General features: G+C 36.5%; 4 protein-coding genes and 1 pseudogene across 5 annotated transcripts; 1 reads left to right on the forward strand and 4 right to left on the reverse strand.

The window, feature by feature from the left end:
• Positions 1 to 23,407: 23,407 nt before the first annotated feature.
• LOC128855159 (heat shock 70 kDa protein cognate 4-like) lies at positions 23,408 to 24,869 on the reverse strand (annotated as a pseudogene).
• Positions 24,870 to 29,002: 4,133 nt separating this feature from the next.
• LOC128855168 (protein timeless homolog) lies at positions 29,003 to 84,763 on the forward strand. The gene is made up of 7 exons (XM_054089870.1): positions 29,003 to 29,156; positions 29,271 to 29,319; positions 57,503 to 57,644; positions 74,242 to 74,447; positions 74,805 to 74,890; positions 82,304 to 82,504; positions 82,581 to 84,763. Exons 1-7 carry the CDS (start codon positions 29,003 to 29,005, stop codon positions 84,506 to 84,508), a joined length of 2,766 nt encoding a protein of 921 aa, XP_053945845.1. The 3' UTR covers positions 84,509 to 84,763.
• A 4,780-nt stretch (positions 84,764 to 89,543) lies between these two features.
• On the reverse strand, positions 89,544 to 157,335 carry LOC128855464 (venom allergen 5). 2 transcript variants are annotated; one of them, XM_054090390.1, is made up of 6 exons: positions 156,675 to 157,335; positions 110,893 to 111,093; positions 101,298 to 101,458; positions 96,947 to 97,044; positions 91,454 to 91,591; positions 91,045 to 91,332 (listed from the first exon to the last, which is right to left on the reverse strand). In XM_054090390.1, exons 1-6 carry the CDS (start codon positions 156,763 to 156,765, stop codon positions 91,140 to 91,142), a joined length of 882 nt encoding a protein of 293 aa, XP_053946365.1. In that variant the 5' UTR covers positions 156,766 to 157,335; the 3' UTR covers positions 91,045 to 91,139. The 2 variants fall into 2 exon arrangements, with proteins under 2 accessions (XP_053946364.1, XP_053946365.1); XM_054090389.1 differs by having other exon boundaries at positions 89,544 to 91,591; positions 156,675 to 157,333.
• Positions 157,336 to 165,005: 7,670 nt separating this feature from the next.
• LOC128855179 (uncharacterized) lies at positions 165,006 to 165,693 on the reverse strand. Its single transcript, XM_054089882.1, has 2 exons — positions 165,659 to 165,693; positions 165,006 to 165,442 (listed from the first exon to the last, which is right to left on the reverse strand). Exons 1-2 carry the CDS (start codon positions 165,691 to 165,693, stop codon positions 165,133 to 165,135), a joined length of 345 nt encoding a protein of 114 aa, XP_053945857.1. The 3' UTR covers positions 165,006 to 165,132.
• A 98,374-nt stretch (positions 165,694 to 264,067) lies between these two features.
• Positions 264,068 to 271,312, reverse strand: LOC128855185 (jerky protein homolog-like). The gene is made up of 4 exons (XM_054089896.1): positions 270,815 to 271,312; positions 270,258 to 270,746; positions 269,901 to 270,189; positions 264,068 to 264,291 (listed from the first exon to the last, which is right to left on the reverse strand). The coding sequence occupies exons 1-4, from the start codon at positions 271,070 to 271,072 to the stop codon at positions 264,068 to 264,070; spliced, it is 1,260 nt and encodes a 419-aa protein (XP_053945871.1). The 5' UTR covers positions 271,073 to 271,312.
• Positions 271,313 to 288,358: the final 17,046 nt, after the last annotated feature.

Genomic DNA, 288,358 nt, shown 5'->3' on the forward strand with positions numbered 1-288,358 from the left:
CAACGTATCGTCGGAAATATTTGTTAGCTTGGCTTTTAAAAACGTTGGCTGTTTAAGGTGAAAGCAAAGTAGATATGCAATTAATATTTTAAAAACCGGAAACTATTAGGCCTCAAATTTCCTTTAAATTTCCATAGCTTTTAAAATAATTTACACTACAATAGTAATTCAATCAGCCAACGGTCGACCATGCAACCAACTATAAGTTGAAGCGCAGGTGTGGTCGTCGGAAAATGCGGCAATTTGTGTAAGCTGAAATTATGAAAATTTTAGAAAATGTTCACTAAGCACTGCATTACGAAGAGTCGAAACACATACACGCCTGCCTTCCCTTACCAAGCCATCAGCAGCTGTATGTCCTGTAAGCCAGCTGGCTTAAACGTATTTGGATGGCTCATAAATTTCAAAATTGTTCTCATCGCATTCGTGTGTGCGCTTGCAGGCGATATTTAAATATTGGCTATACATTTACATAGGGTATTTAGCAGCGTTGGCTGTGGTTAGTCAAAACCAGTCAGGGAATATGCAGGTGCGCGGGTTAGAGTCTTTTGAATTAGCTGTTGTTACCCATATGGGCCGTTGTCCACCTAAATGTGAGAATTTTCTGCAGTGGTTTGCTGTCATTTTACAATTTGAAATAAATCTTTTAATTTTCGCAAAAAAACGCTTCGGTTACCTGCCATAAGGTCTATAATACATCGATTTTATTTGTCGGTTCGGCTTTAGGCTTATGATGTTCAAATTAAAGGCGGCTAAGTGCTGCACTGAACTGCGTTTTATGAAATAATAAATGATCAGAAAAAAACTATTTTACAACATGCAAGAATTTTCTTCATAATGGACTGCATCGATAAGGGATGAATGGGAAATATGGATAGCGAGCCATAATGATAAAAGAATTAGGAATTATAAATTTAGAACTATGAGAGTGAGCTGTGAATTATAAAGTTTGGATATTGAATTATGAATTACTAGCAAACCCGGCCCCCTTCGCTGGGCACACTAAAATAGAATAGATATGGTTTAGAACAGAAAATATATGGTTTTCATATTATTTATTTATTTATTCTTTATTCAAGCGCTTTGGCATAAACAATATTTTTTGTTTTTCTATTTGTTTTTGAGTAAATATAAAATATAAATTGAAAATCAGGAAAAAAGAAGATTGTTTTTAAATTTCAAATCAACGCATATGAATAAACAATCGTCTTTTTTCCTGATCATCCATGCATTTTTCTTTTCAATTTATATGTTTTATTAAGCATTGGAGCTTTTTTAACCATTGTCCATTTATATTTTTCAAAAAAAAAAAAAACGAAAAAAATTGTTTTTTCCACGAACACATAATTTCATTCGGAGTTCACATTAAATTCTCAAAATTATTCACTGTTCCAAAATCCACTCCAAAAAATTCACAAACAATTTTTACATGTTGCACTTACGTTTTTTCCTTATGGCATCCAAATCAGAAAGAAATATTGACACATTGTAACTCACACTGTCAATTTGACAGTTCAGTTCCGCCCCAAGCGTTAAAAAAGTAAGCGACATTATGGCTGGCTCAAAAGAACGCTGTACCCGTTGCCACTGCTCCGAATTACATCCAAACTTTACGAAACCCATTTTCAATACTTACTTAACAATGTGTGTAAGTTTGGTTTAATTCGGTTCAAAGACACGGCGGGTCCACGTTTTGGCATATATTTCGAGACCCTAGTCATCAATAGGTATGAAAATTACCCCGTATTAAAGCACTTATCAACAGCTTTCATTTGATACCCATATTGTACATACACAACCAAAGGTTACCCGGATCCACGTTTTGACCTATATCTCGAGCCCTATCCACCAATAGGTATCCAAACTATACGGAAACCATCTTCAATACCTTCTTAACAATGTGTGTAAGTTTGGTTTAATTCGGTGCAGACACGGCCGGTTAGCGAACACACACAAAAAGTTGACTTTATTTTATATATAAGATTTTTTTCAGTTTGTGTCCGAAAAATCCAAATATCTTACGGAACCCTATTTTTTTCCAAAATAAAATGTAATCCATGTTACTCGTGGATAATGTAGTTTTCGAATGGTGAAAGAATTTTTAAAATCGGTCCAGTAGTTTTTGAGCCTATTCGTTACAAACAAACAAACAAACAAACAAACAAAGTTTTCCTCTTTATAATATTAGTATAGATAAGCTTTTCAATTTTGAATTATGAAATATGAATGGCGAATTATGAATTTAGAACAATGAGAGTGACCTGTGAATTAAAATTAGCAGAACGTAAAAGCACAGCTACAACCTCAAACAATCGTCAACATTGTTAAACATGAAACGACGGGACGCCTGGAGACTAACAACAATCATAACTGGCTTTTGGTCTGTCGGAGAGCATCCCTCACAGCACAAACTGTCACAGTTGCAAATAACGGGAGAAAAAGGAAACAATCTTCCACTTCCTCTGTGTATGCCCTGCCCTATAAAAGGACAGAATGTTAACCCTGGGAAAACCGCTGTTCGAGGGTCTCGAACAACTGTCTGGCTTAGATAGTAGTCTGGTAACTTACACGTTTTTTGAGGTCATGTTTGGGACATTTTTGGAAGGGAAAATAAAATTCAATCGGTTTGATATATGTTATTAAAGGTATCAGAAGGTGTACACAAACATTTTTTTTTTTTGTAATGTTTTGATACTATTTTTGTACACTGCAGCAAGCGGCCAAAAAAAGAGGTACAGTGGCTGGCCGGCGTGATTTCGTCACTTGCGGTCATCTGAAACAGAAAAACAAATTGCTTATTAATCAGTGGATCAGCGGCCGCGGTAGCCGAATGGGTTGGTGCGTGACTACCATTCGGAACTCACTGAGAGATCGTTGGTTCGAATCTCGGGGAAAGCAAAATTAATAAAAACATTTTTCTAATAGCGGTCGCCCCTCGGCAGGCAATGGCAAACCTCCGAGTATATTTCTGCTATGAAAAAGCTCCTCATAAAAATATCTGCCGTTCGGAGTCAGCTTAAAACTGTAGGTCCCTCCATTTGTGGAACAACATCAAGACGCACACCACCATTAGGAGGAGGAGCTCGGCCAAACACCTAACAGAAGTGTGCGCGCCAATTATTTATTTTTATTTTTTTTATTAATCAGTGTGCTTGCCATTCTGGCGGGTAGTAAGATCAAATGATTTTGACAAAAAATAACAAAATGGCGGACTTCGTATTTGCCTTTTTTTAAAGTGGAAATCGGACTAAAAAATGGAAAGTTAGGGGCGAAATAAATTAAATCTTCTACCCGCCAGAACTATCGATGTGTAGAAAAACATATCTAAATTTCAGCTCAATCCGTTAGATAGAAAATTTGTTTTCACGACGGCCATCCGGAAAAACGTTGTTTTGAGAAAAACGCGTTTAAAGTTTTAGCGGCTTAGCGCGCGCAAGTACGAGCCGCTCTCATGTTTGTGCTATAATTTCGTCAATATTTCGAATTTCGGTCTAAAATTTGTACAGTATATTACCAATATATCGCACTTTAAAAATATGTAAAAAACCGAAATTCGAAATTTTCAAAATAAGTTACCAGACTACTACCTTAACAACCTCATATGGTTCTTAAACCGCACAGACTGGATATAGTCATGTCGTAAGGAATTGGTAAACAAGTTGGTAACAAGGATGTGGCAACAAAATGGTGCGGAAGCGCTAGTTGGATTCTGGAAGAATCACCACTCTAAGCAACCTGTGAATTACAAAGTATTGATATTGTAATGTCGATCCTTAATTTTAATTAGGAATTATGAATTATGATTTATGAACTAAGAATTATGAGCGATGAATTAAAAAAATTTAATTATGAATTGTAGATATTTAAAAATTTTTGAAAAGCACACACTGGTTTAAGGAGAGATAGGGACAAGCTCCCCACGCGGCATCACAATGGGCTATGAGCCTAAGTGTGCCCCACAGGACAACCGCTTCAACCTAACAACCTAACCTATAAGTCATGAATTGTGAACTATGAGTTTCGAATTACGAATTATGAATTATGATGCACGAATACGGAGCTATGAAATCTTAATTGTTAATTGGGATTTATGGATTATGGATAATGAATAAAGGGTTACGAATCATGAACAACAAATAACGAATTATGAATTATTAGTTAATCACTATGGATAATGAATTATGAATTATGAATTAACAATTTTTAATTATGGCTAGTAAATAATGAAATAATAAAATTGCAATCATGAATTATTGATTATTAATTTGCGAAGTTAGAATTGCGAATTACGAGTTATGAATTATTGCAATGAATTTTGAATTATTAGCTACCAATTTGGAATTATTATTTGTGAATTATGAATTATGAAGAATATTGAATTACAAAATCTTAATCGTTAATATAAGCAATTAATAATTAGTAAATAGTCGTAATTTTGTATTACAAACGATAGAATATTAATAATGAATTAAGAGCTATGATTCATAAAAAATGGATGAGGAACACTGAATTATGAACTATGAATTATAAATTACGAATTACGGATTATGAACAATGCATTCTGAATTATGAGCTGTAAACTAAGAAATTTCAATTATGAATTATTGATTGCGAAGTATGAATATCGAGTTATGAATTATTATAATAAAATTTGAATTATGAACTAACAATTAGGAACTGTAAAGTATGAGTAGATAGATTACCAACTGTGAGTTTTCAGTTATGAATTTTTAATTGTTTAGGGTATATGCATTTGAATACTGTATATTATTTTCTATGGTTCCATGGAGGAAAGGCCTTCCTTTGAATTGAATTGAATGATTTAAAAATATAAATTAGGAATTATGAGTTATTATCCATTAATTATGAATTGATGTTAGTTGATTATGCATTATGAATTACTAATTCTGATTTATGAACTATAAATTAAAAATGGTTAATTATGAATGAAGAATTATGAGTTTTAAATTACGAATTAAAAATCATGAATTATGAGTTTATAGTAAGAATTTCAAGTTATGAATTATGAATTGTGAATGACGAATGAAAAGTTATGAATTATAAATAACGGTTTTAGATTTATGAAATATGAATGAAGATTAATGAATGGTGAATTATGAATTATGAATGAAGATTAGTGAACTATGAATTATGAATAACGAATTTCGAATTATTAGTAATGGATTAAGATTAGTGAACTATGAATTACGAAATATTAATTCCGAATTATTAGTTATTAATTATAAATTATGAACCACGAATTTTAAATAACGGATTGGTGAATTATGAATTATGAATTACGAAATATAAATTCCGATTTATTAGTTACTAATGATGAAATTGGCGCGTACACCCTTTTTTTTTGGGTGTTCGGCCGAGCTCCTCCTCCTATTTGTGGTGTGCGTCTTGATGTTGTTCCACAAATGGAGAGACCTACAGTTTCAAGCCGACTCCGAATGGCAGATATTTTTATGAGGAGCTTTTTCATAGCAGAAATACACTCAGAGGCTTGCCATTGCCTGCCGAGGGGCGACCGCTAATAGAAAAATGTGTTTGATGATGAATTACGAATTCTAAATAACGGATTAAGATTTATGAATTAAAATTAGTGAATTTTGAGTTATAAATTACGAACTATAAATTATTAATAATGAATTAAGATTGGTGAGTTACGAATTATGAAATATGAATTTCAATTTATTAGTTAGAAATTATAAATAACTAATTTTGAGTTAGAAATTATTAGTTATAGAATTATGAGTTACTAACTGAAGGTTTGCTTTATGAGTTAGGGACTATTATTAATTGCAAATTTTTAGTATGCAACTTTTTAGTGATATCTAAAGTGTGTATTACAGGCTACAAATACATTTGAAGTAGTTCGTAAGTGGGCGACTGTTGAAAGAAAATAATTTTTTTGAATTTTTTTGCGTGGGCTAAAGAAATAAAACAAAAATTCTGAAGAAGCCCAAGCTGAAGTGAAACTTCTTCAACACAACTCACATATAGCACAAAGTTTCAAATTTTACACAAAATTTTAACAAAAGTTAAGAAAAACTTCTTAGGAGTCGATGGAAGAGCGAGAATCGAGAGTAAAATTTCAAGGCCATGCAACGTTTTGGGCATTTTCGTTCCGCGAGAGATAAAAAACATATAACATAGAGGAAAAGGAGAGACAGACCTATACCTTATATATTTCTTAGATACACCGTAGGCTATTTTTCCTGAATTTTTCCTTGTGGTTGCTAATTTCTAGTGAGAAATAAGACTACCTACTTTTAGGCGCTTGTTTGTTGGTGCAAACTTGTAGGAAATATACAATATTTTTGGTGCCTACTTTTTGGCGTTATATTTCTTTGGTGGCTAATGTTTGGTGCGTTTTTTGGGCCCAATTTTTTTGGCGTGTTTTTTTTTGGTGCCTACTTTTTGGCGCTTATTTCCGTTTCCTCGCTATTGCTTGTGCGTACTATAAAGTGCTATTCATTCCCGCGTCGGATTTATTGGTATTTGGTATGGCCTTGCGGTAATTTGTGCCGTTGCTGCGGTCCTGTAATCACTGCATTTGTGCGGTTGATAAAAGCTCGGAGTAGTGCGCGTAGTTGCCAGGGTTTGTGTCCGGCGTTTACCTACACCGGTCGACCCTTCTCCGTTTTGTGTAAATTTTGTCTATTTGTATTCTCTGTAAATGTTGTGAATTTATTTAGATATATGGGTATTCTTTCTCTCTCTCTGTCTCTCTCATTCTCTCTCGGGTCTCTACCTCGTTTTTTGTCTGCCCTGAAAGTTTCACTTCTGTTATGTGTACTACGCTACACGCACTTTTTTTCTTCTTTTCAATATTTTTTAAAGAAAACTGGCAGCTACACAACTCTTCTTGGACGCGATATTTTCTGTAAGCCGTGCGACCAGAGCACTGTAACTGAAATTTTTAATTTTCATAGTTCATATATTAAATCGTAATCAGTTATTTATAATTACAGGACTAAAAATTGAAGGATCTTTAAATTTGTGAATATATCTATATATACGTAAAATTGACGCCTACACCATTTTTGGGTGTTCCTCCTCCAATTTGTGGTGTGCGTCTTGTCTTGATGGTGTTCCGCAAATGAATACCTGAATTGATAGCAGTTGCACCCAAATTCGCCGTACAAATATTTACGCATTTTCCCATCTTAGTCCTTTAGGTGTGTAATTTCTAAGGTAGGAAAGCATTTCTTGAGAAAATTAACTAATTTTGAAATTTGAATTTTAAATTATTAAGGCGTCGCTAGCCCCATGATTTTATTTTTGAATTAAATATGTCTACCTGCTAAAACTACTATTGAATTTCCGATCAATTTCTATGACAGCTTCCAAATTCGCACCTTGGCCCATGTCTACGTGCCTTAAATTTAAGCTACGCTCTGCTAGCAATGCTTCAATTTATTACTCGAGATAAGCGTATAAGCTTGCCACGCTGCAAGTTAATTGTTACACGAAACTTGCACACGCCTCTGCAAGCCATTGCATGAGCATCACAAGCAAGACTACATGTCACGCATATAATATCGTAAATACAAATCAAATTCAGGCGGCTCATGAATACGCAACTGTAAATCCTCACACTATAGCTTGGGACCTGCTTTCTCTGCGCTAACGTCGAAAATGTCACTAATTTAGTGCTGATAATCGAATGCAATTAACATTAAATGCGTCTAGCTATTCACACCTACATACATGCATGTGTACGAGTCTACATTTGTGTGTGTTTGTAGGTGCGTACTCATTATAGGAAATTATGGTCTAACTTCGATCCCCTCATGTCACCTACCAGACTTAAGTCTTTTGTGCGACAATTATTACTAAAACAACTTAAACACCTCTGCCTGTGCGCGCATTCAGAGAGCATTCATGAATAAGATAGTTGTAAATTATATCCATTTAAAGTGTTCGCACATGCCAGCGCATCCAATGGATATTAAACAATGGCCGCTGTCAATATCTTACATGCATACTAATAATGCTTAGCTCAAGTATTCGCTTCTGTATATACTCGTGTGCTGTTAGTTGGTTATTTGCGCTTGCGGTTGCTGGGGCGTATGAGTGATTTTCATTTATCACATGCGTGCGAACCTTCTTCGTGCCACTTAACAATGCATGTGCATTATCCTGGTTATGTTGTTGTAATGTATGCACAACTATGTTTATGTGTGTGATAACATCATTAATTGTAGGAGCAGCAGTAACAACAACCATAGCAACAAAATCTATTGTACATAAAAGCAATGAAATCGCTGCAGCAATGCTGATAACAGAGATGAATAGGGATTATTACACTAATTATTTATAATGTTGAAGTGTGTTTGCGCAAAGCTTTATTGGCATATAGAATAAAATTGTATTACATTTGCATTTATTAATATTTGCTCACCACAAATTTTGTAAAAGTTAATCGCATATATTTGTCCATGTTTTCTGTCCAATATAATCCCATGCAAGCCAATTAATTAAAATGACTTAGCTTTAAAACAAGCAGCCAGTAAGCCAAATATGCGTAAGCGAATAAGCTTGTTTTTAAGTTAACACCACAAACGTCGGTCAAAGTTTTCCTTGGCCTGGTTGCTTATCTTATGCCCACAATTAAACCCTGCTCTCGCAGATTCTCGAACTAATAATGCTTCATCATGCCATTTAATGGATTAGTCTCTACTCTCCTCTTTGCCTGAGTTTAAACAAATCAAAACAGCGCACACAAATTGTGCGTCAGTCAAATGGTCAACCACGCAACAACTCATCAATCGCCAGGAAACTTTCTGAGCGCAGGTCGGCAAGAGTAAGAAAAAAGTCTGACGGCATAAGAAAGTATCTCAACTAACAAAAAAAAAAAGGAAACAAAAGCAAAAACTATTCCCTGTCAAAAAAAAAGGATTTAATTTTGCACTGAAATCGCATTTGCTGACGGGAATTGTAGCCCATTAATCATGGAAAGCAACCGAAGTGTGGTAGTACCTTTTCTCTTTCATTAGCAGATGAGTAAACATGAATTTTCATATACATACATGCATGTATGTGTGAGTGAGTAGGGCAGAAGTCCCAACGCTCTGCTTGCTTTTAATTTAATGAACTGAATTGACCCTTTTCTTATTTAAATTTCTGCTAATGGCAGAGTATTCTAGAGCCAGGGTTTGTTGAGTGGCATTGATGAATTCCGCATTTAGTGCGGTTTCAGTTCATGTGATGCACTCCCCTCATAGTTTTTATTTATTTAGTTTAGTTTATTCATCCGTCACAGTTAACGAAAAGATTTTAGTTTTGGTCTTTGCACAATATCAAGAAACTTAAGTTTCTGATTTTTTTGTTTCTACGATTTTCCTACCTTCTAGGCAGGTTAACACTGGAATTCTTTAAACTATGAATAAAGCTAAAAATTTAATAATGGAAACAGAGCTTTAAGTTGTGGACCAGTATAATTTATTGCAAAACAAACGACAATAAAAATACAAAATCGTTGATAATATCAACAGTTGTTGGAAATATTCAGACAATCCTAATAATTATAAAAACTTAAATCTCGAATCTATGTAACCTTGTAAATATGTTTGAAAAGTCATCTTATGTTTTAACAAACCTCACCTAAATAAATCGTCATGGGTGAATGGGTTCGTGCCTGACTACTATTCAGTGGGTCCGGATTCGAAACCAGCTGTGAGCACGAAACAAAAAAATGATAGAAAAGGTTTTTGGTAATTGCAGTCGCCCCTCCTCAAGAAATGGCGAACCTTCGACCGTATTTCAGTCATGAAAAAGTTACTCATAGGAGCCCATCTGCGTTTGGAGGCGACATAAAACTATAGGTCACTTAATTTGTAGCAACTATGAGTTATGAATTCATACGCGCAGCAAAACAAAAAAAGGGGGAGCTTGGCCAAGCGACCAGCAAAGGAAAGTGATGAAAAATGTTTGATTTTTGTTATTAATTTATTTATGATGTTTTACTAATTCAAACATAATAAAAAACCTAATCTGAGCACTCTGCTTAAAATTTGATTGAAAAATAAAATAATTGGATCCATAATTTAAACATAATAAATAACTTATTTTTCAGCATTTTGCATTAAATTAAATTTAAAAGCAATTAAGGTAACATAATAATGCAATAATTTCAGTTAATATAATAGACATAACACAGCATAAACATAACAAACATAGTAGTACATAAACTTAATAAAAAACCGAACATCAACACTGCTCAAAAGTTGACCTAAAAGTACTTAAACTTGATAAACATAATATAACATAAACATAACAAACATAGTAGTATATAAACATAATAAAAAAACGTATATCAATGCTGCTTAAAGTTTGGTTTAAAAGTATTAAGTAAACTTAAAAAGCATAATAAAATATAAAAATAACAAGCATAGCAACATCAACGCAGCTTAGAATTTTATTATTTTATTTTAAAAGTATTAGGTAAACTTAATAAACATAATAAAACATAATTTGAAGATAATATGAAATAAACATAACTTGAACCTGTTAAAACACCTCATTTTTCAACACTTTGCTCTATATTAAAATAAAAGCATTGAAGTTAACATAATAAACATAATTGTGCATAAACATAATATTACATAAACAAAATATAATTAATAGATAACCATTTCTCTGATTTCTGGTCAACAGACAATGGTATTCCCCAAGGATCCCCTTTATCTGTCATTGTGTTCTTGATTGCGTATGAAAAACTATGCTCTGTAATATCATTCCATAAAGAAATTGACTTTTGCGCCTACGCAGATGACTTTAACATTATTATTAAATCAAATAAAGAAAAGTGTCCAATAATTGACCTGAATAACCTTTTTCACGACATCTTAACTTGGTGCGATTACTCAGGAGCAAACTTATCACCAACAAAAAATCGGTACATTCATCTCTGTCGAAAGCACAATTGTCAAAGTACTGTGCTTTCACGAAACATAAACCTCTTTCCCTGTGATGAGTTAAAAATTTTAGGAATCATTATCAATAAGAGATACAGATGGAACTCCCACATCGATCACCTAAGCACTTCCCTGGTCACACAATTAAACATTGTGAAATGTCTAGCCTCCCCAAAATTTCAATGCGACACTCAATCTATCTTAACAATTGTAAAAACATTATTTATACCCAAAATCAGTTATGGCATTTTTCTTTACGGATATGCTCCTAACTATCTCATAAACAAAATCAAGTCATTACTTAACACTGCATTAAGAACCGCGTTGGGAGCCCTGCGCTCTACACCAATCGCAAATTTATTTTTTGAATCAAAAATATTGAATTTCGAAAATCAAAGAGACCTAACAACTGCTAAACTATTTAAAGCTCTCATAACAAAGCAAGACAACCCGCTTTACAATATCGTCAATAACCTAAAGAAGAGGACAACCACCCTTAAAATACAGCCTGCTATAAGCAGAACAACAGTACTTTGCTCAGCAGTAGGTATACTTTTAAAGCCAACTAAATACGATATTCATATCCATCCCCCATGGTCCTTTAACCCAAAAGCAATTGACACTTCATTGCATATCTTCAACAAGAACAACACAAATCCGATTCAATATCATGCAATGTTCAACGAAGTTAAAAACAAATACTCCAACTATACTTTTATTTATACTGATGGGTCAAAGATAAACCAAAATATATCATATAGCATAACCCTAGAAAATGAAATTATAAAAATATCAATTATTCCATATTATAGTTCTCTATATTCAGCCGAAATTATTGCCATATCTGAAGCAATAAATTTAGTAAAGCACAAGAGAAAAAAGGTTGCTATATGCTCAGACTCACTCTCCGCTCTTAATTCCATAGCCAATATAAATAACAGCGACTATTACCCAAACAAAATCACACACATTATCACACAACACTACCCAAAAATTATTTTAATATGGGTGCCTGGGCACAATAATATTGTTGGGAACAGCCTCGCTGACCAATCCGCGAAACAAGCTCATCGAAGCCCAGTAACTAGCACAGACAATTTCAACTTACTTGATATTAAAAATCATATTAAACAACACTCTACAACAAACAACTCCTTGAATGGAATCTAACCAATGACTGGTATAAAAACGTTAACTACACAAAGACCAATATAACAGATTTTCTACAAAAAACTAATAAAAAACCTTCACGACTAGACATTATAAAATTCGAACGCCTTAGGTTAGGACACACGAAAATAACACATGGCCATCTTATGAATAACACAAACCCATTATATTGTACTTGCAACACAGATATCTTAGTCACAGTAACTCATCTTCTACTGAGTTGCCCCCTGTATGCTACCTGTAGAGAACAAATATTCACTAACACAAACCCAATTTCACACCTCTCAGTCCCTTCTCTTGAGTCAATATCCCTAATAACAAAATTCCTCAAAAGAACCAATCTTTACCATAAGATTTAAAATAAAATTGTATCTACTAAGTTTAAGAATGGAAGTATGCATATGTATATAAAATTATCGAGCTTAAGGCCTCGCTGCTATAGCCCCTAACTTAAAATAGCTTATAAGATTTATGTTGTAAGCTAATTTTATATAAATAAAATAAATTAATTTGTACTCTACATTAGATGACAAAACATTTAAGTAAACATAACTAAACATAAACATAATTTTTTATTTATTTATAGGTATATTTATTTACTTCAGTCTACAGAAAATGTTCATACAGACTAATTCACTTAATTAAATATGGTAAACAGACCAAGCTTAAGTTTTACAATATTATCATTTAAGTTAATGATGTTACAATAATTGTTCCACAATCTCGCAGATCATACAAGAGGTTCATTAAATGCATAATTAGTGGTATTATTAGACTCTAAAAAGAAGTACGGCTTTGAAATTGCCCTAATAACTCCTTACAATCGATATTACCATTAATGATATTGAGAAGTATATCCTATCCTGCAATGACTGTAAGCCAAGTAATTTCAGGCGACTTATAAAGGGTGGTTAAGTTTCAAGGGCCGTTGTTGATTTTGAATAAAATACAATTTTTTTAGGAAATTATTGTCATTTCTCTTTATTATGATAACATTGGTATGACTCAATTACATATAGAACAAAATACCGGCCAATGGCCGCCGCGGCCCTGGCGGCACACCTCCATCCGATGGTCAAAATTTTCGATGACGCCGAGGCATAATTGAGGTTCTATGCAGTTAATGTGCCGAATTATCTCATCTTTTAGCTCTTGAATTGTTGCTGGCTTATCGATGTATACCTTTTCTTTCAAATAACCCCAAAGAAAGAAGTTCAACGGTGTCGTTGACGTTTAGATGTCGTTCACATTCAACATCGGCCCTTAAAATTTAACCACCCTTTATAAGGTGCAGAATAATCTTGCCAGCCCTTTTTAAACAACGCCATTTTTGTAAAAATCTTTTGTACATTTTCGATTTTCCTGGAATTAACCTCATAGTATGGGCTCCATATTAGTGAACAGTACTCAATGCGAGATCGCACTAAGGCAACATACAGAGATTTCAACGCTTGGGGGTCTTTAAAATCAGTGGAATTTCTTCTGATGACACCAACCATTGCAAATGCTTTAGATATCACATAATCAATATGTTTAGTGAATGAAAGTTTAGTATAAAAAATAATACCAAGATCTTTCATTTCCCACTTCCTACTTAGGATACAGTTATTTAATTTGTAGTTAACAGGAAAGTCATTTGGCTTCCTGGTATATGTTAAAATAAAACACTTATTGACATTCAGAAATAAATGGTTTGATGAGCACCAATTTTGAAAGCCAACGATATCCGATTGTAAATTTTGACTATCTTTTAAGTTATGCACCTCTTGGAGGAGTTTTATATCGTCCGTAAACATTAAACAGTTTGCAAACTTGAAATGTTTAGGTAAGTCATTTACGAAAATAGTAAACAGCAATGACCCGCAATGAGTTGCTTGCGGTATACCAGACCATGCGTTGACCATGACTTTAGATGCAATGGGTCCAATTTTCACTAATAGTCTCCTACCTTTTAAGAAACTGGCGAAGAACTTTAATTTGGCATAGTTAAAAAACCTTTTGTTCAGCTTTACGCTTTAAACCTGATTTAAACATAATAAAATGATTTTTCAGCATTTTGCGTTGAATTAAATTTTAAGCATTTAAGTTAACAAAATAATGCAATAATTTGAGTCAACACAATGAAACATAAACACAATAAGTATAGTAGTACATAAGCATCATTTAAATGTAATAAAAAACCAAATACCAATACTGCTTAAATTTGTATTATTTTATTTTGAAAGCTTTAGGTAAACTTAATAAAACATAAACAAAATTTAAAGACAATATGCGCCACATTCATAATTCATTTTTTAGCATCGTATTTTTAATTTCTTAGCACTTTCATTGTTTTTGGCATGCACTGAGCCACCTACAGAAGCAAAAATAATCGGAGAAAATATTTTGGCTTGTGAAAATAAGAAATCTTTTATTTAATTTTTTTTTTATTTTGACTCAGTTCGAAGAAGGTTGAATATAAATAAGTTGATGACAGTAAAATTTATGGTAAAATCTGAAATGGTATTTTTTTATGGATTCGGTGGATGGCAATCAAAACATGTATGAGGATAAGAGATTTTTGAGTGCTGTTCATATAACTACTGGATTCTTGCATACAATGCAATAGAAACGAGATTTCGACGCAACTTTTCGCCTCCATGTAGACAAAGACGACAATCTCTCTTCGCTGTGAGTGTATCGACCCCGGTTGGTTGTTGATTTCATTATTCCTAGGGATAATTGGTTTGTTGAAAAATTATTCCATAGCCAAACGAGTAGTGAATTGAGAAATAACGGCTAGATTTTTTATGTTATTTTTGATGTTTTCAAGGTCGAATGTGTTCGATATATTCGTGAAAAAATTTCGTCTCGCATCCCTTGTTTTTAACCGATCAACTTCCTTGCAAGTACAAACCATTGCTAATGCTATGACACCCAACATTTTGCAAAAGAAAGGAAAGGTCCATCGATTTGTTTTTTTTTAATTTTTTTTTAAATTTGTTTTTTAGATTTTTTAAAATTTCTTTTTTATACTATTCCTTTTTCTTGGTTTTTGTTTTTTTTTTTAGTTTTTTTTTAATATAAGTTTTTTTTTTACTTTCTATTTTTTACTTTTTTTTGTTTTTTTTATATTTGTTTTAATTTTTTTGTTTATTTTTTGTTTATTTTTTTTATGTTTTTTTTAGTTTCTGTTTTTTTTTTTTGTTTTTTTTTTGTAACAAAATATGTGGCCGTTTGATCCACGCTCTCGACGTCAGCTTTGTGTGCTTTATAATAGCTAATGGGCTATTGTTTTCTTGCTTCGCCTCCACAATCTTTGGTACAATGAACGATGGAAAGTAAATTAACTCTATTCTTTTTTGGCACATAGCTGCTGATTGTAACAAGGTTTTCAAGAAAACCAAACAATGATGAAGCACTGGGCGAGAAATGTTCTTCTTCATTTCTGGTAGAATGTAGCATTTGTTTGATCGTATGGTGCCAAGGTTTTGTATTTGCAAGGAGGTTCGCAAAATTTTTTAACATTTTTAGAACTTTAGAGTACTTTAAATGGTTTTTCATGCGTGAAACTGCTTTTGTAGAAAAATCGTACGCTTTATAAATTTCTCATAACACTAAAAAATTGCGCTTCGCGCACTACGAATATGAACAGCTTTTACATTTTTTTTATAAATTGAATTTTCACGGGCACGCCTCTATTAAGCAAACTGTATTTGCATACATGAACAATGCATTGACAGACGCAGAAACATCAGCAGAGAAGGCGGAAACATTAGCTGAACAGTTTAAATCAATATCTACGAATAGCAAAGATAATAAAGACATTGAGCTGCCAATCACAATTGAAAATGCAGACCACAAAATACAAAATACGACAAAGGAAGAAATCAAATATTATATAAAGAAACTCAAAGACAAAAAGACACCGGTATGACCAAATAAATGGAAAAATACTAAAGGAGCTACCCGATGCTATAAAAAACTACATACGAGACCTCTTCAACGGAATAATTAGGCTACAATACTTTCCAAAAGCATGGAAAGTTGCACAAGTCATAGCGATCCCCAAGCCAAACAAGAACGCCACTGTTGCTAGCTCGTACAGACCAATTAGCTTGCTGCCCATCCTCTCCAAATTGTTTGAGAAAATACTGCTTGACAGAATTTACCCGATTGTAAAACAAAAAGACGTTATCTCTTCACTCCAGTTCGGTTTCCGAAAACAACATACAACTGTTCAATAGAATAACAGAGTAGTAAACAAAATTACAGACGATCTCGATAAGAAGAAATATTGCATTGCCGTGTATTTGGACATCACGAAAGCTTTTGACAGAGTATGGCACAAAGGACTTCTATGTAAGCTAAGAAACCTTTTACCACTTAACATATTTAATATTCTTAAAAGCTACAGGACTGATAGAAATACGACGATGAGTGCTCTGTTATCTTGACGGCGGCAGCTGGAGTACCTCAAGGAAGCGTACTGGGCCCCTTACTATACATAGTATATACAGCAGATATACCAACCCCAACTACTCGAGGATCAATGATAGCTACATTTGCAGACGACACAGTTTTAATGTTAGCTAACCACAATGAAGAAGCAGCTACGAAAACACTGTAAGGTACGCTATCAGCTACAACACAATGGTTTGGAAAATGGGGCATTGAGGTCAATAAAGACAAAACACAACATGTAATATACGCGAAGAGAAAATCTTCAAGATATCCAATCCAAATTAAGAGAGAAGACATAAAAATACACTCAAGTGCAAAATATATAGGCTTAACGATTGATTCAAGACTCACGTGGAAAAAACACATACTGAACAAGAGAAACAAGAGGAAAAACAAATTCAGACAACTCTACTGGCTACTAGGAAAGCAATTAACCCTAAGCTTATTTAATAAACAAATGATGTAAAAATCATTAATCAGACCGACATGGACCTACGGACTAGATATTTGAAGGATTGCCAGTAAATCAAACCTACAAATCATACAAAGAAGTCAATCTAAAATGCTAAGGACAATCACAAACGCAAATTGGTACATAAAAAATGACGATATTCACCGCGACCTCGGCATAGACACTGTCACTGAAACAGTAAAAAGAAACAGCAGTAAGCATATCTTGCGACTATTAGAGCACAAAAACCATGAAATGAGACTGATACCGGAAATGGAACTTAAACCAAGAAGACTAAAGCGCAAAACGCCCACTGATCTTGCACGTACTGGAATATAAATAAAAAGAAAAATATATATAGAAAAATATATATATATAGAAAAATATGTTGTGCTAGTAAAATTGTAACTAAATGCTACTAAAGACAATAAGGTTCTCTCCCAAAGGGAAGGGACTTTTTAATTCCAAACCCTAACACCAATTACTGTTTTGAATTAACAGATTGTAATTTATAATGGAAATAAAAAAAAAAAAACAAAACAGACGCCAAATTTTAAAAACGAACTGGGAAAGATTTTACCAATGCATTATTTAATAATTAGCTGCGCAATATTCGAAAGTGTACAAAAAAATTAATTTTCAATTTGCTACTCAATTGCCACGTATCCGTTAGTGCAACGCCCGCTGGTCAACAGTATGCCCTTTGCAGCCAGTAACTATTAGAGTTCTACACACACACACATTCACATGTACGCATACACGCAAACCATTTCTGAATGCACGATTGCGCGTGGGAAAAAATGAAAGTGAAATCGAAATCCAAATCGGAAACTCGTCAATGTACTTTACGATTCAAACGAATGCTCGTTGTGCGCCAACTGCTGCTGCTGAACTATTTGATTTTACAACTGCCACACATCTAAACACTTCTATAATGCGGTTACTCGTAACGCATCCTAATGAATTTCACAGGAAATTTGGATTTTCAATATCCAAGCCAAAACTAGTGGAAGCACTTAAGGCGGCTTGCTGGGCAAGCAAGCAAACAAGTAAATACACACATGCACATGTACGAGTATATCATACGTGTATAGTTGGGTAAATATGCGATGTATAGGGTGTAGTGCGAGCAAGACTATCTACACACATACATATGTGCATAGTACGCCACTACGGAAGCTGTTGCTAAGCAAGCACTTCACTTCACCTCACGCCACGTTGGGTCTGCTGCTGCTACCCTCTTTGCTGCTGACAGCTTTAACATCATTCAAACGCACACATTTGCACTTGATTAATGAAATTATGGCTCGATGATGTTGATGATGTTGATGACGTTTTCACCGAAATTAGTGGGTAGCATCAGCACCTTTCCGCTACCATTACCAGCCATGATTTAAGATGCATCCACTTATTCTGCTATGTGAAACGGGAAAACGCACAAGCTTTAGCTACAGCCTTAGCATGCGAGTAAAGTAAGATTGCGACTTTATCGCTTTGGCTTTGCACGTAAGTAGTTGTTTTGGGTTGTGAATTTTACGCGTACTTCAAGGCACAAATTTCACTATAATCAACACTTACTGGCAAATGTGGATGTATATTTATTTAAACATAAGTTAGCAGCTTCTAAAGTAGTGAAAATTATGCGAAAAGTTGAGGCGAATGTTTGCTTTTTGTGTTTTTTTTTTGTTTTGGAACGAAACTCATAAATTCCAATCACAGCAAAGAGTTTGCAGAACTAGCCACCCTCGTGTTTTACTCGTACGGATTACAGAGAAAGGAAGGGAATGTGTAATTTTTACTTCTTGTATTTACTTAGTAGCTCTTTAAAGTAAATTAAGATAATCTATTTATTAAAGAGGGTGTGGGAATGAACGCGAGCAAAGTGCGAATTTTAATTTAGTTGACCGATTTAAATAAATAACTTTTTTGCTAAAAATAATAATAAAAAACAAATAATAAATATATTTAAAAATGTAATAAACACATTTGAAACTACAATGAAAATATAAAAAAATTGCGAAAAAAATATAAAAGAACCTTTTTTAAGCAACCTTTAAAAAACTGTTGATGAATAATTTTGTTTTCACCTAAAAGCACACATTGTCTTAATTAACTATAGCACTAGGTTCTATGAACAAGTTTAAACAGTTCTTTTATTCTACGGCGGCAGTCGCAACTGAATGGGTTGGTACTTGACTACCATTCGGGAGTGCAAAAGTTTGAAACTCCGTGCATGAAACACCAAAATGAACAAACAGTTTTTTTTTCTAATAAGCCGTTCGAAGTCGGCTTGAAACTGTTGGTCCCTCCATTTGTGGAACAACATCAAGACGCACATCTCAAATAGGAAGTGGAGCTCAGTCAAACACCGAAAAAGGGTTTACGCACCAATTATATAATATATATGTATATATGTATATATATATGTATATAGGTATATATATATTGCTTATTACTTAACAAAACCATAAAAACCTGAATTTCGAATTTTATAAAAAAGATGGAAAATTGCACAAACTTTACATTCCAATTCCATGGTTTTTAGTTAAAATTTTTAGTATGGGTAACTTAGTCCAAATTAAAAAAAAAAACTCAAAAACTTGCATTGAAATTTCACAATTTTCAATCAGTAAGAATTAATGGGACCAATTCTTAAACCAAAAAAATTACAAAATTTTACACTTTCCAATCAATAAGAATTGATGGGATCAGTAAGAATTGATGGCATGAATTCTTAAACAAACAAAAAATTAAAAAATTAAAAATGTTTACACCTTTTAATCAGTAAAAATTGATGTGATCTATTCTTAAAAAAAAAAACGGCTTCAAAATTTACACTTTTTAATCAGTAAGAATTCCTCAGATGTAATGGGCATCAAACTCTGGTTGTCTTCAACCATTGCTACTTCATGAAGCCTATTCTTCATTGATTGCTTCAAGCTCTGGAATTCAATTGCCGAATCTGCTCTGTGTGTGCATGAACATTTGAACGTTAAAAGTAGGTGCTCGAAGATTAGCCAATCGCTGGAATTAATAAATGAAAAATTACATCAAAAGTATCTTATGTATCAGCTCTCGAATAAAAAATAAAAATTCCTAACCTTATGTCACAACAAAAAAAACAAAAAATAATTCAATACAAAACGGTTCAAAAATTTTTTAATTCGATACCATAGACCAAATTTACCGTATTGTGAATATCATAGAATCGGCTGCACTAAATACAAAACAGTTAAAGAATTTTTCAAGTGAAACTTCTTAGGCGTCGATGCGCGAGCGAGAATGGAGAGTAAAATTTCTAGCCCATGCAACGTTTTGGGTATTTTCGTTCCGCGAGAGAGAATAAAGATATTAGGTAGAGGAAAAGGAGAGAGAGCTATACCTTCTATATATCTTAGATACACTTTAGGCTATTTTTCCTGAGTTTTTCCTTGTGGTCGCTAATTTCTAGTGAGAAATAACACTGCCTACTTTTTGACGCTTGTTTGTTGGTGCAAACTTGTAGGGAATATATTTTTGGTGCCTACTTGTTGGCGTTATATTTCCTTGGTGCCTACTGGGCGTTTTTTAGTCCCAATTTTTTTGGCGTTTTTTTTGGTGCCTTCTTTTTGGCGCTTATTTCCGTTTCCTGGCTAGTGCTTGTGCGTACTATAAAGTGCCATCCATTCCGGCGTCGGATTTATTGGTATTGCCTTGCGGTAACTTGTACCGTTGCTACGGAAATAGATTCGGTGCATTTTTGCGGGTGTTAAATGCTCGGAGTAGTGCGCGTTGTTGCCACGATTTGTGTCCGTCGTTTACCTACACCGGTCGACTCTTCTCCGTTATTCGTAAATTTTGTCTATTTGTATTCTCTGCAAGTGATGTGAATTTATTTAGATATATATTCTTTCTCCGTCTCTCTCTGTCTCTCTTTCTCTCTCATTCTCTCTCGGGTCTCTCCCTCTTTCTTTGTATGCCTTGAAAGTTTCACTTCTGTTATGTGTACTACGCTACACGCACTTTTTTTTAACCGTAATGCCTTCCTTAAATTGTTTTATAGTGTAACCCACAGCCATATATACAATGCGAGATGTGGCGCACTAAAGGCATCCAGCGGAAAATTATCACCACATTTCACCTCTCCTAATATTATATATGAAAAACTACTTTTGATAGTTTTTATATTCTTTTTTGATATACTAAAATATAGACAATGCATATTATTTCACCACGGTGGTAAAGGATTGTGACTGAGTTTGGCACCAACTAGAAATAGCCAAGAGATGCCAAGTAATTCTGCATTCGGTCTTTTAATGCAGAGGATACATTGATCTTCCTTTGACACTATCAGCGAGTTCAGAGTTGGAACTTTTACATCTATTTGTACGAATGACTTGGTAAGCAGTGCTAAACGATTTTTACCCGCTTTACTATGCCTTAATCCTCGTTAAGATCCTAAAGCTAAAGATCGTAAAGCTCCTAAAGCTCATGGTCGCATCTTCTCTGTGAAGCTCGCCGATGCTAGGACGCAAGGCTTTCTAAGCTTTCGTTGTTTCTCTGGAACACTCAAATGGCCATTTCAACGAGCACTTTGAAATTTCATACTCTTCATGTGGTCATTGAATAACTTTTTTACTAAATTAAAAAAAAAATTATTTTGAGCATTGGAAATCTTTATTTAGACATTTGCGTGCTCGATTGCTGGCCTGTTTGTCTGTTTGAATACCGCAGCTGTATAGTTCACAAGTGTCAGATATGAGTGACGTACGACGCCATTTGAACAAATTAACGAAGCATTCCGATAGGATGATTAATTTTGTGCCACCTTGTATTTAGGAGTTGATGCAAGGCCTTCAGCAGCTCCAAGAATGTGATTTTGAAATCGTTAGATAGCTTTTAACCGGACTATAATAGTTTTTGCTTCGGCTTTAGGAAAAGTGTTCATGGCTGCTCAAAAAGGTCTCAATGTATCTGAATACTGTAGATGTCCTTACTCACAACTTTTTCTCTAGATTGAGAAAAAAACATTTATTTTGCTTGTATTTTCGATCCACCGTAACGCACCGGTTCTGACCGGACTATCTTTCTCAACTTAGGACGTGAATTTAACATATTTCTATTATAGCTTACGACTTGCGCTTCCAAGTAGCTTCCTAAGCTTTAATTTTCTATCGATTTATCGATATAATCTTTCAAAAAGAACCCTCGAACAGGACGAAAAAGGTCAGAACCGGGTGCCCAACCAGGGGTTTTAAAAATGGTGTCAAACGGATGGTTAAGGCGGTTCGTAATAGCAGGTTTAGCGGAGGCCCAAAAAACGTCGAACACTCCATTGTCAAACTGCAAAATAGAAACAAAAATTATACAAACAAAAATCTTCTCTAGGCGTATTTTTAAATAAGTAAAAATTTTAGAACAACTTTCAGCAAAATATACGTAGGTATTTCACTTTCATACCTATATCCATTTTGTTTATCCCGTTTATTTAATTTTCCAGGCTTCGTTTCTCCTTTCCTTCCTTCAACAACAAATGCCATAGACTCCCAAAATTTACCTCCTTTGAACTTCGTAATCAATTCATACCTCGAAGAGGAAAAACTTTCCGGAATTCCAACCTTTATGAGCTGCATATATCCCAAATCAATTAATTCATTAATTCGATATGACAGCCAACAGCAAAGTGTCATTTGAGGTAGCGCTGCAGCAGAACTTATAAGCAAGTCTGTTTATTTGCAATTTCAGCTCTATTAACGGCATCTGTTTTTATTGTTTGCTTTCATGTTTCTATTTTCCTTTCATTACCATCTACTCATACAAATGCACATGTATGTGTATGTGTATCAACTATGAAAATAAGGCAAGGAAATTGCAAGTCAATCGATTGGTTCATACAACATTGTGCACTTAGTTGAAAATTAAATGCGTAAGTCAAAAATTATGTGTTGGTATTTGTGTTTTAGGGAATGTATAGATATTAATAGGCAGCGTGCATTGCAGCGTGCGAATATAGAGAGGATAGAACAAGTGCCAATGCGTAGAACAAGTGAGATCTCCCAATGAGGGAAATAAAAAAAGTACTCCTTTTGACATGATTTCGCATCAACAGCTGAGCCGAAATTTGTTGTTTTTTGACTCCGTTATTACTCGTTCTAAAACTGAAAAGCAGATAAACATAGTTTTCAGAGATAAAAAAAATTCAATATTTCTATGACTAATGAAGAAAAAGTTGTAGCTAAAAATATAAAAATATGCTTGTTTAAACATTTTCGTAAAAGTGGTTCAGTTCTAATAATTGCAGAAAGTTTTGCCGTATATACAATCGAGCATCGCTTGCATCAATACATACCTTTTACAAACAAAGGGTGAGGAGGCCCTCGATGCCTTTTTAAAAATGCTGTAGAAAAAACGGAGCTGTTTTTTTTTGTTTATTCTGCTAAATCGCAACGAATTGCTTAGTCGGGCTCCTCGCTGCACCAGCACCTGGAGCACTACCAGCTCCTGAGAAGCCACCGGGAATACCGCCGGGGATACCATTGCAGCACCGCCGGCATCTTGATACAACTGGGTAATAATTGGATTGCACAGATGCCACTTCTTTTTGACAGTGCTCGTATTCTTCTTTCTTTCGTTACACTGGTCCAAAACGGTGGCGCGATCTGGTTCGGACAACTTAGCTTTCATATTCTCCTCATCTAAAGTAGCCTTCATGTTAATGCAGTATGACTCCAATGAGTTCTTGGCGGCGATTGTCTCATTTTGCATCTTATCTTCAGTGCAGTACTTCTCGGTTTCGTTGACCATACGTTCAATATACTCCTTAGTCATTAGACAAATGATCCTTATCGTTCGTAATGGAAATCTTCTTTTCCTTATTGGTGGAACGTTTCAGAGTGGTTACGTGCAAAATGCCGTTGGCATAAATTTTGAAGGTGATTTCAATTTGTGACATACCAGGCGGTGCTATTGAAATACCAGACAGTTCGAATTTGCCGAGCTAATTGTTGCCCTTAGTCAGAGCACGTTCAGCTTCATATACCTGAATCAACACACCGGGCTGACTGCCCGAGTAGGTAGTAAACGTCTGAGACTGCTTAGTTGGAATGGTGGTGTTCCGCTTGATCAAAATACTCCACACACCGCCAGCGGTTTCAATATCCCAGGAGAGGGGAGTAAAGTTGTGCAGCAACAGATTTTGTACTTCTTGGGATTTCTCACCCTGAATGATGGCAGCTTGACTCGTCGAAACGAGCACGAGTGATCGAAGTATAGAAATCGACACCTTCGAACAACCAGTCGATTCCAATGCTAGCTTGAGTGGATGAAGGCAAAGTACGCTTTGGGCGCTCACAATCTGTGCGCAGAACGCTTGTTGGCAGTCAGATCCTTTTTCTGCTTCTGAACGAAGTGAGTGATGAGACGACTGCTGAAATCTTCACCACCCAAGTATGTGCCAGTCGACTTAACCTCGAAGATACCTCGAAGACAGAATAGACACATCAGAAGTACCACTATCCCAATCGAAAATCAACACATTGCGTTCACCAGTAGCCTTTTTGTTCAAACCGTAAGCAATAGTAACGGCATTTGGCTCAATAATAATACGCAATGCATTCAAACCAGCAATGGTACCAACATCGAGAAATGTTGAAGTTGGCGGGCACAATGATGACAGCGTTGGTAACTGTCTTGCCCAAATAAGCCTCAGCGGTCACCTTCATTTTCGTCAACACTATCGCTGCAATTTTTTCGGGGCAGCAAGTCTTTTTCTCATCCTTTCAGGTGACGCTCATCTTTGGTTTGCCATCAACATTAACCACTTTGAAGGACCAGTGCTTCATAACAGACTGGACGTTGGCAACGTCGAATTTGCGGCTAATTAATCGTTTGGCATCGAAAAGTTCCAAACGAATGTAAATTTGCAATATTGATCGTCAGTTACCCTTCTAAGTGGGTGGCATCGTTCAAATACCTTGAAACTATCGTATCTGCCGACGCAGCAGCCAAACAGCATTCTTGTACCAGTGCGGATAGCTCAAGTCAAGTACCGCCTATATTACAGCAATGAATGCCTAGTTGAGCTGGACGACTTCAAAAGCGCCGACTACATCAAGCTTCAGTGTCGTAAGTGGGCATGACATATTCTGAGGCTGGACCCAAACGAAATTGCAAAAACCTGGATGTGTACAATTAATGACGACGCTAAGATATTTGGACTGTAAAAGTAAAGAATGTCTGCAAAGGATCGAGATTCTTGATATAAGTTATTGAGGGAGGCCAAGGTTCAATCCGGATCGGCACGCTAACAATAGTGATTTTTCTTCTTTTTTTGTTATCGGGACAACTAGCAACTATAGCACTCAGACAACATTAAGTCCATTGTACTGCATTCGCTTTTTAATTTAATTATTGTAATTCTACCCGATCACCGAAGAAATCTGAGTAGATCTTGTGGTGCCAAGGAGCCAAGACAGTCACTTCTTAACACATCAGTGCCAAAGACCTCAAGCCTGATTCGAGCATAGGCCGGGCAGATACACGGAAAGTGGTCTGCTGTCTCATCCTCCTCCCCGCATGCTGGACAGAGTGCACTATCTGAGATGCCTACCTTTTCCTTGTGCTTTGTCCTTAGAAAAATGCCCGAAAATAGTCCAAACAGCTGCCTACAGTCCCTTCTGTTTAATGACAGGAGAAATAGCAACAGTCGGTTGGACATGGCAGGAAACATCAGTTTTTATGTCAAGCTATTACAAAAGCACCCGATATCTATACTAATATACAATAAAAGAGGAAAACTTTGTTTGTTTGTTTGTAACGAATAGGCTCAAAAACTACTGGACCGATTTTAAAAATTCTTTCACCATTCGAAAACTACATTATCCAAGAGTAACATGGATTACATTTTATTTTGGAAAAAAATAGGGTTCCGTAAGATATTTGGATTTTTCGGACACAAACTGAAAAAAATCTTATATATAAAATAAAGTCAACTTTTTGTGTGTGTTCGCTAACCGGCCGTGTCTGCACCGAATTAAACCAAACTTACACACAATGTTAAGAAGGTATTGGAGATGGTTTCCGTATAGTTTGGATACCTATTGGTGGATAGGGCTCGAGATATAGGTCAAAACGTGGACCCGGGTAACCTTCGGATGTGTTTGTACAATATGGGTATCAAATGGAAGCTGTTGGTGAATGCTTTAGTTCAGAGTATTTTTCATGCCGCTCCGTGACTAGAGTCTCGAGATAGAGACCAAAACGTGGACCCTAGAATGTCTTTGTACAATATGGATATCAAATTGATGCTGTTGGTGAATGCTTTAGTACAGAGTATTTTTCATGCCGCTCCGTGACTGGGGTCTCGAGATATAGGTCAAAACGTGGGCCCGCATAGCCTTTGGTTGTGTATGTACAATATGGGTATCAAATGAAAGCTGTTGATAAGTGCTTTAATACGGGGTAATTTTCATACCTATTGATGACTAGGGTCTCGAAATGTACGCCAAAACGTGGACCCGCCGTGTCTTTGCACCGAATTAAACCAAACTTACACACATTGTTAAGGAGGTATTGAAGATGGTTTCCGTATAGTTTGGATACCTATTGGTAGATAGGGTCTCGAGATATAGGTCAAAACGTGGACCCGGGTAACCTTCGGTTGTGTATGTACAATATGGGTATCAAATGGAAGCTGTTGGTGAATGCTTTAGTTCAGAGTATTTTTCATCCCGCTCCGTGACTAGGGTCTCGAGATATAGGTCAAAACGTGGACCCGGGTAACCTTTGGTTGTGTATGTACAATATGGGTATCAAATGAAAGCTGTTGATAAGTGCTTTAATACGGGGTAATTTTCATACCTATTGATGACTAGGGTCTCGAAATGTACGCCAAAACGTGGACCCGCCGTGTCTTTGCACCGAATTAAACCAAACTTACACACATTGTTAAGGAGGTATTGAAGATGGTTTCCGTATAGTTTGGATACCTATTGGTAGATAGGGTCTCGAGATATAGGTCAAAACGTGGACCCGGGTAACCTTCGGTTGTGTATGTACAATATGGATATCAAATGAAAGCTGTTGATAAGTGCTTTAATACGGGGTAATTTTCATACCTATTGATGACTAGGGTCTCAAAATATATGCCGAAACGTAAACCCGCCGTGTCTTTGCACCGAATTAAACCAAACTTACGCACATTGTTAAGTAAGTATTGAAAATGGATTTCGTAAAGTTTGGTTGTAATTCGGAGGAGTGGCAACGGGTACAGCGTTCTTTTGAGCCAGCCATAATGTCGCTTACTTTTCTAACGCTTGGGGCGGAACTGAACTGTCAAATTGACAGTGTGAGTTACAATGTGTCAATATTTCTTTCTGATTTGGATGCCATAAGGAAAAAACGTAGGTGCAACATGTAAAAATTGTTTGTGAATTTTTTTGGAGTGGATTTTGGAACAGTGAATAATTTCTTACGAAATTTGAGAATTTAATGTGAAATCCGAATGAAATTATGTGTTCGTGGAAAAAAAAATTTTTTTCGTTTTGTTTTTTTGAAAAATATAAATGGATAATGGTTAAAAAAGCTCCAATGCTTAATAAAACATATAAATTGAAACGAAAAATTCATGGATGATCAGGAAAAAAGACGATTGTTTATTCATGTGCGTTGATTTGAAATTTATAAACAAACTTCTTTTTTCCTGATTTTCAATTTATATTTTATATTTACTCAAAAACAAAAAGAAAAACAAAAAATATTGTTTATGCCAAAGCGCTTGAATAAAGAATAAAGAAATAAGTAATATGAAAACCATATATTTTCTGTTCTAAACCATATCTATTATATTTTAGTGTGCCCAGCGAAGGGGGCCGGGTTTGCTAGTATATGATAAAGAGCAAACAAGCCGGCATCACACCCTGTATATGTATATACAACTTCGGCATGTATTTTATACGCCAGCAAAGCAGATTGTTTTGAATTTTGTTGTGAGTTGAATAAAGTTCGCTAAGTTCAAGCATGATTTGTACTGGCTACTGCCGGAGACTACAATTACTAAGGATGTTTTATGTGCATACATGTATGTATATGTATATGTGTCCATATGTATATGTATATGTAAGTACAAACATGTTTAGCTGTTGCATTATCCAAAACCAGGGCAGAGGAACAGCAATTGTTGGAAAGTTTGTATTAGAGAGGAGAAGAAAACTTGTTTCTTGTTTTTTGTTTTTTTTTTGTTCGTTGGTTAATTAATTAGCGTCTGTGGACCAGGACATATACGTACAAGTAATAATGTATATACGCACACACTCACATATGCTCGTGGGCACTGTTTTGCAGTAGTTTCACTTACAAGTTACTGGCACCCGGCACTTGCATTGCTTCTTTAAACAGTCGAGCTAATGGATATGAAACTTATATGGAAAATAATTAAATTACTAAATATTCATAACATTCGGAGACTGGGTATTTTGCCATAAAATTTTACATCGTTCATGTTCATAAATTCACCAGAACTAACTGGCGTACTGCTCGGGCTCTTAGCAGGAAGGTGCTTAATCTCATTTACAGCCTATTATTCTTGATTTGTTATTACTGCCGAAGACATTCCAATTCTCCGCTGCTCATTATCATTATAACGGCAAATTGCTATACATATAATCCCTCCTGCCTACATTTTAAGCAAAAGCGACTACGCTGTAGTATCCAAGTATTCACCCTGCATTGAAATATTTCCTTTTATGCATAACACACAAACGCACACATACACATTTATCGAATGAGAAACGGCATACCTTTGCTGCTGATGGTGTAGAAATTTAATTTGCTGCTAATGTTCTTAATGTCAAGTAAATCTTTGTTCCAATTGGATTGGGGTGCAATGCACTGATACCTCTATTTATTTTTTTTGTTCCAGATTTTTTTTAACATTTCCTTTATAGCCACCCTTAATCTGTGTTTCGATACTTGTTTGTTTAGTATTTATTTGAAAATTTCTATAACACAGCGTGTCTGTGCGATATTTCTGAAAATGCATTGGTGGCTTAATTTTTATTTTTTATTTTTCCCTCTATTTTTTTCAGCCCTGCCTGCGGAAATTGAAAATGGTGATAACACGGAAAACGCTCAGTTCATTGAAGGTGAAGAGGAGGAAGACTACGATGAAGAGAATGAGGAATACCCAGGTAAAATTGGTTTTTGTCTGCTTTTTTTATGACATTCAAATTCTGGTGCGAACAAAGGCATCCCTTTAAATCGGTCTATACGATAAAAATTTAATTTTTTTCTTTCGCACGCAGATGAAGGACTCGTCGAGAAGCCATTCAAATTTGAGGACTTTGCGAAAAGGTGAGTGTAGTGTGAATGAATGTAAATCGGCTATTTATGAGAAGTAACAAAAAAACAAGAATAATTGCAATAGATAGAAAAAAATTAATAAAATATATTAGAATAATAATAAAGTATTGTAAGTTAAAATGAAATATTCATTACAACAAATAACAAATAATTTTAAATTAAACGAAATCAACTTAAATGAACTAAAATCAAATGTAATGAAGTAAAAAAAGTAATTAAGTTAAATAAATTAAGAAAGATAAAACAAAATAGAATAAATAAAAACCTAAAGAAAAAAACGTAAATTCATAAAAATAAAATGCAATGCAATGAAGTAAAATAAAATTTTATTAAATTAGCCGAGATAAATCGTTATGAAATAAATAGAAAGTATAAAAATAATTTGTAATATTTTAAATAAAATAAAGTAGGGTAAAAGTGAAATAAAAAAAATAAAAAATAAATAAAAAGAATAAATATTGTATTGTATTATACAATAAATTAAATCCAAACCAATGAAACAAAATTAAATTAACAAAACAAAACTAAAATATAACGAAAAAAAGAACGTTTTATTAAATTTGAATAATTTGTTTTAAATAAATAAAAGAGAATAAAAATAGTAATTGGGTTTAAAAGAATGTCAATTAAGTAAATTAAAAAACATAAAAAAATAAAATGGAATACAAAAAATAAAACAAAATAAACTAAGCTAAAATGATATAATAAATAAATGAAATTAAACGAATTTAGGTTAAATTAACCACGATTCAGTATTATAAAAAAAAGAAACTAATTATTATGCATTACTTTATTTTAAAGAAAACAAAGAAAAATAAAAATAAAACAAGATTAAATGAATCAAAAAAATTGAATAAAACAAAGGGAAATAAAGAAAAACAAATTAAAACAAATAAAAATAAAAAAGTATTATACAATAAATTAAATCCAAACCAATGAAACAAAATTAAATTAAATTAAATTAACAAAACAAAACTATAATATATAACGAAAAAAAGAATCTTTTATTAAATTTCAATAATTTTATAAAAAAAAAGATTAAATGAATCAAAAAAATTGAATAAAACAAAGGGAAATAAAGAAAAAAAAATTAAAACAAATAATAATAAAATTAAATTAAATTAAATTAATTTAAAATATCCGCTCTCAACATGTAAAATGCTCATTGATTGAGAATTTCACAGATTTGCTGACCGGAGGTGGCGAGTGGAAACTACTTGCGTTACGACCAGACAAATCTTGCCATCCTACAATCTGAAACAGACAAAAACCCTTATAAGTCTTTCGAAACACGGACTAAGGCATATAACATCTCTTATCACCGGCCACTGCCTTTTGGGCACTCACGCACGTCGGCTCGGGGTTCCTCAAAACGACCTGTGCAGATACTGCGAGGAAGAAAGATGGGGAAGTATCGAGCAGGCATTTGATCTGGAGTTGTCCCGGTCTAGTCAGAAGTCGACTCGCTCTTCTAGGCTCTCCAACAATTGACAATCTTTCAGTACTCTCGAACCTGAAAATCGAATATCTCATCAAATTCTCGAAACGAATTAATATCTTTGACCAAAATCTACAATAAAAAATCTCGGTTAGGTGGGGAAATCATATAACATAATGAGCTCTAGGGCAACACAACGCACCTTACTTGCGGTCTATGTGGCACTCCGATGCGGGGTCACCCTTAAACCAACCAACCCAATTTAAAATATTTAAAATAAAACAAAATAGGATAAAACAAAATCAAATAAAATAAAAGAAAAATATCATAAAATTTAAGAAAAATTAAATAAAATAAATTCATTTGAAAGAGATTCATCTAAAATCAACCGGACAAGAGAAATTAGTTTTATTAATAGATAATCTTGTGCCTCATAGGGCCTCAGGAAATATTTTTCAGATTTTCGAGAAAAAAATAGACAAATAATTGTTTAAATAAAATCGAAATTAAAAAAAAAAATCATTCGATCAGGCACCAGTTTTTTATGTTTTTAAAAGCGCATTTTATACAATTATTCGGCCGCCGTAGCCGAATGGGTTGGTGCGTGACTACCGTTCGGAGTTCACAGAAAGAACGTCGGTTCGAATCTCGGTGAAACACCAAAATTAAGAAAAAGATTTTTCTAATCGCTGTCGCCCCTTGGCAGGCAATAGCAAACTTCCGAGTGTATTTCTGTCATGAAAAAGCTCCTCATAAAAATATCTGAAGTTGGTGTCGGCTTGAAACTGTAGGTCCCTCCATTTGTGGAACAACATCAAGACGCACACCACAAATAGGAGGAGCAACTCGGCCAAACACCCAAAAAGGGTATACGCGCCAATTATATATATATATATATTTTATTGAAATCTACCAAGCGCATTTAAAGTTTTGCTATGGATTTATGTAGAGTTGTTGTTGTTGTTGAGGTGGTTGAACACTTCCACTGAAATACAACTAATTAGTGACCAGCACCGGTTTACTACCACTATCTCGTGTGATGATGTATTTTTTTTGTTGTTTGCAAGTCAGATCCATTATGTAGAGTTATGTAGAGTTATACGAATTATTTAATTACTTACACTGTGTCATCTATTCCTGGGTCATATAATAGTTCTTTAGCCGTCATAGCAGTCATATCGATTTGCTGCTGCCTACGTAGCATTCTACCTTCTCGAGTGCGCTTATCTGCCACTTTCATACGTCGATAGCTTGCATTTGCTGCTATCTACTTGCTCTCGAACGCTCCGGAGCGCCCGAGCACCCTTTGTTAATTGTTGAATAACTCGAAAAGTATTTCTCGGATTCACTTCCACTTTTCACACAATATTTTTCAGATACTATACTTAAAAAAAATGCAAAAAACAAACAATTTTTTTTAAATTCTGAGTACCCCTAACACCTTAAACTAATTTATTTTAAGTGCAAGCCCATTGATCTGGCTGACTCTTATATCCCCAAGGTCATTATTATCATTGAATAACGATGATTAGTATCATTCAACAGAGCAGATATCTGACAGACTCTTCCTCCACCTTATTCTTGCAGTTTCTACTATACTGGGTTGACCATATTTGACGGACCCGACGGACTTCGATGACTCTTTGGGCCCATTCCAATCGACGAGGCTTATCCGCAGGCAACAATCTTTGCGTCAATTGAATCTTATATGGGAATAAATGCAAATCAATGCGGATAATTCGTTGTAAAGTGGTCCGAGCAATGCCCAACTGCTAAGAACGGCGATTTGGGATGTTCTTGGCGACGTCTCAACACTGGTCCTGTCGGTTTTGATTTGGCCTCTTTGGATTAAAAAGAGCATCACCAGTCGAAAACCTTTCGTACAAACGATTAATGGTGTTCTGAGAAGGCACACTTTTCACATTATTTAATTTTTTATACGCACGTTGAGTTTTCACAATTGACTTCTTTTGTTGAATGTAAATTTCAACAATTTGGGAGCGCTTGCGTGGTATGTACTGTTCCACGGTAAAAATCTGCTTAGACTGACGCTTCCAACTCGGTATGTCATTAAGCGATCTGACGTCTCTGTCAAAAGATACAGGGTTGCCAGATGGGTCCGTCGAATATTAACAACCCTGTAGTCGAAATTAGGTACGATCAATCTTTGAGCATTTCAACCTAGGAGACAGTGGCCTGTGCTCAAAGCAACTAACATAGAGACGTTTTCCCTTGACCAATTGAGAAGCACCTCACGTCCTATTCTGGCCAGATGCTCTTTGTAGCGTTACATGCCAGATTATCATCTCGTGTTGGCCAAAGTGGCAAAACTACTTGTACAACAAAGTTTGTAGGTTGAGAGAAGTGGACCTACTCCATTCTTGATCCTAGGTTAGATGGCAAGAGTACGATGGGTACGCTCTTAATCCTATACAGGTTTCAAAAATCTTTAATTCAAAGCGCAAACCTTGTATTCGTTCATTCATTCATTAATCCTAAATAATAATTAATTTATTGGTATTCTACATCTAATATATCTCGCTGAATTTCCTCAAAGGTTTCTCTAAAACTTTTAAATTCCTCGGATTATATGCTCAGCTCATTTTATTCCATAAAGTCTGCACTCTTTAATACTTTCATTGCCATTGCCTTTTCGCGTAGCATGCACAGCCTTTGCTATACTTTTTTGCGCCGCTTGGAACTGTAGGATGGCACAGAAAACTGCCACTTCAAATTAATTTAGTATCCATTCTTATTGTAATAACACAAAAAGGGTTAGTTGCGGCATTTTCTTCGCTCACAAAAGCAGTCAAGGCAATGCTACTAAGTAGAAGAAAGAAAAAAACTAATATAGACAACAAAACAGTTGAAGAATGCGTACAGCTTGGGGCAAGACCCGCGGCAGCATGACAGCCGAAATAAGAGCGACGCAACTTTTTCCCCAAAGTAACTAATTTATTGTGTTTGTTAGTCTGCATGAGGCGAGTCAAATTTGAGTAGTGAAAAGTAAAGTAGGTTGAAATTAAATTTACCAACTAACGGTTTATCAGCCACGCCGTACCCAGCTCGCCTCTTACACGTGCGTGAAAATGAAAGTAGATGCGATTGTGAAGAAGGGTTAAATTTCTTAAGTCGTTTTGTTGAAATATTTCTTCTTCGTTTTTATGCCCTTTACTATGTTTGGTTTTTTGTTTTAGTTCTTATTGTTGTTGTTGTGGTGGTTGCTCCGCGGCGTTGCTAATTATGTGGGCGTCAACTTGCGCGGTCGTAAAAGGATTTAAAATGGTACGTTTCGAGTTGAGAATTAAAAGCGAAAGTTTATTTGCTACCGCATTTCAAGCGCTTGTTTTTTTTAATTTCTTTTATTTAATTTTATTTCATTTCATTTCATTTTTTTTCGTCGTTTATGTTGGGAAATAAAAATACCAAAATTAAATTACTGTAACGAAATTAAATTCCGCTGGACTTATTTTATTTCCTACGACAACATAATGAGCTCACGGCGCATTCCTTTCGTTGGGCTGCAGGCAATGGTTGGTTGGAAGGTAGTAAGCTTTTAGGCGCCGCGCGCACATTCTCGAAATGAATGAGTTAATTACAAAAGAAAAATGGGTTTTAATTTGATTTGTAGGCAAACGAGCTTCGGTCGCTCTGTGTGGCTGTGTAGCTGTGTGCTTGTGTGTGCGTGTGTTCAAGTGGTTGTGCGGCTGGCATAGTGGCATTGTGATGTGATGTGAAATGCTGGAAAATGCGCCAATTATTTGGCCGAAAGCGCAGGCACATCCCCAATCTGTATGGCCCTTTTGACTTTAAGACCATGGTTTCGTTTGACTTATATTGAATTTGTAGTATTTTCACTCCAGCGCGTTTTAATGGGATGTGAGTGTTGCGCCGGTGTGCGCTTGGGCAATTAACTTTTTTAATAATATCAGCGCGCGCTCTACAGCCATTGCTGTTGTATGCTTTTGCGACTATACACATAAAAAACCCAAGCATTGGAGTCACACTTTGAGCGCCAGTCATTTGCAAAGTCAATCAAACAATAGTTTTCCTTTCCTTTCTGTTTTCTCGACTTCATCTGCATTCTTCAACGCCATTCTCTTGTACTTCTATTTAATTTTTTTTTGCACTTTAATTACGTTCGTATCTCTCGTTTTCTGTACCCTTGATCTACTGACTAGCTGCCAGCTGCCAAAGCTCACCGAGTAAATTTATTTTGTTTGCATGATTTTCCCCAATTTCACTTCTCCTATCAGTTTCAGTTGTGCCCCTCTCTCCCTCTCTCTCCCTGTCCTATTTAATTTTTCTTCATTATTTTTTAATCTTCTTTTACATGCAATTTTTCACTTTCAAATTTTTTTCCTATTTTTCGAAAGTTATGCAAACAATTGCTGCTCTGTCTCTGCATGGCCATCCAAGCTAGTTTGCCGTCGCTTTAATTAAGGATTATTCATCCTCCATAGCGTATTGGTGCGGATATCCTTCATTACATTTAGTCAATTCGTCCTCGCCAAAGCTCGCTTGCCCAGGCAGCATCAGCAGTAGCCGTCACAACAGTCTTAGTATTTTTTTTTTTCATTTTTTCTTCCATTTACTGTCTGCTTTCTCTGGTTCTTTGATACAAACGCATATACGTAGTGAACAAAGGAATCAAAAGAGTAGAGTGATGCTTGTGACAAAGCAGCAAAGATAATGGTAAAAATTTCTAATTTAAAAAATGTTGAGTTGTATGTAAGGAAAAATGGGAGATAAATAAGAATGAAGCCTCAGATGTCTTTAATGAGTGAAAGCCATTCCGTAGTCCTTTCTGGCTTCACCTACATTTTGGTGGGAAACATTTAAGTCATGAGCAGCTAACGTAGAACTATTAAGAGTGCGACAAGCAACCTGGTACAAGACACCGAATTTATAGCATTTGGAAAATGCACGAGGGTTGATTTTTATATTAGTTTGGGGGACAAAAAAGTCTATTATTTTTGTCGGTGTCCAACGATAACAAACGTTTATGAACGTTTTTTAGCTTTACTAATGCCCACGTATGCTTCTATCTCACGATATGTCACACGACGATCTGCCTTTATCATTTGAAGCACAGCATAGATTACATCGGGGTCAGCCACAGCATTTGGACGGCCTTTACGATAATCATCCTGGAAGGCTCGTTGGTCACATTGGAATTCCTTGTACCAGCTATGCGTTTTACAGTGACTATGTGCGGTTCCTTAACGCCAGAAGTTGAAGTAAGTTGATCAGTGCATTCCTGTCTGGGTAATCCACGTCAAAGCTCGTAACAAATAATAACACGAACATTTTTACGACTTAATTCCACCTTTTGGGTGAGCTGAATTTTTTAGCTTTCTGAAAAAGGCGCAAACAAAAAACTCGTTAGTGAAAACCTTATATGTAGATTTATGCTAAAAAATACCAAACTTTTTAATAAAAATATTAAATTATAACAGCTCATCAAACGTAGTATTGCAAAAGTGCGAAATGTAAAAGGCAACTCTCGTATAAGGAAATAGTGGCCTGCCATATTTAAAGCTGCTTTAAAGATTTTCACTTGCATCCAAATTACTAAACTGTGTCCATATATATTATATTATCGATTAAAGTAAAACACTTTTTAAAGTTTTATTGATTAAAGTAGCAGCCCTGCTAAAGGTTTGTCTGAGTTATCCTCTGTTTTTGGGATACAAATCTTTCACTTTTCACTATATCGTACTATACGATTTTCCAATGGGGTTGTACTAAAATGGAGTAAAAAAGTTATCGTATTTTATTTTCTTTTTGCTAGATATTTAAAATTATTATTTTATGTGAATCCTGTAAAAGCTTTGAAGATCTGCAGCCACGAATGTTTTTTTTTTTTTTTTGTTTTGTTTTGTTTAATTATCACCCGAAATAAATGTGTCAGAAGAGAATAACTTACTATAACTCCGAAACTGTTTTCAAAATACTTCGAGCACAGCACCACCTATCGAATAAATTTTTGGCATAAACATGATTTTATATAAATAGTATTTTGAGTAAGAATCGAATCGGGCTGTTAAACCAATTTTTCAAAAATTTGACTCCAATTAATTTGCCTCGTGAACAAAAGACGTCCAGAGGAAAAAGATATCTCAAAGATTTTAGCACAATTAATTCAGAGGCTTTTGGCTTAAGTTTTATGTATTATATAAGTATAACTAACTTCTATATGCATACAGTCCGCGTCAAGAGAAAGTGTACACCACATACTGACAAGTTTTTACTCTTCATTTAATTTCAATTATTTTTCTATGACAATACGTTTTATACTACAACAAGAACTAGATGACTCATAGTTTCAAACTTTGTGAAAAATTAATATAAAAAAAAATCCTAAAATTTTCATCGTCAAATTCCTTACATTTTCATCAACGTTTCTAACCTTTTCATCAGAATTCTTAGTATAATGAAGGATTTTCCAATAAGAAGTGTTATTTTGATATTCCAAGAAAAATGCTATTTTTTAATATAAATCATCGGATGTTTATTTCATTATTAAGAGGAAGGTACGCCGTTAATAGGGGAAAATAACATCAGGCAAATGACCACCACGACCACGCTTACAGGACAATATCCTTTTCATGAAATTTTCCATAACCGAATTGCAAAGTGGCTGCCTTATGTCCTCGATAGCCCCACGAATTCCAACTTTGAGGTCTTGAATCGACCCTGGGTTGTTGGCGTAGACCTTCTCTTGCACGTGGCCTCAAAGAAAAAAGTCAGAAGGTGTTAAATCACAAGATCTCGGTGGCCAATTGCGATCACCTCTTTGAGAAATAACACGGTCCGGAAACTTTTCCCGTAAAAGATCAATGGTTTCGTTGCTTATGAGGCACGTAGCGCCGTCTTGTTGAAAATAAACGTTGCCCAGATCAATACCATCCAAGTCCGGCCATAAAAGATCGTTAATCATCTCTCCTGTTTAACACTTAGCACCTGCTATTGGAAAACCCTTTATTGTATTTTAAGTTGAAGAAGTATTTTTAGTGTGATAGTAATCGTTGTAGCTTAAAGCTCGCTTTGATTTTTGATAGTTTTTTTTTTTTGTGAGATTGTTTTTTTATATATGGAGGAAAATACCCATCACCATCAGCGGACATTTCTCAAAAATCAATGCATTTTTCGAACCAACTGAAACTTGCCTTTTGTTATATAAAAATTAATTGGACTGCAAAACTGCATACTTCCCGAAATTCTAACTAAAAAATTTGTATGAGGATTTACCGAATTATACATTTTTTATAAAATTTGAAACCTCGCGTTATATGCGTTTTGTTGTAGTGTGAACTATCAGCATCAACATCGACAGTTCGGTTTGAGCCTGTGCTTCCTCCACAATTTTTCTTCATGTCTCTCCGCCCATAGCCATACTACGTAGTTGCTCGCTCCTAAGCTGCTTAGATCGTCCTCAACGTCGTCTAACCATCGTTTCCGCGGTCACCCTCTTCGCTTTTCGCAATAGATGCGTGCATCCAAAACAATGCGAGGTATTCTTTCATCTGAAACTCTGCAAAGATATTCTAGCCATCGAATGCGTTGCGATTTAACAAACGTCACGACGTTTTCACCTTGTAGGAGTTTCTCTGGCTGGTTAATATATTTGATGCGACAGAGACAATTTTCTTCTCGTACTGGACCCAGTATTCTTCTTTTCAATATGCTTAATAATAATTGTATCTGCTTTCAGTGTCCACGTTTCACTTCCATATATTGCCAGTGGTCGAATCAATGTTTTATTGTGGTTTTCGTTCTTCTACTCAAAAGCTTGCTTTTTAACAGTTTAACGTGGGCAAAATATGCTCTGCTCTGCAGACTGTCTCTGTTTGCAGTCTTGGCTAACAACAACTCTACTAAAAAGCAGTTCTAGATTTTTAATTTGCTCCACCCTTTCAAATTTATGATCACCTTTTCTCAACGTGTTGAGTCTGCGTGCGAGATATTTCGTTTTGCTTTCATCGATCTTTAATCCAAAGAATTTTGCTTTTATTTGGAGTACATCGAATACTTCATTTAGAACATTCATCTCTCGCGCGAGGATGACCAGGTCATCGTCCATGCCACATATGTGGGAAGTTTTGTGAATATAGCCTCTGGAGATCTGCATCTTTAATAGTCTAGGACACAATGCGTCTCCCTGCTTTACTCCTGTTTCAACTCTAAATAAATCAGACGCTTTGCCTTGTACGAGCACTTTCGAATTGGTCTCAGCGAAGGTTAGACTCACTAGCGAAGCCAATTTTTTCGGTATGCCTTGAATGAGCAGGTATTTAATTTTGCCCCTTTCAATGCTAGCGAACGATTTCGGAAAATTTGTAAAGCGGGCATGCAGGTTGATTTTATACTCATGAAACTTTTAAAAAATTTGGCAAACTACAACGCTTTGAGCGATCAGTAAGATATATACTTATATAAAAATACTAGTACTACTTAAATGCTATACTTTTATAAAAAAAAATAATCGAAGATAAAAAAATTAAAGTATGAATTGGCAAAACTTGTCGATATGGGTGTACACTTTCTTTTGGCGCTGATTGTGTGTATGAAATAAAACTAAGTGCAATCATGCGGCTGCTTACAGTCTTTAAAGTTAATTCGCAGCATCAGTTTGACTTTTTCTTATAATTCTGAATACATTTGCATGTCAGCAAGCTAAAGCCAGTCACACTTTTGCACTGCAGTGTACTTAGCGTTTTGGGCTAAAAGTCCCTCTTTGAACCGCTCAACTTTTCTTTTAGCCAAGGCGTCAGCTGCGGATGAAATTATTGTATTGAAGTAGCAATGCTCTTTATTCATATATAACGGTATTGTAGCGCATTTTTCGCTCACGGCCCCTCTATAAGCCCTTAAGTATTTATGTGCGCTTGTGCGCGTTGCCTCGCAGACACATTCATTCAATGGACGACAACAGGAATAATGGCCACAATGCAATGGAAAACGCCAACTGCCTTTTGTAATTGTGTGGGCGATTGTGGCACTGACTGTCGCTTTGTCCGCCTACTTGAATCTACTTAAATTTAAGCGCAGCAGAGATAATTTTTGATTTTCACAACGTTTTTGGTGGGATGCGTGTGCTTTTTGTTGTAATTGTTGTTGTTTTTTTCAATTTGTGTTCACATTAACCGTATACGTTGCTGCATATTTGTATTACTCGCGCTGTTGTTGTTGTTGTTGTTGCTACTGCCATGCTGCTCTAAGCTGCCCCCAAGGGAACTAATTAGAGATTAACGTCAAAAATGACTTGAAACTTTTCGTTGGAGAAGATTTAATTTTAAATGTCGGCATAAGCGTCCACTTTTGCTGCTCCACAGCTGCTGTCGCTGCTGCTCTGCTGCTGTTGCTGTTGCTGTTGCCTCTTTTCAAGTTTGCCGCATTGTTTGCTCATTGCTCGTATTTCTTTTACTTCCTTGCTGTCGTCACTTGAGCGGCTTGGCTGTCGAATTTATTTCCGTGCGCTTGGCCCAGCAATTGTTGAACGAAATCTCATTTGGCGCCACTCGGATAAACGTTCTATTAATTGTTTTGTTGTTTTTGTTGTTCTTGCTTGTTTAATTGTTGCTTTCACTTTTTGTTGTTGTTGCTGCTGTTATTTTTGTAGTATTTTTACTTTGGCGTTTTAATGATCAACTCCAGTTAGTTTGAGTTTGAGTTGTGCGGCTGGCCGCATTGAAGCATATTTTTTTAATTTCATTTGATAACCCTAAGTGGCTTCCACTCATCCCTCTTCTCTTTCCATTATCGTCATTCGTTTCAACATTGAAATTCTCGCTTCTCTTACGTACACACTCGACCTCTATAATCTTTATTGCCATTTTGCAGCAGTTTGCACTTGAAAAGGATTTGTATTTGTTTAGCTCAAATAGTACTTACTTCTATGAAAACCACTTAGCGCATATAATTGTGGGCAATTAGGGCTGAAAGTTTTCGCTCAACCGCCATTCCAGATTTACGGATCTTCCACTGTTACTCTCGCTTAAAAACCATTAAACAAAACAAACGGAAAGTAACTAACAAATGAAATTGGAAAACAAGTGGATTTCTAAAACAGCAATACAAAGAGCAACAACAAGAGAACCATCAGCGAGTTTCCTGCAATGCCTTTGGATGCTAGCTGACTTGCCTGTATGCAGCTGCTACGAGCTACAATTACTCCATATTTGCTAATAATGAATGGACGTAGATATATATATATATATACCATGTACATGTGTGGGTGTGTGTGTATGTAGTCTATGAGAAACAAAACTGAATAGTATTTATATAAAACTGGAATTTGGGTACTATTTTGATGGTAGTTTGTGGGGTGATTTTTTATTTTGCTTCTCAGCGATGAGACTCGTAACGCTCGTTTATTAAAAGTTTGATTTCTAAGTTACTTACACACCACATGAAAAAAATATAAGACGAACAAAATTTCTTTAATTTTTATCATCAGTTTAGGGCTAATAATTAATGATTTTTATATATAATTATTTATCATTAAATGCTTTAAAAATATCCAGAAAAAGCACATATTTTGCAGCTCAAAGTGCAATCAGAGGTTGGCCTCTGAAGGCAATCTCTCAAGAGACATGGTAGCATTTTCGGGCAGTTAATACCGTATTTCGCCGAACTTAGAACAGATCTCTCTATCTGTAAACTAGAATTTAAGGGTCGTGCTACGGCAATCTTTCCAAATAGGCAGGATTGAATCGAGAGGAAAATCTGCACCGAAGTTTGCATCTCTGCCTTCACTGACGGTTCCAAGAAGGAATCGGCAGTCGAAGTAGGGGATTTCTCTAAATCCGCCAATTTATCTATCCTCTCCTTTAAACTGCCGAATACTGCTAGTGTTTTTCAAACAGAAGTCTTTGCGATCCTACAGGCATGCTGCTTAGGGATATTAACATTTTCTCCGATAGTCAAGCCGCGATGAAGGCTCTGACAACGCCATGTTGCAGAACGAAATTAGTAAACTCTTATAAGGAGTAGATCAAATCTCTTGGCTGGCTGTGCAGGTAAATTTTCTCTGATCTGGGTTCCAGGACATAAGAACCTAGAGTGAAATGAAATTGCTGATGAGCTTGCCTGGAAGGGCACTGAATTGGTCCCAGAGACCTCCTACCCGGTCATCGGCATCCCCCTCATAGTTGTTAATGGAGAGCTGCACAAATTATTTCTTAGGAAAGCGCAGAAAAGATAGAGCTACATTTCTTCATGTGCTATTTTGAAAACCGTTTGACCCCAATACGCTATATGAAGAACTCAGAAAGTCCCTTGGACTCCTCGCCATTCAATTTTGAAACTCCCTGCTGTATTTACCGGTCACTGGACGACGATCGGCACACACGCGTAAAAGCCAGGGTTACCATTTAACCCAAATTGAAAAAGCTGTAGGGACCTTTCAGAGAAGGAGACTGGAGAGCACTTTCTGTGTAAATGTCCGGGTTTGGCCGCTAGACGATTAAGGTCACTGGGTGCTCCTTTCTTCGACAGCCTGGAGCTGTGCGGCAACCTAAATCCCATTAATCTTCTCCATTATATCAACAACTCTGCCTGGCTGTAGATATCTGCCCGTTGGAGGTCTCATAATTGTAACAAACTGGCACTTCAACCATTTCACCTACCTACCTAAGCACACATTTCACGCAACTTAAATTAATTATTAAGAAGAGTAAAATCTTAATTTTATTATATTTAATAAATTTACAATAATAAAAAAATCTAATTCTTGGATTTAGTTTATAAGTTGAAGCTTAATAATTTTTGTTGGATCCTCCTTCGATTACACCTGGTTGAAGTCGTCAAATCATCGATTTGATTAAGTTTTTTATAATATTTTCATCAATTTTCAACCATTCGGCAGTTCTAAGGATTTTAGGGCACTCAAACTGTATTGCATTTTTGAAAACCGATTGAAAAAGTATTGTCCTTACATTTTCGATCGGGTTAAGTTCAGGGCTGCAGGCAGGCGATTTTGAAACTAATATTTTCTTTTGCTGCCAAAATCTCTTATGTGGCTTTGGAAGCATGAATGGTTACGTTGTTATACTGAAAAATCCTCTCTACATCAAAATTATCATATCATCAAAAAAGGAATAAGCTTCGTCAAGAAGTTCTATATACTTGGCACTTTTCATTTTCGTAGATATGACACTAATGGCTGCCTAAAGCATGACAGATCCCTTTACGAAATTACAAGCAATTCGCTCCGTTTAGCACACCACTACATTTGGGAACCATCTGGTTCGTCCAGATCAGTGCTGTCCAGAATGAAAAATGTGAGTGTATAAGTGAGAACGAGAGAATGGGAGCAGCCCAGTAAGAAATGTAAACCAAAATAAATAAATATTGGATTGGAGTAGAAAATTTGGAACGTTATGTAACTGCTCTTATAAATTTGGGTTTGTAAATCTACATATATTATATTTCTAATAAAATCTTTAATATGAATACTTTCGTGGCAGCTTCTTAATAAAAGTACATTCGATAAATTCGAAAAATTTTTAGACAAATGTTTTTAACAAAAACACCATCTATAAAAGGCCGGCCTTGTTTAGCAATATATAAGCTGATCATGGAAGATAGCTCAGCTTTCATTTTTATATTAACTTAACAACTTCCTCATTTTCTACTTTAGCCAACCACCCTTTGAATTTTTCCAAAAAGTCTAACTTTTTTTCTTCATATAATCCCTGACTAGCTTTTTTGTCTAAAATTTGTATATTTTTGTGCGAGGAATCGAAATGCCTTTTGATATTACATCTATAGCCTTCTTTGAACGACTTGTAACATAAAAGGCATTGCAAGTCGCCAAAGGTATTTTCTAGCATAAAAAAGTTCTCACAGGGCATTGTATTGCATACACTAAGTGTCGCGGACAAACTTGGTGTTTATTCGTTGCTGGTTTGCTAACGACTGAACGATGGAGAGTAAGAATACGTGTGATCAATTGATCTATGGGATGGACAGCACTGGTCCAGATGGAATTTTGTTTTTTTTTTTTTTTTGGTCGAAAAAAATTACTCTTTTCTTCTCTTACGCGTGTGTCGTGTGGTTAACTTAGGTTTAGACACCCGTTTTACATATTCTTGACTAGAATCCGCCTGCAAAATTTGTTGCACATGACGGGCAGTAACTGCCAAGTTAAGGGTGTGCTTAATTTCAGCAGGCATATTTTATTTATTTATAGCTAAACTTGCGGCGTGAAACTGTAGGTCCCTCCATTTGTGAAATAACAGCAAGACGCACACGAAAAATAGAAGGAGGAGCTCGGCCAAACACCCAGAACCGGGTGTACGCGCCAATTTTATATTATATTATAATATATTATCACTTCTCTTACTACATCTGTACTTTTCTTTCAAATTGAAGTAACACAAAAGCGCTGTTTTTCTTTGTTTTTAATTTTGAAGCAACCTCTCCTCTATATGGATGTGTTCTCGGGTCACTTCTCTTTAAAATCGTGTTGAACGTTGAATGAAAAACGACTCGTCATCTGGAGGCGGTATTGCCTGGGGGCTGCAAGGGCGCCTGGCGTATCTTGACCATTCAGATGACATCTGTGTTCTGTCCCACAACTATCTTGGCATGGGAACGAAGATTCAAGCAGTGCGAGAAGCAGCTGAGAAAGCCGGCCTGAAGATTAATATCCAGAAAACCACAACCAGGCGTATAAGCATAGGAAATACGCAAAAATTGTCAATTGATGGTGTCGTTGAAGATGTATAATCTTTCATCTATTTAGGCAGCGTTATATCGGTCTCTGGAGGTTTGAGTGTACCCTATTATCAGAAAGTATCAGGAATGTTTAAATAAAACAAAACAGAGTTGAATTTCAGGCAAATTTATTAGTCATCTCTTAAATGCGGCAAAAGGGATAAATAATATTTTTTATTGACTGTCTGGCCGGTGCGCCTTGGCAATCGTGGTGCGCTACGCCTTGGCAATCGAAGAAAACAGTCAACATCAACTTCAGTTTACCTTTTGATCATAGGGTATATATGTATATATATACAGTGGCTCACACGCATTTAGTGGTAGTTACGACAAAGTGGCCTCAATTGTCGTAGATACCCAGCTCTCCTCCTGACCTTTCCGGTTCACGTTTTCCGTTTGTTTTGGAATCTCTAGCAATTATTATTTGATCACTGGGTTCCCTTGTTATATGGACATTTCCACCTCGTCTTCTAGTTCTCACAAGTTTAGCAATGTGAGTAACTTTCGCTTCCGTCCTTATTGCTTCATTTCTTACGCAATCTAGACGAGTTTTTCCTGGAATGGATCTTAAATTTGCATTTCTGTAGTGCGCAGTCCTATCACAGATTTGTGTATTCGGGTTTTACTTTCCGTTCCGTTAAATACCTATTCCTCCAAATTATGTCTCTAAGGCACCGGCAAGAGGACAAGGGTGCACTTCATAAATAATGCTGCGGTCACTGGAGATCTCCACCCCGTGGTATTTAAACTTCATCACTTGTTCAAGTTCAGTTTGATCTCTTTCAAGTTTGCTATTGGATTTTTTCATATGACTAGGCTCTTAGTCCTTTCAGTCATACCTCCTCGATACAATATTTTTGCCGTGACTACAAATTTGCGTAATATACAGGGTTGCCCATATTCGACTGACTCATCTGGCAACCCTGTATCTTTTGACAGAGACATCAGATCGCTTAATGGCATACCGCTTTGGAAGCGTCAGTCCAAGCAGATTTTTACCATGGAACAGTACACGCCACGCGAGCGCTTCCAAATTGTTGAAATTTACATTCAACAAAAGAAGTCAATTGTGAAAACTCAACGTGCGTTAAATATTGTGAAAAGTGCGCCTTTTAAGAACACCATTCAACGTTTGTACGAAAGGTTTTCGACTGGTGATGCTCTTTCTAATCCAAAGAGTCTAAATCAAAACCGAGCAAGGCGATCGGATGAGAATATTGCTCTTGTACGGGTCAGTGTTGAGACGTCGCCAAGGGCATCTCAAAATCGCCGTTCTCAGCAGTTGGGCATTGCACGGACCACTTTACAACGAATTATACGCATTGATTTGCATTTATTCCCGCATACGATTCAATTACCGCAAAGATTGCTGCCTGCGGACAAGCCTTGTCGATTGGAATGGGCCCAAAGAGTCATGGGTCCGTCGAATATGGGCAAGCAAGTACGTTGTAGGTCCTCTTCTGAGTTGACTATTAAAATAGCCTCGTCTGCTTAGCATATCATGGGGATGCTTTAGTGTTACATTCGGTAACCTTGTACTTGCCTGACCTCATTTATTATCCGGTCAATCTACATTGAAAGGATGGGGTTAAGGGAATCGCGCTGGCAAATTCCAGGCGTGCATTGTACTTCTTCAATATATTCAATATATTCTCCAAATGCTTCAAATTTTATACTGCATCCAGTTTTTAGGTGTTTAGTTGCATTCAAAATATGCATCGCGACTTTTCTGTGAGTATTTCCAAAACGTGTTGAAGCTTAACTCTAATGTTTTTTTTTAATCGACGAAACACAGACTTATAGTATAAATGCAGGAATGCTGAATTCTATAGCTTTGTCAGCTATTCAATCAATCCATTTTTTCAATAAATCGATCTGTTTTTTCCTAAACCTGGCTGTTAGTCTTGCATGCTTAGATATGATTTGAGTTTATGCAGCAATATTTTAGTGAAGTGAAGAGATGTGAAGCCATGATGTTCTCTATAACTTTGTGTATCACATTTTTGACCTCTTTTGAAAATTGAGATAGTAATGTAGTTGGGCCTTAAATATTTTTTACTCGAAAATGTGGCCGAAAACTCCATTTATTTTTGAGCGCCATAACGACTGACTTTTTGTGTACTGAAAGTGACAATTTTAATGTAATTTCAACAGAATTTCGTACCATTTCACGTAGCATTTGAAACAAACAATGTTTTGCCCCCGTTGCTCGGCAGTCGTGCTATCGGGCTGATTGGTGATGTCGTTTGACCAGCTCGGGGTTGAAATTAGACCGTGTGTGACTATTTACGTGGGATGTCACTAAATGCCGATGATGGGAGAAAACCCCTTAAGCAATTCATATCTTTGAAACAAAAACATGGACCGAAACAATGTGGGAAGTACTTAGAGACAGGGTTATACTGGACGTGCTACGGCAAGGGCTGACAAGGCAATTTTTTTTTGGTGAGGCATACAAATATTCCGAGAGCAGAATTTTATAAAAGATTTTTAGTAAACTAAATAACATCAATGTTGACGCCGCGTAATGCCTTCTTCTAATGTACTGGAAATTCTGATATTGTGACGCTCGTCTGCTGAGAATCTTTTTCTCAAACACTTCAAAAGGCGCCTCGTCGGATGTTGTCATATCCAAGCTTCTACGCCATACGTTAGAACAGGCATGATGAGAGCCTTGTAGAGTGTTAGTGTTGTTCGTCGAGAGAGGACTTAACTACTTAATTATTGGCTACTCTTAAATATTTATTATATTTTTATTTATTTATATGTAAGAGTAATAGTTATAAATAACCAAATACACTAAAATTTAACAAGAACTCTGGCTACTAAGGCCTTCGGCTCAAGATTTATACTTATAAGACTATTTCATATAATTTACATTAAGTATTCAAAAACAAACAAAAACTTTGTGTTATGCCGGATGAAAGTAACAATAATTTTATATATTTAGTTTAGCTAAGATTTGAAATTTAAGGAAAGCGTTAATATTATCTGAGTTTGCTAATTTCAGATGGTTAGAGGGTTTGCTGCTGCCAAAAATTGTTGTTCGAATCTGACTTAGGCCAGGGCATTCGTCCAGGAGATGTTGTACTGATAAATCGGGTGTATTGCAGCATGAGCATGACGGCTTCAAGGTTCCATTAAGTAAATGACTATGAGTGGGAATTGAATGTCCGATTCGTAGACGCACAAAAGTTCTAATAACTCTGCAAGGAGAGTCAGATGGGAAAATCGGTTTAGTTCCACGGGGATTATTTAATTTGTAGTAGTGATGATATGTGGCCCAATCATGCGTGAGTTTTCCGGCTAAGTAATTTGACGCATACATCCGTAGGTCTTTAGGAGTGAGGTGGTTAAAGAAATGTAATGGCTGCATCCGTGCTTTATTTGCACGTTCATCAGCAACTTCGTTGCCTTTGATTCCAGCATGACCAGGAACCCACATAATTTGTATTGCGTCTTTCTTTTCATATATAATATTTCTTATCATATTGATGAGTAACATATCGTTTTTTGGGTTCTGCAAGGCTTCAATGACGGATTTGCTGTCGATGCATATTAGATGTTTTTTGCTCGTTTGGGAGGCAAACATTACTGCTTCATGCAGTGCAGCTGCTTCTGCTGTGAAAGCTGAGCAGTATGTTGGCAGTGCACCGACAGAAATTGTGACACCGTCGCTATTTGTCACAGCAAATGTTGTGCTGGTGCCCGATTTGGATCCGTCAGTAAATATAAAATCCCATTCGGCACGAAAAGGTTCAGTAGCTTCGCTGTAGTGCTGTATGTATTCGACCGATGCTGTTTCAATTTTTTTAAGGCAGAAATTTTATTATAGAAACAGGATTTAAGGGAAACCCACTGAGGGTATGTTGGTCTTCTCATAAGGATCGGAGTCGATATGATGGTCAATTCTTTGGCGAGTGTGATGCATCGCGACAGGACCGACGGCTTTTTGCTTTGCATTGTAAGCTTTGACGACCTTTCGACAATGTTGAATAGAAGTTTGCTCTTGCAGTGCATAATTTTTGGTATTTACATAAGCGTCTTGCTCAGTACTCTGGATGCGATTACTCTTAAATAATTTTCGGGCGTTGCTCCTTCGTAAACTGCACTATGACAAAAAGTATGATATATGCTTTGTAATAACAACTTTAGGATTTATATGTATTAACATTGTCATTTGCATTTGCTTCTCTCCACATCCTCATTCAGTAGTTGAGCACCTTTTTTGCTACAGTTGATTTCAAAATATTTAATTTAATTTACTCTCCTTATTTTAGCAAACGAATTTTCTCGCGATAATGGCCGGCCATTAACGCCGACTACAGTTTTACGAAAAAAAAAGAATAAATTCTATTTTACAAAGATTAACGATCCTGTGGGTGGGTGGGCTTGAAACCAGTTCTCACTACCCACCTATGTACCTTAGCTGCATAGACTTAGCGACCTCGGTGAATAGGGGAAGTGCTTTAAAATACATTACCAACACTTGATCTGTTATGTGACCAATAAAAAATTCTCACTGAGTCGCTGTCTGGTCACCTTTAAGCGGAAATTGTATTTTTATCGCTTTTTCATGTAAATTTTACGCAGCACATAGCTGCCATAGCAAAATTGATAACTGTTCGTACATACCAATATATAAATATACGCATAAATTGCAGCGCAGCGCTTCCTGCTTCCTGTGCTGAAAATAGAACTGTCCGCTGTGTAGGGAAATGGCTGTTCTGCTGCTCAGCACCATTAAAAGGTCATTTAAGTTGTTGCCCTAGCATTGAGGCGTCCAGTGGCCTTCGCTACAAAACTACGCCAGCGGGTGTGTGACCGTTTCGTCGTAGATACGCAGCAGCTACCTGTGCTCAGCTGCATACATATTCACCTTGGCATGCCGTGACGTATACGCAACCTGGAGTATTGTTCGCGAGGCTATGACGCTGTTTATTTCATTACATCCAGTCAGAAATTTATTAATTATTGAAAAGTTAAATAAGCATAAGCATAAAAATGGACATAAATGGCATATGGCACGCGTGAATTTGTATGCTAATTGAAATATTATCTGTTGCCATACGTTGTGGAGTGTTTGCTTGAGCATTTTTTACTAGATTTGGGCTTCTTATATCCGGTGGTTTTCTCCCAAATATATTTAATTAAAATTGTGCGTATATTTACATGTGTATATATTTATTTATTATATATTTTTGAATAAACTTTCGAGAGACTGCTATTTTGTTGACCGACGCACAAACCGACCAACAATTTTTTTCCCTGTTCCCTGCTTAGTTAGCAATAAATAAAATTCAAATTGAAAATGAAACTGAAAGCCTTTTGCATTCGCTATCGTTTTTAATCGGATTAAAGCAATTTACAGACTGAGTTGCATGACTTGACCTCAGCAAACAAAAGGCGAAACACAACGAAGTGAGTATTTGTCGAGTAGTAAGAGTGGGAGTGAGCTTATTGAACTCTAAGAATAAAAGCCGGGCTAACCAGAAGGATGGTAGATTCACCTCTTTTAATTTAATATACCAGGAAGACAAAATTGCCACTAGTTTAGGGGTTAACTGAAAGTTTAAATGCTTTGTAAGCGGTCAGGTCACTGAAAAAAATGCTTATGGCAGCTGAGATTTGCGCTTTTATACCTACATAAATATATACTATTTATACATATAGTATATATTATACATGTATACATATTTTTTTTTCATAAGGAGATAAATTTATGAATAAATAAATATTTTATGAGGAAAATTAAAAGTCACCTATTTTTTGAACAAACCTCGTACTTGACACGTACATCTTTGCCTTGTTATTTTTCCGGAACTGGAGGGATCTACAGTTTTATGGAAGCCTCCGACCAGCAGATGGTTGATGAACCGGTGGTTTGCAATTGCCTGAAGCGGTTCAGTCGCTATTACGAGACAGCTTCCTATTATTTAGAGTTTCATGAATACAGTGGGTTTTGAGCTCGATCACAGCGAAAAGTAAATCCATTATGTCAGGACGACCGGAGATACCGAATTAGTAAAATTTTTTTTTTAAGCTTTTTTTTTTTTTTTATATGTTTTGTTTTATATGTGGGATATATTGAGTATCCCCTGAGCCCTCACATGAATCTCTTTAGCGGCCTCTTATGTTGTTTGCAGCTTACACAGAAATGCGTAAGACAAATAACCGAGCCAGTAGGAGCCAAAAGAGTGTTTCGCTCTTTGCCATTCATTACCATCACCAACTACTCGCATTGTAAAACTTTTCTTATTGTCGTGTTTTTTTATTCAGTAGCTACAGCCACTTGCTTGTAGTTGTGGTGGTCCACTGTATTCTGTTGCATATCTTCATGGGCAGACAGGCTGTTTAAGCAACAACACTACGAATAACTGTAATCAGTCGCCATAGTCGTGTGGCAATTTTTCAGCACCTGAGCCTACCACCGCCTACAGGCGTTAGAGCTTAAAATCAGTCAAGCTTAAAGGCAACCACACGCATGCACACGCACACACACCAGTTGGCAAACATTCACTACTTTACTCTACAAAATTTGGTTTGGTTTGGTTTCCTCCACTTGCTGTGCTCGGCTTTGCCACAACACAATCCCCCGCCTCTGTGGCTACCCAATTTATGTTCTTCACTACTCTGTTGAAAATTTAATTTATTTTTACTCGACTGTCTCTACTCAGTCTGCTTGTTTTTGCGCCAAGTTTAGCAATATCTGGTCGCACTTGCCTATTACCAAATCTATTGTCAATTATTCGTGCTGCTTTGCGCTTCTGCTTTGCGTTGTTGTGCTGTTGTGCTGCTGCTTGTGGCTTACATTGCTTTCTAGTTGACAGCTACCAAGTGTAATCGTTTTTGAAATAAAGTGAAAACTTGAAACATAAAACGAGTTTATCGGCTGCCTGCTCGGAGGTTGCAGCAGCTCAACTTAACAATATTTGGTAATTTACATTGCAAGTAAAACATTTTATAGGAGCATTACATTTTTGCTGAGTGGAAGCGTTGGAGGAACTATTGACATGAATGTTATTAATTTTGTCGTATGAAAATTTTGCATTTTTTAATTAAATTTACAGAAAATGGAATTCATTTTGATTGTTTGTAATCTGATTGTCAAAGAGATTACAGGTTCGATCCTTGAGGGATTTGTTAACACTCCAGAGCGAATTACTTCAGTCAAATTAGTATTCGTTTTGAACAAAAGCAACTTTTTATGTCACTGAATGCGCACTAAATTAAAGCACTTGTTAGGTGGGCGGCTAGCCATTGGGGGGCAATACTTATTAATTTACAAACCTCTCATTTCGCTTCAATGATTGTCCGCATCAAAAATGCAAATTCACTCTCGCATAAATACATGCATGTCTACTCACTTGAGCATAATATGCATACATTCATACATCCATATAATTAAAATTTTCACACATAAAGGGGGATCAGATTGCTGGTACTTTCTTTAAGAGAGTTTTTTTAGGCAGATCAGACCAACTGTTTGACAAACCATCAGAAAAATTGAGAACAATTTTACTTTACTGGATGATGGTTGGTTCTACACAAACATAATAAAGATTGCCCAATCAACTTGAATTTTTGTCGTTTTTTTCAATTTACAATCCGATAAGCCTAAATTGATCACCCTTTATAATTAAACTTTTCCCATATATTGTATTTTCAAGCTAAATGCAGCTATGTCACCTTAAGGTGGCCTGGAGCTCGAAAATGTAGGGTATTTTCAGGAATTTTTTTTTACAAAAAAAATTAAAAACGGTACTTAATTTTTTAAGCTTTTTATTTAACTTCTTTTAAATACAAAAAAAAAACCTTGTTTTTTAATAATTTAAAAAATAGCGCTGAAGTTGACCCTCCCGAAAATTGGACCTGGAAGGGGTTCTCCATTTTAGCTCTTCTATTTATCTGAAAGACAAAACCCAAAACAATTATTAATATGTATAACTGTAGCTATGTCTCGCTACTAGAATAAAAAAAAAATATTGACAAAATGGCGCGGTTTTGAATTTTAAAAATCGGGTTTTTTCAGTTTTTTAATTAAAAAAATACGAAATAATGGAAATATTAATATGATTGTAGTACGAGGGGTGCCTTTTATTTGACAGGATTTGGCAACCCTGGTGTTGCAATCCGGCAACTGACAGCTGTATCACAAAGTCTGACATTTTTTGGCTTTTACGTACTCAGAATGTTTTGAAATACCAGCGCTATTTGTGTTGTTTACAGTAACTTAAAAGATTCATCTCGGTCCAAAAATGGAATTAAATCGTGAACATTTTCGTGCGATTATTTTTTACAACTTTCGTCGTGGATTAACTCAGCAACTTTGCATGGATGAACTTAATTCATTTTTTGGCGATGAAGCTCCATCAAGGACCAGTGTTTATCGATGGTATGGTGAATTCAATCGTGGTCGTAGTTCACTCCAAGACGAATTTCGTGAAGGTCGTCCAAAATCAGTTGTTGTTCCGAAAACCATTGATGCTGTGCGCGAACTGATATTGCAAGATCGTCATGTGACCTATCGTGAGATTGAGACAATCTTAGGCATTAGTGGGACCAGCATACATTCAATATTGCAAAAGAATTTGTTCGCGTTGGATCCCACACAATTTGTCAATCGCTCAAAAAAAGGCTCGTGTCGATTGGTCGAAGGAAATGCTCAAAAAATACGATCGCGGGGCTTCGAAACACGTCTATGACATCGTGACAGGTGATGAATCATGCATTTACGCGTATGAGCCCGAAAGTAAACAGCAGTCGACTGTATGGGTGTTTCAAGATGAGCCAAATCCAACAAAAAGTTGTTCGCGCACGAAGCACTTCCAAGCAAATGGTCGCCTGTTTTTTGGGAAAAACTGGACATGTCGCAACCGTACCACTAGAACAACGCAGAACAGTAAATTCTGAGTGATAAGCAACCATTTGTTTGCTAGTTGTCTTCCAAGAAATTAGGAAAACCAATCGCCAAAGACAGATCACTCTTCACCAGGACAATGCGAGCTCTCACACATCGGCTCAAACAACTGCATTTTTGAGCACCAAAACATCGAATTAATGAGTCATCCGTCGTATAGTCCTGACTTGGCACCGAATGACTTCTTTTTATTCCCGTACGTAAAAAACAAACTGAGAGGTCAACGTTTTTCGACACCTGAAGAAGCGGTTGCGGCGTTCTGAATGCATGTTTTGGAGGTACCTCATTCAGAGTGGCACAAGTGCTTCGACAATTACTTCAAACGCATGCAAAATTGTTTAGATCTTCATGGAGAATATTTTGAAAAACAATAAAGTTATTTTCGATGATTGAAATTGGTTTTTGTTCTCTAATCCCGAAATATAAAAGGCACCCCTCGTACGGACGATAGCCATTGATGTTGTAAACAACATATTAAAATTTCAAACGATACGGTTGAATAGTTTTTTGTTCTTTTTTGGCAACACCAGCCCGAAAAAAATCGTTTCGAGATAAATGAGTTTAAAGTTTGAGGTACAGGAGCGCGCGGACCGCTCTCTACCTAATTAATGGGCTGTTGAAGCTATACTATTAGGAACTTACGGATGAAAATTTATATTCTTAAGATACTATACTTTCGGAAAATCGAAAAAACAAAAAATTGATTTTATGAAATGTCTAGACCACCGGGTCCCGTTAATCAAAAAGTGCCCAGAATATATGCAGAAAATTCAAAATATCAGTTTATTCCTCAAAAGTGATATTATCGCCTCCCATTGCTTTCTGTACCTCCAACGCACTTATGCCAGCGTTGAATCTAACTCTCGAAACATTTCGGGAACCCTATTTTCTGTAAACCCGTCAGAGCCGTATTCGATTTTCCCATTACTTCCTTTCGTTTTTTACTGGGATGTTCAATAAGTTTTGCGACGTTTTTTCTTACGGAACAGCACAATTTTATGGTTTGAAATACACTTTATTACTCAGTTCAGTCTCCCTGAACAGCAAAACACTTCTTACAATGAGATTCCAATTCATGAAATCCAACCCTGCAGTGAGACTCTGGAAGGGCTGCAAAATACGCTTCCACAGCTGTTCTCAGCTAACCTCATCATCAAAAACACTTCCCACGCATGCATTTATTAAAAGTGTCGAAATAGATAGAAGTCACTAGCGGCCAAATCTGGTTAATGCGGTGGATGCTCCAACTATTCAAACTCTAATTCATGGATTTTAGCCATTGTCAAAATGCTCTGGTGACACGTGAAAAACATTTTTTTCTTTTACAAACTGGGGTTTTTTTTTTTGAATATTTTCCTTCAGCTGGTCCTAAAGGTTACAATAATATTGAGAATCATTTCTGGACACGAACTCGTTTTGGAGCCGAAGAACCAGGTTTGATTTAGGGTCATGGTGATAGGGCCACGTAGGGTCTAGTTTTGATTTAGGGTTGGCGATAGACCCAAGTTGCATCTATAGTGATAAATCGTTGCACAAAATCCACTTGAACCTTTCGAAAACGCTCTAAATGTTGGTGAAAAAATCGCACTCGAATTTTTTTTCGTTCCATTGTTAGTGAATGCGGCACCCATTGTGCACACAGCTTTCTGAAACCCAGTACTTCAGTAAAAATAGTGCCTACACTACCCGACGAGATGCCTAGGGCTTCTACTAAATCGCTTTCAGTCACTCGATATTTTTTCGATGCGATATTCTGTATTTTTTCTACGATTTCCGGTGTTGTTACTGTCCTGATCCTTGACGTGGATCGTCTTCAAGTCTTGTACGACCTCCTATCCTTCTACAGTACCAAATGATGGCAAAAATCCTTATACACTTTCAACATTCGTTCATAAATTTCCTTTGCTTTTAAAGCTTCTAGAAATACAAATTCTAACACAGCACGATATTTGATTTTTTCCATTGTACAGGGTTGCCAATATTCTACGGATCCATCTGGCAACCCTGCATCTTTTGACAGAGACGTCAGATCGCTTAATGACATACCGAGTTGGAAGCGTCAGTCCAAGCAGATGTTTACCATGGAACAGTACACGCCACGCGAGCGCTCCCAAATTGTAGAAATTTACATTCAACAAAAGAAGTCAATTGTGAAAACTCAACGTGCGTATAAAAAATTAAATAATGTGAAAAGTGCGCCTTCTAAGAACACCATTAAACGTTTGTACGAAAGGTTTTCGACTGGTGATGCTCTTTCTAATCCAAACAGGCCAAATCAATACCGACCAAGACGTCGCCAAGGACATCCCAAAATCGCCGTTCTCAGCAGTTGGGCATCGCTCGGACCACTTTACAACGAATTATCCGCATTGATTTGCATTTATTCCCGTATAAGATTCAATTGACGCAAACATTGTTGCCTGCGGACAAGCCTCGTCGATTGGAATGGGCTCAAAGAGTCATCGAAATCTGTCGGATCCGTCGAATATGGGCAACCCTGTAGAAAATACTGTAACAAGTCGGTACTAAATGACTAGTAAACAAAGAGTGAATTGGCGGATTGAAATGAAACTTGAAGATAACAAAAAATTTAGACTGGCAACGCTCTCTCTTATCGAAGAGCAAACCATATTGAACAGCTTTGTATAAAGCGTTCCTCGTAGTGAAACAGAAAAGAAAAAATAAAATTCTTGGTCAAAAATTCAAGGATAATGATGGCACTGTGAGTCGGAGCGAGTTCTTATCCCACAAATGCGTTCTTTTTTGGCGATTTGCTTCACGTAAATGATGAGACGTCTCATGACACCCAAGTTACAGTCCTTACTGACTGCCTGACCCTCGCTTTCTTTTTTAACTGAAAACGACTTGTTTTTTATTCTTGGTTTATTCAGAGTTCTCCACCCACTCGCCTGATGTCTTAATTGCGTGTCGTACTCGTAAACCCAAGTCTTGTCTTCGGTAATGATGTGTTTGATGAATGTTGATGTTGGTGATGTTGGGTCGGTTTTGGACTTGGAAATCATGTCTTTGTCGATATCAACGTGGCCCATTTTTTGCCTAAAATTCAAGTCCATTGGGACCAACTTTGCGGCATCTCGACGCAAGCCTAAATCATTAATTAAAATATTCTGTATCGATCCATAAGCAATGTTCAAGTCCGCTGTCAGCTTTCTGATGGTTACTTTGGGGTTATTGTTCAACTTTTCTTTCACTTTTTTTATGTTTTTATGAATTTTCGATATCTACTCAGGTGCTCTTCTGGAGCATTCATGTCACTCGTGAACGGTTTTTTTCTTTAGGGAATCTTTACCGAAATAGTTTCCCAATATTTCAAATGTTTTCGCACCATTGAATCCATTTTTAATGTAAAATTTAATACAAACTCGTTGTTGCAATTTGAGATCTTTTCTTAAAACTGTAGAAAAATGAAAACAGGTCCAGTGGTAGATTTACTCTACACGGCGTAACTTTTACAAATGTGAAGCAGTGGCGTTGAAATGTTGATAGCAATATTAATCACAGATGTGGCAACCTAAGAACAAGAACAGAACTCAAATCAGTTGACTTAGAGCGTCACCTGGCGGTTGTTTTTTTTTTTTTTTTGTTCAAGGTACTATAATGCCAAACCCAGAAACCAGCACCACTTTGTGCATAAATATTTTGCGAACTCAAAACAATTAATTTTAAATTCCGTCTATTAATATAATTTTTTCTTTACAAAAAAATTTAATTAAATCAATATTGATAGGTGCAGCGACAAAGAAGGCAGTGCCAGGTATAAACGCTTAATTGCCTAAATTAAAACATGCCCATTCAATTTCCACAAAGCATGAAATCTAAGCGCTTTCAATTAAATATACAAATACATACACATACTCGCACATATATGTAGGTACCTAGCACAAATATTTGTTTGTACTCCGCTCCAATGTGAAGTGGTGGTATTTGTTTAATTAATTTGAAATTAATATTTAATTTTCTTACCGAACCAATTTCATCTCCACTCATACTTTTGCTATCCTAATTAGCTTTTGCCTTACTCCATACTTTTATGTTATAATTTTTTTGTTTTTGTTTTTATCTTTCCACAGACTGCTGAATCCGAAAATCATACGAGCCTGCGCGGTGGTGCTCACCGATTGGGATCAAATAACGACAAAATCTCTGAAGGCAGCTGTGACCATTTTGCATCGCATCGCTGTTGGCTGCTCTTGTCCGGCTATGCTGTATCAGGTGAGTGCGACTGACAGATGACATTTTAGTGAGTTGGCATTTAGCAGGCGTAGAAAAGAATTGATAACCATTTACTAAAAAGCATCCAACGTGTTTACATTTTTAAAATATTGTATATAGATAACAGCGTACATCATCATTACCATCATCAAGCAGCGATTACAGCTCAGGTAGAGCTTTAGCCTCGTCCACAATCCTCTTCGTATCTGCACAGTTGATAGCAATAGACTTCCAGCTCCTAATACGTAGCTTTTTCAGGTCAACTATGACTAGGTCAAGCCAGGTTAACTTTGGACATCCTCGGGTCCGGGTCGATAGTGCGTTTTTTGTTAAAGAGGATTTTTGAAGGCGGCTTTCCTCCATGGGCACAGAGTGTCCTAACCGAGAGAAGCCTTTAGGAATTAATGTGTTTCAAGATAGCTTCTTCCCGGCATAAATTCTCAGTGTACAACACAAAAACAAATAGTGTTCCAGGAATGTATTCTGGTACCTATATAGGCACACACAAAAATATGCGTGTATGGGCAATTTAAAAGTTTAGGTCAGAATTTTATTAAGGGGAAACCGAGTCACAGTTTCCACCCTTTCGCTCATTCTTATGGTATATCGGCATTAAAAGCTATGTGAATTTTAGGTGTACGATGTTTTCAGCAGTTCAATCTGAAAAAATGAGGACAATTTTTGTGGAATATTTTAACCCTCTTTATGGGCCTTTTTGCGGAAAAGGCCTAAAATACTTATAACAAAGGATTATAGCGTGTTAAAATAGAATACACAAATAATTGTATGTGCAATCGTGTTATCAGACTTTTTAGACTTTTTTTGTGGTATGCGTATGCTCTTTAAGGGATCCCGATGGTCTAGAAAAACATGAAAAACGATATTTAAATTTTTTAAGCTTTTTATTTAACTTATTTCTGAAAAAAAAAATTTTTTTTTTTATTTGCCTAATTTTAAAAATGGCGCTGAAGTTGACGCACCAGAAAAATTGGAGCTGGACGATGTTGTCCATTGTGGCTCTTCTATTTATCTGAAACACAATAACCAACAAAATTATTAATCAGTATGACTGTAGCTATGCCCCGTACTAGAATAAAACAAAAAAACCAAAAAATTTGACAAAATGGCGCGGTTTTGAGTTGGACATTCTAAAAATCGGCTTTTTCAGTTTTTTAATAGAAAGAAAAACGAAATAATGGAAATAATAATAGGATTCTAGTACGAACGATAGCCATTGATGTTGTTAACAACATATTAAAATTTCAGACGACTCGGTTGAAGGATTTGAGGTACAGCGATTTTCAGTAAGAGCGCTTCAACTTTTTTTTTGAATAAAACACAAACGGTTTGACTTTTTTAACTAATTTTTGAAGTGAAACTTCTTTAGGCGCGTCGGGGGCCCCAAGGCAGATTGAAAATAGGCGAGTGAAACGGTAAGTTCGGAGCGTTACCGAAATCCGTCAAATGGGCGGGGCCAAGGAGCAGCTGCTCCTTCCCACTCTCGCCTATTCGCTCTCTCTGTCGCTCTCTTGCATCGCAAGCGCTGAACGATGTGAGGGAGCCACCGAGACACGAAATAATATGAACTGAAATGTATATAGCACACAAGTAAGCATTGAAGTAGACTGGCGACATGCAGGCAACCGACAATCGACAACCGACAACGGGTATTATAGATAGCCATAGCCCGTGCAAATGAGTGCTGTGTGTGAGTATCAGATAAAGCGCCGATTGAATGTGTGTAAGCGGGAAAGCAATAAGAAACTGCTGTGAAGTAAATAGATGGTAGGTATGGAGGAGACGAAGCGATACAATGAGTGCGTTTGCCAAACGAGTGACGATAGTTGAAGTAGAAGGTTGTAAAATGACATTTCAACCGTTTCGGTGATCAAAGCAAATTGATTAACGCGCCAAAAGTAGGCAAAAAATACCATTGGAAGTGCAAAGAAATGTCAGCGTCAAGTGCAACACTGCACCCAAGTGTCAAATTTGAAGCTAGTAAGGACAAAAATAAATAGTACAAATTTATGTGGAGTGATATAGAAAAAAAAATATGAAAACCTGAATTTAACACGAGAGAGTGGGGAGAGATCTAAACCGGGGCTCCCATGCATGGAACAACCAACTTAGAAGTTTCACTTCTACCGTGCGTGAGTCTGACAGACCCTAGTTTTTTTTTCTATTATCGAGTTTGAACATATACATTTAAGTATGAAATTCGATTTCTTTTGCATGACCACCGCGTGCACGTTTTACGAAGTCCAATCGTTGAATTTCGCGTTCAATATTGGCTCTGAGCTCACAAATCGTCGCCGGCTTGTTACTGTAGACCAATGACTTCACATAACTCCAAAACGGGACGGCTTGTTAAATGGACCGTAAAATGGACGTAATGCTCTTAAAGTAGCAGCAACAGAACGATTATTTTCATAAAAAATTGGCGCGATTTGCAGTCGTTGCTCAAGTGTGTAGCGTTCCATGATGAAATGTATACTAATGAAGTTTACAAATGACAAGCGAAAAATAAAAAATATTGCGTCGTTCGCCCTCCCTATCGGAAAAAAGTTGAAGCGCACCTATGGAAAAATGCCTTATAAATGACCCACCGTTCTTGAAACTACTGCGCATTCACCGTATTTGAACATCGAAAATTTGTGGTCGGTTTAGAAGAAGAGTATAAAAAAATATGACATCCATAACAAACGGAATACAAAAAAAATTGGTTGACTCAATGTCACTTTGACTGCAAGCTGTAATTGATAATAGAGGGCACCCAACAAATTACTAAATACCTTAAAATTTAAAAAGATTAGAAATAAATAGTGGGCCTTTTTTAACTGCGTCATTTAAGCTGCGGCACTTTGTAAAAAAAATCAGATCTGTATCAAATAAGCTGTGAGTGACTGGATGTCTCCTGTGACTAGGACGAAGATAATGAAACATATTCTGAGTATTTTTTTTTATACATACGGCTAAAAAAAATCTCTTCACTTAAATCAGCCAATTGGTTTGGTACTTGAAACTGTTCACACAAGCCTACTACCTACTAATAACCATTATTTCGAATAGTTCGAATTAATTAGAATAGTCCGATATTTAGCGTACGCCGCCGAATTGTTGTTTACACCAGTCACTATTATGCAACATTTCAATATACGAAGCCTTAAACTCGCATAGTGACGCTGATGGGCAATGCGGATTTGCTCAGCTCAGCTGCATTGCTACGTAATCTGCTAATCTGCTAGTTTGTACATACATAATTACATACACACATACATATATATAGAGTATTACGAAATGCTCTTCCTAAATATTCTAAAAAAAAAATTGTTTTTTGCTTTGTTTTTGCATTTGCTTCACCTGCACTTGATTACGTGTGCGATTATTTGAAATTAAAATGTAAGCCTTTGGATTTTACTAAACCAGTTTACTGTTTACTTTTCGCCCAAACTGCGAGTAGTTAAATTGAAAAGTTGCATACTTTTTGGGGCATGTTAACGCGAAATTAAGCCTTCAAAAACATATACGGTATGCTATGCTTAATTGCCCGGGGCGCTTCGTTGCACATATCAAATAATTTTGACTTCTTTTTTGTTAGTGGAAAAAATGCAAGTTTTTTATTGAATATTTCAGTTTAATTACGTTTTTGCAGATTTTTGCATATTCGGCTTAAATTTTAATGATCCTAATTTTGGCAATTTAGTTTGGGTGCATGGAAAAATACTAGGAATTCTGGTTAGACTGTTAATTTGTTTATTTATTAAAGTCTGTGATTACAATAACCTTACCAGCTAGATTCATGTATTTACTTATATTTAGTTTAAGACGTTTAAGTTTTTATTAAGACATACTATAGTATGAAAATGGTATGACAAAGTCAATCAGTTTATTTTCTTAGCAGTCAGATTTCTCATAAAGTGGAAGAAAAAGAAATAGTAAAAGTAATTTTTTATGTTAACTGATAAGTTGAAGCGGCATCGCCTCTGGGGTTCGCCATTTTCTGTTACAGGTATATCGACCCCAGAAGAAACATAAGTCGATGGTTCCTCCAGCCCATGGCCGCACCAAACGGCAGTTTTCACTGGATGTAATGACTGTTCTTCAATGCCTTCGGGTTGCTCTTCCACCCAAATACGACAATTTTGCTTATTGACGTAGCCAAGAATGGGCCTTATCGCTCATCAAAATTCGCGTCCAAAAATCCGGATCTTCGGCGAGTTTTCCGACGAGCTTAACGACTGAAATTATGACGCTTTGGAAGGTTGGCCGGTTTTAGATTTTGAACTATGTGTAGTTTATACACTTTCAAAACACGGTCTTTGTGTAAAATCGCCCAGGTAGTGCCTTAAGCTGTTGAGATCGGTTACCGGGTCTTCGGCAAAACTCTTATTTACAGCCACAATATTATCTTCTCTTCGGGTTGTACGCGATCTAATCGGTTGAGTCTCATCCAATAATATAAAATTATTCTATCTTTTGCCGATGGTTCGCCGAATAATATGCTCGGTAGGACGGATGTGCACACCATAAGTTGGGCGCGCGATAAACACTTTTCACAGAGTCTTTTTGATGGAATGTCAATGAGTACTGAAAACAATTATGTATTTAGTTTGACAGTACTTACTCGTCTTTTGGGGTCTTTAATCTGTTGGTTGCTTGGTTGATTTAAGTGCTGATTCTTCCAGAATCCAACTAGCGCTTCCGCACCATTTTGTTGCCCCATCCTAGTTGCCAACTTGCTTACCAGTTATTTACAACATGCCTATATCCAGTCTGTGGGGTTCAGGAACCTTGTCAGTTGTTGACGTCTAAGCCAGACAGTTGTTCGAGACTCTCGAACAGCGGTTGGCTCAGGGTTAACATTCTGTCCTTCCATAGGGCAGGGCATTCACAGAGGAAATGGAGGATTGTTTCCTTTTTTCTCCGGTTGTTTGTAACTGTGACAGTTTATGCTGTGAGGGATGCTCATTTAGGCTGCATGTCCTCCTACAGACCAAAAGCCAGTTATCACTGCCGTTAGTCTCCAGGCGTCCCGTCGTTTCATGCTTATCAATGTTGACGATTGCTTAAGGTTGTAGGTGGGCCATAAAGTTCCGCTAATTTTGTATTTCGTCTGGTCTCTTCCATCTACAATCTGCGTTCGAAGGTATTTTAGGGAAATTATATTCTTGACCGCACCTAGTGGAGTAAATACTGGATCTGCAAGAACGCTATTCATGGCAGATCCCCCATCTTGCCAGTTCATCAGCTTTTTCGTTACCGGTGTCCCGGGACCCAAATTAAAGTAACTTTATGGTTTTCACTCAAGTTGGTGAGGATATTCCTACTTTGTTCCACCAGTTTAGAGGTTGTTGTCGCCGAATCCAGAGCTTGGCTATCCGAAAGAATAGCGATATTGCCTGTAAAAGAGAGAGCTGCGATTAGTAACCTACAAGCTTCCCCAATTGCAAGTACTTCCGCCTGAAAAACACTGCAGGCATTAGGGAAACGCACCGATTTTTCAACTTTAAGTCTATGAGAAAACTTACCAGCTCCAACACCACAATCCATTTTACTGCCATCTGTATAGACTGTAGAGTCGAAGTTGTTTAGTGACAATCCCTTATTCCATTCCTTCCTAGATGGAAAGAGAGAGGCAAAATTTCTACTGAATGTTACCGTCGGGACGATGTAGTCAGTCCTCTTCGAGATTACTGGGTTTCTCGCAGTAATAGACTGGCATGGCCATTAGTTTTTTTCCTTCCCGCGACCCGCTTAATTTAACCTGAACCACTCATTGTTGCCATCTTCTTAATATGCAGATCTACCGGAATAACGTATGTCGGTGCGTTCAAGGCCTCCCTAGGACAGGGTCTGATTGCACCGACTGTTATTGCACAGGCTGATCTTTGTATTCTGCCAAGTAATTCAATGTTGTGTTCTCTCTCTAGAGCTTTCCACCAAACTACCGAGCCATACCTTAAAATTGGTGGTATAACCGCCTTATAAAACCATAATGTATACTTGGGTTGAATACCCCATCTTCTTCCTAGCATACGTTTACAGGCAAATAAAGCGATTTCTGCTTTCTTTACCCGTTCTTCAATGTTTAATTTCCAGCTAAGTTTGAAGTCCAGAATTACCCCTGAGTACTTTGCACTGGTTGAAAGTGAAAGAGATTGTCCGCTAATATTTGGTAGAGTAAAAACTGGTACCTTATATCTGGTCGTAAATTGCATGAATTCTGTTTAACGCGCGTTTAAACTTAGGCTTAGTTAAGCTCGCCTAGCGCGCTTTGAATGATCCGACTGATCGTATTGGGACCCAGTGCTGATACCATTAACACCACATCATCAGCGTACGCGTTAGTAACATTACTTTGTCAGGCGGTTTGGTGTGCTTGAAGATCAAATTAATAGTCGCCTTCTTGCTGGACTCCTTCCAAAAATAAGAAAGAAAGAATCCGATTTGAGAGGAGTCAGAAGGACAATCCACGTATTCCATACTAAGAGAATATGGCAGCTCATACAGTATTGTCCAATAATTTGTTTCTAGCCAAGAAGTTTTAGAAGACTTTGATAAATTTTGCACCGTGCGATGTACGAATTCGTGGGTCTGTATATAAAAAAAATCCTTAACTGCAAACTTCTAAATTTTTTTAACTTAATTTTATATTAACAATAATTACAAATAGGGAAAGCTCCCCACGTGGCATCACAATGGGTTATGAGCCTGAGTGTGTCCCACAGGACAACCGCTTCAACCTAACCTAACCTATAATTACAACATCTGCCCTATTTAGTCGGTTGATGCAATCAAGCACATTATACTGTACACAGTTGTCCAATGGTGACAACACTGGAAACGCATGCAAGGCAGTGAATGAATATTCATGACTGAGCTGAGAACTTTGCAGACTAAAAACTTCGAGTTTAATTGTGTATTTGAATTAAATTTGGAACCAGAGCCTCCAGCAGAGCGCCAGTCCGTCCACATTTTGCACTATTCTTCAGCAGTAACGACGTGTAAGAGCTTTCCTTTTATTTATCCAAACACATACGAACGTAGGTAAAATTTTAATTTCAATTTCAAATTTTGTCTGTTTGCTCAATTCACACACACACACACACGCGCATACATGCACGCGCGCCGATACCGTTTGTTTGCATGTTTGCCGTTGGATTTGTTTTGCGCTTGGCGAATTTCCGCCATATTCTCGCACGCAAAGCAAACATAAATCAAAGTCAGTGGCGGAATATCCCAGCAAAGTGCACAGCAGCAGACGCCAATGAGTGTAAATAGAAATAGCTACTTAAAAATATACGAGTTTTAGTTGGAAAGCACCGAGAATACAGCTTGCGTGAGTGTGTGCGTGTGCATGTTTACTTGTGTGCAATACGGAATTGCCGGCATCAATTCAAGCCACAGCCAAGCCAACCACAATGACAGCCGCAAGCGAAACATCGAGCGTGAGTTGGTCGCGGTGTTTGGCCTAGGCTGGCTTAGTTTAGTCTGGCCTGACACGATAAAGTCTGCCAACAACCTACTTATGTGCCTGCTTACAGCTGTACAATCTGCCTTACCACATTTACGGTACATTCATGGCAGCAGAGTACGTCTGTGTTTGTGTAGTTGTGTGGGAAAAGTTGCAGCTTCCTCGCCATCATTTTCATTGCTTTTCTCTTACTTCCGTGTGCCCGTTTTGTGAAAATTAAATGAACTTGAACTTCCAGCAACAGAAGAACGCCTGCTGATCCTGCCGCCAAACGTATTTGTCGTGATGTGCCTACGTGTAATGGCAGCTGCAGTGGGATCTGTGGAAAAGTTAAACTGTAATGCAGACAAAATAAATTCCTAGGTGCCATAAGCAGAGGAATTAAAACTGTTTTTCTTTATTGTTTTTTTTTGTTGTTGTTTTAAACAAGCAACCATTTTCTACGATTATTTTCAGGCATTTTTTTCTTTTGCATTGTTTCTTGCTATCCTCTTGCAGCCATTTTTTATTCAAATTATTTATTTTATTTGCCGCTATTTGCTTACTTCATTTGAAACGGCCTTACGTAGCTGAGAAAAAAATGAGAAATAATAATTTATTTTGTAGTAATTTGCTTTGTAACAAAAGTTGAAATAAATAACGCGCAAAGGATTTCTCAGCAGCTCATAAATCAAAGCGCGCGTTCAAGCAGGCTTTTCGCTGTTGAAATATTATGAATTGAATTAAAAATTTGCCAACAGAATTTGAGAAAAAATTCCAAACTCAAACCCCAGAAGTCTGTGTTCGTGCAGAAAACTAAGGACTACACTTTTGTCAGTGAAATGCAATGTGGCAGGAATATAAAAAGTATTTCTTGGCAGTGAGGTTCAGTGAAAATTATGCAGTTATTTTTATTTATTTTTAGTTGTTCTCAAATTATTATTAAAATAAATAAAAAAGTTAATTGGCGCGTACACTTCTGTGGTTAGGTGCTTGGCCGAGCTCCTCCTCCTATTTGTGGCGTGCGTCTGAATGTTGTTCCATAAATGAAGGCACCTACACTTTTAAGGCGACTCCGAATGGCAAATAGTTTTTTTATAAGGAGGTTTTTCATGGCTGCAATACACTCGGAGATTTGCCATTGCCTATTAGAAAAATGTTTTTCTTCATTTTGGTGTCTCACTGAGATTCGAATCTACGCTCTCTCCGAATTGCGAATGATAATCACGCACCAACCCCAGTCATCTAAGACGGCCGCCTAAATTAGTATTGGGGGAAGCAAAAAGTTTTGATAGCTTTCCGCTAGACGCCTTTAATGAGCCATTACTCTCGATGTATACGAGGTGTGTTCAAGAAGTATCGCGAATTTTGTGTTTATTCAAAAATTATTTATTTATTCATTAATATTTATTTTGTCCCCTTTTGTCAAAGTAATCCCCATGAGATATTATGCACCTGTGCCAACGTTTTTTCCAATCTTCGAAACACTTCAAAAAATCATTTGTTTTATCTTGTTCAGCTCCTCCTTTGATGCCGTCTTTATCTCGTCAAAAGTAGCGCAGTGTCGTCCTTTCATAGGCCTCTTCAGTTTCGAGAACAAGAAAGAGGCACAGGGGGCCAGATCTGGGGAATCGGTGGCTGTGGCGTCATTAGTGTGTTGTTTTTGGCCAAAAAATCGCGCACAAGCAACGATATGTGAGCAGGGGCGTTATCGTGATGCGAGAGCCAATTTTTGTTCTTTCACAAATTCGGGCATTTCTGGCGGATTGCTTCACGCAAATTGCGCATAATTTGCACATAATATTTCTTATTGACCGTTTAACACTGTGGCAAGAACTCATGATGCCCAACGCCCCTGAAATCGAAGAAAACGGTAAGCAACACTTTTACATTCGACCGAACTTGGCGCGCTTTTTTCGGTCTTGGTTCGTGCGGCAGCTTCCATTGAGATGATTGAGATTTGGTTTCCACGTCATAACCATAAACCCACGATCCGTCACCAGTTATGCCCTCTGGAGCAAATTTGGGTCGTCGCGGACAGAGTCCAACATCTCATTAGCAATGTTTATGCGATGCTGCTTTTGGTTGAAATTGAGCAGTTTTGCGAATTTTGCGGCGACCCGTCTCATGCCCAAATCGTTGAAAAAAAATCAAATGGTATGAGATCCTCAGCAACTTCTCTAACGGTGACTCGGCGATTGGCCAATACCATTTTCTTCACTTCATCAATTTTTTCGTCTGTTGTTGAAGTGTTCGGGCGTCCAGCACACTTTTCGTCGTTCACATCTTCTCGGCCTTCTGAGAACATTTTGTACCACCGATAAACGTTGCCGTGGTCCAAAGTAGCTTCTCCACATTCAACATTCGGAATGCATCCGCGCACTTAATTTCGATCTTCACACAAAATTTGATGCAGGTTCTTTGATCCATCTTTTTGAATACGTACAAATCGAAGACGGGTGAAACACGTGGAAGCAAAGCAGCTGTCAACAATTAACTGAACATTCCAAATGGCCGAACTCGTCGGCATGAGTGAGAGACATGAGTACCAACATATCGCCACAAAAAAATCGAAATTCGAATACCCGTAACCTGCGAAAGTTGAAAATGCTTTTTGAACACACCTCGTAAATTGCATCAGGTTGTATTGTTGTTGTGAATTGTAAATACTCTCCATAGATGCGCGTGGAATGCTGCTGGAGTGACAGTCCTTGGTCGGTTATATTTGAAATCCGGGTCATGCCGGTAACGTAGAACCGACTGTCGTGGGTACGTCATCATGTCGTTCACCAGGTCATATTCTTGGCGCTTTAAAGGTGCCATTCACACACAAATCAATAAACATTATTAGACAGTTTAGTGCTTTCTAAAGCCAACAACGTATAACAGCGTCCCAAAATATAGACAAAAAAGAGAAAATTCAATACGTTCTTCAGTACCACTACGACTAAGGTAAAAAGTAGAAGCAGGTCCTCAAAAAATGTGTGCTATTTATGGGTTTACCACAGGATCGAATGCAATGACGGTGGAGCCAACGATTCCGTTCTTTGGTGGGCCTACCTTCAGAAATGTCGATAAAGTCAAAGAAATCGTGGAGTCGGAGTGGCATGCGAGCTTTTATTCCATTGGTTAATTCATTAATTTCATCAGTGAATAACAGAGAAAAAACTTTTTAAAATTTGAAACTTAAAACAAAAAAAAATTGAAAATTAAAAGAAAAAATAGAAAATTAAAACAAAAAATTGAAAATTTTTCTTGAATTTTTCCAGGTATGCAGTTTTATAGCCTATTGAACTTTAGTAAAATATAAGGTGGGCAAAAAAGTCTTGTGGTATTTCCGCAAGCTTGTCTTTGCAAGCGCGTAGTTCTAGTTGTATTCGTCGCATCGGTTCACGCTAGAGCTTTTTGGAAAGCTCTTTTCACGTGCTAACACGCCTTTGATTAATTGTTGTTTGCTTTTAGTCGTTCGTGAGTTATAGCGTCGCAAACATGGAGCAAAATAAAGAGAAAATACAGCATATTTTGCAGTACTGCTACGATAAAGGCAAAAATGCATCTCATGCTGCCAATAAAATTTGTGCAATTTATGGACCCGATACAGTTTCCATTTCCACCGCACAACGATGGTTTCAACGTTTTCGTTCTGGTGCGGAGGTGATCGAAGATGCGCCACGGTCCGGAAGGCCTGTCGTCAAAAATTGCGATAAAATCGCTGAATTGATCGAAAGAGACCGGCATAGTAGCAGCCGTAGCATCGGCCAAGAGCTGGGCATGAGTCATCAAACCATTATAAACCATTTGAAGAAGCTTGGATTCAAAAAGAAGCTCGATGTATGGGTGCCACACGACTTAACGCAAAAAAACATTTTTGCCCATATGGATGCATGCGAATCGCTTCTGAATCGCAACAAAATCGACCAGTTTTTGAAGCGGATGGTGACTGGCGATGAAAAGTGGGTCACTTACGGCAACGTGAAGCGCAAACGGTCGTGGTCGAAAAGCGGTGAAGCTGCCCAGACGGTGGCCAAGCCTGGATTGACGGCCAGGAAGGTTCTTCTGTGTGTTTGGTGGGATTGGCAGGGAATCATCCACTATGAGCTGCTCCCCTATGGCCAAACGCTCAATTCGGATCTGTACTGCCAACAACTGGACCGCTTGAATGCAGCACTTATGCAGAAGAGACCATCTTTGATCAACAGAGGCCGAATTGTTTTCCATCAGGTCAACGCCAGGCCACACACATCTTTGGTGACGCGCCAGAAGCTCCGGAAGCTCGTATGGGAGGTTCTTTTGCATCCACCGTATAGTCCAGATCTCGCACCAAGTGATTACCACCTATTTCTGTCCATGGCGAACGAGATTGGTAGTCGGAAGTTGTCCACAAGAGAGTCCTGTGAAAATTGGCTCTCCGAGTTTTTTGACAATAGGGAAGCGAGCTTCTATAAGAGGGGCATTATGAAGTTGGCATCTCGTTGGGAACTCGTCATCGAACAAAACGGCGCATATTTGACTTAAATCGCATTATTATAACCAATTTTATGAACAATTGAAAATTCAATAAAAATACCGCAAGACTTTTTTGCCAACCTTATAATTTGCCTGCTTTGATTACTAATGGCTATTGCGTATTTTTTTCCAATAAAAACTTAAACTAAATGAGTGCGTTTTAAGTAGCGAATGCGAAACTAAAACCAAAACTATTAATAAATATTCAAATAATAAAACATAAACCTTGAACAAATAATAATACAACAGCCTCTTCAAACATGCAACATACTATTGTATATTCAAATTATTAAATATTAAATATTTATTAAAATATTAAGGAAATCATTACTGAAAGTTTTGCAAAAAGAAACGGAAACCATTAATCAAATTGTGCTAGAAAAGCATTTCTTTTTTTATTTTTATATTATTTTATATAATTTTTTAACTATTTCTTTTTCTATCTTTTTAAACAGTTGGTTTAAAAAACTGACGCACGTTTCGTGTTTTCAACTGTGTTTTCACTGTCAAACATCTTCAGTTTGGTCTCTAATTTAATCATGAATGGTCTTACAAACGAACAACGCTTGCAAATCATTGAACTTTATTATCAAAATGCGTGTTCTGTTAAGAAAGTTTAAGATCCTCTTTTTTTATCGAAAAATTGTGTTCAGCGACGAAGCTCATTTTTGGATCAATGGGTATGTAATTAAATAAGCAGAATTGTCGATTTTGGAGTGAAGATCAGCCAGCAGAATTGCAAGAGCTACCAATGTATCCAGAAAAGGTCACAGTTTGGTGCGGTTTATGGGCTGGAGGTATTATTGGACCGTATTTCTTCAAAGATGCTGCGAATCGTAACGTAACTGTGAATGGTGAGCGCTACCGTGAAATGATATCCAACTTTTTTTAGCCCAAAATGCAAGAGCTTGACTTGCATGACATGTGGTTTCAGCAAGACGGTGCCACATGCCACACAGCACGCGAAACAATGGAGTTGTAGACAGGCGAGTTCGGTGAACATTTTATTTCACGTTCGGAACATATCAATGGGCCTCCCAGATCGTGTGATATAACGCCTTTAGATTATTTTTTGTGGGGCTATGTTAAAGCTCTTGTCTATTCAGACAAGCCTGCTTCAATTAACGCATTGGAAGACAACATTAAAGCATTTATATGTGAGATACCGGCCGAAACATTGGAAAGAGTATGCCAAAATTGGTCTAAGCGGATGAACCGCAGTTGTGAGCGGTCAACAAGCGCAGTCGCTGTCAACATTTGCATGAAATAATCTTCAAGCTTTAAATTATATGGACTGTACTATCGACTTAAATAAAAATTTCACGAATTTTTCTGAATTTTACAAAACTTTTCTATAGCTCTTAAGAAATCACCCTTTACTACTATTTATTATTTTGTATTCTTGTTATTTTTATATTATTATTTATTATTTCTTTATATATTATTACCATTTACTTATTTTCTTTATTTACTTTCTTTACTTTTATTGTCTTTAAAGTTACATATTTTCAAATGTCTCATTTATGCTTAAATTTGTGCAGTCACAACGGCTATACACTAAAACCTATTTGCAGTCGTCTAACCTTGTATATTTACATAATAAATAAGTGTGTGTATATTTGTATGCTTTGTAAGTGCCTAAAATGCTGCTACATTTAGCTGTTGTATGTGCGTTATCTTCCTGTGAGATTTTGCTGGTACGTCCCGAAGGATCTCTGTTTACCTTCACTTTAAGCCATTCCGCTGCATGAGACAGTGTTCTGTATCGTGAGTTTCGTTTTCAAATATTGCAGTATTGAAATATTTACAACCTTCAGAACCTTTCACATTTTTGCGATACAGTAATTACTTCATTAGGTTTCTAAGGTGTAAAGAAACTAAAACTGAAGAAATTCTTTTTATATTTTTTATTTGTTATTTTTATTTTTATGTATATGTTTGCCGTCATTGCCAACATATTAATGTCATTATTTAATTGTAATATTTTGATACCTCTGAATCGCTTTTTATAATTAAGGAAATGTAACTTTTTACTTTTATACTATTTTCTAATATTAGCTAATAAGTTAAACTTACAAAACAGTTTAGTTTTTCTATTTCAAATGCCGATTTTCAGTATACTGTTTCATAAGTACCATACAAATTTTCGAAATCAATTTTTTCAAAAATTGTAATTGTTGCACAGGTCTCTAGCAATAATTTGGCTTTTACAGATTGAAAAAATATCAATTAGTCGACGAGTTATAGCCAAAAAACCATATAAACAATTTTGCTCCGATTTCGAACTTCGAAGGCCGATTAAAAAAAAATTCGAACTAACATAAAAACACGGCGGGATACGGGTCTTCTAATTTCGCCTCTATTTTCACCCGCCACTCTCAGATTGGACCTAATTTTTGCTAACCCGAATTTGTTGCACAGTGTTATCATTCCAACATTAAAAACTCACTCCCATTTCCACTATCAATACCATAACTTTTAATATTCAAACTACGACTGCCATTACCATTTTACTATTAAAAGTATTGCGCAGAGATTTTTATCGTTGACCATACCTATACCATACCTATACCTATACCTATACCTATACCTATACCTATACCTATACCTATACCTATACCTATACCTATACCTATACCTATACCTATACCTATACCTATACCTATACCTATACCTATACCTATACCTATACCTATACCTATACCTATACCTATACCTATACCTATACCTATACCTATACCTATACCTATACCTATACCTATACCTATACCTATACCTATACCTATACCTATACCTATACCTATACCTATACCTGTACCTATACCTATACCTATACCTATACCTATACCTATACCTATATCTATACCTATACCTATACCAATAGCTTAATGATTACCAATATTCATCCCAATACCAATACCATTACCAATACTAATATCATTACCGATTTCAATGCCAATATCAATAACATAATCATACCAATAACATAATCATCCCAGTACAAATAACATTACCAATACCAATATGAATACCGATACCATTACCAATACCAATACTATTACCATTACCAATACCAATACTAGTACCCATACCAATAGCTTAACCATTACCATTACCAATACCGTACCAATAGCTTAATCATTACCAATACTCATCCCAGTACCAATACAATTGCCAATACTAATACTCATAATCATCCCAATACCAATACTAAACTTATATCCATACCAGTATCATTCCCACTTTCAATACCAACGCCATTACCAATTCAATAGTTATTAGCATTACCAGTACCACTCTCAATATTGACATAAATACCATTACAAGAACCAAAAAGATTGCATTTCCACTCAGTTTATTTTTCCACTGACACCACAAGTGAATATTTTGCTTATTAATTTAATTTTGAATGCAAATGAACACCAACCAATTACATCAGTTTATGCTACTTGGCAAAAAAATCAAAAAACAAGTCGAAGATTTTATCTAGCAACGCAATATAATATCCACTAAAATTGAGCGAAAAATGATAAAGAATAAATAAAGCAACTGACGCCTATACACAACTGCGCCAAATTTGGTACTCACCACAAATATTCTTCCAAACAAAAATGTGATTATTTATCCCAGTACTGCGCTATGGATGCGAGACCTTCTAACCGGAAAAATTCAAAGCTTTTTAAACATATGCCTCCGGTGTATTCTCAAGGTGTGGCGGCCAAACGTCAGCAGCATTGATGATTTATATAAAAAATGCAACTTTTTGGAGCCAATGGCCAACTCTATCAAATTACAAAAATGGAGGTGGATACACACCTGCGAAATGACACGGAAGCCTGCGGCAAACCCAACCCCCTAAAGAAGGCGCAAGAGTGGCTGCCCTAAGGCTACCTAAAAGAGATCGTTACAAAGGGAATTGAATGAATGTGGGAAACCGTGAAATTAATTGCAAAAAGAGGACCAAATGGTAATGAGGCCCCGTGCTCTAATGCGAGATAAACGAAACGCCGATGATGTTGATTAATTTCGTTCTTTCGAAAATTCCAAAATCTTCTTGTCGCTTTCAACCCACTGTTATGCTTCACATCATAATCGTTCAAATATGCATTGCACTGGCGACAAACCCAGACACTCGACACCAAAACCAGCAGCAGAAGGAAATTGAATTGCTTTGACGGTGGCGGCTGTGTAACTGTCTGGCTGGCACGTGGTTTCGTCTCAGTTGTGCGCATTGCAACCGCTAATGATTTTGTAAATACATAAATACATACATACATACATACACACATTTGTACTCATAAATGCCAAACTCAAATTGTATGCTTGCTTAAGTATGTGTGCATGTTTGTGCAGATGTGCAATTATCAAATAAATTGCACGTACAACCAGCAGCTGCCACTTTATCCATGCAATGCCCGACTAGACCAACGCTCCTTCTGCACCAACTAACGGTTAACAGCATTTTCGAGCACTTTTCAAACAAGAAATCAAATCCTTTTCATTACTTCCTCTTTTGCCACTGCGACTCTGCTACACTTCTATGCTTTCCATTCTGCCCAGTTTACAATTTTCTTATTCTCATTTGTTAGTATTATTATAATTTATTTATTTTTACTTTTGTCTTTTTGTTACTTGCAGGCAAAACTATTTCGCATCTTTCAGCGAGTATTAAGCGTCGAACGTGATGCCCATCACGAGGAGTTGCGGCGCCTAGGCATCTATGTGGTGCGTAAATTTGTCGAAGTGGCGCCCACAAATCCAAAAATCTACGCTGAGTTATTATTCTGGAAAAGCGTAAAAGAGGCAAACGAGTTGGAAGGCGGCTATTGTGATGCATATGAGCCGTAAGTTTGACTGTTTAGTATTAGCAAAGCAACAGTAGCAGCTGCTAGTGCCGTTGTGACGCGCCAAGTTCCCTGGGGTATTTTTCATTTAACCGCATCCATTGTTAAATAAATTCTGTTTTTCTGCTGAGCACCAGGCCACATAGTGGCTTTCTGCTTGAACCAATCCCTTCATGGATATGTGGCAGTGGCAATTTAGCTATTCATGTTTCACTTGGCTGCCTGCTGATGAAATGATAAATGATTGTTTCTTCTTTGTATTTGCAATATAAATCTATACACACCCTTTCACCTTCGTGTATATGCTATAATATACTAACTTGCTGACTTTTCTTATTCTTCTTCTGTACTCAATAGCGCTAAAGGCGTCTGGACCGAAGAACAAGAAGACCAACTGCGTATGCTTTTCGAGGAGAATCAACGGAATCCTGAAACTGATAAAGGCAAGTTGTCACCACCTACACACACAAAACAAACTCACTTAGTCTTATGCATAAATATGTACTTATATATATACAGCTGTATTTGTATCTCTATAAATATCAGCTTAACATCACATTTCAGCCTCAACCTGCCAGGCTGTAATCATTCATTCCTGCTGCTTAAAATCACAAATGCGTAATTGCATCCATCATAGAATTGTTTGAATTGATTGTCGTCAGTCGATGGCCGCAGCGGCAAAGTGGGAGCTTCAAAAAACCACACCACCCACTTGAATACAAACGCCAACAACATTCCTTTGGCTCACTGCTTTCTCTGCGTTTGCCTTTGTGCCTTTTTGCGCTCAACGGCTTTCCTTTGAGTCCGTCGCGCATAATTGCCCACATCATTTGTGTCACATTTCAGACAGTTTTAACAATTCATTGAAATTGTGATTATTTGTGCGAATGGTTGACTAGTCGTTGGCGAATTGTGAATTGGGCAAAGATGACAAGTGACGATACTATCACCGAAATGTTATACTAATATTTGTTTTTATTAAAATGTCAGAATTGCTAAAATTAATGGGGTGGATGTGAATAGTGGCAGAGGTGGAGGGAATATGGAAGTCGGATGTAGTGGCTGATTTATTGTTTATCTAAATTGATTACAGCGGCTCTCAGTTGCGTGAAATACTATGTGGGAATGTCAGCGATTGGGCAGCATTATGAAATGGCTGATAACCATATTCAGAGCAACATTACGACTAAACTACGTCCCCCTAAGGTGGAGGGAAGTCAGGGTGGTTTTCATACCAAAGGCTGGTAGGAGCTCGCATACGTAACCTAAAGACTTCAGACCTATTGGGCTTTCCTCATTTCTATTAAAGACGTTAGAGCGATTAATAGACGCTTTTATAAGGGAAAACTTGACACCGTCGCTACTCGCGAGATCACAACATGCATACTCTAAAGGTAGATCCACAGAGACAGCATTCAACTTACTAGTTTCAGAGATAGAGAAATCAATAGAGAATAAAGAATACTCTCTGGTAGACTTCCTAGACATAGAAGGCGCTTTCAACAACATCCTACCGGAGGCCATAACAAGCGCGCTGACTAATTTGGGTGTCGCCGAGGGCCTTGTGAAATTCACGAAATAGTTGCTACTAGGCAGGTTCGTAATTTCGACGTTAGGTCCCTCGACGATACGCAGATCTGTCAAGAGGGGCATCCCTCAGGGTGGTGTATTTTCTGTTCTGCTGTGGATTCTGGCAATGAATCAATTGTTGAAGAGTCTGGAGGAAAAGAGGATACACGTAGTGGCCTACGCAGAGGATGTTGCAATATTAATCAGAGGAAAATTCCGAGATACCCAATGCAAAATGCTTTGAACGATGTAAGCCGGTGGGCTGCATCGAGTGGTCTTGGGGTAAATCCCAACAAAACAGAACTAATCATGTTCACCAGGAAATACAGGATGCCTGTTCTAAACCCCCCTACCCTTGAGGTCATCGCACTGTCAATTGGGGAAGAGGCGAGCTACCTTGGACTAGTATTAGATAGGAAGCTCTCGTGAAAACAAACGATAAATGATAGAGAAAAAAAAACATCCACAGCACTCTATACATGCAAAAGAATTGTGGGGGCAAAATGCGGTGGTACGGCCTATCATGACATACGCTGTCTTAGTCTGGCGGCCAACACTCGAGAAAAGAACAAAAGTAAAACGCCTGGAAATTATTCAAAGAGGCGCTAGTCTCTGCATAAGCGGGGCACTAAAGACTACGCCCACGGCAGCGATGAATGTCATGCTGCATCTATTACCGATTGAGGCCTACAGCAAACAGCTGGCGGCGAAATGGGCACTTAGGTTAAAATAATCTTCTAACTTAGCCATTAACAGCAGGGGGTACGCTAGAATACTAGGCGAATACCCCTTTCTACATCAAACGACAGACTTCTGTAGCTCTGTGGAGTTGCATTTAAACACATCCTTTACCACAACTTTCCCAACGAGAGAAGATTGGGACAATGGGGTAATGGACAATAAAAGCGGAATCAGCATCTATACTGATGGTTCCAAGCTAAATCAGCAAGTAGGCGGAGGCCTTCATTCTGAAGCAATGAATGCCAACATCGCATTCCGGTTACCGGATCACTGCAGTGTGAAGCCCGAAGAACTCAAAATCAATTTTTTATTTAGTACAAAAATTATTAAAAAACCAAAAATTCAAAAAACCATCGATTTAATGCATTTACGAGAAAATATTCTTACATCCACTGTGTGGACAAGTTTGTTAAGAGGAACAAGTTCACATTACAAGCAGCAAACCAACAACATTTGTATTAGACAAGAAGAGAGTAGAGTAAAAATAACTGTTGCAAAATTATAAAAGCATAAATTATAAACAGTTTAAGGTTTTTTTCCATTTTATATCAAAAAGCCGCGTGGTATACAACTTACAGATATGGAAAAAGGTAAAATTTTAGCTTTTGTTTCCGAAAAAAGTCATTTCGTCTAATTGGAAGAAAAGAAAATTACGGAACTACAAATAATCAGCTTGGATCAAAATAAAATTTAAACACCTGTAAAGTGGGAAAAATTATTAGCGTGGCTCGAAATAGTAAATAGATTTTTATATAAAAAATAAATTTAACTTAGATGGGCCAGATGGATTTTATATGTATTGGAGAGATTTGCGTATTGAGCCAAGATATGTTTCAAAAACAAATTCTGTCAAATAGATTTTGAATGTGGCAGTTTATATTTGGACCTTAAGCCGTTTTTACTCTGCTGACCCTCACACACCGCCCTATCATCATGGTGACGGTTCTGTTCAGGAGAATTAAGGGGTTACATGGGTTTCGTTGGTTCAAACAATCAATTTTTTTGTTTCTTGGCTTATTAATTTCATACAACATCTCAGAAATATTATCCTAAATTTTCAAGTCGATCCGAGTAATAAATTCGGAGATACAGCCTTTGGAATGTGTGCACTCCAAGCCACTTTTATTGTTACTCAAAACTTTAAACGCGTTTTTCTCGGAACCGTGTTTTCCAAGTCGGTTGTCAAATGTTCTGGAACACTACTCAACCGATCTTGATGAAATTTTACACAGGTGTTCAAAATACAATTTGTCTTCGAAAATTCCAATTTTTTTTCTCTCCTTCGTTCAAGCACGAGTTTATGGTCTTAACTAAAACACTTATTTTTGTTTTTTCATTTTTGATGAGGATCAGGAGTTATGCTGACAACGCGGACGCACTTTTTTTTCGAGGGTCACCGGAAATGATGTCACAATGGAGGAATTTTAATTTTTTGTTTTTTTTGAAAATTTCAGAAATTATTCTTTAAGTTTGAATTAAGGGGGGGGGGGGCGGGGGGGTAGGGTTTCGCGCTAAAAAAAAAACACTTTTTTTTTAATTTTTTACAGAAATATGGCTTAAGATACTTTAATAAAATCAGTTGCATGTTATTGTATAGATATGTTTTTCGAGAGGTGCTCTGCGGTGCCAATCGGCATTCGTCGTAGAATCATCTGAAACTAAAAAAGTCGAATTTTTCAGTTAAAGTATGACGTAATGCTCCCCCCTACATTAATAAAAACTTTTTTTTTTCATTTTTGTAGTTTTGGTGGCAAAAAAACGTAAAACGAGCATTTTTGGCGAAAAATTTCGCCATATTTGTAAGTGAAAAACAACCTTAAAAAAAAAAAATAAAAATAAACAGTGTAGGGGGGAGGTATTTTTGATTTAGAAAACGTGTGCCAAATTTGAAAAGAATCGGTTGAATAGTTTCGGAGTTGTGATTGGCACCGACTTTTAAGAAGTCGTTTCGGGAAAAACGCGTTTGAAAAAATGACTCTGAGAAATTATCGATGCTCCGCATTCGAGGTAGAGTGCCTACAAAGGCTATAACTTTGAGAGTTCTACTCCGATCCACTTAAAATTTTGACACAACATTCTTGAAATGATTTACTACAAGATGAGTGAAGAAAAAAAATTTCGATTTTTGTGTTTTTCTCACAACCACACACATCCACTTAATGCAACGATCAGCATTACCGCACAAATTTCACAATTTTAAACAGCCGGCTGTCACGCCCACGCAAGATCCACAAAAATCTACTTAAGTATTGCACATACAACTACTCACTTACTACTAATAGGACATTCATCCATAGGTACATATATGCATACCCTCTATGTCACTATCAGTGGGTGACGACCCTCATCGGTGACGCGTAAAACACCGTAACCGCAACCTCAACAACTAGCAACGGCACAACAAAAAACACTTTTAACAAATGCGCCAACAAGCCAAAAACAACCACCAGCCGTCAACCAACTTACTAACAATCGGTTTAGTTTAGCTCAGCATAGTTAGTCAACAACAACAAGTTGACCGCAAGCCGAAAAACACTTCATCACTTCGTCACTTTTTCTTTACTTGCTGACGGTGAAAGAGTTTACCCTGTTGAGGTGGCGTGGTATGAGCGCATTTGGCAAATTAAATTTAAATCCCTAAATGTTGATGAAGTACGAAAAAATATTTGGTTACCGTGGCGGGTACACCTTCTGTTCCGAAAAAAACTGAAAAATCAGGGTATATTTTGAGACGAGTACCTTTTAACAATCAATCTGTTTCGATACAAAGTGCAACACGATTTTCCAAATTATCTAAAGAGCCATGTATGCCCCTTTTACGTATATTGCTTTGCTTGGGGTTACAACCGCTTCAATGACTTCAATCGAATTATGACGCTCCTCTTTCATCGCCAAATGCAGTTCTCCTATTAGACAATAGACGCAAGCTACCAAATGTGCCGAATCCGGCTAATTGTGCAACGATGTAGTAATTTGAGTTTTTGTCAGCAATTCACTCTCAACTCTGGATCGATTGGTTGAGTTTTTGATCGTTGTGCTACAAGTGATGTGAATTGAACTTACGAAGTACTAGATTTTCGATCAGAATGCGGTACGCAGTTCCCTTAGGAATCTATAATTCCACTTCAATGATTTTTACAGACAATTTGATATATTTTTTTTTTAAATAACGTACTTATTCGACGTTTTCTGGTAAATCCACTGCAGATTCCATCTGATATTTCCTCCTTTGTTGAGCGTCATCGTCATCATTTACTAGGTTTTGGGCGAGATCATCCTCCAACTTTTGGTGAACGTCCGACAAATAGAGCGAACTAAATTTGTATACCGACCCCGAACGACGCTTATCGTCCAGTAAAATTTTCACGTTTAACCAAGGCGAATCTACTAAAGGTGGTATCTTACCGATCAGCTGATTTGTGTTTTTCTTTCGCCGGTTCCATGTGGCTGTCAGCACAGAATGCCACAAGGCGAATTCGTTCTTTCTTTTCTACTCTGCCAATATTGTTGTTGTTCTAGTACGGCCACCTTTAATGAATGCGCCTTGCGTTTAAAAAAACCATCAATCGTAGCTTTTTTGCCTAATAATTATTGCCCGATCGCAGTGCAAAAAACATACGAACAAAGATGGCACAGCAACTTAAGGGGGGTTTCCAAATTTCAAACGCCAAAAAAGACGGGTTTTTACGAATTTTTATTGGGAAAACTATCAGTTGAAGCTTTTGGAAAATTTACAACCATATTTATTATGCATTATATAAAATCAACTTCAATTTTTGGTCGATTTTCTGGAAAATTGTGGCTTTGACAACGCTCGAGGTGAAATTTCTATCACAGTTTTGGTCGCTGGCCGCCACGATAACTCAGCTCCAGGTTGCCTGAAAGGAAAAATTTAAATGGCATTTTACTCCTTATGAATATAGTTTCAGTATGAGCTATTGAAAAAAATTATTTTCGAAAATTAATATAACTGCGATGTTTGAAAGACAAAGTTTGTTTTTTCGCATATTTTTCCTCGGATTTTTATTTATAAAAAAAAGTCATGCATGTATCTTATTTTCTGTAGTTTATGATAGAGACAGATATTATTTCGAGATTCGTGTCAAATTTGACAGCAACCGACCGAATAGTTCTCGAGATATCATGGCGGCCGTATAGAAAAATGCTGTTTTGAGAAAAACCCATTCAAATATTTATGTGAAAAAAGGTATATATTTAAGACTCACAGCATTTTCGTGTTAATCAGCTATTCCAGGACCATATAGTACTCCCTCTTCCTCTTCAAAACTTGATTTTGTACCATTTGCTGACTCCGACGTAAAATTCGAGCTTCTTTCGTTGCATTAAGGCTCGGCTATTGCTCGCGCGCTTTCTGAGTATTATGGAGCGCGCCGAGTTCATAACATCGTCAATTTAACGAATTTTGTCATGAAATGTTGCACAGGGTTCTTTGAAAGTATAATAAACAAGATTTTTTTAAGCCGGGGAATGGAAATTCCCCCTTAAGTTATTTACATCCAAATATCATAGACACTTATTTCATAGTATGACAGGCTAGATTGCAGCGGTTGCCCATTATGAGACGTATTCAAGCTCATCGCCCATTGTGACTTGTCATGACGACTTTGTCCTAATCTCCGTAATACCTATGTGAACTTTTCAAACACTTTTCAGAGTGCTGAGATCTTCTAGGTAGGTAGGTGAAATGGTGGAAGTACCAGTGGGGCAGTCCCCAAGTAGCACTAAAGCGACGTTTTGATACCATTTTGAGACCTCCAGCGGGCAGATGTTTACAGCCGACCAGAGCCGTGGACGTAGTGGAGAATGTTGATGGGATTTATGTTGAAGCATTAGTCCAGGCTGTCAAGGATAGAAACACCCAGCGACTTTAATCATCTAGCTGTCAAACCCGCACATTTACAGATAAAGTGCTCCATAGCTTTCTTATCTAAAATGTGCCACAGAGGTCTTCTTACTCATCAAAAAATTGTATACCTGCCTAATAAAGTGGTGAATCTTCATTTAGATAGATCAGTATAGTGTTCTTCGTTTAGACAGCTCCGCAGAAGTCGTATGCCTGTCCCTGAGCGTATCTGCCTATAACGAATCAGTGCGCAAAGACTTTGCTGCGCTTTTGGCATTTACCATAGAGTTGGCGAGAAATTGTCGGGCGATTCTGCAAGTGGGTTCGTTACGCCATCATTTGTTTGCTTTTCTTTCTTGCTTTGCCGAGTATCACTAGTTCATCGGCTCTACAATTCCCCTCTCTGTCGCATAGGTCAGGAACCCATGTTACATTTGGCGAAATGACTCAGCCATCTCGTTGAGTGATGTGCGGCATTTTATGGCTACCTTGGAGGTTTTCATAGTATGATACTTCCAGGCTTGTATTTCGTATTCGAAAACGTTCGAAAGGATGGTATCATATATTAAGTTATTTTTATTTACAAATATTTTAGACTTTTTTACGCTTATACCTTCTTTATGAGCATAATTTTTAAGCCGACTCTTTCAAAGCGCAAACACTTAACCACTTCCCTTTACAGATGTGATTGATTGGATACTGGAGCATTTGAGTGACAAGAAACGTACCAGGCGCATGGTACTCAAGAAACTAAAAGAAATGGGTTTGATGTTCAAGGCGCCAACCAAGCGCTCGACTGCGAATGCAGCTAATAAGAACCTCTGGCGCACTGAAGAGGATGAAGAGCTGCAAAGTCTCTACGACCAGCATCGCTTGGAAGATGGTAAGCAATATTTTTCGTTTTAAATTTTTCCCACTTCGGCTTTGGTTTCATGCATTCCCCAATATTTCATTTACAGATTGCTTGCAACGCATCATCAACGAATTTGCCGATCGTCGCACGAAACGCCAAATTATTCAACGTCTACTTCAACTACACATCATCGCCGATAAGTCAGAGATCATGCCGAAGAAGCAACGTAAACGGAAGCCGAAGAATAAACAGGGTAACTTGGAATTTACTAACGACGAAGACGAGTACATGGAAGAACCGCAATTCAGTGAGTTTGAACCGCCTTCCGGTGGCAAAACCAAGTCTAAAAAGAAAAGAGATAAGCCAAAGAAGAATAAGAATAAGTTAACTGCCGCGCCCAAGCCCTCGAAACCAGTGAAACGCAAGATAGTGCGGACGCCACTCGATGTGGGCACCGTACGAGCGCTGATTCAGCAGGTTGCTGACAAGTACCAGGGCTCCATCGATTGGCTTAAGGAGTGTCTAGATGATGCAGCCGAAGAGACAGAGGAACCCAATGAAGAGGACGATGGTGTGCCGTTGGTGCCACTTCAAGAAGCCACGCGTGAGGCTATGGAAAATGGTGATTTTCAGAAGGTACTCGTTGCTTTGGGCATACAGCCACCGGTTTTAGGTGGAGAAACTTACTGGCGTATTCCTGTGTATCTCAATGCGGCCGACTTGAAGTTGCGCGCCAAAATTTTGGCTGGTGAAAATGTCGACATCGACATGGAAGGCATAGAAGATGAGAACGCTGATGAAGATGCAGAGCCGGAAGGAGCAGCAGAAGCAGAAGAAGCTAGCGATAATGAGGAAGAAGATGAGTCGAGTAGTGAATCCGATTCCGACGATGGTGCAGCTTCAAAGAGCAGTGAGAGCGAAAAAGACTTTTTCGAAGACTTTGCTGAAAAGCAGAAAAAGCGCGCGGCTGCAATGGACAAGTTCTTGGAAAAACGCGCACAGAAAATGCGAAGCATAATGTTTAACAAGAGCGACGAGGAAGATACCGAACGTGCCGGCATTGGAGAGAAGGGTAAACACCAGCGCAAACCCAAAGAAAAAGCGAGTAAATCAGGCGATAGCTCTGAAGATGAGGCCGAGGAGGTCGATAAAATCAAGAAAAAACTCGACAAAAGGCGACGTCAAATCGCACTTAGCAGCGACGATGAGGATGAGCAAATTGGAAAAATATTCAATAAAAACAATACTTCGCAATCACGTGCCGCAGAGACAGATAAAAAAGCCGATGCCGTGCATGACATATTTGATCAACTAAAATCTCAAACCAATAAACGCGAGACACGCGAGGAGACCACTTACACCGAAGAATTGGAAGAGCTCAATTTCAATTCAGAAAGCTATCGCAGGCGCTTGCTCGAGCTGGGCGACAGTGGCGACGAAGACACAAACGCTAATGAAAATATGAGCAGCACCGGCAACAATAAGACTCGCATGCGGCGCGCTAACGTAATTGAGTCTGATAGCGAAGATGAGAATGAGAACGAGGAGAAAGAGGACGAGAATGCCGAGAATGGAATGATTGATGTCGACAAAGATGCAAAGGATGTCAGCGAAGACAACAAAGGCGTTAATAAAGCCAACGCCATCAACGATAACGATGGCACTGATGACAAAGGGGCTGCGACCATTTCCGCCGTTGATGCTGCTGTAGACGTCGATTCGGGAGCTGGCATTGTTGACAAAACAAGCAATCAAGCGGATGTTGATAGTCTCACCACAGGCGCTAGCGATACCGGACCTGTTGAGAAGGTGCTTGTATTGCCAACAGCAGCAAATAAACGCAAACGTGCTGTTTTGGATGATAGTGACGAGGCTCCAGCTGGCCAAGATGTCGACGACGACGAGGATGAGGATGCGTTCATTGTGCGTCGAAAACCAACCATAGAGGAGGAACAAAAGCGTTTAAGCGGAGGAGAAGAACCTACCAAACGACGCCGCCTAGCTATCATCGACGATGACGAGGATGACGACTAGACAGCAGCTGGCCTAAAATACTACGAAAAACTGTGCACTTTGCTTACTTCATTTTCTATTTCTAGACGTCAACTTACTGAAGCATCACTACATTTAAATGAATTTTGAATTTGAGTTGTTATTTTATTTTCTTATGCCATTTGCGCCCATTGCATTTGTGTTTGGTTTATTTGTAAGCTAAGGAAAATGTGTAAGGTGAGCGGAAGATTGTTCTCTCTTGTATTTTACTTTTATTTGCATTCATAAATAAAGCATTAAATATTAAAATCTCCATCTTTTAATTAAAACTTTTCATAAGTTTTACCACTTCTACTTCGTTTCGTGTTAGAAATATGGCTAAATAATTGAAAAGAGCTTTGAATAAGAGACGGAAAATGGCAAATATTTAAAGGAACCTTATTTTGAAAAATTACTGAATATAAATTATGTAGGTATACAAAGGGTTTTTCAATAAGAGTTGTTATTTTGATTTTCAAAGAAAAATGCTACTTTTTAATATAAATGATCGGATGTTTATTTCATTATAAAGAGGAAGGTATGCCGTTAATAGGGGTAAGTAACATGAGGCAAATGACCACCACGACCACGCTTACAGAACAATATCCTTTTCATGAAATATTCCATAACTGAATTGAAAAGTGGCTGCCCTATGTCCTCCTCGATAGCTTCTCGAATTCCATCTTTGAGGTCTTGAATCGACCCTGCGCTGTTGGCGTAGACCTTCTCTGTCACGTGGCCCCAAAGTAAAAAAAATGTGAGCCATCATGGGACGCCTGGCAGATGTGAAACATCGTGTGTATACAAGTAATATGCACAAAAGATAATATTATTACAGGAATCGAATACAGCCTAATGAAAAATTTAAGTATTACGAATTTCTTACAGAAAATGGTAACTTTATTTAATAAACATTTATTTACATGTGATATCAAAATTCGATATTAATATCAAGCCACAATTTAAATATTTTCATCTGTGATTTTAGTTATATTCGATGTTTCCTCTGCCGGTATTACTGTGACGATTGGTCGATAATAACTAAAGTACGTTACAAAAGTATTGGATGAAATATTATCAAGATATCTCACAAATACAGTATCTATTGTTGTTCCATATTTGGCAGTAGATTCTCTTGGATTGTTGTTGATTTGCAATTGAAATTCTTTTTGAAGTGTGCTTTGAGTGCTGAAATTTTTTGAATTTTAAGGTGGCGCAAAATTAATCATCCACTTTTGTATTTGAAAATTATTAAATAAAATTAAAAAAATAATAAATAAAGAAATTATATTGAGTGATGGAATTTTTGAATTTTCAGGTGGCGCAAAATTAATCATCCAGATTTGTATTTGAAAATTATTAAATAAAATTAAAAAAATAATAAATAAAGAAATTATATTGAGTGATGACTTTTGACCTTTACGCCCGCCATTGCTTGTCTGTTTTTATGCTGTTTTGCTGTTAAATACAATAAGTTTGCACTTTTCATTTCGAATTAATAAAGCAATAAATTTGGCATTGCAAAATAGTTCCACTTGGTTTAAATAATTGAGTAATGAAACTTCTTTCTGCTGTGGCTCTGCTTTCTGTGGCCTGTTGATATTTTTCAACTCAAACACTGACCTTCGTCATTTCTTCGCACAGAGAGCGCGCCTCAAAGATGCCCACTCTAGCCAGCCTTCCAGTTCCCTTGAATTCTCTGTAATCGAATTCCTATTATCTATTGTACTTAGCAAATTACCGAACACATTCAAAAACACATAACGCACCAACATTTACTAAGCACTCACGAGCATCCAACTTGCCGCTCTTTAGCAACTCTACATTTGTCTCTCTAACATGGCACACATACCTACTAATACACTTTAACCCACATCATTTGTGAGTTGTTCCTTTGAAATTGGCTTAGCACTTCTCATACTACTACACATAAATACTACTAAACACGGCAAGCGTCGCCACGCCAACGATTCGATTTACAAGTGAGCCAATAGATGTTTCACATCAAAAGTCACAAGGTGTTAAATCACATGATCTTGGTGGTCCATTTTTAGCCCCTCTTCGAGAGATACTCTCCAATTCCGGCCATAAAAAATCGTTATTCATCTCTCGATAGCGCAATCCTATTCAAAATAACACCAGTTATTGGAAAACTCTTTATTTATGAATACATACATACATACATATCTACATATAAAAACACGTAGAAAATTTCTTCGAAGGAGCCACTGCTCTGCCAACCTACACCGTTGAAAAGCCTGTTTGGTTTAGTGTCGTCACCTGAAGTTTATTAAAAAAATAGCAACTTACGCCAAAATTCATTTCCAAACTGAAATACAGATATCAGAGGATTACCTGAAGTTTATTACAGAAAACTTATGGCAAATTTCATGTGAACACTAAAATATGGATATCAGCCGAAAAATGATTATCAAAAAATATTTTTATTTAGTGTAAATATTAATACATTTTAAAATCCTATCTATCCGATCGCTTCTTTCGAATTAAATACGACGACAAGTATTCTGACCTGAAAGAAATTAAAGCTGTTGTCCCACAGGGTAGCTTTCTGGGGCCCATCCTTTATCTAGTTTTCACATCCGATTTGCCTACCAATCAGAACTGCGTCATAGCAACGTTTGCAGACGACACAGCCATCTTGTCAATTGGAAATACACAAATTGAGTCAACTGAAAATCTTCAAAAACATTTAAATAGAATCTATGAGTGGACAGTTAAATGGCGTATAAAACTAAATGAAACCAAATCCGTTCATATTGATTTTACGTACAATAAAATAAGATATTGGAGGTTGAATTAGTTTTAAGGGTGACACACAGATGGCGCTATTTATCACTTTATCGCATTGGCAATACTGAATATATATTCATGACAAAGCCTCATCCCTAGGCTTTGTTTATCAGTATCTGTCATTTCGCTGAAGTATAAACAACGCAGTGTTTTCGTGCTCCGAGTATGTCAACTTTCGTGCCGTCGAAACGCAATTTGCGGGAAGTTTTGCTTTTCTGCTTCAGGAATGAATTGCTGCAGGAGGCCTACCCAGACCATACTCCGTCGATTTCAACATGTGAGTACTGGTTTCGACGATTCAAAAGTGGTGATTTTCACACCGAAGACAAGGAGCGTCTTGGCCAGCCCAAAAAGTTCGAGGACGCGGAATTGGGGGAATTGGTAAACGAGGACTCGTGCCAAACCCAAGAAGAGCTTGCTGAATCATTGGGCGTTGATAAATCAACCGTTTGCAAGCGTCTAAAAGCGATGGGAATGATCCAAAAGCAAGGACATTGGGTCCCGTACGAGTTGAAGCTGCGCGACGTCGAACGGCGATTTTTTACGTGCGAATTGCTGATCGAGCGACAAAATCGGAAGGGTTTTTTGCATCGGGTGGTGACTGGCGGCGAAAAATGGATCCACTACGATAACCCAAAACGCATAAAATCATGGGGTTTGCCCGGCCACGCATCAACGTCGACGGCCAAGCAGAATATTCACGGCAAGAAAATCATGCTCTGCATTTGGTGGGATCAGGTCGGCGTCGTATATTTTGAGCTGCTCCAACCGGGCGAAACAATCACGGGGGATCGTTACCGACTGCAATTGATGCGTTTAAGCCGGGCATTGAAAGAAAAACGGCCGGAAACGGTAAAAAAGCATGACAAGGTTATTTTGCAACATGACAACGCTCGGCCGCATGTTGCTCAACCTGTCAAAAAATACCTTGGAACGCTTGGCTGGGAAGTGTTACCCCACCCGCCGTATAGTCCAGACATAGCTCCCTCCGATTATCATTTGTTCCGGCATATGAGTCTCGATTTGGCGGACCAGCGGTTCTCCTCGTACGAGGCTACCAAAATATGGGTTGAGTCATGGATAGCCAAGCAGCGGCCAGAATTTTGGAGAAACGGCATCCGGAAATTGCCCGAAAGATGGGCGAAAGTTGTAGCTAGCGATGGCCAATACTTCGAATAAAATATTTTGTACCGTTTTTTCACAATAAAGCCCCAAATCTTCGAAAAAAACCTTTAAAACTAATTCAACCTCCCATATCTTCCACTATATAGGTATAAATGGAGGGCAAGTCCCGTATCATAACACGGCTAAATACCTGGGTATGACTCTTGACACCAAACTGAGATGGAGTTGTCACGTAAAGAAGAAAAGGGAGGAACTCGATATTAAATTCAGAAACATGTATTGGCTTATGGGTAAAAGATCCGCTTTATCCATGTACAATAAAGTACTTCTCTACAAGCAAATACTAAAACCAATTTGGACGTATGGAATACAACTATGGGATTGCTCAAGCTCCAGGAACATACTCCAAATCCAAAGGTTCCAGAATAAAATTTTGCGATGCGCTACTAACGCGCCCTGGTATGTACGTATAGTATTATACAAAAACCGAAGAAAATTGTTCGTTAGTTTATTTTTGTTAACTATTTAAAAAATAAATAAATAATTGGCGCGTACACTTCTGTTAGGTGTTTGGCCGAGCTCCTCCTCCTATTTGTGGTGTCCGTCTTGATGTTGTTCCACAAATGGAGGGACCTACAGTTTCAAGCCGACTCCGAATGGCAGATATTTTTATGAGGAGCTTTTTCATGGCAGAAATACACTAGGAAAAATGTTTTTATTAATTTTGCTTTCACCGAGATTCGAACCAACGACCTCTCTGTGAATTCCGAATGGTAATCACGCACCAACCCATTCGGCTACGGCGGCTTCATAGAGTATCGAAAATGCCACACATTCGCCTGATCAGAATACAACAATTTTCGAAAGGAAAAGGAAAACTTTACAGCTTTGGCGCAGGTCGGAATAAATGTGACATTATTCCGAGAACAGAAAACGCCATAAGGCAATTCAATTTATAACTCAAAAGTACACGCACAGCTGGCACGCCACCTCAGGCGCTACTTAGGAGCCCAAAATGTAAAATTTCTGTAGCTGAAATTTCAAACCAATTTTTTTGCATTAATTTCGAGCTACAATTTAATTTAATATATTTTTTATTTTATTTAATTTTATTTTTTTTTTATTTATAATGCTGCTTTAATAATTTCCGCAAGAATACGTTACACAAAGCTTTATTCACTTAAAAATTGATAATATTTCCTTTGTATCTACAAATTTTCGCACCCAACGGGTTTGTATAAAAATTGCATTGAAAATCGAAATCTACTCGTACATTAGTCATTTTCCATAATGTTTTCTACAATAATTATACCAGACTACTCACTATTTGTTGGTTAAAAGAAACTTTTGTAGACACTTCCATTAAATTTTTCTATTTTTTTCTAATTTTTACGTATGAAATTAAACAAAATGTTTCATACACATACACATGCACTGATTAGAAGCTATTGTTTGATTGTTTATAAGTAAAAAAAATAAAATAAAATAAATTTTAAAAAATTGTTGCTATTGTTGTAATTAAATGCGGGCACAAACGTTTGATACAAACATTTGCATGGTTAGTAGCGTAGGCTTACACTGATCTACGAGTATGCGTATGAATTTGTTGTTTGTTTTCTTTCTTTTTTGTTTTTGCTTGCTTTTGTATCTCACTAATACTAATATGAGTTTCTATGATAAAATGCATGCTTATGTTGATCGCCTGTGGCAGGCTTCTGCATGAGAATGGGCGCTTATGTTGAATGTTGATTTATTTATAGATGGGAGTGTGTGCGTGTGTGTATTTGTGCGAGGGGACTGTGTGCAGGCAGGCAATGCGTAGTTCCTGAGTAAAGGTAGTTGGTTGCTCTATTGATTGTGCGAAGCTTCACTTGTGCGTTTAGGGTGCAGAAGTCCGCTGAGTTTTCCGCTGGGATGGCAGTTGGCACAAGTAATGGGCAGTTACAAATTTTTTTTTTGTAAAAATTACAACATCCTAATCCAACTTTTGCGTGGCTGTGGCGAAAACTGGGTGCGCAAATGGGCGTATACGCGTATGCGTTTAAGTGCTTTATAACTAAATATGGCGTAGGCTACTTATAAACTATCGACAGCAGTGAATTTAAATTCTTACATTCGATATGCAATTAAATTTTTTCAATAATTTTATGAATAATTTTTCATTATTACAATACAAAGGCGAAATTGTTAAATGCAATAAGTAATTTTTTTTTTAGTTAAATTCACTTGCAACACTTTATCTACTCCCAATAGTGCTGCTCATGGCGATATACTGAAACATCCTTTTTCCGCTACTACACAGTAGTAATTCGTATTGGATGCTCAGCTGTTGCACGCACCAAAATGTATTACAATTCTTCACTAAAATTCCATTTATTTTTCCATAAAAAAAAAATTATTTTTTTCTTTACTCTTCAGTTGTCGTTTCAAATGCATTTTTTTACTAGTTGCAACACCCTAACCCAATTTGCTGTCGCTTAGCCACGCCACGTCAAAAGACTCCAGCCACGCTTAGCCGTTTTTGGTGTTGTATTTTGGACTTGCTGCGTTTGTTGTTTTATGCCGTCGAAAATAAATACTTCTGGCACAACAGCAACATCTCCACTACCATTATGTTGTTGTTGTTCGTCTTTTATTTGCTTTTCTGCTTCTTGCTGCAATTGCTGTTCACTCAAATTCGGATTATTCAGATATGTCCTTAGTAGGGTGTGCTTCTGTACGGCCCTCTGAAATTCAGTTGTGGACGGCCGATATGCCTCAAGTTTGTTCTTGTATTTGTTGTTAACACCGGTCGGAGCTGTGTACGCCTTGTTGCCACTTGTGGTTGTATAGACTGTGGCGCTAAGCGTTGTACTGGATGCGGTCTTACGTTGACCAAATGCGTACGTCGCCTGTTTGGGGGAATATACAGTGTGGGAGGAGGAAGAAGAGGAAGAAGAAGAGGTTGAAGTTGTAGCGGGTTGCGTTGAAAAAGCGATATTTTTGTTGTTGTTATTTTGCTTGTACTCATACGTGTCAATAGCGTTGGCGCTAACAAAGGGCGCTACCGATGGTGCGCATAAGCCCTGATAACGCGAAGACGATCTCAAGCCATATGTGGCACACGACGGCTTACCCACCTCATATGGATTGTAACCGACGACGTTTCCACTGAAAAGAAAAACAAAAACAGAGAGAGAGAGAGAGAGTATCGATTAGAGAGGAATTTCAATGATAATAAATTTAGCTAAAATATAATTATTAGAGCAAATGAAAGTGCGAACCCAGCAAAAGAGAGGAGAGATTGAGCTTAAATGATACTGAGATTGGTAAAGGTATAGCATTCCGAAATTGACAAGTTCGGGTTGATCCCTACGATTTGAAGTTTGTTTTACTCAAAGATTTTTGATTGCACGCCGAAAAGCAAAGACTATCCTAGAACTAACGGGTGATTTTTTAGCTATTATCTTTTTAAACAGTTGGTTTGAACAGCTGACGCACGTTTCGTGTTTTGTCTCACTGTCAAACATCTTCAGTTTGGTCTATAATTTAATCATGAATCGTCTTACAAACGAACAACGCTTGCAAATCATTGAATTTTATTATAAAAAAATGCGTGTTCTCTTAAGGAAGTTTAAAATCCACTTTTTTTATCGAAAAATTGTGTTCAGCGACGAAGCGACGGATCAATGGGTACGTAAATAAGCAGAATTGTCGATTCTGGAGTGAAGATCAACCAGAAGAATTGGAAAAGCTACCAATGTATCCAGAAAAGGTCACAGTTTTGTGCGGTTTATGGGCTGGAGTTATCATTTGACCGTACTTCTTCAAAGATGCTGCGAATCGTAACGTAACTGTGAATGGTGAGCGCTACCGTGAAATGATATCCAACTTTTTTTGCCCAAAATGCAAGAGCTTGACTTGCATGACGTGTGGTTTCAGCAAGACGGTGCCACATGCCACACAGCACGCGTAACAATGGACTTATTGAGAGGCGAGTTCGGTGAGCATTTGATTTCACGTTCGGGACCTGTCAATTGGCCACCCAGATCGTGCGATATAACGCCTTTACATTATTTTTTGTGGGGCTATGTTAAAGTTCATGTCTATTCAGACAAGCCTGCTTGAATTAACGCATTGGAAGACAACTTTAAAGCATTTATATGTGAGATATCGGCCGAAACATTGGAAAGAGTATGCCAAAATTGGACTAAGCGGATGGACCATTTGAAGCGCAGTTGCGGTCAACATTTGCATGAAATAATCTTCAAACATTAAATTATATGGACTGTACTATCGATTTAAATAAAAATGTCATGAATTTTTCTGAATTTTACGTGTGTTTTTTGAAAAACTTTCCTATAGCTCTTAAAAAATCACCCTTTGTGAATTAAGTGATATTCTAATCTCGCCAGAAGAGCACTCAATGAGAAAGCGGTGGATAAATCTTCCAATTTGATGAGCGAACGATAATGATCGGGCTAAAAATTGGGTTCAAAACTATCAGACTACCCTCATACTTGTTGTCAGTATATTTCTTGCTTTTTATACGGCGCTGAATATATGGATGTAGGACTAACTGGAGCCCGAGTTACGTCTTTGCCACAAACTTCCTTTTGCGTAGACCTAAGTAGGCACATACGGCTATGCAACTCTTGCTTTGACATTCGTTGATTCTGCTATTTCACAATTTTCTTACTTTCTAGAAGAACTAGAAAACTAAAGTGAAATGCTGGAATTTTTATCACTTACAATGAAATTCTAAATGCTTAAGAGGTTGTATAATGCAGCTTCAAAAAGTAAATGCGCATAAGTCAATCACAATCACAATCAATTGTGATTCTTGCTGAACTAAGAAATAGGTGGCAACGCTGTTCAAAAAATAATTCTTCATTAAAATTTTCCCTATCATAATTAGCAGGAATACTCACATCCTAGTACTTAAATTATTTTCGTAAGAATTAGGTGGCAACGCCACACGCAAATAATTGTAATTAAAGTTTTGATTCCATTCAACACATTTTGTTTGATATTCATATCTAACCTCTACTTATGTATGTTATTGTATTTACGTTTAGGTGGCAACGTCGTTTTAAAATATTGTTTTATTAAAGCTATTTCTACTTACACAACCATATTTGCATATAATTTTTAAAAATTAAGTTTCTTAATTTCCAAAAAAAAACTAAGTGGCAACATAGCTCAAAATGTTTTTTATTGAAGTTTCCAACTTAATATACATATATAGTTAATTTTTTAATTAATTAATTAATGTTTGCAAGTATATTTGTAAACATTTTCTTAACCTCCGAAAAAATAAGTGGCATCACAATTAAAAATATTTTTTTTATTGAAGCTTCTTTCAAGTCCTTTTAATCAACACCTTTGTTTTAATGCAACTAAAACTTGCTACTTTGAAATAAAATTCAGCGGTAATGCTCTCAAGAAAAAATGTTTGTGAAAACTGGTGGCAACGCCCTACCCAAATAATTTCAATAAAATCTCTGTTCATTATTTTCAGCAGATTTTGTTTGATACCTATAATCTAATCCCTAATTCATTATGTCGTTACTTTAAACTTTTCTGTATAATTGGGTGGCAACGCCATTTAAAAATATTAATTTATTAATGCTATCTCTGCTCACACATTGATACATGTATATATAGTTTTATTAAAATTAATACCTTTTTCTAACAATTTCTTAATATAAAACAGCTGGGTGGCAACACAGCTAAAAATATTTTTTATTGACGCTTGTTTAAGATTCTTTGAATCGATATTCAATTGAAACTTGCTAATATAATAATAAAAATTCAATTCAATAAAATTGCCAAAATGGTCTAAAAAAACTACAAAAAAATTGTTTTTGGGATAAAATTTTCTTTGAAATATTTGAGTTGGTACTAATGCTGCAGTACTTATTTCTGCTTTTTAATAAATAAATGATTATTTTTTTAAAACAAACATCTGGCAACACCCTGCCGAAAGTAATCCTATACACGGACATGAAAGATCTTTTAGGTCGAACTCTCGGCCATTGGGCACACTACAGATACAAAATGTAATGTAATGACATGCACAAACCACCTACAACCATAGACTTTCCATAGGTGTAAAATGATAAAATCGGAGCAGTAGTTCTTAGGGAGGCTCTTTCGAAAAGTGTTTCACGTTTTTACTTACATATAAAATATATAAAGATTGGCGCTTAATAGTAGTTTTTCTGAGTTTTTCTTCCAATTTGTGGCTTTATTTGTTGGCCTTAATGTTGACATAAAACTAGGATATCTTCAGTTTAATATCGATTCCGAATGCAAATGGGTTTTATGAAATGTTATTTTCATGACAGAAATGCACTCAAAGATTTGTCATTGCTTGTCGAAACGCGACAGCTTCATAACTTTTCTATAATTTTTTATAATTTCCACGCTTTCTTATATAGGTACACTAAGCATTTTTGACTGTGTAATTTGATGAATTAAAGTGTGACTACCAAATATCGAACACCAGTTGTTGGGTGTGCAGTCTTCTCATTCTAGTACTGTATCTCTTGTTTCTGCAACTAAGTTTCTATAATTACAACTATTCTCTGCCATTAGAGTTAGTTTACTGCTTTCTCTCGCCAGAAAAGAGCAAATGTGTGCCAAAGTGTGCCTAGTTCTCACATTCGGAAAACAAAAAGCTCAGAAAAATGTTTGTGCTGGCATAGTGAATGCCGCCGAAAATTACCCACACTTTTCAGGAAAAATAGTATAAGGTGATTTAAGGGTGATGCAGATCTTTGGAGCGATTCCTTGTCAAATAATCTAAGTATTTTGGGAATTTGTGTTAGTTCTTTTAAAAATCGTTTTATTTGTAGGTTTGAAGCAAGAATAAGAAGAATAAGAAAGGCAAGAAGTGAAGAAAAATTTTTGAATTAATATATTTTTATAATTTTAAGCTTTATTAAATGTGGAACATTTTGGTATAGAGGTCTTTAAAATGAAATAATATTGTATTAATGGAAAATTTACTTTTGACATTTTTATTAATTTTTTTTAAGATTTCGAAATAAAAAATATTTTTCGAAAAAAAAAGAATTTCGGAAAAAAATTAGAATTTTTTTTTGTTTTTACTTCAAAGTTTTTGGAACAACATTTTTATGCTCCGTTTAGTAAAACAGCTCCTGCTTATATTTTTTTCATGCTTCACATTAATAGCTGAAACTGTGCTCAGTAATCGCTGTAAGTTTCATAACACTGTGAAACAAATTCAGGTTAGCAAAAATTAGGTCCATTCTGAGAGTGGCGGGTGAAAATAGAGGCGAAATTAGAAGACCCGTATCGCGCCGTTTTTTTATGTTAGTACGAATTTTTTTTTAATCGGCCTTCGAAGTTTGCAGTCAAATGCCGATTTTCAGTATATTGTTTCATAAGTACCATAAAAATTTTCGAAATCAATTTTTTCAAAAATTGTAATTGTCGCAGATTGAAAAAATATCAATTAGTCGACGAGTTATAGCCAAAAAACCATATAAACAATTTTGCTCCGATTTCGAACTTCGAAGGCCGATTAAAAAAAATTCGAACTAACATAAAAAAACGGCGCGATACGGGTCTTCTAATTTCGCCTCTATTTTCACCCGCCACTCTCAAATGGACCTAATTTTTGCTAACCTGAATTTGTTCCACAGTGTAATGGGAGCCCCATAACTTTGCGAGTTAGATTCAAATAGATACACCAAATTACTGATCTGCTCTCTGTGCTCAGTGATTGACTGAGTTCAACAGGCACAGCCCAGAGTAGTTGAATATGAGTTCTAATTGCGGTCGAAACATCGACAAATAAATAAAAGCAATAAATTGGAAGACACTAAAGCAAATTAAGTCATGTGAATTAAAATTGTTTTCGAATGATGGTCGGCTGGTCGATTTTTTAGTCCAATTATTCAGGAAATTTCCGATAGTTTCGGTCCTACGTGTATTTCAGCAATAGAACTGACAAATTGTGCATAATAATTTCAATGATCAACTACAGAAACATCTAGTTGTCGAACCACAACTCCAACTGAAATCGGGAAAAGATTGTTAACAAGATTACCGCACTTAGATTAGCTTAGGTTGGACGCTTGTGATACCGCGGCTTAGTTATAATTACCGCTGTCGCCTAAAACAAATTTGTACTCAATTTAACTTCTAATCAGCTTACGGTTGAACTCCCCTATCGCAATAGACTAGAATGCAAATCAGTGCTTACGAAATGACTTAGCCATCTTTTAAAGAGATCGGCTGAATTTACAGATAATTTTGAAATCAGCGACGTTTTCCCTGAGAATTCGATAGCCGTAACTTATTCATTTTCACCAAGCGAAGTAGGCAAAATCTCTCTTTATTAGCTATGTTAGGGTACTGAATTAAATAGAAACTATCCCATGGGTCACAGTTTATTAGATAACTAAAGCTTTGGGAGTCTATGTCATGCATTTGATATTCTACACCTATTAAAAATTCTTTCTTACGTAATATTGTAAAATATTAGAAACTTACCCTGGTCCATAATTACAGACATACAGCTTGTTGTATTTGGTTGAGTCTTTGTATTCAGAAAAGCCGCAACCAACCAAGCTTGTTTCGCCCCAGACCAGCTGTAATGCAGAAAAAGGTAGGCATTAGTATACAAAGTCATGCAAATTATGATTTATAATAAAATAAATAATTTAATTTAATGATATAAATAATATAAAATGGTAAAAACTAAACTTATCTAATCACTTTAAAAATAACAATCATATTAACTTCGTAGCTCGAAAAAATCAGTTCTTATGTGGAAGGTTACGCCGCTGTAACTGAATTTGGTATACACCCACACATACAAATTTGGTTGACGCTGTATACTGAGGTTGGATTATACCAGGTCTAACAGAAGTGGAGGGAAACTCTCCGAAATATTTCCTACCAATCGCGATTTTAGCGAACTATCATCTTAACCTACACTCCCAGAAATCACTCCTTCACTTTGATGCGCCAGCTATGAGAAATAATTGAGAATCTCTTCCGTCAAAAAGTGCTGCTTTAAATAGAGCAGGCCATTGAATAGTAAAATCTTCTCTACGCGAAGGACAGTTTTCTCTTCAAACAAATAAGCTGCACTTTGCTAAATCTGCTGATAAATTATTGTTAACTTTAATGCTCGTTTTTAAATCTATTCCTTTATTTTAATTAACTAACAAAGATAAATTGCTAATGAATAAAATCATCTGGTTTTATTTATATATTTTATTTCATCCTAATGGGAAGTGAATTTCAAGGGCTGCATCATCTAACCTTTAAATGTAGCGGCCATAAAGTGGCGAGTGCTAGAAGTCAAGTAAAATAACGGGTCTCAGTATTTCATACACAAAATTCCTTGAAACAGCTCTTGAGAATTCTAGGTGTAAGGAAATTTATGAACCTTTGCAGGTCGTGAGCTTCAGTGAGTTCATTTCAGTTGCTCATGTCATGCAAATATCTGTAAAAGTTGAAAACCCGAACGCATTTTAATCGGTACAGCCAAGTGGAGGCAAAAGAAGGTACCAGCTGGTGGTAGCAGACAAAGAGGAAAGCCTCCTCTGCGTTGGAGAGATGAGGTGAAGGACTTGGCTTCACTTAGTGTTTCTAACTGGCGACGTTTAGCACGAGATGAGAACGACTGGGGCGCTTTGTTAAACTCGGCCAAAATCGTGTAAACGGTTATCGCGGCAACCAAGAAAAAGAAGAAGAAGAAGAAGAAAGAGAAGAAGAAGAAGAAAGAGGAGAAGAAGAAGAAGAAGAAGGAGAAGAAGAAGAAGAAAGAGGAGAAGAAGAAGAAGAAGAAGGAGAAGAAGAAGAATAAGGAGAAGAAGGAGAAGAAGTCTTCAGCAGCTGCTAAGGTCTCAGACACTAATTGCTGAACCATACTGGCCGGCCCCAGAAAAATTTTATTTTTTTATTAAAAAATTAAAATTATTGCTTTTTATATACATATGTAAAACGATAAAGTTTGTAAAAATGGGATCACTGGTTTATAAAGGGTTCTTCAATTGGCGCGGGTCGATTTTGGCGCCCTGTAGCAGCCATTTTGTTTTGGTGACATCTGTCAAATCTTTTGTTTATTATTCAGTTGTTTATGCCAAATCATCATGGCAAGTTACACGATTGAACAGCACGTTCAAATGACAAAACTTTATTATCAAAATGAGTGTTTATTAACGCAAACATTGCGCGCATTGCGCCCATTTTTCGGTAGATGTGGTGGCCCTTCAAAGTCGACTCTTCAACGTTTAGTGGCCAAATTTGAGACGACCGGGTCAGTAAACAATCAGCCAACACCCGTACGTTCAAGGAACGCAAGATCAAGTTCAAAGTTGATGACCATAGACAACGCCGTTTGTTCGCTGACTGGGCTGCGAATCGTTTGGAAGATAACCCCAGTTTTGGGCGAAAAATCATCTTTAGTGAGGAGGCGCATTTTTGGATGAATGGCTGTGTTAACAAACAAAATTGCCGTATATGGGCGACACCAATGCACACGAGGTTCACCAGGTGATAATGCATCCTCAAAAAGTTATCGTTTGGTGTGGATTTTGGGCCGGCGGCATCATTGGTCTGTACTTTTTTGAAAACGACGTTGGTTAGGCGGTCACCGTCAACAGCGAGCGCTACACAACGATGATAACCAATTTCTTATGGCCCATATTGAACCATATGGACCTAGACGACTTGTGGTTCCAGCAGGACAGCGCTACGTGCCACACAGCAAACCCCACGATTGACATTCTGCATGAACGATTTGAGGGTAAGGTCATGCGATTTGACCCCGCTACTACTTTTTCCTGTGGGGTTTCTTGAAGTCTCAGGTCTATGCAAATAAACCACAATCGACCGATGCTCTAAAGGTGAACATAACACAGGCCATCGCTCAAATTCAGCCGGATCTATGCGGAAGAGTCATTGAAAATTGCACCACTCGCATCCGTTCCACCGTAAGAAGCCGAGGTGGGTATTTGAATGATGTCATATTCCACACTTAATGGCATATATGCGCCTTTCAAATAAAAAAATAATTTTGTCAATAACTCACACATAGCTTGTTGAAAAACCCTTTAAATTTTTTTAATTTTAGTAGCGTGCGGTCAATTTTATTCAGCACAGCCAGTAAGATTTCAATGCACAATAAATATCTTTTTTCGGCATAAACTTACTTAAAACACGACTTCAAATATGTTACCTTGGGTGAGCATATAGGGTATTTTTCGCCAAACAGCTCTAAAGCTATAAAATCAGTGCATGAAGGGCACCGAACTTGGCTACCAGCTTCATGAACCCATGGAGGGAAAGGCAGAGAGATATTTACATAGCTGAGTTGGTACATGCAGACATAAAGTCCCTTGCTGCGGCTTAGCATTTCACTTCATTTAAATTTTTCTACTTAGTTTAGTTATCTATTAGCCAGTGGTAACCATAAAAATTACCACGTTCGAATGTTCGCAGTCATGCGTAGCTTCGTGCAGAGCTCAAAGTACAGTTGCTGTTTGCTTGATGTGCTAACATTTGTTTCAACCTTACTAAGCCCTGCGTCTTTGGGACTCGACGGGAAGAGTCTCGCTGCTAGTGGGAAGAGCGCGCTTTGGTTGTTGTTGGCTGCTGCACAATTAGCATAATTATAATGGGTAAACAGCGTGTGTTCCCAATTAACTATAACATTTCATAAGCCGGTTATGGGCAAAGAAATATCCACCAGTCAAACGAAATAAGAAGAACTTAGCATAACATGTTTAGGAAGCATTCCACGGCAAAATGTTAGATACTAATAATACTACCCCGCAATTATTTTCTGAATAAATACATTACAAATATGTCAACCTTTAGTATGTAAAATTTATTTTTATGCCTCTTTTTTTATCACTTGTTCTTGTTAAAAATTTACATTTTGTTTATTGTGCGATACTAGCAGCTACTTTAGTTCTTTTAAAAATCATTTTCTGGATTTTAAAATAAATAAAAAAAATTTTAAAAATCCAAAGTTATGAATACACACACGAATGGGTGTGAAGTGACTTTCTTTAAATGGCCACAACAACAAGTTTCTTATTTTAGAAGTGTCTAAAAAGCAAATTTTGAAACCTAATGCCCTTATGAGCTTCGTACGAATCGCTCGGGTCTCATTAATATTTTTAAATTTGCATAAAAAATATCATCATTAAAATTTGCAAACATCTGTTTGGTATAAGTTTAATATTAGGGCTTCCAAAAAATGCCGTATTTTATTTCCTATAATTTCGTAAAAAATTTTCCATGACAGGAAATAATTAAAAACAGTGGCAGCGACTGTATGGCAATGAAAATAGTCTTTCTTCGAGACACACATCAAACTGTAAAGCCTCGTCAAGTATGAAGAAACTAGAGTCGGAATTTTCAATTGACTCTCAAAATCTAGACTAAGGGCCGAAGAAACCATTTTCTATAGGTTAAAGTTTATACACACAAGTTTAGCCGTACCTTTATGTTCACTCACGCCGTGAGAAAGTTATTCAACGGAGCTCATGACCTAAGATGACTAATTAAGAAACCGCTTATTTGGGCGAAACACAACTTTTCTGCTATTTTCTCAGGATTTAAGCATTCACACAGTTTTGTTTTCAAGGTATGGATATTATTACAAACCTTCGTTCTCTCTGTGAATTCCGAATGGTAGTCGCGCATCAATCCATTCGGCTATGACGGCCGCTAATAAAATACTAGTCACATTTTTGAAATTTGAACTGTGTCATTTTTTTGATAATATTTAAAAATTATTTCGACTCTTTTACTTACTTACGTCTAAACTCCATAAAATATCAGTTTAATTTTAGCTTAACTAATTTAGTTGCGTTCTACTAACCTGGGAGTAATGACCAGTTTTGGGCGACCAAGCATCGCCAAAGGAGTACTTTTGCACTTCATTGAACCAACTTTGGATGCGTGATGGAAAATCGCCGTCGGTGGGATCGAGCGGGGCTGTGCTCCAGATAATTGCAAGATTCTGACCCATTGTGAAGCGATCTGTTGTGGTGAGAAGATCCGAAGTGGTGTCCAACGGTGGCGCACAACAGCAAACAGCGAACAGGAAAAAGCGCAGGGCAATGCAGGACAATGCAGGAGAATGATAAAAATTGTTTGGAAGAATAGAAGCGATACGTATTGAAAGAAGAAGAATGGAGAAAAGAAAGCAAGTTAATAATTGTAAACGTAATTGAGTTGCAACAGAGAGCGGTTCAGTCATAAATATATGTAGACATGCAGGTTTAGTTATAATTCTCTTCTTGTTTATATGCGAATAATTATTGTAGTTATTGTAATTGTTGTTATTGTACAAAACCGTGTCATGAATTGGTTAGACATACAACGTTGGTGAGAGTACTCGTAGTTGCCGTTGAGATGAGCGAACCTTAGCCCGTTTTTTCGTTAAGCTCTTTGTTTTTTGTTTTGCGATGCTCTTTTTTTTGTTTTACTTTGAGCTCATGCGGGCATGCGAGATGTTGAGAACTGCTAGTATTAGATTGTTTGAATGGTTGATTTCTAGAGTATAACATTAATTAGTCGATATGTATTACATATGCGTGTATGTATGTGTGGGTGTGGATAGTTATTCACTTTTTGATTTATTTCATTTATTTCTTGGGAGTTTCCTCAAATTAATGGTTTTTTAAGTAGACTGTCTGGGTCGTGTCTTAGCGTCTTAATCGACGTTTTCCCACACGAGCGCTTGCTGTTTTAATATTATTTTTAATTTATAATTGAAAAAGGGGGCGATATAAATCAGTTCGTTGAGGTTGAGTGCAAATTCGTCTAGGTAAGTTGTCAAGCCGTCAGTTTCCCATGAATTATTACTTTCAACATTAAATTCATCTACTTATAATTTATCTTCCAATTCACTAAAATCGCAAACATCATCCGATTCGTACAATAAAATTTCTATTTTTGGGCATTTTTTTTGAATTATTAATTTTTTTTCTGTAGCTATGTATATAAATTTCCCAAATGTAGCAAAATATATCGCTAAAAAACGACAAGACCCTACAAAGCTCACTGAAGAACTGAATAAGGAAAAATTCCAATTGTTTTATTTTACAAAATGCCTAATACCGTTAACTATTTACAATGAGAGAGTTTTAGAGCAAAAGGACCCCAAGATAATGTATAAATATCTTAACGGTTGTTTTCCAATTTAATAAATTTACTACTACTACTTTTGAAGTACTTAAATATGCGGCGGTCATAGCCCGTCAATATCGAATTTGGCACAGAAAATGCTTGCGGGTGACACTCGTCACTTCCAATGGTCTCCACGTGGCATTTAGCTTTGGATATATTGCTCACGAATATTACATACTTATATGGCTGCAAATATTCACATCTTTGAATATCAAAGCAATCGGACGAAAACTACGCCCATAGCCCATAAAACTAAAAATGTTTGTATCTTAACGCGGCATAGCGAAAATAATATTTTTGATTAATCAAGCCGATTAAAAATTAAATGAGCAAAATCGGCCGTTAGCCATGCCCACTTATCATACAAGAGAACTTTCAAAATACCATATATCCACTTATTCATGAAGAAATATCTTAATGTGGTGGGAAAAACTGCCTAAAATTGTATGCATTTAGCTACATCTTTGTATGATCTGTGAATTCAAGAACTTAGAATAAAGTAGCGTCCATCTTTTCTATAGAAGATTTTTCGATATCTGTCTGTCTGAGTATGTCTTCGCTCTAACTATAATGGTAATAAATATTTCACTGGGAATATGCGCTGCGCATACTTCTAGATAGTTTGTCTCCTTTCGCACATTGGCATTTCTTTAAATGTATTTTGATTTTCTTTTGTTCGTTTGTGAGTTATCTTCTTTATCATTTTTATTTATGTATTTATTATTGTCATGCTGTTAATCATACACGTCCTGCGGGGAATGAGTTGCTGAGTTTCTTTGTTAGCGTGTCCACGAACCAGTTGTGTGTGAGAACGGAAATTTGGTAACTGCTATTTTTTATTTATTTTTCATTTTATTGCAGCTGAACATGAAATACTTTTCACTTGTTTTTTAATTTATATTTTTGCTTTTTGAAAGTGAATATTTTCAGTTGTTTTTGCATGCATATAAAAAAAATATACAAAAAAAATGTTTTGTAATATAATTTTTCACTTCCTTTCTTTAGTATTTTAATGAGTTTTTCTATCAAACATAATTTTTTGCAACTTTTTGTTGGTCTTAGAAATCTACTTTTCGATATACATATAGGAATTTCAGTAAACATATGTATGTACTATATGTATATATGCACTACTGTGTTTAAAATAATAAGAGCGCGACGAATTATCAAGTTGTAACTAATTTTTTTGTTTGTTTTTGAACAAAATTATTTTCTTCTGTTTTTACAAAAGTTTAGCGCATTCTGTTACAAAAACCTTGCAACTCAAAGCTCCGCACTTTGTACGGAATTGAAAAAAAATGTAATTTATTCCCAAAAAAAAAATTATTACAAATTCCCACTTTTTATGCAGTATTTTTAAAAAAATTATAATTAAAATGAAATTAAATGCAATATTTTTAATAAAATTTAAGGAATACCTCTTCGCCCCTTTAATTTTAGTTTAACAAAGTTAATTTTTTACAATTTTTTTCGCTGAGGGAAGAAAATACGCAGCAACTCAGCGAAAAAAATTTCAAAAATCCACGAGAATATCAAGCCACTTGAAACTTAAACTTTGTTACACTAGAATTAAATGAGCTATAAAACTACATACCTACAGTTTTTTTTTCGTTTTGAATAAAAAAATGGATATTTACTATATATTTTTTTGGAGTTCGTTAAATTTTTGTGAATTTGTACAAAGTTTGCAGCTTTGAATTGCAAGGATTTTTAACAAAAAAAAATTTTTAAAACAAAAGTTTTAAAAAGAAACAATTAAAAAAAAAATTTGAAAAAAAAATTTCGGAAAAAAAAATTTGAGAATAAAATTTTGAAAAAAAAATTGATAAAACAAATTTAAAAAAAAGAAATTTGAAAACAAAAATTTGAAAAAAAAATGAAAAAAAAAATTAAAAAAAAAATTTTGTTTAATATTAAAAAAAAAATATTCCTACTTTTCATTTTTATTTGAAAATTAATTTTATGATTTGTATGCAATACAAAATCTTTGGAGTTTATTACTTTTTTGTGAATTTTGTACAAAGTTTGCAGCTTTGAACTGCAAGGATTTTGAACAAAAAAAAAACATTTTGAAACAAAAATTTTGAAAAAAAAACAATTGAAAGAAAAAAATGTTGAAAAAAAAATCGAAACAAAAATTGAAAGTAAAATTTTGAAAAAAAAAATTTTGAAAACAAAAATTTAGAAAAAAAATTGAAAAAATCAAAAAAAAAGTTTCGAAAAAAATTAAAAAAAAAGAAATTAAAAATAAAATTTTGAAAACAAAAATTTGGAAAAAAAATTGAAAAAAAAAGTTTTTTTTAATATTAAAAAAAAATATTCCTACTTTTCATTTTTATTTGAAAATTAATTTCATGATTTGTATGCATTACAAAATCTTTGGAGTTTGCTACTTTTTTGTGAATTTTGTACAAAGTTTGCAGCTTTGAATTGCAAGGATTTTGAACAAAAACAACATTTTGACACAAAAATTTTGGAAAAAGACAATTGAAAGAAAAAATTTTGAAAAAAAAAAAATTAAAAAAAAAACATTGAAAATAAAATTTTGAAAAAAAAAGTTTTGAAAACAGAAATTTAGAAAAAAAAATTGAAAAAAATCAAAAAAAAAGTTTCGAAAAAAATTTAAAAAAAGAAATTTAAAAATAAAATTTTGAAAACAAAAATTTGGAAAAAAAATTGAAAAAAAAGTTTTTTTTAATATTAAAAAAAAATATTCCTACTTTTCATTTTTATTTGAAAATTAATTTCATGATTTGTATGCATTACAAAATCTTTGGAGTTTGTTACTTTTTTGTGAATTTTGTACAAAGTTTGCAGCTTTGAATTGCAAGGATTTTGAACAAAAACAACATTTTGACACAAAAATTTTGGAAAAAGACAATTGAAAGAAAAAATTTTGAAAAAAAAAAAATTAAAAAAAAAACATTGAAAATAAAATTTTGAAAAAAAAAGTTTTGAAAACAAAAATTTAGAAAAAAAAATTGAAAAAAATCAAAAAAAAAGTTTCGAAAAAAATTTAAAAAAAAGAAATTTAAAAATAAAATTTTGAAAACAAAAATTTGGAAAAAAAATTGAAAAAAAAAGTTTTTTTTAATATTAAAAAAAAATATTCCTACTTGTCATTTTTATTTGAAAATTAATTTCATGATTTGTATGCATTACAAAATCTTTGGAGTTTGTTACTTTTTTGTGAATTTTGTACAAAGTTTGCAGCTTTGAATTGCAAGGATTTTGAACAAGGAAAACATTTTGAAAAAAATATTTGAAAAAAACAATCACAAAAAAAAATTTTGAAAAAAAAATTTAAAAAAAAAATTTTTAAATAATAGGACTATGAATAAGTTCGTGCGGTTTTTTTTCGAAATTTGAAACTTTATTGACGTAAAATGGTTACAAATTTAATATTCAAAATATTGTCCATCGCTTACTACTACTTTTTCCCATCTTTCTGGCAATTCACGGATTCCCTTTGTGAAAAATTCGGTCGGTTTTGCCGCAATCCACGAATCGATCCATTTTTTGACTTCATCGTAATTACGGAAGTGCTGGTCAGCCAGGCCATGTTGCATCGATCGGAAGAGATAGTAATCGGATGGCGCAAGGTCTGGACTATACAGCGGGTGGGGTAGGACATCCCATTTGAGCGTTTCTAAGTATGTTTTGACCACTTGTGCAACATGTGGCCGAGCATTGTCATGTTGCAAAATAACTTTGTCGTGTCTATCGGCGTATTGCTGCCGTTTTTCTCGCAGTGCTCGGCTCAAACGCATCAATTGTCGTCGGTAGACATCCCCCGTAATCGTTTCATTCGGTTTCAGTAGCTCATAATACACAACACCCAGCTGGTCCCACCAGATACACAGCATAACCTTCAGGCCAAGAATATTCTGCGCCGACGTCGATGTTGAAGCATGGCCAGGGTATCCATACGTTGCCCGACGTTTTGGATTGTCGTAATGGACCCACTTTTCATCGCCAGTCACAATTCGATGCAAAAAACCCTTTCTTTTGTGCCGTTGAAGCAGTTGTTCGCATGCCATAAAACGGCGTTCAACGTCTCTTGGCTTCAATTCATACGGCACCCAATGGCCTACCTTTCGGATCATTCCCATGGCTTTTAAACGTTTGGAAATGGTTGATTGATCAACTCCCAAAGTTTTTGCAACCTCTTCTTGCGTTTGAGCCGGATCTTGATCGAGCAATTCCTCCAATTCGGTATCCATGAACTTTGGCGGCGCACCCTCGCGTTCTTCGTCTTCCAAGCCAAAATCACCACTTTTAAAGCGTGCAAACCACTTCTGGCACGTTCGCTCAGATAGAGCATGCTCACCATAAACTTCCACCAAGATACGATGACTTTCGGCTGCTTTTTTCTTCATATTAAAATAATGAAGAAGAATTCCCCGCAAAAACACATTATTTGGCACGAAATTCGACATTTTCAAGTGTGGTAAAAATATTGTTGTTTACGCTTCAAATAAAAAACTTATACTGACGTTTGTGCCTTACGACAGTAGCTCTCCAATGAATGTTTGGAAATGTGGATCGATGGAATAATAATCAAGTTACGCCATCTGTTGTAAAACCGTAACGAACTTATTCATAGTCCTATTAAAATTTGGAAAAAAATTTTTTTTTTAATATTAAAAAAAATATTCCTACTTGTCATTTTTATTTGAAAATTAATTTCATGATTTGTATGCATTACAAAATCTTTGGAGTTTGTTACTTTTTTGTGAATTTTGTACAAAGTTTGCAGCTTTGAATTGCAAGGATTTTGAAAAACAAAAAAAATTTAAAAAAAAGTTTTGAAAAAAAAAAGTTTTGGAAAAAAAAATTTTGGAAAAAAGTTTAAAAAAAAATTTTTTTTATTATTTAAAAAAAAAAATATTCCTACATTTAATTTTTATTAGAAAATTTATTTTATGATTTGTATGCATTACAAAATCTTTTACATACAAAAAAATAGTAAAGAAAATTTAATAATCCGTCGCCCTCCTATTATTTTGAACACAGCTTTGAACATGTACTAGGAAAATTGTTTCTGCAAAAATTATTTTTTTCCTATTTTTCAAGGATTTTAAACAAAAAAACATTTTTTTTTTAATTTAAATTTATTTGAAATTTGAAAAAAACTTTTTTTACTATTAAAAAAAATTTATTCCTACTTTTTACCTGCAAAAGTAATTTTTTTTTTCTTTTCTTCAAGGCTTTTGAACAAAAAAAAATTTTTTTTTTTTAAATATTCAAAAAAAAAAAAAATTTGAAAAGAAGATTGTTTTTTATATATTATTTAAAAAAAAATTATTCTTACTTTTTATGGGTTGGGTACAATATGATTTTGGTTCAAAATTCTGTATTTAAAATTCTGTATTCAATATTCTGTATTCAAAAATCTGTAATGCAAAATTCTGTAATGTTAAAATTCTGTATTGCGGAACACTGTAATTTAAAATTTTGTAAATCAAAATTATGTATTGTCAAAATTCTGCATTGCAAAATTCTGTATTGAAAAATCGGAAGAGCATATGGATAAATAAAAGAATTGCGCACTTTCTTTATTTTTCCATATGCTCTTCCGATTTTTCAATACAGAATTTTGCAATGCAGAATTTTGACAATACAGGACTTGTCTTGACCCATATGGTTTCCTATATTATCAAAACAGATTTACATAAAGCAAATGCACATATGTTTGTATGTATTTATAGCTTCAGAAACAATGTGAATGAAATTCGTGCAACCGTGCAAAAATATATTGTAGAATAATTGCAATACTTTCTGTATACTTCGTTCAAATACCTAACTGTTTTAATCAATTCCCACTCTTTCATTGTACGTTTGTTTTTTGTAAAATTTATAGAAACACAATACGACTACGACAGAACCAAACCCAGCGGTCTTTTGTTTTTGCTTCTCGTTTACAGCACGTCAAATAAGTTTACAAAGAGAGTTTCGATTAGTTCTATTGATAGTGGCTGGCCAACGTGCATAAATCAAGTTTGGGGAAATTACAAATTTAAAGAAAGCACAACTAGCTAAAATTCAAAATGGTCACAAAATTAGGCAAACGAAGAAGGCTGTAAAAGCAAACAACAGAATTAAAAGAATAACAAAAAAAGGCTTATATTAAGGCATGTTTCTTTTCTAAAGCGAATTGCTAAAAATTTAATAATATTATAATTGTTTCGCCATTATAATGTAATAACTTTTGTTTTGAATGAATTTTTGAATTTTTCTTTAATTGACGTATGTATATATACCATTGTTTCTATAAAATCAGAATTCCATTATTCATAAAATAAATGTGCTATTCAGGTAAGCGTGCTTATCAGGTTATCTGCTTATTTGGTTATATTTTTACAGCATTTTGATCGAAAATAATTTTGATTCCAGAATTTTAATATACAGAATTTCAGTTCTCCATCATTTTGATCATACAGAATTTTAAATACAGAATATTGAACCAACAGAATTTAGGCTGGACAGAATTTTTTTTTTTTGATTTTTACAGAATTTTCATCCAAAAGAATTTTGAAAAGCAGAATTTAGTACCTTTCCCACTTTTTATATACATTTCAAAACTAATTTTATGATTTGTATGCATTACAAAATCTTTTACATACAAAAAAATAGTAAATAAAATTTAATAATTCGTCGCGCTCCTATTATTTTGAACACAGCCTTGTGTATGTACTAGAAAAATTGTTTCTGTTTCTATTAAAATTATTTATTTTTCAAAAACATTTTTTTCTCACATTTAACTTTTGTTATGTTTTATTTTTATTTGAAAATTAATTTTACGATTCGAATGAATTTCCACATACAAAATTTTTGTTGTTCCAATTGATGGTTTTGACAAAAATATTTCTTTTTTTGGATAATTTTTACAAATTTTCGGTTCGTAATTATATGAATTTCAACATGGAAAATGTTTGTTTAAATGCATAAAACAAATACTATAAATAAAATTCTAAAAAAAAAACAATTTATACGATTGTGTCATTTTCAAACTAAAAAGCTTTTTTCTAATTAAATCATCGGAGAAAATAATTATTTTAAAATAAATTTTATGCATTTCATTTAGGTTTAATTCAAGAATGAATTTTGCAATTTATGTAGACAAATGAATGTAGACATACAAAATTGTTACTGCACCCAATGAAAACAAATTTTTTGCAGTTTTTTGTTTCCATTTAAAAATAATTTTACGATTTAAAGAATTTCCACACAAAAGCTTTTATTTTTTCAAAAATGGCTTTTGCAGTTTTTTGCTCGTCTGAAAATGGGTTTTGAGATTTGTGTTGATTTCAGCATAGCAAAATCTATTTGATTTTTTTTTTTTGCTTTCAGTAAACAATTTTTCCAGTTTTTTATTTTTAATTAAGAAAGAATTTAGGATATAATAAATTTACTGTAAAAGAACTGACTCTGGATGCAAGTACAAAAAATAAAAATTGTTTTTGCAGTTTTTTGTTTCTATTTAAAAATTATTTATGGTTTTTTTTCTTTTTTGTTTTTAAATGAATTTTGAAATTTTTTAGTTTTACTTAAAATGAATTTAAAATATAATGAATTTGGCATACAAAAATCGCTTTTCCATAATTAAAAACAAAATTTCAAAAATAATTACGCACATTTTTTTTTCCTCTGCAAAATTATTTTTGCGATTTATATGAATTTTATGATAGCAAAATGGTTACTCATTTTATTATAAATATTTTTTTTTCGAAAGTAGTTTTCTGCAGTTTTTATTAGCAATTAAAAATGAATTTAGATATAATGAATTTGGCACAAAAAAAATTTTTCTGCATGCAATTTTAAAGAATTTTTCATAGATTACTTTTCCAGATTTTTATTTCTAATTAAAAATGAATTTAAGATAAAATGAATTTTGCACAAAAAACAAATTTTCTGCATGCAATTCTAAAAAAATTTCGGAAATTATTTTTCCCGATTTTTATTTTAAATTAAAAATGAAATTAAGATATAATGAATTTTGACATACAAATTATTTCTGCATGCATAACCCAAAATACAGAATGTAGGTGTGTCGTTAAAAGTTAATTCTCCTGAAATCGCATGAAATTCAAGCCCAAACGTTGAGTTTTTTCCTTTGCATAAATCCAACATTTTTGCTTGTTTGGTGTATTAGTGAGACAAAACATTAACATGAATATTACAGTGTGAAATATTCAAAATATATGTAATGGGAAAACGAAAAAAATACTTCATTTCGGTTAGTGTTTTAGTGGAATGAGATCGCACTCTTGATGACTTACTGATCGTTCGGAGGGGGTCATGACGGAATTCACAGTTGTTAGCCCACTGCTGCGCACGCGCCGCCAACTCATCGTCCCAAACGATTTCACGCATGTTTTCAGCACCCGGCTGACCTGGATAGCGACCTGTCGCTACCAGTTGTCTGAGCTTATTGTGCTCGTGCAGGATGATCTCACGCTCGCCAGGTGACAGGCCAGATACTGCAAAAAGTAAAAGAAAAAAGAAGAAATTCAATATTTATTTCACTTTAATGGTCGCAAAGAAAGAAAAAAGTGACAATGAAGTGTAAAATTTGCATAATTTGCGGTTAGTAACTGCGATTAGCTGGTCTCTCCTATTAATTAGTAAATTTCTTTCGAATCTGCAAATGGCTAAAGTGGCAGTCTTTTATTGTTTTTTACTTCTTTTATATATTAATGTATTTTTTTTTCACAAGTTGGTAAAATTCCGAGCCGTAAATCGTGCCAAACAAATTTAAATATGTCCCCGAAATTGTGTTACACAACTAATTACGCTGATTGGGCTGATCTCACAGTTATCTCTATTCGAACGGTTGCCCGGTCAGGGAACCGCATGAGGTGCATTTGAATTTTTTTTTTTTGGAATATCTTCTACGAATTAAGTGATACAGAGGGAATATCGAATAAAGATCTAATTTAATATGTCATTTAATTTCTTTTATTTTTGTAATTTTTATTCGCTATTTTTAACCCTCCACTTGACAACTGCTGTGGCTTTCACAATCGCACCTAATGAGTATGGCTAAACGTGCATATATTTCTTGTTTCCGTTTACTTAAAGCGGCTTCGCTAAAACAATTTTTATTTATATCCAAATATATCAAATTTATATGCACATAGAAAAGTTTAGCTAAACTCATTTGCCAAAGAAAAGGTTGAGTTTTTGTTGCCATTTCTTCTCACCCATTTCATTTCAAATGTTTCCTATTTTTTCAAACTATTTTAGTAATTTTATTTTTGATGCCTCAGTATGATTTACAAGAAGAAAAAAAAGCATGAAAAGTAATTGAAATTCAACTTTGCTATCAACATTTGCTTTGCAACGCGAATGGTGCATATTTGTATATTAAGTAAGTGCGGCATACTCAATTCCAAACGCAACCTACTGATTACAATATTACAATATTAATGTGCGATTCTTACAGCCAATCCAATATACACTTTTTGGTCACACAAAAACCGCTCACAATTTTGTGAATGTATTTGCATGTAAATTTTGGGGAAAGATGTAATCAAATACATATTTTTAAGCCTAGACAAACTGCGCAAAATTAAAGAAAGCCATTGGATGTGGTACGAAATGCTAATGCTCAGGTTTTACCAAAAATCTGGTCGTTGCTTTCGTATTTCCAAGGCGGCTTTTAACCGATTCCGCAATTGCTGCGTTATGACTCCACTCTAAAATGTTCCATGGCTTTGTTTTAATATAGCATTTGGTACCTACTACACACACATAGGTATGTGCTGGCGTTACATTTATAAGCCTAACCTGTTTTTGTTAAAATCGGCACCAAGTAGAAGATCTCGACACCGAAACGGCTGATACGTGAAAAGTCGAAGCAATAAAGCATTGGAGCTTTGGTTAACGCTATGCACCTGGTTTAATTACAAATAGGACTGCAATTAAAAACCATTAGAAAAATTCAACACTGCTTTGACATACCAGCTTAGAGATACCTTATATACATATAGGTGAAAATCCAACGGTGAAAAGTTAGTTATGTAGGAAAGACCGTCGTGTATAAAATGAAAGCTAAATCTAAAGCTCAAAATAGGGGTGCAATACCATAACCTTAACCGTAGTATTAATCATAATGATATTTAATACCATCAATTATTGGCGACATGGCCATAAGTAGCTGATATTTACTTACATAGGGTGGGCCATATAAAATTTGCTTTTTGAATCGGGTAGAAAGAAAAACTAATCAATATTTTTTTAAACTTTTGATTTTATTTTGAAGATTGAACATTGTCATTTATGAATGAAAAATAATATCGTTCAAGTGACTGCCACGACTGGCTTTACAGTAGGCCATTCGATCAACCCAATTTTTAAGCACACTTTCGATTGTTTGGGCTCCGATTTCATGAATGGCAACTTCGATTTCGTGTTTTAAAGCATCAATCGTCTCTGGATGGTTCGCATAGCATTTGTCCTTAACGACTTCCCACAAAAAATAGTCCAACGGGCTTAAACCGATGTGAAAATGAGCTTCATCAGAAAACATGATTTTTCGGTAAAAATGCTCATCTTCGGTCAAACGATTTTCTGCTCATTGAGCGAACCGAAAACGCATTGGATGGTCATTATGCTTCAGTTCTTGCACCAATTGAACTTTATAAGCCTTCATACCGAGGCCTTTGTGCAAAATTCTCATCAAATAAGTGCGTGAAATGTTCAATTCTTGAGAACGATGACGAGTTGAGGTTGTCGGATGTTCACGCACATTTTGGGCTACAGCAGCTATGTTTTCAGGTGTACGCACTATAGGAGCACGTTCACGTGTTGTTATCCATTAACGATCCCCTTTCACGAACACGATGAACAAATTGATCCACAAACTGTCTTGTTGGCAAATTTTTTTTCTGGAATTTTTTTTTTCAAATTTCTCACAGTTTGAGTAGAAGACTCGCCACTTTGGAAATAGGTTTTCAATATTTCCCAACTTTGTTAAGGCGTCTAGCGTCCCATTTCGTAAATGTCAAACCTTTAAGTAAATTATGAACACATTTGAGATGTCATTTGTGTTACCATTCTCAAAAAAATAGGTGGTTCAAAAAGTAAACGCTATATGGCCCATCCTGTATTATCACTTTAATCCGCTTTGCAAACCAAACTAGCCGTCGTATTTGAGTGAACTTGTGCCTGGCATATTTATGATTCATGGCGTAAATGAGAGAAAGAGGCCTTTTTTTTGCAAAGTGCCTTTCTGTTATCGATTAATTTCTCATAAAAATCATCTTCCATCAAAGCCGCTGTAGCTAAATGAGCTCGTGTGTCACTGCCGTGCCCGGGTCCGAGAAACACTATGCGCAAAAAACACTTGAAACTGTCGCTACCATGGCAATCGGTTCTAATTCACCGGAACGACCCGGATTTATATCCGGCCAAGTACTGTCACTCAAGCAGCATTCCCCTGCTACAACAACAACCAAGGTATTATAGCTATATTTAGGTTGTATGTTGGATAGTGTAGAATGTGAAGCCATAGCGATAGGAGTAGACATCGCCGGGTATGGCCAAATGAAGGCCGCTTACGATCAGCACAAACCAGGGTCATCTTAGGTTTATTGATAGGGTACAGTGAGGAGTAGAGAACACAATAAACCATAAGGCCGAAGAACAAAGATTTTCGCTTTTTCTTGCATTTCAAGTTTTCGTTCAATAAAGAATCTAACAGAATTGAGACAGATATAGAGGCGGTCGCTGTAGTCGCATGGGAAGTTGTGTGACTATCATTCGGTAAAGTTCGACATCCAAAAACCACTATGGGCATGAAACACTGAAATTATAGAAGAGGTTTTCTCTACCATCTAACATCCGGAGGTGGCGTCAAACTGTAAGTCAATCTACTTATTGAACAACACAATAACAAATTCGAGAAAGAGCTCAGCCAAACTCTAAATGAAGGGCGTACACACTCGTATATATATACATATATATTGGGAGTTCCACGTTCATAGGAAAAGCATAGATGCCAAATATGATCCTACTGAGCAGAGATCCTGCTAATCATTGGTTGACTTTACAAAATTTAATTCGCTCCACTCATGAGTGAAAATATCACTACCTTTTGGCTCCCGTTGAAGTTCAGCTGTTCAGTATCATAGGTTAGGTTAGGTATATTTGTCTGATTTGAATAGATCTCTAGCAGACCACAAAGGCCGTAGTATTACCAGTGTTGCTGGAGTCTTGTTAAACATAGTTTGTGATACATATCTCGGCAGCCCCAGCAGCCACTCACCTATTCACCGTTCACCTTAAACTCTTTAGATTACCGAATCGGTGGCATTCGTTGTAATATAAATGAACAAATTTGACCTTTACAATTTCATTGAAAATCTAAGTGAAAATTTTGATTCCACTTAAGATTTTATTGAGAAGGTCAACATTTGTTTTTAATCTGCTCTGCTCTATGAAGGGGGAACACCACTGTGATTTTTCAAAAGAATCGATTTTTTTGCATTTTCTTAAAGTATGATAGATATATTCAAAAATATGTAAAAAAAATGTAACTTAAAATCTTGAAAATTGACGAAGTGAATACCCAATAAGTGCAAGTAATGAGTTACAACGGCCAATGAAAACTTTAAGGGGGGAGCCTGGTTTATAAGGTCAAAAAAATTATTTTGTTTTTTTCGTTTTAAGCGATTCCTAATATATTTTAGACTATTCACACAAAGTTACAGAGCCTAATTCTCAATATTTCCGTAGATACAAAGCCAAGGGTAGGCGAGCGTTAGGTAGTTACGCTGTGACCGGACAGCTATAGTACAAACTTTATCTTCTTTTCTTGACTTTTCATTTTTATGATTTCTTTGAATTGGCGTACATGAATGAAAAAAAAACCAATGAACCTTTTGAAATTAATCATAGCTTGTTCCCTTCAGTAATCAATTCTCTTCTATTTGAACTAACAAAATACATAAAAAAAAAAAATTTTCAAGATTTTTATACCAAGTTGAAGTGTTTTTTTTTTATAGAAAGGAATTTTTTTCTTTAAAACCTCCAAAAAGTTGAAATTTTGGAATTTCTCTCAGTTTCCTTAGTTCATCTAGAATAAAAAATCATGATAATTAGAAATCCATTTGAATTTTTTGCTTTAGATAATAATTACGAGCAGTATCTTGAACGCCAGTTGGAAAGTCCAGCGTTGCAGCGCTCTACTAATTTCTTTGTTTAACATTTTTTTCAACTTATTTTAACCAGTACAAAAGTGTTGTATACTTTTTAAATGTTCATTAAAAGATAGAAAAAACTTTGCAGTGCTAAATTAATTTTTTCCTTAAAAAAAAAATCGCAAAGAGATGCAATTTTTAGACCTCATAAACCAGGCTCCCCCCTTAAACGCGTTTTTCTCAAAACTTAATTCAATTTTTTTTTAATTTTTGTACATGTATTGGCTACAGTGGTATATAGCCGTTTCTAAAAATTCCATTAATTTATATTTTTTCAAGCCGTTCGAAAACAAAAAAAAAAGGATAAAAACACAAACTAATTTTTCAAACCAGCGCCATTTTCTCAAAAAAAATAAAATAAATAAAAAGAAAAAATCGCCACGTACGACGATAGCCATTGAAGTATAGCTCAAACACTTTTTTGGCTTTTTTGCTTTCAGATGATTTTTCACCGCTGTATCGTGGCCACCAGGGTGCATCAATGTTTTATGACGCCATTGCATTAATATTTATAACAATTGTAATTTTTAATATTTTTTAATACAAATTTGCGTCAGTATAGTTGAATATATGCTAATTAAATTATAATTTGTCCGATCCTCAAATAATCATACCTACTTATAAAAAAAAAAATCATGAAAATCACTTAATTTTCACGCGTTCCCAGTGGTGTTCGCCCTTAAGTACGCACAATTGAATAACCAAATTTCTGAAAATCTGCCTTTCTGTATGTTTGCTTTCTTTATCCAAACTTGTCTATATCCCACGTAAATTATTTTTATTTAATTTTTTAATTATTATTTTCTTTTTTTTCAATATATTTATGAGTCTTAATTTTTATCCTACGTAAATTATTGTAGTTTTATTTTATTTTTTTTTACTATTATTTTCTTTTTTCTCAATATATTTATGAGTCTGCAATTATTTCGGACCATTTCACTTATTTGGTCAAACAGACTACTCAGCTTTTTCAAAAATCTTAATCAGTTTACTTTTAATGAACCTCCTCTAATTTGTGTTTGAAATTGACCATCAGTCTCCCACGCCTTTCCAGTAGTCGCAGTTAGTTAAGTGTGGAGCTTCTGGACGTTTGCTTTTGTCTGAATTTTGCAGGCAAATAAAACGTAGCAAAATTGCTTAAGCGTAAAGGCACTAAATGAGCTCAGTCATAAAATATATTAAAATTCAGAATTGGTGTCGTCGCTTAAGGCTTGAGGCGCAAGCCGAACTTGTAGATTATTGTGTTTATTTTGCAGCGCAGCTCTTGGTAATGAAGACGAATTCTTGGGAATACCGAATTGCTAAACCAGTCCGCACACGATAGTGGGAAGCGAAGTATGTAGAACCATGCAGTCCGAATATTTGCGGCAACAGTGCGCTTTATTTATACGCTCACACACACACATGCACATATACACACACGCACATTGTAATACATAAGTGCCAAAGTAGCGACAAGTGAACGAATTTTTTTTTTGTAGCGGAAAGTCCCATTCAATTATTTCCTCCTCTTCTTTCTGCCTTTTGCGCTCTTTGTTCTGATTAATTAAAATCCCGCAATTCAACGAAATAAAAGAGCTGTGTCGAACTGATGTCCATTAACAGGCATCCAAATCAAAATATACACACTCGCACAAGTTCACATATATTTATAGGCATTTTTTTTTTTTACAACCACTTGATATGTAATGATCGCGGACATCAGGGTCGTAAGCAAGCGGCAGCAGCAGCAGCAGCACTGGTTCGACTTGCACACTTCATGCCACTTGCATGTAGAACATGTCACATTAACACATATCGAGCAAATGTTGCATGAATGCGACAGGCAACAAAAGAAATACGCGTACCAACAATCAATGATGACCCGCAACTGCACTCGACGGCGACAAATAAAATGAAAACACTGAAGGTGGCAGGAATGGTGAATGGAAAGGCAGCAGCAGCAGTAACAGAAGCGACGGCTGCTGCCGAACATCAAACCGAATCGAATCGCAATGCTAGCCATTCATTACACTGACTTTAAACGGAGAGGAGCAAAAAATGGGCAGAAAAAATCCTGCTGTAGGTTACGTTAATTCGTAAAGACTACGCGTAAGGTGATAATAATGTGCACGTTTGTATATATTTATATATATACACACACACACGCACACACACACTTTCGATGTAGCGGACATGAAGCGGCACTCAGTGCCTTTGCCTCCGGCTCGGCTTGCAACCTACTCATTGGCATTTTAGCCGTCTGCACTTTCGAAAGTGCCGAATTCTGATATACGAGCTGCTGTTGTGGCACGTTTAATGAGCGTAATTTGCAGTTGCGGCTGCCACATTCTTCATTCTTGTAGCTGCAATTATGATTGTGTTGCTTTTTTTTTTTGTTTTTTCCTGTTGCTTTCGATTGCGCTATTGCGATTTTTGGTTTATTTTCATTTTTAAGTTGAACTCGAATTATTATTCTATGGTTTTATTTGGTAAGAATGAAAAATCAATGGAGTTGGAGATTTCAAGCATTTGTGATATGAAAGAAAATGGCAACAAAAAAATGGCATAAAACAAATGAACATTTTTAGCCACTTAAAACTGCATTCACAATTTTTGGTTTCAGACTCTGAATAAAAGGTTTGAAATTTCTATGAAAATTTGTGATTTTTTTGTGCACAAATATTGACACTTTGAAGTCCATTTTAATGTACAGTTTTCGGTTAGAGAAGGAATTTTTTTTTTTGCAAAACAAAAGTTAGTGAAGTTACTTCTGTGGAGTCGAATTATCAATGCAGCTGTTTGCTGTCAAAAAAAAATTGAACGGCAAAAAGCAATCAAGGTAAAATTCAAGTATTTTAATATGCATTGGGCTGCGAATTTATGTGACAAACACCCATTAAAAAAAAGAAAATTAAATTTCTATATTTTATTTATATTATTTATTCTAATTTTTCATATTTATTCACACGTGAATTTATTTTCTGTCGAAGATTTTCGAGTAAAATTTTCTTTATATCTACTTAGATGGAGTTGATGATTAGTTGTAATCGCGTCGATCACTGGGCGAATAGTGCCAGATACAGAGAAACTTTGAAAACACGGAACATTTTTAAATTTGTACACCAGTTTTGAACCACAAATTGTTAGTGATTTTTCCATGTTTGACTCTGAATTGCTCCAAGGAATAAATAAATAATAAAAAATGAGTGAAAGGTGCTGCACCATAAGTTTGTTCTACTGTAGTGATTTATTCTTGATGAACTTTCAGGATTTCATATGATTGAAAATGAATTGCAAAAATATGCAATTTCTTAAATTGTCTAATTAAATTGAAGAATTTATTATCTTTTTTTCTCATTTCCCTCAGCATTCTCATTTCAGCATTCCGCCAAATTGAATTCGCGCTTTTGTTGTTTCGTTTTTGCTTCTTTGCATATTATTTTAATTTGCACTTTTTTAACAAACATTGTTTATTTATATTTATGCCTGTTCATATTTCCTTATCATTCATGATTTATGAGTTTTATTTATTTATTTTTATTTTCAATTTTTTTTTTTTCATCACTACTTTATGTTTGAGGCGATGCCAGCTTTATGACGTTAAATTGCTCAAGGTCAATGTGATTTACGCGCATTAAACGGTTCCGCTTTAAAATTATTATTCAAAATTATTAAATGGGCATAATTATTGAGTGATTAAATATTTGCAAGAAAAAAGTGGTGACGCCCAAAAAACCGAATGGACAAACGACTATTTTAACCAAAGCAATGCAATGTGAAATAAATGAATATGAAAACCAATATTAAAAAAGTAAATAATAAATAAAAATAAAAATAATGAATCGTAAATGGTAAATAGTAAACAATAAATGAAGAAGTAATAGCAAATAAGAAATGAAAATGCAAATTTTCTGTTCTGTGTTGTTCTGTTAAATCAAATACGGGTGCGTGAGCGTGAAAAGCAAAAAGACTTTATAAAATATTTTTATATCATATTATTATTTTTTGGCTTCAATGTCATTCAAAGCTATTTGAATTAAATAAATAGTTTGTGAAAAATATTTTGAAGTGAAACTTCTTAGGCGCCGATGGACGAGCGAGAATGGAGAGTAAAATTTCAAGGTCATGCAACGTTTTGAGAGAAAAAAGATGTGACATAGAGGAAGGGGAGAGAGAGAGCTATACCTGATTTTTTAGCTATTACTTTTTTAAACAGTTGGCTTAAACAGCTGACGCACGTTTCGTGTTTTGTTTCACTGTCAAACATCTTCAGTTTGGTCTATAATTTAATCATGAATCGTCTTACAAACGAACAATGCTTGCAAATCATTGCATGTTATTATAAAAATGCGTGTTCTGTTAAGGAAGTTTAAAGTCGAAAAATTGTGTTCAGCGACGAAGCTCATTTTTGGATCAATGGAAGCCAGAAGGATTGCAAGAGCTACCAATGTATCCGGAAAAGGTCACACTTTAGTGCGGTTTATGGTGCGGTTTATGGGATGGGGCGTATCATTGGACCGTACTTCTTCAAAGATGCTGCGAATCGTAACGTAACTGTGAATGGTGAGCGCTACCTTGAAATGATATCCAACTTTTCTTTGCCCAAAAAAGCAGAATCACAAACAATTCGCATAAGAAATCACTATATATAGACTTGATTTTGAGTCAGTCATACTTTACATCTGTCAAACTTTTTATACATAGATAGATACAAGGTGGCGCAAACTTGAATAAAAAAACGAGAAAATTCGATACATCCTTCTGTATCATTACGACGAGCAGATGGAGCAGATGGACAAGAAAAATTGATATCGAATGTGGGCCAATCGTTGAAAAGGTTGATAAAATTGAAATTGAAGATTAATCAAAAATCTAGAAGCATTTGCAGAAAAATACTCTCAATTATAACCATGTTAATTTCGTCGTCAAAATAAAGCAAAATAATATTTTATTCCAATATATTACAAAGAGGCGTAAAATTAATCATCTCCTGTGGTTTTTCAATAACTTTTTTACTAAATAAAAAATTTAATTTTGACTGATGGAAATTTACATTTAACCTTTCTACGCCAGCTTGCTTGTCGGTTTGCATATTAAAGCTGTTTAGTTCTCAAGTGCCAAATAAATGTCAAATAAAATGTGCAATAATTATAAATCATCCGAAAGGATGATTAATTGTGCGCCACCTTGTAACCTTGTATGTATGCCAATCAATAAATATGCAAGTGAGAGGCTGGTCAAAAAAAAAAAGAAGTAAATAAATGAAATAAATAAAATAAAAAAAATTAAATAAAATAAAATAAAATAAAATAAAATAAAATAAAATTTAAAAAAATAAAATAAAATAAAATAAAATAAAATAAAATAAAAAAAAAAATAAAATTAAATTAAATAAAATAAAATAAAATAAAATAAAATAATGCCCATCCGCATGATCTCGAAATGGAATGGATAGACGCACAGTCATCCAATTTATGGTTGAAAAGAGGAAAACTATTTTCTGAAACAGAAGGTTTCGCAATCGCTATCCAAGACCGAGTTATTCCAACAAGGAATTTCCGAAGGTCGATACATGGCGAGGCAATAGAAGATAGATGCCGAAGGTGCGGCATTTACGGTGAAACAATCGACCATATAATTGCTGGATGTAGCGTACTTTCCCCCGTGAATATGTCATGAGACATAACAATATAGCAAAGATCCTCCACCAACAACTTGCGATCAAACACGGTCTCTTACAAGCAGAAGTCTTGTATTTTAAATATGAACCAAAGGCAATAATCGAAAATGCAAATTTTAAACTGTACTGGGACAGATTTATATCCACAGATCAAACAGCAGCTGCCAACAAACCTGACATTATCTTGTTCGACAAGACAAATAAAACGATCGAAGTAATCGATATAGCGGTGCCCCTTAATCGCAACATCCAAAGCACATACTCCACCAAAGTATCGAAGTATGCAGCTTTGGCAATAGAACTGAAACGGATGTACAAAGCGAGGGAAGTGAATATAATACCAATAATTATATCTTCCACTGGATTAGTGCCTAAGCATTTAATAAAAAACTTGAAGAAGTATGACTGCCAACACCTCTTAGAAGACATGCAGAAGTCGACCATACTGGACACATGTGCAATAGTTCGTAGATTTTTAAATATTTAAGCAATAGCAATCGCATGGGCGTAGAACTTGGACTACGCTCCACCAGAGCACAATCCCTTCAAAATTTTATCCGGGATGTGTAATCTCCGGCAATAGCCGAGATGGATTAAGCTCAAATAAAATAAAATAAAATAAAATAAAATAAAATAAAATAAAATAAAATAAAATAAAAAGAAATAAAATAAAATAAAATAAAATAAGCCCGCAAGGGCATCTCTCATTAGAGAGTTGACGGGCATGACAACCCCGCGGCCCCTAGTCACGACCCCGCACGGACATCCCTCACCGAGGGGTGCTGGAAGTAACGACTCCACGGCTCCGAAGTTTCAGCGAAGAAGAAAACATACCGCTAAAATGCCTAACATGCCGGCTGTGTGAATGCATGTCTGAAGGACACAGTTAACCCAGAAGGAAATCTGTAAACCACCTGGCAGAAGGTTTAAAATGCAATTACCCGTTTCGAAAAACGGAGAGCCGCATTATAGAGGAATCTAATGATTGCAGCCGAGCGAGGATATTCGCTCAAGTGTCGGCAGAAGCCACGGCTGCCGGCGAGGGCTCTGCTCATCGGCATCAGATAGCGGAGTCGCCAGTGGTACAACAACAACAACACGAAAACCCCAACACTGCGACAAGTGTTTCTCAAGTTAATCTTGGGACCACAAGAGCAGGCCGTGTTAGACAGCGTATTCAATGGACAACGGAAATGAATGAATATGTCCTGCGCTGCTACTACATTTCCACAAATTGTGAAGAACCGGAGCACATGACGACCTATCGTGAGAGAATGCTAGACCTGTTTCTAAGAAGATATAGACATCTGAATGGGAAGCTAACCGAAAATAGCCTTGCTACAAGAAAAAAAGCAATCTTCCAACACGAATATGTAAGAAAAGAAAAGCAAGAGGAAATTAAAAGTGCAATACGCAACGAGCTACGAGGAGTGGAAGGAAGCGAAGAAGAAATAACACCAGAGATAACCGAGGCACGCAACCCACAGCCTGAAGATTTAGCGGAATTTACCAACGTACAACCTGAACTTAACTTGATCTATGAAAGTATTGAAAGCGATGGTCCAGAAACTAATGAAGAACGGGAGGTGAAAGATATTTTCCTTAATTATCTGGCGAATTATGAAGGTATGGATCCTTTGCTAAGACCAAGGATACCCCGATTAGGCGAATCGGAAAAATTAAACGAAGTGGTTAAAACACTTAACTCGAAAATTCTGCCAGCATATGTCGCCAATAGCACCAACTTGGAATATGTTAACACTCTCTTTTATGTTTCTGCTCTTACTACTGTACGATTACTGGGGAAGCACCCAAAGGTACAGACATTTAAAAATAAAACAACGCAAAAAACGCCAGTAGTCCCCAGGTGGCAAAGAAGACTCGAAACACGAATTGCCGGTCTAAGAGAATCTATAGGGAGGCTTACTTCATTTAAAAATGGGGCTAAATCTAAAAGGTTGTTAAGGCATGTATCTAGTATCATCGCGCCGCTTAAGCCTCAGACTGTGGGTCTTGACCAATTATCAGAGATAATTGATAGGAAAGTACAGCAACTCGCCGCTTACTCAAAGCGATTAAGAAGATACCTCAAAAGTAATCAGAGGCGGAAGGAAAACCAGCTTTTCCACAAAAATCAAAAAAGCTTTTATAGAAATCTGCAACAAAACAGCAATGCAGAATCTCAGACATTATATCCACAACAACAAGAGTTAGAGCAGTTTTGGGAGAAAATATGGGCACAAGCAAAACTCTTCAATGCTGATGCGAATTGGTTAGCCAAAGAAAAAGAAAAAGCGGATAACGTTGCACCAATGCACTTCTACGACATAAAAGCAGAAGAAATAAAGAATAATATATGTACTTCAGCTAACTGGAAATCCCCTGGCCTAGACCAGCTACACAACATATGGCTTAAAAAGCTCTCAGTAATGCACGAAGCACTCGCAAGATGCTACAACGAGCTACTGAAAAATATAGCTGCTATCCCAGAATTTCTCACTGCCGGAGTAACTTATCTTCTTCCAAAGGACGCACCATCTGCTGATCCAGCAAAATACCGCCCAATTACTTGCTTGAGCACGACATACAAACTCTTGACGAAAATTATCGCTAACCGAATATATGAACACTGTGAAAGTAACAGCATTTTATGTGAAGAACAGAAAGGTTGCAGGAAGCGCACAATGGGCTGTAAAGATCAGCTTATTATAGACACTGTTATCACAGGAGTAGCTCTGAGAAGAAGGCGGAATTTAAGCGTCGCATTTATTGACTACAAAAAAGCTTTTGATTCAATGCCGCATGATTACCTATTAGAGATATTAAGAATATACAAAATCGATGCTGCCACTGTTGCCCTCTTGGGCCGCTTAATGAGCAAGTGGAATACAAAACTGGTTCTAAATGGAACTGTTTCGAAACAGATTTCAATCAAACGTGGTATATTCCAAGGGGATGCCTTAAGCCCGTTATGGTTCTGCATTGGTCTCAATCCACTTAGCAGGCTTCTCACACTTAAACAAAATGGCTTTATACTCAAAACTGAAGTAAGAGAGCACACGTTCAACCATCTTCTGTTTGTTGACGACTTGAAACTGTACGCAAACAAAAAGCATAAGCTATATGAGCTGATAGATGCCACTAAAGCTTTTAGCGATGACGTGGGAATGGAATTTGGACCAGATAAGTGCAAAATAATACATTTGATTAGAGGTCAGCTTGATGAATCCGAAGAAAACTACGCAGTAGACCAAAATACGATTATAGACAACTTGCATAGCAGCGAATCTTATAAATATTTAGGATTTCTGCAACTTAAAGGAATCAACCACACGCTAGTAAAGCAAAACCTCATTAAAAAATTTGAGGCACGACTGAAAGCTATATTAAAAACTAGTCTGAACAGTGGAAATAAATGCAAGGCAATCAATACCTGGGCCATACCTCTTTTGACATACTCGTTTGGAGTAATAAAATGGTCTCAGACAGACATCCTTCGGATTGAAACGCTGATACGCACCACTTTCACAAAGTTCCAAAGCCATTACCCTCAAAGCGCTGTGGAAAGAATATCGCTTCCTCGAAACGTTGGTGGGAGAGGAATCATTAATATAGCGCGCCTACACTTTTCGCAAACTTTGAAGTTACGTACATATTTTCTAAGCAGCGAGTCCCATCTATTTAAAGCTATCGCTATGGCAGATAATGGCTTTACCCCGCTAAGTCTGATGGAGCAGAATATCCCAGTACCTGAGGGGGTTAAATCCCCAGCAGAAATGATCGCAGCATGGAAGGCAAAAACAATACACGGTGCCCATCCGCATGATCTCGAAATGGAATGGATAGACGCACAGTCATCCAATTTATGGTTGAAAAGAGGAAAACTATTTTCTGAAACAGAAGGTTTCGCAATCGCTATCCAAGACCGAGTTATTCCAACAAGGAATTTCCGAAGGTCGATACATGGCGAGGCAATAGAAGATAGATGCCGAAGGTGCGGCATTTACGGTGAAACAATCGACCATATAATTGCTGGATGTAGCGTACTTGCCCCCCGTGAATATGTCATGAGACATAACAATATAGCAAAGATCCTCCACCAACAACTCGCGATCAAACACGGTCTCTTACAAGCAGAAGTCTTGTATTTTAAATATGAACCAAAGGCAATAATCGAAAATGCAAATTTTAAACTGTACTGGGACAGATTTATATCCACAGATCAAACAGCAGCTGCCAACAAACCTGACATTATCTTGTTCGACAAGACAAATAAAACGATCGAAGTAATCGATATAGCGGTGCCCCTTAATCGCAACATCCAAAGCACATACTCCACCAAAGTATCGAAGTATGCAGCTCTGGCCATAGAACTTAAACGGATGTACAAAGCGAGGGAAGTGAATATAATACCAATAATTATATCTTCCACTGGATTAGTGCCTAAGCATTTAATAAAAAACTTGAAGAAGTATGACTGCCAACACCTCTTAGAAGACATGCAGAAGTCGACCATACTGGACACATGTGCAATAGTTCGTAGATTTTTAAATATTTAAGCAATAGCAATCGCATGGGCGTAGAACTTGGACTACGCTCCACCAGAGCACAATCCCTTGAAAATTTTATCCGGGATGTGTAATCTCCGGCAATAGCCGAGATGGATTAAGCTCAAATAAAATAAAATAAAATAAAATAAAATAAAATAAAACAAAATAAAATAAAATAATATAAAATAAAACAAAATAAAATAAAATAAAACAAAACAAAATAAAAAAAAATAAAAAACACAAAGCACGGCGAAAAGTGAAAAATATAGTTTGCAAAAAGTTTTCGTAAACAGGGCTGTTTTCATTTTTTTCGACACTTTTTTTTAATCTTTTTCCTGTTTTTTTATTTACTTCATTTTGTTCATGTAGTAGTATCGTAGTGTAGTAAATATCGTATACTTACGACATGCCGACAACAGAAAAGGTAGAAGTGGCGACTTTTGCTGATGATACAGCCTTCATCGCATCTAGTGAGTCCCCTGCAGAGGCCTCCTCCCTGTTACAAAATCACTTACACACTTTGGAAACTTGGCTCAATAAATGGAAAATTAATATTAATCATGAAAAGTCTATTCATGATACATTTACACTAAGAAGAGAACAATGTCCTCCAGTGTATTTGAATGGTCATCAAATTCCTATTAGCCACACAGTTAAGTACTTGGGAATGCATCTTGATCTACGCCTCACATGGAAAAATCATATTAAAGCTAAGCATCAACAGCTTAAAAATAAAACCAAAAGAATGTACTGGCTACTTGGTGGCAAATCTCAACTTAGTCTAGAAAAAAAGGATAGATTGTATAAAGCTATATTGAAGCCTATATGGACCAACGGTATACAGCTTTGGGGAACTGCTAGTAAGTGCAATGTGGAGATTTTGCAACGCTACCAGTCAAAGACCTTACGAACACTTGTTAATGCACCTTGGTTTATCACAAATCATTTTATCAAATTATGTAAACACAAATGCTATTTGCTTGTTGAATTAGACGATTAAAGCGCAATCATGTCCTAGACTTGTCATTCCTTTAAATTTGTCAATTTAATAATAATAATATAAAAAAGAGCTAAATATTAAATTGTTAAAATGCTCCGATAAATTTTAAAATTCTAATATAAGTTATACATGAAGTAAGTTATACAATTTTCGAGTAAAAATTAAATTTAATAACATAAAATAGGCATAGGAATTGTAAAAAGAAAGAATTCTATAGTTTTCTATGTAGTTTTGCACCAGTGTAAATACTATGCTGTCATTAGGTACTAAGATCTCTTTTGCTGAATATCTGTATTCTAAGATAGATTGCAAATAAAGTATTTCCATTAAAAAAAAAAAGAAAAAAAAAATTTTCTTCATTAATTTATATTTTTTTATTCATATATTTTTTATTTATTGTATTTACTTGTAATTTATGGTGCTCCGGTCTTTTGTCTAAGTTTTTGACAGCAGAATTAAAAATTCCCTTTCCTGCTTCTGCTAGTTTCAAGATAGATTCAATTCTCTATTTCAAATTCTCTACTACATCCATGATTTCCTTCTATACATTTTTAATAGCTACATCTTTCACACGCTAATTATTTCAGGCTTCTAAAACTTATTAGTAGTTTTGTTTCAATTTTATTTCCTTTGCCAGATTTGTTTAACTTCCATCAATTTATTATTATTATTTATTAATTTTTTTTTTGCGTCATACTCCTTTATTTTTGATTTATGGGCATATCTGACAACAATTGGTGCTAAGTCGTGCTGCTACTCTTTTGTGCACACACATACACACATACATGTATACATTCATATTGCCGGCTTTGCCTTTTGATATTTCAGATTGTTTTTCGGCCCATTAGTTTGTGGTTTCGTTAATACTGTTCATTATTTCATCTACACACACACACACACACACACACACTCACATTGGAACATGAGCTTTATTCTGAAGTTTTGTTTTTGCTCTTCCGTAGACAAATTGTCACCGGATTATTAATCAAGGCGCACCTCTAATGAAATAAACGAGTTTGTTTCAAAAATTACACTCATATAGCAACGGGTGTGTTTTTGATGGTACATTTACACATGCATGCATTTGAGGTAGTTTTTTTTTTAGTTTTTTTTTTTTTTTTTTTTGATTTTATTAAAAGTTAACTGGCTATGTATATTTGTTAACGTGTTCATGAATAACTTCTAACTTTTGGCTAAGATGGCCATACATTCGGTCTCATTTGGTGTCACTTTTTCTCGCATAGGGTCCAGTTAATAGTCTTGCTCTTGTTGCTAAATGTTGGCTTACAAGTCGTCAATCATAATTGGTTCATCACACATGGAGAGACCTACAGTTTCAAACCGACTCCTAACGGCAGATGTTTTTATGAGGAGCTTTTTCATGGCAGAAATACACTCGGAGGTTTGCCATTGGCTGCCGAGGGGCAACCGCTATTAGAAAAAAAATTTTTTTCATTTTGGTAGTTCACCGAGATTCGAACCAACGTTCTCTCTGTGAATTCCGAATGGTAGTCACGCAACAACTCATTCGGCTATGGTGGCCGCAAGCAATGAATTGGCATACAAATCACAAAAGGTAGCCCTGAGGAGACCAATCAAATAATGCAGGCGCTGAAAAAGTAGACCAATTTTTTGGATGATTGGGTCATCAAAAGTTTAGCGAAATAAAGTGATGTTAGTTTATAGTGATTTGTGGTGGTTGTATGGCTAGTTCGCTAGTTGGTATTCACATCGGCAGCCAGTAAGCAAAAAATAATTTGCTTCTCGCGTTCACCAATGTTAGCTCCAGCTCCATGAGCAGTCATACAAAAAACACACAAACTCTAACTTTCTTAGGCTGTAGAGAATTTGTTAGGGTTTGAAGAATAACCAGAAAATTTCTCTCTATCCAAATAGAACAATTTTTGCTTAATCGCACGCTCAGTAAACCTCAAGTGGTAGTTAGAGGTAAAAATTATTTCACCGCGAAATGTCGATTCAAATTCCCCTCGATTTGCAGTGCCAGTCACTACTCAGTTGCGATGGAAATTCTAATCCAATGCCAGCAATTTATGCAGCAGCATGGATTCCATACAGGTGCGGGTAAATTGAATTGAATGAATTATTTATATAAGTATAGGCTAAAATATTTCATTAGGCGAGTTCTTCTGATCTTCCATTTGTAGACCAAAGTGAAGGAAACATGGCTGAGTCACTTATTTTCATGTGCATGTGAAAGTTCTTAAGATTTGCTGCCTATATTAATGAATTTATTATAGAGTAAATAATTTAAATGCTCTTCGTCAATAGGAATTCAATTGTCCTCGAATACTAGTATTCAGCCCAAACGCTCGCAAGTTCGAATGCTTCTTGGTGATTGGAAAGTCACTGAATCACTTAAAAATCATAAAAATGCACCCCCTAAATTTTTTTTTATTTTTGTTTTTCGTTAGTTTGGTAAAAACAGGCAAGTAACTAAGAAAATTATGTCGTATAATTATTTAGTAGAATATCCAACTTATCTACAAATGATTAATAACTTTCAGAAATTTAATGATTTGTGATTTTTTCACGACAGCTTGTCGTACTTGTTTGTTATATCTAAAGACAATGAAACAAATTGCATATACAAATGTGCTATACTGCTTATGTGGTTGTCTACAGCCTGCGAAAAATATATAGCAACTCAATATTTGACTATTTTCCCATTTTTTTTTTTAATTTTCATTCTTTTTTTTTAAACCATTGGTTATGGTCTAGCAAAGCACAATATTAATCTAAATTTCGAAATTTATACAAAAATAAGAAAAATTAGACAAATTTTCTTCAAAGTTTCAAAAATTTTAATCAGAATCTGAATTTAATCAAAAAAATTGGGTACGTAGTTTTATAGTTCACTAAAATTTATTGTAGTAAAGTGCGAGTTTGAAGTTTTCTAGCAAAAAAAAAAAAATAAAATAAATTATTTTGGATATGCAGTTCTCTAGAATATTAAATTTGAGTATAAAAAAGTGCCAGTTTGAAGTGGCTCAAAATTCTCATTGATTTTTTACAACTTTTTTCCTTGACGGTGCTGCGTATTTTCTCCTTACCAAACAAAAAAAAAACAAAAAAAAATTATTTATTTATTAAAATAAAAAAAATTGTATTATTATAAATTATTTCATTATTATAAAACAACACAATTATTATTTTAAAATTGAGGAAACGGGATGCACTAATTCCAGAAGCTTACGGCTCATATAAAGAATAAAAAAAAAACAAAAAAATTGTGGGTTTGTTGAATTGAGAAAATACGCAACACTGTCAGGGAAGAAAATTATCAAAAATCGGTGAGAATTTTCAGCTACTAACATTTTACTAACATAAAAAAAATAAAAACAGTAAAAAAATCCTGGATTTGAGCCACTTACTTTTTTACTTATAAAGTGTGGTTAAGTTTCAAGGGCCGCTGTAGATTTTGAATAAAATACAATTTTTTTAAGAAATTATTCTCATTTCTCTTTATTATGATAATACTGATATGGCTCAATTACGCGTGAATCAAAATATCGGCCAAATGTTCACCGTGGCCTCGGCGGCACACCTCCATCCGATGGTCAAAATTTTCGATGACGCTGAGGCATAATTGAGATTCTATGCCGTTAATGTGCCGAATTATCTCATCCTTCAGCTCTTGAATTATTGCTGGCTTATCGATGTACACTTTTTCTTTCAAATAACCCCAAAGAAAGAAGCCTAACGGTGTCAAATCACATGATCTTGCCGGCCAATTGACATCGCCGCGACGTGAGATTATTCAGCCATCAAATTTTTCACGCAAAATAGCCATTGTTTCGTTAGCTGTGTGACAAGTGGCACCGTCCTGTTGAAACCACATATCTTCCACATCCATATCATCCAATTTGGGCCATAAAAAGTTCGTTATCATCTCACGATAGCGAACACTATTCAAAGTAACTGTCTGACCGGCCTCATTTTGGAAAAAATACGGCCCATAAACCGCACCAAACAGTCACCCTTTGCGAGTGCATTGGTTTTTCGGCAATCACTCTTGGATTATCATTCGCCCAAATGCAGCAATTCTGCTTACTGACGAATCCACTGAGGTAAAAATGTGACTCATCACTGAAGATGATTTTCTTCACGAAGTGCGCGATATGCATTTTGATTTGAACGCCCATTTTCATAATAAGCCTGAATAACTTTAACGCATTCTTCGATTTTGCATCTTTCCATGGTTCGAATTGAGTTAGTCTGATATTGAAAAATTTTAAATGAAATGCAGAAAAAGCTTGACGTTTAGGTGTGGTTCAAATTCAACATCGGCCCTTAAAATTTAACCGCCCTTTATAAAAAAAAAATAGAAATAAAAAAAATAAAACAATAAAAAACTGTGGATTTCTTATCAAAAATTAGCAAGAATTTTGAGTCACTTACATTTTTACTTATATAAAAAAAAAAACAATTTAAAAAACAAAATTCGTGGACTTGTTATATGAACAAAATACGCAACACCGATAGGGGGAAAAATATCAAAAATTAACAAGAATTTTGGGCCACTTACTGTTTTACTTATATAAAAAAAAATAAAAAAAATAAATTCGTGAATATGTTATTATTTTCTTCATATACGCAACACCGATAGGGGGAAATAATTATCAGAAATTAACTAGAATTTTGAGCCACTTCGAATTTGCTTTCTAATATACTAAATTTTAATGTTCTACAAAACTGCATACCCAATTTTTTTTTTTTTTTTTTTTTTTTGAAATTCTGATTGCAAATTTTTTTTAATTTTTATAAAAATTTTCGATTTGTTATAAATCTTGCACAAAGCTTTAAAATTGGTTTTATATGCTTTTGTAATGGAATGAACTATTTACATATTTATAAAAATAAAAAAATATTTGCATAAAAAATGAAATATATAAATAGTCAAACCTGGTCGAAATGTTCAGGTGCTATATTTGTTACGCAGGCTGTATAATTATGTTAATTTATGCAGTATTTGCTTGAAGAGCTTAAAAGTGATTTATAAATTACAGTTACGGCTGACGGTTGATTAATCACGTAGGTCTGCACAACCAAAAGTGTTGGTTTCAGCTTTAAGCCTTTTGAAGCGCCATTAAAAACTTAAAAAAATCCCCATTTTTTTCAAAGGTTGAAGCTTTATTGTGTAGCAAGTGGAAGTTGTGAAATTATTTCTCATCGTTAGGTATCGAAATCTTCTTCTCATATTTGTGGATGGAGCTCAATAATATAAGTCAAATTGTTAATAGTTAGATAATTTGCTTATTATTTAAAAATAGATTGCAAATAAACGACAAAAAAAAAAAAAAAAAAATAATATTTGTGGAAGGATGAAAGTGAACTTCATTGGAAAAGAGTTTTGTATGCATTTTAAAGAATGCCGCGGAAAAATGTGCATATTTTCGAAATTTTTTCAATAGAATAAAGTGGAAGAGTAAATGAAAGGTTTCTTAAAAGATACAAATTATTATTTAAATTATTTTTTTTTTCACACTAATATAAAAGAAAATGAAAGTTTTTTTTCTGTTAATTGATTTCTGCAAACAGCGACAGTTCGTTTTCACAAGAGCACAAAATTAAAACTAAAAAAAACAATTTAAGAAAGATATCGGGTGTTGTTTCAGCTGCATGAGATCAATAACATCGATGACTCAGGTTTGACCGCTGAGAATGGCAAACTGTGTTGACTGTTGTTTATGTTCGAAATGGTTTGGCAAGTCATCATGCAACGTTTAGCGCTTTCAAATTGCGGGAATTCTCTACGAAATTATTATTAAAAAAAATTGTTTCCAACAATATTTATGCTTTTTTTATCTAATTTTTTTTTTATAAATTTTCGCGCTCTTAAAAAACACCCCATGTCGAAAATTTTCATCAATATTCACAAGAGTTGGAATCTTGTCAACCATGGAGCGTTTTTTATGTAGTCCCCACTCCGTCGGCCTATAATTCGACGATTTTTTTTTTTTATAATTTTTTTTTATACTTTTCCAATTTTAATGAAAACTATAAAAAAATGGATACTAAAAATATTTTTCATAAGGGCGTCTAGACCAGGATACTCCCTTAATAATATATAGTAATTTGTTCAGGTCCACCTATCAGCTCGAGAAATCTGATTACGAAAAACACGCGCTTAAAGACTTCAGTGCGGTAGGCATTGGACTTTTGGAAAGCAGCTGCATCTATACTCAAAATAGAAGTACTTTGATCTTTTCCCACCTCCAGTTGTTCAAATGTAATTTTGAAAGTAAGTTTTAACCAAAACCAAAAAACCAAAAAAACAAAAAAAAAAAAAAAATGAATAAATTTGTTGAAATATCAGCAGTGAGCTAATGCCTTCAGTCAGTTTAGCAGTCGAGTGGTTGACCTCTTCATAAAAACGGAAGTTTGCAAGTTGGAAGGAGCAATGCCTGCGCCATATGGCGTGTGAGATTAAATTTTACATTGAAGCGTTATCAGCAGAGTTTTATTGACCCGCGCTGTTTGTGTGTGGCCATTTTCGCTTTACTACAGGGCATGAATTGTGCTCAGTAGTGAACGCCAGTGAGGGTCCCACATGGTTCTAACTGCTCATAATACACCATCGAGCTGTTGGAGTGTGTGCTATCCGTACGCGTACACCCTTTTTGGGTGTTTGGCCGAGCTCAACCTCCTATTTGTGGTGTGCGTCTTGATGTTGTTCGACAAATGGAGGGACCTACAGTTTCAAGCCGACTCCAAACAGCCAAAGTTTTTTATGAGGAGCTTTTTCATGGCAGAAATACACTCGGAGGTTTGCCATTGCCTGTCGAGGTGCGAACGCTATTAGAAAAAACAAAAAATCATTTTTCTGCATTTTGGTGTTTCACCGAGACTCGAATCCACGTTCTCTCCGAATTGCTAATGCTAGTGATGCACCAACCCATTCGGCTACGGCGGCCGGCGTGTGTACTATTTTTCTAAATTAAAGCGAAGGAGTTGTTTGAAGACGCGTTAGCTTGCGATTTGTCAACACTTCTGTGATATTTGTGTCAGTTATTGTTTTCAAATCAAAGTTCGATATTTATCTCGCATGTCCTTTAAAATGCTCGCTTGGTTATTTTTTATTATTTTCATACAAAAAAACCTCCATCTGAAAATTAATTGTTTCAGGTTAATTAATTATGCAAAGCAGTCAATCATTTTTAAAAAATACATAAACACGCAAGGAAACAGACGTGCACGACTTCTTACCACCGTTTTGAAGTCAAATTAAAAATCAAAAAATAACAGCAAAACAAAAAAAAACCGCAGCTCCTAAAACAAAAAAATCTTTGCGTAGACAAATTGCACATAAAAATGCCGCTTAATTTCCGCAAATATAGCGTAAAATTAAATCACGCTTCTACAGTTGTTGTTGCTGTTGTTCGGTATATTTGTCAAGCGACTCATAAAATCTTAACAGCTTCAATTTGAATGCGTTCAGCTACCAGCTGGCTGTGCTGTGAAGCGCTACACTTTATTTTGTTGCTTTACACTTTTATCGCTTAAATGCTGCCCTTTTCATGCCTCAACGAGTCGCAAATCATTGCATTTCATTAATGATCGCTTGATAAGGGCCAGATCGTTCTGTTCGCCTGCATCGCTGCTGCTGCTGCTGCTTGAACCAACGCTTGCGGTTGGCGAGGCTCCAGCCGAAACAAAAGACTTAAGCCACAAACTCACCGGTTACTATCTTATCGCCATGACGACGCTTAAGAGGGCGCGCGCGCGAGTCTTGCCGGTGCCTCACTTGCTTTGCGCATTTCCGATAACGATCAAAATGCAACAGCGCAATTGTTCATGCGTGTAAAGAGTGCCGACAATATGTTAACAAGTGGTAACTACGTCAGTCGTGGCAAATGACGGATGCGTTCAGCTTTATTTTGCTCAGTTAAAAACGTGTTGAAATAAAATATAATAAAAATGCGTGTTTTTTTTTGTGTTGTTTGCGCAACTACGTCTGTGAATGCGCGGCATGCAGCTGGTGTTTTGGGCAGCGATTTCACTCCACCATAAGCTGGACAACCTTGATTTCGTATCCGCTTAGCGGCACAATTTTAATATTCACATTTTTTATTATTTTTTTTTTTGGGTCCTCCTTTTGTTTTAACTCCCTCTTTGCGGTTACTGCTGCTTGTGTGCGCTCTTGATAAATTTTCGGCTCATTTATTTTGCGATACTTGCGGCGCTGCCTACTTCGTGCAGCCACTTGGCTGACTAACTGGCAAGTCAGACTGTCGCTCTTCACTGCTGCCTGTTTCGTTTTGCCGTTTTGTGTTTTTTTTTGTTTTTGTGCAGCTTTGTATTATTTTCGCTTGTTACACTCATGCGCTGCTCTCATTTATCATTTGACAGCTGCAATCGAACACTTAATTGCATTATTAGCACGAGCCGGCCGCTTTGTGTGTTGCCGTTGCTGGGTAGGGGAAATGAGAGAGCAGCGAGTAAAAGCTGATCGCAAATAAATGAATGCCAGCGAAAGTTGGTTGCTCTAATAAATTGCGGCGTTGTTATTTCTAGCGGTTTGTGTATATGATATTTTTTTTGCTTAGTTACATATGTATCTGTGTACATATATATACTTACATACATTTATAAATTTTTCAACCAGACTTAATTTTTCGCGGTCACCGTCGCCTGCTTCAAGTAGTGCCCGCTAACTGGTTGAGTGGCTGCCTAGCAGTCTGCTGCCATTACAGTTGACTTGCCGAGTGTGAGCTGTCGCCTCTCCTTCTGCCACTTCAGCTGCTCGCCTATACATGTGTCAACACATCTTAGTGTCGGATTTCACGGCAAATTCATTGCCAGCCTGAATTTTTTTTTTTGTGAGTTTTTTTTTTTGGGTTTCGTTCATACGAATTTTTCTAAACTACATTTTAATTGCTGAGCCTCGCATCAATACTCGCACACTGCGTTTAAGGCGTGGAAAGCGCTGTAATTTATTTTGTAGTAAAGCTGTAAATGTTTTTACACTTTTTTAACATACACTCGTATGTATGTATGTATGTGTGTGTTAGAAATGCCACCAGATTTCAGGTTTTAGTGTTGTCATTAATTATTAAAATAATTGGCGTGAAATTTAGTTGTCAAAATGATGTGAGTTGCTTGACGATTTACATGCAGCAAATTAATTTAAAATGATTTAAAAAATGAAATAAAATAAAATTTCGCGCTTAATTGAAATTAAAATAAATTTGTGTGATTGTTTGATTGAAATTAATTGCACTAAACGGCATTGTAGGTACATTTAGTCAGCTTTTGAGTAAAGTGAAAAATACATTGACCCTATTTCAAATCGTGCTAATTGGTGTGTAAGCTAAATTTATGATATCTGCAGTGTATTTTGACATTAGAAATGATTGCTGGAGATTTATTGTATTATATTTGAACAAATTCACTTCGGAATTTTGATAGGTGAGTAAGGAAAGTCGGTTATTTTGAAGTTTGAGTATCTAATGAAATAAATTTTGTTTAAGGTCATACATTTTTAAGAAAATAGTCATAAAAAACTTAATTGCCAAAAAGTTCTTATGCGATAAAATCTTGAAGATAAACTTGCAGGAGTTACAACAACTGAAAAAAAGCGGTGAGGTTAAATTAAACACTGTAAGAAGCAGCTATAGGTAGATTTCAATTGCATTCAAACCATGAAAAGCATGTTTGCGTATGACCTAAATGTAGTACACAGGTTTTTAAAGAGTTGATAGAGTTAAATAGTAGATAAAACTCCCAAGTTTATTATTTTAAGAATATTTTATATTTTGGAATAATTTTAATAATTTGTGAGGCAAATGTTCACTGAAAATTTTTAAGTTTGCATGCAAAATTTTTAACTCATGGCTAAATTTGGGTTGAAAAAAATTTCGAAAAAATTTTTTTTTTTTTTGTTCATTAAATGTTAATATAATCCTTTCAAAAATATGTGAAAAAAATGTTTAGAATGTAAATTTAAGTATTTCTTATATTATAGATCGTCAACCGTGACGACTCTATTCTTTGCGTTCGAGCGCTGGGAGAGGAATTTTCGTGTATTCAAACTTTAGACGCGTTTTTCTCAAAACTATGTTTTTCGAATCGGCGTACACGATAACTCAAAAGTTATTGACCGATCTCCCTAAAATTTTGCACACATCTTTTTTATGATATTAATTTCTATGTGAATTCTCAAGTTTTCAAAAATTTTTCCAAAAAATAATTTTTTCGAAGCAAAAATAGTAGGAAAATTCATCTCAAAACTCATTTTTTTTACGCATTTTATTCCGCGAAATTTTTTCCCCTTTTTGTTTATTTCATATGGAAACTGTGACATTAATAAACAAAAAAACTTTTGGTTTTTTGTATTCAGGTCACTGGCGCCGATGCTACAATGCCCGCCGATTGAGAAGCCCCGCTGCGACCTTCCTGGAAGAATTGAGTGTACATCCGCCATTTCAAATGATTAAAATAAAAAAAATTGTATAATTTTAATATATTAATTTTAATTATTTTAATGTATTAATAAACTGTATGCCAATTGTGAAAAAAATATATTGTCTTGTTCATTTTAAATAATTTTAAAGAAAATCAGGGAAAATATGACCGTGTACAACTATATGTCCCCTTAAAGCACAGCAGATTTTCAAATATATTTTGCAAGCATCATACATTTCGCAAACCTATTTTTCGCTTGGTAAACAGCAAAGCGTTTTACATCAAAATCTGTATACATCTGCTATAGCTAAAGGCAGTATTAAAACAACAAGAATTTTTTTTTTTTTCAATCAATTTTCAAGGAAGCATAATCGCATGCCTTTAAAAAAAAACTTCTAGCCAATCAACCGTACTGACCTACGCAATCAATTCAATTGAACTGTTAATTAACTCACGCCGAAATTACAAAAAAAGCAAATCTAACAGTATTTACGTACATAACGACTACCGGGTGGTCAAATTACAATTATCTTTTTAAAAATTCAATAGAAAGTAAAATTCAATTAAGCGTAAAATTCAGCAATGGAGCTTTATTAGTTAGAAAAACTTTCCATTCTCGGCTACGAATCTGTTTGTATACCGCAAAAGTAAAAAATTGACATTGGGGGATATGCATTCACACATACATACATACATACATGCATATGCTGCCACTGAGTATTCCATAAAGAAAAACCAGCTCGACAGTGGAATACGCAGAGTCCGCAATTTTTTGTTTTTTTGTTAGCATAGCCACCGAGATGATGAAAATATGCTTTGCCGGATAGTGCCTATTTACACAGGGAAACATTTGGAATGACAACATTTTGTTCGCGGGAGCAGGACGGACGGGGCGCAAGTGATGATTTTGTACCCCATACTGGGCACACGCTTTGTGCTTCTTATTCGTATTGCCAAGCTTAAAGTTGACTGCAAAACAATTTTTGACATTGTGGAGCTTTACCGTGACATGCTCAACGAGTTGTTTCCAGAATTGAAGAGAATGACATGGACGACATTTGGTTTCAACAGGACGGTGCAACTTGTCACACTGCCAAAGTTACACTCGGACTTTTGGCTACCGTTTTTGAAAACCGAATAATCAGCCGAAATTCCGATATCAATTGGCCGCCTCGGAGCTGTGATTTAAGCCCGTTGGACTATTTTTTGTGGGGAGCCGTTAAGGACAAATGCTATGCGAACCATCCAGAGACGATTGATGCTTCAAAACACGAAATCGAAGTTGCCATTCATGAAATTGGAGCCCAAACAATCGAAAATGTGCTTAAAAATTGGGTTGATCGAATGGTCTACTGTAAAGCCAGTCGTGGCAGTCATTTGAACGATATTATTTTTCATTCATAAATGACAATGTTCAATCTTCAAAATGAAAAAAAAAAAATTTGAAAAAATATTGATTCGTTTTTATTATAGCCGATTCAAAAAGCAAATAATACATGGCCCACCCTATATTTTTATATGAAGTATTTTTAATTTAATTTTGATTCAAAAGAGAATTTTCAGTGGCTCCTTTCCAGATGTCTCTATGTGTAAATCGTCACATAGGAGTTGTGTTGCTTTTTTTTTCAAGAAATGCAAATTTAGTGCAAAACAGTGCACCCTAAGAAAAACATAATTTTTGAATTTGCCCTATTTCGCAATTTTTTTCAGACATAAATACACTAAATTCCTTCCACTAAATTCCTTCCACGAAGCTATGCTACTAACTGACTTTAAAATGTTTGCACCAAATCACAGTCAAAATAACAAATATTCCCACCGTATGCACAGCATGCCCGTATTTGACCCACCCGGTCGGATTGATTAACAAGTGTAGCGCAGAAAACCACAAGTCTACACCGCTTGACCTTCAAATGAAAGTGAGTTCGCTTGTTATTCACTTGTTATTCACAACGAAATATTTTTTAATAGTGTGCATAAATACTATCCACTAAAGTTATTGTAATAAAATTGCTGACTAATTGCTTACAATAAGTCAATAAACAAAAAATTACTTCCTACATACGTATACCCATACATACACACATGCACATGTACACTCAACCATCAACCAACAGTCGACAGCCAACAGCCGACAGCCGACGAATGTTGGGGCGGATAACGAACTTGAAAATCATGCTCATTTATTTATCTATTTTTGTTTTTGGTTTTTTGGTTTTTGTTTTTATATTTTCTGTTTGTTAGCAATGGGGTACACTCTTGAACTCAGCGAGCTTATGAGTGTACAGAGAAGTGGATGTGTGCTTGTTTGAATGAATATGAGCATTATTTTGTTTGCTTATAAGCATTAATGATTGCTCGTCTGCCGTTAGTAGGCAGTGTGTCAATAGAACAACAAAGCAAGCAATTTTTGCAGCAATTCATGCTGAGCTGAGTGGTTCTGTTTATATTTTTTTTATTTCTTTATTTTTTTTTCGCAGTTATTTTGCTTATTATTGCTTGGTGCTGCTTGTTTGAATTACTTTTTACCTTGTAAACCACTTATTGTACATTAGAAGATTAGCTGGGAACACATACTTAGTAATATATGGTGTGCCAGTAAGACGCCTAATTTTGAGAAAAAAAAAGATGAAATCCAAGATAGTATTTATTTATTCTAAAGTTTTTCTTGTATTAAAAGTTGGAGGTTATATATACAACACATTATCTGACAAATGATTAGCTTACAATTTTAATCCTTGTGACAAATTTTTCGACAGCGTTAAGGCTTAATGCTGATTGAATTTGCTGAGTAGCGTCTCACAACATTATTTCAGTGGGAAAATTGTTTTTGAGTTGTGGGCATACCCATTAATTTTCAAATATTCTCAAAAGCAGAAATCAAACATAATCTTGAAGCATACTCTTAGTAAACAATTCACATTGCGCGGCGACACTCTTCGACCGGCTAAACACTCACAATTTCGGTAAACAATTTTAAAAATATCTACAGGTTGTATGTCCAAGTAATTATCCGTGTTGAAATTCCACTATGCGTGCATGACAACTGTCAAGCAGCGCTGCTATGTGGGGGAATAAGTAATTCCAAATGGGTGGCCTTAAGCGGTAAGCACCTTTTTGATTACATTGGCTTATCGAAAACTTTTTGAGCACCTGTTTATAGAAGTTTAAGTAAATTTCGACTGTTTAACTTGAAGTGATAATAAGAAATGAATTCAATAATTGGCGCGTACACTTCTGTGAGGTGTTTTGCCGAACTTCTCCTCCTCCTAGTTGTGGCAGATATTTTTATGAGGAGCTTTTTCATGGCAGAAATACACTCGTGCGCTTACCATTGCCTGCCGAGGTGCGTCCGCTATTAGAAAATACCTCTTCATTATGAGGTTTCATGCACGGCGATTCGAACCTAGGCACTCCCGAGTGGTAGTCACTCACCAACACATTCGGTTACAACGCCCGCATGTTGAATATTTTAAGCGCCTTTTAATCGAAACTATATTTCTTATATCGGCCGAGCTCATAATTTAAGCATTTAACTAGAAATTTTAATTAAATATTCGGAATATTAAATTTGCTGCATGCAATGGTTCATTTATCATTTAGTATTTAATTTGATTTACTTCGGCTTTAAAAAAAACTGCATATGAATATTTTTTGTTGACTTTCCTTTCATTGAAACATAGGAGACATTTTTTTTTAAATACTTTCACGGCTGGCTTTACAGTAGCCCATTCTGGGAACGCAAGTTTAGCAGTACATTTTCGCGAGTTTCGGTATTTATGGCAGCAACGGTGAAAATCGTCCCTGGATCGGTGCTGCAACACTTATTTTTAATGGCGCCATAGAAAAAACATTTTGAAGAAGTCAATACACAACTTCTGGGCGATCAATTCGTATTACAGTTCGTGTTGCTTTTCCAATTTTCAGGCTTTAATGTTTGATTTTGACATTTCGCAGCTTTATGTAAGCAAAAGGCGATAGATTATTTAAATTTTAACATACAATTTTTGGCACGTATTTCCAACAAGAATATTATTTTAGTTATCGCAGTCAAAAATTTTGATAGTTCGAATTCCAGCAATAGCTGAACCACCCAGCGTTATATAGTTTTTGCTTTATAGAGTAGCCCAACTCCCGTATGGGACACCCAATATTATGTTTATTCGCATCTGCGCATATTTGTATGCACACAAGTAATACACACACACACATATCTACATATACATAAACTTAGCTGTGCAAATAATAACTGACAAGCGTAAATGTTTGTTAGACAAATAATCAGCATGATGCGCTGAAGCACACATGCACATACATACTACATACACACATATCTACAAGTAGCCAAAAATCTAACTGCTTAAATGTTGATCACTTACGGTGATGCGCTATGCAGTACAGCTCTTGTTTTCTAATTAGTGAATTCTTCTTTTTGTTTGGTGGTACATCAAATTATAATATCTGCATATGTATGCTTATACTTGACTACTCGTGCATACATTCATATATGGATGAGTGTAACGGATAAGCAACTTAAACTCTCATGTATCATAAATATTCTCTCAATGATCAAACGCCTCCCATGCACAGCATTTGTGTGTGTGCTTGTGTGTTAAACAGTAGTCGTTCAAGAGTTGTCGTTACCTGCTACTTCGGTTATTCGATAGTTATTTATTTATTTTATTTTTTGTTTTATACCTATTTTTTTAATTTTTCGTATCTTGCTTTTGGGTATTGGTTTATGATTTTATCATTTCTTTACACAATTTTTTTTTACAGTCATATCATTTTTTATGAAATAAACTAAATAATTCAATGAAAACTTTTTACAAAATTTCAAATTTTTATAAAATTTCCTTAACATTTTTTTCATAATTTCATCAAAAATTGATTTTATACACAAATAAAAAAATAATAATAGCAGCGCGACAGGCTGCACAGTTTTAAATATTTACTTGTTTTTTATAATAAAAATATTTATGTTGTACTACAGTATAAAACAAAAACAAAATATTTTTATTACATTTTATAATATAAAAAAAAATACTTTTATTATATTTTATAATTTAAAAAAAAATATTTTTATTTTTTATGAAAATGTAGCTCATTTTAATTAATTCAATTTGAACCATGGAAATATACACAATCGAGCAACGCGTTAAATTTATTCCGGCTTATTATGAAAACGGGCGTTCAAATCAAAATGCATATCGAAGAAAATCATCTTCAGTGATGAGGCACATTTTCACCTCAGTGGGTTCGTTAATGAGCAGGATTGCCGCATTTGGCGAACCTAAACCAAGAGTGATTGCCGAAAAACCAATGCACCCACAAAGAGTGACTTTTTGGTGCGGTTTATGGGCCGGCGGCATCATTGGGCGGTATTTTTTCCAAAATGAGGCCGGTCAGGCAGTTACTGTGAATAGTGTTCGCTATCGTGAGATGATAACGAACTTTTTATGGCCGGAATTGGAAGATATGGATGTGGACAATGTGTGGTTTCAACAGAACGGTGCCACTTGTCACACAGCTAACGAAGCAATGGCTCTTTTGCGCGAAAAATTTGATGGCCGAATAATCTCACGTCGCGGCGATGTCAATTGGCCGCCAAGATCGTGTGATTTGACACCGTTGGCCTTCTTTCTTTGGGGTTATTTGAAAAAAAAAAGGTGTACGTCGATAAGCCAGCAACAATTCAAGAGCTAAAGGATGAGATAATTCGGCACATTAACGGCATAGAACCTCAATTATGCTTCAGCGTCATCGAAAATTTAGACCATCGGATGGAGGTGTGCTGCCGAGGCCGCGGCGGTCATTTGGCCAATATTTTGTTTCGCGCGTAATTGAGTCATACCAATATTATCATAATAAAGAGAAATGATAATAATTTTCTAAAAAAATCTATTTTATTCAAAATAAAAACCGGTACTTTAAACATAAACACCCTTTATAAGGCCTCTTCAATTTCCCCGTTTCCCCGCTCGCTATCTTTATTCTTAACAAAAAAATTGCATGCGAAAGCAACAAAAAAGTTATGGAGCAAGATTCGCCGCTAGCGAGGCTTTACCTTATAAAACTGGTATAACTCACTATTTTAGAAAAAAAATGTTTTCTAGATAAGTGACGCGCCAATTCGATCAGCTGACAAAACGACACCAACACCATCTCTCAGAATTGCTTCAAGATTCGCTTATGACGCTTTTCCAGATAAAATTATATAAACTCTGCAGTTGATTTTTGCTTTTAACGGCAAAACTACGAATTTTGAGTTAATTTCGAGTTGTGTCGCTTTTCTCGAAAACCATCGATAATTTCATTTATACCAGTTGCATCATCAATTAGCCACTTGCTAACGCTTGGCGAAGAGAAGAAGCCTATAATTAGTTACTCACACTGCTCGATTTCAATGTTAGCGTTTTATTCGGTATTACAAATAATGTCGATCGCAGGCTTATCCTACACACCTTATTGGGAATGCACGATATTTTTTTTTTTATACGGAGGAAAGTGCGTAACTTCGTAAGGGGGGGAAAAATATAAAAAATTAGCGAATATTTGGAGCGACTTCAAAGTAGCACTTTGTTATGCTAAAATTGAATGGGCTATAAAACTGTGTACCCAATTTTAATTTTAATTTTCGTTTTAAAAACAAATCGCAGCTCCAACCCACATGAAAGCTCTTAACTTGCGCTTAAACGCGTCAAATCTCAAGATTGCCAATATTTCCGCATATATTTGGCTAGCCTAAAAGTCTTCAATTGCTTGTTTTCAAAATTAATTAATTAATCAGAACGAAACCGCTGATGTAATTGACTTAAGATCATTAATTTTTTATAGCCTCCAGCGAATCTACTAAAAGCGCAACGAGAATTATTGATTTGTATTGTATATATTTGCATATTTACATATTTACATATTCTAATAAGTATATAGGTATTCTATGTCAACATTTCGATAAACTAAAATTCAAGGAGTAGAAGTCGCTTCCTCGAGATTAATATTAATAATGTCGGCCGCCCAAATTTATGCCCACATAAAAAGTGGCATTAGTGAATTTACATCTTTTGGGGTGTAGTCAAAATGAAATATCTTAAAACTATGCTAAATACTAATATTTGCCAGTCAACAAAAAAACAAAATAATAATAATTTTATACAGTGTCAAGAACACGCCTTCATTTCTTTTTTTCCAATCAATTCTGCTGAGCTAAGTTTTTTTCCCGATTTTCAAAGCGACCTTGCTTCTTTTGCTTATGCCATGCGATTTATTTTTAGTCACATGACTTCATGACATGTTGCCTTCTCAAAACATTACCAACTAAACACCCTGAACCACTAACTAAATAGACGTTTCTTTTCGTTTTTTTTTTTTTTTTTTTGAATATAGAAAAGAAAAGAACTCTCAAAAAGTTATAAAGCGACTGAATAAATTACGCTCAACCAATTAAACTTTGAAAACAAAAACAAAATGTATAAACTTTTCTGTTTATTAGCCACAAAAAGTAAAGAAAAAAAAACAGATACCTTCTAATCGCAAGTGCTGTGCGTTTGACAGAACCTGTTAGTTTGACGTCAGGGGGTAGCTAGACGCATATCAATTTCACCCCATCGCCGCTTATTTTTATTACGAAACCGAACAGCACGTGGCTTTGCCAGCTTCACATTATGTTAAACAACGAACATTTAAGTGTTTCAAATTTTCCCAAACCAAATTCCTCTGCCGGTGACTTCAACTGAAAACATACGCGCATGTGTGTGTGTGTATGTACGCAGGTATTTGAATAGTTAAAAATGACAATAAGTGACAGTTAGTTGCTCACACGTTGTGTCAATAAACTTCGTGTTGTTTTTTTTTATATCAGCGTGAATGTATGCGCGTATGTGTGTGTGTAATATGTGCGTATGTGAAGCCACTGCCGCGGCTTATTTGCTGAGCGCAACAGTAACATTTACAAATTGTGTTTGGATTCAAATGTTTTTTTATTTTATTAAATTTTTTTTCTATTTATTTTTCTCTTCATATTTATATACATCTTTTGGTTTTTTTTTTCATTTTGCTAGAAATAAATTAATATGCGGGCGCACGTAGCACTGGCCAAACGTGAGTGAATGTCAAACTCAGACATATTAAAAATGATAGAATTAAATCAATCAAGCAGCAGTTTTGAATGCTGGGTGAAACGGATATATGGTATATATACATTAGGGTGTCTCACCAAAAAAACAAAAAAAAGTTGAGGTCTTTGCACTAGAATTACAATATAAAATTTATTTCGTTGCAATAGGCCCACACCTACAGAGGCACCAAACATTACACTCAACCTATTGCCTATAGAGCAATTCGGCAAGCAAACAGCTGCCAAGGCAGCTCTCAGATTAAGTAAAATCGATCTACTCAGCATAAACCGTAGAGGGCACTCGTCGATTTTAGGAAAACTCTCCTGCAATCCTCGTACAACGGATTTCTGTAAGACCAAGGATATTAACTCAAATAAATCCTTCATCACGGCATCTCCTTTGAAATAGGAATGGGATAACGAACTTATTGTTAACTAAAATGGTATAAACATCTTTACAGATGACTCAAAACTAGATAACAAAGTAAGTGGAGTAGTTTACGCTGCTACACTTGGGGTCAGCCAATCATTTCGTCTACCTGATCGCCTACATTGATCATTTTAAGCGAAATGAACTGGTAATAGAGAGGAACTTACAGCTAAAGCTGCAACTTAAGGTGAAAGTCGATGATACACCAATTCCGACTGTAAACAATCCCAGAATATTGGAAGTTACCTTTGACAGCTTGCTCTCCTTCTCTGCGCACACAACCGCTATTGCCACTAAAGTACAGAATCGCAACAAGGTCCTCAAGTCGCTTGCCGGCAGCACTTGGTGCAAAGACAAGGAAATGTTGCTGTCGACTTTCAAGGCAATAGGCCGACAGGTTCTAAATTATGCTGCGCCTGTCTGGTCACCTGGAACCAGTGATTCGCGACGGACGAAGCTACAGACCAGCCAAAATAGTGCCATAAAGACCGCGACAGGATGTCTCATGATGTCACCTATACAACATCTTCATGACGAGGCCCATATGCTGCCTGTGAAGGAGCATAACAAACTGCTCAGCAAGCAGTTCCTGCTAGGGTCTCATCCATGCAGACACCTGCTTGAGCCTGAGCGACCTTCTAGGCATGCCAGAATGCACTTTCTCAATTACGCGGACGACATCCAAGACAAAACAAACTGACCGCACGACACTAACCACATTTTGACAAGCCCCATCAAACCCACTCATCTAACACTCCTCTCCCTCTAGACCCAACCCGTCGAATTCGGCTAGTTTCCTGATCCTACCGTTAGATGAGCTAGACGAAGACGACCAGTGATTACACTACACTGACAGGGCAAAGTTACTGATACAACAACAACAACAAAGGACTTACAGTGAGAATATTATCCGCAACGAAGTCTTTTTTGGTTTTTTGATTTTTTTTTTGCTGTTTGAGCACTGCGACCTGAAGAGATCTATTGTGCAGCCATGTAGCCTACTCAAACAGTTTGAGGCTGTTAATAAATCCTAACACTGCTGTAGGCTTCATTTCTACCAGGAGGTTTGGATCTATAGATCCATTTCCCAGGTAATTTAGTCTGCGTCGTGCCACTGCTGGGCAGTCGCAGAACGTGTTCTGCTGTCTCTTGTGCCTCTTTGCAGAGTCTACAAGAATCGCTCTCTATCGCACCTGCATTTTTCATCTGATAATTAAGCTTACAGTGTCCTGTTAGTAGGCTAAAAAAAATTATAATACATGAAAGGGAAATGATTTTGAGGGACGGAAATCTTTATTTTGAGCTTTGCGCGCTCCATCCCGTATGTTTGTATGCAACAGCTGTGTAATTCATAAGAGTCAAATATGATTGAAGTAGGACGCCATTTGCAAGAATTATAAATCCTGCCAAAGAGTGATTAATTTTGCGCCACCTTGTGTATACAACGCACCCTAACACACAAATATTATACATATATATGAACATAACGAAAGTTATAACGAAAAATAACAAAATGGATTTATCCTCACCCAATTCAATGATCGATTTGCGGCTGGTGGAGAATATTAATAGTTTTCGGTCATTAAGCGGCCGCGATTGAATTTGAAAAGGATTATGCGCGTGTGCAAGCAAAAGTATGTACATACAAGCACTAGATGAAGGCAAACATGCAAATATATGTAAATATTTACTTTTAGAGGATAAATTGAAATAAAAGAGTGCTGGTAGAGGCGACAATCAAGCGTCAGTGCTTGTTTTTCTGATCAATTTTGATTGTAGAATGGCACAATTTGAGGTTGTTTGCCTTGCGCTGTTGACCTTGTGATACTAATTCTCTAAACGAAAAAAATAGTGCATGAAATATCGTAATTAAAAAAAAAAGTGTCTAATTTTATGATGACACATTTTTGTATGAAAAATAAAATGTTTTTGTGTGACCTTTTCAATCAATCGCTAGACAAATTGGAGGTCGTATGCGAATACATTTCTGAGTAGATTGCCTTTCCGTGGGGCAACAATACGAAATATACCGCATGGACTACTTAAACGATGGATGGTAAAAATATGGTGGCATTACGAGCTTGACTCTATGCAGTCTGCACCTGAAGCAAATGCACCCCCTCATAGAGAATACTTTGTTCGGAAGTTAAAGATAAGAGTTCAAATAGTTTTTCCAAGTCAAATATTTCACAAATTTAAATGGAAATTCTCAATTGGCGTGAGAAGCTATTTTAAAGAGCCTGCTCTAGAAACTAAGAAAAGGTAAGTATACCCAAAGGAAATGTAGAACTTTTACCAGTAGCAAATTTTTCAGCCACAGTTTGTTGAAAGGAAGTGTGTAGAGAAATTTCACTATAAAAATTTGTTCTTCTTGATTGACGCGGTAACCGCTTAAGCGATTTTGGCCGAGTTTAACAAAACGCACCGGTAGTTTCTTTCTCTTGCTAATCGGCGCCAGCTGGAAACGCCAAGTCAAGTCAAGTCCTTCTCCATCTGATCTTTTCAACGCACAGGAGGCCTTCCTCTATAAAAATTCACATTTTTCGAGTGCCGTTGAGCGGTTAGTTAGAAGGCATTTTAAGGCAACTAAAGACAAACAGGAAAAATCCACGTATTTATATTTACTTGTATAAGCACAGGGTGATTCAAGAGTAATGCAGAGCTGTGACAGCATTTATTTGTAATATTTTAATTTTCCTTTTTTTTTAGACAATTGGTACCACAATTGGCTTTAGAAAACTTAGTTTTGGATCAATACTCAGTTCAGCGCGACGTAAAAGCAAAGCGAATCTATTAAAGGGGGTATCGGTAAACCAGCTGATTTGTCTTTTTTTCTTTCGCTGTGTCCTTCCGGATGTCAGCATAAAATGAAATGATGAAAAGCTGTTCCATTCGCACTAACGTCGTATGCTTCTAGCACCAACTTCATGTCGGCTGTGCAACATAGTTCGTCCCTTTCTTTTTCTTTTCTTTTCTACTTTCTTTTAGTCAGTCAAATAGTAGTTTATTATTCCTCATTCAGTAATATTATACTATTGGTTATTCACCAAAAATGGTACGTAATGCCATCAAATACAAACCAAGTGGCAAAAAGCGTGAAAGAAAGCTAGCTATGACGGCAAGAGAAGTTAGTCAATCGTCAGATACCCAAAGCAGTATGGGATGCTGTAAAGAGCGCATGGGAGTCGATGGGAGCTGCCAACAACTTGTTGACTCAATGCAACGCCAATGTGCTGCAATTCTAAAGAATGAGGGTTATACAACAAAATACGAATTTAAATACTAAACAAAACTCCATGTAAAAATAAAAATAAAATCACCATCACATAAAAGTTATGTCAAAATTTTTCTTACAATTTGTTACACTACTAAGTTTTTGACCCCTTGGGGGAACCTGTAATCCCTATTGGGCGCGTCCCCAGGTGGTGGATAGGGGAACGCCTGCCAGATATGGAAGGTAGGAGACTAGGTCTCTCGCGAACCACACAGGTCGAAGACGTAAACTTCGTTAAAAAAACTTCCTCATCCCAAGGTGTAACGCGACCCGTGCCCATTGGGTGGGTTTGGCAGCGGGGGGATAAAATTTGGCTGTCTCTTAACGGTTCCCTTCTGATATCAGGCCGCCTCAGGTTGTAATGGTGGCCTTACCATTGTATGGGGCGCTGCCATGGCGGACCGTTTGTTTCCCCTATATCCTCATTGGTCACCGCACATGGCGACACCGCAGGTGACCATAAGAAACAGATAAATGAGCAAAAAACAAAAAATTTGGATAACGCTACCAAACGGATAGACAAGCAGACGGACAAACGGACTGACACAAAGACAAAACGCATGGACAGTCGGACAGACAAGCAGACGAACCCAATGACAAAACGGACAAACAAACGGACGGACACAATCGAGTTGAGGAAGTTCGGAGCTCCCTCAGAGAACGAGCTCTTGGCTTCTAGTCAAGAGACAGTTGATGACAAAGCTGTGGGCCACAGCACGCCATCAACTATAAATCAACCTACTACATCCGCTGATGCTAAGGAGAAAAAGCGACAATACCGAAGGTAAAACACATCCCAAAGAAGCGGCCGATAAGGCAAGGTGCCAAAAGGTGGTCGATGAGTACCTGCCGTTCCAGGCCACCCAGAAGGCAGAAGCCGTAAAACGCAATCGTTCGCAGGCGAGGGCGGTAAAACTGCGAAAAAGCATAAGACGTCACACTGCCTTGACGCCCAAACCAGCCAAATGTGCGTTTAACGAGGTGGGATCACCTGCAAACGGCGTTAGTGGATGAGTTAACGAACCGCGGGAAACCTGCGTTGGAAAGGTGGTCCGAAATAGAGGCACGGCTTTCTCGTATTGTCGTTGATCACTTCACGGCAAGCCCGGAGGGTCTAGTGCCAGGATACGATTCAATGGAGGTGGTTCGTGGATACAGGGTGATCAAATGCGACGATCAGTTCTCTGTTGATTTCCTTCAAAACGCTATTAGTAAAATCCAGAGCGACTGGAAAGGTTAGAGCCTCAAACTAATCACAGCCAGTGAGATCCCACGACGACTAAGGGCTCGTATCTGGATGCCGAACATGGAGTTCGAAGCTAAGCAGTTAATACCATATTTACAAGCACACATCCGCACTATTCCAATGGATGACTGGGGCATCATCAAAGCGGAGGCTGCGCAAAAGAACAGTGTGTCCTTCCTTCTCCAAATTTCGGAGGAGAGTATTGAGCCACTGGAAAAAGTGGACAACAAACTTCGGTTTGGCGTAAGGAAAGCGCATCAATTTTCTAAATATAATTTTACCTTACTGAAATAAGATAAACGTTGGTTTTTTTTTGAGATTTGTTTGGTTTGACATTTGGGCTATATGGAAAAAATATAATAAAATATAAAAGCGATTACGCGCACTTTTTTATCCTATTCCATTTTACGTATGTGCACTACTAAGATTTTGACCGCAGCTGTACATGTATGTGTATTAAAATGTATACAAATTTATTTTGAAAATTTTTGCAAGCGGTGTTGTATGTCGTTAATCATATTTATTTCACGATTGTAAACTAGGCAGCTCCAGTAAGGATCAAAGAGATTTCCATAATGCAGACATTTTTTTTATTGTATGAAAAAGTTATTCCAAATCAAAATTGGATGGTAAATTTTACGCCACCTTGTATGTTAAAGCATACACATGTAAGCTAAATTAGGGAAAAATTCTAAGAAGAAACAAAACAAGAAAAAAATTTTATTAAAGAAAGCTAAAGAAGCAGAAATCGAAAATTGCGCAAAATAAAATGGCAAAGCTAAAAAATTGAAACCAAAAAATTTATTAACCACTTGCGCGAACTGAATACCAAATGAATTGGAGTAGGCCAATAATATCAAGCGAAGGTAATGCCAATGCAGAAGTTAGCACAGATTTCAAATGAGACGAATATTTTAAGAAGTTTAACCGAAAATTGAATAACCTTTTATATTTATCGATTACCAGCAGCAAAACGATTTGTGTTATAAGTGAAATAAAAGTTTTTTTTTTTAGAAATCCTAAAAGCAAAAGCAACAAAACTTCAAAAAAAGGGGAAAAATAGTCAAAGTAGGTTTAGAAATTTAAAATTAAATATTATATTGTTTTTTGATTTATATTCATGGCGGAATAATAGAGCCCACGAGCGAAGTTTTTTATGGCTTCTACACCGATTAGCTCACAGAGGCACACAAAGTGCGCTCTCGCTCTTACGCTCACTCTCTGCTGCACTGAGAATAGTGGGGTTTGCTGCTAAGCAGCAAGTGAATGCGGGAAATGATTCCCGACTGCTGTGCTGCAGTAAATAAAGCTTCCAATTTTTATGCGCTATTAGTTTCGATTGAGGAATGTTTGAACTTTAATTGAAGTAAAAATTTGGAGATTGAGAGTTTGATGAGTTTGAAGATTTGTGTGAAGCAGCATATTTACAGTAGGGATTTTTATACTGAGAGGAGTACAGGCGTCCCTCGTATAACACGGTTAATTCATACCGTGCTACATCGAAACCTTGAAATAATGTAAATTAAGGCAATGTGTACCGTGTTATATCGAAACCAAATCTTAAGGTGTAAAATTTTATGATAGCTGAAATTTCGTTCCAAATACTATATTACATAAATGAAAAAGGAAGTTACCTTGAAGTTTTTATTAGGAAAAATAAATACATTTTATGATGAAATACAAAAATTAAAAAATACAACAAAAAATATATTCAAAGACTAATAATAATAATTACATAGTATAAAACAAGTAGAAACAGCTTATTACGATTACAAAATTAATTTTCATCATCACTCTCATCAGAAATTACAGCTAATCTACTTTTTATTCTCCAGGCTGGTTGAAACTTCTCTTCACTAGTTATTTCTCCATCATTATAAAGGTTATCTGGCGTAGTAGAAACTACCTGCCTATTATTTTTATAAACTTGCAAAAGAAGATTTTTTTACTATGTATTTTTATCACTTTTTACTTTACTTTCTAAAATGTTAAAAGCAAGGCAAGCTAAAACTTTATCAACTTGATTTACAAAGGACAAAACCCATATGTACTTTCACTTTTCAAAACGAAATGAGATATTTTTTTATAGCAATGAATGTGGGGTATTCCCCTTATTGAACGGAAGAAAAGTTCAAATTTAAAATGCATATTTTTCAAAATCGTGTTATATTAATATCAATTTTTGTACCGTGTAATATCGAAACCGTGTTTTACAAGTTCCGTGTTATACGAGGGACGGCTGTACTATTTAACTGACAGAGTAGGAGTGGGCTTTAATTTTATAAATTGAGTTACATTATAAATGAATAGGATTAGGGAGGATCTGGTGCATACATTTTTCTAGCTATGAAATAGATTTATACAGCTGAACCTATTGAGGATCTACTGGTGCATACAATTTTCTGGTTATGAAATAAATTTGCTCAACTGGATTAAAAACAAAAACAACATGTAATAAATTTGTTCACACATTTGCTGGAATTATTTTTTTAAATTTTTCAACCCCTAAAAAATCGTTTTTTGGTGCAAAGCGGTTTTCATATCGAGAAAAATTTTTTTTGGGTAAATAAATCGTTCACATTCACTAAAAACATTTTTCCTCAATAATCATTTAATTTTTTTGATTTCAGTTGAGCTGCTCATGCGCTACAGTGATCACCACAAGCCTTGTCTAAAAAACGGCGTTTCGGGGGAGGGGCGATGTCTACAATAAATAATAAGATTTTTTAAAATAAAAACACCAAAATGTAATATATTCTTCGTGATTTACCCTTCAGTATGATATATGCCTCATTTGCATAAAAGTTTTAAAACATATTTAAAAAAAATTATGACAATCGTTCATTTTTTCGGGCTCACAAGGTATATAACCCCTTAATTGCCTGCACTTTTCTGTGACAACTCTCGCTTACTTTGGAATTAGTTTCCCAATTTTGGGGCTATTAAAAAAATTTTTCTTTTTACTTTATTTCCATTTAATTTTTTCAATTCCTTAATTTCATTTTTTTCTTAATTTGATTAATTTCGTTTCATATAATCTTTTAAAATTTATAATCTTTCGTTTCTTGTAAACCGGTAATTTTTTTCAGAGACCAGCTTTTCGCTCTTTCAATACCTGCGCCAAATGTCAGTGACGTTTGCTGACAAGTTTTGAAATATTAAATGTCACCAAGCACTCACTCGAGAGATGTTACTCGCATTTTTTTCGCTGCTCATTAGAGTTGCGAGCGCTTGGCGTGTTACTGAGTAGCCGGCTTTTTGTTGTATTGTAATTTAGCTGTGTTTAATTTTTTTCCAACTTTTTTTAACAGCGACTATGATTTGATCGGCTCTATGAAGCGATAAATTTGTGCGATTTATTTTAATGAGCTGCTTCGAAGCCGGTTTTCGCATAAAATGCTATTTTGGTTCATCTCAAGTTTGCTTTAATTTCTTTCAAATATTCAGATAAACATAAATAGCTGACGCTTTTTGCTTTATTTATTTAGTAGTTGTTAAAATACTTCATCAGTTTCAGGTACAAATTTTAGAAAACGTTCAAAAATTATTATTTATTTCAATTTTTTAATTATTATTCGAATTTCTTTGTGCGAAATTGTTTCATGCCTTTCAAAAATGTTGTACTAATTTATTTATTTATGAAGCCAATGATATAACAAATTCTTATAGGCCAAGGACACATATTTTTAGGTGAAAAAGGATCAATAAACTATTTATAATAAATATTCACAGAATTCAGTAGACGATCTTATGAACAGGAAAAATCCATCTCAAATTTAGATATTTTATTTAGGACAATCTTCCACTTTCTCTGTGAATGCCCTGCCCTATGGAAGGACAGAATGCTAACCCTGGGCAAAACGCTGTTCGAGAGTCTCGAACAACTGTCTGGCTTAGATGTCAACAACCTAATAAGGAGGATGTGACAACAAAATGGGGCGGAAGCGCTTGTTGGATTCTGTATGAATTACTTCTCTAACCAACCAACTCAATTTAGGCTCTAGTAATAGGAGCAGAGGCATCAAGAAAGGGTAGTGATGTGCAACTTGATGGGCGATCATACAAAATGATGCTTCTCCCCTCCCATTATTAATCTCCTTGCTTTTTCTTCACGTTGGTGGCGCTGTTAACTTTTACTCGAGACTGGGTAGGCCATCATTGCATGGAAATTTGGCAAATTGAATTAATAATTAAAAGGAAAATTATCCAAAACGGCAATACGGCTTGGAGAAATGAAGACACATGCGTGACAGCTAGGCTACTGTGGCCGCAAATAAATAAGAAAGAAAATAATAAGGCAAGATTATAAAAAAATCGCCTAAAAGTCACGCCAAACTTCTATATAATCGAAATTTCTATCTTCGTCCGTCGAAGATTAACTAAAATTTCTTAAAGAAATTTGGTAGAAATATTAGTCTTGTATGAGGTAGGTTACGATTTCTAAAATTGTAAGGGCGGTTCTTTCTATGTGGCATTTAACATTTCACGCAAAACATGCGCCACGCTTATAATAGAACAATAATACAATATTTTTTTTATTCTTATTTTTTTTTTTTTAATAAATTTATTTATCTAAAAAAATTGGTTTTGTTATTGAAATTTGTTTTTTAAACTTCTTTTTTTTTTTTAAATCGTTTTTTATAATGGAACAACAATACAATATTTTTTTCCCATTTTTATTTATTTATTTATTTTTTTAATTAATTTTTTTATTTAAAAAAATCTGTTTTGTTATTGAAATTTGTTATTTAAATTTTTTTTGTTTCTAAAAGCTAAAATCTGTTTTGTTCTTAAAATTTTTTAGTTTCCTTTTTCAAAAAATTGTTTTTTTGTGTAAAAAAATTCTATTTTGTTATTGAAGTATTTAAAAAAGAAATATTTTTCTTTAATCGCTTTGTATTTAATATTTGCAATATTTTTTATTGATTTTTATTTATTTATTTATTTTTTTTTGATTTTTAATAAATTTTTTTTTACCTAAAAATTCGGTTTTGTTATTGAAATTGTTTTTTTTTTTTTGTTAATTTCTTCTTTCAAAAACATCATTTTTGATAAAGGAAAAGCAATATTATATATTTTGTTCCTTTTTATTCATTTAATTAGGTTTTTTTTTTTATTTTTAATTAAATTTTTTTGTACCTAAAAAGATCTGTTTTGTTATTGAAATTTGTTTTTTAAATTTCTTCTTTCAAAAAATCGTTTTTTTATATCTGTGTTGTTCTTCAAATTTTTATTTAGTTTCCTTTTTCAAAAAAACTGTTTTTTTGTGTAAAAAAATTCTATTTTGTTATTGAAGTATTTAAAAAAGAAATATTTTCCTTTAAACGCTTTGTATTTAATATTTTCAATATTTTTTTTTTATTTTTATTTATTTATTTTTTTTTTGATTTTTAATTAAATTTTTTTTTTACCTAAAAAAATCTGTTTTGTTATTGAAATTTGTTTTTTAAATTTCTTCTTTCAAAAAAATCGTTTTTTTTATATCTGTTTTGTTCTTCAAATTTTTTTTTAGTTTCCTTTTTCAAAAAAACTGTTTTTTTGTTTAAAAAAATTCTATTTTGTTATTGAAGTATTTAAAAAAGAAATATTTTCCTTTAAACGCTTTGTATTTAATATTTTCAATATTTTTTTTTTATTTTTATTTATTTATTTTTTTTTTTTGATTTTTAATTAAATTTTTTTTTTACCTAAAAAAATCTGTTTTGTTATTGAAATTTGTTTTTTAAATTTCTTCTTTCAAAAAAATCGTTTTTTTTATATCTGTTTTGTTCTTCAAATTATTTTTAGGTTTCCTTTTTCAAAAAAATTGTGTTTTTTTGTTTAAAAAAATTCTATTTTGTCATTGAAGTATTTAAAAAAAATATTTTTCTTTAAATCACTGTACATTTGGTACATTTAATGAAAATAAACATTTAATCACAGGAACATTAAAAAAAAATTTTTTTGATTTAATTAAAAAATATTTTCCCTTATCATATTCATGTAATATTTTGTAAAGTTTACTAAGCAAACATCAAATTATTCTTGCGAGTTTACTTAATTCCTCTAATTCGTTGCTCAAACTTTTCCAAACAAAAAAAAAAACACAAATATTATTCCCTTATAACTCCTAAGACTTGAACCAAAACGCGCTTTCTCACAAACTTTCACACTTACCCAATAATTGTCCGCGGCACGCCAAGGCTACGCTGCAGGACGCCAACAATAGAGCTGCATGTATTAAACATTTTTGCGGCAATATTTCCATTGTAAATAATTTTTCTGGTTGCTATTCCTTTTTTATAAAAAATTAATGCTGATTCCACTAAACGCAAACACACTTTTGCTCCTTTTTCCCACACGTCCTTCAACGCTGACTTTGAACACTTTTACGGAGCGATTTTATTTTTGTTTCAAGTGAAGTAACACTTTAATTATGTTTTCAATCCAAAATACAAATATCCGGCACTTTACGTTATACAACTTTTTTCTTAGCACTTAAAGACAAAGGTGTGTATTGTTATTTGTATAAAAAATAATTTTCCCTTTGCTGCTTCGACTTTTTAATTTCAATCGCACTTTCTTTCTGTTGTTGTTGTTGTTTATTAAATTTCAATTTTTAATTTATTTAAATTTTTCGTTTCACCACAATTTTTGGATTCAATATTTGTATGCGAAATTTAATTTCTCTTTCGAAATGTTTTCACCGAATTTACGAATTTGTTAATGCCAAGAACCCATTCGTTGCGTCGAAGACAGACAATTCAACTCCAATAGCCACTCTCGTCGCTCGTGTCCAGTCAGCTAGACTTGAAGGCGTCTTATGATTAGCCATACGCGGCTGTCGTACGCTTTTATATCGCCCATCAAATCAATTCCGCTGAACAACAACGTATGCCAAAAAAGAAGAGTGAGAAAAAGTGTACAAATGGAAACGGAGACGACACCGACAACGGCAAAGCGCGTTATGACCCACCGCAGCGTCGCTGATCGCGAGCCGATCGTATCGATCGGAGCACATTTGTAGTCGCGTCAGCGTCTTCTGTTGATGGCTGTGTGCTCGTGTGCGTGTTGCGTTGTTGTCTCAAACTTCTCAATAATAATATTTACTTAGTATTGTTGTTTTTATTGTTATTTGTTTTATGTTTCAAGTCATTTTGAGTTGACCAACGTCGGCAGCGGCAGAAGAGCAAATTTTCGTTTATTTTTGTGGGATTTCTCGCAAACCGTTCTCAGTGAAAAGTTTATGTTGCGGGCGACATGCTGCGTAAGAGATGTTGCGAAGAAGATGTTGCTGTAAACATTTTTGAAGTATCATAAATGCCTGGGTAATTGTTTTGTAATAAGCACAAAGCTTATTGCAACAGAAAAAAAACCAAAAAAAATACAATATTTCCTACGTTTTGAGCGTGAAATTTTTCGCTCCTGTACGAGAGCCTGATAGAAGAACAGATAAATGGACGCAATATAATGCGCTTCGTCTTCGATGGCTAGGGCACGCACTTGTAATGGATGGCAAAGGAACCCCAAAGAAGACTTTCGCATTTTGGACACCAGAACTGCGGACGGCCAGATAATGTGGAGGACGGCCTGCGTTGCATGAACGCACAAAGAAGCAAAAAAAATGCAAAAAACTGAGAAGTATGGAGCGCAATAGTAAAGGAAGCATTGGTTCACTCCAAGCTGTAAATGCTATGATGATTATGATTATGATGATAATGATTTGTATCCAAGTTTTTTGCCTTTCCTACTTGTTGGTTTAAAGCAAAGCCCATTCGTAAAATATTTAGTTAAGTGTCAAAGCTTCCTAATATTTCAAACGCAAAGAACGTTTAAAATACAGGAAGATATTTTTCAGACAAAATACAGTTATATACTTCCTTCGCCACTAATGCACTCTTCGCCGTACTGCTCCGTATGGCAGAAAATCAGTTTATTTTCGTGCAGTCGAGACCCACTTAAAATCAAGGAAGTGATTGCGTGCCGCCTATGTTTTTTGGAATTGCTTCGTCGTGAATTGTTATGCATTGAAAAACAGTTTGAAAATTTACTTGACCTTAAATTACACTGAGAAGGTTCTTCCTCTTTCATTATGGTGGCGTTTTGTTTGGTGTGCTGCAAATGAATAAAATCGTTTGATGTGATATAAGGCAGTCTGCGTTAACTAAAAAAAATCGCAGAATCATATTCAGACAGATAATCCTCAAATTACACCCGAAGACATGCTAAAGTTTCTCGTTTCATTTGCATAGATCGGCATTGGATTGGCCACTGGCGATGAGATAGATGAGTCCCAAGGGTTCTAGACGACCTTGCCCCCCAGCGAAACTTAGCACAGAACCATCGGCGCTGCAAACTGCAACTGAAATGGGATTTGCCATGCAGCATCTAACAGAGTTAGATTTAGATCTCTTGTACAGAATCTAGGCTGCACGCGTAGATCAGGTCAGCAGTAAGTAAGTGAGAACAAATTTATTTGATAGCAACAAGAAAAAATTGTTTACTTATTTAGATGGGACTACAACCGTGTATCGGTTTTGGCCGAATCTAAAACATTGCGCCATCTAGCTCGGTTCGCGGCTTGCTGGCGTCTGGTTATGATACCGATGGCTGTCAAGTTATGCCTCATTTCATCGCCCCAACGTAGATTACGACTTCCTCTTCCTCATCGTCCACCAAAGGGTGCCCTTTCGAAGGACTGCCGTGCCGAAGTAATAGGTCTATTTATAAGTTCGTGCGGTTCTACAACAGATGGCGTAACTTGATTATTATTCCATCGATCCACATTTCCAAACATTCATTGGAGAGCTACTGTCGTAAGGCACAAACGTCAGTATAAGTTTTTTATTTGAAGCGTAAACAACAATATTTTTACCACACTTGAAAATGTCGAATTTCGTGCCAAATAATGTGTTTTTGCGGGGAATTCTTCTTCATTATTTTAATATGAAGAAAAAAGCAGCCGAAAGTCATCGTATCTTGGTGGAAGTTTATGGTGAGCATGCTCTATCTGAGCGAACGTGCCAGAAGTGGTTTGCACGCTTTAAAAGTGGTGATTTTGGCTTGGAAGACGAAGAACGCGAGGGTGCGCCGCCAAAGTTCATGGATACCGAATTGGAGGAATTGCTCGATCAAGATCCGGCTCAAACGCAAGAAGAGGTTGCAAAAACTTTGGGAGTTGATCAATCAACCATTTCCAAACGTTTAAAAGCCATGGGAATGATCCGAAAGGTAGGCCATTGGGTGCCGTATGAATTGAAGCCAAGAGACGTTGAACGCCGTTTTATGGCATGCGAACAACTGCTTCAACGGCACAAAAGAAAGGGTTTTTTGCATCGAATTGTGACTGGCGATGAAAAGTGGGTCCATTACGACAATCCAAAACGTCGGGCAACGTATGGATACCCTGGCCATGCTTCAACATCGACGTCGGCGCAGAATATTCATGGCCTGAAGGTTATGCTGTGTATCTGGTGGGACCAGCTGGGTGTTGTGTATTATGAGCTACTGAAACCGAATGAAACGATTACGGGGGATGTCTACCGACGACAATTGATGCGTTTGAGCCGAGCACTGCGAGAAAAACGGCCGCAATACGCCGATAGACACGACAAAGTTATTTTGCAACATGACAATGCTCGGCCACATGTTGCACAAGTGGTCAAAACATACTTAGAAACGCTCAAATGGGATGTCCTACCCCACCCGCCGTATAGTCCAGACCTTGCGCCATCCGATTACTATCTCTTCCGATCGATGCAACATGGCCTGGCTGACCAGCACTTCCGTAATTACGATGAAGTCAAAAAATGGATCGATTCGTGGATTGCGGCAAAACCGACCGAATTTTTCACAAAGGGAATCCGTGAATTGCCAGAAAGATGGGAAAAAGTAGTAGTAAGCGATGGACAATATTTTGAATATTAAATTTGTAACCATTTTACGTCAATAAAGTTTCAAATTTAGAAAAAAACCGCACGAACTTATTCATAGTCCTATTACTTTCTCGCTGCTCTATCGGATACGGAACTCATTCCCACTTACGCGCAGAGAAGCAAAGATTTTTCGGGAAATTTTTCACTCGAGCGCTCCAGTGCTCTTTCATCAGTTATCGTCATCGTCCAAGCTCCTACACCGTACACATAGATGGGGATGATTAGGTTTTTGTATAACGCTGTTTTCTTTTTGCGAGAGAGGGCTCTACTTCTCAATTACCTACTAAGCCCAAAGTAAGACGTGTTGGCAAGAGTTATCCTTCGCGTAATTCCTTGGCTGACGTCGTTCTGGCTGTTAACACTGGTTCCTAGATAAACGAAGTTCTTCACTCGTTCAAATTCTCGGTTGCCAACAGTGACGTGTTGTCTAAGACGCGAGAGCTCTTTGCATGTTGACAGCAGGTACTTTGTTTTACTCTCGTTCAGTGAGCTTGCGTGCTTGCTCCTCCAGACTGAAGTACGCTGAGTATATGATTGTTCAGGCCGACAATATCAATATCGTCTGCATACGCCTATCGTATGACACTTTTGTAATAGACGGTACCAAAGCGGTTTAACTTAGCATCACGAATATATTTTTCCAGTAGGAGATTAAAGAAATCAACCGAAAGGGGATCACCTTCATTAAACCGTGCGTGGTATCGAATGGCTCTTCCGATCCTGACGGATCTTACCGTAGCGCTCAACACCATTTTACACAGCCACAGTCAGATATAACGGCGTAGAGGCCGTTGCTGTTTGTGCTATCGAAAGCAGTTTTGAAGTCCACAAAATGGTGGTGTGGCAGGTTTTAGCGTATCGTGAAGTTCTAGTCAATAGTAGATTTACCAGCCTGAAGCCGCACTGAAAAGGTCCAATCACTTCTTTGACGATGGTTCTCAGTCTCTCGTTAACGCTCGATAAGACCTTGTACGCGATGTTAATAAGACTAATTCCAAGGTAATTTACGCAGTTTGAAGGATCGCCCTTCTTGAGGATTGGGCAGAGCACGCTTATGCTGCACTCGTTCGCCATGCTTTCATCCGACCATATTTTGCAGAGCAGGTGCTGCATGAGGTGTGCCAGTTCCTCGCCTCCAGCTTCGAATAGCTCTGCCGGTAGTTCGTCGGCTCCTGCGGATTTTTACGCATACTAAGTATCACTAATAGCTAATAACAAGTTTATAATATTCTTTGATTGTCATAACTCATATCCATAAACATTTTTCTTTCTCATAACGTCTTGCGGCCACTGCACATTCATAACTGCCTGATAATTGTATTAAAACTCTCAATCATAGAAAATTTGCATATTAAATCACTTTCGATACGGCGCACAAGAGCACAGAAAAAAATAATTAAAAATACAAAATAGTCAAAGCTATAGTTTTGTTCATCGAACCTCTCCTTAACAGTTCATAAATATTCAAATTCGTGATGCTACCAAATGCGTTTCCTTTCCTAAAGACTGGCCGCACAACCGACCAGAGTTGTTTTAAAATTCAAAAATTATTAACTAGCAGTAAATTAAGAAGCAAATAAAGTTGTTTGGCGCATGAAGCAAAATGTTTCGTATAGTTTTTGTTTTAACGATTTTTTGGCATGAAGCAAATCGCAAAAGCATTCGATATCTCGAATTTGATATTTATGCTGCCTGCTGGCACATAAAGAAAATGGTCTATGAGGTGATTCACTTAAATGGTTCTTATAGACATTAAAATTTGGTAGTAATTGGCTCAAATTAGTAGGCCTCGCCTTAGCTAATGAATTTCGTAAACAAATTTGTTTTGATTTTTATAAATGCGCATAAATAGAACAAAGTAGAACAAGTCTTTTCGTCGATAATTAATTTTTTTTATTTTTTTAAAGAACTTCGCTACTGGAAATCGGAACAACAAAAAAAGTTAATTTATAAATCCTGTCGTTTTTAGAATATTCGGTTTTTTTAATGATGATATCTGAGATATTTGATATCTGTACGCGCACTAGCCTGTCATCCTAGAGGTTGTCAGTTCGAATCCCACGTAAAGCACGGTCCTTGCACTTTTCTAAATTTACCTACTTTCTCTGTTTCTAAAAGGACAAAAAAAAAACACAATACCTCTAATTCCATTCCCCCAAAAACGTATCCTTTCCATCCTTACTCTCGCACAATAGTCTGCGCATTCTTTGCATTGTGGCTGCTAAAACAAGCAAAAAACAAAAAAAAACATACAGTTTCACATCGCATCAATGGCGCCAGCAAGAGCAAGCAGGCGACCACGATAATAGCGCAGACACACGAAATTTAGCGAAGTCCTCAGCCATCTGTGCGATCCTTCTGCCATAAAAATATGAGACACAGATGGCGCTCCAAGCAGTAAGAAAGCGTTCTTCCTAAATATCGACCGGTGTGCATTCCCACTACTTAGAACTGGTAGCGGCTGGCTAATCACTTACACTGTCAGATATCAGAAAAAAAAAACCAAAAACACAGATTACAGAAACCAACGCAAGACGGAATCTTGAGAGTGGAGAACAAGGAAAAAAAAATTAAAACAAAAGTTTCTTTAAAGTTCTACAAAATAATAGATATTCGCTGAAAACTAAAATAAAGAATTCTAAAAAATAATGTTTTAAAACATTAAAAGCTTAGAAAAAAAAATGTTCAGTAATAAAAATTATATTATATTTATTATTATTATATTACAGTAAATAAAATTATGAAATTTAGCTTCACATATAGTTTTTTTTTATAGTAAACTCTAAACAAAGATTACAAAAATTGAAAGCAATAAAAGTTTTAAGACCTACGAAATTTCCTTTTATTTACATTTCGATTAATATTAGTCTGTGAGAATTTTGTGCTTCAAGGCTTGGACTAAATTCAAGTAAATATATGTATCTAGTCTCTCAGGTTGTTGTAATCATATACTTACAATATAATATATAATAGTCCTATTATATATTAAATAAATAAATGAGTGAAAAAATAAAAAAATATTTTTCTTTGAAATCCTAAAAAAAATGAGCTTAAGTAAAGAGTAAAGAAAAATGGAAGGAAAAATCTGTTTTGTTTTATTGGCGTAAACAAAATTTAAAAATGGAAAAAAAAATGTTAAGTAATAAAAATATTGAAACTCATGACACTCCCTGTTTTTCTTTGAACATGGACCAGCCAAGGTATTAATAATTCTATTCAGTTGGTATATTTCGTTCTTCTATCTCATTCAATACTGGCCGATGAAGCGCATACCCATATCTCTTGCGCAGAATAGTTCTCTCAATTTCTTGTTCACTACATTCGGACAGCTTTATTAAATTGGAATGTTGGATGGTTAATTTAGCGCCACCTACATGTGCATATAGCCAATAGAAAACAGTGAGTAATCCATAATTTTCTTAAAAATCCTCATATTTTAATTCAAGGAAAAAGGTAATAATTCATGAGTAGCTGCATTCGACGGTCGTGCTTTACAAAATTCGTGGCGCCAAAAATTCACACTAAAGCAGTAACTTCCTAACTTTCCTTGGCTGACTAATGATTTGTCAAAGAGAAAAATTGATGTGCTGTTGTCCGATAATTCACAAATGGATCAATACGTATGAATCAGATTTTTTTGTTTGCCTTATCAAGCAAATGCGGTTATAAATACGAAAAAGAGAAATGATTAACCAGCAAATGCCTTGCAACAGCAAACTTATGCCCGAAATTATAGATATAAGATAAGAATATGATAAGAAATTTTTATCACACACCGTTCATACGTACACACGTATATGCTAGGGGTGTTAATATGAGCAATAAACGCTCATCTCGGGATTTCGGGGGATTCGGGGATCTGGGGAATATTTTCAATGTAATTTCGGGATCCCGAAACTTGTTCCGCCTCTCTATTGCATTAAAACTTTTATTTAAATCCTGCAACATTTTAACCCATTACTGCATAAAGTTTGTCGTTATACTTATAATGAATTTCTGTGAAAATTTCGGGTTATGGAGATCACATAAATCGAGTGGTGAAAGAAAAGTTACACATTTGTCTGTAGTTTGTTGTAAACAAGCCGTCCGATTTATCGAACGTTATGCATACCGGCACCTCAAGCTATCTCATGAGAAATAAAAAAAACCGAATGTTTCTAGCAAAATTTATTTCAAATATTACTGAAAATGAAGAAATACAAGTAAATTAATTATATATAAAATATATTTAGGTATTGGGCTCTACATGATACTCCATGAAACACTTAGGATGAAGGCCTACTTCACATTTTTGGCATTTGTATTTTGATTTCCCACCACACTTATTTGCACAACGGCGTTCGGAATTTATTGAAACAATCCAATGGTTGAGGCAATCAAATCGTGTAGTGGACAATGGTGTAGCTGTTTTTCGTCCTTGATGGGGGTGTTCCGTGTGTCACAAGCAGAGTTCGAGCAACATACCTCCTAAATGCAAACAAGGGCCTAGTGTCCTTATTACAACCAAGTTTTTTCGCAAGTAACCATCCATGTACAATTGAAACATCAACGAAATAGGCAAAACTTGGCCACCACCATTTCCTTATCCGCATCCTTGTACGCAAATTTGCAATCGCCTGATCGCATTTATCCACTCCACCCATATACTTATTATATAATATTTAGAAACTAAAGACGGTTGGGGGAGTGCAATTTTTGCTTTATTCACGTGTGATCACCGCGTGGCAGTTGTCATTGTCATGTTTTCGAAATTGGTTGCGACCGTACATTGTTATCTGATCTTGATTAGATCCCCTATTTGTGTGAAAACGACGGAGTTCGCTTTTAGTTCGCAATAACTTACATCCTATTTGGTTCAAATTAGCATCGTGCTCCTCATCCGATTTATCACTGTCCTCATCTGTGGCTTGGTCTTCAAGTTCGATTAGTAGCTCTACGTAAATAAAATTTTCATTGTTAATATTTCCATCATCTCTCTCCAAAAGGCTCAAAATTTCATCTACAGTCAATCTGGAAAACGCAAAAAACCTAACCACTTAGAGCCTGCTATGCATAAGGTTCGATATATCGGACGCCACAACTAAATACTACAGTAAATGTTTGATGATGAAGCAAACTTCACAATTTTTTATGTTTTGCTTACTAACATACTTATGCACTAATAAACACTTGTCACTAAAATTGTTTGCTAAAAATATACCAAAAAAATATACAAAAATATTTTACCCTTTACGCGAAAAAGTCTGCTTGCAATCCGCCATACTGAAAAATTTAAAATAACGGGAACTCTTTGCGAGGGGTCGACAAATGAAGGGTTGCCATTGTTGAAGAAATAGTTCTCTTTCGATTACAACCTCTAAGTCACCTCCACATCACACTTGCTTCATACAAATTAAATTTAACTCATGTCCGATATATCGAACGTTAAGCTGTAATGGGTTAACATGCAATAAAAATGCTGGCGATTACGCGAAAGTTTTGAGTAATATCGGGGTCCCGAACATAACAAAGTTTCTTTAATCTAGTGAAAATTAAATAGACTTAACTTTTTTATACAAAAAATTAGTTGAATTTTAGCAAAGCATATTACGGTATTCAAGAAATGTAAGATAAATGGGATTTTAATATGATAAAAGGCGGCACAAAATTAATCATCCCATTTTGTTTCTGAATACATTTTTTAATAAATAATGAAAAAACAAATTTTGAGTAATGGTATGCTCTATTTCAATGCAGCTTCTGCCTAGTTCACTAGTGTTAAATATGATTGTCGTGCGAGGCCAACAGAACCAACAATTTTTAAAGCAATTGCTTAAGATTAAATATTAAAGTTTTTTAAGATGAATTGAAGTAAGATTTACATTAGGGTGGTCCATAAATAGTCAAAGCACTTGAATACGACAGGCCCCAGAACTGTTTTATATTGGGTTGGCAACTAAGTAATTGGGGATTTTTTTTTAGAAAATCGAAGACAATTTTTTATTGGATCTATTTCCTTGAAATAGAGTAATCAATCGAATCTTGTTTTTCGAATATCCCAGGAGTATTTTTGACACTAATTCTTGAGGTAGCAAGTGACAAATTGTTTATGTTGCTTGTTTTTCGTACTAAACAGCAGTTTTATATCAGTGATGCCAACACCTGTGAGAATTGATACTGATACTGAGCTAGATAGCTCAAGGAAAAACACGCTACATACCGATTGAGAAAAATGTCTACTTTAATCGACGAGAAAAACAAAAATCAATAAACAACTGCTACAAATAAATAAAATCTAACAGCTTCAGAAACTGATGTCATAATAAAAAAGCACAACAAACCCTATAAATGTTACCAGAGTCAAATATTGGTTGGGGAATAATTTCATAGCGTTTTTATATTTTCCTTTAATTTACAACGAGTAATGTATGCGTTCGATAGAACTCTTTCTGCTCTATAAAATTTTTGAGTAATTTAATTTTGACGTGATAACGTCTTATAATTCGATTTAGCCGGCTGCACGCACGGAAAAATGTGTCGTTATCTTGCTCAATCGTCGTTACCTTGCTCATTGGTCGTTACCTTGCTTGAACTGGTTAATGGTTAATGGCTGTAGAGGGTTAAGGAGTAGCCCTTTAGCACTGCGACCATATTGATCTATTGTGCACCCTATGCTGTCTATTGACTGTTAAGCATGCTTATGAATTGTACCAGCTCCTTCTGAGGGAGTGATTGAAGGTCTTCATCTGTAAGCATGAACTTGTTTAAAAACCTTTTTCTTCTATGCGTCAACCCCGGACATTCGATAATGAGATGTTCCATAGACTCCTCATCTTCGCAGCAGAATCTGCAGGTGCTGGTGTTAGTTATGCCTAATTTATGTAAGTGTTTGTTGCAGGTGAAGTGACCCGTGAGGGCGCCTGTGAGAGTGCGAATGCTCTTTTTGTTTAACGTGAGGGCCATGTTGGCTCTGCAAGCAAAACGAACGACAAAGAGCACAATCGGCCCCCGCATTCGGCAACGCTCGACATCTGGCTCTGTCTCACTTGAATGAGCATATATATGTATGTATGTATATGTGCATATGTAGGAAATGAAAGGGACTGTTTCGAGTGTAAAGTGTCTTGAAAAAGGCAAATCGATGGTGTTGCCTCTTAGTGTTGTTTACTTATTAACGTCTGATGAACAATCGAAATTGAACATATATTTCATGAATTTGATAAATATTTCGTCATTTTTCACGTTTGTGTAAATGTAACTTGACCTATTCCATTGTAATTCCATTTACCTCCTCCTCTATATCCATACAAAAACCTATCAAACAAATAAAATTAAAATTTTGTTTTGAAAATTGCAACCATTACATCAGTATTTTCTTATGACGTTGTCACGTTAAACTATCGTCAGTAAACCGACTTTACAGACAACCTCTTTTTTTATTAGTTTTGAGGCTTAGAAATGGAATACCCGGGAGGCAAACATCAACATTTTCGACACCTGCTCGTCTTTGCTATTCATCGAGGTCAAACGCTGCCAAAGCAGCCCGAGACATGTGCGACGTGTATGGAGAACGAGTCCACAGCACGGAAATGGTTTGAAAAGTTCAAAAAGAGCGACTTTGACGTCGATGACACGTCTCGCAGCGGAAGGCCTTATAAATTCGATGGAGAACTTCTCAAATCACTTTTGAAGGAGAACTCTTGCTAAACCAGTTATGAATTGGCGGAAAAAATTAACGAAAACAATTCTCAGTCACTTTTATTCAATGGGTTTTACCCAAAAGTTGGTGCCTCTTGAGCTCAACGAAACAAACAAAGAAAGCCGCCTTCAAATTGCTTCTCAACATCTCGCCCGCCATCGAGCAAAACGCGGCCATAAACAAAGCTTTTTGTACTGAATCGTCATATGAGGCAAAAAAAGGAGTAGGTGGCTAGATACACCAAATCGGGATCTTCATCCAAAGAAGATCATGATATGCAAAGGGTTTTCCAGTAAAAGGTGTTATTTTGATATTCAAAGAAAAGTGCAATTTTTTAATAAAAATCATCGGAAGTATGCCGTTAATAGTGGAAACTAACATAAGGCAAATGACCACCACGACCACGCCTACAGGACAATATCCGTTTCATGAAATTTTCCATAACCGAATTGCAAAGTGGCTGCCCTATATCCTCGATAGCCTTACGAATTCCATCTTTGAGGTCTTGAATCGACCCTGGGCTGTTGGCGTAGACCTTCTCTTTCACGTGGCCGCAACGAAAAAAGTCACAAGATGTTAAATCATAAGATCTCAGTGGCCAATTGTGATCACCTATTATATATAAATACTAACTGTTATTGGAAAACGCTTTATTTGGTGGATCTGGGATGGCAGGGTGCACTGGGAAATGCTCCAAATGCTTGCCACGGTCAACAAGGAGCTCTTTATTGCCCAGTTACGCCGAGTGAATGAGGTTATTCGACAAAAAAAAAAGACCTGATCGACATGTCAAAACATACTCTTTCACGACAACGCCAGGCCCCATGTTGCACAAGTTGTGAAAGCCGTACTCCAAGAACTCGAATGGGAGGTCCTTCAGGTACCACTGCAACCCTCTTTTCCGCTCCTTGTCAACCATGTGAGGAGCGTTACCTTCGATAACAAAGACGTCCTTAAAAACTGACTCAACAACATCTTCGACACCAGACCAGGCGATTTTTGGCGGAACGGCATCAACAAATTGGACGAGAGGTGGGAAGTGATTAATTTATTGATATAATTATTGTTTTTTGTTTAAATGAAAGTCTTCGGTAAAAACGCTGCGAACTTATTCCCCAACCCAATATATCGACTTGCCGTTTACTGGAACGGTATTGAAAAACTTAGTCCTAAGTCATATCCAAACTCATAGATCCTATTTACTAGTGCTTAGCTGGTAAGAATATAAAGGGTTTTTCAATTGGCGCGGGTCGATTTTGGCGCTCTGTGGCAGCCATTTTATTTTAGTGACATCTGTCAAATCTTTTGTTTATGCCAAATCATCATGGCAAGTTACACGATTGAACAGCACGTTCAAATGATAAAACTTTATTATCAAAACAAGTGTTCATTAACGCAAACGTAGCGCACATTGCGCCCATTTTTCGGTAGACGTGGTGGCCCTTCAAAGTCGACACTTCAACGTTTGGTGGCCAAATTTGAGACGACCGGGTCAGTAAACAATCAGCCAACACTCGTACGTTCAAGGAACGCAAGATCAGCCGAGAACATTACCGCGGTCCGTGAAAGTGTACAGCAGAACCCGAGGCAGTCTATTCCTCGTCGTGCACAAGAACTTGACCTTTCGCAGACTTCAACTTGGCGAATTTTGCGTCGGGACTTGGGCCTACATCCGTACAAGATCCAACTGACCCAGGAGCTCAAAGTTGATGACCATAGACAACGCCGTTTGTTCGCTGACTGGGCTTCGAATCGTTTGGAAGAGAACCCCAGTTTTGGGCGAAAAATCATCTTTAGTGACGAGGCGCATTTTTGGATGAATGGCTGTGTTAACAAACAAAATTGCCGTATATGGGACGACGCCAATCCACACGGAGTTCTCCAGGTGATAATGCATCCTCAAAAAGTTACCGTTTGGTGTGGATTTTAGGCCGGCGGCGTCATTGGTCTGTACCTTTTTGAAAACGACGTTGGTGAGGCGGTCACCGTCAACAGCGAGCGCTACACAACGATGATAACCAATTTCTTATGGCCCATATTGAACCATATGGACCTAGACGACTTGTGGTTCCAGCAGGACGGTGCTACGTGCCACACAGCAAACGCCACGATTGACATTCTGCATGAAAGATTTGAGGGTAAGGTTATCTCTCGCAGAGGTGATGTGAATTGGCCACCAAGGTCATGCGATTTGACCCCGCTACTACTTTTTCCTGTGGGGTTTCTTGAAGTCTCAGGTCTATGCAAATAAACCACAATCGAGCGATGCTCTAAAGGTGAACATAACACAGGCCATCGCTCAAATTCAGCCGGATCTATGCGGAAGAGTCATTGAAACTTGGACCACTCGGATCCGTTCCACCGTAAGAAGCCGAGGTGGGCATTTTAATGATGTCATATTCCGCACTTAATGGCATATATGCGCTTTTCAAATAAAAAAGTAATTTTGTCAATAACTCACACACCCTTATTGAAAAACCCTTAAATTGAATTCCTTAAATAAATTAAATAAATGATCCCGCGATTTTCGGCGCTTGAAAAACGCCAGGATTGGCATCCCTAATACGTATATACTTACATATAGCTCACAGCGAGCAAAACCCAGTCCAGCCGAATAGCAGACAGTCCATAAAAAATACGCACAAACATTAATTATAGTAAAGTGAAATATTATATTATTAATATATATTATTTTTTGCTTTCTTTTTTCTCACTTTTTTGCTTTAAATATCAGAAGCGTGATTTCTCATCGAAAAAAAAATCATAAAGCAATCACTGGCACACGAAAATTTCACATTAACACGAAAATCCTTAGAGACGGCAAATGGAAGTGCGCGATGTGTGGCTGTATGTAGTTCTATTCTGCTTCTACAGACATTTGACTGATGCTACCTTTTGGCTTTTTGTTTCGTTGTGTCTGCGCTTGAATTGCATGATATAGCACATATATGTATGTATGTAGTATGTGTGCAAGTGTGTGTGTGTGTGCCTAATTAAGCAGTTAACAGAAACACTCTCGGACTAGGTGGCTATCTGGCTATCTGTCTGTCTGTTGTCAAGACTGGAGAATGCCTTGGGTGGCTTGTTGATTTCCTTTCGCAAACGGAATTAATTCTTCATACAGTAATTACTGCAATGTCTGCTGCTCGCTTTCCCTGCTGCCGGCAGTCAGCTTATGTCTGAGCTGTCAATCAGGTGTGTGCGGCAGCTGCTTCGCTGGGAAGTCGCAAGCGCTTAAATATAAATAAATAATATAATTAAATGGAGCAGCGTTCAACTGCTTAATTTATAGGTTTCTTTGCGACTATTCCTGGTTTGCAGTGCATACAAATTTTGTGAATTTTAATCGGTTTATCGACTTATTCTATTTTTTAGTATCGTCGGTGCTTGATCGAAGGTGAAAAATGGTGGCAACGTCTAGCCGAAAATGGAGCAATAATGCGATTTAATAGTAATGTGAATTAATTTTCATCTATTGGCAAAACCAATTTTTCTAATTTATGAATTTCACAAATTAACTTATTCTACAGGTATACGAGGTGTGTTCAAAAAGTATGGCGAATTTTGGATTTTCGCAGGTTACGTGTATTCGAATTTCGATTTTTTTGTGGCGATATGTTGGTACTCATGTCTCTCTCTCGTGCCGACGAGTTCGGCCATTTTGAATGTTCAGTTAATTGTTGACAGATGCTTTGCTTGCACGTGTTTCGGCTTGTCTTCGATTTTTACCTATTTAAAAAGACGGATGAAAGAACCTGTATCAAATTTTGTGTGAAAAACGAAATAAAGTGCGTGGATGAATTCCGAATGTTGACTGTGTCATATAGAGAAGCTACTTAGGACCAAAGCAACGTTTAGCGGTGGTACAAAATGTTCTCAGAAGGCCGAGAAGATATGAACGACGAAAAAGCGTCGCCGGACGCCCGAGCACTGCAACAACAGACGAAAAATTGATGAAGTGAAGAAAATGGTATTCGCCAATCGTCGAATCACCGTTAAAGAAGTTGCTGAGGACCTAGACATATCGATTGGCTCGTGCCATTCGATTTTTATCAGTGATTTGGGCATGAGACGGGTCGCCGCAAAATTCGTACCAAAACTACTCAATTTCGCCCAAAACAGCAAGATGTTGGACTCTATCCGCGACGACCCAAATTTGCTCCAGAGGTGACGAATCGTGGGTTTATGGTTATGACGTGGAAACCAAAGCTCAATCATCTCAAGCTGGAAGCTGCCGCACGAACCAAGACCGAAAAAAGCGCGCCAAGTTCGGTGGAATGTAAACGTTTTGCTTACCGTTTTCTTCGATTGCAGGGGTGTTGTACATCACGAGTTCTTGCCACCGTGTAAAACGGTCAATAAGGAATATTACCTGCAAGTTATGCGCAATTTTCGTGAAAAGCAATCCGGCAGAAACGCCCAGATTTGTGGAAGAACAAAAATTGGCTCTTGCATCACGATAACGCCCATGCTTACACATCGTTGCTTGTGCGCGACTTTTTGTCCAAAAACAACACACCAATGATGCTACATCCACCATATTCCCCAGATCTGGCTCCCTGTGACTTTTTCTTGTTCCCGAAACAGCAGAGACCCACGAAAGGACGACGCTACGCTACGATTGGGGAGATAAAGACGGCATCGAAGGAGGAGCTGAACAAGAAAAAAAAACATTCAAATTTGTCCGTTGTGATACCATACGGGGAGAGGGGAGGGGAGGAACAGGAAAGGGGAGGAACTGGTCTGAATCGAGGGCTTAGATTAAAGGATTTGAGGATGACGTCCTACGAGTGGCGATATACGGTTGTATTAACCCCTTCAAGCTCCTAATAAATTTCATCAAATTTGTGATATTTAAGTCCGCTTGGTGGAAATAAACTCGACAGATTACCGAATGATGTGCCCTGATTTGCCAGAAAAATATATTTGAGTATCCTAAATATGCGGTTTGAGTCAACGGAGGAACTGAAAATTCCTCAATCCAGCCAACATATACTTATCTGGTCTTAATCACATTCGTCCCACTCTATAGCGCAGAAATAGAGGGAAAAGAACACAACAAGTGGAAAAAGGAAGAAGAGGCTTTGGATTAGGGGATGATGACCAACAGTGGCTAACTACGTTTGTATTAACCACCTCAAACCACAGATGAATTTCACCAGGTGTGTGATATTTAAACTCGCAATATCCGCAGGTGTAGCACAGAAGTCAGGGCCCAGATGTTTAAGCCTTGGTCCGACTAGAGCAGTGCTGCTGAGAAGAAGGTGCTGAGTTGATTCCACCTCGTCCTCTAGACAGCTTCTGCAGAAAGGGCTTAACGCAAAGTCAAACCTCACCGCATGGACACCTAACGGACAGTGTCCGGTGAGGTTACCTACCAAATTCGATAGGAACTAGCATCTACTTTTATAAATTATTTTTTCCTGGCTTACGAGGAAATTGTTGGAAAAAGTGAAATTTGTTTGCAATACAAGTCTAAGGCAGCCGCGAAGCTTTCCATTTTTTGCCAGCTGTGCCTACACCAACATAGCAAAAAGGTGTTAACTGCAAAATAAGAATTTTAACTGCACGAATAAATTTTGAGAATAAGCTTAGCAAGTGGATGAATGAGCGAATGAGCTGCAATGCAGTTTAGCTTTTAATAAGCTGTGCCGCCTGAAATTCCGAAGGTCATCTTATATTCTTTATTATTTTATATTATTTTATACCCTTTGTTCTAAAGCATTTTGCTATAACATTTTTCCTCATTCTGCGCGCCAGCAGTTGGAGTGCGAAATGTTCGGGAATTCTCAAAACACGAAAAAAGAAACAAAATGAGTTGCTTTTTTTTTTAACAAGCAAATATTTATGCAAGTATATGTAGGTACGTCTGTGTATGGTCATTATTGAATGGTTTTTTATTTAAGTCTTCTCTCTCACTTTTTACGTGGCCCCACTTTTAAATCGATTAAATTCTTCCGTCCCATATCACAAGTAAAAAGCAAAATAAAAACACAAAAAAACGAAAAAACGAAAAACAAAAACATTAAATAATAACTGCCGCAATTGTGCGCATAAATTTAAAAATTGTGATTTTTGCGCCGTCGCTTGTCAAGTCTCTCTTTTGGGTGCGCGCAAAATAAATCACACAGTTGTGAGGTATTGTGCCACCGTCAACGCCGCTGCAAAGCAAGCTTGCAACAATATATCTGCAGAATTCTTTCTGCTATCTGCTCGCATGTATAATATATACAAGGTGTTGCAAGCTCGAGGTTCATTTTTTTAACTTAAAATTAACCCTTTTGTATCATTTGACGGCGTAATCCGCGAACAAAAACTCTTCCTTGTCACCTAGAATGGAATAATCCGCAAAAAATTACTTTTTTCTTAAAGTTTGAGGAAAATAAATAATTTTGGTAATTTTTAACATACTTTTTCATTAGAGCAAACGGTAAAGCCTTACCGCCGCAAGGTACATCGCGCATTTCGAGCGTTATTTATATTTTGCTGTTTTTGTTGTCTGTTTTTTGCTGAATTTTATAAATGATAAATTACAGGTATAGCTTCTAGTTGCTCGCAGTTACTGATCCTTCTGAACCTTGAAACTTCATTAGTTTTTGGTGCATTCTCAAAAACTTGTCTTTGACTTAGCCCTGCAGAAAATAGTCAAAAAAATAGAAAATAGTCATCTTGGCGGCTAAATTCCAGAAAAAAAATCTTAATTATTCACTGGTATTTCATTTGTAGCAGATTAGGACAATTCACATTTGAGTGTAAAAATTAAAATTAAAATTTTTCAAACATATTATAAAAGTGGTCGATTTTCAAGAATAATGTTTTGCAAAATTTGTGATTTTTTTTTGTGTGAATATAATCGTCTGAATGTGTCGACAATTCAGAGGTTAGTAAAAAATTTAAAGAAACTGGTTCTGTCAAGGGTAAAAAAGGAGTGGCAGACCAAAAACTAACGTTCGTAGCTCAAAGTGTTGCTGAGCAACTTTCAACATCGACATCTCGAACATCTCAAAAATAAGGCATTCCTGCATCGACGGCGATTTACCTGGAGGATTTTACTTGTACTTTTACTTTAATAAAAAAGTTTGAATTGACGGAACTTGTTTGCAATGATCCCACCTTCCAATGGATGGATGAAGTGTCCAGAGGAGGCTTAGCAAAGCACAGCACCAGCATGAAAAAGCTTCTCATAAAAACCCGGAATCGGCTTAAAACTGTAGGCCCTCCATTTATGGTATAACATCAAGACGCGCGCTACAAATAGGAGGAGGATCTCGTCCAAATATCTAACAGAATTGTACGTGCCAATTATTTATTTTTAACAAAATAGTTTCATATTGACGAAACTTCGCAAGTTCGCGATCGGTTTTAAATTTAAAAATTAATTCACAAAATAAAATATTGCATTAAGTGAAATAATTTCTTGTTTTAATATTAGACTTGGCAATTTCCGCTAATAACTTCTATTTGTACCATTCTTTACTCTCAAATATTATTTAAAATTTATTTTTTAAACTGTCGCAGTTTCTTTCCATTTAAGTCACAAAATACTTTTTTGCTACAATTTTCACCAAAAAGAATATAATATTTTCCACTTTATTCACCTTCTTAAATACAACCTTTTGTAAGGGAGTGTCAAAAATCGAATGTCACTAGTGAGCAAACCTTTAATAATTGAATCAAGGGTGCACCCTACATATGAACGTTTGTGAAGTTTCATTTCAATCTGCCAATTTATTCTTCACGCCATTTAGTATCGACGTGGGCCAGTATTTTCTACAATGGAAAAAATTAAGTATCGTGCAGTGATTGAATTTTTATTTTTGGCAGCTTTAAAAGCAAAGAAAATTTATGAGTGAATGTTGAAAGTGTATAAGAACATTTTACCATCAGTTAGTACAGTAGAAAGATGGGTGGTCGTACAAGCCTTTAAGACGATGCATGTCAAGGACGTTCAAAAACAGCAACAACACCAGAAATCGTAGAAAAAATTCAGGATATCAATTGGAAAAACGTCGAGTCACTAAAAGAGATTTAGCATATAAGCAGTTGCCATCTCACTGCGCAGTGCAAGCAACATTTTGGCTGAAGTATTGGGTTCCAGAAAGCTGTGTGCACAGTGGCTGCCGATTGGAATGGAACAAAAACATATTCGAATGCGACTTGTCCACCGAGATTTAGAGCGTGGGGATAGGGATAGAGTGAGGATAAAGTGGATTTTGTGCGTAAATTCATTACTATGGATGAGACTGGGATCTATCACCATGATCCTAAGTCACGAGGTTAGAAAATGGTGTGAAATAAGCGAAAAATCGGCCAAAAAGATGCTAGCATCAGTTTTTGGGATGCGAAAGGAATTTTGTTTGTGGATTACTTGCAAACTGGTAAAACATTAGATTCTGAATATTATTGTAACCTTTTCGACACAGACAGTCCCAAAACGCTCCATGGAGAAGGAATAGTGGGGCCTAGAGCACCCAAATCCCTAACAATAAGTACAGGTACCACGATTTTCCATGCCATAATGGAAACAGTGGAAATCATATCCAAAAGAGGATTCGAGAAAGTAAATATTAAAATACTTTCGGATAGCCAATCGGTTCCCAAAGCTCTGAATAGCTTCACATTGAAGTCAAAAGTCCAAATAGAGCGTAATAATGCTTTCAACAAACTGGCCGGCCACTCGTTATCAGGTCTCACTGATTTGGGTATCAGGACATGAGGGACACAAAAGAAACGAGAAGGCAGACTTTTATGCCAAAAAAGGGGAAAAAGGACTATTTATCGGGCCAACTTCATTTTTCGACTTTAACAAAAATAATATAAAACAGGAAAGCAAAAAATGGATCCAAACTAAAATCAGGGAGCACTGGAAGGCACAAGCGGCCTTAATCAACCCAAAAAATTTTTGAATTTCAATGCTAACAGAGCAAAATCTGCTCTAACTCTAGATAAAAAGGGCCTCAGATTACTCTGTGGAGCACTCACAGGTCACTTTGCCAGGGTCACTTTGCATAGATCACTTTAAAACAGTGAGATTTTCTAGCACAAGATCATGCAGGTTCTGCTGTGATGAAGGGGAGTCTATGGATCACTTAATCAGCAACTGGGAAGCATTAGGCCACAGGAAACACAGAATCCTGGGCTCGTACCTACTAGAGGAGGAAGACGCACAATTGCTTCCTCCTAAGGGTCGAACCAAACCCTCAGCATACTAAATAATTATAATTAAGTAATAGGAGTGCACAATAAATCAATCTGGTCGCATTGCATATATGCCTTAGCCTAACCCGTATAACCATTACCAAACTTCTGGACCAGCTGAAGAAAAATATTCGTGAAGAAAGACCCAGTTTGTAAAAGAAACAAAATACTTTTCAAGAGGACAATGCATCGTGTAACAAGAACAATTTGACAATGGCTAAACTCCATGAATTAAAATTCAAATTTTTGGATCATCTACCAAATTTGCGTATTCACCAGATTTGGTGCTTAGCAACTTCCATTGTTCAATCAGGTCTAAAGAATTCGTGCGTGGAAAGCATTTTTCATAAAATGATGAGGTTAGCTCAGAACAGCTGTGGAAGCGTATTTTGCAGCCCTTCCAGAGTCTCACTTCAGAGATGGATTTCGTAAATTGTTTGCTGTTCAGGGAGACTGTACCGAACAATACTCGTATTAAAGTATTTCAAATCATAAAATCGTGTTCTTCTCCGCAAAACTTATTGCACAACTTGGAATTTGTTTACGCATTCATTCGAATTGAGCTGGACTTCGACTGAGAAGATGATTTTTTCCAGCAAAAGCATGCAGTTTTTCTTAGAGGACGACTATGCCGAGGGTGGTATGGCTTCAATTCAAGCAGCAACTGAAAGTAAGGCTCAAAGATCAAAGAGCTATGTCTGGCTCTGGCGGCTAGGCGCTTGAGATTCCTTACGTCCCCTTTGGGGATGACTTGAAGAAATTCTCCAGCCTAGATCCCTTTTCTCTCCTCCACTACATCAACAGCACTGGATGGCTGTAGAAGGTTTATCTTCCCAATAATTTTTCTTTTCACAGGTAGTGAGTGGTCCACATTATGGTATCAAAAGGCACATAAGTGCTACTTGAAGTGTGCCTGTGGCACTCTTGCCACGGTAGGTAGGTACCTAATTTTTTTTTTGTTCTTGGCTCTTCTGGGCGAAAATATACAAAGTTTTACCAATTCGCGCATTTTCTTGGGGTCATAATTTTCGCAGTGGTTCTTAATAAGTTTTAGGTGGTTCTCAAGCGAACTAATTTAGTAGTTAAAAGACTTTCTACTTAAGATCCGCCAACAGAGACAAAGAGGCATCGAACTGTAAGAGCTGTAAGAGCAAAATAGCGCTGAAAAAAGAAACTCGAACTTGCAAAACCCTGTATATGTGCGTGTATGTATGTATGTAAGTACTCGCGCGTTAAGAAGTCTGGTCGAGCGGACAACATGTGTGGCATTTTTGAGATTCCTGTTTTGTGAGCGCACTTCAATGCGCCAATTTTATGCACTTCCCGTTCCAACGTGTGCTGCCTCGCTTAACATCAAAATTGACCCCACCGGCAAGTGCAATCATCACCATGCGGCCTAGCCATCTGATAGCTCTGCATCACAGCTATTAAAATCATAATATCAGCTGTTGTTGGCCACTTCTGGAGGGTATTTATTGTTTTTATATTTAAAAAGATTTTTTTAATTTTTTTACAATATTTTTTTTTATTATTTTGTTTTTTTAATTTTTTATTGACTCATTTTGTGTATGTAGCGGTGACGAACAATGTACAAATTATTCCAGTTACGGAAATGTTCATCTTTTGCGTAAATGGTCATTCAGTTTTGTGGTTTTTCTTATTAAAAGTAGATAACCAATTGCGCGGCTTTCGGCGAAGGGCTCATAATACGAATCTGTTCGCATGAAATGAGCTTTGTGGTCTTCTTCTTGAAATCGTGTGCTCCCAATTGATGCTCGCTCACTCACTTTATTAATTACAGTTTTACAACGTTTGTGTTTTGTTATCTCTTCAATGCAGCGCAATGAATCATTTTAACCTTTCTTTTGTTTCCAAGACTTCAGCTCACAGGCGTACATATGGATGAAAAAAAAAATGTTGCGTATCGTCATCGGGTTATGTGTGTGTGTGTGTGTATTCACATGCTGATGCGATTCTTCATTAATTAATTTTTGCCTTCTTTCTGCCTGAGTAATATTTCTTGTAACATTTCTATTGATGAATGTCGCGATTAATATGACAGAACAGGCAATTTGTTTCTCAAATATTATACATGCATAAAATGCTCATATGTGTAGGTGTGTATAAGAAAATAGTTCGTTCGGAGGGTAAATGGTAATCTTTGCACATCTACAGACATATAAACAGATGTAGATTTATATAATATAATATCTAGAAATGTTCGAATAAGCAATGCTCAGCAACCATTTATTTGAAAGCTTCTCGACAGTAAACGGTTCATGCACAACAACTGTTTTATGGGAGTGTGGCCACCTATTAGTACTCCAAAAAATTAATTATGAAAAAGTACGAGTATCAAAAGATGAAAGATCTTTTGAAAACTTTAATCTCAACTCAATTATTTAATTTTAATTAATTTAATAAAGCTGCCACTTAATTTGTATTGTAAGGTTTGCAGTTGCACAAAATTGGTATGCTTGTAACAAATGTCATGGTAGACGAAAGGAATTTAAAAACAAAAAATTAGTACAAAAATATCTCTAAGTGATATTGCCATTTAATTTAATTTTTTATTAAAAACTTGGAAATTATATACAAAACTAAACAATATGGGAAAAATATGTATGAGTGGTGTTGCCACATAATTTTATTTTTTAATAAAAAATTAGAAATTAATAACAAAATTGAGTTAAATATTATAATATGAGAAAATACGTGTGGATGGCGTTGCCACATAATTAAAATGTTTAACAAAAAAATTTAAATTATTTACAAAACTGAATGAAATACTACAAAATTGAGTTAAATAATATAATATGGAAAAAATATCTAAGAGTGCTGTTGCCACATAATTTTATTTTTTAATAAAAAATTAGAAATTAATTACAAAAGTTGAGCTAAATAATATAATATGGGAAAATACGCATGGCTGCCGTCGCCACATAATAAAATTTTTTAACAAAAAAATGCAATTAATTACAAAACTAAATTAAATACTACAATATTTTAAAAATATGTATGAGCAGTGTTGCCATAAAATTTTATTTTTTAATAAAAAATTAGAAATTAATAACAAAATTGAATTAAATACCTACTACAATATGGGAAAAATATGAATGAGTGGTGTTGCCACATAATTTTATTTTTTAATAAAAAATTAGAAACTAATAACAAAATTGAATAAAATACTACAATATGGGAAAAATAGTGTATGTGTGGTGTTGCCACATAATTTTATTTTTTAATAAAAAATTAGAAACTAATAACAAAATTGAATTAAATACTACAATATAGGAAAAATATTGTATGTGTGGTGTTGCCACATAATTTTATTTTTTAATAGAAAATTGGGTATTAAGGCGCAGACACCTGTAAATGGCCATATTTTTCCTGATTTTCATTAAAATTATTTTAAATGAAGAAGTCAATATATTTTTATCAAAATTGGCATGCAGTGTATTTATACATTAAAATAATATAAAACATTTTGGTTTTTTATTTTAACCATTTAAAATGGCGGAAGTCCACTCAATTCTTCGAGGAAGGTCGCAGCGAGCCTTCTCAACCGGCGGGCATTGTAGCATCGGTGTCACTGACCTGAATACAAAAAACCAAAAATTTTTTTGCTTATTAATGTCTTAATTTCTATATGAATTAAACAAAAATGAAAAAAAAAATTCGCGGAATAATGAGTTTTGGGGCGAATTTTCCTACTATTGTATTTTTGCTTTGAAAAAAGAATTTTTTTGAAAAATTTTCGAAAGCTTGAAGCGCATAGAAAGTAGTATTATAAAAAAGATGTCTGCAAAATTTCAGGGAGATTGGTCAATAACTTTTCGAGTTATCGTGTACGCCAAGTCGAAAAATATAGTTTTGAGAAAAACGCTACTCAAGTTTGAATGCAACGTAACTTTACCTCTCCCAGCGCTGGCGATCTATAATATAAGAAATACTTAATTTTACGTTCTAAAATTTTTTTGACATATTCTTAAAGGATTATATTAACATTTTATAAAAAAAAAAAAATTTTCGAAACTTTACAGGTATGTGTCACCTTAAACTTAATAAAAAAATGTATTTTAAGTTTTCTTTATAAAAATGATCGCTGTTTTTTTATGAAAATATAACTTTATTCTGAGAAACTGGTTACAAGTGAATCATTGAAAGTATTGCCCATCGCTGGCCATATTTCTGGTGGGTCTCGTATACCGTCGCGGTAAAACTGTTCATCTTTTGAGGCTATCCACGGATCAAGCCATTTTTTATGTCTTCATATGAATGGAGCTGCTGGTCAGCTAGACCATGTGCCATCGATCGGAATAGGTAACAATCGGACGGCGCAATATGTGGAGAATATGGCGAGTGGGGTAGGATTCCCCATTTCAGTGTTTCTAGATAGGTTTTAACAGGTTTGACCACGTGAAGCCGAGCGTTGTCATGCTGTAGAATCACTTTTTCATGCCTCTCCGCGTATTGCGACCGCTTCTCGCGCAGTGCTCGGCTCGATCGCATCAATTGAAGTCGATACCGAATACCGATCCCCAGTGATGGTTTCGCTTGGTTTTAACAGTTTGTTTTGAGGAATTAAGTATTTTCTTAATCCTGTTAATTATTTTTTCCGAGTGAAAAACAATGTGTGGATTTGTTCACGCACCAAGTAGAAGAGGGTGCAATGTATTTTCGCAACCTTATTTATAGTATCAAATCTGCAAAGCAGGCACTGTTAGCTTAACGAAAAATACAGATGGAAAAACAAATATGATAACAATATTATATGTATGTACATGCTAATTTTTGGTACGGTTACAGAGATCGGATGTTTCTACTGTTATTTTAGAAGGAATGCCTGTAGGTATAACAAAGAAAGAGTGCCTGTAGGAATAATACAAAGTATTTTCTATAACTTAAACTAAATGGGGGTTTATGCAGATTCCTGCTGCATACATACTCCCCCCGTTGGAAGGTGTAGGCTTTCAACCAAATCTGTTTCAACCGGAAGTGCTGCAATCTTAGTTATAGCTCGTTTTACTGGCCCATTTGCTGTTTTAATGATCGCTGCTCTAACATATCCGTCAGCGCCACTGAAGGTGTGTTCAACCCGACCCAGACTCCATTTTAAAGGCGGTTGATTGTCATCCTTTAAAAGCACCATAGCACCTTGTTGTATGTTTGCCATAGGGTTTCGCCACTTACACCTCTCTTGCAGTAATGATAGATACGCAGTGCTCCACCTTTGCCAAAAGATTTGCTGCATCTGACAAATTCGCTGCCACCGGCTTAGACGGTTCATATTTAGATGCGTAACAATTGGTTCTTCTATGGCTGTAAATGACCCACCAATGAGAAAGTGCGCTGGTGTAAGCACGTCAAGATCGTCTGGATTTTCTGTAATTGGACAAAGGGGACGAGAATTTAAAATAGCAGAAATTTCACAAATGAGAGTGCGAAGCTCATCGAAGGTTAAAATAGAGACGCCAACGGTGCGATAGAAATGAAGTTTTGCGGACTTGACCGCAGCTTCCCATAAGCCGCCAAAATGGGGCGAGCGGGGAGGAATAAATTTCCAATCAATTTGATTTTCAATGCAAGCTTCAGCTACTGCTCTATTGTGATTTTGATCGGCGAATAGTTTTCGCAGCTCTTCTAGCTCATTTTTTGCCCCAACAAAATTTGTAGCGTTATCAGACCAAATAGTGTTTGGCTTGCCTCTAATGCTGATAAATCGTTTGAGTGCAGCAATGAACGATGACGTCGATAAATCTTGGACAAGTTCAAGATGACATGCTTTCGTTGAAAAACAAACAAAGATACATACGTAGCATTTCACGGGTGGCCGGTTGCGCACCTCACATTTGTACTGGAGTGGTCCACAATAGTCAACACCTGTTGTAATAAAAGGTCTAGATGGTCTCACACGGTCTGTTGGAAGTTGACCCATAATTTGCTGCAGTACCCTGGGCTTAAGGCGGAAGCACCTCAAGCATTTATTAATGATTTTTGAAACTGTTTTGCGCCCACCAATAGGCCAAAACTGCTGACGAATTGATGCTAATAAGCTCTGCGGTCCTGCATGCAATAGTTTACGATGATAGAATTCAATGAGTGCGGAAGTGACTGGATGCTGCTTAGGTAGCAAAAGTGGGTGTTTTGCCTCGAATTCTAAATTCGAATTATAGAGGCGCCCTCCAACGCGTAATGAACCAAAGTCGTCGATAAATGGATTGAGTGACAGTAAATGGTTGCAGGAAGGCAACTGTTTGTTTTCTTTCAGTATTTTGTATTCTGATGCGAAGTGCACTTGCTGGATATGCCTGATTAGCAGCAGTGTACCACCTTTAATGTCGTCGACTGTGAGAAATCCAGCTGATGGTAAAGTTCGTTTTGATTTAATGTGGCAAAATTTGTAAACGTACGCAAACACACGCTGTAACTTGCTGAATGAATTTTGGAACTTACAACCGTAAGTTTCATCGATTTGAGTTGCAGCAATTAAAACATGGCGCCGTCTTTCTGGAAGATTAGATAAGAAATCCATATTGCTTGGCCAATGCGCTGAATCAAATTGGAGGAATGAAGGTCCATTAGCCCAAAGAGTGTTATTTAGAAGCTCTTTTGGAGTGCAGCCGCGCGAAAGAATATCCGCAGGATTCAGTTCGGTTGGAACGTGATGCCAGGTCATACCTGATGTAAGCGATTGTATTTTAGCTACGCGATTTGATACAAATATGTTAAAATTACTGGGAGCAGATCGTAGCCACGACAATACAACCATTGAATCCGACCAACAATGGCAATCATATGATAGTTGGCTATTTTCCAAAATATTTGAAACCAATTCCGCTAACAACAACGCAGCAGACAACTCGAGTTTCGGAACCGTGATCGACTTCAAAGGTGCAACTCTGGACTTGGAACATAGAAGATGTATTTTGTTGACGCCGTGCTTTTCAACGCGTGTGTAAACACAAGCACCATAAGCGGATAGACTGGCATCACAAAAGGCATGCATTTGAACGCGGGCTTGCAGTGCAAGCACGTATCGTGGAAAATGAAGATTGCTAACGAATGAAAGTTGACCACACAAGTCCAACCAAATGGACTGTAGCGATTGCGGCAGGCTTTCGTCCCAAACCAGTTTTTCCTTCCATAAGGCTTGCATGAAGATCTTCAGCTTTGTGATAACTGGGCATATTAAGCCAAGTGGATCGTAGAACCGCGCTATGACTGAAAGAATAGATCGCTTTGTTATTTTCTGCGAATTCAAGATTGGTGTGAAACTGAATAGAAAGTTGTCTGAGATACGTTCCCACACAAGGCCAAGTGCCTTTGTCACATCTGTACCATCATGAAACTTTATGAATTTTTCGCAATTACTTTCGTCTTCATCTTTCAAAACATCAACTTCATTAGAACACAATTTTCGAATTGGAAAGCCTCCTCGTAGAAGTAGCTGTCTGATCTCTTGCTTCATTTGTATGACCTCCTCGATTGAATCGCCACCAGATATCAAATCATTCACGTAAAAATCTCTTCGAATGATTTTAGCGCCGACTGGAAATGATTCCTCCTCATCAAATGTAAGCTGATGCATAGCTCGAATAGCTAGGAAAGCAGCAGGCCTCGTTCCATATGTGACCGTGTTTAACTTGTATGTCTTGATTTGCTCAGATGGGTCATCGCGCCAAAGAATGCACTGCAACTGATCATCAGGGCTACTCATTTTAATGCAGCGATACATTTTACATATGTCGCCAAGTAGTGCAACTTTGAAAAGTCTAAAGCGAAGCAAGATGTTAAAAAGTTTTGGCTGAATGATTGGCCCTGGTAGCAACAAATCGTTTAGCGAATACCCTGAAGTAGTTTTAGCGGACCCATCAAAAACCACGCGCAGTTTTGTAGTGGTACTGTCTTGCTTTTTAACGCAGTGATGCTGCTCACAAAAAGCGTCCTCTTCTGATAATGCTGGAGTAGAATCGAAACCATTTTCGACCTCCCAAAAGCGTTTAACAATGTTTGAAAGTGTATCAGCACTATCATGTGGCGGTGTTAAATTTCTGAACGCCGAAAGAGTTATTAATTTATTACTGATATGTGATACGCCTCCAGAAACTACCCAGCCCAACTTAGTTTTTTGCAGTGTTGGTAGGTGATCAGCAATTCTAAATTGTCCAACGCAAATTAAGTCGTAGAATAATTCCGCACCGATCAAAACATCAATACGGTTTGCTTTGAAGAATGATGGGTCAGCTAAGTTAATGTTGTGTGGTATGTTCCAGCCCTCAATGCTGATATCAAAATTCGGCTGATACTCTGTTATTCTTTGTGTTATTAAAGCTGTGAACGATGTCGAAAACCGACCATCTTGCGCTTGGGCAAATATGTCGACGCATCTGTCTGCATTGAGACTCGATTCTCCAATGCCAGATACTGAAACTGGTGAGTGATGAGACCGAAGTTGAAGTTGATTTGCTAACCGGCATGTAATGAAATTTAATTGAGACGCAGAGTCTAAAATAGCGCGACAGGGAATTAATGTGCCTGCACGATTTTTTACTAAAATGATGGCCGTTGCTAACAGCACACAATTGGTAGACACATTTTTCGAGGCTAAAGGTTTGGGACTTGCAACTAATGATGTTAATAGGGCTGATTGCGATGTTGTAACCTGGCTATTTGTTACAGGAGATGCCACAATAGATTTTGGTACACTATCTTGCTTGCCATTTAAATGCAGTAAAGTGTTATGTTTTGCTTGGCAATACCTGCAATTGCGTAGGCAATACCTTGCGTAGGCAATTTAAGCACAAATGAAATTTTTTTGCTTCCTTATAACGCAAATTTGGAGAAAGATTCAAAAACGAAGTGCAACCAGTAATGAAATGCTCTTTGGAATCACAAAAAATACAGAGTGGAGTGGGCTTGCCACCACCTACAGTAACGAGTACGCTTGCTTTTGATTTTGCTTGAGATACAATATTTTTCACCTGTTTGCTAGGTGCCTGTATGACCATAGCGTTTTCCAAATTCTCCATCATGCGGCATCTTCTTTCCAAAAACGTTGACATATCAGTCCATGTAGGTAATTTGTGTGCAGATAAGTTCTCTTCCCATTTTTCGTGCGTTTGTCGATCCAGTTTGCTTGTGATGAGGTGAATGAGTAAGCCATTATATATATCTTCAGTAGTTGCTAAAGTTTGCAGCGCTCGAAGATGTGCATTTACTTGATCGCTTAATTTTCGTAACCCATCTGATGCGCCCATTTCCAAACCTTGTAGCCCGAAAATTGCCTTTATGTGTGCCTGGAAATGAAGTAATTTATTATCAAAACGTACTTTTAATAAATCTAAAGCTTTGTCATAATTCTCTTCACTGGGCTCGAGTGAGCGCACAGTGTCTAAAGCTGCATCACTGAGACTGGTGATCAAGTACTGCATTTTTTCTAATTTGGACATCTCCACGTCTTTGTCTATTGCTGAAGTAAACGTGCTGAAAAACGAGGGCCAGTCGAGATAGGAGCCACTAAAAACTGGAATTTTGAGCTCAGGTAGGCTGGATCGTCGTTGTAACTGCTGCGGCGTAATGTCGTCCCAAGAGAATTGTCGTAGTGTTGAAGAGTGCGCGCCAGATGACTTATGTTTTGTATTCAGCCAACGATTAATTTTTGCCTCTACCTCAATATACACTTTGGAGAAATTTTCGTCAGCATCAGACTCGAATTCCTTGCGGTCCAATCGCCTAAGTGTTGATCGTGCATTTTCGAAGTTTGCCTGCAAACGCTCAGCATGTTTAAGTCGCGCAGAAAGTTCGGCCTCATCTAAGTTTTTTAGCTGCTCGTTCGTAAGGAAGCTATTGAGATTATCTAGCTGGCGTTGAAACGCATTGCCTTCCTTTTTGTAGAAAGCGATTTCACCTGCCACACCAGGATTCTCATCAGACGATTTACACTCTTTCGGCATTTTATAAATATATTTTCTTTTGTTGAGTTCTATTTACTTTTCACTGCACTAATTGTCTTTATGTTTGTACTAATCGTTAACAGTTAATAGAAAAAACACCAAATGTCTTTATTTTAAGCGAAAAACAACCTGTTTTGCCTTCGATAGCTGTACTTGTGTAAATGGGTATACAAACACTCACGGCCGCGACGAAAATGTACATATGTTTTAAACTATGTGCGTACAAATATGCGTACCGAAATTACTTCTACTTGGGATACGAAAATTCTAAAACGATACGGTTAATCGAATAATTATATATGTATATTATGATTTATTCGATCACGTCGGGGTCACCAATGTTTTGAGGAATTAAGTATTTTCTTAATCCTGTTAATTATTTTTTCCGAGTGAAAAACAATGTGTGGATTTGTTCACGCACCAAGTAGAAGAGGGTGCAATGTATTTTCGCAACCTTATTTATAGTATCAAATCTGCAAAGCAGGCACTGTTAGCTTAACGAAAAATACAGATGGAAAAACAAATATGATAACAATATTATATGTATGTACATGCTAATTTTTGGTACGGTTACAGAGATCGGATGTTTCTACTGTTATTTTAGAAGGAATGCCTGTAGGTATAACAAAGAAAGAGTGCCTGTAGGAATAATATATTACAAAGTATTTTCTATAACTTAAACTAAATGGGGGTTTATGCAGATTCCTGCTGCATACACAGTTCATAATACATAAATAACACCAACTTGGTCGCACCAAATACATATCATAACCTTCACAGCGTGAGTATTCGGCCGAGACGACGACGACGACGTAGATGCATGACCAGGCAGTCCCCATGACTTTCTTTTCTTTGGATTGCTGTAATGAGTCCGCTTTTCATCACCCGTCACGATGCGATGAAGGAAACCCTTCCTTTGTTGCCGCTGGAGCAGTTGTTCACAGGCGAAGAAACGACGTTCAACATTCCTTGGTTTTAACTCGAACCCAATTCCCCTATATCTGAATCATTCCCAAAGCATGCAATCGCTTGAAAATGGATTGGCGGGTAACTCCTAATACTGAAGCAAGCTCTTCTTGCGTTTGACACGGCGGCACCGATCTCGGCACGTTGTTTCTGTTTCATTTAAAGCAGCATCTCTATAAACTTTGTGTAGCTCTCGAAGCGCTTCAGCCGGCGTTTTTTTTCGAATGAAAGAGGAAAATCAACACTAATGTGTCGAAGCAGAGTGTTTACCATATGTCTAAGCTTGGTTTATGACGTTTAGGTTATGTTAGAAGCGACTGGCGCACACTGCTGGCGGCATCTATTGACAAACAGTGACAACTTAGTTGCGCACCTAATATTATATTATATATAAAAATCACATGGTCCAAAGTGCAATGAAAAAAGTTGCTCCACGGGCTTTATCATTTCTCCTTGAAATATTAATGGATCTGTAAAAAGTAAAAAAATTTTGTGAATTAAATTTATAATTATATATATATTTATATATTATATATATTTATAATAGGTCTATTTATAAGTTCGTGCGGTTTTACAACAGATGGCGTAACTTGATTATTATTCCATCGATCCACATTTCCAAACATTCATTGGAGAGCTACTGTCGTAAGGCACAAACGTCAGTATAAGTTTTTTATTTGAAGCGTAAACAACAATATTTTTACCACACTTGAAAATGTCGAATTTCGTGCCAAATAATGTGTTTTTGCGGGGAATTCTTCTTCATTATTTTAATATGAAGAAAAAAGCAGCCGAAAGTCATCGTATCTTGGTGGAAGTTTATGGTGAGCATGCTCTATCTGAGCGAACGTGCCAGAAGTGGTTTGCACGCTTTAAAAGTGGTGATTTTGGCTTGGAAGACGAAGAACGCGAGGGTGCGCCGCCAAAGTTCATGGATACCGAATTGGAGGAATTGCTCGATCAAGATCCGGCTCAAACGCAAGAAGAGGTTGCAAAAACTTTGGGAGTTGATCAATCAACCATTTCCAAACGTTTAAAAGCCATGGGAATGATCCGAAAGGTAGGCCATTGGGTGCCGTATGAATTGAAGCCAAGAGACGTTGAACGCCGTTTTATGGCATGCGAACAACTGCTTCAACGGCACAAAAGAAAGGGTTTTTTGCATCGAATTGTGACTGGCGATGAAAAGTGGGTCCATTACGACAATCCAAAACGTCGGGCAACGTATGGATACCCTGGCCATGCTTCAACATCGACGTCGGCGCAGAATATTCATGGCCTGAAGGTTATGCTGTGTATCTGGTGGGACCAGCTGGGTGTTGTGTATTATGAGCTACTGAAACCGAATGAAACGATTACGGGGGATGTCTACCGACGACAATTGATGCGTTTGAGCCGAGCACTGCGAGAAAAACGGCCGCAATACGCCGATAGACACGACAAAGTTATTTTGCAACATGACAATGCTCGGCCACATGTTGCACAAGTGGTCAAAACATACTTAGAAACGCTCAAATGGGATGTCCTACCCCACCCGCCGTATAGTCCAGACCTTGCGCCATCCGATTACTATCTCTTCCGATCGATGCAACATGGCCTGGCTGACCAACACTTCCGTAATTACGATGAAGTCAAAAAATGGATCGATTCGTGGATTGCGGCAAAACCGACCGAATTTTTCACAAAGGGAATCCGTGAATTGCCAGAAAGATGGGAAAAAGTAGTAGTAAGCGATGGACAATATTTTGAATATTAAATTTGTAACCATTTTACGTCAATAAAGTTTCAAATTTCGAAAAAAACCGCACGAACTTATTCATAGTCCTATTATATATAAATATTTGGCAATTGATGACATTTTAAAAACACGTATTCGTTTTGCGTCATACTTTAATTATTAGAGAAAAAACTTTCGAATATTTAGAAAAAACCGCATCAAAAAATATTAACAACTGTATGATTTACCATGCAGACCGTGCCGGAAAAAGTAGTTTCGAGAAAAACGAGTTTGAACTTTAAAGTGCAAATAAAGAACAGAACCTGTGCACTTTTTACAATCGACCTCCACAGAAATACGCTTAAAACTATAAGGAATAATAATCTGTAAAACATAAAAATTGATTTTTTGAAAATTCTGGACGTACGTAACCACTTAAATGTGTTTTATACAAATACTTACTATAAAAACTTTAACCCTGTTTGTGTCGTTTACGTAAAAAAAAAGTAGGCGTGTCTACCAACGGAGCTACTACCGAGTTGTTGTCTGTATTTCATTTCCTTTTCGCTGCCAAAGTTTCTGAAAGATTTTATTTCCTATCGTAAGACTTAGTACTAACACTTTTACACTATGGAATGAATTCCGTTGATTTTATGAAGAGTTTATTTTTTTCAAGTACTTCTGAAAAGTGAATAAATTTCTAAAACTTTGCATAGAAGTATAAACTTTCAACAAATGTTTCTTTCCTAATGTAAATTGTTTCATAAATATTTATTAAAAATGTATTTATATTTCTAAATGGCTTCGTTGACTACTGGTGTACGCCGGGCAATGCTGTCAAGCGAATTTCAAGTCGAAATGTATGTGTGTGTGAGTGCGTGTGGTTTTGGTGTGTAGAATTTCTTGATTTGTTTGATTCCCACCACATTATGTCGACATCTAACATTTAATAATTCAATCAAATTTATATAGACAACGAGTTCGGCTTCATTATTTATTAATCCTGTATCGGTGCGCCTTTTGCAATTTCCTAAGTAAACTACTTTATTTGAATATCTATGACTTCGAAACTAAACAAATTTCGAATGTATTTAATATAAATATGCATTTATATAAATCTGTAACATAAATGATCTAGGAAATTAGCTTGCGCTAACGGAACGATGCGAGCGTCACCAAATATGCATGCAGAGGTACTCCGCAAGTTGGGGTACTATCGCCGCTACTATGGTCACTTGTAGCAATTGAAATGCTCAAGAAACTTTACGGAGGGGCACCAAAACTAGAGGCATATGCAGATAACATAGCTATAGTAGTTACGGGAAAGTACCTCAAAGATCATGCGAGGTACCTCGGAGTAAAACTGGACAGTCAAGCAGCAATAAAAGCGATAAAGTCATACTGTATTAAGTCCAAAAATGTTCGACGGAGCAGGGAGACCATAGAAAGGCTGCATATCTATTGGGTACTTGGTCACAAAGGCATTATGAGGAACGAAATAGTAGATGAGATAGCAAAAAGTGCTGTTAGACTACCATTTGAACAAGAGAATGACATACCAAAACCGCTAAATTTAGTATACAATGAAATGGACGACTGCATGAAAAAGCGAGTGGATGCTAGGTGGACTAATCTAACATAATTAGCGGCACACTTTTTATTTCATTTGATAATTTTTTTTTGTGTGTTCATTTGTAATATAATCGCTGGCCTAATGTTGCATTAGTAATTAATAAAACATTTCGTATTTACGGCTCATTAATATATTCTGGTCATAATTGTCGAAATTCCATAGTAAATTTAGTAAATTATGCAAAAATCTGGAAATGAAAATTAATGCATTCTAACATTACATGCGGCAGGAACAAACACTCGTCTGTAGTTTACTGTATTTTTTTTAAACTTTTTTTTTCGTTGCATTATTTATGGATTTTTCGCAATATTTTTCAACTAAATGCAATCCAGCAACTATTTTATTATCATTTGCAATATCCGTTCGCATTAATTAACTCACAAGTGACAATTAACAACTAAACACTTGCATACAGATGCATGCACACTCATACACACACACACGGACATTGTCTCACACGCGAGCTCATTCCACATTATCGATTGCCGCATTCGACTGGCCGCTGCTGGATGTTGGCTGGCCGTGTGACAAGCAGCCTGATTGATGACACGCCCAATACTCGTACATGCACTTGCGCATGCGCCATTAATTAAAAAGCATTTTTATGCACAATTTAATGCAGACGATTATAAATATCTAATTGCAATGGTTAGTGTAATTGCCTTTCGCTATTGCGAATTCGGATTTGTATTGCATTGCACAGAGCATTTCGTATGCAAATTAACAGGGAAATGTAAATTAATTTGCACGCCAGCTGTGGATTTATTTTACTCATTTATGGCCTTTTTTGGCACTGAAAATTAGGCAAATGGTGGCTGCGTGCAAGCGAAAAAAATATGCATAAATATTATATTACAAATTTATGTTGCTCACAAGCGATTAGTTTGCATTGGTTAATAGTATTTTCGGCGGCAAAGGAACAACAGGAGTCATTTTGTGATTTAACGGCAATGTTAGGTAAAATTTAGTGAAAAGCATTCGTGCACGCACAAATTATAGGGGAAATAAAGCACACATTTAAGCGGTGTTCTTTAAAGTGCTACCAAAAGTAATAACTTAGCAATAGGTTAGGTTATGGTGGGATTCGGTCTGCACGGCCGACCGTCACTTAGACCTTACAGGTCCGTTGTGATACCACTGTGCTGCACGGGAACCCCATTTACCTTCCTTCGTGGAACCATTTTGTGGCTCTTATGAAACGTAGAATTGATTCCAACCCCACGCCAGGCAGCTCTGTAAGAGAATTAAAAAAGTATTTACTTAGAGAACCTGCTCTGATTTTAGCTAGGGCTGGACAATTGCAAAGGCAGTGCTCAACTGTTTCTTTCTCTTCCTCATCTATGCAACTTCTGCAATATTCATGGGAGAAAACTCCTAGTCTTGAGGAATGCCTGCCAAATAGCTAATGAGCGGTTAAACAAGCCACTACCTTCGAGATACCTTCCTTTGAGAGACTTAGCAAATCCTGTGTCCTTTGTTTCTTGTCTACTTGCGGCCATAGCAGCCTGGCTGTGTCTTCGTCTCTCCATGACCTATTGGCCTCTTGAATAATGTTTTTTTTTTATTATTAGGCCATAAGGCCTTTTTATTATTAGGCCCACATGGGTATTTCAATGGTATTTTTTATCACTGCGCCGTTGAATAGCAGTACCTTTTCTGGCTACCTCATCAGCTTTACAGTTTCCCTCAATATCTTCTTACCTGACAGAGAAGTTGATACAAGTAAGGTCTCTCAGACACAACAAATTCATCGTTCCAACATTTAATTACCTATCATCATCTAGATTATTTTTCATTAACGCTGTTAAAGTGTGGAACTCATTGCCCGACACTGTGAAGGCTGGACTCAACAGATTTAACTTAAGGGCGCAAGTCTATCATTACTTTAAAAGTGTTTGATTGCATAAAATTAGGGCTTTAAATTTCTCTCTACATTCTCTAATTACTACATTTGTTCTTTCTTTTCTAAATCCTTCTTTTCTTTTCCTACTACTTCTTTTCTTCTTATTATTATAGTTAAGTTAAATATTTTGGATTGATTGATTTGTTAATGAACTGGTGTAAAAATTTGGATTAAGAAACTTCCATACCAAAATTATTCCAGTTGCATATAATATTGTTGAAGTATAGGGTTATTCAATAGGTGCGCTTCAACTTTTTTCCGATAGGGAGGGCGAACGACGCAATATTTTTTATTTTTCGCTTGTCATTTGTAAGCTTCATTAGTATACATTTCATCATGGAATGCTACACACTTGAGCAACGATTGCATATCGTGAAAATTTTTTATGAAAATAATCGTTCTGTTGCTGCTACTTTAAGAGCATTACGGCCATTTTACGGTCCATTTAACAAGCCGGCGACGATTTGTGAGCTCAGAGCCAATATTGAACGCGAAATTGCTGGAATTTCGGCCGCAAAAGAGTGGTCGAAAATTGGGTCATGCAAAAGAAATCAAATTTCATACTTAAATGTATATGTTCAAACTCGATAATAAAAAAAATTAGTTAAAAAAGTCAAACCGTTTGTGTTTTATTCAAAAAAGTTCAAAAGTTGAAGCGCTCTTACTGAAAAACCCGATACTATTAAAAGACCTTAGTTTTAATATATACTATTTATATAAATAAATGTTAAAAAAAAAAAATATTAAAAGTTATACTTTAAAACCTTCCCATTTATAGCTGAATATTTGTTGCGGATAGGGCGGTTCAAAATGCCCAATGCATCATCAAAGCTGCCGTCGCAGCAATGGTATGTCCGCACACTAAACAACTTCCTCTCGTTTGAAACCGTTGCTCACGCTGGAACCGCTTTTGCATTACTGCAGAGTGGCGTTCCATCTTCCTCATCACGAGATCTATGCTTGCATATCTGCGCCCAAGTCCCGCTTTTACATCCGGAGAATTTTTTTCGCGAAACCACTGATGATTTCCCACGTTTCCTTGCTACTTAGCATCTCTTCGATTACGTTTTCAGTGGTTATTTGCCGAACTGGATTCTTCAACGTTCGACGCACTTGTTCCCAATGCATGCATTAGAAAAAGATGTGATCAGGGTCACCTTTGCCTGCATCCCCGAATATATGTAGATGCGGAGTGTTCACATTTCTCTATTTTGAGCGGGTTTTTCGAGAAATACCAGTGCCCTAAAAGCATTTGGGTTGTACAAAAATTGACTTCACCACCGAAGTTCCTACTGACGCGTCTTTTATTATCCTAGCCGTCCAACTGTTGTGAGTTTCATTAATCCAGCGGGCTTGCCATAGTCGCGCGCTGCAGCTTTGCTAACTCCTTCATCGATCCCCTCGTTCTTTAATGATCATAACTCTTTCAGATAGGTGGGTTTAGCATCTTTTGCAGGCGTTTCAATAAAAAAATCAGCAATTGATTGTTATGAGCTATTACGCGATTCGGCTGCAAAATTTACCTTCACTAATCTACACTGATCAGTTGAACTCGTTTGCCTGACATCTTCCTCAATTTGGCGAATGCCCTCATAGTTTTGAACATTTCGTTGAATTGACAATTGCGCGTGTGAAGCACATTGAAAAACAAAAAACAAAACTAGCACTTGTGTGAATAATAATGCTCGCCTCTATAAATCTTCGTTTCATGCGCAATTTGCATTTCCTCTATTTGCCTCGATAATCTCCTGTCCGTACATAAATACTTTCATTCATTTACTGCATTACGCTGACCTCAAAATCAAATTATTATTAATCGTTGGAAATTTCATAAAAATTAGCATGCTATAAAATAACAACAACAACTATTTGTGTAATATCCGCACATTCATATTACTCGCATGCCTTCCAGCTAGGCGCTGACACCACAATCGGCAGTCAGAATCTGTTTTATCGTCTGATCGTTAATTAAAATACCGTCAGAGTTGTGTTTCATTTATGTAGGCTCTCGACGTTTAACAACAATGGCCATAGGTTACTATTAACTGTCAAAATGCAAGCGATGTGTGCACAAATGCGATGTGTGCTTGTATGCAGATTGCCTTAGAAAAATTCATAGTCATTAATATAAATGGCAACAATGAATTTCCGGCTCAATAAATGCGTTGACATTTATGTTATCACATTTAACTACATAGTTTAGTTTGATGAAACTGATATTATCCAGAAAACTCTAATAATAAGAATAATAATTAAAATAATAATAAAAACAACCACAACATAGCAAACACAAACTCGCCATAGAAAGTCCTTTGATGTCACCAAATACATTAATACCATTAAATAGCGTTATAAGTTACCTTAGTAGGCCTTGAAAACGCTTTCAACTTAATATAAACACTCACAACAACCAAAAGTGAATACAAGTGGATGTATAATATATATACCTATATGCGCGAATGGGCGTAAGGGTGTCGGGGGCACCTCTTAACATACGATGGGACAAATAATATTTTGCAACATTATTTCTTCAAAGAGCATCTGTCCTTAAACTGGTTGAGGAGTCCTTCACATTCCTCAGTGCCTTGGGAGGAGGGCACGCCATCTTCTGCGCTGGATAGCAGGATTGGAGTTCATTACTGTAACGCGAAAATGGATTGCCTAGCCAAGTTGGGCGATACATCAAAATTGAATTCATGAACCAGACTCCGTTCGCGAGCTTACGAAGCCCATATAATGGAAGTTATCGATGACTGGAAGGCACTGATTTCATTGGACGCTAGAAGGAAAGTCTAGGGCAAGCAAAACAAAATATCTTTTCTTCCAAAATAGCATCAAATATGCTCCTTAACTTAGATAGAGCATCCTTACTATACGGGGCATTGAGGTCTTCCTTATTATTTCAGGAAACTAAAATTAATGGAAAAGCATCTGCTGTTTTTGCGAACTGGATGATGAAATTCCAGAGCACATTCTCTGCGAATATCTAACTTGCGCAAGACGAAGACTTACACACCTGGGCAATATGGAACAAAAACCCTCAGAATTCCTCAGTGGGGACGTGTCAAATTCATTTGAAGCCTCCAGTTAAAGCCTCCGTAAAAACTAACTAAACTAAGAATCAATGATACGATTTGCAGCTACATCTCTCGCGTCACGTTTCATTGTAAAGTAAGGTACAGTTTATCTTTCCAAAGTGTGACTCACAACATCGCTGACACAGCCAGGTCTCATCACACTCGTATAACTAATAGCACTACATGTATATTATTTGTCCAATTACAGCAGCACGGGAGAAGATACTTGACCTTTAGCCAATAGACTTAGTAACCATGATTCAATAATAAAAGGTTTGCTCAGTAAGCAGCTTTCTCTTTCTCTCTTGACAAATCGGCTCCCTTAGCAAGACACTGGGTTGCTAGCTCTAGAAATTTTGACTAAAAGTGGAGGAAAAGTAAAATTTGTAGAAAAAACATTTCATTTTCAAAATGGACTGTTTACGAGCAACAACTCGCTCAAGAGTTTTCATCGGTACGTTCAGGACTATGGTAGTATGACATGAAATAGATACCGCTTAGGTCAGGACATGATAGAGTATTTGACGCAATCCGAGATCGTTATGGGAAATTTACAAAGCTTTATTTCTTATGATGTGGTGATTTAAACGAAACTCATGTTTTGCAAAGAGCTAGCGTTTGCTAAAGAGTTACAGCAGGGAGAATTATTGAATAGTCCCGACGTAATCGATTACATTGCAGACCTCATAATAAAAAAGTTGGCAGAACTTGTTTCCAATGAGCCCACCTTCCTATGGATGGATGAAGTATCCAGAGGAGGCTTAGAAAAGCACAGTACCAGTATCAAAGAGCTTCTCATAAAAAACCATCTACCGGAATCGGCTTAAAACTGTAGGGTCTTCCACTTGTGGAACGCGCGCTTGGATTATGTGAAATAATTTCTTGTTTTAATATTAGACTTGGCAATTTCCGCTAATCACTTCTATCTATACCATTATTATTTACATTCAAATATTAATTAAAATTTATTTTTTAAACCGTTCGCAGTTTGTTTCCATTTAAGTAACAAAATACTATTTTGCTACCATTTTTACCAAAAAAGATTTAATTTTTTCCTTTTCATGCACTTTCACAAAAAGTTCTGGAAACAAGTCTGCGCTTAGGTTATTGACAACTTCAAGCTAATTCCAACAGGGAAAAATTAGAAAATGACGGATAACGGAAGGGACAAGTTTCAAAGCACCGCACTTTAACTGTGGGCAAAAAGTAAGGTGCATTTATTTGTCAAAGTTCGCGGGATTAAAATTTCGCTCTAGTTATTTTTAATATATTTACGCTTGTGCTTACCAAACGACCAAGAGTGCATTTTTCGATTTTTACAATGTCTGATTTGATTGAGCAGAGAAGTGCCATCAAATTTTGTTTGCGGAATGAAATTTCGGCTGCGGAAACGTTTAGCATGTTGCAGAAGGCATTTGGTGATTCGACCATGTCGCAGAAAAATGTTTATAAGTTGTACAAAGACTTCAAAGAGGGTCGAGAACGTGTTGATGTCTTGGAGCGCTCCGGACGACCATCGACGTCAACAGATGACCAACACGTCAATAAAGTGAAGGAGTTAGTGCTCAAAAATCGTCGGTTGACTGTTAAAGACGTTACTGATATGATCGGAATATCAGAAGGATCTGTAAAATCCATTTTGAAAGACCATTTGGGCCGCCGAAAAGTCAAATCTCGTTTGGTACCGAAAACTCTCAATTTCTTGGAAAAAAGTTGTCGCGTTGATGTGTGTGAAACAATGCTTTCAGACTATCAGGACAAGCTCAAATGCATCATTACGGGAGATGAGACTTGGATTTATGCCTAATACCCTGAAACAACCGACCAATCAAGCGAATATCGTGCTAAAGACGAGGCCAGACCGAAAAGAGCACGTCGTCAAAGTCATTCAAAAATAAAGGTCATGACGACTGTTTTTTTTCTATTTTCGTGGTGTGCTGCACTATGAATTCCGTCCACCTGGCCAAACTGTTAATAAGGAATATTATTATATTTGAACGTTATGCGTCGTTTACGTGAAGCAATTCGTCTAAAAAGACCAGAATTATTGGCCAACAACTCTTGGTTTTTGCATCACGATAATGCACCGTCTCACACTGCACTCGTTCTTCGTGACCATTTCGCCAAAAATTCCTCGCATATCGTTCCGCAAGCACCGTATTCGCCTGATTTGGCTCCGTGTGACTTCTGGCTATTCCCAAAACTCAAGAGATCACTCCGGGGAACGCGTTTCGAATCGATTGAGGAGATAACAGCTGAATCGAAGAAGGTGCTGATGGCTATACCGGAAATGGACTATTTGGCATGTCTCGGGGATTAGAAAAATCGTTGGCATAAGTATATTTCATCGAGAGGGGATTATTTTGAAGGGGATGAAATTGATTTACAAGAATAAATAAAGATTTTTCATTTTACAACCAAATTCACCTTACTTTTTGCCCATAGTAGTACACAGGCGGTTCCAAAATGGAAGTGGGTGTTGAAGCCGCAGTATTCTGTTCGAAATAAGGCTATGTATGAACAGTCATATACATTACGGATTACTGAGATATATTCCAAGTTGACTTCTACGCATCAACAAAAGCAGCAGACCAAACCACAGAGAACATTCTCCCGAACTCTCAAATAAACTTTTAAATTGGGAGCCAAGCAACCGTCAAAGCAACAGCAGCTGCGTAGGAACTGAGAAACAAGCCACCATCTACTTGGTTCCTGAACAAAAGGAAATTGAAGGAAACGGTAAAATGGATATACATACTAGCCAAAGCAGGCGCTAATCTTACAGTAGCTAGCATGGCCGGTATACAACCACCTCTCTGAAAACAACGACTAGATATACCTGTAGATGCAGCAATGATTCAATAAGCGAATTCAAGATGGGAAAGAGCCAGCTTATGAAGGTTCGCGCAAACCATGCTACGCTGTGCATCAACTCGAGGAGAACTCTGGAACATCTACTCTGCTACTGCCCTGCACTTAGCAAAATACGAATAACCTGCTTAGGTTCTGCATTATTTTCAACCTTGGAAAGTGTGGCAGATCAAAGCATTAGCAGCCTGCTTAAATTATCCGAACTAACAGATTGCACTCGATTTTAGGCCATCATAGTGAACCCGACTGCATGAGAGCCACGACTCAACCTTTTGAAGCACATTAATATTATTTAAAAATACATTTATTGTTACAAAAACAGTGAAGTCCTTCTTATTTTTACTTCTTAGTTTCTTTCACTCTTCTCTGTCATCTTCAGTTACGAATGTCACCTTAAAAAGGTTACAAATTACATACAGAGGAGAAAATGGAGGAGAGGAGAGAAGAAATGCTTTTCTAATACTGACAAATTGGATAGATCTTACAGAATAAGATACTATGATGTGATCCAAAAGCTGATATCAGCTCAAAACCTTGTGCGTTATGTTAAAGCTCAGCGGATGAGATGGTTTGGACGACAGCAGAATTACGAAAAATATCTTCAACTCTGTCATTAAACCGTGAAAGACCGCCAAGAAGATGGGCAGATGATGTTGAATCAGACTTACGCCTTATAAATGCTGGGAGAAGTAACGGAACGAACCGCGTAATATGAAAGGCGATTATGAGGGAAGCCTGGTTACAAATCCTATACAGAGTTTGATTGAAAAGTAATGAGCCTTCCCGCGCGGAACGACTGCCAAGCGATCCCCTTCCACTAGAAACCCAAATTCGCTGGCAACAGCGGTGCAGTCAACAGCGCTCCGCGCGTGAAAGCTGTTTTAAAAGTGTGTTAGGATTTTGCAGTAGCGAAAATGCAGCGATCGTTGGAGCAACGTTACTCGATCAAATATGCGACTCTCGAGGCATCGTCCACAAGGAGTTAAAAAATACCTAGAAACCTACCTCCAGTAAGCACTGTAAACGCGGCATCTTACAAAGAAGTGCTCCTTTGGCTGAAAAACCAAAAAAAAATGTTTCCTGCAGTGGAAGGACCGCTACCAGCGGTGTATTGACGCTCAAGCGTCCTATTTGGAAGAATATTAATTGTATAAGCCAAAAGATTTAATAAAACTGTTTAGAAAAAATAAGGCTCATTACTTTTCAATTAAACCCTGTATAAAAGCACTCGAAAATTCTTACTCCTAGTACAAAAATCAGGTGTATCACCGAAAAAAAGGGCCATAAAAACTAAAGGCTGCGCTTTGCAGCTGAATATGTAAAAACCTGGACATTAATTTCTCGGCTTATTATTTTCACACTAAACTTTGAGCAGCTGTTTAAAAAGTCGTATTTAGTAAGTATAGTCAGTCAAAAAAGTTTTGGCACGGAGATTTTCTTTACAAAATCTTAATATTTTTGATCTTGGTTGGTCAAAGTGGTGATTCTTCCAGAACCCAACTAGCGCTGCCGCACCATTTTGTTGCCACATCTTCTATACCAACTTGTTTAACGGTTATTTATAGCATGACTAAATCCAGTCTATGCCGTTTAAGAACCTTATGATATTGTTAACATCTAAGCCAGACAGTTGTTCGAGACTCTCGAACAGCGGTTGGCCCAGGGTTAACATTCTGCCCTTCCATAGGGCACGACATTCACAGAGGAAATGGAGGTTTGTTTCCTTTTTCTCCGGTTGTTTGCAATTGTGACGGATGCCCATTTTGGCTGCTTGTTCTCCGACAGACCAAAAGCCAGTTATGACAGCCGTGAGTCTCCAGGCGGCCCGACATTTCATGTTTATCAATGTTGATGACTTCTTGAGGCTGTAGGTGGTTTTGCTAATTTTGCACTTCGTCTGGTCTTTCCAACTACAATCCGCGATTCGGAGGTATTTTAAGGAAATGTATTCTTGACTGCACCTAATGATGTGAATACCGATTCTGCAAGAGCGTTATTCATGGCTCCAGAGAGGGCTCTTGCCAGTTCATCTGCTTTTTCGTTACCTTCAATATACCGATGTCCCGGGATCCAGATTAAGGTAGCTTTATGGTTGGTGGTAAGGCTAATTCTGCTTTGTTACACCAGCTTAGAGGTTGTTGTCGCCGAGTCCAGTGCCTGGATTGCAGCTTGGCTAGCAGCTTGGTTATCTGAGAGAATAGCGATATTGCCCTTAAAAAAGAAATCTGCGATTAGTAGCCTACAGGCTTCCCCAATTGCCAGTACTTCCGCCTGGAAGACACTGCTGGTATTAGGGAGACGCACAGTTTTTCCAATTTTAAGTCTGTGAGAATATATACCAGCTCAAACACCACAATCCATCTTACTGCCATCTGTATAGACTGTAGTCTCGAAGTTGTTTAGAGAGAATCCCTTATTCCATTCTTTCTTAGATGGAAGAAGAGTGGCAAAATTCCTATCGAATGCCATATAACTAATACATTTTTTTTCATTTTTTTTAGATTTTTTTATAAAAATACAATTTCTAGTATAATAAGAGTCATATAAAGTGACTCAAGTGTTCAAGTCTTGTATGGGCGAATATATGCAAGTCCATCAGCACAAAACAAACAATTTGAAAATTTTTAGCATTTTCTATCTTGCATTTTTATATCGGAAATATTAAAGTTATGTTAGTGCGCGATATATTCCAAACGAGAAAATATTTATGACATGAAGTCCGCAAAACCTGATCATAACTGTTAAGCATAAATGTACCTGCTCACAGAAATACTAAGCATCGCATCATTAATTGCACACCAGATTAGCGGGGCTGTCAATTGTTGTGTGCTTCCTCGCCAGCCGCCTAACAAATGTAGCTGGAGGAAATTAAACTTTTAAGTGCGTTTCCATGTCTTTAACGACTACCTGATTGCGATGCGTTGAGGGGCTGACCGTTCGATCAAATCATTAGCTGCCAGTCGGTCAAGCGAGCGTGTGCCATAGCGTAGAGAGGAGATAAAGCTCACATTATTAGTGGTTTAGAATGTTTTTTTTCTGTGCTTAGAAGGCACGCATTTTTAATTAAAATTAAAATTGGCGTTTTAAAAGCTATCCAACTCTCTGATGTGCGTAGCTATATTGGCGATTTGGTGGGAATAAAAATAAAAGGCAAGTGGCGCTAAAAAATTACATAAATAATAACACTGATGCTACTTAATTCCCACTTCCTAGTTTCAATTGCGTCCTCCATTTTGTGAGATAGGCTCCGGTTTTAATATTACTTTTATGTTCAGTACTCAGCTCATATTTTTTCCTCCTTGTTCACTCTTCTCGGGTGCATAGAGCATCGACAAAACTTGTCTTGCGTTGGTTTCGTTAATCTATTTGATTTCTGACAGGGTAGGTGATTAGCCTGCAGCTATCAGTCCTAAGTAGTGGGAATGCCCACCTATCGTTGCTTAGGAACAACGCCTTCTTACTGCTTGGAGCGCCATCTGTGTGTCACATTTTTCTACCAGAAGGATGTGCGTAGATATATTGGTATAATTTTATATATATATAGAATATATATATATTAGGGCGGGTCGATTTAAAAATCGCCCATTGATCTGTGAAAATCATATTCTACGGATCAAAATAAAACGAATTCTGACGTCCCCCAATTTGGGTCGAACGAAAAATCCCACTTTGACCCATTTAGAGTGCTCCAATCGAGTCCAAATATATGACCGACCCCCACTAACTTTGGACGGCCGATCCACCCATGCCAGTGGCACACCCCCTGTAACTCCCCTGGGGGGTTCCCCATACAATCATTTCAAAATATCACCATTTTTGGCCTTTACATGAGAAAAGAAACTAAAAAGTTCGACCCAAATTGGGGGACATCAGAATTCGTTTTAGAGGTATGGTTCCTTCGGCAAAGTTTCTTATTTTGATCCGTAGAATATGATTTTCACAGAGCAATGGGCGATTTTTTTGCCTCCCCACAAATCGACCCGGCCTAATATATATATATATAGGTATGTATATATTTTAGTACATTTTTTTGTTTCTTAAATAAAATTTCAATGTAATTACTAAAAATGGGACGTGGAAAACCTTGCACGAAGGAGAAAAGAGCTCTTATATACCGTATGAGTCAAAATGGAAAAAGCTATACGGAAATAGCTGAAATGATGATGTGCTCTCGAAAAATGATAATAATGATCTTAATGATTATAATGCTCTTAATTTAGTTAAGAAAGATTCATCCTATCTAAGCAAAAAAAAACGGAAAGAAAATCAAAGCCGCGAAAAACTGATGTTAATATGAATAGAGCTATACTACGCAAAAGCAAAGCAGATCCTTCTAAATGGAGACGGCAAATAATGGTTGAAATAAACCAAGAATCTGGTCAACAGGTGTCCAGAAAGCATGTAGGAAGATGACTTACCAAAGCCTAGCTGTTTGGCTGCATAAGCAGAAAAAAACCACTCCTCGCCTTTGCAAAAGCCCACAAAGCCAAATCTATTCAGTTTTGGAAAAACGTACTTTGGACCGATGAAACCAAAATAAATAGGATGGGACCAGTTGGGAAAACTATTGTACGTCGTCCAAAAAATCAAGCGTCAAATTCTGCGTTCACAAAAAAGCCGATTAAACACGGCGGCGGAAGCATCATAGTTTGGGTAGCTTTTTCCTGGCATGGTGTTGGACCGACTGTTCGCGAGGTTGGTAAAATGGATAAATTTCAGTATCTGCATATACTCTAATATAGAATAAAATAGAGCCATTTGTGTTTGAGGGGCACGCTTTCTGCTAGCCATATTTTGCAGATGAGCTGATGCATGCTCCCTATCAGAACATCGCCGCCAGTCTTGAACAATTCCGCGGGCAAGTCGTCAGCGCCAGCCGCTTTGTTATTCTTGAGCCGCTGAATGGTAACTCTGTCCTCGTCATGACTAGGTGGGGGAACGTCCAAATTATCGTCGATTGGTGGAATCGGGTCATCTTCTACTGGGTCGGAATGTGTGCGTCATCGCCAGTAAGTAAATTGCAGAAGTGTTCCCTTCATATGCCCAGTGTGGGCTGTGTATCCATAACCAGATTTCCGTTTTTATCTCTGCAGGCTGATGCTCCGGTCTTGAAACCTTGTGTCAGACGCTTGACTTGTTGATAGAATTTTCGAGCATCATTCCTGCCCCTGTACTCCTCTAGCAGCTCACGCTCACGCTTCTCCTATTCTCGTTTCTTTCGTCTGAAGAGGCGCCTCTCTTCCGATCTCTTTTTCCTGTAGTTATCTCGCACGGCCCGCGTTGCAGCTGATATAGTGCAAAATACTAATCTGGTAAAAAAATATTATCACTTAACTATCTAATTTATTTACTATTTTTGCTTTTATTTGGAATTTTGTAGGATGTGCTATTTATGTGTCCAGGAGGTTTCGTGAGTTATCAACGTTCTCGTAAATTCAATCAGAACTGAAATTCTTTTTGACCATTTTTTTGTTTTAAAGTGGAAGTAAACAAGTTTTTTATTTATTTTTTGGGTTGCTTTTTTCGCAATAAAAAATAATTTTTTAAAAACATATTCAACTCTTTGCTTTCAAAGTCTAAATGTGCTATTTATATGACCATGGTTGTATATATATTTAGCTTCATTTAAAATTTGAATAAAAAACACAAACAACGAAAACAATTTTTTTCAAGCTGTTAACAGATGAAACAATTCGACACTCCGTTTTATTAATTTGACAATAAATTTCCCCTACCCAAAGTTACTGAAATGCTGGAACTATCATACATAATTTTTTCTCCAAAAAATCTTGCCTTCGCATTCAGCTGACCACGAACGCATATAATTGATCAAAAATCTATTTGAAATCTTTCAGAACTTGTTTGTATAAATTAACTGTTCTTTTCAAGTCATTCAACCACTCCGTGCTCAACCAGTTCCACAAAATTTTTAGCCACTATAAAAAATAACTAAATAAATGATAAATTAAATTAAATAATAATAAATTATATGGGGCCCTTATTTAAAATTGCAAATGCCGACAAACGAAACACAAAAACACAGTAAGAATTACTAATATAATAGAATGGCTACACCGGCGCGCGATGGAATGGATAGGAAATTACTCATGCGAGTAGATCGCCCATACGCACATTTGGTATATCGTTATTTAATGCGTTATTTGTTGTTGTTCGCTGATGTCAAATAAACATAAATAAACGTGGAATACTTTAGCCCCGTTAACTAGAGATAGTTTCAACTTGTTTTTATATATTCAGATTTGTTTCAGCAGTTCACAAAATTAATTGATCGCATCTGAAGTAAATAAAACATTTTTATCGAGTTATGGGGCTTAATATTTCATGCAAGCATACGAACATATTTTTCTTTATTTGCTATTCATAATCGAATGTAAGCGATTATACAATTTAAAAGAAATACAGTGCTTTTTTTTAAATTTAGATTTTGAACTATATTTGAAAATAATTCGTGGTCTCTAGCTGCTTCCAAGAGGGGACCCACACGTTGTATACCAGTCCACTGCCTTATGTTCCTCAATATGAATTGCAACAGTCCGTATTGCGGGTTTGGTATGTAGAATATGCCACAAATATGAAGTTTTTCTTCGTTTGATGCACTTGATTAGTTGTCTGTTGTCGTGAACTCTTCGCAGCACTTCTTCATTAGAAACGTGGTCGACCCATGGTATCTTGAGCAATCTGCGGAGAAGCCACATTTTAAATGCTTCCAGTCTATTCATGTCGGAGAGTTTTGTAGTCCATATTCCCATTCCATATTTCCATTCCATATTTCCATGCCATATAGCGAAACTGGCCATACGTAGCATCCCTTCGCGGGATTAAAATTTCGCTCTAGTTATTTTTTCCATGAGTTGGCAGCACTGTTAATAACATCTGGGCCAACTTTCATGAGAATGTCATTATCAGTAATATATTTACGCTTGTGTTTATCAAAAGACCAAGAGTGCATTTCTCGATTTTTACAATGTCTGATTTGATTGAGCAGAGAAGTGCCATCAAATTTTGTTTGCGGAATGAAATTTCGGCTGCGGAAACGTTTAGCATGTTGCAGAAGGCATTTGGTGATTCGACCATGTCGCAGAAAAATGTTTATAAGTGGTACAAAGACTTCAAAGAGGGTCGAGAACGTGTTGATGACTTGGAGCGCTCCGGACGACCATCGACGTCAACAGATGACCAACACGTCAATAAAGTGAAGGAGTTAGTGCACAAAAATCGTCGGTTGACTGTTAAAGACCTTACTGATATGATCGGAATATCAGAAGGATCTGTGAAAATCATTTTGAAAGACCATTTGGGCCTACGAAAAGTCAAATCTCGTTTGGAACCGTAAACTCTCAATTTCTTGGAAAAAAGTCGTCACGTTGATGTGTGTGAAAGAATGCTTTCAGACTATTAGGACAAGCCCAAATGCATCATTACGAAAGATGAGACTTGGATTTATGCTTACGACCCTGAAACAACCGACCAATCAAGCGAATATCGTGCTAAAGGCGAGGCCAGACCGAAAAGAGTACGTCAAAGTCGTTCAAAAATAAAGGTCATGATGACATTTTTTTTCGATTTTCGTGGTGTGGCCAAACTGTTAATAGGGAATATTATTTGAGCGTTATGCGTCGTTTACGTGAAGCAATTCGTCTAAAAAGACCAGAATTATGGGCCAACAACTCTTGGTTTTTGCATCACAATAATGCACCGTCTCACACTGCACTCGTTCTTCGTGACCATTACGCCAAAAATTCCTCGCATACCGTTCCGCAACCACCGTATTCGCCTGATTTGGCTCCGTGTGACTTCTGGCTATTCCCAAAACTCAAGAGACCACTCCGGGGAACGCGTTTCGAGTCGATTGAGGAGATAAAAGCTGAATCGAAGAAGGTGCTGATGGCTATACCGGAAATGGACTATTTGGCATGTCTCGGGGATTGGAAAAAATCGTTGGCATAAGTGTATTTCATCGAGATTGGATTATTTTGAAGGGGATGAAATTGATTTACAAGAATAAATAAAGATTTTTCATTTTACAACTTTTTATTTTGATACCATCCTCAATGTTTTCTAATGTTTAAAGAGCAGCGACGAGAGTATGCAGCCTTGTCGTCACCTTTCGAAATCGGTATGTCGGTATGACAAACATACGAGTATATACAATAATTCTATGGTTGCTTGATAAAGAGGTTGCCCATGCAAGTAAAGACCTGGATGATGGTATTTAAATTTCTAATATCACTCATCATCATAGCAGTTACAGCTCGGGGTGAGCCAATGCTTCCTTAACTACTGCACTCCATACGTCTCGCTGCGTGACATGGCTTCCTCCTGCGTTCATGCAACGCAGGTCATCTTTCACATCATCTGCCAGCTTTCTTGGTGGCCATCCGCGCTTTCTGTTAGCCCTGAATGCAAGAGTTAAAAGTCAGTGTTGCAGTTTTTGGCCATCCATTTGAAGTGCGTGTTCTAGCCATCGAAGACGAAGCGCACTATGTTTTATCCATTCAACGGTTCTTCGATCTAATTGTTTTGTTTTATTATATAACACCCAATAGGCTCTCGTACCGGACCACAAATTCCCCTCGAAACGTAAGAGATAGTTTTTTATATTAGTAGTCAAAACCCATCTTTCACATCCATAGGTTGCTATTGGCCTTAATAAGGTTCCTGCATATCTGTAGCTTACACGTCCATGATATGAGTTGATTTGTAAACATATTAAGGTATGCGTAATAGCTTCTATTTGCAGCCTGCAGTCTATCGTTTATGCAGTTAAGTGGGCCTGTTGTACTACTTAAGTTCATTCCTAGCTACTTCAAGGTTTCGACTTCTTTAATATCACATACACGATTTTGCCCGAGTTTAACAAAGCGTGCCAGTCGTTTCGTTCTCATGCTAACCGGCGCCATTTGGACACACTAATTGAAGTCAAGTCCTTCTCCACCTCATCGGATATTGTTATCGTCCACGCTTCTGCGCCATACATTAGGACGGGCATGATGAAAGCCTTATAAAGTATTAGTTTTTTTTCGTCGAGAGAGGACTTCACTACCCAATTGCCTACTTAATCCAAAAGCGCACTAATAGCAACAATAAAGCAATCGAGAAAGGCATAGAAATACTCAGAATGACGAGAGAAGCCGATTTAGCCACATTTTCATGTCCGTGCGTATGGTAGCTCGAGTTAATAGGGCAATTCACAGCAGTAAAGTAAAATGATGAATGTGCAAAATTACCATATATTTCTTGACACAGAAGTAGGCAGTTTCAACTATTATTAATGGTAAAAAATGTATATAAATTAAATAACACTAAAAAATGGTAAACATGACTTGTTGTAGTTCCGTGATTTGTGAATGATCCGCTTCCTGAGTGGGGAATGTTTACCAATAATCGCAAGATGAAGTAAGATTTTATTTGCCACGCTTTCATACCCCAAGGCGACGCATTTCTTCTAAACAATTAGATTCTTAAGTAGAAATATTTAAATTTATTAATAAAAATCATGGGACAAAAAGTTGATGAAAGTAGACTCCAAAGTCGTGAGATCCATGTTCATATGTTTCTAGTTGATATACAAGGTGAAGTCCAAAATAAACAAGACTGCGCTAAAATAGAAACGACAGGAACTTTGTTCTGATAACTTCCAGTTCATTTATTCAGAATAGTCCCCTTCGGGCTCGATACACTGTTTTGCGCGATCTAAAAGCTTTTCGAAAGAGTGTTTCAGGTCATTGAGGTGGGGTGGCCTCTGCAGATGCAAAACGTTCTCCTTTCATTGGCCATATCAAGCGAATGCGGTAAGTGATTGATGGTTAAAATGCGATTTCTAGTCAAAAAATCAGTCACCGAAGTGAATCGATGAGATGGTGCATTATCAAGCAATAAGCGCCAGCTTCACCCTTCGCGGTATTCAGGACGAATCCGATGAATGCGATGCAGCAAACGCTTCAAAACCCCAAGATAGAATATTTCATTGACGGTTTGGCCCGTTGGCACGAACTCCTTGTGGAAAATTCCCTTGGAATCGCAAAAACAAATGAGCATCGAGTTGAGTTTTGACTTCTCCAAACGCGATTTTTTTGGTGGTGGCTCATTTGGGGCATTCCATACGGCACTTTGACGCTTAGTTTCAGGTTCATGTTGGAAACACCACGTTTCATCATCAGTTACAATAAAGGAAGAGCTCATCTTTTCTCACCTATTTAATGAGCTTTTTCGAATGTTGAATTTTGAACAATTTTTGGTCCTCAGTTAACTTGTGCGGAATGAAACGTGCACAGACTTTCCGTAAGTCCAAATGATCAGTTGAAATGCGGTAAATCGCTGTCTTGGATATATTCAACTGCGATGATTATTGATTTTGGGCGGCCCGTAGTTCATTGTCATTTGTGTCCTCACAACCGTCTCTGAAACGTGTAAGACGCGAGATAGACAATCATCGCTATAAACTTTTTTCATCAATTCAAATGTTTCGGTAAACGTTTTAGTGATTTTAAAACAAAATCTGATATTAGCTCTTTGTTCGAAACTTATTTTTGTACCGATGACACAAACAAACTGACACTTTAGACGCATTAACTTACCAAGGTTACCAAGCTTTCAAGCATTAAAAAGATGGCGTTTTGTTTATTTTGGACGTCACCTTGTAGATCCTTATCGTAATGGCTCAGATTTAAAGTAATGAATATCACTGTGCTCGATGCTCTTCCATCTGACCTACAAAGGAACAGCCGGGATCGGTTTGTCTCGTTTTTTTTTTTTTTTTGGGTGTATCCAGCAGTTGGACGTTTCGTGTTATTCAAGTCGCGCCATACAAGTTGATCGCAGTAGAATAAAAACAAAACTTACATGTTTTTCTTGCACGTATTTTGTTTTTGCAATTGAATAGATTGAGTATCAAAATTTCAATCAACTTATAAGCAAATAAGTGAAACAACACCAAACACCAGATCACTTTGTCATTGAAACCGCAAGAAAAAAAAATCAACTGCTCTACTGCTATCACGGATATAGTGCGGATACCCCTCCTGGACTTTAACGCTTAGCTAGAAATTTTTAGGTCCTTTCACAGTAGTATGTTTTTTTTTAATTTTACAACACTACTAATCAAGTCGCAAATAGTTATACGTCCTTAACTCAAACTGGTTATAGCAAATCTAGTACTCGTACAAGGTGGCGTGAAATTAACCATAATTAATTATATGTATGAACTAGCTTTAACCCGCGCCCCGCTCGCGTAGGAGTAGTTTTGAGGGATTTAGGATATTTATATAAAAGAACTACAAACAATAATTTCATAGAAAATAATTTTTTATTAATAACCAAAATATTACAATACCCGGCATCCGTTGCTATGCCTCGTTGAATAAAATCAAAACAACCAATCAGAAAAATATCAAGCAAAATTATTTTTATTAATTTTCTATTTCAAACCGTTTTTGATTTGGGTCATAGTTGAACAGCTTATGCGGATTATGAAGTCTAGTGCTATAAATAGTGGGAAATAGGAAAAACTAAGATTCTTTAGATTAAATTTAAGCAAATATTCGATTATTAGTGACGAATGGGAGTAGTGGCGCGGCCTGGGGGCTGTGGGAAGGGAGTTCCGTCATAAAAACATGCCTATAACCTTCATTAGGTGAAAATATGAATGTATACAATTTTTTACGTCATTTGGTGTTGTCGTTTCGTAGTGATGCGCGGACAACGCACAGATTAGGTGCGCAACTAAGTTCCCGCTGTTTGTCAATAGATGCCGCCAGCAGTGTGTGCCAGTCGTTTCTAACATAACCTAAACGTCATAAACCAAGCTTAGACATATGGTAAAACAAACTGATTCGACACATCAGTGATTTTGTTTTGGTATCAAATACTTTTGGTTTTGTGAAAATGTCTGATTTTGTGCCGAATAATCGTCATTTGCGGGAAGTGTTGATTTTCTTCTTTCATTCGGAAAAAAACGACGGCTGAATCGCATCGAGAGCTACAAAAAGTTTATGGAGATGCTGCTTCAAGTGAAACAACGTGCCGATTTTGGTTCCGTCAAAGACGCTGATTTTAATGTTGACGACGGTCCGTGTGAAGAAAGGCCAAAAACCTTCGAAGACGCTGAATTGGAGGCATTGCTCAATGAGGATCCGTGTCAAACGCAAGAAGAGCTTGCTTCAGTATTAGGAGTTACCCGCCAATCCCTTTCCAAGCGATTGCATGCTTTGGAAATGATTCAGAAACATGGGACTTGGGTTCCTTATGAGTTAAAACCAAGGGATGTTGAATGTCGTTTTTTCGCCTGTGAACAACTGCTCCAGCGGCAAAAAAGCAAAAAAAGAAGGGTTTTCTTCTCCGCATTGTGACGGGTGATGAAAAATGGATTCATTACAGCAATCCAAAGAAAAGAATGTCATGGGGACTGCCCTGTCATGCTTCTACGTCGACGCCTCGGCCGAATATTCACGTTGCGAAAGTTATGCTATGTATTTGGTAGAACCAAGTTGGTGTTATTTATTATGAACTGTTCAAACCAAACAAAACCATCACTGGGGATCGGTAACGACTTCAATTGATGCGATTGAGCCGAGCACTGCGCGAGAAGCGGCCGCAATACGCGGATAGGCATGAAAACGTGACTCTACAGCATGACAACGCTCGGCCTCACGTTGCCAAACCCGTTAAAACCTACCTGGAAACACTGAAATGGGAACTCCTACCCCACCCACCATATTCTCCAGATATTGAGCCGCCCGATTATCACCTGTTCCGATCGATGGCACATGGTCTAGCTGACCAGCAGTTCTATTCATACTATATGAAGACATCAAAACATGGCTTGATGCGTGGATAGCCTCTAAAGATGAACAGTTTTACCGCGACGGTAAACGAGATCTACCAGAAAGATGGGGAAAAGTAGTAGCCAGCGATGGGCAATACTTTCAATGATTCACTTGTAACCATTTTTTCAGAATAAAGTTGTATTTTCATCAAAAGAACAGCGAGAACCAAGTTGCGCACCTAAGAATAACCATAATAATAAGCGTAATATTCATTAAGTTATTTTTAAATAAGGTTTTTTTCTATATAAAAAAATAATGTTGAGTGATTTCAATCATTATTTCGACCTTTAAGTGCTCCATTGTTCGTCGGTTTGTATACTGCGGTTGCCTAGGTCAGTAGTGTCAGTGTAAAGTTTTCAATAAAACCCATCTCCTGCAGCAGATTTCTATGAAATATCACTTCTTTTACCCCGGAACACATAGCGATGTGCTCCGCCTCCATAGTATTAAGTGAGACCACCTTAATACTATGGCATCCAGTTCTTTTCTTCTGACACAGACAGTGCATCCGAATTTTAGGCTTTAAACCGCAGCATCTACTGATAACCCTTTTGCAAATGTGATAAGCTACATTAGCTTTTTTACCCACTTGTCCACATTATGCCTCCAGTTAAGCTGCGGATGTAGCATTACTCCTAGATATGTCGATCTGTCTGTAAGCGGAATTTCAACCCTATTGATTAATGGTAGCCTAAACTTAGAAATATTTCTTTTTGTTATAAACATTGCATCTTACGTGGGTTAATATTTAGGCTAGTCAATGCCCAGCGCATCTACTTAGTTTCCCCATAATTCCTTCTAATGGGTGATTTTTTCCCTATTATCTTTTTAAACAGTTGGTCTAAACAGCTGACGCAGGTTTCGTGTTTTGTTTCACTGTCAAACATCTTTAGTTTGGTCTATAATTTAACCATGAATCGTCTTACAATCGAACAACGCTTGCAAATCATTGAATTTTAATATAAAAATGCGTGTTCTGTTAAGAAAGTTTAAAGTCGAAAAATTGTGTTCAGCGACGAAGCTTATTTTTGGATCAATGAGTACGTAAATAAGCAGAATTGTCGATTTTGAAGTGAAGATGAGCCAGAAGAATTGCAAGAGCTACCAATGTATCCAGAAAAGGTCACAGTTTGGTGCGGTTTATGGGCTGGAGGTATCATTGGACTGTACTTCTTCAAAGATGTTGCGAATCGTAACGTAACTGTGAATGGTGAGCGCTACCGTGAAATGATATCCAACTTTTTTTTCCCAAAGTGCAAGAGCTTGTCCTGCATGACAAGTGGTTTCAGCAAGACGGTGCCACATGCCACATACCACGCGTAACAATGGACTTGTTGAGAGGCGAGTTCGGTGAACATTTTATTTCACGTTCGGGACCTGTCAATTGGCCACCCAGATCGTGCGATATAACGCCTTTAGATTATTTTTTGTGGGGCTATGTTAAAGCTCATGTCCAGTCAGACAAGCCTGCTTCAATTAACGCATTAGAAGACAACATTAAAGTATTTATATGTGAATTACCGGCCGAAACATTGGAAAGAGTATGCCAAAATTGGACGAAGCGGATGGACCATTTGAAGCGCAGTCGCGGACAACATTTGCATGAAATAATCTTCAAACATTAAATTATATGGACTGTACTATCGATTTAAATAAAAATTGCATGCATTTTTCTGAACTTTACGTGTGTTTTTTGAAACATTTTCCTATAGATCTTAAAAAATTACCTTTAGTATCTTTCGCACAGGTCTGGTGCAAAAAACAATTTTCTATTGTTATATTATTTCTGGTAGGCTTTCAGTTCAAGCTCAAATCAAACGCCCAAATCATTTCTGTGCTTTTCGGTAATTTATTATTAATATATTTTGAACCGAAACAACAACTTCCGGAAGGGCAATAACATTCATAACTATAAAATTGTTACAAAACATTTTTTATTTATTATTTATTTAATTTTTATATATTTTTTTATTTCTGATAAATATTAAACTTTACAATCTCTTGCATGTATTTCTAAAAAAAAAACACTACAACGAAATAAAAATCTTCCTCGGTTAATGACCGCTACATTAACGGCATGGCACTTACTCATATACGACAGCAAACAATCCCATAATACATACTCGTATAAATCTATATTTTATTTAAAATATTATATGCAGACATAATTAATGGCTTCTTTTTTCAGCATTAGTTGGCTTTATTTTAATTACTTCATTTAAATTGCAAAAAAAAAAAACTTCACTCTATGTTCGCTTGTTACTCAATTGCTTGGCCTTTTATGTGAGTTGTATTAAATATTTTATAAGCAGCTATGTAAATTTCCAAGCGCCAGTCAGTGGCAATCAGCAAACACGTGTTCACCGCATATCCGCCCTCCACTGGAATTGCAACTCACTAAGTGCCTCATAATGCTTAAATTCGTACCCTGCAGGAAAAAGTTGTGATTTAGAATACTGTGAGTTCACCAATACGGCCAACCAGTTGTGCAATTGACTAACTTTAATTGATGTTCTATTTGTCCACATTATTGGCCCTTTGTAGTAACGAAAGCGGAGTTCACAAATTCTTGGAAATTGGAATTATGTTAATTAACACTAAACAGTTGCCTCCTTCTGTTTACTCAAATTGGTATAGAGTGACAGCTCTGCCAAATCAAATATCGAAATGAGCGAATAACGTAAAGATGGATATAGAACGAACGAACGAAGATATAAACGAAGTAGAAGACGAACCTCTTGCATTGCTGGCAAGCTGGCGAGTGTTCCTAGTGGAAGACGAACTGCTGATGTAATAACAGTTGAAATTGATTCGCCTTCACATTAGCACTTGTTTCTAAATGAAAACCTTTTTTTAAGCTAAAACTAAAAGAAATAAATCAATTCACGAAATAAATCTGACTAGAGAATTTCACCACTTGTATGAAGAGTTACGGCAGGAGAAATAGGAATTGTTCGAATACTCAAAAGGTTCGATAATATTTTGCCGAAAATTGAGCCATTTGCAGTAGAAACTCGTTTCGAGGTGTTTTTTTTTATAAGAATTACAATAGTTCTTTTCACCGACAACGAACAAAGTTTATTTGTTTTTGTTATATTAATTAAATACATTTTGTTTGATACCAGTATCTGAACTATGATAGAATGTCTCCATACTATGTAGTTTGTCTTTTTCCTACAGGGTGGTCTACAGATGTAGCTATGTGAGTAAATGCAATCGTAAGTACAAAAGTGCAAATGATGCTGAGATACGTACTTTGATGCCGACAAAATGTTCGATTACTTGTAAACAAGCCTCAATCATAATAAAATTCTAATAGAGTAGTTGATTCCCAATCTCAAGTTTTAGACAGTGCAGCATAAATCATTGCAAAATAATAAGAAATATTTTTACACCCATACTCAATTACCATAAATACATATGGATTTAATAGGAGGGTTCAAGTCTGCATGTCTCTTTAATTGGCAAAAAAATTAATGTATGATTGCTAACTTGAATCAAAGTCCAAACTGCATTGTGATCAGAGGAAAAAGTAAGATGGAAACTTAATTGAAAGTTTTTGCATTTCTCAGTGGCCTTGAACAGGCTGGGTCGAACTAGCGGCTTGATTTTAATTCAAGATTTCTAAATACAATAAATATTAATTATTACATCGCAGTTGCATGGGGGTATAACCGCCATTTGAAGTGAAGATTGCACACAGTTTATCTCTGCAACTGCTAATGCTAAGAAACTAGAATTTGGGTTAGCGTTAAATGGTTCACAAAATTGTACCCAGTTTTTTTTTTAATAGAAAACCGGGAAGAACATGAGACTGCCAAATATGTGCTGGGATGGTGCCCAGCACTGAAGTATATTTTACCAGAGAAGGTCATAAAACTCAATAAAATGGAGCATACACTAAAATTTATTGAGGATGTTGGGCCCAAATAAATACTCTGAATTTATGAAGGGGGCGTAAAAAATCTTTCAGGTGACAGTGCTAATACCCTTAATAATTATCATAGATGGGCATTTTATTAACATCAAAAATGCAGTAAATAAAGTTTTTTACTGATATTGCAATTTATTTCAATTTTTTTCACTAATTACTGCAAAATATGTTTTTTTATTGAAAAAAAAAATTGTAATAAAAATATTGAAAAAAATATTGTTTTATTGATTACTAAAAAAATTTCAGTAAAAATATTTTTTTTTATTGGAAAGAATTATAATAAAAATGTGTATTACGATTATTGGTAAAAATTCCAAAAAAAAATATTTTTTTATATTTTATGATTACTGGAAAAAATTAGAAAAATAAATTTTTTTTTTTGTTTTTATTTGAAAATTAGAAAAGTAATGAATTACAATCACTGAAAAAACTTGCAGTAAAAAGATTTTTTTACTGATTACTCAAAAAATTTTAAGAAATGTTTTTTTTTATAGGAAAAAATGTTAATAAAAATTTTTAGCACTGATTATTAGAAAAAAATTGAAATAAAAATATTTTTTACTGATTACTGAAAAAAATTCCAGAAATATTTATTTATTACCGATGACTGAAAAAATTTTCAATAAAAATATTTTTTACTAATTACTGAAAAAATTCCAGAAAAATATATTTTTTACCGATTACTGAAAAATTTTTTAATAAAAATATTTTTAACTGACTACTGAAAAAAATTTAATAAAAATATTTTTTTACTGACTACTGAAAGCAATTGCATTAAAAAAATTTTTAACTGATTACTGTAAAAAATTGCAATAAAAATATTTTTTACTGATTACTAAAAAAAAATCAAGAAAAATATATTTTTTTCTGTTCACTGAAAAAAATTCCAGACAAATATTTTTTACTGATTACTGAAAAAAATTCCAGAAATATTTTTTTTTACTGTTACTGAAAAAAATTCCAGAAAAATATATTTTTTACTGATTACTGGAAAAAATTTACTAAAAATATTATTTTACTGACTACTGAAAAAAATTGAAGTAAAAAAAATGTTTACTGATTGCTCAAAAAATTGCAATAAAAATATTTTTTACTATTGTAATTACTGAAAAAAATTTAATAAAAATATTTTTTTACTGACTACTGAAAAAATTTTAGTAAAAAAATGTTTTTACTGACTACTGAAAAAAATTGCAGTAAAAGGATTTTTTACTGATTACTGGAAAAAATTGCAATAAAAATAATTGTTTACTGTTTTCTGAAAAAAAATCCAAAAAAATATTTTTTACTGATTACTGAAAAATTCCGCAAAAATAATTTTTTACTGTTTTCTGAAAAAATTCAAGAAAAATACTAAAAAAATATGCAATAAAAATAGTTTTTACTGATTACTGAATAAATTCCAGGGAACACTTTTTTAATGTTTTCTGAAAAAAAAATTTGTTTTCTGATTACTGCAAAAATTCCAGAATACTATTTTTTTACTGTTTTATGAAAAAATTTCAGAGAAATATATTTTTTACCGATTTCTGAAAAAATTTGCAATAAAAATAACTTTTATTGATTACTGAAAAAATTCCAGAAAACTATTTTTTTACTTTTTTATGAAAAAATTTTAGTAAAAATATTTTTTTTACTGGTTACTGAAAAAAATTGCAATAAAAATATTTTTTTACTGATTATTAAAAAAATTGCAATAAAACTAGAAAAATTGTAGTAAAAATATGTTTTTCTGATTACCGAAAAAATTTCTATAAAAAATTTTCTTACTATTACTGAAAAAAATTGAAGAAAAATGTTTTTTACTGATTGCTGGAAAAAATTCAGTTACTAAGCTAAATTGAAATAAAAATATTTTTTACTGATTACTGAAAAAAATTCCAGAAAAATATATTTTTTACCGATTACTGAAAAAATTTTTAATAAAAATATTTTTAACTGATTACTGAAAAAATTTTAGTAAAAATATTTTTTTTTTTGACTACTGAAAAAAATTGCAATAAAAAAATTGTTTACTGATTACTAGAAAAAATTGCGAAAAAAATATTTTTTACTGTTCACTGAAAAAAATTCTACAAAAATATTGTATTTTATACTAATTACTGAAAAAAAATCCAGAAAAAAATATTTTTTTCTGATTACCGAAAAAATTGCTATAAAAATATTTTCTTACTATTACTGAAAAAAAATTGAATAAAAATATTTTTTTACTGATTGCTGGAAAAAATTCAGTTACTAAACGCGCGATATGCGTCTGTAGTTTTTACCTACGTAAGTATTATTGCTATTACTGTTTTTGCCTTTTTGCTCATTTCCTCAATCAGGCCAATTGAAATTTAGAAATTCACCTTGTCAGCAGCTAAGTGGCAAAGTGTTGCTCAACAAGTGTCGCATTAATCAATCACTGCCATATATGAACTCACTTTTTCAACATTAATTGAAACTCACTTCTAATAAAAAAAACTAAACAGCATAAGTCATTTTCTCAGTTCATTGTCGGTAATTGCAAAAACAACCACAAATAAAAAGTTTATGTTTACAAATAACTTAATTTGACAAATTGACATTGAAAATTGGGTGAAATATATTTGGCACCGGCGTAACTGGAATATTGCACAACAATACCGCTTGATGTTTATTTTCTAAAAAGCAAAAACCAAAAAAAACTATGACAATGAAGCTCAAAAGGCTATTGACATATTTCGCAATACTTCCGTAATTGATTGGATTTCAATTGCCTTGGTCAAGCGTTCGGATCTGTGTCAATGGGTAAGTGACGAAGGCAAATACATTTTTAAAAATCTACAAATTAGCGGTATCTGAATGGAACCAGAATTTAGTTTAACTACTCGGACGTAGCCTTAGACAACACCTATTTAGTAGTGGAAATATAGCAGTTAGGTTAACGATTGGAACGATTGGCGAGCACTGGTTTTGGTAATGAGACAAGTTTTTCCAACTGGATCGCTCTAAGTTGACTTTTCGATTTTCTATGTCACTGGTTCACTTGGAAAGTTAGAATGGTGTGCAATATTGTCATGAAAGTGTTTGCGTTAGTTTTAATTTTTCGATGAGTTATTTGTGAAAAAACTGTATGTAGGTTTTCATACTTTTTTGCGATTTTTCTACAAAACTTAATCCAAATTTAATGGTTTTTGCATAGCAAGTAGAAAACTTATTCAGCAACAAAATGAAGTAGTTAGTTTGTAACATTTCGAAAAATGTTATTATAAAAATTTTAATATAAAAAAAACTTGAATGTTCCCCTTGCGGGGGACGCGCACCTCAAAATTTTATCATATTTCTGGGCACAAACCTAATTTAAAAGTATAATACTTTCGGGAGCTGGCATTTTTGCTCATCTGGTTAAAATAAACTCGTCCAAAAATTATAATTAATTCAAACACTTTCTTCATGGTATTGCACACTCCATCAATGATCCAATGACATAAAAAGTAAATACTCATTCAGCACTTTAGGTGGCCCATTAGGGGAAGCTTTATTCATTTAACTTCTTGTTGCTGAAAAATGTAGTGCTCTATGGCTAATTATCCAGTCCTCATAATCAGCTTTAACACAGCGGTCGCTATATAAAGCTAGAGTTTGAGGGTGCCTATTGAAATCTCTGTATGCTCGTAAAGACTTCGGCCATGTTCGGAAAAAAATTTCAGTTCGGCCGCGGACAGAGTCACCGTGGTCAAATATTTCTGCAAAATTTTTTTGATCAAAAATTTTATAACCTTTTAATTTGACCACAATTTTGAGCACTGGTATAAAAACTCGCATTTTTTAGTTAGAACGCATAAATGATTTGTTCATCATTTTCAAAGACTGAAGATGAAATCAACGTTACCGCAAATGTTGAGTACTACTGGGATGTGATTTCTGATGGTTTTATACCCAAGGCCGAATTGAAATCATTGCTTTATTAGAACAAAATTTGGTGTCCTAATGTTACCTGTACCTTAGGCCGGGTCGATTTGTGGGGAGGCAAAAAAATCGCCCATTGCTCTGTGAAAATCATATTCTAGGGATCAAAATAAGAAACTTTGCCGAAGGAACCATACCTCTAAAACGAATTCTGATGTCCCCCAATTTGGGTCGAACTTTTTAGTTTATTTTCTCATGTAAAGGCCAAAAATGGTGATATTTTGAAATGATTGTATGGGGAACCCCCCAAGGGAGTTCCAGGGGGTGTGCCACTGGCATGGGTGGATCGGCCGTCCAAAGTTTGTGGGGGTCGGTCATACATTTGGACTCGATTGGATCACTCTAAAAGGGTCAAAGTGGGATTTTTCGTTCGAGCCCAATTGGGTGACATCAGAATTCGTTTTAGAGGTAAGGTTCCTTCGGCAAAGTTTCTTATTTTGATCCCTAGAATACGATTTTCACAGAGCAATGAACGATTTTTAAATCGACCCGCCCTACTGTACCTACTATGTATACATTTGGTTGGGGAATAAGTTCATAGCGTTTTTATACTTTTTTTATTCTACAAAGATTTGCTTGCTGTTTGGCAAAACGTAAGTATTCATTCGATAGAACTCTTCCTGCTCTACAAAACTATGTTAATTGTATTTTAGATTTATTTAATTTTTTAGGTTTGGGGCTTAGAAATGGCACAAGCTCTCCTTCGCTTTTCATAGAGGACAAAAAGCTGCCGAAGCATCCTGGAACATGTGAGACGTACATATATAGAGAAGATGTCATAGGTGAGTCTGCACCACGAAAATCGTATGCAAAGTTCAGAAATGGCGACTTCGACGTCGCCTCGCAGCGAAAGGCCTTCTGAATTTGGATGAAGAACGTCTCAAATCACTTTTGAAGGAGATCTGTCGCCAAACCAGTGATGAGCTGGAGGAAAAAATGACCTGCGATCATAAAACAATTCTCAAATATCTTCAACCAGCGGGATTTACCGAAAAATTGGGAGACTGTGTGCTTCACGAGCTCAATGAAAAAAACAAAGAAAGTCGCCTTCAAATTGCTTCTCAGCATCTCACCCACCATCGAGCAACTCGGGGCCATAAACAGCGCCTTTTGTACCGAATCGTCATGGGAGCTGACAAATGGTACCTATACATCAATATGAAGCAAAGAAAGAAGTGGGTGGCTTCAGGAGATACACCAAAACCAAGAGTCAGGCCGGATCTTCATCCAAAGAAGATCAATGTATGTGCTTGGTGTGCTTGGAAATCATGCTACACTGAGAAATGCTCCAAATGTGCTGACCGCGGTATTCATTCAGAAGCTCTACATTGCGCAGCTACACCGCGTCAATGAGGCTATTCGACTGAAAAGACATGATCGATACTCCTTTATGACAACGCCAGGACCCATGTTGCACAAGTCGTCAAAGCCACACTCCAAGAGCTCGAATGGGAGGTCTTTCAGCATCCGCCGAATCCGCCGGACCTTACACCAGACCTGCCAAAACACTGTCATAAGGAGTGCGACAAGATGTCTACTAATGTCCCCAATACAACATCTTCATGACGAGGCCCATATGCTACCTGTATAGGAGTATAATAAACTGCTCAGCAAGCAGTTCCTGCTAGGGTATTACCGCAGGTCTCACCTTTGTCGACACCTGCTTGAGCCTGAGCCACCTCCCAGGCACGTCAGGAGGCACTCCTCAATTACGCGGACGAGATCCAGGACAAAACAGACATACAGCTACTGGATCGAGCAGTGTATAGACAGGCAATCAACGACATTCATCGGGAGACGCTTACCACCTTCTTAAGCTCCCGACCTCTGAATTCAGTCATCGAAGTCCAACCACCACCCATCGCAGACGAAGCGCTCCAACTTCCCCGAGAGTTAGGCGTAACCTTGGCACAACTACGTTCTGGATGCTATATCAAGCTAAACTTCTACTTATTCAGAATCGAACCCAACGTACTAAACATGTGGCAGGCATGTGAAGGCACCCCGCATGACACTAACCACCTTTCCACATGCCCTATCAAACTCACTCATCTAACACCCCCCTCCCTCTGGACCCAACCCGTCGAAACAGCTAGTTTCTTGGACCTACCGTTAGATGAGCTATTCGAAGACGACCGGTGATTTACACTACACTGACAGAGCAAAGTTAAGTGCTACAACAACAACAACAACAGTTTATTGCTATATTCAAGTCAAAGCCGACGACATGCGGGAGAAATTGGACTAATCGAATATTGAAGATATGCCGGCCAATTTCTTGCCTTCTTAGTATCTTTTTTTTTATTTTATCTCAACATAAAATGTGTCAGATTAAGACTTGAAACATTAGTTGATGTACATGTAAAAGGCACCGATGTTTAAGTTGTTCAAAATATTATATGTAATAATGAATTGTAACTGAAATCGATCTGTTGCAAAAATGTACTCAGATCATGTGTCAAGCCACTAGACTAGACTGATAACATAGCTGAAGTTGTCTACGGGTGCGGTATATATATATATCTTCCCATAGTTCCCAGATGGAACGTAGGGCCTCAATAAACAAGTTATAATTTCGTTTGTTTAGAACCAGATGTTTAATTTTACTCCAGGAACAGCCTGCACTGTCCGCCTCAGCTGATACTTGTCGCCTCCATGTGTTGCCTGGCCTCCCGCATCTACGACTTCTTTGGGGATTTCAGACTAGCGCTGTCCTTGCGATGTCATTCCGCGGTTTGCGCAATACGTGTCCGATCCATTTCCACTTGCGACGCATAACTTCTATGTGAACTGGTGTTTGCCCGGTAGCCGCCCAAAGATCATCGTTGTAGGCAACGGTTTAGGAGGAATGGCAATGATTAAAATGATACAAAATTAACTCACTGAATGTTTTTCATAAGTCACCAGAATTGACAATGGACTCGAAGTCGTTTATTAACAGTAAAGGCCGTACAATTTAGAAGCCAAGGAAGCCAAAATACTGGCCATATCATTGGTGGGTATTCTGTGTTTTGTTTCTAAAAATTAGTTACACACAACTAATCAAAAGCACCCGTTAGCATAAGTGCATTTTTTCACTCTATTTTAAGGTAATAAACTGACTCAGCAGCTATCAACAAACACGCACGCGCACTAATCATCGTCACTTCTGATTTGCTTAAAATTTTCTTGCTAGCCTGGGCTTTTACTAATCTCGGTATATTTTGCGCATTTGCTTGCAAAATAATTCGAATTTATTTACTAAAACCACTTTCAATAAAAATACCTGCAATAAACAAAACTTTGGTAAACAAATAATTTCTTAAGAAATGAAGTGACAATAAAAGTTTGCCACGAATGACGCTTGTTTTTGTTTACCCAGAGTTTTTGCAAAACAATTCCCATGAAAGTTGCGCTTTTTTTAATGTAAAACTGTAAAATTGTCACAACTTCTATAGAAATTTGCGCATTTACGTGTAATTAGCTTTTAACACCTTTAATGGCAGCTGTAAACGAGTTCGCACCTACAGCATTTCTTCAAAGCTCATTCATAGCAGGTGAATTTGCGTTTTAACAGCTACAAATTCATTCATGAAATTTTTGGCGAAAACCCATTTCGAAGGCGATTTTCATTTAAATTTGCCTCACCTAGCAAGACAAGTCTTGCCGCGTTCACGCTTCGCCAACTAATATTTATGCCATATTTCGAGCTGAAAACACGCATCTGATATGCGAACACAAGCACACACACGCGGCTTGATTTATCATCCATTCGTTTTATGAGGTGTATCTTTTCAAAATTTCTAATAAATCGCAGACGTATTCGTTACATTTAAGTATAGTGTTGTTTTTATTTTCACATTTTGTTTCTGTGTTTTTTTTTTTTTGGCTATTACGTTCTAAAGCTGGCAAATTGTTACAAATGAATTTACATAAATTCGCAATAGAACTCGCAAATATAATAGCAGGGTGAGGCTTGCGCGTGCGCAAGACTCTTTCCAGCGGGCATACTCTAGGCCATGTACGAATATATGCACGAGTTCGTATGGATATGCGCTCGAAGCTGACAGTTTGCCGGCTAATGCCGTTTCAGTGTTTCATCAGCACATTCAAATGGTGCCCAAATATACGTAATTGTGCTAATTTATTGTACAGTCATAGCAAACGCAGAGGCAATAGCAACGCCGCAGTGAGCGCAGCAAATGCCAAAAAGCCTGTTTGGTGTGAAAGATGAAATGGAAGGAAAGACTTAAGCGGCGAACTTGAATTTTCGACCGGCTAGGCTGGCCGCGGTGGCTAAGCTGCGCAGTGGCCTGTGTAGCAGTTGACTACAGTTTTTGTTTTTGTTTTATTTTTAACTTTTTGCTGAATAAATGCTTTAAAATTATTTATGCAGATTACCTTAGCTGCTTGTTTACAGCGAATGTACACTCATTAACATAATAAATGTATATTTAACAGCACAAAAGCTTTTGTTTGACTCTTGCTTTTGTACAAACATTGTTTACAAATTTGATTGCCTTTCTTTATGTTGATTTCGAATTTACTGATTACCTTTCTTTTTTGTTAATTCAAAATTTAATGAGTCGATAATTAATTGCTTCGAAATTAAGTACTGTCTAGGTTTTTTGGCAAGCTTCGCTTTTTCGAATTTTTGCAATGATATATTTTCAACTTTGAGTGGCTTTCGAATTTGGTGAACTCAAGGCATTCGATTCTAATTTTTCTTTCTTGTAATGCAGGCACACAAATCTCTAACATATTTTGGTATGCGTTCAAAATATGTTAGAGATTTGTGTATATACATACATTACGAGGGTCATTTGAAAAGTCCGTGCAAAAATTAAAACTGCTTAATTGTTTCTGCTTTTTTTATTCATCGACTTAGTATCCTTTTAGGCTTAACCCTTCTGTTACATTCCGGTCATTTCATGAACTTTTTTTTGTTGAATTTCATCATATCTGCTAATATTAACAACATTTCACAATTTCCTTTCATGACTTTGTGTATTGACATAAATCCAATAGAAAAAGCATAAAAAAAATGATTTTGATTTAATAAACAGGTGGTAACATCAAAACTTACCTGCGGAAATGGAAAGATTCCAAGCTTCTGTAAATATTTTTATTATAATATTTAATTATTATTGGTGTGTTTATTTATGAAAATTTTGTTTAGAGGCCAAATCGTCTGACTCAAAGCCAAATAGAGCATACCTTCTGCTCAAATATGAACGAGACGTTATCAATAAAACGGTCCGCGGATGTCATATGGCAAAAATAAATTTTTTGTTTTTTGGTAGGACTGTTATAAGCTTACATAGCAAATTTCAGCGTGATATGTCACATAGTTTGTTTTCTGTGCTACTGTAAACAAGTCAAGCACGAGTGTGTTCTTCGAATTCTCTTTTATGACTTCAAGTGTCTCAAAATGTTTTCCACGGAGCGGCAACTTGAGCTTGGGAAACAGGAAAAAGTCACATGGAGCCATATCAGGCGAATACGGTGTTTGCGGAACGATATTAACATTATTTTTGTTCAAACAATCGCGAACAAGAAGTGATGTGTGAGCTGGTGCATTATCGTGATGCAAGAACCCTGACTTGTTGTCCCACAATTCCTTCCTTTTAAGACGAATGTTCTCGCGCAAACGCTTTAAAACGTCTAAATAATATTCAGCGCTAACCGATCGGTCTTGCGGAAGGAACTCCGAGTGCACCACACCTTCGTAATCGAAAAAAACAGTCAGCATAACCTTAATTTTTGAGCGACTTTGGCGTGGTTTGGCAACCGATGTACGGCCCTCTTTGAACGATTTGTACCATTGGAAAACACGTGCACGCGATAGAGCAGAGTCCCCATAGGTTGTTTGCAACATTTTTAAGGCATCTGAAGCCGAAATTTTGTTGGAATAATAAAATTTCAAATAAATTCTTTGTTGAACTTGAATTTCCATCGTTAAATTCGAAGAACACACTCGAGCTTGACTTAAAGTAGCACAAAAAACAAACTATGTGACATATCACGCTGAAATTTGCCATGTTAGCTTATAACAGTCCTATCAAAAAACGAAAAAATTATTTTAGCCATATGTCATCCGCGGACCGTTTTATTGATAACGTCTCGTTCATATTTGAGCAGAAGGTATTATTGACAATGATGAGGATTTTGATGAGTGTAGTGAAGATGGGGATGAAGATTATATAGTGAACAATTCGAATCGGATTTTCTGACGAATATTTAGATTCTGATAACGATGAAGGTATAGTACCTATAGAAAGCAGTGTTCAATAGTCGTCCCTTATTTCGTCCCTAACTTTCCATTTTTTAGTCCGATTTCCACTTTAAAAAAAGGCAATTTTCTTACGAAGTCCGCCATTTGATTATTTTTTGTCAAAATCATTTGATCTTACTACCCGCCAGAAAGACAAGCACACTGATTAATAAGCAATTTGTTTTTTCTGTTTCAGATGACCACAAGTGACGAAATCACGCCGGCCAGCCACTGTACCTCTTTTTTTGCCGCTTGCTGCAGTGTACAAAAATAGTATCAAAACATTAAAAAAAAAAAAAATTTTTTTTGTACACCTTCTGATACCTTTAATAACATATCAGAAAATCAAACCGATTTAATTTTATTTTCCCTTCCAAAAAATGTCCCAAACATGGCCTCAAAAAACGTGTAAGTTACCAAACGTGCTACTACCTTAAATCAATATAATTTTCCGTATTTATGGCTAAAATGAAGACATAAATGTATTTTTTTACAGGAGTATATCGTTCACACGGAGAAAGTATTCGAAGCCTCTGGGATGAAGTGCACGGCCGACCAGTATTCCGTGCGACAATGTCACTTGGGAGGTTTCATGAAATTAATCGTGTTTTGAGGTTCGATGACAGAGACAATCGAAGGGCTCAAGGAATGAACGACAAACTTGCGCTGATTCGCGATTTGTATTAGAAGTGGGTGGCTAATTTACCGCTACTTTTTGTTCCATACGAAAATATTACAGTAGATGAGCGTTTAATTCCTTTCAGGGGCAGATGCCCCTTTTTAGTTTACATGCCAAATAAACCAAGCAAATATGGAATGAAAGCATGGGTAGCTGCGGATGTGCGTACAAAATTTTGCCTTAATTTCCAAATGTATTTAGGGAAGGAGTCAGCTTCCGCTCTACCGGAACGGAACCAAAGCCAGCGCGTTCGGTTGGATCTCGTTAGTGGGTATAAAGGGCGGAATATTGCAACTGACAACTTTTTTACTACTCGGGATTTGGCACTGGAGTTATTGAAGAAAAGAATTACTTTGGTAGGCACCGTAAGGAGTAATAAAAGATTTTTACCGGTTTGTGGTACTAAAATGGAGTTAAGGAGTCTACCAGTGCTAAGCAGTCGACATTTCTTTAATGGATCAGTTACCCTTGTGCAATACATACCCAAAAAATATAAGATGGTGACTGTTTTAAGTACCTTGCACCATGATAAAAGCGTTATGGAAAACCATCCAAAAAAGTTGCCAGATATCATCAATTTCTACAACTCTATAAAATCTGGAGCTGATACTATTGATCAGCTTGTAGAAATATATACATGCAAGAGTTAAACTAATCGTTGGCCTGTAGCAATTTTTGCAAACATCGTAGATACCTCAGCGTTGAATGCCTTTGTATTATGGACAGAAATTAATCCTTCGTGGAATGCTGCAAAAACATATAAACGTAGACTTTTCCTCGAAGATCTTGGCTTAGACATTGTTCATGGGGAAATTGAACGCAGAAAAACGCTACCAAGAACTTAACCGTCAGCAGATATTGTACGCAATATGAGAGCGGACGCAGAGCAACCAAGCACTTCGGCAGGAACTGTTGCGAAAAAAAGAAAACCTAGTCAGCGAACCAACTGTGCACTTTGCCCTAGCTCAATTCGTCGCAAAACGTACGAAAGCTGCACGGTTTGCCAAAAACCTGTGTGTCCACAACATCGTTCAACGGTTACGGTTTCAAAAACCTATTGTTTGGAGCATTCAAATTAAAAAAAATGTATCTAATGTATTTAAATATGTATATATATGTAACAGCTTAATAATCAATAAGACAAAAAACTTCTATTAAAATTATAAACTTTTATACTGATATCTAAGCAAAACACAGGTAAGGTCATTTCGTGACTCGAATATCACATGTGTAGATTTTTTTGAATGTAACAGAAGGGTTAAATACTTCATCCAACGTAGTTCTAGGTTCTTGATCACTTCCGAATAATATGATTACAGAATTCATCCAAATCTGAAAAATAGTAGTGCAGAAAATCTCTTTCTTGTCATCCATAAGTATTGAAATTGACGAAAAATAATTATATATATATATATAATATAATTGGCGCTTACACCGTTTACTGGGTATTTGGTCGAGCATCTCCTCCAATTTGTTGTGTGCGTTTGGTGCTATTCTACAGTTTTGCGCTGCCTCTGAACGACTCATGAGAAGCATTTCCACAGCAGAAATATACTTATGGAGGTCAGCGTAAACAGTAGAAACCTTTTCTTAGTGTTTCGTGCCTATTGTGGGTTTCGAATCACCGGACTTTCTAAAGAAAATACGAAAAATAATTCGATGACTACTTTAGCACAGTATTTACAAATCGTTGGCACAGTATTTACAAATCGACTAGAAGGAGATGCAAATGATTCTTAATTCTTCTTCGCAGATTTCTTAACAAAAAGGGGAAAATTTAGCACTAAATCGTTAGATATGACACAAGTGATGTATTTCAGCAGTGTCAATCTGAAAAATGTATCACTTTTAATACAAATAATTTAAGATTTTGGAAATCGCATCGATCTCAAATCGTACAAAGGCATTCCTGATGGACAATTAACATCCCCATTTAAAGTACAAATAAGCAATTAAAATAAATTTTTGCAAATAAGCAAATAAATTTTAGCTGATGTGAATTTGATAAAGCATTAAATACGTGAGTGTTCGAGAAATCGGTGCATTACATGCAAATTTAGCTTTAACACGTTGACTGCCAAGGCCATTTTCAGAAAACTGGCCAAAAATGACATTTTGATTGTTTCACATTATATTACTAAAAACTCTATTTCTAGATCATTGGTATCATCAAAAACCAAAAATGATGTTTTTTAAAGGAGAAAAAGGACCTACAAGTTATCTCGTAGTTGGCGTCTGGCAAGGAACTCGCTACGAATTATCTCGTAGTAGGTAGGTCCTTTTTTTCCTAAAAAAACATAATTTTTGCTTTCTATAGTATTTTGTTTTATAGTTATTATTATTTATTATAATTATCATAATTTTATTATTATTTTCTTTCTTTTTAGATTTATAAACATTCTCTAAAATTACTGTTATAATTATCAAGAACCCAATATGGATAAGAAAAGGTCACTGAATCAAGGTGGAATTGAGTACAACGCAAATCAAAGTCATTCAGAAAATGATTTCAGCGATGGTAGTAACGACATTTATGAGCCTTCTGAGAATACAAGTGATAGTGAAGATGAATTCATCTCCGAACCTGAAGACGTCTCCGAGTCTGATAATAATGATGATGATTTTCAAGCAACAACGTCAAATGAGAATGATGATTTGTGGACAGAAGTTCAACACAATCCTGAATTATTTCTTTTCGAAGAAAATGTTGGTGTGAAATAAGATACATCAAATTTCACAGTACAAACGCTGGTGGATTTATTTTTTTCGTATGAGTTTCTTGCATTACTGGTAGAACAAACTAATTTATATGCTGCACAAGAAATTGCAACTTTGAAAAATGGGAATCAAAATGCTATAAAAAATCTAAAAGGATATCAAATTGGCAAGACGTAAGTGCTACAGAGAGTTTTTTTTTTTTTTTATTAACGCATCTTAAAGTATAGGCAGAATAACGTTTAGAAATTACAACTAGTACAACGGAATAAAGATACTAACGAGCAATTTTTATTGAACATATATATTAAAAAAGGAAAAAACTAAGATGCCTCAATATTCATAAATTCATTATGAATGTATAAATATATAAGGTACAGCTGCTACTGGGTGCCCATCTGGTCTAAAACTATTTTACGCTTGAGCCGCCGACGATGAGTATTTGGCTGAAGCAAAGCCAATGCTTCAGCGTTGACATGTGTACTTAAACGTTGTCTGTGAGCCATGGCGTACTTTTTCGCCACGTCACGATGGAGGTCGAGATTTCTCACATAGTATGGAGCATTGACGATGTTGCGCAACACTTTATTTTGGAATCGTTGGATAACAGCCATGCAAGATTCGCTTCAGCATCCCCATAGCTGAATGCAATACGTCCAGACCGGTTTGAGTATTTGATTATATAGCAGTAGTTTGTTGTTCGTTGACAGAATAGAGTGTCTGCCAATAAGATAAAGAAGGTTTTTTGTTTTTAATTCCAGCTCTTTACGCTTTTTCTTGACATGCGCCTTCCAACGCAGTTTAGCATCAAGGGTTATACCAAGATATTTTGCCTCGTTGACGTACGGTATATTTACGCTGTTTATGTAGACTGGCTTGTAAATTGTTTTTTTCAGGCCGAATACAATGTGAACTGATTTGGAGTTATTTAATTTGATACGCCATTTTTTCGCCCATGTTGCAATAGAACTCACCGCTGATTGCAATTTCGTCGTTGTAGTCTCTATCACTTCTCCAACTGCTAGGATAGCCGTGTCATCTGCAAAGGTTGCGGTAACGTGTTGCTCGTGAACCGGTAAGTCATACGTATACAAGAGGTATAAGAGAGGGCCTAGGATGCTTCCTTGAGGTACCCCCGCGCGTGCTTTTTGCAATGAGGAATAGGCGTTGTCAAGTCTGACACGAAAGTATCTGCCATCAAGGTAGGAAGAAAGGATTTCGCAATAATTCCTGAGCAAAATCAATTTTAGTTTGTGGAGTAAGCCCGTATGCCAAACTTTGTCAAACGCCTGCGCGACGTCAAGGAACACCGCTGCGCAAACTTTGTTTTCCTCTATCGCGCACTCTATGGTTCTAACAACTCTGTGAACTTGGTCGATAGTGGAGTGATTTTTCGAAAGCCAAATTGGTGCGTTGGAATAACTCTCTTGTTTTCTATAATCGGCAACATTCGAGTCAGTAGCAGTCGTTCAAAAAGTTTGGACAGCATTGGTAGCAGAGAAATAGGTCGGTATGAAGACACATCATTTGGCGATTTTCCGGCTTTCAGAATCATAATTACTTCTGCTGTCTTCCAGTACATAGGAACATATTTTAACAAAAAACACAAATTAATCAATTGAGACAGACAAGTAACACAATTAATGGGCAATCTCTGAAGAATTTCTGCAGTTATGAGGTCGAAACCAGGCGTGTTTTTCGCTTTCATTTTGAAAATTTCGCTCATTACTTCTTCGTTACTAACTGGCTCAATGCTGACATCGCTTTCAATCCAATTTGACGAGATGACAACATCTTCAGATCCATCATTGGCACAGAAGGTTTTACAAAGATTCTCTGCAAATAAATTTGCTTTTTGCTCATTGGATTTTGCCCATTGGGTGTCGTTTATTTTGATGGGTGCTATGTGTTTTATCGGTCGGTTAAATGACTTTGCTGCCTTCCATAAAGAGTAGTCTGTGGATTTATCAGATGTGAGGCTCTTAAGAAATCGATTGAAATTATCATTTTTAAGTGTCTGAATTTGAACGTGTAGTTGTTTTGTTGTTTGGTTGAGTTTCAATTTGTCCTCAGGATATCTGGTTTGCTGCCAACGACGTCTAAGTTTTCGTTTTTTATTTATCAGCAACTTGATATATGATGGGTATTTTTTCTTGTTTGATGTGACTTCTTGCAGGGGCGTACTGTTCCAAGCTGCGTTTTGAATTATTTGCGTGAACTGAAGCACGGCATCATCAAGATCATCAACAGTCACGATACGGCCGGTGTCTACCACTACAGCTTGTAATTGCAGTTGGAAGTACTGCCAGTCGGTGAAGTTATTAAATAGACGAGGAGACGTTTTATTTAGTACTGCATTCCCTGATATTTCTAAAAGGATCGGTGAGTGGTCAGAGTTCAGATCGAAGCCTTCGGAAATAGAAAGATGGTTTGCGGGAATATTTTTGAAGACAAAAAAGTTAATCAAATCAGGTACTTTGTTGGTGTCTGTAGGCCAATATGTTGGCTTGCCAGTTGAAATTATTTCGCAACCTCTTTGTCTTATGGCTTTAAACATTTCGCGCCCTTTCGTTGTTGTAAGCCTAACCCCCAATGTACGTGCTTAGCGTTGAAATTGCCTCCTATAATAAAACGTCCTTTGTATCTTTCGATGAGAGATACGTAATCTTCAGATTTTGGTTGATGTCTGGGTGGGCTGTATAAAGCTGTTAGTAATATTTGTTGCTCGAAGGCCTCGACAGAAACGGAAGTTGTTTGAAATTCTTCGGCGCTGAGTTGGTCTTCCAAGTGGTGGGTTATATTATTTTTTATGAGAACGGCGCTGCCACCTCTTGCACAATTGTTGGGGTGAATAGTATGGTATAGGGAATAATGTTTAAAATTCAAAAATGAATGTCTTGTGAAGTGTGTTTCAGCTATTAGGCATACATCAATTTCGTCGTTGTTTAGCAGAACTTCTAGCTCTGTTTGGTGTTTAGCTAGACCGTTGGCATTCCATAATATTATTTTTAGTGTTTTATTCATAGTCAAAAAATTGCATGTTTTGTTCAAGGGCACACAAGCGTTTTTCAATTGATTTGAAGATTTGGCTTTGTTCATTTAATTTGCTTAATATAGCTGAAAGGGGATTTTGCACAATAGGTTCGTTCGGTAATAAATTTTTGGTAATTTGTGCGTATGTAGCCGGTTTATTTATTATAGGGATTTTTGTCGGATTATTTGTAAGACTTGTAGTAGTTGTAACACGTTTTGGGATTGTTTGTTGTTTGTTTGTACTATTTACTGGTTTTGAATTTTGGGATCGCTTTTTCGTTCTAATCTTTTGGAGTTCTTTCGCCACTATACAGCCTCTGTAATTTGCAGGGTGGGACTCTCCGCAGTTACAACACTTTGGGCTTTCTAGCTCAGTTTTTTTGCAATCAATGGTGGCATGCTTACCTGCACATTTGACGCATCGTGAGGGTTTCCCGCAAAAGTTTTTAGTATGGCTAAAAGATTGGCATTTTTTACACTGCGGTATCAGATTTGTAGATTTGACAGGTTCAACTTTTACTATGGTGTTCAATATATTTTGAATTCCGTAAATTTTTTTAACATCTTCAGACGGATCGAAGGTGATGAGAAACATTTCGAGTGGTTCCTTTGTTTTCCACTTGAGTTTGTTTATGGCGCTTAAAGCATTTAGCCCTACTACAGAGATGAAAGTTTTTATTGCACTTTTATTGCAAATGGGACCTTGTACTTTTCCAACAATAGAACAATACTGGAACACAAACAAGCTATATAATGTAAACTTTTGGCGCACACATATGAGCAGCAATCGATTCCAGTTGATACTTGGTTATTTTCATTTGGTTGATAACTCACAACCATCTACCGACAGATTATACAAGGTGAGACCAATCCTAAATCATTTCAACGATGTTATGCGTGAAAACTATGTACCAAGTAAAAATATTTGTATTGACGAATCAATGATGCTATGGCGGGGAAGATTGCTTTTCCGCCAATACATAAAAAATAAAACAAATATGGTGTCAAACTATATGAACTATGTGAGTCCGACGGTCTTGTAATAAAAATAAAAATTTACAGCGGAAAATCTGAGGAAACTACCCATAACGTAGGTCACACTGCTGACGTTGTTTTACATTTACTTGAGGGCTATCTCGATAAAGGCTACGCGCTTCATATGGATAATTTTTATAATTCAGTTAGTCTTACAAAACTGTTATATACACGAAAAACGTATGTGTGTGGAACCCTACGAAGTACCTGAAAAGGAAACCCCAAAGATGTGGTAAATCGTAAACTAAAAAGAGGGGAGTGTTTTTGGCAGACAAATGGTCCTGTTACTGTAAGCAAATGGAAAGACAAACGAGAAGTGATATACGATACACTAGACAGGGCTAGTGTACTGCCCTTGATCGGGAAAAACCCGAGTCATTCCGGTAACGTAGAACCGGCTGCCATGGGAATGTTTAACTGGAGAAGCTTGAAGCTTCTCGGTGAAGTCAGTGTAATCCGGGGGGTGAGGGACGCGTGGGGTTGTCCACGTTGGACCTGCTGTGCAATCCACTGTGGTTGTTGCGGCCTGATGGTGGTGGGCGGCCGCGCCTCCGGGGGAGGTGGTGGGTGCAGAGCTCTGCAGCAGGGGGCAACGTAGGCAGTTGTCCACTCACGGGTGGTGCGCAGGCCGGAACATCTCCGAAAATGGCACCAGCCACTGCAGGAATTGCATTGGACTGATACCAGATTCCGAGGTATTACGGTCTGACACACGGAACAGACTGTACGGGGGACCAGGAGCTGCTGGTTTGTCCCCGCACTAGGGTTGGAGCAGGAAGGGATAGGAGGGGTTAAAGGGGAGTTGTGTTGCTCCGATAGGCTCCTCACCGTGGAGGTGTGGGTTGTGGTGGCGGTTGGTAGTGCCGGCCTATCAGGGGGTGTGGTAGCCGTGGAGGCATCAGACGCCTGTTGGCGGGAGCAACACGTGGCCACATACGGTGTGAACCACTCCCTGTGCGACTTAAGGCCTGAGCAGGTCTTAAGGTGGCTCCACCCGTTGCACTTATTGCACCTAACCGAGGTGGAGTTCGGGTGGAGCCGTTGATGGCAGACGCAGCAGTAGAATACCTCTGGCCCAGGGTTGGATTCGACTCCAGCCCTGAGGAGAAGTATTTGGAGCAGGTTTGCTTCGAGAGTTTGCTCCTGTGACGTAAGGGGTGGGGTGAAGGTACCCCGCACGACACTAACCACCTCTTCACATGCCCCCTTAATCAGACTCATCTAACCCCCCTCTCCCTCTGGACCCAACCTGTCGAAACAGCATGTTTCCTGGGCCTACCCCTAGATGAGCTAGACGAAGACGACAGATGATATACCTACACTGACAGGGCAAACTATGCTGTTAAAACAACAACAACAAACGAGAAGTCCTTTCCATTTCAAACATGCACGCAATTGAAATGGTAGAGGTGCCCAATCGCAATGGAAGCATTTCTATGAAACCGAATATAATTCGAGATTACAATAATGGAATGTCTGGCATTGACCGATCAGATCAAATGATTTCGTACTACTCATCTCTAAGAAAGACTATTAGATGGCACAAAAAGGTTTCACTTCATATTATAGAGATATATAGACAAAATGCTCACAGAATTTACCAAAAAGTAAGTTCATCTAAAATAAAACTGATAAAGTTAAGAGAAGAATTCGTCTTGGCGTTGATTGGAGATTTTCAACCAGTTTAAAAAAAAAAATAGATCTAAAGAGCTCCATTATTTAGAGCGTTTACCACCAACGGGAAAAAACAGCGTCCGACAAAGCCATGTCGCGTATGTACCCAAGAAAAAAAAACGCCGAGAAACGCGTTACTTCTGTCCAGCCTGTCCAGAGGAGCCAGCCCTTTGTGTGGAAAATTGTTTTAAAAACTTCCACAAACAATAATATATTACTTTATTTCTTGTATTTGAGTTAATTTTTCCATTATATTGAATGAATTTTTGCATTATATTGAGTGAATTTTTTGAAGTGAAAACTTCTTTAGAATCGTTGGGAGTGATTTGAGAAAAAGTGAAACGAAAAAAGCGACACTCTTGGCTACGAATATTACATATACACGTAGCGACGAACTAAATAACTTTTAGGCCAGCGCCGACAGCATGGCGCGATAGTCGAGCGGCTAGCAATGTAAGCTTCCGATCCAAAATCCTTGGTTCGAATCACAAGAAAAAAATTTTTTTTAAACAGTTATTTTATTTTTTTATTTTATGATATGTTTATGAGGAGCTTTTTTTTCGTGGCAGAAATACACTCGGTGTTTTGCCATTGCCTGCTGAGGGGTGAGCGCTTTTAGAAAAATAGTTTTCCTTAATTTTGGTGTTTTCACCGAGATTCGAACTGACGTTCTCTCTGTGAATTCTGAATAGTAGTCACGCACCAACCCATTCGGCTACGGCGTTTGTTTAATTTTACTGATGCAAAAATGAGGAAAAATATATGAATAAAGTTTGCTTACTGTTTACACATTTTCCAAAGGTGACGGAGAACCAAAAAAAAAGTCGATTTTCAAACAAATACGAGTGCATATGTGTAATTGTGTTAGAGTTTCGGTCACGCCCCAGCAAAACCTGCGTGCATATGTGTTTGTAACATTCAAAAAATGTAATTGTGTTAGAGTTTCGGTCACGCAGGTTTTGCTGGGGACGCTCATAATAGCAACCGCGTGTGTATTTTTATATTCGTAAATATTTTCATTTTTAAATATTTACCGCAATTATGCCGATAAATAATGCAGAAAACCAACTCCAGGAAACCAACTACGAGTTATCTCGTAGTTGGCAGTCAACGTGTTAAAGCTTTTCGCATAAAAAGGGTAAATATTTCGAAGACTCCTTTGTGAAGCAGTAAATTTGACCACATCAAGTAAATTTGAACACTAGGGTGTCCCAGCCTACAAGGAAAATTTTTTTTTTTCGGAATTTCAATACGCATACCCTTTATTTTTTTCCATTTGACTCTAAAAACTTAAATATAAAATATTATTGAGATCGGATGTCATTAACCCGTGCCGACTTGGTGTCAAACTTTAAGTTTAAAAGTTAGTATGAAAGCTATAGGCTCACAATAGAGAAAAGTTGAATTTTTAGATTAATTAAATAAATAAAAATAAAAAACATATTTCGTATTTATTTTCTTTTTATTATAAAAGGGGCATCAATCATCAAATTTTCTTTTCAAAGTTTGCTTTTTACAGTCGGGATATACCTGTCTGTGTTCTTGTACGCAACGTAATAAAAATTGTTTTTGCTCCTCTTGAATAGTGATCAAACGATGGAAGTCTTGCATTAACTTAACCGCTCTTTCTGTCATATCATTAACTGCTTTCAGTCCTAGCAGCTTCTTTTTAGCCTGTAGAAACGAATCATCATTTGACCACGAAAAGGGGCACTTGTTCAGAAAACGGTCGTCAATCCGGAGTCGATTAAACAGGAACTTGCTTTTGACAGAGACGAAGTCATCAATGGTTTTCTCTGAAATTAAAACAGATAGATCAGTTATCAATTATACCTATTAGCAAACTTAGTAAAAGAACAAAATCAAAGCTTAATTAACGTGCCAAAAAGTGGGCCACAGAGTTCTTCTTTGGATGCAATGTAACGTTTATTGTGAGCTGTTGGATTTTCTCTAGTTAAGTTAGCAATAATTTTTACTTTAGTTTCTAGATTGACATCATCATCAAATAAAGCCAGAATAGATACTTCATCTGTCAAATACCACAAATGCTGGCAAAACTTCTGCAAAGCTGCTTTTGAAATGCTTTAGTCTATTGTTTCGTAATTTTTCATTACCTTCAAAAAACACAAATCCTGATACGGCGCCTTTACAGCTAAAATACATTGGAACCAGGGTTTTACGTAGGATGTCACGATGAACAGACATACGTCCAACAGAGCTGCCTTATCCTTGTTTGAAATCTGAATTGAGAGCTAAGTAACGAGATTTTTAACGCATAAATAGCTCTCGCCATCCATCGAGCCTGGTGCATAGCACCTGGTGCCGAATCTTAAATTTCTTCTCTGAATCTCCGCCAAGAAATATAATTGAAAGCTCAATTAATTCGCGATAGTCATCTCTAACGATTTCTTTGGTTAAATCAGTTTTGTAGAATTCTAGCAGTTTGTCAATTTTCGAAACATTAAAACAAGATAGCTTTTCTGTACAGCTTTGTTTTTTCTCGGGATCGATATTTTTCCAGTTTTCTCGGAATTTCTTGAATAATGGGATGTCTGGGCTTGTAGTTACTTGACTGATTTTCGCTTCAAACACGCTTTCAAGTACTAATTCGTAAACGTGATGACGGCAAGCAAAAATAAGCACTTCTCTACCCAGTTTTTGTTCGAGAAGCACACATGATCCATTTATGCGGCCTGTGTTAGAAACAGTAGTATCACAACAGAGAATCTGCACTTTGTCTTCAAGGTTCCAGTTCGTAATAGCATCCCAAACTGCGTCTGCCTGTTCCCTTCCTGTCGAGCTATCCAATTTAGGAACAGCAATAATTTGTTCTTTATTATCGTATGTAATAACTACCGAAGAACACCTTCTTTACTTTTACGTGAATCTAGAGCTGGCAACAGTTTTCCGTCCCAGTGGAAAGTTATCGTGTCCGGGACCTAGTTTTGAAAATAAATTTTTATAGCTTCATTTCCGTACGAACTCTATGGATGGAGGACCTGCTTATAGGGAATTCATCCCTATTGTGCCCCAGAGCCTCAATAGTAGCTTCAATTATAAAGACAGAATCCCTCACACTTAACTGATACCTGTGTAATGCGGCAACTAACTTGGGAGTTATGATATTTGTCCGCATAGAAGTTTTATCGAGCTGAGAGGAGGCTTCTCTTGCGCTGGGCGTATTTTCTTCTAATTCTATTCTTTCACAATCAGAAGAGGACTTTTCTAGTGGTGGTTCGCAAGATGATGTTGATGGGGCTAAGGATGAAAAATTTTTAGCACGTCGCTTTTCCTCCTCGATGGTTCTAAGGCGCGTCCTTTCCTCTTTGTTTGTTAGTTTCTTGTCCACTCCGGCTAAGTGACCGGGCCGACCTAGTTCTCTTTGGCGCTGCAAGAAGATCTTATCTTCATTTATTGTAATCGATTGAAGAGCATCGGCATGTGCAATGTCAAACAAATTCTTTAAGTTTGAAACAAACTCCTTTCGACGCTGTTCAAACACTTCTTGAGTTTTTTTTGCATTTTTTTGCAATTCACTCCAAACTTGGTATAGTTAACTAGTTTCTTAACACATTTAGATATTGATCTGGTCAGTATACGTGCCTTTTCCCAATAAATAATACACTCACAAATTGTGAGATTTGCACTTTCATTGACACTTAAGTTCACTTCACGAATATTAAAGAACAAAACTGCCAGTACTTGCCCGTTAGAGGGAAGTTTAGAACCGGTGATATGATGTTTTACGTCCCCTATTAGAAATAACTCCTTTTTAGAACTTCGTAACTCCACTGACATGTTGACTATACGAAAAAAACGCGATTAGATACTAATAAAATAAAATAAACATGCAATCAATCCGACAGTTCGCGCGCGCCGTACTATACAAGTACTGACAGGTTTCCGCGCAGCTCGGCACGGGTTGCCGTGATTCTAAATAGACGAAACTTTATTTTTGGATGTTTTGAGACCATTCAAACAAAATAAGAGGGTATGCGTTAAAAAAAAAACACTTTAATTTTTTTGGGACACTCTATTGAACACCCAAGCATGCCGGTAATTTTATTTTTATTTTATTTAAAAGTAAACGAAAATGAAAGAAGTCTTTTTTTTCCAAAGTGCCTCAGTTTCAATTAAAATGAATCCAGTTTTATAGGTAGCTGTGCAACTCTTATAACCGCTAAGTATGCGTGTTATACTAATGAGGACAAAAAAAACCACAAAATCATTTATTTTTTATCTATCTAAAAATAAATCTTTAGAAACCTATAATTCTTTCAGAGTTGCGGTTAATGCACTTATGTAGTTCTCTGGTCAAAACATCGTTTGTTGGAGTTAAATAGAATCAGCCGCATATATTTACATACATAAATCCACCACTCTTTCTTTCCGCCGATATGTTTTATGTCTTTATTTGAATATGTTTTATTTCCATGCATATTTATGTGTGTATGTATGTACATACGTCGGTATATATACTCGAATACCCTTAGCAATCTCAATCGAAATTATCGATAGGATGTACAATATTTAAATCTAACAAAGTTGGAAACAAGTAGAACAAGAACCTGTAGAAGTGACACGCGGCAGTCAGCGCAATATTTGCATATTTGACAAAACAAACTCAAATGGAACAAACGAAAAGACATTCGTGCATATGTTTTGAAATTAAAACAAAACTGCTTAATTCGTATATTTTAATCAATTAAACAAAGGCAACAAGTCTTGGCTTCATAAAGGCACTGCATGCAGCTGGCACCAGCTGTTTGATGTTATTTTTATATTTCAATTTTTCAATATTTGGTTTTTCGATTATGGCTGTCGATGAAAATGAACTTAAGAAATACAAATTGTTAGAATTTAAATCAGGTAGTAAGCAGTTAGTTGTTCAAACTTATCAAAGCAAAATCTACTCAACACTAAAAAGCTCAACTTAACAACATAAGCCAACAAATCAAATGAATCTAATAGATTCAGAATATATGGAAATAAACAAGAAAACATAATTTTTCACAACTGTTTGTGGTGACTTGCTGTCTGTTGCTTTGCTGCTGAGTCAATTTGGCTTAGTGCTTTAACTGTTTTACCAAATTTGGTTAATTTTGACTTTGGCAACAAACCATTCGATGTTTAGACAAAAATTAGCCATTTATGCTGCAAACAATGCCACACGTGCACACAAATACATATGTGCCAACATGTACACGCGTAAAGAAGTTTGTATTCAAATCAACGATCATCAGTTAATACACAACAAAGCGATACATTTTTTTCTTTTCTTTTTTTTTCAATAAAAGCAATACTGATATGTTTGTAAGTATATTACACACACACCTACACTCTTACACTGTGTGGGGGTTCATGTCTGACAAAATAGCCAGTCAATCAGCTGCCGTAAGACGGGAGTTAAGAGTGCCAAGTTGAAGGCCTTCGCTGAGTGAAGGGCTCTTTGTGATTGGCCAACTCATCGATGTGAGAGTTTGTATGAGCGCGGCATGAGTTTGCAAGGCCAGCAGGAAATTAAACCAAAAACCTCAGTGAGCTTTTAAGGAGTTTTATATGACTTTTTTAAGCAATTTTCCTATGAAAAAGAATTTTTCTGCCATGTCGGAAATTCAGCTAAAGACATCAATGAGTTCCTAAATAGTTTTAAATGATGTTTTTGAGCAATTTTCATCTGAGAATGAATTATCCCACCCTGTAGGAAATTATACGTAGTACTTCAATAAGTTTTTAAGGAGTTGTAAATGATAGTTTGGAGCAATTAACACCGGATTTGCACACGGATTCATCTGGAAGGGAGACACTGGAAATTCTCTTTTCATGTCTCATTCGCGGCCGCACGGGCAAAATTGTTTTCGGCAACATTTTGACGTTTACTACTTTAGCACCTTCTGGTTCGAATATATTCTACAACCCGCTAACATGTAAAGCGGAAAACGTTCGCCAACAATTTCTTAAATATATCAATGAAGAATGCAAACGGGTTAAATAGTAAATAATTTGTTGTTTTTTTATTTAAGTATATTTATAAATTGTTGTACTTAAATAAAAAAATTAAATTAAAAATATATATATTATATATATATAATTGGCGCGTACACCCTTTTTGGGTGCTTGGCCGAGCTCCTCCTCCTATTTGTGGGGTGCGTCTTGATGTTGTTCCACAAATAGAGGGACCTACAGTTTCAAGCCGACTCCGAACGGCAGATATTTTTATGAGGAGCTTTTTCAAGGCAGAAATACACTCGGAGGTTTGCCATTGCCTGCCGAGGGGCGACCGCTATTAGAAAAATGTTTTTATTAATTTTGCTTTCACCGAGATTCGAACTAACGACCTCTCTGTGAATTCCGAATGGTAATCACGCATCAACCCATTCGGCTACGGCGGCCGAAAAAAAAAAAATTAAAAATACTTCATATATAAATACAATAATTAACTTGATAATCTAGAAATGCGGGGAAAAATTAGAATTCAACATAAACATATCCTATAACTGTTTTAACTGATACCAACTTTACTAGCAAAAATAATTGTGAATTCCCAAGCAGCGTTCGGATGTTTGTGATCGTTGTTATCTTCCGTTTGATTGAAAACCAACACATAACTCAGAACTTTCTCCCACAAAAGAAGAAAACAAATGAAGCAACTGGCAAAAATTGCTTTAAGATTGGAAATACGAAAAAGAAGAGCAAAGCGTGTCGCCAGTACAGAAGGCATATTCCCTTCTCTCTTCCGCGGCCGTCCTTCACGCCCAAACAAAATGTTTCCCTGTATAAATGGGCTCTAAGGGGTCCCAGCGATCCAGAGCTCGAAAATTTAGGATATTTTAAAAAAATTGTTTTTACAAAAAAAATATGAAAAGTGATATTTAAATTTTGTAAGCTTTTTACATAACTTTTTTTACATACAAATATGAATTTTTTTTTTTTTTTTAATTTTAATTTTAATAATTTTAAAAATGGCGCTGAAGTCGACCCTCCCGAAAAATTGGATCTAGACGGTGTTGCCCATTTTGGCTCTTCTATTTATCTGAAACACAAAAACCAAAAAAATTATTAATCAGTATGACTGTAGCTATGTTCCGCTACTAGAAAGGGGGGCGAAAAAAACAAAAAAATTTACAAAATGGCGCCAGGTTTTGAATTTGACACTCTGAAAATCGATTTTTTCTCCGTTTTTTAATAAAAAAAATTCGAAATAATTGAAATAATAATATGATTCTAGTGCGGACGATAGCCACTGGTGTTGTGAACAAAATACTAACTTTCACACGATTAGGTTAAACAGTTTTTTTTTATTTTTTTTGACAACACCAGACCGAAAAAAGTAGTTTTGCGATAAATGAGTTTAAAGTTTTGAGAGTGGCCGCGTGACGAATCTGACTCTACCTGCTAAAACGGCTATATTATTTTTCACTTTGATTTTTCATATTAAATAGTAAAGGGACGTCTTATTTATACTTTCTCAATACAAGTAAATTATCTTATTTATAAGCTAAATGTGTTCACAGACCACAATTGCTACCGATATTGCAAAGCAAATCACTTCTGGGTGACAGATTTCTGCGTCACTTTAGCGGCCTGGGTAAATCCTTCCAAAAATTTGGCAGTATATTCTTAAAAGCCTATACTTTCGAAATATAAAAACGAAATCGTGTTTTTGAAAATTCTTGACCACCGGGACCCCTTAAAATAAATTAATCTGAATGGCTAAGCTTCAGCCGCAGTTTTCTACGAACGAAAACAAGAAGGAAAAGTTTTCCGCAAATGACTGAAATTTGGGATTAAAATTTACTTTTTTGTTCGAGATTATTTATGAAGGATTACAAATTCTCCAATGCGTTGTTGTTGTTATATTCGCAGATGTCCAACGCAGAAATTTTATAGAATTTTATACTAACGCTTATTACTAATAGGTCTATTTATAAGTTCGTGCGGTTTTACAACAGATGGCGTAACTTGATTATTATTCCATCGATCCACATTTCCAAACATTCATTGGAGAGCTACTGTCGTAAGGCACAAACGTCAGTATAAGTTTTTTATTTGAAGCGTAAACAACAATATTTTTACCACACTTGAAAATGTCGAATTTCGTGCCAAATAATGTGTTTTTGCGGGGAATTCTTCTTCATTATTTTAATATGAAGAAAAAAGCAGCCGAAAGTCATCGTATCTTGGTGGAAGTTTATGGTGAGCATGCTCTATCTGAGCGAACGTGCCAGAAGTGGTTTGCACGCTTTAAAAGTGGTGATTTTGGCTTGGAAGACGAAGAACGCGAGGGTGCGCCGCCAAAGTTCATGGATACCGAATTGGAGGAATTGCTCGATCAAGATCCGGCTCAAACGCAAGAAGAGGTTGCAAAAACTTTGGGAGTTGATCAATCAACCATTTCCAAACGTTTAAAAGCCATGGGAATGATCCGAAAGGTAGGCCATTGGGTGCCGTATGAATTGAAGCCAAGAGACGTTGAACGCCGTTTTATGGCATGCGAACAACTGCTTCAACGGCACAAAAGAAAGGGTTTTTTGCATCGAATTGTGACTGGCGATGAAAAGTGGGTCCATTACGACAATCCAAAACGTCGGGCAACGTATGGATACCCTGGCCATGCTTCAACATCGACGTCGGCGCAGAATATTCATGGCCTGAAGGTTATGCTGTGTATCTGGTGGGACCAGCTGGGTGTTGTGTATTATGAGCTACTGAAACCGAATGAAACGATTACGGGGGATGTCTACCGACGACAATTGATGCGTTTGAGCCGAGCACTGCGAGAAAAACGGCCGCAATACGCCGATAGACACGACAAAGTTATTTTGCAACATGACAATGCTCGGCCACATGTTGCACAAGTGGTCAAAACATACTTAGAAACGCTCAAATGGGATGTCCTACCCCACCCGCTGTATAGTCCAGACCTTGCGCCATCCGATTACTATCTCTTCCGATCGATGCAACATGGCCTGGCTGACCAGCACTTCCGTAATTACGATGAAGTCAAAAAATGGATCGATTCGTGGATTGCGGCAAAACCGACCGAATTTTTCACAAAGGGAATCCGTGAATTGCCAGAAAGATGGGAAAAAGTAGTAGTAAGCGATGGACAATATTTTGAATATTAAATTTGTAACCATTTTACGTCAATAAAGTTTCAAATTTCGAAAAAAAACCGCACGAACTTATTCATAGTCCTATTACAAATGCCTATAGTAAGTTACAAATTTAGTTCTTGATTTCTTGAGTAAAATATAACCTTTTTCAACTGAACCTATTGTAAAGGGTTTACCAATAAGGGGTGTTATTTTGATAAAATATCAATGGTTTCGTTGCTTGTGTGGCACGTACCGCCGTCTTCTTCAAAATAAACGTTGTCCAGATCAATACCATCAAACTCCGGCCATAGAACATCGTTAATCATCTCTCGATAGCGCAATCCATTCACCGCAACTGTTGCTCTTGCTTCATTTTCGAAAAAGCAAGGTCCACTAACTCCGCTAGACCATAAACCGCACCAAACAGTCACACGTTGAGGATAGAGAGGCTTTTCAACAATAACTCTTGGATTTGCTAATCCCCAGATCCAACAATTTTGTTTGTTGACGAAGCCACCGAGGTGGAAATGGGCCTCATCACTCAAGATGATTTTTCGATGGAATTCCGAGTCATTTTCATGCATTTCAACGACCTAATCAGCAAAGACACGACTTTGTTGATGATCAACCGGCTTGAGTTCTTGTGTTAACTGGACTATAAAGTCCTATAAAAGATCCAAATCGTTATGCAAAAGACGGTGTAATGACATTTGTGGAATGCCTAATTCCAAAAAACGACGAGGAATGGACAAACCTGTGTTTTCTTCAACACTTTCGGCTACAACAGCAATATTTTCGGCTGTTCTTGAGCGACGTGCTCGGGCTTTATTCTTCACATCACTAACTTGTCCCAACAGCTCGAATCTTTTCACCAATTTCTGTATTGCGGTCTGATAAGTTGCTTCACGATGACCCAAAAATGTTCGAATTTTACGAATTTTAATAATTTCAATGCGTTGTTTTTGGATTTTTCAAGCGGGGAGTACGTTTGCCGGGCTGTCTCGAGTTTGTTCTAGCAAAGCGATGAAAAGAGTAACAAAATTAGAATTGTTGAAGCTTGTGTAAAATCACTTCTACCTATAGGAGCCAAACATGGCACATAAAGCAAGAATCGGCAAGAAAACTGCAGTCACTTGTAAATAGATGTTTGTGTCCTATTATCCTTTTTAACCTACGCCTGTGACTATTAACCCAACAAAAAGCAATTTAAAAGGAAGTTATGCGCACAAAGTACTAATGGATTGGACACACGCTTCGAAAAAACCCGGACTAAAAGCTTATTTAGCTTTGCGGTGGAATCCACTAGGCGCTAGAAATAGGGGCCGGTCTAAATTGACTAGGAGAAGGCGTGTTAATAAGCAGACAAGCAAATCATTAAAAGGTTAGGGGTAGTCAGAATTTTCAAAAAAATCGATAGTTTTTGCATTTTCTTAAATTATAATATCTTGAAAATATTGTGTGAAAATTTGAAGTGAATCCAACAAATAGTTTTCGAGTTATTCTACAATTAATAAAGGGCGCTCTGGAGCTCGATAGCAAAACTTTAAATGCGTTTTTCTCAAAACTATGTTTTTTAAACTCGTGATCACTGTAACTTAAAAACCGCTTGGTAGATTTTAATAAAATGTATACTACTTTTGAAAAACATAGAAAAATCGTGCCTGATCGAAGAATTTTTTTTCAAAAATTTAGAGTTTTTAACAATTAGTTCCCGGTTTTTTCTCGAAAATCCGCCATATTGTTAATTTTGAAAAAAAAACTGCTTCAATGAGTAATAAGATTATTAATAAAACTAATTTCCCTTGTCCGATTGAGTTAAGATGAAGCTCCAAGGATTTGTGATGATCACCGCAAAGTACTTCTGGAAAACGGGTTCCACACAAACAGCGATAACTTTTACAATTATTAATTTTTTTTTTGAAATTTTGCTAAAGTTTATTGGAAACATGATGTATTATTGCTTTTATTTTTGTAAAATAAAGCAGTTGACTAGCAAAAAAAATTATTGAAAATCATAATTTTTTCGGGCCTCTGACTACCACTAGCCTCTTAAAGGAACTAAAATGTGTAACAAGAAGACGTGAAATATTTTGTAGATAGAGTAAATTCTTAATTACAATGTAGATAGTAATTTTCGAACATGTCAATAATAGTAATAATAATAATATGGCACCCTGTGTTGCACCTGTTAGCTGTTTGCCTTTTAAATTTGCAGCTTCGCCGACCACTTCACTTCAATTTGCACGCCAATCACATGCAGACAAACATAAATTAAACGAAGTTAAGCGAAAATGGGTTCGCTGCAGTTTTGGGTGCAAATCAATCAATTTAAATATTCATATAAGTAATTCTTTATGGCAACGAAATAAGTTGACGGCGTCAAAATTTCACATACAACTCACGATGATTTTTGACTAAATTTGAAGTAGGTACAGACTGACAATAAAAGTTGCTGGAATAAACCATTTCTGTTTATTTTTTGCACATAAGCGATTTTGAAAAGAACTGCAATATTTTTTCTAATATTGATGATTTTCGTAAAGATAATTTTTTCTCACTTCTTTAAGTTTAAAAAGTATTTACTACTGTTTTTTTAAATAAAATTTTGAAGGAGTATAATAAAACAATTATATTTACATACAAGGGGAAGTCCACAAAAAACAAGACCATCAAGACAATAAAAATGTTTCTGATGGCGCCATTTTTTTAATAAGTTAGTGCGTTGGAAGTGCTACTTTGGACTAAGTAGGCAATTGAGTAGTGAAGTCCTCTCTCTACGAACAAAACATTCTAGAAGACTCTCATCATGCCCGTCCTAACGTATGGCGCAGAAGCGTTGGCGATAACAACATCCGATGAAGCGACGCTTGGAGTGTTTGAGAGAAAGATTCTGCGTAAGATTATTGGACCTTTGTGCGTTGGCAACGGCGAATATCGCAGGCGATGGAAAGACGAGCTGTATGCGCTTTACGATGACATAGACATAGCCCAGCGAATAAAGATCCAGCGGCTACGTTGGTTGGGTCATGTCGTTCGAATGGATATAAACGCTCCGGCTTTGAAAGTATTCGATGCGGTACCAGCTTGTGATAGTAGAAAGGCCTCCTCTGCGTAGGAAAGATCATGTGGAGAAGGACTTGGCTTCACTTGGTGTGTCCAATTGGCCCCGGTTAGCACGAGAAAGAAACGTCTGGCGCGTTTCGTTAAACTCGGCCAAAATCGCGTAAGCGGTTATCGCGCCAATTAAGAAGAAGAAGTGCGTTGGAAGTTACATCCATAACTGACTTCCACTGAAATCTTGCTGACATTCGGTTCAGTGGAAGCGAAGTTATTGCGTCTAAAGTCTCAGTATGTTTGTGCCATCGGAACAAAAATCAGTTTCGAACAAAGAGCTAATATCAAATTTTGTTTTGAAATCGGTAAAACGTTTACCGAAGCATTTGAATTGATAAAAAAAGTTTATGGCGAGAAGGTTGTGAGGACATAAAGTCAATGAACATAGTAATCTCCGAAAACTCCATTGAAATTGTTCGTAAGGTTGTCAAAAATGAACCGAAATGAGCGTTGAAATTCATGGAATTGGATTTGAATATCTCCAAAACAAAGATTTATCGCATTTTAACTGATCATTTGGTCTTACGAAAGGTCTGTGCACGTTTCATTCCGCACAAGTTAACTGAGGACCAAAAATTGCTCAGAATTCAAGATTCGAAAGACCTCATTAAAGAGGCGAAAAAAGACGAGATGAGTAAAGGATGTACAACATTGTAATGCGTGATGAAACTTGGTGGTTCCAACATGAACGGTGTCAAAGTGTAAAGGTGTAAAAGTTAAGTCGATGCTTATTTGTTTTTACGATTCCAAGGGAATTGTCCACAAGGAGTTCGTGCCAATGGGCCAAACCGTCAATGCAATTTTCTATCTTGTCCTCTTGAAGCGTTTATTGCATCGCATTCGTCGAATTCGCTGGCACTTATTGCATGATAATGCACCATCTCATCGATCCACTCTTGTGTCTGATTTTTTCACTAGAAATCGCGTTTTAACCATCAATCACTCACCGAATTTGCCTGATTTGGCTCCCTGTGACTTCTACCTATTCGGAAAATTGCATTTGGCTATGAAAAGAAAATGTTTTGCGCCCGTAGAGACCATCCAAAAGGATTGTACCGACATCCTGAAGAACATTCCGGTCAATGAACTGAAACACTCCTTCGAAACGCTTGTAGATCGCGCAAAACAGTGTATCGAGGCCAAAGGGGAATATTTGGAATAAATAAACGCGAAGTTATCAAAACAAAGCTCCTTTCGTTTCTATTTTAGCTCAGTCTTGTTTATTTTGGACTTTTTCTTGTGTATTTGTTTATCCACGCCGGTGTTGCCATTAATCGCAGCAGCAACCTTTCAACTATTTATTTATTTTCTGGTTCATTTCTTTTATTTTTACAAAAAAGTTTTTACTACAGCAAAAACCATATATGTAAATGAATGCTTTAAACTTTTTAATAAATTAAAAACAAATTTCAATTTTCACTTAAACTTCAAAATTTTTAATCAGAAATTCACCAAAAATTTCGAGTTTGCAGTTTTATAGTGCATTGAGTTTTAGTAAAATAGTGGAGGTTTCAAGCAGCTTACAAATCGTGTTAATTTTTGCCAATTTTTTTTTTTTTTTTTTTTTTGTCGACAGTCTAGTGTATTTTTTTCCATATAACACAAACAAGATTAAAATCATTTGTTGTTTGGAAGAAAATGCATAACATCGGCAACAAAAAGAAGTTATCAAAAATCAACATAAATTTCGGGCCATTTTAAACGGACTGGCATAATATTTTGCCTGGTTATTCCCCAAGAGTTTGTGTTACAAGTGGTACAAACAATGCCAAGTAGATAGAGAAAGATTTAGAGACGAAGATCGGCCTGGACGGTCATCAACATCATCTGATCAACTATCTACAAAGCTGGGAAATCGTAACTAGATTGAGTGAGATTCTCCTTAAAAAATAACTTAGTTGGGTTACGCTCTCACTCCACCTTTCTGATTTTAATAGCTTAAATTCAAATTTGACGAAAAGTGGGTGACAATCGATAGAGCTTTGTCGACCCACTTTGCTGACACTTGAGATGTAATCCAGGAAAGTATTTTAGAGCCTCTACTCAATACCTTTTGCATCAGTGACATTGGCAAATGTTCTTCTTATTTAAAATTTGTTGCTCTACGCCGGTGATTTCTCAATTATTAAGTACACTTGCGACCTCGGTAGTCTAGCGTAAGTGCACTAGCCTGCCATCGCAGAGGCTGTGGGTTCGAATCCCATGTAAAGCGCAGTCATCGCACTTCTACCCACTTCCCTCTGTCTACAAAAAAAAAAAAATATGGGACACAGATGGCCAGTAAGAAGGCGTTGTTCCTCAGCAATGACAGGTGGGCATTCTCGCTTCTTAGGACTTATAGCGGCAGGCTAATCATCTACCCTTTCAAAAATCAAAAATCTCTCCGTGACTATTAAAAAGCGTTTTCATTTAACATTTTCGAGCATAAGTAACTTGGAGTTATATTCGACACTAAATTGTCTTTCCGTGGTGATATTAGTTTTTTCTTGCAGAATCGTCTTCAGTCAGAGCTCCATTCGTCAGAATACAACCAAATTTTCTTATCTGTATGCCTACAAACTGCTACGTAAGACATTGTCTGTTTTCACTTGGAGACTGTATGAGCAACTTTTGTGTGTTCTAAGTTTGATAAGGCGATTCGAAAGCTGCCATAGGATTTTTTTTAAACATGTTCTCTATTCATAATTTTAAGGCTCCTGTTCCATTCTACGATTTTTGGCTTATGCTAACAAAAAAGTATTATCCAGAAAAGGACTCAAAGAAAGGCACCACTGTTTTTTGTTGTCTTTTTTTTTGTCGGGACAGCCTGGCAAGTACAGCACTCAGACACGATTAGGTGCATTGAACTGCACTCGGGTTCCCTTTTTAATTTTCTTTAAATCTACTCGGCCTCTGAAGAAATCTAAGTAGATCTTGTGGTGTCAAGTAGTCAAGATGGTCGCTTCTTAACAAATCAGTGCCAAAGACCTCAAGCCTGATTCGAGCGAATGCCGGGCAGATGTACAGAAAGTGGTCCGCCGTATCATCCTCCTCTCCACATGCTTGGCCGAGTACACTGTCTGAGTTGCCTACCTTTTCCATGTGCTTACCAACCAGCTGCCTACAGTCCCCTCTGCTTAGTGACAGGAGGAATTACCACAGGCGGTCAGACATGACAAGTAACATCAGCCTACCAAGCTCGCTTGTGGGTTAGAGTAACCCGCTTGCTAACCGTGGCTTTGATGGCTGCGGGCCAAGGAAGTTGGCTTCAGAGCCCATTCTTGTTACCAGCGATACCCACGTGTCCCGGGACCTAGGTTTACATCAGGATATTATGTCTGCCGACATAGTTTAACCTGGATTTACAGTACTTGACTACCGCTGATGTGGTTGAGGCACGGATGCATGCATTGCAAGAGAAAAGTGCAGTTTTTTCCTGCTAGATTCTACGTAGATCCTCGAGCCGGAGCCGTGCTCGGTTCTGGAGCCAATCGTGAAAATGAGAAATCAGTGTTTGCCGGGCTCATTTTCAGAATTTGAACACAATTGAGATTCGGGCAGCACAACACTGTATCTCTTTTCAAGTACGACACTTGATGGCATGGAGTCAAGGGGCTTGGAGACAATCGTTGGCGCGAAGTACGTGCCTTCTCTGTTTTCCAATGCCAGACAGGGGCTATACCAGTTCCCATTGTGTTTCAGCCTGCAGATGCCCTTCAAGGCCTCCACTTAGATGAAAGCGTCATGTGGTGGTAGACCAAGCAGAGCATCTAATACCGAGTTTGAAGTAGTCGGAAAAACTCCGACGCAACAGTATGTTGTACCACAGTGCGTTGTAGTCTCAAAAAAACGTCCTCCTGACTCCCACGAGAGAGTGTCTGCTCATCCAGACCACTGATGCATAGGTGATAACAAATCTTATCAAAGCTGTGTAGAACCAAAGGATTTTGCTAGAAGAGAGACCCAACGTTTTCCCAAAGGGACGCCTGCACTGCCAGAAGGCTGACAGTGATTTGGATGACTTTTTGTCAACGTGTGACTTCCAAAGGAGTTTACTATCGATGGTTACTCCAAGATATTTGATTTCTTTGGATAGCTGGATTGTAACTCCTTGGATTGTGACTCCTTGGTTTGTGACTTTTTGGATTGTGGCTAAACTGTTACTTTTGTTCTTTTCCAACTCTCGCAGATATAATTAAATGTTTCACAGAGAAGTTTTCATTGTGTTTACGCTCTTTATGGGGTAAAACTAAATTTGCTATTAAGGCACCTATTGTGCGTGCACTTCGAGAATTAAATGCGTTACCTAATTCGAACCTGCTTGATTTTGCTTATCCAGATAAAATTTTCTAAAGCTTATTAATTTAATTATTTAATCTTTGATTTATATTAACTGATAATATTCTAACTCACAAACTCATTCGGCTGCGGGGGCCGGTGTGGGGTAATTGTGAACGATGTTTTTACCTTAAATGGGTATATTTTAACCTCAGATGGCAGAATCCACGACGCGAGCTTTTAAGTTTAAGGTGGCCATAAAAAGGAGACCTAATTATTATTTATATATAGTATATATTTATTTTTTAAATTTATTGAGGTTTTATTTAAAAAAATAGTATTAATACTAATTTCACATTAACACAATTGGTAATCCACATAATTACACATATAAGAAAGTAAATCCTAAAAGGCGTTAGTAGATTCCCACATTTCAGTTATCTAAAATTTGCAACCAAATAGCAATTTTTCAAAAAGCCAAACTTACCACATATCATTTATTTATATTGACCAAAAATGTATTTCCGCAACAGTGAATTTAACTGAAACCACAAAAATCAATTTATATCTGATTTAAGTCTTTATTGCGGAAGAATATTTATTTAGGTGTATGTGTGTATGTATAGGTAAACATATTTTTATGTTAGTTACTCATTAACACATACATATTATATATAGTTTTATCACATCAACTTTTAGGTACTGAGGTACATTTAATAATATTTCACTGTAATTTCAAAATGGAACCATAGATATTCATATGTTGCGGCATTAATTATTTAAAATACTTGTACATACATACGTACATTTGTATATTGCGAATATTTTGTTATAATTTGGCTGGACTATATTTTAGTAAAGAAGACATAAGTAGTTGTTTTAGTATGCATGAGATTTTTTATATTACCAGAGTACATTTACTTCATCGTAATATTAATTTACCTACTAGCGTTAGTAATGATATGCCACATAGATTATCCTGATCTCACTGATGTCTTGAGGGATTTTGTTGGTTTTTTATTTTTTATTTTACACAGGACCACAGAAAGTATTCCATCTATGGTCCACTCGACCAGACTACACCAGACTTTCAAAAGTACATTCGAAAATATAAATTTGAATTGAGAAAGCCTCAATTCAATTTTAGCAATTTCATTTTGGCAAGCATTAATTCAATTTTGAAAACCGCGATTTTGATTTTAGAAAGCGTCAATTCTATTTGTAGAAAATTTCATATGAAGTTCGGAATAGCCAAATGATCTTCAGGAAGCATCGGCTACATTTTATAATTATCAAATTATTTGTAGAAAGCCTCAAATATACTAAAGAAAACATGAAAAAATTGTCAAGAAAAAGACAAATGTACTTCAGAAACTGTTGACGACAATATCAAATCTACTTGAGAAAATATCTGTGCTTTTCTAAGATATAATCGATATGCCACTATTTCGCTTAACCCCATTGGAGTGATATGAGAAAAAAATACGGGCAGAGGCACCTTCCCCATTAAGGGACCGAACATTCCAGGGGTATGCCCACAAATCGTACTCCTTACTTCGTTCGCAGTGGTCAACAGTTCTCATCCGCGGGCTTGTTGTAGTTTTCCTTGGGATTTTTACGTACCGGATCCCAAACCCAGTGCACAATCAGATATCCTGGAACGAATATTCGGAAGCTACCCAGAGGATACTTGAACAAAGCTTGTATGTTGTGAGCTGCTTGAACTACCTGCCGAAAAATCGTCCTGGCCACTCCCCACTGCATGGCGATCAGGGACTTTCTCCACTTGCGTGGACTTCTATGTATGGAACAACCTCCGAGAAAAAATATAACGGGGAAAACTGCGGCAGAGTACTACAGCATACTGCTTGATAACAGTTCGTGTTAGTCTCTAAACTAATCAATAAGCGTAGCAATTAAATAATTGCCTAGATTTTGTGTGCATATACTCGTATTAATCTTTTTTATGAAAATAATTTAAGTTGCAAGTTTTTAAATTTAGGGAGAGAGGAGAAATTAAAGTTATTCTGTAATAGTATTTTACTAAGTTTTTAAAAAATATAAAGTACTTGCGTTTTGCTTCAAATAACTCGAAAACCATAACCTACCGGCAAGGGAGGACTCCAGACCAAAATCGCTTGCTTCCTTTTCAAAGCCAACCCGCATATTTTTTGTGGTCCCGTGTTATTATTTTATTGCTATGTGTGTGTTTGTGTATTTGCGTGTAAACATTCCGCCTGCTAATCCCTAAGGCTTCGCAATTCTAAAACGATTTTTTTAGCTGTAAAGGCTCGTACAAATAATTATATGTATGTACCCCCGAAATTATTATATAACGAATGCAAGGAAGTTTTTTATTTGGAGAAAATACTTAAGGGGTTAGCGGTAGTCAGAATTTTAAAAAAATTACCTTCTTTTGTTTTTTGCATTTTCTAAAAGCATAATATCTTAAAAATATTGCGTGAAAATTTGAAGTGAATCCAACAAATGCTTTTCGAGTTATTCAACAATTAAAAAAGGGCGCTCAGGCGCTACGGAACGTTCGAGAGCAAGTAGCTGGATGCTGCACGTATAAAAGTGGCAGATAAGTGCGCTAACGAAAACGCTCGAGAAGGTAGAATACTACGTAGGCAACAGCAAATCGATTTTTTGGAAACTGCTATGGCGGCTTAAGAACTATTATATGGCGCAGGAATAGATGACACAGTGTAAGTAATTAAGTAATTCGTATAACTCTGCATAAATCGATAGGAAAACTTATAATGCCTTTTTTCTCAAAACTATGTTTTTTGAACTGGTGACCACTGTAACTTAAAAACCGCTTGGTAGATTTCAACAAAATGTATACTGCTTTCGAAAAGCATAAAAGACTGGTACCTGATCGAGGAATTTTTTTTTCAAAAATTTCGATTTTTTTAAACAATTAATTGCCGCTTTTTTTCTCGAAAATATGAAAAATATTTCCTAAGGCTGCTATAGATTTCCTAAGATTGCATAAGATTGATTATTAATAAAACAAATTTCTCTTGTCTGATTGATTTTAGATGAATCTCCAAGAATGATACCGCAAAGGACTGCTGGAGAAACAGGTTCCACACAAACAGCGGTAACTTTTACAATTATTAATTTTTTTTTTTTTTTTGTTTGAAATTTTGCTTATGCAAGCCTAGACGAAACATAATGCATTATTGCTATGTTTTTATTTTTGTAAAATAAATCCATTTACCAGCAAACAAAATTATTGAAAATCACAATTTTTTCGGGCCTCTGACTACCCCTAACTCTTTAAAGAATATTTTATTCAATAACATAAACATGTTTTTTTTTAACTTTAAAAAACTTTACTTTAATTTTTTCCCATTTTTTCCCAAACCATTTTTATTTTACACTTTGTGTGTAGAAGGAAGCTGAACGAAGCATTTGCTATATCATCCCCTTCTATTATAAATAGAAAAGTGAAAATTAAAAATAAAAAACTTTTCCTTACACAGCAGAATTCATTTCCACAGCCATGCACATGCATACATATAATTATTTGTGCGAGGTACCATTTTGCTTTAATCGTATTTTACATTTTAACAATTGTTGTTGTTGTTTTTTTAGTATTATTTTGATCCAATCAATTATCATTTTAATATTTATATATTTCTCCATTCCTCCTAAGTCATCACATTTTCTTACACAGCCAATCGGCTCTTACATTCTAAGTACAGGTATTTAATACACTTTCATAAGTACATCTTCTGCATACATATTTATATAAAAATATTAATCTTATCGTCTGGCCATCAGTTTGCTTTTTTGCTTCATTGAACAAGTAAATTCATTTGTCAGTGATTTTAAGAAATTCCCAAAACGGCACGTTTTCCACAAAGCCAGACAACTATTCGGCGGCTTGTCGCGCCACTCAGTCACAATGGCGCAATGGTGCACAGTGGTTTATTTAGGCGTGGCATATAAATAATTGAAATATACTTTTAATTAGAATCTGAGTCACCAAACGAAACATTAAGTACAAATCAAACAAAATAATGATTAAACTTTCATTGTCAATTTTATAGAAACCAATTTCGGTCAGGCAAAGGCATAAAATGTAGACTATGCCGGGAGCAATATCAATTCCACTCGGAAAAAATAGCGACTCTGAGCGGAAGAATCACCAAATCTTAAGAACCCAATCTTAAAGTTAACAAACTGGAGAACGCAATAACGGCAGCCTTCGAAAACAGTTGCGAACTAGTTATGAAGAAGCGTGCCAGAAACGCCCTTTAGTGGAGTAAGGAGTTTCAAGTTCTTCAGAGGAAAGTCCGTCAGTTCTTCAATAGTGCCAAGGCAACCGGAGACTGGGACTCTTATATTTAGAAGTACCTTATCGGCGTACAATAGGGAGCTGAGAAAATCAAAGAGAGACTCATGGAGGAAGTACTGTGAGGAGATTGAATTCCACCCAGCGGCTACTAGACTTCCAGAGTCACTCAGCAAAGATCACTCTACCTTGTAGCCAAAGAGAAGGCAGTCGGTGAAGCTCTAAGACTTCCTCATCAATTCCATCTCAAAGAAGGCAATCTTACAGGACATATAAGAATTTTGGGTTCAATCTTAAACTCTCTGTGCCTGACAGTCGACGAAACTAGAATTCTCCAAGAAATTCAAAGTGGTCATTAGTGACCGCTCAGCGTGGAGAAACAATGAAATATCCTTAAAACAGGGCGCACAGGTGTGGTTTACTGATGGGTCTAAAAAAAGAGGACGGTAGAGCTGAGGCTGAAATTGTCGGACCACATTTCAAAAAAGCAATTGCTATGGGAAAAACCACCTCCATTTTTCAGGCGGAGATCCACACCACGGCACGCACGGAACCAATATAAACCTTCTCTCTGACAGTCAAGCAGCTCTAAAATCGCTGGATAGTTTCTCATTCCAATCAAGGTTGATCTGGAAATGTTTTAAAATCCTCAACACCCTAGCATCAAGAAACTCTGTTAAATTGATATGCATTTCGGGAAATGAGGGGCACGAAGACAATGAAATTGCGGACACTTTAGCGGAAAAGGGGGGCAAACACTCTCTTCATAGGTTTTGAACCTTTCTGCGGGGTAAATAACAACTTCAAAAGTGCCTTTCTACGTGAGCAGGAACAACGAGGCCTAATCGGTTACTGGAGAGCCTAATCGGGCATGCGGCAATCGAAAAGATTTATAGATCCAGAACGTATTGTATAAAGACGGAAGCAATTCTTAACCTAAGCAGAAACGACATAAAATTTTACAGTGAACTGTTAACAAGACAGTGTAAAGTTAATTATCACATGAAAAAGGCAGGTGCGACAGAGAGCGATTCCTGTAGACTCTGCATATTCTATGGGACTGCCGAGCAGTGGCACGACGCAGACTAAATTACCAGCGAAATGGGGCTATAGATCCAAACTTCCTGATAGAAATTAAGCCTACAGCATTTCTAGAATCTATTAACAGCCTAAAACTGTTTGAGCAGGCTACATGGCTGTACAATAGATATCTTCAGATCGCAATGCACAAACAGCCAATCAATAATAATGCCGGCAGCAAGCAATATGACTTAATTTACTAAAATATTTTGTTCTATTGATTGCCCTCTGGAACATGTAAATGAAATTCAGGAGCGTTACAATTTAAGGCATAATCTGATTTTTGTTCAAATTTTAATTTCTTCGCAAAAGCAGTTTTTTCTTTACATCTCAGAAGTTAAACGTAAAAAAATGGATTTGCCAGTTACTTAACCTAGATGGCACTTCTTCGTCGAATCGGCAACGTGTATTTTCAATGTTTGAGTTGGCCAAAAAAGGGTTAATTTGTTTATTCAATCTATACGTTAAGAAATGTATGCAAAAACTGAAAAATGCAACAATTATAAGAAAAATCAATGAATTTATAATATTTCAACTCGTAAAAAAATACATATTTTTTTTATATTGGCAGCACTGCGCATCAATTTAAAGTAGACGTCATAAAATCGAGTCGACAAAGATGAGTCTTAAGGTATTTTGGAGACCTTACCACCAATTCTCTATTGACTGAATTCAACGAATACTAACAGTGTTTCTTACGTATTCTCTCTTTCTTTACTGAGCTCCTGTTTTCCCGTACTTCCATCATATGAATCCGCTTACTTCTAATTAATCTAAAACACAAGAGAAAAACAATTTTAAAAAAATTTACATGGAAAGTGGAACATCGACTTTGTCGCTGTCTTTATTATTTAGTATTATCAGGGGTGAAATGACTGTTCGTGTCTTTTAGAAAACATTAACTTTCAGTCCCTACCAGGTCATTACGTCATTATACTTTCCATTTGAAGAGGCTCAGAACAAATTATGTCCCGATTGCTCGCTCTCTTCATGAACTCAATGAGATCTCGAATTTTATTGAACTTAATTTCACATAACCATATTTTCGTAGTAGGATGTCAGTAGAAACTATCGAAGATTGCTATCAGAATAAATAAAAAATAAATAAAAGGCACCATGTAGGGTTAATAGTGATATAAAGCGCCAAGAGCCAATAGAAATAAATACATTTTGGCTGGGTCATGTCGTCCGAATGGATGCAAACGCTTCGGCTCTGAAAGCGTGCGATGCGGTACCAGCTGGTGGTAGCAGAAGAAGAGGAAGGCTTCCTCTGCGTTCTAAAGATGAGGTGGAGAAGGACTTCGCTTTACTTGCTGTGGCGACTGGAGCGCTTTATTATACTTGAACAAAATCGCAAAGGAAAGAGGAGCATTTCTGTCAATTACAAGTAAATGCTTGCATTGATGGCTTTTGGATGGGTGTTCGGTAACCCCATTAAAATGTTATGGCCAATGCCGCAAGAGCAGCTAATGAAAAGGTGACCAGATATTTTCAGCTCATCCGCAAAAGTAGCACCATTTTAATTTTTTTTTCCTTTTTCACTTCTCTCGGGCGCATAAGGCCTCGACAAGACTCTTCCATCGTATACGGTTCTGTGCTGTTGTTTTTGCATCGTCCTATGAGATGTTGGCATCTGCTAGTTCGCGCAGCATCGACCATCTCCAAGTGTTTTTGGTCCACCGCCACCTCTACTCCCTTGCTGAGTTCAGTCCAGTACCATTCTCGTGAGGCACCACTTTTATGGCTAACCGAAAATGTCCGCAAAAGGCACCCACCCAATATTCGAATTATGTTGCTTTATTAGACTTAAAAGCTTTTATAAGCAAACCTTAAAAGCCTTCGAGCGCCTTAAGTTGAAGGGAGCAAAATAAATATTGTTCCGTAAATAAATAACTTCGGGAAAAAAAGAAACCTCGTATGTAAATACATATGTTTGTGTGTATATGTATAGCACAGACGGGATTGATTCACATTATTTAAGATCTACCTGGATTTCAGGTGGCACTTCATGTCATGGAGACTAAATTTCCTTCTGATTATTAGTGCAAGTGAACCATACGTAAGATACTTCTGGTAAATCGATTTCGATTTCTTTTCGATTCGAAAAGAAAAATTTCAAATTTTGAGTCAATTAGCTGGCTTGAACATAAATGAGTATTTAAGCATTTTTTCAATCTTAGTGCTTCGAGTAGCCAATTTTTGTTGTATTACGGCATCCTAGACAAAGTGGCGGCCGCCATTCGGAACTCAGAGAGAGAACGTTGGTTCGAATTTCGTAGAAAAATCAAAAATTTAGAAAAAGTTTTTTCTAATAGCGGTCGCCCCATGGCAGGCAATGGCAAACCTCTGAGTGTATTTCTGCCATGAAAAAGCTCCTCATAAAAATATCTGCCGTTCAGAGTCGGCTTGAAACTGCAGGCCCCTCCATTTGTGGAACAACATCAAGACGCACACCACAAATAGGAGGAGGAGCTCGGCCAAACACCCAAAAAGGGTGTGCACGCCAATTATAATAGGACTATGAATAAGTTCGTTTCGGTTTTACAACAGATGGCGTAACTTGATTATTATTCCATCGATCCACATTTCCAAACATTCATTGGAGAGCTACTGTCGTAAGGCACAAACGTCAGTATAAGTTTTTTATTTGAAGCGTAAACAACAATATTTTTACCACACTTGAAAATGTCGAATTTCGTGCCAAATAATGTGTTTTTGCGGGGAATTCTTCTTCATTATTTTAATATGAAGAAAAAAGCAGCCGAAAGTCATCGTATCTTGGTGGAAGTTTATGGTGAGCATGCTCTATCTGAGCGAACGTGCCAGAAGTGGTTTGCACGCTTTAAAAGTGGTGATTTTGGCTTGGAAGACGAAGAACGCGAGGGTGCGCCGCCAAAGTTCATGGATACCGAATTGGAGGAATTGCTCGATCAAGATCCGGCTCAAACGCAAGAAGAGGTTGCAAAAACTTTGGGAGTTGATCAATCAACCATTTCCAAACGTTTAAAAGCCATGGGAATGATCCGAAAGGTAGGCCATTGGGTGCCGTATGAATTGAAGCCAAGAGACGTTGAACGCCGTTTTATGGCATGCGAACAACTGCTTCAACGGCACAAAAGAAAGGGTTTTTTGCATCGAATTGTGACTGGCGATGAAAAGTGGGTCCATTACGACAATCCAAAACGTCGGGCAACGTATGGATAGCCTGGCCATGCTTCAACATCGACGTCGGCGCAGAATATTCATGGCCTGAAGGTTATGCTGTGTATCTGGTGGGACCAGCTGGGTGTTGTGTATTATGAGCTACTGAAACCGAATGAAACGATTACGGGGGATGTCTACCGACGACAATTGATGCGTTTGAGCCGAGCACTGCGAGAAAAACGGCCGCAATACGCCGATAGACACGACAAAGTTATTTTGCAACATGACAATGCTCGGCCACATGTTGCACAAGTGGTCAAAACATACTTAGAAACGCTCAAATGGGATGTCCTACCCCACCCGCCGTATAGTCCAGACCTTGCGCCATCCGATTACTATCTCTTCCGATCGATGCAACATGGCCTGGCTGACCAGCACTTCCGTAATTACGATGAAGTCAAAAAATGGATCGATTCGTGGATTGCGGCAAAACCGACCGAATTTTTCACAAAGGGAATCCGTGAATTGCCAGAAAGATGGGAAAAAGTAGTAGTAAGCGATGGACAATATTTTGAATATTAAATTTGTAGCCATTTTACGTCAATAAAGTTTCAAATTTCGAAAAAAAACCGCACGAACTTATTCATAGTCCTATTATATAATATGTATATACATACAAGATAGGGCAAAATTAATCCTCCAATTTTGCTTTTGAATAAACTCTTTACTAAATAAACAAAAATAATTTTAAGTGATGGAAATATTGACTTATATTTTGATCTTTACACGATCCGTTGCTTGTCTGTGACACCATTTCAAAAATGCGGCCGCTAATTCGACTACCATAGGCTGACAATTTTTGTAAAGGGTGATCAGATTAGAAACACTTTTTCCAATAAGTTTTTTTGACAGGTCATACGCGACTAATTTCAAACTAAATACATAATTTTTTTCAGTATTCGTTGACATTTCATCAGGGAAAGATTTACACCTCAACAACCTTCATGAATCGCAAAATGGTATTACGAAAATCGACGCTCTGTCAGAGGTGTTCATCGCGCGCTCAGGCCAACTTACGGTGTTCAGCGATGAGGCCCGTTTTTTGGCTTAATGGCTACGTCAATAAGCAAAATTGCTGAATTTGAGCTGAAAAGCAAGCCAAATTCATTGAAGAACAACCATTATATCCATTGAAAACAACTGTTTGATGTGGCCTATGGGCTGGAGGAATCATCGACCATATGGGTATCTTCAAAGACGAGGCTGCCGCCAATGTAACAATGAATAGCGAACGCTATCGCACCATGATGAACGAACTTTTTGATGCCGGAATTGAAGCGCGTGATCTCTTCAACATTTGGTTCCAACAATACGGCGCTACTTATCATACAGCGCATGAAACAATGGATTTACTGCGTCGGTGTTTCGGTAAGCAATTTATATCTCTCGTCTCGAGTTCGTGGATTGTCCACCAAAATCGTGTGATATCGCAACTTTGGACGTTTATTTGTAGAGGTATGTAAAGTCTAAATTCTTCGTTTTAGGCATTGAAAGCAAACATTACTAAAGTTATTCACGCGATACCGACCGAAGTCCTCCAGCGAGTCATTCAAAATTGGTGTTTATGGATGGTCGAATTACGGTGCAGTTGTGGCCAACATATTAAAGGAGTTGTCTTTAAAAGATGAAGGTCATGCATAGTTCTACACAAAAATCCCAATCCCAATAAGCTTACGTCTTCTTCTACGTCTTAAATCCAGCAGTGATTGAATTTTTTATTTTTGGAAGGTTTAAAAGCAAAGGAAATTTATGGACGAATGTTTAAGGTGTATAAGGACTTTTCGCCCTCAATGAGTACAGTAGATAGGTGGGTTGCTGAATTTAAACGCGGGCGTACAAGCCTTCAAGGCGATCCACGCCAAGGGCGTCCAAAAACAGCAACAACATCAGAAATCGTAGAAAAAATACCGGATATCGTATGGCAAATCGACGAGTGACTATAAGGGATTTAGTAGAAGCCTTAGGCATCTCATTGGGCAGTGCAAGCAATATTTTGACTGAAGTATTGGGTTTCCGAAAGTTGCGCGCACTATGCCCAATCAATTCGAATTTTCGTTGTTTTATTTCAATTTAAAATCCGATACCCCCAAATTGATCACCCTGTAGTATTGATATATAGTATTTAATAAGCGTCCACATTATTTGTTAGGTTTGTGGCCGAGCTTTTCCAACAATTTGAGGTAGATGCCAACCTGTAGTCCTATAAATAGAGGAATCCACAATTTTATGCCGCCTGAGAACGGCAGACTCGCTTTTTATGAAGGGAAGTTGTTTCATGGCAGAAATGCAGTTGAAGATGTATCATTTGCCTGCCGAAGAGAAACCGCTTTTTCAATAATTTTATATTTCATGTTCACAAAGAACTTTGAACGTGGACCCAGTGAACAAAATGACTTCACTGGAGCAACTTTCAGATAAAATAGAAACCCAATTTTTTTTTTAATTTCTCAAGTGACTTAGCAACTTAAACTGTAACACTTAAAAATAAAATAAAGAAATATGTACAAGTAATTACTAATAAAAGAAAAAACAACTCTTTAGCATGAAAACTGAGTGAATATCAAAATAATTTTCAGCCTACACCACTGTGCCAATTGAGGCGTCGCCTTTTTTTCATTTGCATTTCAATTTCAATGAACTTGTCAATGATTTTTTTATATGAATCTTTATGTGTATATGCGCTTTTGCTATTCTTTACCATTCACCGCCTTTAGTATTTATTAGGTACTGTCTCTTTCTTCTTCTACTTCAACTACTTAAATTAAAATACATATCACCTTAGTTATAGTAGCCATGCAGATCTCTGTTGCTTCTGACGTCTGTGCATAATGACGCAACTGCTTGTGCATTTTAAAACATTGTATTTTTTATTTGCGAATTCCCTATTGACTGCACTTTATAATTGGAATGCGGCTGCTGTCGCTACGCGTGCCGCATTTCCACCAGCAAAAAGAAAACTTCTTATCAGCGCTGTCTGCTGCTCCATTGTATTTTGCTTTACCGTACTTTCAATACGCAGTCAATTCTTTCAAATAACCACAGACGTTTTTTTCCCCTTCTGATTGTTATTTCTTCTTTTGCTGTATTATTCAGCTTCAATGCGGTTGTGAAATGATTATTTACCTATGTATAAATATATAATATTTAATTTCAATAATTGCAATAAGTGTTTTTTTTTAATTTTTTTTTTGTTTCACATTGAGCTCTGCTTTGTTTATTGGCGTTACATTTTTAGCGTCGACTTTAAGTCGTGGCCGGTGCATGGAAGTTCGAAAAAGTGTGTGCCATTGAAGAGTAAAAATAGTTTGAGATTTCTTTTATATGATATAAAGCTATTTAGTTTGTATTCATTTGGTTTATTTTTGTGTTTTATAAGCCTTGCCTTCCAGTTTTATTTACTGTGCCAACTCATTTTATGGTTGAATTAAATTCGTGATTGCGCATAAATCTTGTTCAGACTGCATTTACCCTATCTTATTTTAAATTTCTATTTTCTGTTTTTTAGTTTTCGCCCAATTCTCTTCCTTCTGTTTATCATTCTTCGCCTGTTCCTCTACGTCTGTATTTACTTTGTCAATCTGCTGTACTTTCGCATAATTACGCAAATCTCGACTCTCTAAACTCTCCGCTGCCTGCCGGTGCTTGCCTTTTCGCTTACAGTCTTCTGCATTTGTATTCTGCTCACGTTGCTGATGTTTAGCCGCTGATTAGCCAAGTTTTCAGGTAAACAAACAGAAACTCCGCCACATGGGACACCTTTCGTAAGGCAACTGCAAATAAGAATCAGAGAAATGAGGTTACTGAGAGTTCAAATTTTGTAGGTGAGTTAAAAAGCAATAAATAATAAATTCGTTCCTAATTAATTTTTAAAAAGCATTGCAAAGCATTTTTTACTTAACACTTGACATATTCAATCTCTCCATCGATGGTACGTTTTCTCTACGGGTATGGTAAAGCCAAACCAACTACTACTAACTGATTTCTATTCACAACTCACTATTGTAATGGGTGGTTAAGTTTCAAGGCCCAGTGTTGATTTTAAATCAAATACAGTTTCTTTAACAAATTGTTGTCATTTTTCTTCATTATGATAAAATTAGAATGCTTCAATTACGCATAAAATAAAGTATCGGCCAACTGGCCGCCGCGGTCTCGGCGACACACCTCCATCCGATGGTCCAAATTTTCGATGACGCTGAGGCATAATTGAGGTTCTTTGCCGTTAATGGGCCTAATTATCTCATCTTTAAGCTCTTGAATTGTTGCTGGCTTATCGACGTACACCTTTTCTTTCAAATAACCCCAAAGAATGAAGTCCAACGGTGTCAAATCGCATGATCTTGGCGGCCAATTGACATCGCCGCGACGTGAGATTATTCGGTCATCAAATTTTTCGTGCAAAATAGCCATTGTTTCGTTAGCTGTGTGACAAGTGGCACCGTCCTGTTGAAACCATATATCGTCCACATCTATATCTTCCAATTCGGGCCATGAAAAGTTCGTTATCATCTCACGATAGCGAACACTATTCACAGTAATTGCCTGACCGGCCTCATTTTGGAAAAAATACCGCCCAATGATGCCGCCGGCCCATAAACCGTACCAAACAGTCACTCTTTGTGGATGCATTGGTTTTTCGGCAATCACTCTTGGATTGTCATTCGCCCAAATGCGGCAATTCTGCTTATTGACGAATCCACTGAGGTGAAAATGTGCATCATCACTGAAGATGATTTTCTTCACGAAGTGCGCGATATGCATTTTGATTTGAACGCCCGTTTTCATAATAAGCCTGAATAACTTTAACGCATTGCTCGATTGTGTGTTTTTCCATGATTTAAATTGAATTAATCTGAAATTGAAAAATTTCGAATGAAGTGCAAAAAAAAGCCTGATGGTTAGGTGTGATTTGCATTCAACATCGGCCCTTAAAATTTAACCACCCTTAATAAACGCCGGTTTAAATAAAGCTTTTAACGAAGTACGTTTTTTTTGTTCTTCTGATTTCTCTCTTGAGGAGCATAGGGCCTACAAGGCTTCACCTACGTACGCGTTCAGCTGCTATCATCTTAGCCTTGTGTTTATGGAAGATGAGTCATGCAGGATGGATCTTTTCCAGTGTTCTTTGGCCGGCCGCGACTTTTGCTTCCCTAGGGACTCCCATCTAGGGCCATTCTTGTGATGCCGTGGGGCGATTTTCTAAGAGCGCGGCCTGTCCAACTCCATTTCCCGCGTGTTAGCTAAAGTAAGATGGGCTTCTCGTTCGTTTGTCTTTAAAGCTCTCCGTTACTTATTATATTGGGCCAGAATATTCTGCATATTATCATCAAGCATTTGTTGGTGAAGCATTAACGTTTCTGCGTGATCGTGACCGAGCACGTTGAAATTGAAATTTGAAAAGGTCGAACCAAGGGACACCAGGAGATTTGGTGGTTCCTAAAACACTGAGGCTAAAAAGCCCATTGTACGAGTATTTAGAGCTCTGGAAAGAGGGTAGATAGTCAAGGAGGGAAGGAGAAAAGTATCAGAGAAAGAGATAGGAAAGAATAGAGACAAGACAAAGGTAGTCCTCTGAGAATTTTCCAGATTCTTTGGCAAATCTGTAAATATCCTCCAGTTTTAGAGGACAAATATTACGCATTCTCACGGCATCCGAACCCAAAACTCATAGCCGTGCTCTAGCAAAGGCAGGACACTCACAGAGAAAGTGCTCAGTGCTATCCGCCTCCTTCAAGCACATTGGGTCCTCAATGATTCCAAGGGTGGTCATATGCTGACCCCATGGGTTATGTCCTGTAATAATACCGAACATCAACCGAATGTATTTCCTTCCAAGTTTTAGTAGAAAGTTTGACAGTTTTCTGTTCGGACTTGTCACAAAACACTTTGCAGTTCTGCAGCGTTCTAGACCGAACCATCGCTCTTTATGTAGATTGCATAGATAATCGCTGATTCAATCCATAATTCCTGCGGAACTGAATCCGATTATTGGCTCTGGCTCTTGTAGGTGACCCGCTGATCCACGGTTGGCCAATTCATCGGCAATTTCGTTTCCTGAAGCACCGGAGTGTTCTGGAACCCATATAAGTACAAACCTGTTTTGTCTTGCGACAGAATTAAGTTTCTTCTTACATTCTTAAACAATCTTTGAGGTTTGCTTCGCGTTCTCCAGAGCCTTCAGTGCAACCTGACTGTCACTGAAAACTCCAATCTGTTTTCCGCTCCATCTCGTCTCCATGCATTCGGCTACTTTCAGGATGGCAAAAATGTCCGTTTGGAAAACAGCATAGTGATACTTATTACTATCGTTTAAGTACCATCCGGCTCCAGACCCTATTTCATTTTTGGACCAATCGGTAAAGAAAATACTGAGCACGTTACTCGTTGCTCAATCGTAAGTTCGAGCTTTTCGGTGTTTGACATCGTTGCCTCGACTAGTCCTTATTAGCTTCAAATTTGACACTTGGGTGCAGTGTTGCACTTGACGCTGACATTTCTTTGCACTTCCAATGGTATTTTTTGCCTACTTTTGGCGCGTTAATCAATTTGCTTTGATCACCGAAACGGTTGAAATGTCATTTTACAACCTTCTACTTCAACTATCGTCACTCGTTTGGCAAACGCACTCATTGTATCGCTTCGTCTCCTCCATACCTACCATCTATTTACTTCACAGCAGTTTCTTATTGCTTTCCCGCTTACACACATTCAATCGGCGCTTTATCTGATACTCACACACAGCACTCATTTGCACGGGCTATGGCTATCTATAATACCCGTTGTCGGTTGTCGATTGTCGGTTGCCTGCATGTCGCCAGTCTACTTCAATGCTTACTTGTGTGCTATATACATTGATGCACGGCGTGGGTAGTTTGCTATAGAGCAAACGGGAGAGAAAGAAAGGCATTCGAGAGAGAAGGGGAGAGACGGCGTGTCTCGGTGGCTCCCTCACATCGTTCAGCGCTTGCGATGCGAGAGAGCGACAGAGAGAGCGAATAGGCGAGAGTGGGAAGGAGCAGCTGCTCCTTGGCCCCGCCCATTTGATGGATTTCGGTAACGCTCCGGACTTACCGTTTCACTCGCCTATTTTCAATCTGCCTTGGGGCCACCGACGCGCCTAAAGAAGTTTCACTTCAAAAAAAAAAACAGAGTGAAAGTTCAGGGAAATTTATTTTATCTCCTTCAAAATATGACCCATCTGAAGTAACACACATGTGCCAACGTTTAACCCAGCCCTCAAAGCAAATAGACAAACGTATGCAAACATATTTCTAATATACATATGTATGTATGCAAAAATCACATTTCTCTTTCATGATTATTTCCCGTAGGCATTTCGCATGCGCAAATGGATTATTTCTTGTGAGATGAATAAATTAATTCTAAGTACAGTCTAATCTTGGTAATTCGGACACTTGATAATTCGGACAGCGCGGTAATCCGGACACCAAAACGTGTTCTATTGAAGTCTCTGTAATCCGGACACCACGTATTCATGTACCTCTAAAATTCGGACACTTCTTTATTTTCCAGTGAATATGCTGAAATAAAAAGGAATTCCGTTATTTTTTATTTTATTTTATAAAGGGGACTCCCCTGCTAACTACTTTGCGTGAATAGTGCGTTTAAGTGCTCGTCAGCCTCCTAGTTCATATTCATAAGCATATTTGCGTAACGTGTAGTTCAGTAGCTAATTTCAAACATTAACTCCATAATTTCTTTAACTGTGGACTGCATAAATTTAACTATGGCACCAGCAGCTAAGAAAAAACATACGTTTTTAACGATACACCAGAAAAAGAAGTTCTTAAGAAACTAAGTGAAGGACAGTCAATTCGACAGCTACCTGCGCAATACAATGTAGGTAAATCTACAATTTCGGACATAAAATCAAGTGGATTAAAGATTGATAGGTAAAAAACGAAAACATTTTGTAAGAAGAGCTTACACTCCTTTGATTATATTTTGCAGTTACATTGCTAGAACAGAATGTGGCCTTGGAAAGCGTAAAACTATGCGACCTGCGGAGTTTGAAAAGATGGAAGACCACTTTTATAAATGGTTTGTGAACGCAAGACGAAACAATGCACCGATTTCCTCGGAAATCATCAAAGAAAAGGCCAAACAATTATGTTCCCAAATTTACGGACAAAGTGTGGAATTTGTGGCTAGTAATGGTTGGTTTAGTAATTTTCGCTCCTGATATTGAATTAAATTCTTAAAAATATCTGGCGAAAAACTTTCCAATGATTCTACTGCTGTGCTACCCTTTATTGAAAAATTGCGAAAGAAAATTGCAGAAATGGGCATTACGTATGATCAGGTTTATAATGCAGATGAGACTGCTTTGTTTTGGAGAAAACTTCCAGAAAAAACCCTTGCATTACATAATGAAAAATCCGCACCCGGGCGCAAAATTGGAAAAGAAAGAGTAACACTTCTAGTTTGCTGTAATGCAACCGGAGAACATAAACTTCCATTGTTCATGATAGGGAAAGCCAAAAACCTTCCGCTTGGGTACTCCCATACCAAAAATGCTTGGATGACAGAGCAAATCTTTAAAAATTGGTTTGAAAACTCATTCGTTAAAGAAGTAAAGCGTTACTTAAAGGAAAAGAATTTACCAGCCAAAGCCATTTTACTGCTCGACAATGCAACTTGCCATCCCCAATCACTGTCGGATGTCGATAAGGACATATATGTTATGTTTTTACCACCAAACTTCACGGCTCTTATACAGCCAATGGACCAAAATGCTATCCGAATTTTAAAGACAAACTATCGGAAGAGTTTTTTGTCTCTACTTTTGTCCAGCCCAACGATCAATCTCCCAGAATCTTTAAAAAACTTTACATTAAAAGATGTGGTTTTTTTATCGTCTATTGCTTGGAAAAATGTGGATGAACGTGTGCTAAAATTTCGCACTCTCAAGCTATTGTCGCATTTGATAGTTGTATTAAATATGCAGAGAAACATGAATTTGCATCCGGAGACATTTTAAAACTTGTGAGTCTCAGAAATATTGCCTTCAGAAAGAGAAATGAAACAAAATTGCGGCAAACGAATATATTGAATTATTTTACGGCCGAATAAAACTAATATATGTAAATACAGTGGAGTCTGGATATAGTGAACTAATTTATCCAAGGCCTGTTCACAGTATCCAGGTTGTTCACTATATTAAGGTTGACATTTTTTTTTGTTTTAACTTGGTTTATTAGCTTTAAATTCAGGTTTTTTATATAAACAAAACAGATTATTTGTATAAAGTAATATTTGGAAAAATACATACATATTATTGAAAGAATTTACGAATAGATGTTTGCTGTTTGTGTTCGGAAATTGACTTTTGAACCGCTTTTTCGCGTAGACTTTTCAGTACTAGTATGCCAGCATAGTCAGTGGTGTTAGCTTCAGCCCATGCGATAGCTATATCGAAGCTTTTAATGGCTTCAGTAGCTTTTATTGAATTTCCGATCTGTCCTTCGCCTTGGATGTCACTACCAGATTCTTCAGTATCCATGGCATAATTATCTAAATCAATTTCTTCGTCAACTTGGATTGAATTCCACTTCTCAATATCTTGTTCAATGTAGGTTTCCTAAAACAAATAATGTTCACATACAAACTTAATTAACAGGTGCTTGTCAAGAGGGTGAATAAAATTACCTCCGGTAATACAATTTGCAGCAGACCCTGTATATCATGAACTTCTTCACATTTTTCCTGCAATATTTTTTCACGAAGTAAGCTCAATGGAATATCATCGTCTTCATCCTCGCTTTCATTTGCTTCTGTAGTATTTAAGCATTCTAATAAAGGCTTCCAACATTTTACTATTACATTTACCTGCAGCTGATTCCAAGCAAGCATTAAAAATGATACAGCTTCCTTTAAAGTTAAATGTTTAAGAAATTGTGTGATGTCATCCTTTCCTACAGCTAAAAGCAGGAGATGCTTTTTGTAATACAACTTAGTTAAGCGAATCACATTTTGATCCATAGGCTGAATTAAAGGCGTTACATTTGGAGGCATATAAATCACGAATATGGATCCATCAGCAGTTTTAAGTTCATCTTCTGGTGGATGGCAAGGGGCGTTATCAAGCAAAAGGATAGCTTTGGCTGGTAATCCTTTCTGTAGTAAATACTTTTGAACCTAATATAAATTAAAAACGAATAAATACTCTGCAAAAATGTCAAGAGTTGCATTATAAATGTATGTACCTGAGGGACGAAGCAATGGTGAAACCATTCTCTGAAAATGTTGGCGGTCATCCATGCATTCTTAGAGTTCCGATAGTCTACCGGGATGTCATAAGCCTTAAAGGAGCGCGGCTTCTTGGCATGCCCAATTATTAACGGTTTGACTTTATGCTGACCAGTTGCATTTGTACATGCAAGAAAAGTAATTCTGGCCTCTTCTGCTTTTCTCCCCGGAGCTGTTTTTTCTGTTTGGCTGACATACGTTCTATCAGGAAGCATTTTCCAAAACAAGCCGGTCTCGTCTGCGTTATATACTTGGTCCTCGCAAAGCTTCAATTCGTAAATAATGTTTCTGAGTTTTTTTTTTAACAGTTTATGCTTGCCGTTGCGTTTAAAGCTTTGTTCACTATTTCGAGTTGTCGATAGTTCACTATTTAGAGTACTCAATGTAAATTTCTAGGTGTTCACTATATCGAGGTGTTCATTATACCGGGGGTTCCTTATACCCAGACTCCACTGTATAACTCATTGAATATTAATCAATTTAAGATTAAATAAAAGTTTATTTCATTTAATTACTGATCTACTGATTTCTATTAAATTTTTTACCTACTCGATAATCCGGAAAATTCGATATTTCGGACAACCTCTGGTATTTAATTGTCCGAATTATCGAGATTATACTGTATATGCATGCATGAATGTGAAATTTTAAGTATGTAATTAACTAATATTAAATTAATTAAATTGTATTGATATTAAGTGCATTATCAAAATAATTTCAAAATATTCACATAAAAAATTGGCTTTGTAAACCATTCATTTGCATCAACGGTTATTATTCAACAATATGTGTCCTTTTTAAATTTTTATATCCATATGTATGTATATTCATATACTAAATAGATATAACATCTACCATACATATTCAAAACACAGCTCATATGTATCTACATATAAAAAATTGAAAAGCAAATAGACAAACGTATGCAAAAATATTCCTAACATATGCAAAAAAACTCATCTAAACGATATTCGCGTACATATACATATGTATGTATATATGCATATACATATGAATACATATGTTGGGACAATGTACATATGTACGTAAAAGTTTCTATTCTAAGCAAAACAATGAATATTCGTATATACATACATATAACCGCACATACTTACTTTATGCCTCCACATGTGTATGCTTCCAAAACTAAAATGCTAAGCCTAGCGACTACAAGAACAAAATGCATTCCTAGGCGTAGCTGTTGCGGCCATGATTATTTACCCGCGACGGCGCTGAACAGTTTCAAATATTAAAAAGCACAACAAAAACAAATTCATTGATAAGTTCGAGCTCATATTTCTACGAGCAAAGTACTTTCATTCATAAAACGAGCCGCCCATATGCCAATTTTCTCGACCATTCGAAAATAGTCAATATTGGAATATTTCGCGTTGAATTATTTGCTAATATTTGGTAAATCTTGAATTTTTGTCAAGTCGAGTGGCCGCGGCTCCGTACATATGTATGCATCAATATATGTATGTATGTAAATATGTGTTCTAAATTCTCGACAGCAATAGCAAATCGAAATATTTTTTCTGTCGCAAGTGCTCGCAGCCTCATATGTATGTACATATGTATGTCTATGAAAGTTTGTATGCATGTATTTATGTATATGCGTGTTTGCTTTTGCACGTCTATATGAACGATTTTTCATATGCAGATATTCATTTGATTTTGCTGAACGAATATATTGCTTTTGTAAGGAAATCCTGTCGAATTTAATTATTGGTATATGTTCATTTAAGTTCTTTTTACCAAATAAATATTATTATCCTTAAGAAAATTTAAACACTAGTTTTTTTAATCTCTATTTTTTATTTTTACCAACAAGTAAGTTAACTACTCATATATAGTATATACATATATATTACAATACTATAAATAATAGGTATTTATTGTACATTTCCTGAAATGAAAAAAAAATATAAACTTGTGAAAGCACGAATTACGAAATTGTTCTTATATTCGTCCCCTTAGTATAACAATAGCCTATGTGCTCATAGGCTATTATTTTTTTATTGAATTTTTGGATTCTCCATCGTAGATTTTATATGTGGCCAAAATTTTGTCAAATTCTAGTTCCACAAAGTGGGTCAAAACGTCAGTCAAAAAGTAATAAATATTTACAGACATTAAGAGATTTGAGTGAAAGCTACTTTCGACAAAAAGTTTGAAATTCATTTTCTCAAAACATCAAAAAATTTATAGGCTTTTTTAATACTAAGGGGACGTATTATAACAATTGCTTGGATAAATATGAGCCTCCGTCAATTTTGGGCAAATTTTAAAATTGGAATTCTTCTGATCAATATCAAATAATATAATTTCCTAATGACCTTAAAGCTTGCAGTGGCCATGGGCGGTTGGAATATCATATTTCATAAATACATTACGGATGGACTTTATGAGATGGCAATAGTCAAACATGCAAAAATTGGATATTTATGCACGACAACGATCCCAAACATACTGCGGGAGTGGTCAAAAGCTGGCTTTCGCAGGAAAATATTACCCAGCTCGATTGGCCAGCACAAAGTCCGGATTTAAAACCAATCGAAAACTTGTGGAATGATGTGAAGACGATGGTTGGACAAAAAAAATTAAAAAATATCGATGAACTTTGGGAAGGTGTACAGGAAGCATGTAACTCATTTTCTTTGGACAGGTGCCAAAAGTTAATAGAGAATTTACCACGCAGGTGTGAAGGAGTTATACAGAATAACGGCTATTCTACCAAATATTGATATGGTAAATAATAATAGTCAACAATCTTTTCTCATTTCTTACAAATATTTCATATTTTTTACAGAAATCAAAACTGCGCTAAGTCTTTGTCCAAATCCCACTATGACCAAATAAGAATTACTTCTATTTTATCATATTTTTTCTAGGGAAAACTGTCTACTTTAAGTTATTTTGTCTTATAATAAAGTGTTAAATATATTTAGTTAAAAAAACTGGATTTATTTTGGTTTCATATCATTTAATCGAGCATCATATTGAACTCTTTTTAAGTGCGCTAAACGTTTGACCATAGCTGTATGCATACATACAATTACGCGCAATTTTCATAAAAAGACCAAAAAGAACAAATCTGTAAACATGCATACAAATCATATGGACATATCAAATGAACAAATATGTTCTGTACGCAAGCAAATGTAAGCTAATGTAAACTACATTTTTTTACACTTGCGTATCACTCTCTCCCTCTCATTTCTCTCCGGCAGCCATATTAATTAATTTCCTACTGTTAGCGTGTGCTGATTTCATTTTCCTACCCGTATTTTGTTAGGAGGAACGGGCCGGGACTGCGCCTTCTCTATGAATTTAGGTTCTCTGACTTTATGATCACAGGGTGTGTAACTTAAAAAAGATTCGATCGAAGTTAAATCTTAAGACATGCAAAATTATATGTCTTGAGAAGAGCTCTTTAGCCCACTGCTTACCAAAAACTTAGTATAGATTGCAAAATTATACAACTTTGTCGAATTAGTGTGACAATGGATACTAAACTTAACATTCATCTTTATATTCCTGTCACAATGAAAAAGGAGATACTTGTAGTTGCATGCCACCTCTGAATACTAGATAGTTCGATGCCAAGCATTTTCATGACAGAAGTGGTATCGGAGGTTTACCTGTAAAATTATGTAACAATCACGCAAAACCCCACTCACGCCATTATTAACAGCAATTGTTATGCAAAGGTGGGATTGGGTTTCTCTTGGCTAGCTTTAAGACTGATAAGCTGTGAGTCAACTCATGGGTTCCTCTAGACCTCATGGATAGGGGACGCTCAAGAAAATTTCTTAGGTTAAGAAAGCCTCAACTGTCGATCGATAATTTGTGGTTTCTAACCCGCTCACCTGCCCCACTTCTTCCAATGCTACGGCAACGAAAGAATTTAAGTTTTACCTACAAGTTAGCTCACTTATAAAGCGTATCTGGTGGTAGAATTAGGCTTCATTTCAAGGCGAATGATTCGTGTACAACTGTTCGTCGTAGATTTTGTTAATGTTACAATATTCGACGTTTGCGTGATGTTCCAACTGAAGATCTAATCCGCTCATAGGATCAAAGGTTTCGGACAACAAGCTCGGTGGCAAAAATACCACCACCGGGGCCCAGCCGAGCATCGAGAACAAATGAAAATACTGAACTCCTCGCTATAAGTTTGTGCAATAATTTGCGTTCGCCCTTGTGGAAAAGAGCGGCTGCTCTGGGATCTCCAAAAACTGCTTATAAAATATTGAGTCGATTGTAAAAATTCCCACAGGTAGCTGTCCCTCGTTTGAGGCCCTTGAAAGTTTGAACACGTTTTTTATTTTACTTTTTACAGATCCATCAATATTTCAAGGAGAAATGATGGAGACCATGGAACAACTTTTTGAAGTGCAACTTCTTAGGCGTCGATGGACGAGCGAGAATGGAGAGTAAAGTTCTAGGCCATGCAACGTTTCAGGCATTTTCGTTCCACGAGAGAGAAAGAACATGTAACGTAGAGGAAAAGGAGAGAGAGAGCTATACCTTATATATATCTTAGATACACTTTAGGCTATTTCTCCTGAGTTTTTCCTTGTGGTTGCTAATTTCTAGTGAGAAATAACACTGCCTACTTTTTTCCGCTTGTTTGTTGGTGCAAACTTGTAGGAAATATATTTTTGGTGCCTACTTTTTGCCGTTATATTTCCTTGGTGCCTTCTGTTTGGGGCGTTTTTTGGTCCCAATTTTTTGGCGCTTATTTCCGTTTCCTGGCTAGTGCTTGTGCACACTATAAAGTGCTATCCATTCCGGCGTCGGATTTATTGGTATTGCCTTGCGGTAATTTATGCCGTTGCTGCGGTCCTGTAATCAGTGCGTTTGTGCGGGTGATAAACGCTCAGTTTAGTGCGCATTGTTGCCAGGGTTTGTGTCCGGCGTTTACCTACACCGGTCGACTCTTTTCCGTTTTTTGTAAATTTTGTCTATTTATATTCTCAGCAAATGTTGTGAATTTATTTAGATATATATTCTCTCTCCCTCTCTCTCTCTCTTTCTCTCTCGGGTCTCTCCCTCTTTCTTTGACTGCCTTGAAAGTTTTACTTCTGTTATGTGTACTACGCTACACGCACCTTTTTATTTTTGTTTTCATTGTACTTTGGATCACATGATTTTTTATATACTAATTTAAGTAAAGAAAAATTAAAATAAATTTTTTTATAAAATTTAAGTACTAATAAACAATTATTATTTTTTTATATTTGTTTCTATTGATATCCCTTCTAAAAACTGTTTTTCCTTTGCCACATTTTTGGCGCTGCTGGACATGTGTAACGCCTTAAACAAGGAACACAATTCAATTCATTCAAATGACTGCCGCGGCCTTACAGTAGCCTATTTTTGTAGTACATTTTTGTAAGTTTTGGCACTTAGCTCAACTATGCCTTATCTCGCCAAATTAAATTCAATGCTTTTCACTCTTGCAAACTTTTGGGAACACTAAACATCGAACAAAACTGCCAAAATTAGGCTAAGGACCTTATTTTATCAGTCTCTAGAAAGGTCTGCTAAATATTGTTTAAAGTACTGGCAGGACAGTGACAGTACTGGGAAATTTCTGACCTCTAACTGCAAAGGTTTTGCTTGTTTACATAGCCGCTGAGGTAAAAACGAGCTTCATCTGAGAAAATGGTTCACTGAAAATACTTTGAAAATATAATCTTAATATTTCTTAACCTTTTTCAAATAAAAAGTAAGTAAATCTTGAACTGTAAGCATATGGAGAATCGATAATTCACATTCCAAATGCCAGATGGAACACCCTGTACTTTGATTTAAGAGCGCAACCTGTTCGAATTTGCTTTTGCATAATTTTAATCTAAATATAGAAAATAAACATTAATTCGAAAGGTGTTACTTCCATTAAGTCAATCATTATCCCAACGCCTAATTAATAAATTACAACACATTTTTCATTTCGTTAATTTTATTGAAATTAATTGACTTCGGCGCAAAAGGTTGATTATTTGTGTAACGCAATATTTGGGGATTTTATAAATCAAAACAAAGGGCTAATGCCCACTGCTAAATTATACAAAAGCATATTTAAAAAAAAAAGTCGATAAAAGCTTATTACCACATTTTTTATTCAAATTTGATTATTTATTCTTTTTTTCTTAATTTTTTTTGTTTGTTTTTTACACCGATTCCTGTTTCAGAATTGCTTTTACAAACATAATAATAAATTAAAAATAAGTAAAATTAATGGAAAACTCTTTAGCTGATAGAGTAAAGATAAACGAATTTCTTCTTCTTTTTTAACTTTCATTATAGGCTTTTACCTGTTTTCTTTACACACAAAAATTATAATAGAATACATTCATAAATTTACGCATTTAAGTTATTAAGGGTACATAAAAACATGCATGGTGCTGTTTGTGGTGTTGGTGGTGGTGTTAACCGTTGGCCCAGACCCAATTATCACACAAGATGCCATTTTGATACGCCACTTGTAGAATCAGTGCTTTTTATTAGGCGCACAATCTTGGTTTGAGTATGAATCTGCCTATTTCGTTTATTTTCTTCTGTATTCTGTGCCGTAGGCAACCCCGCTAGGGCACTCACACAGATGGTGGAAGACTGTCTCCCTAGATTCTTCTTGATTGCAGCTTCTGTATTTATCGTTGTACGGCTCCCATCTTCCTAACATTGACACCCAAAGGCCAGTGACCGGTTGACGTGATTCGGAATATGTCTATTCGTGGCTTTCTTAACAACTCGTCAGTTCTGGATTTGTTGAAATTGGGCTACGTTTGCTTAGTTATTACGCAGGTGTTCGTGTTAGTCCATCGGTCAATGGCCTGCTTCTGGAATAGCGAGAAAATCTCCCTTTTGCGCACTCATTGGGGTCAGCTCATTTCCACCGCTTCGGATTCCACTCTTGCCCGTTCATCAGTTTTCTCATTTCCTTCAATGTTGCTTTGGTCAGGTAGCCAGTTGAAAGTGATGTCTGTTATACACGCTGAAGCATTAAGTTCTCTTTGGCATTTTTAAATTGGTTATAGGTGACTTTAAAGCTAAGATGGCTGCTTGACTATCCGAAAAAATACAGTTTCCGATTGTTGTGGATGGCTTCTAATTATCTTATCCCAAGAATTTCTGCTTGAAAAATACTATTCCAATTCCCCTGGCGAAAAGACTTGGAAGTTCCGCAGTCCATCTTGGATCCGTCAGTGTAAAGCGCAGTTGTATTTACTTTGACTACTGAATTCAAATCCCAACTCTGATTAAGGTCTAGTCTACCACTACGTAAAACCTGATGAGTTGATAGTTAGCATTTGGCTGCCTAAAATAACACTATGGCCAAACATCCTAGCATTCCAAAAACCATCTTATTTTATTCTGAAGGTCGTATGCGTGGCTGCTAGTCGTAGTTGTAAGTCTATTGGTAGCAGGTAGACCATGACATTAAGCGGCTATTCATTTATACAGAAATACATTTAAATAGCTATGTAAAATTACACATTGATTTTCTGACATGAAACTTTCTGCACATCTTTTTGGTGGTATTCCTGGTCGTCGCCTTCCTTCTGCTATTCCATCATGAGCTACTTCTATCAACCGATTACTACGATCTCGTATCACTTCGTCGTTCTATGCTCGTCTTCTGCCTCTTACGAATTTTACAAGGTCGAAAGCAACTTTCCGGGCTCTAATCTGCTCGTTAAGGGCATGCATTCGGTTTTCTGCAGACATTGTTTCCATTTTCTGTTTCGACCTTAAGATTGTTTTGTACGTCCGTGTTTTATTCTCTATGTTAATATACAGTTTACTCTCTCTCAGAAAAATGTGTCCGCTTATGAGAAATGTATAAAATTGTGTTTTATTACGTATGTTATGGCAGGGTTGTCCACTCAAATGAAAAAAATTTAAAAAATTCTTATGAATTTGTGATATGTACTGAAAAAAGTGTTCGCTTAAGAGAGGTGTCTGTTATTATATTTCGACTGCCAAATATTTAAAATGCATTACTTGTTTTATCACAGGCGCTTAATCTTCAGCTTGAATTTTTTTGAATCTTTTGGTAACTACTAAGGACTTATTTTTTTCAGTTGAAACTTCCGTATCAAAAAATCTTGAACACAAAAAAAAAATCATAAACTAAACGAGTAGATATATTTTGATGGCAGAGCTCGAAATCATATACATATTTATTATCAGAAATGGCTCAATGTCCTTAAAATTATTTTTCCTCATGAAATGGCATAAGCTTGCTGCGATTTTCCTAATACTTTTTCCTTAGAATATGGTTTCCCTGCACCAAAGGCTTCTTCAGGTACAGAAGAACGCTATCGACAAACGTATCCATAACCCTAAAACTTTTACACGAGTATTCTGTTCTTTCCCTACTTGCGATGTGTCTTTATATTTAGGATGTGAGGAAAAAGGGATGTGAGGAAAAAGGGAGGTGACTGACTTTAAATGTTTGAAAGCGAATATTTTATTTGTTAAATAGCCGCCGAGTTGGAAATGATATTCATCTTAAAAGATTTTCGTAAAGAACGCTTGAAAATATGTTTCTAAAATATCTCAAATTTGTCCACGCAAAAGATGGCAATTGCTTAACCAAACAAAAATTCTCCTAAATCTAATTTTAGTTCAAAAAAACTCGCGGCTATCAAAGTCAAAACAAAACAAAAACGATAGTTTAAATTCCAAACGCTAGTTTAACCCAGCCTCTTTTGAAAAATTTTAGCTAACTGTTGAGCGATAAATTGCGTTGATTGTAATTTAAAATTTTTTATTTAAATTAAGTAAAAATTATGCTAAAAATAAAATGTTCAATTTCGCGTCTGAATCAACCCACTTTGAAAACTTTCACAATTTGTCATTTTGGCGATGATAACGTACACATACATACATACATACATTCATACATTCCAACATACAAACTTTGTCTTAATCATCCGCTCTTCCCGAAGGAGAATAAAACATAAAATAAATAAAAAAGTAACCTTTAGGCAAAATTGGGGAGGGCAAAGCAAAATGCAAAACATGAAGAGGCGTTCGCATTAATCAGAGCTAATTAAAATTAAAAGCCACAATTGTTCAAATCTCGGAAATCCGAAATGTGAAAAATTATGTTTGGCGCGCAACCGCGCTCGCCTCTTCTTTGTCATTACGCACAGACGCATACTCATTCGCACACACACACACCCATTTCCATGCGCCAACGCTGAGTGATGGTAGGCCATATAAGCGACTTGAAGCTAAATCCTTAAGCAAAACAAATTACGTTTCCGCAGACAACTGAGTGAAATAAGAAACATGCAAATACAGAGGCAAAGACAAAAATATAGGAAAATATGCAAATGAAAAGTGCTCGCAAAAGGCTAAAAGCTTAGCAATGCTTTGTATGGAGGACTCAAGTGAGAATTTGCACGCGACTTGCGAGAAATGTCAGGTGTTGCGCTCCCTCATAGGTATTTGCCAGCCGCTGAGCGCTACAAATGTGCGCCAGTCAATGTCATTGCCCTTTCCATTTCCCAACTTTCGTTTCGCCGTCTGCTCTAGCACCCCCATACTACAGCAGCCCCCATACATTTACCTTACGGCTCATTTCACTTTTTACTGCACCTTTGGGTTGCCTGGCGCAAATTATGAATTATGAAAATAAATTTAAGCACAAAAATCAAATATTTTCTGCTGCGAAGCCGGCACAACTCGGTGTCGTATGTATAATTCGAAAGATTTGTCATTCGAGCTGGGCTGCGCTGAGCCTAAGCGCGTTAAAGTATCCTTGTTGAAATGGCGGAGCGCAATTTGTATACTCGTTTTGCGGAAATTTACACTTCACGTTTTTCTTGTACCTTTTCGGTTAATCAGCGCCATCAATTTAAGAATCATGAAAATTATTGTATCATTAGCGTTGAAAATACAATACGCACACACACACATACACACAATAAATGTATGTATATATGGAACATTTTGGAATTGCAAGATTTGAATTAATTTTGGTTGTATGGTTTTAGTGTCACTTCCCATTAAAGTCAACTTTGTTTTGCGACTTTGTGGCTGTTGAGATTCGTTAATGAGAAGCATTAAAATGGCGGTCATTAAATTTTATGATGGTCTGCAGTTTGTGTTTGTACGGGTGGGGCAGAGAGGAAGGGCGGACAACTAATTAGAAATTATTCCCAAGGGCAGGCAAACATTTCTTACGAACAAGTCAAGTTTGTATTTGGTTTACTAAAGAATATTCAGCTGCAAACCGATTGCGGAGCATAGGTTGCTGGATAACAGAAGTAAATAAGAAATTTTCTCAAACAAGTGGCCAGCGTACTCGTATAAGTAGTATAGCTACTTACATATACATTAGACGCCTTGCTTTGCTAAAGCATTTGAGATCCCCATCGGCAGTAGAGTAAAAAATTTCGATTGCAAAAACGGAATGAGCTACCATGAAATGTGCGATTTAAAGGAAAGCTTTACCATAGGTGTAGACCCCTATATGGAAATGGCATTTATGTTGCAAAAGCACGTGGAACTAAACTTTTAAACCTATACAGATTACTTACAATAACATCATACCGGATACCATAATAAAGGCACTGATTGATTTCGGGATCTCCGGGGCTCTGGTTGAATTCATCAAACACATGCTCATGAGCAGATTTGTGATCGCAACCTCAAGGCGGGGTGCTCTCCTCTGGGTGCTGGCATTAAACTTCTTGCTATAGAGCCTAGAAGAGAGAACACAACACGTCGTAGCATATGCGGATGATGTTGCAATGGTAGTAACAGGGAAATTTTCCAATAAACTTTGTGAAATCACTGTGATTTATTAAACATGGTTGAAAACTGGTCAAAAGCAAATGGCCTAAATGTCAACTCTAACAAAACTGAGCTCATCTTATTTACTTGGAAATATAGAATTCCAAGTATAACTCCACCGACTCTAGGGGGAACGGCACTGTCATTCAGTGATGAGGCCCGCTACTTAGGTCTAATACTAGACAGAAAACTAAGATGGAAATCATATGTCGACGAAAGAGTAAAAAGAGCGACAATAGCACTCTACTCTACTCTACTCTAAACAGCTAATAGGACGAAGTTGAGGTCTTTCCACATCTATCGTATATTGGCTTTACACAGCACTTATAAGACCAATACTAACATACGGTATACTATTATGGTGGCCGACTTTAGATATTATATTAAAAAAACCATGGTACATGTACAAAGAATGGCCAGTCTTTGCATCTGCGGGGCCCTTAGGACCCCCTTTTTTATAGATAGGAATTGTCGTGCTTTCACGAAATTCGTCAGATATCCTTTTAGTTTCCACTATTTTGTTGAAAATATGTGTAATTTCAACTGCCAAGCTAACTCCACCGTATTTTATCATCTCATTATGTATATTATCCGGTCCGGGAGATGTTCTATTCTTAGTTTTTGTGATTGTCATTTCCGCATCATATAGTGCTATACCATACTCTTCGATACCATCGTTGCTATTGTAATTTCTGGTTTTGTACTTCTTTGTTGTTCTGTGTTGCTGTATAGGTGTCGAGGTCCATTTAGATATAGGAATATTTGAGATCGATAAATATTCATTTATTGGGTTCTTCCTGTTTCGTAGCATCTCCCAGACTTTTTCCTGCGCTCCATAGAGGTTGTACTCCATATCAGCTGAGAACTGTTCCCAGTTGCGCTTATATCTTTGTTTACTGTACTACGAACGTTTTTGTATTCATCATACGACAAAGATTTTTGTCGAAAACGTAAGTAAGCTGTTTTTTTCTTTGCGGCAAGAGTTTTAGCTTAAACCAAGGTTTTGTATTTTATTTACTAATTATATATCATTCTTGGCTAGTTTGGGTAAATGGTTTGATGTCCACAAACTTAACCGTTTTCGAGATATTCGTTTTTAACAAAATACTTTTTATTCTTGAATGCCCAATTTTGTTAGTGTTTTTAGTTAAAGGGTATCTCAATGATTAGAAAATCCTCAATACAAATTGACTCAAGTCTTTACAGTCATAAATTGCTGCTTGATAAGGTTTTAAATATACGATTTCCTACTTCACATCAGTTAAAAAAAATTGTATGGAAAGTATGCTGCAAATTATTTTTTAAACTAATATGCCCTTTCAGCTATTCAATAAAAATAAAACCCCAAATAATAGGGTGGCAGCGCTAATTATATATAAAGTATCAACTTTTTTGTGCTGAGTTGTGACGCTTCTTTTTTTATATGAAAGAAAAAGCCTTGTAACTTCAACAGAAAAAACAAATGCCAAAAATCAACGGAAGTTAGAAGTCACTTGAGACTTTCATTTTTTATACTAAAATGTAATGGGCTTTAAAGTTGTATGCTCAAAAAATTCTGAGGGCCCACATGGACAAAGAAACAAAATTCATTATATACAGGGTCGGGGGGAAAACAAAAAGAAAAGAGCCAAACAGGTTGATAAAGAGAAAGGGGCTTTTGATGTGAGGATGGCGAGCAACAGTCTCAAATTATGTTTTTATTAAGCGCTTCAAGCTACTGCTGAATTTCACCAGTCCGCAATATCAGCAGGTACAGCAAAAAAAGAGAGCCCAGATGGCTACATCTTTGCCCGACGAGAGCAGGGCAGCTGAAAAGAAGGTGCTGAGATGATTCCACCCCATCCTCCAGACAGTGTCTATAGACGCATGGACCCCTAAGGGACAAATTCCGGTAAGGATACCTACTTGCTAAGAATTTGAAAATGTGATGCAATTTAAAAAAATTGTATACAAAGTTTTAAGCTTTGTATTGAAGGAATTTTATTGTAATATACTAAAAACTCGATTTTTTCATATAAATAAAATGAACTAGCGGTGTGTTTATGATTTTGCAACGCGTTGTATATGAGAAGAAATCGTAAGGGTCAATCCTAGCATGAAGAGATAGGAGCCACTCCGCCAATATTCTCGATCACCAGATCTGATAAAGAATTCCATTAGTCACTGAATAAGAAATTAGTAACCTCTCCAAAGCAGGGACTCTCTCCCACATACCTCTTTCTCATTTATCCCATTATACAGTTGCGTGACTCTTTGTTTGGCTTGTTGAATGTCAACATTGCAGAACAATAAAGAATCCTGCACAAGGATAATATTTTACATTTTTCGAATGCTAATTAGCCGACATTGTGGAAACTCTATAAGTTATCATATTTCATTGTATTTGTGAACATTCGCAAGAGTGTTACAGAGCTGTGTTTATATGCAAATACAACTTTAACTTCATGCAGCGGATTTCTATTTGGGACCAACTAAATCGAAACATAAGCCTTATGCATATGGATATGTTCTGTATCTTCCGGCTTACCTTGAGCCTTCGTGGACCGCTTACTCACTCAATTACCAAGTATATATTATGCAAATCATTACTAACTAGTGAATAATTCAACAATTAATATACTCGCCCATAAAATCATCTATGAATAACAAATTAGTACAGGGTGGCTCACCTATAATTTGGAATTAAATTCAATCAATGTTCCACATTCATTTCGTCCACACAATGGCTTTCGAATTCACCAGATGCAAATCCAATGGACTATTCTATATACTTAAAAATATGCCAGTATGGGTGCGCTGAAAAAAGTGATTATACGAGAGTGGCCCAAGATACCTCAAGATCACGTTCGTGCAGCATGCAACGCATTTTTTGACCGTTTGAAAGCTATAGTCAAGGCACAGGGTGGTCATATCGAGCTAAAGTAAATATATGTTAAAATTGTAATCATTCTTGAATAATTTGGGTTTTGAAAACAATAAAAACTAATTTCACACAAAAAAGTTATGGTGTTTTGAATAGGTAACACTTCATATCGTTCACCCTATAGATGGCCCACCCTATACATCTGATATTACAGTCCACTTGCCAGCCATGATTGAATAATATCTGCTTTGGAAGCAATTGACATACGCCACACTCATTGGACTTGGAAAATACAACGATTACATTGCAATTACTTCCGCGCAGTTATACTAATTACATAATTATATAATTACATACATACATATAAGTGCTCACCTGTAATAGAATACACCTTATTATGAGCTACGTGTTGTGATAACTTTAGAAATAAAAACGCCCTCAAAGCAGCAAATTGGCGACATAGAATAGAAGCCCTCATAAAATCTCAGCATACGCGTAAGGTATTTTATAGGCCGTGGGTTTAAAAGAAGAAGTTAAATAGCTTTCTTGAGATATACAACGAGCCAGCAGAGGTTCCGCAAGAATCTTTACTGGTCGCATTTTTGTGGCGTTCTGAGATTAGTCCTCTCAACCAAAAGGGCGGATGATATTGCAATGGTCGCGGCAGCAGACAACAACTATGGTTATGTAAGCAAGCGATACATTAAAATGCTTTAAAAGTGGCCAATATCAATGAACCCACAGCCTATAGATGATGAAAATGAAGTGTTGAAGAAGAAGCCAAAATACGCTTCGATATCCCTTTTTATAGCTTCTTTTGAGGAGTAGTTCTTGTTACTCATATGGGATTGAAGTCCTCGGAAAAGGTGATAATCACAAGGTGCAATATCCGGAGAGTATGGTGGATGCGGCATTAGCTCCCATCCGAGCTCATTCAGCTTGCCCAATGTTTGCCTTGCGGTATGAGGTCTTGCGTTGTTGGGGTGAAACAAAATTTTGCGTCTATCCACTAAAAACGGTTGATTTTTTTTAAGTTCGTCATTCAGGTTTGATAGCTGATGGGAATAATAATCAGCAGTTATCGTCTGGTTTGGTTCCAGAAGTGCATAATAAACAATACCGGCCATATCCCACCAAATAGACAGAAGAATCATCTTGGGGTGAAGGCCATCTCTAGGCGTTGGTTCTGGTGTTTCATCTTTATCTAACCATTGGCGTTTGCGAACAGGATTATTGTAAAGGACCCATTTATCATCACCAATAACGATATGGTTCAAAAAACTTTCATTTTCAAGCCGTTGCAGAAGCTGAGAACATACATTGACTATCTGCTGAAAGTTGGCGACGGAAAGTCTGTGCGGAACCCATTTTCCCAGCTTTGAAACCTTTCCCAACTGAACCAGGATCCTGTGAACTGTTCCATGCGATGAATTTAACCCGTGAGCTATCATATTGACTGCCGAATTTGGCTCAGCTTCCACGAGTTCGAGCAATGCGTCGGAGTTAAAGTCTTCAGGACGATCAGCGTGCGGGGCATTATCCACGTCGCAGTTACCACTTCGGAATTTTGAAAACCACTTTTGCGCAGTCCTTACACTCACGGTATCCTCTCCGTGAACAGTGTTTACTTCCGCAGCAGCAGTTGTTGCATTTTTACCACTTTTATAAAAAAATACAAAATATGCCTCTTATACGCGTTCGAAGAGTCCACTTTATTTTTTTTCACAACACGTGTTTCTATCCGCGATTAAAATCACTTTTTGAATGCACAATATATCAAAGAAAGTATAAATGTCCCGTTATATTCCGCGAATAATTTTTTGTATGCAAAAATCGTCCAAAAGTGAAATTATGGGTAAAATACGCACGAACTTATGGACTGACCTGATACAATCTGGCATTCCGTTGCAATTAATTTTTGAATATGATGCCCAGCATATTTTCGCTGCAGCTACAGTTACGTGGTCAATTTGATCAGTCCAATGGAGTAGTTTTCCAATAAATCTGAATAATAAATCTCAATCAGCAAAAATGCTAAGCAAACGATGATTATTTGGCATCAATTCTTGCATGAGCTGTATTTTATAGGCACGTAAGTCATGATTTTTCCATTAAATTTTCCACGTAGTAGAAGGATAAAGGGCAACAATTTGGAAACTACCACAAATCGATATTTCTCCAAATTGGCTCCAAAGACAAACAATTTTTTGAGCAGGGAATTAAAAATTTGCCTAAGCGTTGGGAAGACATTGTTTATAATGAAGCAAAGCATATTATTGATTAATAAATACTTTAAACATCTTTTTTATTAATTTTAAAACCACCTTTAAAAAACGCACGAACTTATGGACTGACCTGATAATAAAAACATCTGCAGCAGTCTTTGCTGGCGCTTTCTTGGAAGTCGGTCTGCTGTGGTAAAGATGCATTCGGAGAAGAGGCTGGTAGATTCGTCACCTCTCCGGTATTTTCCTCTGTGAGAATTTCTTTCAAATACTCCAAAGGGCCACAAAGTTAGCAGAACGTTATGGCCCACCTACAACCACAAACAAACGTCTACAGTGATAAATATGGAACGAAGGGATTGTGGCAGACTCACGGCAGTGCTAACTGGCATTTGGCAAGCAGCCTAAATGGGTATCCCTTACATTATACTTACATACTGTCATAGTCGTAATCAATCGGAAGGAAAGGAAACTATCTTCTACTTCCTCTGTGAATGCCCTGCCTTATGGAAGGCGAGAATGTTAACACTTGGCAAACTGCTTTTTAAAAACCTCTAGGAACTGACTGGTACAGATGCAAACCAAACACAGAGTGCATACAGTCATGTAGGAATAACCGTATAACGTGTTGATAACGAGGATGTGGCAACAAAATGATGCGGTAACGCTAATTGGATTCTAGGAGAATCACCACTTCAGGCAACTAAACAACTCCATGGAGTAAAGCTCAGATTCTTTCGCTAACTCTACATAAGATGCACTAAACCCAAAAGTTTGGCGGCAATACCCTTCCTACTGCCTATTTCAATCCTTCTCCTTTTTGTTTTTATGGAAACGCGCTAGATATCTGGACCGACTTCCACTAATGTTAAAACGACTAATGTTAAAACAACGCTTTTCAATCTAAAAGCAGCAATATTTTATTTTAAAGAGCTATATTTTTTAAAGAAATTTATTTACGTGTATGCATTTACTCTCTTTCAAGTGTTTGGCGAAATATTCTTCAAAATAACTTGGCAAGTTTTTATTTCGCTTGAATTTCGTGATAACAACTTTTTCCCCGAAATACATTTTCACTTGCTCAAAGTTCCTTTTTTATAGAAGAAAAGACAAAAGAGTGAAAACTGCCGGGGAGTTTCTATGCTAAATCCGGCTGATTACACGATTTTCCTGGCTACATCGAGGTTTAAAAAAAAATTAATTAATTAATTAGAACCACCTCTTAGCAATTGTATTCGGTGCTGTGTTGAGTCCATAAGCATCACAATTTTTTTGGGTGCCAGCTTCGACTTTTCACTTTGGTTGTAATGATACCGAATAATACATAAAATTTTCTCTATTTTCTAATTTTCGAACGCTGTAAACACAGCTGGCTTCACCAAACATAAAATTGCCAACAACTTTTTTGAAGCATAAAGCCTCCTTTTAATTGCCGTACTATATTATATAACCCGAGTTATTCGTTCTGGTATTATTAATGTCGCAGTAATGAATGCCACTCCAGATGTCATTCCAGAAAAAAAAAAACCAACTGGCCGCTCCAGCGACGGGTGCCCCATTTACCAGTTTACTGTACAAACAAAAACAAAATT

This window comes from Anastrepha ludens, chromosome 2, assembly GCF_028408465.1.
Source record: "Anastrepha ludens isolate Willacy chromosome 2, idAnaLude1.1, whole genome shotgun sequence".
In the NCBI taxonomy this organism is placed as follows: domain Eukaryota; kingdom Metazoa; phylum Arthropoda; class Insecta; order Diptera; family Tephritidae; genus Anastrepha; species Anastrepha ludens.

What these genes read in the sequence shown, in the direction of transcription:
- LOC128855185 (XM_054089896.1), bottom strand. Translation starts at nt 271,072, where the DNA reads ATGCTTCCTGATAGAACGTATGTCAGCCAAACAGAAAAAACAGCTCCG. An exon ending in TGCAAATTGTATTACCGGAG is followed by an intron (nt 270,190 to 270,257) that starts GTAATTTTATTC and finishes TATTTGTTTTAG; the next exon opens with GAAACCTACATTGAACAAGA. An exon ending in CAAACAGCAAACATCTATTC is followed by an intron (nt 264,292 to 269,900) that starts GTAAATTCTTTC and finishes TTGGCTAATCAG; the next exon opens with CGGCTAAACATCAGCAACGT.
- LOC128855464 (XM_054090389.1), bottom strand. Translation starts at nt 156,765, where the DNA reads ATGGAAATATTGCCGCAAAAATGTTTAATACATGCAGCTCTATTGTTG. An exon ending in GTGCCGCGGACAATTATTGG is followed by an intron (nt 111,094 to 156,674) that starts GTAAGTGTGAAA and finishes TACTTTTTGCAG; the next exon opens with TATCTGGCCTGTCACCTGGC. An exon ending in TGACCCCCTCCGAACGATCA is followed by an intron (nt 101,459 to 110,892) that starts GTAAGTCATCAA and finishes TCACCACAACAG; the next exon opens with ATCGCTTCACAATGGGTCAG.
- LOC128855168 (XM_054089870.1), top strand. Translation starts at nt 29,003, where the DNA reads ATGCATTGGTGGCTTAATTTTTATTTTTTATTTTTCCCTCTATTTTTT. An exon ending in GTCCGGCTATGCTGTATCAG is followed by an intron (nt 57,645 to 74,241) that starts GTGAGTGCGACT and finishes TGTTACTTGCAG; the next exon opens with GCAAAACTATTTCGCATCTT. An exon ending in GAATCCTGAAACTGATAAAG is followed by an intron (nt 74,891 to 82,303) that starts GCAAGTTGTCAC and finishes TTCCCTTTACAG; the next exon opens with ATGTGATTGATTGGATACTG.
- LOC128855179 (XM_054089882.1), bottom strand. Translation starts at nt 165,693, where the DNA reads ATGGCGGATTGCAAGCAGACTTTTTCGCGTAAAGG. An exon ending in CAGACTTTTTCGCGTAAAGG is followed by an intron (nt 165,443 to 165,658) that starts GTAAAATATTTT and finishes TGCGTTTTCCAG; the next exon opens with ATTGACTGTAGATGAAATTT.